This window comes from Salmo salar, chromosome ssa23 (assembly GCF_905237065.1).
Source record: "Salmo salar chromosome ssa23, Ssal_v3.1, whole genome shotgun sequence".
In the NCBI taxonomy this organism is placed as follows: domain Eukaryota; kingdom Metazoa; phylum Chordata; class Actinopteri; order Salmoniformes; family Salmonidae; genus Salmo; species Salmo salar.
In genome coordinates this window covers 40501440-40745232 of record NC_059464.1, presented here as the reverse complement: position 1 = coordinate 40745232, position 243793 = coordinate 40501440, and the positions used below count along the sequence as shown (strand labels likewise).

Here is a 243793-nt window from a genome sequence, read left to right as displayed (position 1 = left end):
GATATGATGCCCAATAAAATCTGATCAAATCAGTAGGGAAAGTATGATACAATTCATGTGAGGCAACTTTCCAAACCAGCAGTGTTGGGGAGTAGTGAACTACATGTAGTTTAACTAGTAATTTAATTACATTTTTCAGCCAAGAGACCAGAGGTGGTGGAATGACGTGCTCTGGTTCGGGTGTAAATTTCAGTATAACCTGAAGGAAGGGGGGGGGGGGCAGTTCCCCTTAGGCTCCGTAGGCAAGCACTATGGTCTTGTAGTGGATGTGCGCTTCGACTAGAAACCAATTGAGTGTTCAGATGAGCAGTGAGACATGGGAGAACTTGGGAAGGTTGAACACCAGATGGGCTGCGGTGTTGTGGATAAATTGCGGGGGTTCGATGGGACAAGAACGGAGCCCAGCCAACAGAGTTGCGGTAGTCCAGACGGAATATGACGAGTGCCTGGATTAGGACCTGCGCAGCTTCCTGTGTGAGAAAAGTTTGTTGTAGAGCATGAACCTGCAGGAGCGAGTCACTGTTTTGATGTTTGCAGAGAATGACAGGATGTTGTCTAGGGTCAAGCCAGGATTCTTTTCACTCGGAGGGGGAGACCGTCTTTTCAGAATGTAATTACTTTTTTTGCTATGTAGCGGTGTAGCTAACTACTGGAACTACACACTACTGTTTTTGCAAAAAGAAGTAAGCAATTTCCTTTCTTCTTCGGCATCAGACCTGCCTCATTCTCCCTTGAAACATACTTTGTGTTTAATAGGCTAAATTACACATTCTGTTAACATCTGACTCCAGAGTGATTTGTTCTTACAATGTGTAGTGTGATGTTTCAGATGTAGAAATGATAATGTATCACAAGGTAGTTAACTACTTTTTCAAAGTAACTTTAGTTAAGTAAACTATATTTTTCTGAAGGGTAGCTTTAGTTTAGCTTAACTTGTAGTGTATAGTAATTGGTAGCTTGGTAAACTATATTTTCAGAGCAGCTTCCCCAACACTGAAAACCAGTGCATTCAGGAAAATTAAAGGGTAGGAAGCGAGTGAGTTTTTACTCACCAAAGTAGCACACTGTGGTCAAAGACTTTTAACTTAGTTGTCATCACATTCTGATTACCTATAACTACAAACATTATTTTTATTTTATATTAATTAACTTCTGGATATCTTCTAAACTACCCACAATGCACTATTTCTCAATGTCATATGGAGAATCTACTCTGTGTTAGCTAGCTCGAGCTGGCTAATGTTAGCCACTACCCATGCATACAAGTGTTGGCAGTGGTGAGCTACAATCCATCCATCGTGAGGTGTGACGTAAACAACCAATCAGATTCCCCACACATGGGGGCCGCGTGATTCAGCTCGGCTGCTCCAGTCGAGGCAGCTCTGACTTCTCCTGCACCACCAGCAGGCTTGCCTCTGGCTCAAAAGGAAAGTGGAAAATCATTCCTGCTCTAATTGTTTAGTACCTTGTGTCTTCTTTGTATCTTCCGTCCTCCAATTTGTTTGGTCAACTTTTTTGACCAGTTCTCCTCAAAGTAGGTTACCAGAGATTATCAAACTTGGCTTAGTACTAGCCCGCTACAGTAGCTGACTCACTGCTCTTGTGATAATTTCTATCTGCTGGAGCCTTACTCTGATCGCAGTCTTATTGTTGATTCTTCCCCTTGTCTCCTGTGCCCAATGCTGCCTCTGGAATCTATCTACATTGGATTTACCTCAGTATATCGCTATTGGATTAGCGGACTCTCCCTAGGCTGGTGAAACAGCCTCTCACTCTGAAATGCCTTTTCTTGGCTCTTCTTTGGTAGCTAACTCGGCCGTCAATCGGTTAGACTCTGCTCTCTCTATTTTATCTCCGCTGGCTTTTTGTTGTGTTCGATGGGTTCCTGACAGTGTTAGACTAGTTTTGTTGTTCTCTGGCTTACTACTTAGCTATGTTGACCATGATAGTTGGCATATATCGGTAACATTATTTTGATAACCAGTTAGATTATGTATTTAAAAACCTTGGTTTACTTTAATGTAGCTGTAAGCTAGGTGTTGATAGCAACTGGCTGACCCATGCAGTAACGTTAGCAGGCTGGCAGTGGTGTAAAGTACTTAAGTAAAAATACTTTAAAGTACTACTTAAGTCGTGGGGTATCTGTACTTTCCTATTTATATTTTTAACTACTTTTACTCCACTACATTTCTAAAGAAAATAATGTACTTTCTACTCCATACATTTTCCCTGACACCCGCGTTCTTAGGAAACTATGCAGTATTTTGTTTTTTTATGTATTATTTCTTACACTGTTACCCCAGGAAATCTTAAGTCTTAATACATACAACCAGAAAGAACTATTGGATATAAGAGCAACGTCAACTTACCAACATTACGACCAGGAATACAACTTTCCCGAAGCGGATCCTCTGTTTGGCCCACCACCCAGGACAATGGATTGGATCCCAGTAGGCGACCCAAAACAACGGCGCCGCAGAAGGGCAAGATGGAGCGGTCTCCTGGTCAGGTTCCGTAGACGGGCACATCACTCACGAGTATACTACTCGCCAATGTTCAGTCTCTTGACAACAAGGTAGACGAAATTCGAGCAAGGGTTGCCTTCCAGAGAGACATCAGAGATTGTAACATTCTCTGTTTCACGGAAAAATGGCTCACTCGGGATATGTTAGTCGGTACAGCCACCCGGTTTCTTCACGCATCGCGCCGACAGAAAAAAACATCTCTCTGGTAAGAAGAAGGGCGGGGGTGTATGCCTTATAATTAACAAGTCGTGGTGTGATCAATACAGCATACAGGAACTCAAGTCCTTTTGTTCACCTGACCTAGAATTCCTTACAATCAAATGCCGACCGCATTATCTACCAAGAGAATTCTCTTCGATCATAATTACAGCCGTGTATATTCCCCCCCCTCCCCAAGCAGACACCTCGATGGCCCTGAAAGAACTTCATTCGACTCTGTAAACTGGAAACCACATATCCTGAGGCTGCATTTATTGTAGCTGGGGATTTTAACACGGCTAATCTGAAAACAAGGCTCCCTAAATGTTATCAGCATATCGAATGCGCGACCCGGGTTGGCAAAATTCTGGATCATTGCTACTCTAACTTCCCGCGGACGTATGCAAAGCCCTCCCTCGCCCTCCTTTCGGCAAATCTGATCACGACTCCATTTTGTTGCTCCCAGCCTATAGACAGAAACTAAAACAGGAAATGCCCGTGCTCAGGTCTGTTCAACACTGGTCCGACCAATCTGATTCTACACTTCAAGATTGCTTCGATCACATGGACTGGGATATGTTCCGGATAGCCTCAGACAACAACATTGATGTATACGCTGATTCAGTGAGCGAGTTTATTAGCAAGTGCATCGGTGATGTTGTACCCACGGTGACTATTAAAACCTCCCCCAACCAGAAACCGTGGATTGATGGCAGCATTCGCTCAAAGCTGAAAGCGCGAACCACTGCTTTTAATCAGTGCAAGGCGACCGGAAACATGACCAAATACAAACAGTGTAGCTATTCCCTCCGCAAGGCAATCAAACTAACTAAGCGTCATTATAGAGACAAAGTAGAGTCGCAATTCAACGGCTCAGACACGAGACATGTGTGGCAGGGTCTACAGTCAATCACAGATTACAAAAAGAACCAGCCCCGTCGTGGACCACGATGTCTTGCCCCCAGACAAACTAAACAACTTCTTTGCTCGCTTTGAGGACAATACAGTGCCACTGACATGGCCCGCTACCTAAACCTGTGGGCTCTCCTTCACCGCAGCCAACGTGAATAAAACATTTAAACGTGTTAACCCTCGCAAGGCTGCCGGCCCAGACGGCATCCCTATCCGCGTCCTCAGAGCATGCGCAGACCAGCTGCCTGGTGTGTTTACAGACGTATTCAATCAATCCCTATCCCAGTCTGCTGTTCCCACATGCTTCAAAAGGGCCACCACTGTTCCTGTTCCCAAGAAAGCTAAGGTAACTGAGCTAAACGACGATCGCCCCGTAGCACTCACTTCCGTCATCATGAAGTGCTTTGAGAGACTAGTTACCCTAGACCCACTCCAATTTGCTTACCGCCCCAATAGGTCCACAGACGACGCAATCGCAATCACACTGCACACTGCCCTAACCCATCTGGACAAGAGGAATACCAATATAAGAATGCTGTTCATCGATTACAGCTCAGCATTTAACACCATAGTTCCCTCGAAACTCGTCATTAAGCTCGAGACCCTGGGTCTCGACCCCGCCCTGTGCAACTGGGTCCTGGACTTTCTGACGGGCCGCCCCCAGGTGGTGAGGGTAGGTAACAACATCTCCACCACGCTGATCCTCAACACTGGGGCCCAAAAAGGGTGCGTTCTCAGCCCTCTCCTGTTCACCCATGACGCGTGGCCATGCACGCCTCCAACTCAATCAAGTTTGCAGACGGCACTACAGTGGTAGGCTTGATTCCAACAACGACGAGATGGCCTACAGGGAAAAGGTGAGGACCCTCGGAGTGTGGTGTCAGGAAAATAACCTCACCCTCAACGTCAACCAAACAAAGGAGATGATCGTTGACTTCAGGAGACAGCAGAAGGAGCACTCCCCTATCCACATCAACGGGACAATAGTGGAGAAGGTGGAAAGTTCCTCGGTGTACACATCACGGACAAACTGAAATGATCCACCCACACAGACAGCGTCGTGAAGAAGCCTCAGGAGGCTGAAGAAATTTGGCTTGTCACCAAAAACACTCACAAACTTTTACAGATGCACAATCGAGAGCATCCTGTCAGGCCGTATCACTGCCTGGTACGGCAACTGCTCCGCCCACAATCGTAAGGCTCTCCAGAGGGTAGTGAGGTCTGCACAACGCATCACCGGGGGCAAACTACCTGCCCTCCAGGACACCTACACCACCCGATGTCACAGGAAGTTCAAAAAGCTCAAGGACAACCACCACCCGTGCCACTGCCTGTTCACCCCGCTATCATCCAGAAGGCGAGGTCAGTACAGATGCATCAAAGCTGGGACCGAGAGACTGAAAGTCAACTTCTATCGCAAGGCCATCAGACTGTTAAACAGCCATCACTAACATTTAGTGGCTGCTGCCAACATACTGACTCCAATCTATAGCCACTTCAATAATTAAAAAACGGATGTAATAAATGTATTTACATTTACATCATTTAGCAGATGCTCTTATCCAGAGCAACTTACAAATTGGTGCATTCACCTTATTATATCCAGTGGAACAACCAGTTTACAATAGTACATCTATATCTTTTTTTGGGGGGGGTTAGAAGGATTACTATATCCTATCCCAGGTATTCCTTAAAGAGGTGGGGTTACAGGTGTCTACGGAAGGTGGTGATTGACTCTGCTGTCCTGGCGTCGTGAGGGAGCTTGTTCCACCATTTGGGGTGCCAGAGCAGCGAACATTTTTGACTGGGCTGAGCGGGAACTGTCCTTCCGCAGAGGTAGGGGGGCCAGCAGGCCAGAGGTGGATGAACGCAGTGCCCTTGTTTGGGTGTAGGGCCTGATCAGAGCCTGAAGGTACGGAGGTGCCGTTCCCCTCACAGCTCCGTAGGCAAGCACCATGGTCTTGTAGCAGATGCGAGCTTCAACTGGAAGCCAGTGGAGTGTGCGGAGGAGCGGGGTGACGTGAGAGAACTTGGGAAGGTTGAACACCAGACGGGCTGCGGCATTCTGGATGAGTTGTAGGGGTTTAATGGCACAGGCAGGGAGCCCCGCCAACAGGGAATTGCAGTAATCCAGACGGGAGATGACAAGTGCCTGGATTAGGACCTGCGCCGCTTCCTGTGTAAGGCAGGGTCGTACTCTGCGAATGTTGTATAGCATGAACCTACAGGATCGGTTCACCGCCTTGATGTTAGCGGAGAACGAAAGGGTGTTGTCCAGGGTCACGCCGAGGCTCTTAGCACTCTGGGAGAAGGACACAATGGAGTTGTCCACCGTGATGGCGAGATCATGGAAAGGGTAGTCCTTCCCCGGGAGGAAGAGCAGCTCCGTCTTGCCGAGGTTCAGCTTGAGGTGGTGGTCCGTCATCCACACTGATATGTCTGCCAGACATGCAGAGATGTGATTCGCCACCTGGTTATCAGAAGGGGGAAAGGAGAAGATTGTGTGTCGTCTGCGTGGCAATGATAGGAGAGACCATGTGAGGATATGACAGAGCCAAGTGACTTGGTGTATAGCGAGAATAGGAGAGGGCCTAGAACTGAGCCTTGGGGGACACCAGTGGTGAGAACATGTGGTGCGGAGACGGATTCTCGCCACGCCACCTGGTAGGAGCGACCTGTCGGGTAGGACGCAATCCAAGAGTGAGCCGCGCCGGAGAAACCCAACTTGGAGAGGAGGATCTGATGGTTCACAGTATCAAAGGCAGCAGATGGGTCTAGAAGGATGAGAGGAGAGAGAGTTAGCTTTAGCAGTGCGGAGAGCCTCCGTGACACAGAGAAGAGCATTCTCAGTTGAATGACCAGCCTTGAAACCTGACTGATTTGGATCGAGAAGGTCATTCTGAGAGAGATAGCAGGAGAGCTGGCCAAGGACGGCACGTTCAAGAGTTTTGGAGAGAAAAGAAAGAAGGGATACTGGTCTGTAGTTGGAAGTTAGAGTGGTAGAAAGTGGCTTTAGCAGCAGAAACAGAGGAGGAAAATGTAGAGAGGAGGGAGTGAAAAGATGCCAGGTCCGCAGGGAGGCTAGTTTTCCTCCATTTCCGCTCGGCTGCCCGGAGCCCTGTTCTGTGAGCTCGCAATGAGTCGTCAAGCCACGGAGCAGGAGGGGAGGACCGAGCCGGTCGGGAGGATAGGGGACATAGAGAGTCAAAGGATGCAGAAAGGGAGGAGAGGAGGGTTGAGGAGGCAGAATCAGGAGATTGGTTGGAGAAGGTTTGAGCAGAGGGAAGAGATGATAGGATGGAAGAGGAGAGGGTAGCAGGAGAGAGAGCGAAGGTTGCGATGGCGCAATACCATCTGAGTAGGGGCAGAGTGAGTAGTGTTGGAGGAGAGCGAGAGGGAAAAGGATACAAGGTAGTGATCGGAGACTTGGAGGGGAGTTGCAGTGAGATTAGTAGAAGAGCAGCATCTAGTGAAGATGAGGTCAAGCGTATGGCCTGCCTTGTGAGTAGGGGGGACGGTGAGAGAGTGAGGTCAAAAGAGGAGAGGAGTGGAAAGGAGGCAGAGAGAAATTAGTCAAAGGTAGACGTAGGGAGGTTAAAGTCACCCAGAACTGTGAGGGGTGAGCCATCCTCAGGAAAGGAACTTATCAAGGCGTCAAGCTCATTGATGAACTCGCCAAGGGAACCTGGAGGGCGATAAATGGTAAGGATGTTAAGCTTGAATGGGCTAGTGATTGTGACAGCATGGAATTCAAAGGAGGAGATAGACAGATGGGTCAGGGGAGAAAGAGAGAATGTCCACTTGGGAGAGATGAGGATTCCAGTGCCACCACCCCGCTGACCAGATGCTCTCGAGGTGTGCGAGAACACGTGGTCAGACGAGGAGAGAGCAGTAGGAGTAGCAGTGTTTTCTGTGGTAATCCATGTTTCCGTCAGCGCCAAGAAGTCGAGGGACTGGAGGGTAGCATAGGCTGAGATGAACTCTGCCTTGTTGGCCGCAGACCGGCAGTTCCAGAGGCTGCCGGAGACCTGGAACTCCACGTGGGTCGTGCGCGCTGGGACCACCAGGTTAGAGTGGCAGCGGCCACGCGATGTGAAGCGTTTGTATGGCCTGTGCAGAGAGAAGAGAACAGGGATAGACCGGCACATAGTTGATAGGCTACAGGAGAGGCTACGCTAATGCAAAGGAGATTGGCATGAAAATTAACTAAACAACTGGGGAAGCGAGAGAGCAGGGCCTCCCTCAGTAACAATTCACTGAAACACTAAAACGCTAAAATATAACTTTTCTAGCTACCACTAGAAATTTAAATTGATGTAAAACTACAGTGGTTCAATGTTTCCAGGAATAGGCTCAAACTTAGTTTATTCCGCTAGATAACTTGGTACAGTATTCTTCCATGAAAACCCACCTAGTCCAGCGTGTCCGAAGACGCCGTAGCTAACTAGCATGCTAGCATCCTATAATACACGGTTAGCACCAATACTTGGTAACAACAAGCTACCAATGGATCATTCGTGTCCGTGTCTAGTTCATAACGCAGAAATAAATAAACATTGGCTAGCTAACACAAAGTCAGTCCTGCTAGCTACACAAGTGGCCTACACATCTCGAATGTTCAGAAAGTTAAGCTTACGTTGCAAAAATCTTATTGACCAAAAAAATTATACAGCTAGCTGGTAGGGTTAGCTAGCTAGCAGTGGGTGCGTTGTAGACTATGTTAGAAAATGTAGCTGGCTAGCTAACCTCGATAGTTACTCTGTACTACGCCTTTATCTTGATACAAAGACAACTATGTAGCTAGCTAACATTACACTAGTCAAATCGTTCCGTTGTAATGTATATAGTTTCTACAGTACTGCTAATTGGTAAAGTTGGCTAGCTTGCAGTGGCGGTGGTGTTATGGTGTTGACGCCGTTTCGCGAAAACGGCGCGAACGAATACAGCTGGCTAGCTAACCTTATTAGTTCCTCAGAGCTACACCTTTATCCTTGATACAAAGACAGCAGATACAACTATGTAGCTAGCTAACAATACACTAATCAAATCGTTCCAATGTAATGTAATGAAATGTAATATTACCCGCGGAGCGAGGTGCAGCACGACCACTCACTCCAGCATCCGGAAGTCAAAGTGACTAGTATCACTAGTCACTTTAAACAATGCCACTTTATATAATGTTTATATACATGTTTACTCATCTCATATATGTATATACTGTACTCTATACCGTCTACTGCATCTTGCCTATGCCGTTCGGCCATCGCTCATCCATATATTTATATGTACATATTCTTATTCATTCCTTTACACGTGTGTGTGTTTATAAGGTAGTTGTTGTGAAATTGTTAGATTACTTGTTAGATATTACTGCACGATCGGCACGAGAAGCACAAGCATTTCGCTACACTAGTATTAACATCTGCTAACCATGTGTATGTGACCAATAAAATTTGATTTGAAGTACTCGTTACATTTTGAAGGAAAATTGTCTAATTCACGCACTTAGAGAATCCCTTGTCATCCCTACTGCATCTGATCTGGTGGACTCACTAAACACAAATGCTTTGTTTATAAATTATGCTGGAGTGTGCCCCTAGCTATCCCGTACATTTTAAAAACAAGAAAATCGTGCTGTCTGGTTTGCTTAATATAAGGAATTTGAAATGATTTATACATTTACTTTTTGTAATTACATTTACTTTTGATACTTAAGTATATTTAAAACCAAATACCTTTACTTCAGTAGAATTTTACTGGGTGACTTTTACTTTAGTATTTTTCTATGAAGGTATCTTTACTTTTACTCAAGTATGACAATTGGGTACTTTTTCTACCACTGCAGGCTGGTAGGACTAACATTTGCAGGCTAGTAGGGCTAACGTTAGCAGGCTGAAACCCTTTTCAAGGCGATTTGTAACAACAATAGTTACACCACCGTTCTCTTAGTCTGGGGTCACTTAGAAATGTCCTTGTTTTCCATGAAAACATGGATGAAATGAGTTGCAAAAATGAATAGGAAATATAGTCAAGATGTTGACAAGGTTATAAATAATGATTATTAATTGAAATAATAATTGTGTCCTTCAAACTTTGCTTTCGTCAAAGAATCCTCCTTTGGCATTCTAGTTGTCAATTTGTGAGGTAATCTGAAGAGATTTCATCCCATGCTTCCTGAAGCACCTCCCACATCTTGGATTGGCTTGATGGGCACTTCTTGCGTACCATACGGTCAAGCTGCTCCCACAACAGCTCAATAGGGTTGAGATCCAGTGACTGTGCTGGCCACTCCACTATAGACAGAATACCAGCTGACTGCTTCTTCTCTAAATAGTTCTTGCATAGTTTGGAGCTGCACTTTGGGTCATTGTCCTGTTGTAGGAGGAAATTGGCTCCAATTAAGTGCCGTCCACAGGGTATGGCATTGCAAAATGGAGTGATAGCCTTCCTTCAGCATCTTTTCATTTTTTTCTGCGTCTTACGAATGTTCTTCTTTGTGATCAGAACACCTCAAACTTAGATTTGTCTGTCCATAACACTTTTTTTCCAATCTTCCTCTGTCCAGTATCTGTTCTTTTGCCCATCTTAATCTTTTATTTTTATTGGCCAGTCTGAGATATGGCTTTTTCTTTGCAACTCTGCCTAGAAGGCCAGTATCCCGGAGTCGCCTCTTCACTGTTGACATTTAGACTGGTGTTTTGTGGGTACTATATAATGAAGCTGCCAGTTGAGGACATGTGAGGCGACTGTTTTTCAAACTTGACACTCTAATGTACTTTTCCTCTTGCTCAGTTGTACACCGGGGCCTCCCACTCCTCTTTCTATTCTGGTTAGAGCCAGTTTGCGCTGTTCTGTGAAGGGAGTAGTACACAGCGTTGCACGAGATCTTCAGTTTCTTGGCAATTTCTCGCATGGAATAGCCTTCCTTTCTCAGAACAAGAATAGACTGACGAGTTTCAGAAGAAAGTTCTTTGTTTCTGGCCATTTTGAGCCTGTAATCAAACTCTCAAATGCTGCTGCTCCAGATACTCAACTAGTCTAAAGAAGGCCAGTTTTATTGCTTCTTTAGCAGAACAACAGTTTTCAGCTGTGCTAACATAATTGCAAAATGGTTTTCTAATGATCAATTAGCCTTTTTAAAATGATAAACTTGGATTAGCTAACGCAACGGCCTCTGTAGATATTCGATAAAAAATCTGCCTTTTCCAGCTACAACAGTCATGTACAACATTAACAATGTCTACACTGTATTTCTGATCAATTGGATATTTTAATGGACAAAAAATGTGCTTTTCAAAAACAAGGACATTTCTAAGTGACCCCAAACTTTTGAACGGTAGTGTGTGTATATAGGATGAGCAATGACTAGAATATGTTACAGTGGGGGGAAAAAAGTATTTGATCCCCTGCTGATTTTTGTACGTTTGCCCACTTACAAAGAAATGATCAGTCTATAATTTTAATAGTAGGTTTATTTGAACAGTGAGAGACAGAATAACCAAAAAATCCAGAAAAACGCATGTCAAAAATGTTATAAAATGATTTGCATTTTAATGAGGGAAATAAGTATTTTACCCCTCTGCAAAACATGACTTTGTACTTGGTAGCAAAACCCTTCTTGGCAATCAGAGGTCAGACGTTTCTTGTAGTTGGCCACCAGGTTTGCACACATCTCTGGAGGGATTTTGTCCCACTCCTCTTTGCAGATCTTCTCCAAGTCATTAAGGTTTCGAGGCTGACGTTTGGCAACTCGAACCTTCAGCTCCCTCCACAGATTTTCTATGGGATTAAGGTCTGGAGACTGGCGAGGCCACTCCAGGACCTTAATGTGCTTCTTCTTGAGCCACTCCTTTGTTGCCTTGGCCGTGTGTTTTGGGTCATTGTCATGCTGGAATACCCATCCACGACCCATTTTCAATGCCCTGGCTGAGGGAAGGAGGTTCTTACCCAAGATTTGACGGTACATGGCCCCGTCCATCATCCCTTTGATGCGGTGAAGTTGTCATGTCCCTTAGCAGAAAAATACCCCCAAAGCATAACGATTCCACCTCCATGTTTGACGGTGGAGATGGTGTTCTTGGGGTCATAGGCAGCATTCGTCCTCCTCCAAACACGACGAGTTGAGTTGATGTCAAAGAGATCCATTTTGGTCTCATCTGACCACAACACTTTCACCAGTTGTCCTCTGAGTCATTCAGATGTTCATTGGCAAACTTCAGATGGGAATGTCTATGTATTCTTGAGCAGGGGGACCTTGCGGGCGCTGCAGGATTTCAATCCTTCACGGCATAGTGTGTTACCAATTGTTTTCTTGGTGACTATGGTCCCAGCTGCCTTGAGATCATGGTCAAGATCCTCCCGTGTAGGCCTGGGCTGATTCCTCACCGTTCTCATGATCATTGCAACTCCACGAGGTGAGATCTTGCATGGAGCCCCAGGCCGAGGGATATTGACAGTTCTTTTGTGTTTCTTCCATTTGCGAATAATCGCACCAACTGTTGTCACCTTCTCACCAAGCTGCTTGGCGATGGTCTTGTAGCCCATTCGAGCCTTGTGTAGGTCTACAATCTTGTCCCTGACATCCTTGGAGAGCTCTTTGGTCTTGGCCATGGTGGAGAGTTTGAAATCTGATGATTGATTGCTTCTGTGGACAGGTGTCTTTTATACAGGTAACAAGCTGAGATTAGGAGCACTCCCTTTAAGAGTGTGCTCCTAATCTCAGCTCGTTACCTGTATAAAAGACACCTGGGAGCCAGAAATCTTTCTGATTGAGAGGGGGTCAAATACTTATTTCCCTCATTAAAATGCAAATCAATTTATAACATTTTTGACATGTTTTTCTGGATATTTTTGTTATTCTCTCTCTCACTGTTCAAATAAACCTACCATTAAAAAGATAAACTGATCCTTTCTTTGTCAGTGGGCAAACGTACAAAATCAGCAGGGGATCAAATACTTTCCCCCCCCACTGTATATACATATAAAGTGGGTAAAACAATATGTTAACAGAGCCTCCTGAGTGGTGCAGCGGTCTAAGGCAATGCATCGCAGTGTTGCGGCGTCACTACAGCCTGGGGTTTGATCCCAGGCTGTGTCACAACCGGCCGTCACGAGATTCCCATAGGGTGGTGCACAATTGGCCCAGCGTCATCCGGGTTAGGGGAGGGTTTGGCTGGGGGGACTGTTTAATAGTCTGATGGCCTAAAGATGGAAGCCGTTTCAGTCTCTCGGTCCCAGCTTTGATGGACCTGTACTCTCTTCCTTCTAGATGCTAGCGGGGTGAATAGGCCGTGGCTCAGGTGGCTAAGGTCCTTGATGATCTTTTAGGCCTTCCTGTGACACCGGGTGCTGTAGATGTCCTGGAGGGCAGGCAGTGTGCGCCCACTGATGCTTTGGACTGACCGCACCACCCTCTAGAAAGCTCTCTGGTTGCAGATGGTGCAATTTCCATACCAGGCGGTGATACAGCCCGACGCTCTCAGGGGAAGCTTGTTGCCTGCTAAAGTAATCCAGAACTAATCCTTTACTAATCCAGCCACTGTTTGTTTAATGAAACCTCAGTCTGCCATTGCTTGGACAAGCTTCAACATGGACCTCCCTGAGAGACAGGATCCAGTGTGTGTGAGAGGGAGACAAAAAATTGAAGAAAATGTGAGCATGAGAGAAAGAGACGAGCAGAATAAATAATGTGATGGAGACAGACTGACCCATTTGTTATACATGGATTCTCTATTGTTTAATCCTTGATTTTCCCCACCTCCAGCTTGGTAGGAGACAGTGATGTCTGGGGGCATTTGCCCAGCTCCACAACTTTGAATCAGCAAAACCGCTGGCAGTATTTATTTCGAAATGCTCGGAAGGTAAAGCATTTCAGAGAATTTAACAGCCACACCAACACGCTCGCGCACACACTTTCGGCACAAAATTCCCTATTGTCTCTTATGTAAATGTAGTGTGAATAATGCATGCACTTGCAACTTACGTAACAGTGAAATTTCCAAGCAGCCCTGAAGGAACCTTTTCCTGTCTTGTGCATCACAATACAAATATACAATGTGTACCACATTACTAACACAGATAGTTTGATGCTAAACTTTATCTCTAGAAAACAACACCATCTCGCCAATTGTTTTAAATAAAAACTCTTACATTCTGGCTCATTATTAGCCATTAGCAAAGACCTAGGGGACATTACTGCTATGTACTTCTTTATCGCTTCACTTGTTGGATTGAAAGTGAAGCAACCCCTTTGTGTTACTCGGGCCCCCTCTGCTGGCTGTTATGTCATGCCAGTCACTCTGTACATGATGTACAGTAGATGCTGGGTTACGGAGTAGGGTGAAGTTGCCCCTAACATTTTCAGCCAACTTACAAGCAAATACTTTTATGAATTGGTTACAAATCAACTTGCAAGGTTGCTAGCCAACTAATGGTAGGCCTCCCAGCCTGCTAACGTTATGTTAGCACTGCATGAGTCAGCCAGTTGCTATCAACACCTAGCTTACTAAACCAAAGTCTTGGAAATACAGAAGGCTATCTAACCAGTTATCAAAGATTGTTAGCTATATGCAGTTCTTAGCCAGACAGCTAACATTAGCTATTTAGCCAACTAGCTATTAGCCTAGCCAACCACCATGGTTATGGTGGGCAAGCCAGAGCCCAACAACTGGAGACTAGCTCGAACACTAACACAACTAAAACAACCGCAGATCAAAAGCAAAGAAAGAGCAGAGACTTACAAATTGATGGCTGGGGCCCATCTGATGGTAAAACGTGTAGCTCTGTCCTGCAGTCAGTGACCAAAAGTGCACTCTTTGGCCTCATGGGTGGATTGTTATTAATATTTTTCATAATTAAAAAAGATTATTACAAAAAAAGACAAATCGGGTGTTTCTATTTCAAACAGTTTTGTTATTTCAGTCTTCTGTGATGTATAGAAAGTTTTTAATATTCGAATGCAAACTCAATTGAATAAATTTGAACTCTATCGAACATCGTACAGGTGTCTTCTTTTTTCTAAACCCATAACCATGTGTGTGAGGTGTATACTTCTGTTTCAAAGTAGATTTTGCTTAAGACTGACAAGAATCACTCTCTGTGACCCTGATTTAGCCCAATGTAGTAAAAGATTAGGAGTGCAGGATGAGTTAGCTACCAATGCCGGGGGAGGCGGGCGCTTCATCGGGCCGAGGGAGAGTCAATGAGGGAAATCCAATAACTAACTATAGAGCGAGGAAAAAATGTATTCCCGATGTCAGTCATCTCGTGCGCTAGCACTAGAGGTGTAAAAGTACCCAATTGACATACTTAAGTAAAGATTCCTTAATAGAAAATGACTCCAGTGAAAGTCACCCAGTAAAATACTACTAGAGTAGAAGTCTAAAAGTATTGGGTTTTAAATATACATAAGTATCAAAAGTACAAGTAGAAATCATTTCAAATTCCTTATATTAAGCAAACCAGGCATAATTTTCTAGTTGTTTTTATTTATTTACAGATAGACAGGGGCACACTCCAACAGTCAGACATAATTTACAAACTAAGCATTTGTGTTTAGTGAGTCCTCCAGATCAGAGGCAATAGGGATGACCAGGGATGTTTTCTTGCTAAGTGTGTGAATTTGACCATTTTCCTGTCCTGCTAACCATTCAAAATGTAACGAGCACTTTTGGGTGTCAGGGAAAACGTATGGAGTAAAAAGTACATTCTTTTCTTTAGGAATATAGTGAAGTAAAAGTTGTCAAAAATATGAATAGTAAAGTACAAATACCCCAAAAAACGACTTTAGTACTTTAACGTGCTAGAACTAAGCCAAGGTGGAAAAAGTTACAATACTCCTGTAGCCTACTTCACAGAGAACATGCCAAAAAAGTTGACAAAACAAAAAGGAGATCAGATGAGGTTCTATGTTAGCCAGTTTGAGCTAGCTACCGAGCTAGCATACGAACTCTGTAGCAGATTAGATCATCCATATGACGTTGAGAAATAGTGCATTGTGGTAGTTTAGAAGATATCCGGAAATAATTTAATAAATATGCAATAACCCAAAAACATAACTACTTTTGTACTTATAGGTAACCAGATCATGACTAAGTCTTGACCACACTGTTGTTACATTGGTGAGCAAAACCTCATGCTTCCTACACTTTAACCTGTTGGGGCTAAGGGGCAGTATTTGCACGGCCGGATAAAAAAACGTACCCGATTTAAACTGGTTACTACTCTTGCCCAGAAACGAGAATATGCATCTAATTAGTCGATTTGGATAGAGAACACTCTAAAGTGTCTAAAACTGTTTGAATGGTGTCTGTGAGTATAACAGAACTCATATGGCAGGCCAAAACCTGAGAAGATTCCATACAGGAAGTGCCCTGTCTGACAATTTGTTATCCTTCTGTTGCATCTCTATCGAAAATACAGCATCTCTGCTGTAAAGTGACATTTTCTAAGGCTTCCATTGGCTCTCAGAAGGCGCCAGAAAGTGGAATGAGAGGTCTGCAGTCTCTGGGCGAAGTACAGCAGCTCTGTTTGTTACTGGCCTGCCTGGGGACAGTGACACTGGAGATGCGTGGTCACGAGAAGTCGGCATGTTTTTCTTTCTGCCTTTGAATGAATACAACGTCGCCCGGTTGGAATATTATCGCTATTTTACGGGAAAAATAGCATAAAAATTGATTTTAAACAGCGTTTGACATGCTTCGAAGTACGGTAATGGAATATTTTGAAATATTTTGTCACGAAATGCGCTCGCGCATCACCCTTCGGATAGTGACCTGAACGCACGAACAAAACGGAGCTATTTCAATATAACTATGGATTATTTAGAACCAAAACAACATTTGTTGTTGAAGTAGAAGTCCTGGGAGTGCATTCGGACGAAGAACAGCAAAGGTAATCCAATTTTTCTTATAGTAAATCTGAGTTTGGTGAGGGCCAAACTTGGTGGGTGTCAAATTGGCAAGCCGTGATGACCGGGCTATGTACTCAAAATATTGCAAAATGTGCTTTCGCCGAAAAGCTATTTTAAAATCTGACACCGCGATTGCATAAAGGAGTTCTGTATCTGTAATTCTTTAAATAATTTATGTATTTTGTGAACGTTAATCGTGAGTAATTTAGTAAATTCACCGGAAGTTTGCGGTGGGTATGCTAGTTCTGAACATCACATGCTAATGTAAAAAGCTGTTTTTTTAATATAAATATGAATTTGATTGAACAAAATATGCATGTATTGTATAACATAATGTCCTAGGAGTGTCATCTGATGAAGATCATCAAAGGTGAGTGCTGCATTTAGCTGTGGTTTTGGTTTTTGTGACATATATGCTTGCTTTGAAAATGGCTGTGTGATTATTTTTGGCAGGGTACTCTCCTGACAATCTAATGTTTTGCTTTCGCTGTAAAGCCTTTTTGAAATCGGACAATGTGGCTAGATTAACGAGAGTCTTGTCTTTAAAATGGTGTAAAATAGTCATATGTTTGAGAAATTGATGTTATAGCATTTATGAGGTAAAATAGTCATATGTTTGAGAAATTGAAGTTATAGCATTTATGAGGTATTTGTAATTCGCGCCACCAGATTCCACTGGCTGTTGACTAGGTGGCGAGCGTCCCACCTTGCCCAGTGAGGTTAAAGCAGGGTTTTCCAAACTCTGTCCTGGGAAACACAGATTCAACCACAAAAAGCAGGCAGGTTTTCCAATGCCTCGCAAAGAAGGGCACCTATTGGTAGATGGGTAAATATGAAAAAAGCAGACATTGAATATCCCTTTGAGCATGGTGAATTTATTAAGGAAAGGTTCACCCATTTTGAATGTTATATTGTTTTTGTGCATCTCTGAGTGATCTATTGATTCCCTGGGCGGCAGGTAGCCTAGCGGTTAAGAGGTTGGGCCATTAAGCAAAAGGTTGCTGGTTCAAATACCCGAACTGACTAGGGGAAACATCTGTTGACATGCCCTTAACCCTAATTGCTCCTGTAAGTCGCTCTGGATAAGAGCGTCTGCTAAGTGACTAAAATGTAAATGTCTATCTGAGTTATTGGCGTTCAAGCAGGCAGAACTCCGGCCGGAATGATGTAGCACTGTGATAAAGTCGCTCTCACTACACGGGAAGTTAATAGGAATATGACATTCAGATTGAAAAACATCTATCGTACATGTAAGATTTCAATACTGGTAGATGTCATAACTCTGTCTTCTCTCAAATGATTGTCTGCCTTTTTAGTCCAGGGTGCATTGCATGGTGACGTTGCCAGAGATATTATAGAAAGGAGATAGGAATCCAATGACTGAAAGTGGGTCCAGCGCCGACAGAGATGGCCGCCTCGCTTCGCGTTCCTAGGAAACTATGCAGTATTTTGTTTTTTGTGTTATTTCTTACCAGAAAATCTTAGGTTTTATTACATACAGTCGGGAGGAACTATTGGATATAAGAGCAACGTCAACTCACCAACATTATGACCAGGAATACGACTTTCCCAAAGCAGATCCTCTGTTTGGCCCACCACCCAGGACAATGGATCGGATCCCAGCCGGTGACCCAAAACAACGGCGCTGCAGAAGGGGCAGACGGAGCAGTCTTCTGGTCAGGCTCCGTAGACGGGCACATCGCGCACCGCTCCCAAGCATACTACTCGCCAATGTCCAGTCTCTTGACAACAAGGTAGACGAAATCCAAGCAAGGGTTACCTTCCAGAGAGACATCAGAGACTGTAACGTTCTTTGTTTCACAGAAACATGGCTCACTCGAGACACGCTATCGGAGTCGGTACAGCCACCTGGTTTCTTCACGCATCGCGCCGACAGAAACAAGCATCTCTCTGGTAAGAAGGGCGGAGTGTATGCCTTATGATTAACAAGACGTGGTGTGATCATAACAACATACAGGAACTCAAGTCCTTTTGTTCACCTGACCTAGAATCCCTTACAATCAAATGCCGACCACATTATCTACCAAGAGAATTCTCTTCGATCATAATTACAGTCGTGTATATTCCCCCCCAAGCAGACACATCGACGGCCCTGAACGAACTTCATTTGACTCTGTAAACTGGAAACCACATATCTTGAGGCTGCATTTATTGTAGCTGGGGATTTTAACAAGGCTAATCTGAAAACAAGGCTCCCTAAATGTTATCAGCATATCGATTGCGCAACCCGGGCTGGCAAAACCCTGGATCATTGTTATCCTCTCTAGGGCAGGCGGGACGAATTCGTCCCACCTACGTAACAGCCAGTTGAATCCTTTGGCGCGATTTTCAAATACCTTAAAAATCCTATTACTTCAATTTCTCAAACATATGACTATTTTACAGCTATTTAAAGACAAGACTCTCGTTAATCTAACCACACTGTCCGATTTCAAAAAGGCTTTACCACGAAAACAAAACATTAGATTATGTCAGCAGAGTACCCAGCCAGAAATAATCAGACACCCATTTTTCAAGCTAGCATATAATGTCACAAAAACCCAGAAGACAGCTAAATGCAGCACTAACCTTTGATGATCTTCATCAGATGACACACCTAGGACATTATGTTATACAATACATGCATGTTTTGTTCAATCAAGTTCATATTTATATCAAAAACCAGCTTTTTACATTAGCATGTGACGTTCAGAACTAGCATACCCCCCGCAAACTTCCGGCGAATTCACTAACAATTTACTAAATTACTCACGATAAACGTTCACAAAAAGCATAACAATTATTCTAATTATAGATACAGAACTCCTCTATGCACTCGATATGTCCGATTTTAAAATAGCTTTTTGGTGAAAGCACATTTTGCAATATTCTAAGTACATAGCCCAGCCATCACGTGCTAGCTATTTAGACACCCGGCAAGTTTAGCCTTCACCAAAATCAGATTTACTATTATAAAAGTTTGATTACCTTTTGTTGTCTTCGTCAGAATGCACTCCCAGGACTGCTACTTCAAAAACAAATGTTGGTTTGGTCCAAAATAATCCATCGTTATATCCGAATAGCGGCGTTTTGTTCGTGCGTCCCAGACACTATCCGAAATGGTAAATCAGGGTCGTGCGCATGGCGCAATTCGTGACAAAAATAAATATTCCATTACCGTACTTTGAAGCATGTCAACCACTGTTTAAAATCAATTTTTATGCAATTTATCTCGTAAAAAAGCGATAATATTCCGACCGGGAATCTCCTTTTCCGCAAACAGAGGAAAAATCACAAAGACGGGGGCGGCCAGGGCACGCGCCTAAGCCCACAGTCCCTTGATCGGCCACTTGAGAAAGGCGATAATGTGTTTCAGCCTGGGGCTGGAATGACGACATTCAGGTTTTTCCCGGGCTCTGAGAGCCTATTGGAGCCGTGGGAAGTGTCACGTTACCGCAGAGATCCTTTGTAATTGAATGAGATGTCAAAGAAAGACAATAAATGGTCAGACAGGCCACTTCCTGTAAAGGAATCTCTCAGGTTTTGACCTGCCATTTGAGTTCTGTTATACTCACAGACACCATTCAAACAGTTTTAGAAACTTTGGAGTGTTTTCTATCCAAAGCCAAAAATTATATGCATATTCTAGTTACTGGGCAGGAGTAGTAACCAGATTAAATCGGGTACGTTTTTTATCCAGCCGTGTCAATACTGCCCCCTAGCCCTAACAGGTTATCTAACTTCCGCGACGCATATAAGGCCCTCCCCCGCCCTCCTTTCAGAAACGCTGACCACGACTCCATTTTGTTGCTCCCAGCCTATACACAGAAACTAAAACAGGAAGCACCCGTGTTCAGGTCTGTTCAACACTGGTCCGACCAATCGGATTCTACGCTTCAAGATTGCTTCGATCACGTGGACTGGGATATGTTCCGCATAGCGTCGAACAACAACATTGATGAATACGGTGATTCGGTGAGCGAGTCTATTAGCAAGTGCATCGGTGATGTTGTACCCAGAGCGTCTATTGAAACATTCCCCAACCAGAAACCGTGGATTGATGGCAGCATTCGCGCAAAACTGAAAGCGCGAACCACTGCTTATAATCAGGGCAAGGTGACCGGAAACATGACCGAATACAAACAGTGTAGCTATTCCTTCCGCAAGGCAATCAAACAAGCTAAGCGTCAGTATAGAGACAAAGTAGTCGCAATTCAACGGCTCAGACATGAGAGGTACAGTGGGGGGGGAAAAGTATCTGATCCCCTGCTGATTTTGTACGTTTGCCCACTGACAAAGAAAGGATCAGTCTATAATTTTAATGATAGGTTTATTTGAACAGTGAGAGACAGAATAACAAAAATATCCAGAAAAACGCATGTCAGAAATGTTATAAATTGATTTGCATTTTAATGAGGGAAATAAGTATTTGACCCCCTCTCAATCAGAAAGATTTCTGGCTCCCAGGTGTCTTTTATACAGATAACAAGCTGAGATTAGGAGCACACTCTTAAAGGGAGTGCTCCTAACCGCAGCTTGTTACCTGTAAAAAGGACACCTGTCCACAGAAGCAATCAATCAATCAGATTCCAAACTCTCCACCATGGCCAAGACCAAAGAGCTGTCCAAGGATGTCAGGGACAAGATTGTAGACCTACACAAGTCTGGAATGGGCTACAAGACTATCGCCAAGCAGCTTGGTGAGAAGGTGACAACAGTTGGTGCGATTATTCACAAATGGAAGAAACTGTCAATCTCCCTCGGCCTGGAGCTCCATGCAAGATCTCACCTCGTGGAGTTGCAATGATCATGAGAATGGTGAGGAATCAGCCCAGAACTACACGGGAGGATCTTGTCAATGATCTCAAGGCAGCTGGGACCATAGTCACCAAGTCACCAAGAAAAGAGTTGGTAACGCACTACGCCATGAAGGACTGAAATCCTGCAGCGCCCGCAAGGTCCCCCTGCTCAAGAATACATATACATGCCCGTCTGAAGTTTGCCAATGAACATCTAAATTATTCAGAGGACAACTGGTGAAAGTGTTGTGGTCAGATGAGACCAAAATGGAGCTCATTGACATCAACTCAACTCGCCGTGTTTGGAGGAGGACGAATGACCCCAAGAACACCATCTCCACCGTCAAACATGGAGGTGGAAACATTATGCTTTGGGGGTGTTTTTCTGCTAAGGGGACAGGACAACTTCATCGCATCAAAGGGACGATGGACGGGGCCATGTACCGTCAAATCTTGGGTAAGAACCTCTTTCCCTCAGCCAGGGCATTGAAAATGGGTCGTGGATGGGTATTCCAGCATGACAATGACCCAAAACACACAGCCAAGGCAACAAAGGAGTGGCTCAAGAAGAAGCACATTAAGGTCCTGGAGTGGCCTAGCCAGTCTCCAGACCTTAATCCCATAGAAAATCTGTGGAGGGAGCTGAAGGTTCGAGTTGCCAAACGTCAGCCTCAAAACCTTAATGACTTGGAGAAGATCTGCAAAGAGGAGTGGGACAAAATCCCTCCTGAGATGTGTGCAAACCTGGTGGCCAACTACAAGAAATGTCTGACCTCTGATTGCCAACAAGGGTTTTGCCACCAAATACTAAGTCATGTTTTGCAGAGGGGTCAAATACTTATTTCCCTCATTAACATGCAAATCATTTTATAACATTTTTGACATGCGTTTTTCTGGATTTTTTTGTTGTTATTCTGTCTCTCACTGTTCAAATAAACCTATTATTAAAATAATAGACTGATCATTTCTTTGTAAGTGGGAAAACGTAAAAAATCAGCAGGGGATCAAATACTTTTTTCCCGCACTGTATGTGGCAGGGTCTACAGTCAATCACGGACTACAAAAGAAAAACCAGCCCCGTCACGGACCACAGTGTCTTGCTCCCAGACAAACTAAACAACTTCATTGCTCGCTTTGAGGACAATACAGTGCCACTGACACGGCCCGCTACCAAAACCTGCAGGCTCTTCTTCCTTTAAGACATTTAAACGTGTTAATCCTCGCAAGGCTGCAGGCCCAGACGGCATCCCCAGCCGCATCCTCAGAGCATGTGCAGACCAGCTGGCTGGTGTGTTTACGGACATATTCAATCAATCCTTATCCCAGTCTGCTGTTCCCAGATGCTTGAAGACGGCCACTATTCCCTGTTCCCAAGAAAGCTAAGGTAACTGAGCTAAACGACTATCGCTCCGTAGCACTCACTTCCGTCATCATGAAGTGCTTTGAGAGACTAGTCAAGGACCATATCACCTCCACCCTACCTAACACCCTAGACCCACTCCAATTTGCTTACCGCCCCAATAGGTCCACAGACGACGCAATCACACTGCACACTGCCCTAACCCATCTGGACAAGAGGAATACCTATGTAAGAATGCTGTTTATCGACTACAGCTCAGCATTTAACACCATAGTTCCCTCGAAACTCGTCATTAAGCTCGAGACCCTGGGTCTTGACCCCGCCCTGTGCAACTGGGTCCTGGACTTCCTGATGGGCCGCCCCCAGGTGGTGAGGGTAGGTAACAACATCTCCACCCCTCTGATCCTCAACACTGGGGCCCCACAAGGGTGCGTTCTCAGCCCTCTCCTGTACTCCTCGTTCACCCATGACTGCGTGGCCATGCACGCCTCCAACTCAATCATCAAGTTTGCAGACGACACTACAGTGGTAGGCTTGATTCCAACAACGACGAGACGGCCTACAGGGAGGTGAGGGCCCTCGGAGTGTGGTGTCAGGAATATAACCTCACATTCAATGTCAACAAAACAAAGGAGATGATCGTGGACTTCAGGAAACAGCAGAGGGAGCAGCCCCCTATCTACATTGACAAGACAGTGGTGGAGAAGGTGGAGAGTTTTAAGTTCCTCGGCGTACACATCACGGACAAACTGAAATGGTCCACCCACACAGATAGTGTGGTGAAGAAGGCGCAGTAGCGCTTCTTGAACCTCAGGAGGCTGAAGAAATTCGGCTTGTCACCAAAAACACTCAAACTTTTACAGATGCACAATCGAGAGCATCCTGTCGGGCTGTATCACCGCCTGGTACAGCAACTGCTCCGCCCACAACAGTAAGGCTCTCCAGAGGGTAGTGAGGTCTGCACAACTCATCATCGGGGGCAAACTACCTGCCCTCCAGGACACCTACACCACCCGATGTCACAGGAAGGCCCAAAAGAACATCAAGGACAACAACCACCCGAGCCACTGCCTGTTCACCCCGCTATCATCCAGAAGGCGAGGTCAGTACAGGTGCATCAAGCGTGGACCGAGAGACTGAAAAACAGCTTCTATCTCAAGGCCATCAGACTGTTAAACAGCCATCACTAACATTGAGTGGCTGCTGCCAACATACTGACTCAACTCTAGCCACTTTAATAATGGAAAAATTGATGTAATAAATGTATCACTAGCCACTTTAAACAATGCCACTTTATATAATGTTTACATACCCTACATTACTCTTCTCATATGTATATACTGTACTCTATACCATCTACTGCATCTTGCCTATGCCGTTCGGCCAGCACTCATTCATATATTTTTATGTACATATTCTTATTCATTCCTTTACACTTGTGTGTGTGTGTATAAGGTAGTTGTTGTGAAATTGTTAGATTACTTGTTAGATATTACTGCATGGTCAGAACTAGAAGCACAAGCATTTCGCTACACTCGCATTAACATCTGCTAACCATGTGTATGTGACAAATAAAATTTGATTTGAAGGTTCCCCTTACAAAAACGCATTTGTTGCTACAAACTTCCTGCAAATTTGCTGCTAACTAAATAGTGTGCCACAAACTGTTGTGTATGCCACTAGTGATGAATCTGCGGTAAACCTTTGGCATCAATAATATTTATTGCCACTAGGGGCAAACAGTTTGCCAGAGTTTTTTTCTGGCAGACAATTCTCTCAGGATTCAATTTCAATCTGTGGTAAATCTGTGGCAACAAGTTCCAAGACGAGAAACCGTTGATGACCAATAAAGGGGATTAGAAACCTACCAGCTAGCTAGATAGCTTGTCCGGTGACTGTCTAACTTATTAAACTTCTTAATTAACTTACACATTTTATTAGCTAAATGATGCCTAGTTAGCAATGTCATGTTTTATGGGATAGAGTAAAACACATTTTGTTGATACCAGTTTCAATCTGTCAGCGCCACTGACCAGCTAGTACTTAGCTAGCTAATGTTAGCTATCATATTTTGCACAATTCATGTGATGGGTAGCTAGCTAACTTTTGATTTGCGTAAACGCTTATTTTTTGTGAATGCATTGCTATCTTTTAATACCAATATGTTAGTGTCACGGTTCAGTAGGAAGTTAGCTAGCACAACCACTTAGGTCTAGCAACAATATTAGTAGTTTTGACATCAAAGCAAATCATCCCTTTTGCAGATGGATACCCTCCCCCTACCCGTGGTGTTGGAAGAGGCTGTATTGGGAGAAGGATGCATCAACACCCTGGACATATGATTGGGGTGCACTCACTCAACACTCTTTTTGCAGTGATAAATGAGTGTATTGTCTTCAGGATTCTTAAGGTAAGTAAATGCATGTATTATTCTCAAATGTAGCCCATACATTCATTATTTGTAACAATTAGATCTTTAATTTATTTCAACTAGTAGCTAGCTTATCTTGATCATGTGTTGTTCCGTGTCTCTTTTTAGAAGCAATCAGTTACAAGGCAAAAATACAGATTGAGGCCTTCAATCAAACTGAGGACAGAGAAATGTGTGCACCAGACAGGTCAAGGCTTGTTGCATGCAAGAAACGTTTTTGGGTTGTTTGGATTACCCAATTGCTGGTTTGCAGGCATTTGGTCAAAAGTTGGATTGTTTTCTGTAAATACTGCAAGGTTGGGTTGTTAGTACTGGGTTATTAAGGTTGGGGTATGGATATTTGACCCAGACAGTGGGTTAATTATACTGCCACCAGCGCGTGAAGTCCACCAGAATACTTGCAAGTATTCAAGTTCAAGTTTGTGTGACTGATAAGTGGAAAACTGCTAACATTATTTCAACAGACTAAGGGTGTTTTGGCTGCATGTAAACTGTGAAGACAGTAAGTAACAAATGTTATGAATTTGATGGGCATTCAGGTTAAATAGGACAACCTATCATAATTAGGTTGCTAGCTAATGTTAGCTTGAGTGTTAGCTAGCTAGCCATTTCCTGTGCTAATATCTCTGGCTGTGGTAGCGTTAGCTAGTTACATCTTTATATAACAAGCATCTTCGTCTTCCACATTGTTATCTATAATCAATAGTACAACTTTAATGGAAACTTGAAAAACTTTACTTCACCAGAGCCTCTTAGAACCATGCAGCCACTTTGGGACTAGATACATTACATACACAGCTACCATAGATAGTCTGGACAGCAGTGAAATAACAATAGCGAGACTATATACAGGGGGGTACGGATACAGAGTCAATGGGGCGGGGGCACCGGTTATTTGAGGTAGTATGTACATGTAGGTAGAGTTATTAAAGTGACTATGCATAGATGACAACAGAGAGTAGCAGTGGTGTAAGGGAGGGGGGGCTGCAAATAGTCTGGGTAGCCATTTGACTAGATGTTCAGGAGTCTTATGGCTTGGGGGTAGAAGCTGTTTAGAAGCCGAGTGGTAGCAGAGAGAAACCGTCTATGACTAGGGTGGCTAGAGTCTTTGACCATTTTTAGGGCCTTCCTCTGACACCGCCTGGTATAGAGGTCTTGGATGGCAGGAAGCTTGGCCCCAATGATGTACTGTGCTGGTCGCATTACCCTCTAGTGCCTTGCGGTCGGAGGCCGAGCAGTTGCCATACCAGGCAGTGATGCAACCAGTCAGGATGCTCTTGATGGTGCAGCTGTAGAACCTGTTTGAGGATCTGAGGACCCTTGCCAAATCTTTTCAGTCTCCTGAGGGGGAATATGTTTTGTCGTGCCCTCGTCACGACTGTCTTCGGACCATGTTAGTTTGTTGGTGATGTGGACACCAAGGAACTTGACGCTCTCAACCTGCTCCACTGCAGCCCCGTAGATGAGAATGGGGGTGTGCTCGGTCCTCTTTGTCCTGTAGTCCACCATCATCTCCTTTGTCTTGATCACGTTGAGGGAGAGATTGTTGTCCTGGCACCACACGGCCAGGGTCTGACCTCCTCCCTATAGGCTGTCTCGTTGTTGTCGGTGATCAGGCACTACAGTTCTCACTGTAGTGTCATCGGCAAATTTAATGATGGGGTTGGAGTCGTGCCTGGCCGTGCAGTCATGAGTGAACAGGGAGTACAGGAGGGGACTGGGCACACACCCCTGAGGGGCCCCTGTGTTGAGGATCAGCGTGGCGAATGTGTTGTTACCTACCCTTACCACCTGGGGGCGGCCCGTCAGGAAGTCCAGGATCCAGTTGCAGAGGGAGGTGTTTAGTCCCAGGGTCCTTAGTGATCAACCTGACACAACACACACATCACAGGCTGGGAGCAGCTCATGGGCACTTAGGGGTACAGTACCTTGCTCAAGGGCACAACCGCAGTGGGTAGTATACAGAAATATTGTAGCTGGTAACCCTTTGGCTGACTGATCACTCCCTGCAGGTTTCCCGCAGGCAGCCCGGGGTTCGAATATCGGCTTGCCTTTCTAACCTCGAAGCTACTGCCTATTCATTCTCTCATTTTTCTTTCCTCAGTTCCTTGCCTTTGTTTAACCATTTGACCTGGCTTATCAACCCTTACATCTAGGTATTTATTTTAGAAATGTCGGTGATCTATCCCTTAATCTCCCCCCTAGCAGTTAAGAGCGTTGGACCAGTAACTGATAGGTTGCTGGTTCGAATCCCTGAGCCAGCAAGGTGGAATCTGCCATTCTGCCTTTGAGCAAGGCAGTTAACCCTTAACAACTGCTCCCTGGGCGACAAAGATGTGGCTGGTAAAAAATAGACATCTTACCCGCCAATACCAAAATCTTACCGCATTTGGTGGGTGGCAGATGTTAATTTTAAGCCCTCCATAGGACTGTGGACACACCAAGCGACACGACAAAGCTTGAGCAGTAGCCTGGTCTTGCCAGGCACATGAAGGAGACCGCGATTCAGAGGGCTCAGTGGTCCAGACAGAATGGGGCCAAGACAGTCGATAGTCCAAGAGTATCCATGTCTTCTGGATACTTCAGGCATGGTGGGTAAATGTATTTATTTTTTACAAAACATTAGACTTCAAATGTATTTGATTTTCTGTGATTAACTAGCCTGGCTGACAAAACCCAGATGACTCACAGTGCAGGGAGAGCTGTGACCACACTGGTCTGGAAAGGAGGCTGATTGTCAATGCAATATTCGCTAATAAATTGTTGCGACAGGGTTTGATTGGTTCTCACAAATGTTTTTTGAGACATTGTTTGGATTTGAAAATCCAACCATTGTAATAGAAAGGGGCAGCGCTGTGGGTGTTTGAGTGAGAAAGACACAGAGGAGAGCCAACCAGTAAAAGCACAGCCCACTTCATTAGCAACACATTGTGCTGACAACATCGAAGAGCCATTCCAGATTGAGGTCAGGAGGGCTTTGAGAGTCAGGTGTTAAACTGTTAGCCAGTTTAACATTAACTACAATGGAAAAGTTGTTTGTCTAGATACAACATAACAGAATCTTAAGTAATTTGTGGCAGTCTCACAATGCTTAGAAACAGCATTGGGTGTCGATACGGGGGGAAGATGTGGATCTTAGCAAGTGTCATACATTTTTGTGGATATTTATGTAAATGTCTGTTTTTGTCAATGTATGCTTTTGTTTGTAAAAACAAAATATTACAAAGAAAGTAATTGTCTGCTTTACTACAGATTGCTCAGGACTTCTACATTTTAAACCTGGACTGCTTAGGGAAACTCTGTCTTCAAGGACAAACTTTGTTTTGCAGGCCCAAGGTCTTCTCTTGGAAGTGCAGGTATAGTTAGAAATGACCCTGCTGGTGGTACGGTACCTCAGATACTCATTCAGTTTTAACCTGAAACAATCAAGTTATTCACTAAACATTCTTCTCTCCAGATACACAAGGTGACATCTTTTTAACATTTCTACCAATGGTCCTCCCAACACCAGTCTACAGGATAGGCAGGTAGACATTCCGATCCAGCTTCAATGAGACCAGAAAGTCCTTCATTGACTTGCAGCCTGTACATTTACAGTGGATTGGCATTGGGATATTGATGGGGAAATTAGATGGCATTTTGTAAACCTTGAATGAAGGGAACAGCATTCCAAAATCTGTTACGCATAACTGCACACTCCAAGACATTAGGTAGATTTCCATCCAATTTGCGACATTTTCATGTGAATATTAAAAAATCTGCATAACACAATATGAGCATTTTCCCGCCAGAGATATTTCCAACAAACTGACTTTTTGCGGATTAAAGGCTGTGCGTGATGATGTAGTGCACATAAAAATAACTTTTGCAGTGAAATTCCCATGTGCCAAATAAAAAAATGCAAGTAAAAGGGGTTTCCATCGCATTTTCAATTCTGCTGATGGTTTTGTCACAAACTGTTGCATTATATAGCAAATGTGCCCACTCTGGTCTTGGCACATGCGCTCTAGCCAACAGCTCACACAAACAGTGGGGGTAGGCTATCTACATTATGAGATTATTATGGATAAGAGCAATATTTGTCAAACTGCAGCCAAGCTTCAATCATAATGTCACCAGAATAATTTATTGGAAAGGAGCATCAAGCTCATCACCTTGCACATTCACCACCCTGTGAAGTTCATAATTTAATTTATTTAATCTGTAGTCTAATAAACTGCATGCTTTCCCAAGTCGTAGTGGTAGGACCACACAACATTTGATCACATGACTCCCAAGATTACTTCAATATGATGGTTATTATATCAATATTTGCGCATAAAGGAGTTTCCACCACCATTTCTCCCACAAGTAATTTTAATGACACAAAAAGATCCCACCAAGCCGATCGAACAAATTGTCTGTAAGCATTTATAAAATTGTACCGGCATTTAGTGTTACTATCAGCCTGGTCGTGATTTCATGCGTCAGGTAATTCATCCACATGAAATGGTTGGATGGAAACGTGGTTAGTGTTGTGTAAATGAACCTATGAGCCCCAGACCCAAATAAATGGAAGATGTAGGCATCAAACAGGGATTGGGTGTTGATTCATGTAAATGGCTATAAAATATACAAAATAAATTGTATGTGATGGCATTGTCAGTGTGCCTCCAGGCTTTGCATAAGTCCTCATATTCCAAAATCAAATTATTTCTCTTAACAGGTTGGGACCAACATGGTTGAGTACCTGCACCAGGCGGAGGTGACGAGACACCACCCATTTGTGCTGGCTCTTGGGGAATGCTGACATTTTGTTTACAGTAATTAGTGGACAGGCATTGGAGCAAGGTACACTGCATGGGGCACTGGATGTGTGATTCAAGTCCTATTATGTGTTTGATATCAACTTTCCCACTGTGCCCCAGCATGGGAACTCCTAAAGACCACAGTGTATCAGCTGCCAGGAATCACATTTTTCACTGAACAATAGTGGATAAGTATCTGCTCTTGTATGTACTGTGAGAAGTGACAGGAGTGAAGTGATTTCTCCCAAGGATGAGCCAGACTTGTGGAGGTCTACACTGATCTATTTTTATTTTTCCCATGATGTCAAACAAAGAGGCACTGAGTTTGAAGGTAGGCCTTGAAATATAGCCACAGGTACACCTCCAATTGGTTCAGTGATGTCAATTAGCCTATCAGAAGCTTCTAAAGCCATGACATCATTTTCTGTAATTTTCCAAGCTGTTTAAAGGCACAGTCAACTTAGTGTATGTAAACTTCTGACCCACTGGAATCATTTTAAAATAATCTTATTAAATACTTTTTTCTTTACATAGTTGAATGTGCTGACAACAAAATCACACAAAAATAATCAATGGAAATCCAATTTATCAACCCATGGAGGTCTGGATTTGGAGTCACACTCAAAATTAAAGTGGAAAACCACACTACAGGCTGATCCAACTTTGATGTAATGTCCTTAAAAGAAGTCAAAATGAGGCTCAGTAGTGCGTGTGGCCTCCACGTGCCTGTATGACCTCCCTACAATGCCTGGGCATGCTCCTGATGAGGTGGCGGATGGTCTCCTGAGGGATCTCCTCCCAGACCTGGACTAAAGCATTCGCCAACTCCTGGACAGTCTGTGGTGCAATGTGGCGTTGGTGGATGGAGCGAGACATGATGTCCCAGATGTGCTCAATTGGATTCAGGTCTGTGGAACGGGCGGGCCAGTCCATAGCATCAATGCCTTCCTCTTGCAGGAACTGCTGACACACTCCAGCCACATGAGGTCTTGCATTAGGAGGAACCCAGGGCCAACCGCACCAGCATATGGTCTCACAAGGGGTCTGAGGATCTCATCTCGGTACCTAATGGCAGTCAGGCTACCTCTGGCGAGCACATGGAGGGCTGTGCGGCCCCCCCAAAGAAATGCCACCCCACACCATGACTGACCCACCGCCAAACCGGTCATGCTGGAGGATGTTGCAGGCAGCAGAACGTTCTCCACGGCGTCTCCAGACTCTGTCACGTCTGTCACATGTGCTAAGTGTGAACCTGCTTCATCTCAAATCAAATTTATTTATATAGCCATTCGTACATCAGCTGATATCTCAAAGTGCTGTACAGAAACCCAGCCTAAAACCCCAAACAGCAAGCAATACATGTGAAAGAAGCACGGTGGCTAGGAAAAGCTCCCTAGGAAAAACTCCCTAGGAAGGCCAAAAACCTAGGAAGAAACCTAGAGAGGAACCAGGCTATGAGGGGTGGCCAGTCCTCTTCTGGTTGTGCAGGGTGGATATTATAACAGAACATGGTCAAGATGTTAAAATGTTCATAAATGACCAGCATGGTCAAATAATAATAATCATAGTAGTGAGGGTGCAACAAGCACATCCGGTGAACAGGTCAGTGTTCCATAGCCGCAGGCAGAACAGTTGAAACTGGAGCAGCAGCACGGCCAGGTGGACTGGGGACAGCAAGGAGTTATCATACCAGGTAGTCCTGAGGCATGGTCCTAGGGCTCAGGTCCTCCGAGAGAAAGACAGAAAGAGAGAGAGAGCGAATTAGAGAGAGCATATTTAAATTCACACAGGACACCGGATAAGACAAGAGAAATACTCCAGATGTAACAGACTGACCCTAGCCCCCCGACACATAAACTACTGCAGCATAAATACTGGAGGCTGAGACAGGAGGGATCAGAAGACACTGTGGCCCCATCCGATGATGCCCCCGGACAGGGCCAAACAGGCAGGATATAACCCCACCCACTTTGCCAAAGCACAGCCCCCACACCACTAGAGGGATGTCTCCAACCACCAACTTACCGTCCTAAGACAAGGCCGAGTATAGCCTACAACGATCTCCGCCATGGCACAACCCAAGGGGGGGCGCCAACCCAGACAGGAAGACCACGTCAGTGACTCAACCCACTCAAGTGACGCACCCCTCCCATGGACGGCATGGAAGAACACCAGTAAGCCAGTGACTCAGCCCCTGTAAAAGGGTTAGAGGCAGAGAATCCCAGTGGAAAGAGGGGAACCGGCAAGGCAGAGACAGCAAGGGCGGTTTGTTGCTCCAGCCTTTCCGTTCACCTTCACACTCCTGGGCCAGACTATACTTAATCATAGGACCTACTGAAGAGATAAGTCTTCAGTAAAGACGTAAAGGTTGAGACTGAGTCTGCGTCTCTCACATGGGTAGGCAGACCATTCCAAAAAAATGGAGCTCTATAGGAGAAAGCCCTACCTCCAGCTGTTTGCTTAGAAATTCTAGGGACAATTGGGAGGCCTGCGTCTTGTGACCGTAGCGTACGTGTAGGTATGTACGGCAGGACCAAATCGGAAAGATAGGTAGGAGCAAGCCCATGTAATGCTTTGTAGGTTAGAAAACAGTCTAGGACTTGGTATATAAGTGCCATAGTTTTTTAAATATGATCATCATTGTTTTAAAACCATTACTTAATGGACAACATTTAAGATATTTTTTAATTTGTGTGGGAGGCTAGCACTGGAGTAATATGATCAAATTTTTGGGTTCTAGTCAGGATTCTAGCAGCCGTATTTAGCACTAACTGAATTTTGTTTAGTGCTTATCCGGGTAGCCGGAAAGTAGAGCATTGCAGTAGTCCAGCCTAGAAGTAACAAAAGCATGGATTAATTTTTCTGCGTCATTTTTCTGCGTCATCTGAAGAGCACAGGGCGCCAGTGGCGAATTTGCCAATCTTGGTGTTCTCTGGCAAATGCCAAACGTCCTGCACGGTGTTGGGCTGTAAGCACAACCCCCACCTGTGGACGTCGGGCCCTCATACCACCCTCATGGAGTCTGTTTCTGACCGTTTGAGCAGACACATGCACATTTGTGGCCTGTTGGAGGTCATTTTGCAGGGCTCTGGCAGTGCTCCTCCTGCTCCTCCTTGCACAAAGGCGGAGGTAGCGGTCCTGCTGCTGGGTTGTTGCCCTCCTACGGCCTCCTCCACGTTTCCTGATGTACTGGCCTGTCTCCTGGTAGCGCCTCCATGCTCTGGACACTACGCTGACAGACACAGCAAACCTTCTTGCCACAGCTCGCATTGATGTGCCATCCTGGATGAGCTGCACTACCTGAGCCACTTGTGTGGGTTGTAGACTCCGTCTCATGCTACCACTAGAGTGAAAGCACCGCCAGCATTCAAAAGTGACCAAAACATCAGCCAGGAAGCATAAGAACTGAGAAGTGGTCTGTGGTCCCCACCTGCAGAACCACTCCTTTATTGGGGGTGTCTTGCTAATTGCCTATACTTTCCACCTGTTGTCTATTCCATTTGCACAACAGCATGTGACATTTATTGTCAATCAGTGTTGCTTCCTAAGTGGACAGTTTGATTTCACAGAAGTGTGATTGACTTGGAGTTACATTGTGTTGTTTAAGTGTTCCCTTTATTTTTTTGAGCAGTGTATTTTTTGTTCATATGATTTAAAAAGCGAGTCATCTGGAGTAGGCAGTGCCATTAGTTTGTAAGTAAAGAGTTAATCAATGGGATTTTTCCATAAATAGACAAGTATTTACCTCTCCATGGTTGAAGAATCTTATCTATTTTTGCTAACTTTCTATTGAAATTAGTTCTGGTAAATTCATTTATATTTTTTGAGATGTGAATATGTCTACTTCACCATCCGCCCATTTTATTGGTAAGCTACAAGGTAGTGTAAACACTTTTATTAACGATCCAATACGTAATATGGCACATTGTCAAAATTAGGTTTTAATCCAGAGAGGATAGAAAAGTGATCAAGATCTTCAATGAGACTGTGCAGGGATCCAGATTGCGGATTTAAGAAAAAACTAAGGTCATCGGCATACATTGATACTTGTTTTTATCCCCTGGATTTGTAACCCCTTGATGTTCTTGTTGGATCTAATTTTAATAGCTAGCATTTCAATAGCCAAAATAAATAGATATGGCGACCTCAGACAGCCTTGTTTTACTCCTCTTAAAAGCTCAATACTTTCTGAGAATTAACCATTATTTACTATTTTACATCTGGGATTACTACATGACTATAACCCATTTTATAAGATATTCACCAAAATTAAAGTAATCCGGGCATTTATATATAAATTCTAGTTGTACTTAATCAAATACCTTTTCAAAATCTGCTATGAAGACCAGGCCTGGTATCTTCGATGTTTCATAATATTCAATTGTTTCAAGTAATTTTCGTATATTGTCGTATAAAAAACCTGTCTGATCAGGATGAAAAATAGCTGATAAAACCTTTTTTATTCTATGTGATATGCATTTCGCCCGGATTTTCGCATTGCAACATTGAAGTATTAGAGGCGTCCAGTTTTTTAAATGGACCGGATCTTCATACTTACCACCTGGGTCCTGTTTTAGTAGTAATGAAATCAGACCTTATTGTTGAGTACCTGAAAGTCTACCATTTGTATAAGAGTAATTAAAACATGCTAATAATGGATCTTTGAGTACATCAAAAAGGTCTGATATCCCTCTACTGGTATACCGTCAAGCCCCGGTGTTTTTCCAAACTGAAAAGATTTTAACGCCTCAAAGTTCCTCTTCTGTAAGTTGGCCTTCACACAGGTCTTTCTGTAAATGTTGTTAATTTTACATTATTATTAGGAAAGAAATACTTACAGTTAACATCATTCAGTGGAAATGGAGGAGACTACAGATCGCAAGTTAATTATCTCACGTCGTGGAAAAGATTTGTAATGTTGTACTTATTGTTGACGATATTCATGCTAATGTTGTGTTTTTGAGCTAGCGCCCAATAGACAGACTCCCATTCACTCCTTAATTAAAGGACAGTGGCCATTGTCCCAGAATACACCGTGCGGCCCATTGACGTAGCATGGGCAATGTTTCCCATCTTCTCAAAATGATATCTGCCATCGCGAATGTTAGACTTCACTCTGTGATCTGCATGTTGAACAGGGTGAGATTGTAGACTCCTAAATTGATAGGCGATTTTACAGTGAACTAGCTACTTTACATGTTGATGTTGTCATTGGTATTATTGTGTGTAGGTACGTTTGCATTAGAGAGCATTGCATGGCAATTGTGGATTTTGTAGTCGACTTGACCTGCAACAGATTTCCACAACAATATTCTATGTTGCTACCAACCTTATTATAATGTCAAAATGAAACATTTGTTAACATACAGTGCATTCGGAAAGTATTCAAACCCCTTGACCTTTTCCACATTTTGTTACGTTACAGCCTTATTCTAAAATGGATTAAATCATTCCCCCCCTCATCAATACAGACACAATAAACCATAATGACAAAGCAAAAACTGGTTTAGACATTTTAGCAAATGTATTAAAAATGTTAAAACCGTATCACATTTGCATAAGTATTCAGACCCTTTACTCAGTACTTTGTTGAGGAACCTTTGGCAGCGATTACAGCCTCGAGTCTTTTTGGGTATAACGCTAGTTTCTCCCATTCTTCTCTGCAGATCCTCTCAAGCCCTGTCAGGTTTGATGGGGAGCATTGCTGCACAGCTATTTTCAGGTCTCTCCAGAGATGCTCGATCGAGATCAAGTCCGGGCCCTGGCTGGGTCACACAAGGACATGAATAGACTCCTGCATTGTCTTGACTGTGTGTTTAGGGTCGTTCTCCTGTTGGAAGGTGAACCTTCGCCCCAGTCTGAGGCCCTGAGCGCTTTGGAGCAGGTTTGCATCAAGGATCTCTCTGTATTTTGCTTCGTTCATATTTCCCTCGATGCTGACTTTTCTCCCAGTTCCTGTCGCTGAAAAACATCCCCACAGCATGATGCTGCCACCACCATGTTTCACAGTAGGGATGGTGCCAGGTTTCCTCCAGATGTGACGCTTGGCATTCAGGCCTGAGAGTTCAATCTTGGTTACATCAGGCCAGAGAATCTTGTTTCTCATTGTCTGCGAGTCCTTTAGGTGCCTTTTGGCAAACTCCAAGTGGTCTGTCTTGTGCCTTTTACTGAGGAGTGGCTTTCGTCTGCGCACTCTACCATAAAGGCCTGATTGGTGGAGTGCTGCAGAGATGGTTGTCCTTCTGGAAGGTACTCCCATCTCCACAGAGGAACTCTGGAGCTCTCTCAAAGTGACCATCGCGTTCTTGGTCACCTCCCCGAACAAGGCCCTTCTCCCCGATTGCTCAGTTTGACTGGGCGGCCAGCTCTAGGAAGAGTCTTGGTGGTTCCAAACTTCTTCCATTTAAGAATGATGGAGGCTATTGTGTTCTTGGGAACTTCAATTTTTTTTTGTACCTTTTTCGTACCATTTCTAAAAACCTGTTTTTGCTTTGTCATTATGGGGTATTTTGTGTAGATTTTTTTTTGTTATCCATTTTAGAATAAGGCTGTAACGTAACAATGTGGAAAAAGTCAAAGGGGTCTGAATACTTTCCGAATGCACTGTATATATCCAAAATCAAACCTTGTGGAATGCCACATGTGATGTGTATTTTCTGAGTTACGTTCACCAAGGGTGACAAACTCTCAGCTGGTTAAATACTGGACCGGAGAGGCCAACCCACCTCTCCAGACTGTTCAGAAGAACATCATGGTCAAGTGTCGAATGCAGCACTTAAATACAAGAGTACAAGGACAGAAAGCTGTTTGGCATCTATGTTGGCTCTAAGATTATTTACCACTTTAACTAAGGCAGTCTCTGTGCTGTGGTGGGTCCGAAAATACAGTTGGCACTTAATCATTTAGCTGTTTTAAAAACAAATTTCTCCAGAATTTTACTTAAGAATGGAAAGTTGGAGATTGTCCAAACCATTTTTAATATTTGAAGAATCTACATTACTTTTCTTCAGAAGGGGTTTCACCATAGAAGTTGTTAGTGCAGTGGGGAATGTGCCTGTGAACAGGGAGTGATTAACAATAACTTGCACTTCAGATGTGCAATTAAAAACTGTTTTGAAGGTGGTGGGGATAGGATCGAGAAGGCAGGTAGAAGGCTTAAGTTGTGATATCACTTTCCTGAGCATGTCTGTGTCAACCAAGGCAAATAAATCCATAGTGCCTTTGCACGGTAGGCTAGGGCACATATCATCCAACTTCTCATCAGGTCTTGCTAGACTGATACCCAGCCTAATGTTTTATCTCTGAAATTTGCCGCAAACTCATCACATCTAGATGTGGAGGAAAGTTCACATAGGTTTGCAGGGGTAGGATTTATCAGGCCATCAATGGTCGAGAATAATTATTTGGATTATTAGTGATCAAGTTAGAAAAATGAGCCCGTCTGGCATTTCTAATTGCCTTGTTATATATGCCAAGTTGCTCTCTCAGAATATCATAATGGACCCTGCAACTGACTTTCTCCACTTCCGCTCAGCAATTTCTCTTTAATTGATTAGTGTCCTCACTCATCCAAGGGGCTCTCTGTTTGGATGTGGCCTTTTTCAACTTTAATGGAGCTATGGCATCAATGGTTGCCCTTAATTTGCTATTAAAGTTAAGTCAACTAAGTCATCACAAGAGAAAGGCAGAATAGGTGATGGAGTATTGTTCATACGCTCAATAAAATCTGTAGCAACATTTACATTTTAGTCATTTAGCAGACGCACTTATCCAGAGCGACTTACAGTAGTGAATGCATACATTTCATACCATGCATTTTTTTTGTACTAGCCCCCCGTGGGAATCGAACCCACAACCCTGGAGTTGCACACACCATGCTCTACCAACTGAGCCACAGGGAAGGCCAACTTCAGAGGTAAGATATAATTTCTTAATGTGTTCAGTATTACACGGTGCTAAGGGCAACAAGGTAGTAAAAAATACACAGTGGCGTTCAAATAACGCAACATCAACAATTAGAGAAAATGTCAATAGAAAACCCCTTGGTAATAATCAGGTCCAGAGTATGGCTGCGGTTATGGGTGGGCCCAGTAACATGTTGGATAAAGTCCATAGAGCTCAAAAGATACAGAAATCCAATGACCTTGGAGTCAGTCTCTTTGTCCACATGAATATTAAAATCACCCAGCACAATGATTTTATCATAGTTCACAAGGACAATAGTTCAGAGAAATCAGTAAATAAAGTGGGGCAGTGCTTTGGTGGCCTATACAGGCCAGCACTGGTGGCTGACATTTAAACAGTATAGCATGATGCTCAAAAGACCCAAAGTTGCCAAATTACAGCTGAGAGCATTAGTAAAAATAGAGGCCTTTCCCCCACCCTTTTTCCCTTCTCTAAAAGAGTATGAAAAGCTGTAGTCGGGGGGGAGACGCTACAGTCTAAAGACCGTGAGAAACATGCAGTCAACTTTGCGGTCAGTAATGAGGTCATTCACAAAAAAGGTTTTACAAGTGATTGCTCTAACATTTTAAAAGTGCCATATTCAATGAGTGTGGGCACTCTGGTATCTGCCTAGAGGTAACCCATAGAATAACAACCACGTTTTCTGACAGTCTCCAATCTATCAGAATGGTAGGACGACAGTTTGTATAAACTCACTAGAAGGCGGAGTTAAAGGAACATAAATTAGGTTACTCACAATAACCATAGTGCCATTTCAATAGGAGTTAATGTGGTTTCCAAGTCCTCTGTTGCTCATTCTGACAGGGAGAACTGGAGCACTACAAGACCCTGACTGTCAGTCTCTAAAACAGTTTGCAATGTTGCTGGAAATAATCCTGGAACCCCTGCGGTTAGGGTGAATCATGTCTCTTTTAAAAAGTGCTCGTTGCTCCCACAGCAAACCAAAGTGGTCACAAAAGTGACCACTTTTGCAAAGTTTCTTCAGGTATATTTTAGGGAAAGAGTCGGCTGAAACGTTCCAAACCCCTTCAGTAGCATGGGAGGGGGCCAGAGATAATTATTATCTTCCCTGTGCTAGCGAGGGTCTTTAAAAAAAAATTGTAGTCCTACCTCAGTTCTGGAAGGTCGTCTAAAACGAAGGTTGTTAAAACCTACGTGAGTGACGAACTGTAGGCAGGAGAAAGTCATGGACACAGGCTCCTGGGTGACAGTGGACCTTAGTCGGTCCACAGACCGTAGGCAGGCCAAAATCTCTCACCATCGAGCTGCCCACAATGATGGTGCTAGTGATGGAATCCGATGGGGGGAAAAAACCTGCTGAACTGTGGTGGCCGTGGAGGAGGGTGAAGCTGGGCGGCCGCCAGCTGTTGGTATAGACCTTGGATCCGTGCTGACTCCTGGTGCTGGTAGGTCTGCCTCAAGCGGTGCAAAGCTGTTTGATAGCTGGGTCAGATCTTCTCGGATAGATGGGTGGCCAGACTGCCTCCCCGACCTCCTACGCCTTGAGAGTGTCCAGTCTCTCATGGGCCGCGGAGTTGAGCTTAACGTCTGTCCGTTGGATTGGGCCCGATCAACCAACTCATCGACAGCTTTGCTTTAGGAGGCATTTAAAACTCAGATTCGGTTTGCCTGGGTTACAGCAAGGTCAACAACATGATTTTTGAATGACTACCTCATCTCGGTACCCCACACATACAATTATGCCCTCCGCACCTCTCTGATTCAGAGGGGTTGAGTTAAATGCGGAAGACACATTTCAGTTGAATGCATTCAGTTGTACGACTGACTTGGTATCCCCCTTTCCTTTTACACATTTTCAAGCATAGTGGTGGCTGCATCGTGTTATAGGTATGCTTGTAATTGTTAAGGACTGGGGAGTTTTTCAGGATAAAAAAGAAACGTAATGGAGCTAAGCACAGGTAAAATCCTAGAGCACCAATTGGTTCAGTCTGCTTTCCACACTAGGAGATGGATTCACCTTTCAGCAGAACGATAAAATAAAACACAAAGCCAAATCTACACTGGAGTTGCTTAGCAAGAAAACAGTGAATGTTCCTGAGTGACTGAGTTAGATTTTCAAGCAGATTTAAGTAAAAACTATGGCAAGACCTGAAAATGGTTGCCTAGCAATGATCAACAACCAATTTTACAGAGCTTTAAGAATTGTGAAAACAATAAGGGGCAAATGTTGCACAATCCAGTGGTGGGAAGCTGTTAGAGACTTACCCATAAAGACTTCCAAAGATGCTTCTACAAAGTATTGACTCAGGGGTGTGAAACCTTACAGTACCAGTCAAAAGTTTGGACACACCTACTCATTCAAGGGTTTGTCTATATTTTGACCATTTTCTACAATATAGAATAATAGTGAAGACATCAAAACTATGAAATACACATATGGGATCATGTAGCAAACAAAAAAGTGTTAAATCAAAATATATTTTAGATTCTTCAAAGTATTTACCCTTTGCCTTGATGACAGCTTTGCACACTCTTGGCAATCTCTCAATCAGCTTCACCTGGAATGCTTTTCCAACAGTCTTGAAGGAGTTCGTTCCAACAGATGCTGAGCTTGTTGGCTACTTTTCCTTCACTCTGCATTCCAACTCATGTCAAAGCATCTCAATTGGGTTGAGGCCGGGTGATTGTGGAGGCCGGGTGATTGTGGAGGCCGGGTGATTGTGGAGGCCGGGTGATTGTGGAGGCCGGGTGATTGTGGAGGCCGGGTGATTGTGGAGGCCAGGTGATCTGATGCAGCACTCCATCACTCTCCTTCTTTGTCAACTATTTCATAGTTTTGATGTCTTCACTATTGTTCTACAATGTAGAAAATAGTAAAAATAAAGAAAACACCTTGAATGAGTACATGTATCCAAACTTTTTACTGGTACTGTATGTCAATTAGATAATCCTGTACTTCATTTTCAATACATTTTCAAACATTTCTAAACACGTTTTCACTTTGTTATTATGGGGTATTGTGTGTCCATTCTTGGGCTAGCTTCTACCTAGCCGAGTTCTGTTAGGAGAAAACAGATCTGAATTGGCACAGCACAGGCCCAAATACATCCTAAAAATATTTTATTCCCCTATAAAAACCTTGTATCAAATAAAACATTATATAAATGATTAATATAATTATTCACCCTTAGAGTGCTTTACAAATATTGTTTCAAACAGAGGGTTCCTGACATGAAGGATTATTTGTCTTATACTGTTCAAATATATTGGGAAGCTATGCGTAATTGTAAAATATAATACATCTCATTCCCATAAATTCTCATAACACCAGCGTTGGCTCCCTCTGACCGTCATGGACAAACAATATACCATACAACTCACAAGGCCCAGGCGCTTCTCTTGGTACAACTTGTGTCCATATGATATTTATTGAAAATGTTCTTATATTTTAGATTTGAAGAGGTCTAGGGGGCGGATGTCCTACGGAGACGATCCCCACCTGCTTCAAGATGTCCACGATCTTCCCCGTGCCAAGAAACGGAAAGTAACTGAACTGAATGATTACTGACCCGTAGTACTCACGTCCATCATCATGAAGTGATTCGAGAGGCTAGTCAAAGACCACATCACCTCTTCCCTCCCTGACACACTCAACCCTCTCCAATTCGCCTACCGCCCTGACAGATCCACGGACGATGCAATCGCCATTGCACTACACACTGCCCTCACCCACCTGGACAAAGGGAATGCATATGTGAGGATGCTGTTCATCAACTACAGCTTGGACTTCAATACCATAGTGCCCTCTAAGCTCACCACAAAGCTCATGGCCCTGGGACTGAACTCCTCCCTATGCAACTGGATCCTGGACTTCCTGAAGGGCCGTCCCCAGGTGGTGAAGGTAGACAACATCACCTCCTCAACACTGATTCTCAACACGGGGAGGTAGGCAGCCAGGTAAACAACCTCTCCCTCAACGTGAGCAAAACAAAGGTGCTGATTGTGGACTTCAGTTGGATCCAGGCTGGTCACGCCCTCATCAACGGGCTGCTGTGTAAAGTTCTTCTGTGTACACATCTCCGAGGAGCTGAAATGGTTTATCATTGCTAGAGTTGTTAATATGTATCTTATTCTTTTTTTTAATTTTTTTATTATAAATGTTTTATTTCACTGCATTGTTGGAACTCGGATCTCAAGAATTTCACTGTACCCTGTAATTACATCTGCAACCTTGTACATGTGACTATTAAACTAATCTAAATAATACAAAAAAATGTTTTTGGATTGCCCCGGTCGAGACGCATTTAATGGTACCAGATCAATTTACTTCTTCTTCTGTGGATTTTTTATGGCAGTTGGCAACCAACTTTAATGTGCATTACTGCCACCAAATGGACTGGAGTGTGGACCAGAGATGGGGAAGGTCTAAATCCTACCCAATATTCTCATCTCCCTAAGGAAACGAAATACATAAATACTACCTCCCCTGAAGATTTCCCCAGCAGTTCACTTAATCCTGGCTCTTCAACCCCATTACTCCTCAAATCTAATCACAATCGGGGAACAATCACATATTTCTGCCACTGAAATAGAACATGTTCCACTGTCTCCATCTCCTCCTGACAATCACACCTCCCAGTTGGATGTTTCCCACCAATTTCAATGTACTATTGAGCCTGGTGTGTCCCAGTCTCAGCCATGTGACTACACTTTCCTCCCTTCTCTCTCAGCCTGACGACCTCCCTGCCCCACCTTTCCCTGAATCTTATACAGGTGTCTTCCCTTTCCCACAACTCTTGCCATTTGTTTTTAACCACTGTTTTTATAAACCACTTGGCTTCTGCTTTACTGATTGACAATTCCATCTCAACATTAGGATGTTTAAGAGCCTGCTTGGCGATAACATCCACCTCCTCATTCCCCTCTACTCCCACATGAGCTGATACTCAGAGGAACATCACAAATGCGCCATCTATCACCAAATACAAACACTGCAAAACCTCGTACAATACATCTTGTCTGCTCCAAGACACAAATTCATTTAAGCTCATCAGTGCTGCACAGGAGTCAGAGCAGATTACTACCCTGTCTGGCCTCACCTCCTCCACCCACTCTGCAGCCAAGAGTTTGACCATCAACTCCATTGTGTAAACAGATAAATGATCCGTTGCTCTTTTTGCCACTGCCACCTTCAACTCAGCAACACTAAAAGCTGCTCCTGTCCTCCATGTTTTAGGGTCCTTAGATCCATCTGTGAATATACTCAAGAAAGCATAGTATTATTGTGTTCTTAAATGTTCACTTACAACTGAATCTAGGCCTTCCTCAACAGCTCGTACCCTCTCAAGCAACCCTAGATCCATTACTGGCTGAGGGAGCAGTAAGCAGTTCACCTTATCTCGCACGAAAGTTTGTAGCTGTCGACGTCACATGAGCCTCTCTGAGCCAATGGAAATTTAGCAGGCACGCTTATGAAACTAGGCAGTGTAGTACCACTTACATCCACTGGATGGCAGTATAATGCACACAATTGGAAGAACAGCAGCGAGCTGAAACCAGCCATATGTCAGACACTGTATATGTCAATGTATGATTTAAATCGATAAAACAAAGTTAAAACAGCCTAGTGCCCGCCATACATTTTTGTCAGCTCGAGGATACTGACTAGTAATTCAAACTCATGTATTAACAGTGACTCGCTGTTGTGATGTTCTGTGTTTTCATTTCAACAAGCTCACCAGTGTTTTTCTATATAAATTAGCATATATATATTTATGGTCAAAGATGATCTACTTGATATGTTGGCATATTGATGTTATTATATTATTTTCTTTTTTGACCAAGTCTATCCATGCCCCCCCCCCCAGCAACATGGGTTTCTTGTCAGTCCCCTTTTTTGCGGCAGTAATCGTCTGATTTATAAATAGATTCAAGGAGCTATCATCGTTAAGTAACATAGTAGATGGGAAGCATTGAATATTTTACATTCATGCCCTTCTAAATGAATTTTGTAACTTTGTCCCAAAAGCATTTAACTGCAGAGCACTCCCACATCATATGAAGGAATGTGCTTATCTAATTTGGAGGACAGAGTGAACATTTGGGAGGTGGGGACAATTTCATCTGAAAATATTTCCTTGGTGTTAACTACAGTCTGTGAACAGGAAGCGGCGCAGGTCCTAATCCAGGCACTTGTCATCTCCTGTCTGGATTACTGCAACTCGCTGTTGGCTGGGCTCCCTGCCTGTGCCATTAAACCCCTACAACTCATCCAGAACGCCGCAGCCCGTCTGGTGTTCAACCTTCCCAAGTTCTCTCACGTCACCCCGCTCCTCCGCTCTCTCCACTGGCTTCCAGTCGAAGCTCGCATCCGCTACAAGACCATGGTGCTTGCCTACGGAGCTGTGAGGGGAACGGCACCTCCGTACCTTCAGGCTCTGATCAGGCCCTACACCCAAACAAGGGCACTCCGTTCATCCACCTCTGGCCTGCTCGCCTCCCTACCTCTGAGGAAGCACAGTTCCCGCTCAGCCCAGTCAAAACTGTTCGCTGCTCTGGCACCCCAATGGTGGAACAAGCTCCCTCACGACGCCAGGACAGCGGAGTCAATCACCACCTTCCGGAGACACCTGAAACCCCACCTCTTCAAGGAATACCTGGGATAGGATAAAGTAATCCTTCTAACCCCCCCCTTAAAAGATTTAGATGCACTATTGTAAAGTGGTTGTTCCACTGGATATTATAGGTGAATGCACCAATTTGTAAGTCGCTCTGGATAAGAGCGTCTGCTAAATGACTAAAATGTAAAATGTAAATGTAAATGTCCAATGTATAACTTGATGGTTTGGATTATGGGATATCAAGGTAATGTTTTTTACCTTGGTATTCCATAATCTGTTCACGTTAAAGGGTTGTTCATATTCGCTTAGATTTGTGGACCATACTATTTTAATGGTTAGCTCAGAATATGAGCTTTCCAAAAGTTGTTTACATATTATAGAGATCAGTCCTTTCGGGAGCCCAGATAAATTATTTATAAATCCCATCATTGGATGGTCCTGTAGTTGGGTTTCCCAGCATTGATAAATTGTAAATATATAAAAAGGACTTGCCTGGTAATGTGTGTCTTTCAAATCTTGGAATATTCTAAAAACCATTAGTCCATGATACTGGCAAGGGTACGGATTCCACATTTGGACCATTGGAGGGATGCAAAAGGCCGCCCTTCAGATCACAAGACATTATTGGTAAATATAGGATTATGGGCATGTCATTTTGATTCCCAGTTACATTGGTTATCAATTTTGCACCAAATAGAGATTGTGTGAACAATAATTGAACCAAAGCATAGTGAGCAATAAGAGGACCAAAGCATAATTTCCATTGTTTAAGGGTTATATCAGTGAAGACCACCTCTTCCAGGGCAATAGGAGACACCATATTTCTCTCTATACACCGCCAGTGGGGCGGAAGAATCACGTCTAAACCAATTTAGGATGGGACTCCTACGTCTTTCCCTCTTTAAAAGTTTGTTAATTTTATTCAGAATCGCTTACTTTGCCATATTAATTTTGAAACCGCACTGTATTTCACCCAAATAGCCAGAAGAGTGAGACAATTGAAGCATTGAACTACAGAAATTCAGTCGTGGCAATATATTCATTTTGACAATAGACAAACTACCAGTTAAATATTATTTGTCAATAATAAATGTGTAGCTATACGCTTTGTCAATACTTAGTAAGTTCATAGGATTTTGTTGATTAATACATTGTTGTTGGTTGTGGTGCAGAAGAGCAGCACAAAAATGTTCCCTCTACAGGTGGCTAAGGATTTGGCCACCTCCATGTAGATGCAATTTGTCTTTTTCCCCTGCCCCGCTACAAAGTTTCTCCCTGCAGGCGGTCACTGAGTCCGAGGTGCTAAAGGAGCTCCTGAAACCTGCCCCCAAAAACCATCTGGGTCAGATGGTTTAGACTCTTTCTTCTTTAAGGTTGCTGCCCCTATCATCGCCAAGCCTATCTCTGACCTTTTTAACCTGTCTCTCCTTTCTGGGGAGATTCCCATTGCTTGGAAGGCAGCCACGGTGTGTCCTTTATTTAAAGGAGGAGATCAAGCTGATCCTAACTGTTATAGGCCTATTTCTATTTTGCCCTGTTTATCAAAAGTGTTGGAAAAACTTGTCAATAATGAACTGACTGGCTTTCTTGATGTCTATAGTACACTGCGCAAAAAAATAAAGGGAACACTTAAACAACACAATGTAACTCCAAGTCAATCACACTTCTGTGAAATCAAACTGTCCACTTAGGAAGCAACACTGATTGACAATACATTTCACATGCTGTTGTGCAAATGGAATAGACAACAGGTGGACATTATAGGCAATTAGCAAGACACCCCCAATAAAGGAGTGGTTCTGCAGGTGGGGACCACAGACCACTTCTCAGTTCCTATGCTTCCTGGCTGATGTTTTGGTCACTTTTGAATGCTGGCGGTGCTTTCACTCTAGTGGTAGCATGAGACGGAGTCTACAACCCACACAAGTGGCTCAGGTAGTGCAGCTCATCCAGGATGGCACATCAATGCGAGCTGTGGCAAGAAGGTTTGCTGTGTCTGTCAGCGTAGTGTCCAGAGCATGGAGGCGCTACCAGGAGACAGGCCAGTACATCAGGAGACGTGGAGGAGGCCGTAGGAGGGCAACAACCCAGCAGCAGGACCGCTACCTCCGCCTTTGTGCAAGGAGGAGCAGGAGAAGCACTGCCAGAGCCCTGCAAAATGACCTCCAGCAGGCCACAAATGTGCATGTGTCTGCTCAAACGGTCAGAAACAGACTCCATGAGGGTGGTATGAGGGCCCGACGTCCACAGGTGGGGGTTGTGCTTACAGCCCAACACCGTGCAGAACGTTTGGCATTTGCCAGAGAACACCAAGATTGGCAAATTTTCCACTGGCGCCCTGTGCTCTTCACAGATGAAAGCAGGTTCACACTGAGCACGTGACAGACGTGACAGAGTCTGGAGACGCCATGGAGAACGTTCTGCTGCCTGCAACATCCTCCAGCATGACCGGTTTGGCGGTGGGTCAGTCATGGTGTGGGGTGGCATTTCTTTGGGGGGCCGCACAGCCCTCCATGTGCTCGCCAGAGGTAGCCTGACTGCCATTAGGTACCGAGATGAGATCCTCAGACCCCTTGTGAGACCATATGCTGGTGCGGTTGGCCCTGGGTTCCTCCTAATGCAAGACAATGCTAGACCTCATGTGGCTGGAGTGTGTCAGCAGTTCCTGCAAGAGGAAGGCATTGATGCTATGGACTGGCCCGCCCGTTCCCCAGACCTGAATCCAATTGAGCACATCTGGGACATCATGTCTCGCTCCATCCACCAACGCCACGTTGCACCACAGACTGTCCAGGAGTTGGCGGATGCTTTAGTCCAGGTCTGGGAGGAGATCCCTCAGGAGACCATCCGCCACCTCATCAGGAGCATGCCCAGGCGTTGTAGGGAGGTCTTACAGGCACGTGGAGGCCACACACACTACTGAGCCTCATTTTGACTTGTTTTAAGGACATTACATCAAAGTTGGATCAGCCTGTAGTGTGGTTTTCCACTTTAGTTTTGAGTGTGACTCCAAATCTAGACCTCCATGGGTTGATAAATTGGATTTCCATTGATTATTTTTGTGTGATTTTGTTGTCAGCACATTCAACTATGTAAAGAAAAAAGTATTTAATAAGATTATTTCTTTCATTCAGATCTAGGATATGTTGTTTAAGTGTTCCCTTTATATTTTTGAGCAGTATATTTTCTCTGGTATGCAATCTGGTTTCCGCTCAGGTTATGGATGTGTCACTGCAACCTTAAAGGTCCTCAATGATGTCACCATTGCCCTTAATAGTTGCACAATGTTGGTCTACTATTTTTATTGACTTGGCCAAAGCTTTTGATAAGGTAGACCATTCCATTCTTGTGGGCCGGATAAGGAGTATTGGTGTCTCTGAGGGGTCTTTGGCCTGGTTTGCTAACTACCTCTCTCAAAGAGTGCACTGTATGAAGTCAGAACATCTGCTGTCTTAGCCACTGCCTGAACACCTCCAAAACAAAGGTCATGGGGTTTGGTAAGAAGAATGCCCCTCTCCCCACAGGTGTGATTACTACCTCTGAGAGTTTAGAGCTTGAGGTAGTCACCTCATACAAGTACTTGGGAGTATGGCTAGACAGTACACTGTCCTTCTCTCAGCACATATCAAAGCTGCAGGCTAAAGTTAAATCTAGACTTGGTTTCCTTCATCATAATTGCTCCTCTTTCACCCCAGCTGCCAAACTTACCTTGATTCAGATGACCATCCTAACCATGCTAGATTTCGGAGACGTTATTTATACATAGGAAGGTTTGGGTTTCTCGAGCGGCTAAATGTTCTTTACCATTCGGCCATCAGATTTGCCACCAATGCTTCTTATAGGACACATCACTGCACTCTATACTCCTCAGTAAACTAGTCATCTCTGTATACCCGTCGCAAGACCCACTGGTTGATGCTTATTTATAAAACCCTCTTAGGCCTCACTCCCCCCTATCTGATATATCTACTGCAGCCCTCATCCTCTACATACAACACCCGTTCTGCCAGTCACATTCTGTTAAAGGTCCCCAAGCGCACTCATCCCTGGGTCGCTCGTCTTATCAGTTCGCTGTAGCTAGCAACTGGAATGAGCTGCAAACAAACTCAAACTGGACAGTTTTATCTCAATCTCTTCATTCAAAGACTCAATCATGGACACTCTTACTGACAGTTGTGGGTCCTTTGCGTGATGTACTGTATTGTTGTCTCTACCTTCTTGCCCTTTGTGCTGTTGTCTGTGCCCAAAAATGTACCATGCTTTGTGCTGCTACCATGTTGTGTTGCTACCATGCTGTGTTGTCATGTGTTGCTGCCATGCTATGTTGTTGTCTTAGGTCTCTCTTCATGTACTGTAATGTTGTGTTGTCTCTCTTGTCGTGATCTGTGTTTTGTCCTATATTTTTTATATTTTTTATTTTCTATCCCAGCCCCCATTCCCGTAGGAGGCCTTTTGGTAGGCCATCATTGGAAATAAGAATTTGTTCTTAACCGACTTGCCTAGTTAAATAAAGGTAAAACATTTTTTCAGAATATTAGTATATCAAAGTGGCAATAAATACACATTCTAATGTGTATTCTAAAGTGGCCTTCCCTGTAGCTCAGTTGGTAGAGCATGGTGTTTGCAACACCAGGGTTGTGGGTTCGATTCCCACGGGGGGCCAGCACAGGAAAAAAAAAAAAAAAAATGTATTAAATGTATGCATTCACTACTGTAAGTCGCTCTGGATAAGAGCGTCTGCTAAATGACTAAAATGTAAATGTAAAATGTAATGGCTTTACATTATAGCATCATCTAACAATAGATTTCAGTGGAATTCAAATATGTCAGATGAGGAAATCAAATGCATCTTATCAAACGTTTAATTTATAAAGTCAACATTTGCCAGAAAACATATGCTGTGCAACTCCCAATGGAAATCTGAGCCTGAATTTTTGTGATGGAACTCTGTGAGAACAAGGTTGAGAACAAAGTGATTGAGACACAAGAAACAGCTTTGAGATGTGGACTGACTCTGGGTAATGCCTCTGTACTGTCAATGTAAAAACAACCAATTTAGAACATACATTTAATCTTATAATAAAGATTATACCATGTTATGTCTCTTGATGTACAGTACCAGTCAAAAGTTTGAACACACCTACTCATTCCAGGGTTTTTCTTTATTTTTCTACATTGTAGAATAATAGTGAAGACATCAAAACTATGAAATAACACATATGGAATCAAATCTTCAAAGTAGCCACCTTGACGACAGCTTTGCACACTCTTGGCATTCTCTCAACCAGCTTTGTGAGGTAGTCACCTGGAATGCATTTCAATTAACAGGTGTGCCTTGTTAAAAGTTAATTTGTGTAATTTCATTCCTTAATGCGTTTGAGCCAAGCAGTTGTGTTATGATAAGGTAGGGGTGGTATACAGAAGATAGCATTATTTGGTAAAATACCAAGTCCATATTATGGCAAGAACAGCTCAAATAATCAAAGAGAAATGACAGTCCATCATTACTTTAAGACATGAAGGTCAGTCAATACGGAACATTTTAAGAACTTTGAAAGTTTCTTCAAGTACAGTCGCAAAAACCATCAAGCGCTATGATGAAACTGGCTCTCATGAGGACTGCCACAGGAAAGGAAGACCCAGAGTTACCTCTGCCGCAGAGGATAAGCTCATTAGAGTTACCAGCCTCAGAAATTGTCAATTAACTGCCCCTCAGATTGCACCTCACAGAGTTCAAGTAACAAACACATCTCAACATCAACTGTTCAGAGGAGGCTGCATGAATCAGGCCTTCATGGTTGAATCGCTTTAAAGAAACCACTACCAAAGGACACCAATAAGAAGAAAAGACTTGCTTGGGCCAAGAAACACTAGCAATGGACATTAGACCAGTGGAAATCTGTCCTTTGATCTAATGAGTCCAAATGTTTTATTTTTTGTTTCCAACCGCCGTGTCATCCGTTCATGCAGAGTAGGTCAACGGATGATCTCTGCATGTGTGGCTCCCACCATGAAGCATGGAGGAGGAGGTGTGGGCGTGCTTTGCTGGTGACACTGTCGGTGATTTATTTTGAATTCAAGGCACACTTAACCAGCATGGCTACCACAGGATTCTGCATCGATACGCCATTTCATCTGGGTTGTGCTTAGTGGGACTATCATTTGTTTTTCAACAGGACAATGACCCAAAACACACCTCCAGGCTGTGTAAGGGCTATTTGACCAAGAAGGAGAGTGATGGGGTGCTGCATCAGATGACCTGGCCTCCATAATCACCCGCGCCAATTGAGATGGTTTGGGATGAGTTGGACCGCAGAGTGAAGAAAAAGCAGCCAACAAGTGCTCAGCATATGTGAGAACTCCTTCAAGACTGTATGAAAAGCATTCCAGGTGACTACCTCATGAAGCTAGTTGAGAGAATGCAAAGCTGTCATCAAGGCATGGCTACTTTGAAGAATCTAAAATATTAAATATATTTTGATTTGTTTAACACTTTTTGGTTACTACATGATATCATATGTGTTATTTCATAGTTTAGATGTCTTCACTGTTATTCTACAATGTAGAAAATAGTACAAATTAAGAAAAATCTTGAATGAGTAGTGTCCAAACTTTTGACTGGTACAGTATCTAAATGTCAACTGACTGGTATTTAGTGAGGGTCGCTATGAGATGATTGTAAAACATTATGATGGTTCATAACTATATGCTCATAACTGCGTCATAATTTATCAAAACAATGATTATCTTTGTAAAAATGGAAAGTGCATGTCAGTCACTGAGCTAAAACAGACACTGTAACAACATACATTGATGTTTATTACATTAAAACACCATGAGGCTCACCTGCCCATGCCTCTGTCTGTGTATCTGTCTGTATCAGACACAATAGCTTCTGCTGTGTTGCATCAGGCATGGGAGGTAGGAGGATAATTAGGACCCCAGAGATGCCTCTCTACCACGCAAGAAGCGATAGCAGCAGACATGCTGCAATCCCCTGCAATCCTTTCACCACTCCGCCATGAGCCGCCGTTGCCTGCCGTTGCTTAGAAACAGGGGTCAAAGACCACCATGGCTACAGATACCCTGAAAGAGTGATGCATGGGAGGTAGGAGGATAAGAGCCAGAGATGCTGAGGAAAAGAGAGAGAGATGCTGAGGAAAAGAGAGAGATGCTGAGGAAAAGAGCGAGAGATGCTGAGGAAAGAGAGAGAGTGGTGCTGATTGAGAAACAACAAGAGAGGGAGAGAGAATGAAAGAGAGGGACAATGTCATTATCTATCCTCTCTGTCATTCTCTCTCCCACTCTTGTTGTTTCTCACTCAGCATCACTCTCTCTCTTTTCCTCAGCATCACTCACATGAGAATGACAGCGGGGGACTACATATCTTCATCACGATCTGCTACCCAAAACAACACCTCACTGCAACAATAGATAAAAGGTTCATTTAAGTGACTAGTTGACTTAAGGTAGGATAGAATAGAATTGAGCATTCATTAGTAACATACAAGGAAGCCTATCCTCTAATCTGATGGATCTGTAGCTCCTTAAAAGCTTCTCAGCAGAACTGCATCTAAGAGCAACGGGGGATACATTAGGCAGTATGACTGGGTTTGGTGTGGTGCTGACTGAGTGCAACACATCAAAACACTCAACAGGAAAACATTTCACCGAAGCATCGGTCACATGAGTCACCTGCTGGGAAGCATTGCAAAGTCATGTCAGCAATTGCACACCTTTACACCATCCTGCTGGTGGCTTCATGTAGTGTGAGTGTGTGTGTCAAGGGGACATGCTAATTGATTTCTTCTCCAGGGAAGTAATTTCATCATACTTTTGTTTTTAACTCTTGTCTTACACAATGCTTGCAGTACAGTCTCTCAGGTATGGATGCCGTCTCGAAGGGATTTTCCCTGGAAATGAGAGTGAGTAAATCTAGGAGCAAGTGGGCAGGAGGGGGAAATGTGTGTACATAAAATAAAGTGAATAAAGGTGTGAATGAGAGGGAAAGGGGAAAATACACTAAATATACAAAAGTATGTGGACAAATCTTAAAATTTGTGGATTTGGCTATTTCAGCCCAGCCGTTGCTGACGTGTATAAAATCGAACACAGAAGCCATGCAACCTCCATAGACAAACTTTGGCAATAGAATGGCCTTAATGAAGAGATCAGTGACTTTCAATGTGGCACCGTCATAGGATGCCACCTTTCCAACAAGTCAGTTCGTCAAATTTCTACCCTGCTAGAGCTGCCCCGGTCAACTGTGCTGTTATTGTTATTTTGATGTGGAAATGTCTAGGAGCAAAAATGGCTCAGCTGCGAAGTGGTAGGCCACACAGCTCACAGAACGGGACCACCGAGTGCTGAAGTGGGTAGCGCGTAAAAATCATCTGTCCTCGGTTGCAACACTCACTACCGAGTTCCAACTGCCTCTGGAAGCAATGTCAGCACAATTACTGTTCATTGGGACCTTCATGAAATGGGTTTCCATGGCTGAGCAGCCGTACACAAGCCTAAGATCACCATGCGCATTGCCAAGCGTTGGCTGGAGTGGTGTAAAGCTAGCCGCCAGTGGAAATGCGTTCTCTGGAGTGATGAATCACTCTTGACCATCTGGCAGTCCAACGGACAAATCTGGGTTTGGCAGATGCCAGGATAACGCTACCTGCCCGAATGCATAGTGCCAACTGTAAGGTTAGGTGGAGGAGGAATAATGGTCTAGGGCTGTTTTTCATGGTTCGGGCTAGGCCCTTTAGTTCCAGTGAAGGGAAATCTTAACACTATAATGTTAATGACATTCTAGATGATTCTGTGCTTCTGACTTTGTGGCAACTGTTTGGGGAAGGCCCTTTCCTGACAATGCCCCTGTGCACAAAGCGAGGTCCATACAGAAATGGTTGTTCGAGATTGGTGTGGAAGAACTTGACTGGCCTGCACAGAGCCCTGAGCTCAACCCCATCGAACACCTTTGGGATGAATTGGAATGCCGATTGCGAGCCAGGCCTAATTGCCAAACATCAGTGCCCAACCTCACTAATGCTCGAGGCTGAATGGAAGCAAGTCCCGCAGCAATGTTCCAACATCTAGTGGAAAGCCTTCCCAAAAGAGTGGAGGCTGTTATAGCAGAAAAGGGGGGACCAACTCCATATTAATTCCCATGATTTTGGAATGAGATGTTCGACAAGCAGGTGTCCACATACTTTTGGTCATGTAGTGTAGATAGGTGACTAGGTTTATGATGTGAATTGTGGACAATTTTTAAGGGATTACAGTGAGTTATTCAGGAAGGTGCAACATTATACAGAAAATACAGACATCCTGGTATGGTGTAGGTTAAAACAGACATGATTATCTGTCACTGACTCATGCGAGTTCTATAAATTGCATTTTTATCTCCAGCGTTGTGAACTTTCACCCCACTGAACACACCCCAGGTGACCACACCGTGCCTGCTTTGTAAGCACTTCGCCACAATGCTAAGGCGGAGACAGAAAGCCTAATATATTTACATGTAATGGCTGTGCCAACAAAAGGCATTGCATCTAAATGTGACAAAGGGCTGGACTCAATCTGTATCGTTGAAGCGTTATAGATTGCATGATCGAAATTTAAAAGCAATTTCTGATTGAGCCAACATATGCAGTGTTTACCGTGAATGCAGTCTCCGCTAACAGAGGAACGTTGCCTTTAAATTTCAATCACGCTTAAACGCTGAACTTCAGAGATACAGATTGAATCCAACCCAAAGTCCATATCATTAGTCATTGAAGTTATTGACATGAACTGACTTCTGTGTAATACAATGACAGACATATAGGTTTGGTTGACCCCACACAAGAGAGTCAAAGTATATACTCCTAATATTGTAGCTACACAGCAAATTGGCCAGTGTTACCTAGTGTTGATTTTCAGTGTTATATTTCTAGTGTTCATTCAGGTGTTAAATTAACCCCATTGTTGGAGTTAATAACCAGAGTTGAACCAAAACCACGCCCATCATTAACATATTACCCAGCATGCTCTATTGCAGGTTGATTTTTAGTTGTTTTTGCATGTACATTGTTTGATGAATTAATCTTGTACAACTCAAATATAAATAACATACATTTTTCTAAACTAATCCAATCTGTTACTTGGATTTATTGCACCCGTTACTGAAATAGTTGTACCAGTTTAGATGCTTTAGCTAGTCTCATAACATATTCTCCCCAAAAGTTTAGTGATGTGCATTTTGCAAGTATTTTGGATGAGTTGCATCATTTGACTCGGCTCATCATTAACCACCTAGAACCATAGAATACATAAAACAGTAATAGGATCTAACTCATAATTCTATGACAAGATCCATGACCAAATTGAAAAGCTCAATGTAATGGCCAAAAAGTAAGCTACCATTGTGTCAGATCATGAAATGCACGATCAAATCCATTTTTACCTTGTCAAATGATTAGATTGCCTGCAAAAAAATTTAAGGTTGTTTTTTGACGTACTGCAAAAATGAGCGTGGACCAGAATGAAGTGCTCTCTCTCTATTTACTGTTTCTGCAGTGAGGATTCACAATCTTCAGATAATTAATTTGTAACTTTTTTGCAGATAATGGTTGTTTGAAACTCAAAAAGCAATAGTAGCAGTATGGAAATCAGGGATCCAAATGAACGGCTCTTTTACCGATCCGATTCGGTTCCCAACGTTCACCAAAAAGGGCCCCTTAAAGTCCCATTAGTTCGCGAACAATCCATCACTGCTTCCCAAGCCGGAGGTCACAGTCGTCCTGAATCCAGGTTGCTGGTGAATAAAAATACATATTTGATATCCCCACTCGGGCTGGATTCCAATAGGAATTACACATTTTGCAAGCCATCATAATGCAACCAGTTTCAGGCTACTGTATAAGGGCAAAACTAGGCTCTCAAATAAGGCCATATTACTTGTTGCATTGAGTTTAAGAATTTAATTTGAATAATAACATATTTGCTAAGGATCTCACTTGGTGAAGGGCACAGGACTGAAAATGGATGAATGCAACTAAGTCTGTCACTAACAAATAGTCATGGTGGGGTAAATACAACTTACTTCTGGCAAGGTACTCTTGGAAATATGCAAATAAGGCTTTACACAAACCAATGATTTACTTTAAACACTGGAAAATTTGCTGTGTATCTAACATTTGCTGTTATAGCTAGAATGTTGAATTATGCAAGAGAGAGAGACTGTGACAACGAAGTCACCGCTGGTCGAGTCACGAGTCATCAAAAACATGACTTGAATCCAAGTCTAGTCCCAGTGCTACGACACTGCTTTCCAGTAAAATAACCACACCAACAGGAGTTATCCTGATTCTTCACAGAATTGACATGGAAAAGCAGATGCTTAGTTGTGGCTTTTCCAAAGTCCTAATCATGTTAAAGTCAAGATTCAGTCTTTGAATGTTACACTGCTCAGAGATGCACAAAATCTATATAACATTGAAAGTGGGAGAATCCTTCCTTTAACCTGCTTAGGAACATTCAGAATGTTTTAAGATGAATATAGACAGTCCATTATGATTATGGTGTGAAACAAGGTTTTGTTTATTAACTACGGTATGATCACAAATACCATCGGCTAATAATAATTAGTTCTAAATACACCATGAACATTTCAAAACTGATACAATTCAAACACTTAAAACATTCACAATAAAAACAAGCTCCATAGGGCATGAATAAATTACATTGCTGGGTCAGTAAGTAAGGAATACAAAAGTACATTACATACAAGTTTAAAAACTATAATAAATATAAAATCAGTGCAACAGTCACTTGAGTGTTGAGGTACAGTGCGGGTAAAATTTGATGCCAAATCCTATTGGCCTAGGACCACCTTTGTTCTAATTGACCTAAAAACATATGTTGCATTGCAACCAGTCAAAAGTCTAATGGAAAAACATTTATGTTCAGAGCTCATGGACCAGAGGTGTGGCTGATGTTGAAATGCTTAGCAGATTGGCCCAGATCTTCTCTCTGTGAGACTGACTGAAGAAGTAGCCAATGGTCTGCTCTGCTTCCTGGATCCTCCTTCGGAACCGGCCTCTGTCTCGGGCTAGCTCCTCCCAGGGTCCTTTGCGAGACACCTGCCGAGCGAAGGGCCAAGTACGCATCACGTGGACCTGAACAAGTACTGAGAACCGCACCTAAAACATACAAAACAGGTGTCAGAGTAAGATAAGGTCTTCTTCAATCTCACATTATTGTAGTGAAGAATTTAACAGAATGGGCAGATTTAGTCCCATTTAAATATTCTAATCCAGTTGTGTTAAAAGAGCATTTGACTGGAGTGTCAGCAGACTGACTCGCACAACACCAATTAACTAGAACTGAACTCTCTGCTGACTCGTATCACATGACAGGGTTAGTCATGACAACCTCTGTCGTCGCTAACCAACCATAAACAAGGGCTTGGGTGCGTGCTTATGAGGCAGAAGTGTCATACTGACTGACCTCACCATAAACAATACTATAAGTGGCATGACCTTTTTGTAATCACATACATTGGTTGTTAATACCAAGTTTTTCTGAGTAAATAAGTGGTTCTACCATCCTAACATTCAGTTTCTAATATTCAAGTATTGTGAACTGGATTTCTTATGTGTTCATGATTAGCTAATACGTCAAGTTTGAGCTGTAACTAGCCCATGTTTAGTTGTGTATGTTTATATGGATGATGTGATAGGGGTATATCATGTTTAAGGTGGTAACAGAACTAGGACTATAGACTGAGGGATGTAGAACATGGAGAACTATAATAACCTTTTTTAGAGGATGGATGTCCTTGTCATTCTGTGTTACTTTAGCTTCAGGTCTCCTCCAGGGCACCAGTGTAGTAGCTGGGTGGCAATGTTGCTTCAGCTGTCTCTTGGGTAGACAAGGCTTTGTGGGCCTGGTTGTTTGGGGGCTTTTGGTCCCCCTCTGCTTAGCCTGGCCGGGTGGTGTCTGTGTGGGGCAGCTCTGTGGAGTGAGTGGGTCTTTAGTGCTGAAGGCAGGTGGTTCTGTGGTTTTAGGGGATCTCTGGAGGCAGTTCAGAGGGTGGTAAATGTCGTCGTTTTGGGAGAGGGACATCCATAGATGCTGCTCCTCATCATCCTCAGAAGAGGAATGGCCCACGCTCTCCCTCTCTGTGTCAGAAGAATATGAGGTCATGACTGAGGCCCTTTCAGCCTCCTGGGAGCGTGTAAGTGTTTCGTCTGTGTGAGGGACTGAGCTGACTACAGATGCTGTGAAGCACAGGGGGTTATATGGGTCAGTGGGGCTGGTGAAGAGCTCCCAGAGCCTCTCACTCTCCTCTTTGTCCAGGTCTGCGCATGAACCTTCAGAACTGCCCCAGCTGCTTTCACTATCTGAACGGCTGCTCCAGAAGTTCACGCCACCGCAGGTATCTTGAAGTTCTTCGCCGGGCCTGCTGGATAAGTTACATTCGAGGCGGCTCCCAACACAATCTTCATTTTTTGTTTCCCCCATATTGGAGCAGCTTGAAATACAGGCGGAGAAAGATAAGGGGTTGTAGGGGTCGCTGGAGATGGACAAGGACTCCCAAAGTGCTTTATTGTCCTCGCTGTCAAACTCACCCATGTTTTGGTCAACCTCCTTTCCCCAGTTAAGATCCATATCATCTTCAGTGGTGTCATGTTTGGGTTTGAAGTCAAACACTTTCTCCTTGTTCTTGCAACACATTTCATCTGAGCTGGAGCTACTGTCAGTGCTACTCATAAACAGGTTCCAGTCACCTGGAAAGCCCAGTTTCCAGCTGGGGTGGAGTCCAAGGCAAAGTCCATCTTCGCTATCCATTGCGGCACGGGACACAAAGTCGTCCACCAATCCGCAGCACAGCTCCTCAGCCCTTAGGCTGGACAGAAGGGACCCTGCGTGGGAATTCCCAGAGAAAGAATCACCCACGTCCCCACAGAAATTCGATAGGGGGTTAGAGCCAGCAAGCATGACACTTTCTTCACTGTCAAACAATGAGGAGAAGAGGAAGGATTCGGCTGGATTTGATGCCGTGGTCATGTGCTGGACGTGTTGACCAGTTTCATCCGTGATTCTCAGGTGGACTTCAAACCTGAACATTTGGAAAACTGAAAAGAATTAAACAAAAGATTAGGCTCACAATATCAAATTCCCCAAAAATGTCCCCTCTTTTTGCCTGATTTAACCAGACTATGGATTTAACAATTAACAAAAAATTACAATATTATGGCAACAATAGTTCCATATCCGGCATTTGTTACTTTGTAACGTCACTAGTACATTCTGTCCGTGTTCTAAAACGTAAGCTACCGATATATTGTTACCAAAGATAGTACACTTGGGTTTAGAAACTGGGTCTGTTACTGTCGCACTGTATCAGGACACAACACAAGTTAGCAATCTGACCAAGGCCACATTTCCCACACATACAAAATAAACAGTGAGGTTTCTGTTGCATCAAATTACCTGCCAAGAAGCTGTAGTAAATGACATGGACCAACACCCGTAGTTGTTCCCACAGTACGGTCAGTACGTGCTTGGTCCACGGTAGAAGCGCCATACCCCCGTCGCCAAACCTCTCCATCGCAGATCGATGAGAACCCTTCCTAAAATCAACACTTGATGCCATTTTTTCTTGAGCGATGTCCATGATTCTAGGAATTATCCTCACGTATTCTGATATTCCTCGTCTAAAACAAATAGATTATTCTCCGTCGTCAGTTGTCGTACTGTACGAAAAGGCTTCATTTTCACCAGAATGTATTTCTTTCGACCTATATAAAATCTCAAATGTTTACTAGTGGCGCCATATTTTCAGTCCTTCTTGTTGTAGTTAGTAGAGTGAATGCCAAATGATTGCGACACTGCCCTACTATAAACAAGTCGTGTCGTCATAACATGATGTGATTGGACAAACAAGTCGTGTCGTAAAAACATGTCATTGGACAAAGTAAGTGTCAGTTACACCCAAGTACCTCATTGTAGACACTCCCTCTGTTTCAGTGACGCACCGAAAGTGCACGTAAATTCCCTTTACCCCTTTCGGTCAGTGTGAATTTAAATTTAAGACAGCACAATAACACTCTCCTCTTTTCGTTGAGGCTCAGCTATCTGCCGGCCTACCAAGATGCAGATATTCGTGAAGACGTTGACGGGGAAAACAATCACCCTTGAGGTTGAGCCCAGCGATACTATTGAAAATGTCAAGGCCAAGATCCAGGATAAGGAAGGCATTCCTCCTGATCAGCAGCGTCTGATCTTCGCTGGCAAACAACTTGAGGATGGTCGCACCTTGTCAGACTATAACATCCAGAAAGAGTCCACCCTTCATCTTGTGCTGCGTCTTCGTGGAGGCATTATCGAGCCATCTCTGAGACAGCTGGCCCAGAAGTACAACTGTGACAAAATGATCTGCCGCAAGTGCTACGCTCGCCTCCATCCTCGTGCTGTCAACTGCCGCAAGAAGAAGTGTGGACACACCAACAACCTGCGCCCCAAGAAGAAGCTGAAGTAAACAGTTGGCTTGGTGCTTTTTGTGGAACATAAGCACAACTGTTAAATAAACATACCAAAATGTAAAAAAATAAATAAAATAATAATAAAAAAAAAAAATAACAAAGACAGAAGCTTTCACTATCCATTTCATGCCTTAGTATTATTCAATGGTGGGCTTCATAAAGCCAAACAAACTATTCTCAAACATTTCCTCTTCAAATAAAGACAAATGAATAATTGAATCCAAATTCTTTATTTCTCCAAAACGTGATGATTATGCCACCAGAGCAGAAGCTGTTGACGACTCACTGTAGAACAGAAACAGATGGAAATGATTAGAAAAACACAATTCTACTTTTATAAACCAAAAGTTTAACACCAAATAACCATGAGGAGAACACAACTGCTTTGCATTTCAATACCCAACATAAATCCGGGAAAGCACATTTTCATTTCAAGGCTTTACTTTAAAATCCTAAATAATGACTTTCACTTTCTAATCATTTATATCTGACCCCATATCAGTCTATGTGAATCAAATAAATAGAGTACTGGAAATACCAGGAACTAAACCATTGGTTGGAGTGTTTATACAATACTGTTTGAAGGTGACTAGTAGAGTTGACACAGTGCAGCCACTCTGCTAATTGACCTCCAATGTTCCTCTGGCACAAAATAAATCTCATCTCTTACAGAGCAGGACAATGAATTGTGCAGGATGAATGGCATAGACAGAGGCTTGATACAGTAATATAACAGGATTTATCAGGGGTAAAACATTTCCCTGACAGAGGTTTTGGGTACATACTACTTCCAGTTGGGAGCAAGTACTCTCCGGGTCTTAAAGTAACGGGCCAGCCTGTGGATCCTGCTCTCGGTGAGGATCAGGCGGAACTTGGCATCCTTGTCCTGCAAAGAACACCGGTACAGATATTAGCATATCTAGAAACAAAAACCTTGACAATCGAACCTTGAAGAGTGTGAACATGACTCCTCCCCACATGCAGTACAAAAACACCCAGCCAAGAAGGGAGTGTGCTGTCCATGATATGGCTCAAAATATGCTGTAATCAACATACTTTTGTGTATATATAGTTTATGTGGACACCCTTTCAAATTAGTGGATTCAGCCACAACCGTTGCTGACAGGTGTATAACATTGAGCACACCGCCATGCAATCTCCATAGACAAACATTGGCAGTAAATTGGCCTTACTGGAGAGCTCAGTGACTTTCAACGTGGCACCATCATAGGATACCACCTTTCTAACAAGTTAGTTCATTACATTTTTGCCCTGTTAGAGCTACCCGGTCAACTGTAAGCTCACAAAAAATGTCTGTCCTCAGTTGCAACACTCACTAACAAGTTCCAAACTGCCTCTGGAAGCAACATCAGCACAATAACGGTTCATCGGGAACTTCGTATAATGGGTTTCCATGGTCGAGCAGCTGCACACAAGCCTAAGATCATGCGCAATGCCAAGCGTTGGCTGGAGTGGTGTAAAGCTCGCCGCCATTGGACACTGGAGCAGTGGAAAAGTGTTGTCTGGAGTGATGAATCACGCTTCACCATCGAAGTTTGATGGATGAATCTGGGTTTGGCGGATGCCAGGAGAACGCTACCTGCTCGAATGTATAGTGCCAACTGTAAAGTTTGGTGGAGGAGGAATAATGGTCTGGGGCCGTTTTTCCATTGGTCGGGCTAGGCCTCTTAGTTCCAGTGAAGGGAAATCTTAACGCTACAGCATACAGTGACATTCTAGATGATTCTGCGCTTTTAACTTTGTGGCAACGTTTCAGGGAAGGCCCTTTCCTGTTTCAGCATGACAATGCCCCTATGCACAAAGCGAGGTCCATACAGAAATGGTTTGTCGAGATCGGTGTGGAAGAACTTGACTGGCCTGCACAGAGCCCTGACCTCAACCCCATCAAACACCTTTGGGATGAATTGGAACGCCGACTGCGAGCCAGGTCTAATCGACCAACACCTTACTAATGCTCGTGGCTGAATGGAAGCAAGTCCCCGCAGCGACGTTCCAATATCTAGGGCAGAATGTTCTAGTGACCAACTCCATATTAATGCTCATGATTTTGGAATGAGATATTTGACGAGCAGGTGTCTACATACACTACATGAACAAAAGTATCTTGTGACAGAAAAACATGTTTACATCTGTTGGCCTACTTTGCCGATTGTGAGATGGGGGTCACGTCGACTATCGGATGTTAGAGTAGCTAGCGCAGCACACAATATTTGGTTCAGAGAAAACGTTATGTATAAAATACATTACAGTAACCTGGGTATTGTTTATTAGACTCGAAATGGGGGAAATCGTTTGGAACAGAAAATGAAAATTGGGCATTCTTGTTGGACAAGCTTCGGTAGTACCCCTTTCGTTTCAAAATGTATGCTATGTTTGTTTGTGTAATGAACGCAACACATGCATTCTGGTTCCTTCAAAACCTGCCTGACATCTGGTTACATGTCTTGTGTAGCTCATTCCCAAAACTGTGCCCCCTTTTCTCTTCCATAGACGTAGGCAAGAGCACAGTCTAGTAGTTTCTACCCCATAACGTTCACTTCTATCAAATCGATGGAGTGACTTCAGGGCCTGAAGGGACAGCTTTCTGAATACAATGCAGCATAAGTAAACAAACCTCCAAAACCTTGAAGTAAAAACTGATCGGTCATGACTAGATTTCACCCATCAAATCAAACTTTTTCAAATACAACAAGTGTAGACCTTACTGTGAAATCAAGCCATATTTGATCAGCCATTAGCCTACAAGGAAGGACACATTTTTTTTATGTTATGTGAGCCTGCTCACCTTTCTGTTCCTCTCCAGATGCTTCCTGACAGCCACAGCCTTCTTGATGAGGTGATAAAGGTCCTCTGGGAGGTCTGGGGCCAGGCCCTTGGTCTTGAGGATCCTCAAAATCTTGTTGCCGGTGACAAAGCGCACCTGGGCCACACCGTGGGAGTCCCTCAGAATGACACCTGGACACAGAGGGGGAGGAAGGAAAGGTCAGAGTCAACTGGACAGTCAAAAGAAATGACCTAAATCAAGGCTGGATGCCTGTCTGTTTGGCATGACAACAACTCAGTCTGCCTATGAAGAAACGGACAGGCACCGGAGCTGGCCAAAACCCAGCTCAACAACAAATAGATACTAATCTCTCTCATTCATGGACTGTCTGCTAGAGGAACATTTCTGCTGTTACTAATATGAATACTTAGTATTGATAGATTTTATATTGAACAAAGATATAAAACGCAACATGCATGTTTCATGAGATGCCATTATTATTATTTTTTTTTAAATACGCATAAAAGGTTTTGCATATCAAGAAGCTGATTAGACAGCAGGATCATTACACAGGTGCACCTTGTGCTGGGGACAATAAAAGGGCACTAAAATGTGCAGTTTTGACACAACACAATGCCACAGATGTCTCAAGTTTTGAGGTAGTGTGCAATTGGCAAGCTGACTGCAGAGCTGCTGCCAGAGAATTGAATAATAATTTCTCTACCATAAGCTGCCTCCAACGTCATTTTAAAGAATTTGGCAGTACATCCAACCGGAGACTACGTGTAACCATGCCAGCTAAAGACCTCCACATCCAGCTTCTTCACTTGTGGGATCATCTGAGACCAGCCACCCGGACAGCTACTGAAATTATGGCTTTGCACAACTGAATAATTTCTTTACAAATTGTCAGAAACTGACTCAAGGAAGCTTATCTGCGTTTTCGTCATCCACACTGACTGCAGTTTGGCGTCGTAACAGACTTCAGTGGACAAATGCTCACCTTCAATGGCCACTGGCACGCGGGAGAAGTGTGCTCTTCATGGATGAATCCCGGTTTCAACTGTACCAGGAAGATGGCAGACCGTGTATGGCGTCATGTGGTTTGCAGATGTCAATGATTGGACAGAGCGCCCGATGGTGGTGGTGGGGTTATGCTATGGGCAGGCATAAGCTATGGACAACAAACAATTGTATTTCATCGACGGCAATTTGAATGCAGAGATACCGTGATGAGATCCTGAGGCCCATTGTCGTGCCCTTCATCCCCCGCCACCACTTCAGTTCAGCATGATAATACACGGCCTCATGTCGCAAGGATCTGTACACAATTCCTGGAGGTTGAAAATGTCCCATTCCTGCATACTCACCTGACATGTCACCCATTGAGCATGTGTGGGATGCCCTGGATCGACATGTACAACAGCATGTTCTAGTTCCCACCAATATCCAGCAACTTCGTACAGCCATTGAAGAGGAGTGCTACAACATTCCACACGCCAGAATCAACATCCCGATCAACTCTATGTGAAGGAGATGTGTCGTGCTGCATGAGGCAAATGGTGGTCACCCCAGATACTGACTGGTTTTCTGATCCAGGCATCTGTAACCAACAGATGCAAATCTGTATATCCCCAGTCATGTGAAATCCATATATTAGGGCCTAATTAATTTATTTCAATTGACTGATTTCCGTATATGAACTGTAACTCGGCAAAATCTTGTTGCGTTTATATATTTTTGTTCAGTGTATTTGCTAGTAAAAAAAATTAACATTTTAAAAACGTGACAGGGATATCACAAAAATATTTCCAGTGTGGTCCCAGAACTGGATTAGACCGGTTTTTATTTTTATTTTAATGAGTCCCATAGGGCGGCGCACATTGGCCGTCATTGTAAATAAGAATTTGTTCTTAACTGACTTGCCTAGTTAAATACAGGTTAAAATTCTATATTTGTAACTACGTTATGGTCAACATGGGCTTTGAGTTGATGTGATCATTTGTTCCACTCAACAGCGCCGGTATATAAAAAGGTCTTAGCAGATACTCTTCAATATATTAAGAGTCTCTGGTGCTGTATTGGTAGACATCTCTAATATAAGTCAAATAATAATAGTACCTGGGGGCTGAGTCAGTAATAACTCTATAGAACAGACAAAGCTTAGTTAATATGACAATTCTCTACAGATAACCAGCCTAGCTGATATTCAGTTAAAGACCCACTATGCAGAAATGACCAGCATTTCCTGCCTGCTAAAATTCTAATAGTTTGTGACAAAATAAGCAAGTATAGTGTTGAGAATCATTGCACCATCGAAACCGCTGTGAAATATATTTTCCATTACCAAAAATATTGTATTTTCTGCTGTTTGAAGCCAATGTACAAAACCAAAAGACGCTAAATCGAAACGTAACGGGAAGAATAGAAATTGCGCACTTGGAACCGATCTACTGCTTCTTAAGACTTGCTTTCAATGACAGATCTGTAACTCATTTCTATATGAATTTGGTCATGTCCCCCAAAAAGTTATTTACTGCAGCTTTAAGAGTGGTTAACACAATGCTTAGCATATTTATACATTTCCCCTTTCTGTATGCATGATTTCTAGTGTTCTTACTGTAAGTTGCTCTGGATAAGAGCATCTGCTAAATGACTTGAACGTAAATGTTTAGAGAACATTTTGTACAATCTAATTACAATATAAAGCACCGGTCTCCAAGAGCCCAGTTAAACATTTTATGTAATTCTGTGCTGGAGGTGTTCTCCCTGATTTAAACCAGAATGATAATATCAATACAAAAATCAATGACAGCTCTACTTTTGTGTTAATTCCTATTACACTGTGGAGTAGTTAACCTTACCAATCTGAGAGGGGGTCAATCCCTTCTTGGCCAGCTTGAAGATCTGTTCCTTGACATCATCAGAGGCCAGCTTCAGCCACTGGAAGAGAAGACCATAAGAGTATTACGGCCGATGATCACCTCACGCAACCCAAAACGGATATGAAAATGTTCCTCAATCTAGGACTTGAGTCGGAATAGGCTATTCCCGATTATGTGTCAACTCAGAGGCAAATAAAATTTATCAAAATACGTTTAGTTTATTCATAAATAACAGCTTTCCATCTCCAAGCTAATGCTACTAAAGCAGGCCAATGGAATCCAAAGTGTGACGCTTATTGTTGTGATGAAAAGCTGCCGTAGGAGTCTTGGAATACAACGGTCTGGCTGCTTTAGCTACCTAGCTTGGAGTTGGAAAGCAGCATTTAATTAAAAAAAATATAATTTTCATTTGCCGCACCGTACTAAAGCATAAAGCAACAATGTGTGACTAATAAATACCTCCCGGGACTGAGGAACCTTTTCATATCCGTTTGGAGTCAGTGTCCAGCGAGCAGATCAGGAAATGACGACAGTTACACCTAGCCACACTCTGTAACCCGGTATGTGGTGTTCCCACACACTGTTACATATTGCTATTGGCTCCATACTCACCAAATTCCAACCAAACTTAAATTGTCGATACTTCATTCTAGTTTTGGAAAGTGGCTTATAAACTCCTGTGGCTAGTTGCCCATGATAACCAGGCAGTCAGAAAATGCACCGAGTCATTTCATTTATTTTTTTGCACCATGCACAAATGACATTAGTAATTTAGCAGATGGGCTTATCCAGAGCGATTTACAGAAGCAATTAGGGTTAAGTGCCTTGCTCAAGGGCACAATGACAGATCTTTCACCTAGTCGGGCCGGAGATTCCAAACAGCAACCTTTCGGTTTCTGGCCTCACGCTATTAACCACTAGACTACCTGCTGCCCCAAATAAACATACTGCCATCGTCTTTTCCAATATCATCTCATTGATCAAGAGGAGCAGGTAACGACTCATAATCCAAGTTGCACTGTGACATGCAGTACTTTGGGGCGGACTCATTTGTGGAGGAATAATTTGTGGCACACCATAGAGAAACGTTTTGTCAAGAATTTTTTTTACTCCTAACGCTTTGCAACTTGACATAAAAGCGGTTGAGTTGCGTTGTGTTCTTAAACAGTAGCTGTAGTTAAATCGTCATCACTCTGCTGCCCTGCTTCAAAATAATTATATTCCCAAAATATGCCAAGAAACGGAACTAAAAGCTTTTTACGTCATGTTTCAAAGCAATTGGAGTAAACGGTTTCCATTGCAAAACGTGTTGCTACGGTGTGCCACGAATTAATACATCCACCTTGATCTATGAGAAGAGATCCGAGAGAGATCAGATTCAAATCTGATTAAATTGGACTGCAACAGGTAGGTGTCCAGTCACCTTCTTACTTACCCGTCTTATGTAGATAGTAGACACTAGTTGCCTACATCCACTCGTATAGTAAACAGCAGACCAATATTGACCCAACAATATTGATGAACCGTTATACTTACAGTGGGGACACTTCGCCTGTAAGGCAACGCCGACTGGGACAAGCCCTTTCTGCAACAATAATTAAAATTAAATGTATAAGTAAACTGTGTCTGTAAAAAAGTTGCAAAAAGTTAAGTGCAATTCATTGGCTACAAAATAAATGAACCAACTGAGCTGGCAATAGCGAGATAGCTAAATCTGTCAAATACTAACTAGCCAATGGCTCTATTTTAGACAATACGACAAGAAAATGTAACCAGGGCGTAGGCCTGACTAACTCATTAATAAGCCAGTGATACAAATTGCGTTGTGGATCCTTTAGCTTGTCGACTTTACATCCGACATGATTATGAATGCAGTGAAGTTTGTTGGCTAACTAACATTAGCTAGCGGCAACTAGCTTATTGCTGGGTAGCATGTTCAAACCAATTAATTGGAACTGGGGCAATTTCGACGTTTCAATGTGGATGTCATTTGTACACAATATATTTCCATTGTATAAATGGTAAATACATGGAATTTAGAAAATAAAGCTTACCCTGGAGCATGCATGCGACCCATGATGGCGGTAGAGGAAGAGAGGACTTCCACCCGACTGAAAGGACTTTGTGTCTGTGTGGGGAAATGACGTCAGATGTTCTTGAGTGGATAGCCACAATCATGAGTTTTCTAATAGACATTGGATTTCAAGTAAAAATATATTGCATTTAGGGACAGATTAAAAATATTTATTTTTGTCAATAACAAAAAAAAAACACTATTCTTACAACTCTATCATAAGTTTATACAACTGTAACCCCTGGCTTTTTATCCTTATTTTTTGTTATTTTCTTTTAGGAACTTTAACTTTTGAAAGTCAATTCTTGTGATTTTATTATTTTTTAAAACTTTTAATACTATTTTATGTTTATTCAGAAAAATATACATGTAGTGATGTCTTATGTTAAAAAATGTAATAAAAAAAAGATACTTAAAAAAAATATATATATATTCCTGAATTTCTTTCTCAGCTAAATGAACCGCAGCCCCGCAACTTGTTTAGCTGTAAAGCTGAGGGATGGAGCTAGAGATATATCCACTCTAAAATCAACCCTATTTTTGGTCAGATGAGTAGTATAATTGTATTTTTGCGCTGTAACATGGAAAGAATGCTTGTCCATCTACACTCAGTGTAGTCCCGTGTGGCTCAGTTGGTAGCGCATGGTGTTTGCAACGCAAGGGTTGTGGGTTCGATTCCCACGGGGGACCAGTATGGGGGGAAAAACATTAAAATGTATGAAATGTATGCATTCACTACTGTAAATCGCTCTGGATAAGAGCGTCTGCTAAATGACTAAAATGTCAACAAAAATATAAACAACATTTCATGAGCTGAAATAAAAGATCCCAGAAATTTCCCATAAGCCAAAAAAAGCTTATTTCTCTCAAATGTTGTGCACAAATTTGTTTTACATCCCTGTTATTGAGCATTTCACCTTTCTCAAGATATTGCATCCACCTGACAGGTGTGGCATATCAAGAAGCTGATTAAACAGCATGAGTATTACACATGCCCACCTTGTGCTGGGGACAATAAAAGGCCACTAAAATGTACAGATGTCTTGAGGGAGCATGCGATTGACATGCTGACTGCAGAAAATGTCCAGCAGAACGGTTGCCAGACAATTTAATGTTAATTTCACTACCATAAGCCGCCTCCAACGTCGTTTTAGAGAATTTGTCAGTACGTCCAACCGGCCTCACAACCGCAGACCACGTGTAACCACGCCAGTCCAGGAATTCCACATCCAGCTTCTTCTCATCCGGGATTGTCTGAGACCAGCCACCGGACAGCTGATCAAACTGTGGGTTTGCATAACCGAAGAATTTCTACATAAACTGTCAGAAACCATCTCAGGGAAGCGCATCAGATTTCTGTACACAATTCATGGAAGCTTAAAATGTCCCAGTTCTTCCATGGCCTGCATACTCACCAGACATGTTGCCACCCATTGAGCATGTTTGGGATGCCCTGGGTTGACGTGTACAACAGCGTGTTTCAGTTCCCGCCAATATCCAGAAACTTTACACAGCCATTGAAGGAGTGGGACAACATTCCACAGGCCACAATCAACATCCTGGTCAACTCTATCTGGAGATGTATCGCGCTGCATGAGGCAAATGGTGGTCACAGCAGATACTGGTTTTCTTATCCACGCCGCTACTTTAAAAAAAAGGTATCTGTGACCAACAGATGCATATCTTTATTCCCAGTCATGTGAAATCCATAGATTTGAACATAAGGAATTTATTTCAATTGACTTTCCTTATAAAGCTTTAAAATTGTTGCATATTGCATTTATATTTTTGTTCAGTTTAATAAAATGTTTTTTTAGGCCAGTGGGCCTGTCTAATTTGGGTTTTTACTGCAAAATGATAATTGTCTGGCTAATAATGGGGGCAGAGGAAAGATAATTGTCCGATGTGTTAAATGCCGGGCCGATTTCTGGTCCCAGTCTGCCCGACCCCAATGCATTACATTGATTGATTGGCGTCATTGAACTCCTCTTGGATTACCTGAGGGGAATTGATCAAAGCTTTAAACAATTGACTGGAGTAAATTGTATCCAAAAACAATTGATCCTTGATTGCAATACAGTTTTGGAAACCTTGAACACGCAACTTAAATATAATTTAAAGTTAATTTTACAAATACAAAAAAGGTACACTTACTGTTAGCTGTTTTAGCACCGATTTCCACTGAGGTTTTGTGGAACAGCTTCGAGCCAACGTTTTTTCTGAGTTCCCTCCCAAGTTTCCATAGTTCAGGTAAATGTGCCATGCCTCTGTGGGAATCTTAAAACGACACACATTAAGGCTGCATTTAGACAGGCAGCCCAATTCTTCTGATCTAAGAGTGTCAGGACTATAGTACACATTGGCCGCGCTGTGGTTAACGCTTCGAATGAGAACCCAAGGGTTGGCTGGCCCTTTGGATCCTCGAGAGATAATCAGGTGCATGGAAATACTAGCACAACGTAGCAGGCGTTAAAGAAATGGCTGAAAATACAGGGGGCGCAGATCAGGGTGCCTATATGAGAATTCATCATCGAGTGGGTAACCCTACCATGCGTTCTATTGGCCAATGTGCAATCACTGGAGAATAAACTGGATGAGCTCCGTTCAAGACTATCCTACCAACGGGACAATAAAAACTGTAATATCTTGTGTCACAGAGTCGTGGCTGAACGACGACACAGATAATAAACATCGTCAGGACAGAACAGCTACGTCCGGTAAGACGAGGGGTGGGGGTGTGTGTCTATTTGCGAATAACAGGTGGTGCGCGATGTCTAATATTAAATTAGTCTTGGTGTATTGCACGCCTGAGTACTTCAAGATAAGCTGTAGATCACACTATATTTTTCGTAGCCATCTATTTACCACCACAAACCGACGCTTGCACTAAGACGGCACTCAATGAGCGGTATATCGCTGTTTTATCTATGCATAGTCGTTTTACCCTTACCTACAGCTGAAGTCGGAAGTTTACATACACTTAGGTTGGAGTCATTAAAACAAATTTTTCAACCACTCCACAAATTTCTTGTTAACAAACTATAGTTATGGCAAGTCGGTTAGGACATCTACTTTGTGCACGACAAGTAATTTTTCCAACAATTGTTTACAGACGGATTATTTCACTGTATCACAATTCCAGTGGGTCAGAAGTTTACATACACTAAGTTGATTGTGCCTTTAAACAGCTTGGAAAATGCCAGAAAATGATGTCATGGCTTTAGAAGCTTCTGGTAGGCTAATTGACATAATTTGAGTCAATTGGAGGTGTGCCTGCGGATGTATTTCAATGCCTACCTTCAAACTCAGTGCCTCTTTGCTTGACATCATGGGAAAATCAAAAGAAATCAGCCAAGACCTCAGGAAAAAAAATTGTAGACCTCCACAAGTCTGGTTCATCCTTGGGAGCAATTTCCAAATGCCTGAAGGTACCGCGTTCATCTGTACAAACAATAGTACGCAATTAAACACCATGGGACCACGCAGCCGTCATACCGCTCAGGAAGGAGACGCGTTGTCTCCTAGAGATGAACGTACTTTTGTGCGAAAAGTGCAAATCAATCCCAGAACAACAGCAAAGGACCTTGTGAAGATGCTGGAGGAAACAGGTACAAAAGTATCTATAGCCACAGTAAAACGAGTCCTATATCGACCTGAAAAGGCCACTCAACAAGGAAGAAGCCACTGCTCCAAAACCGCCATAAAAAAGCCAGCCTAAGGTTTGCAACTGCACATGGGGACAAAGACCGTACTTTTTGGAAAAATGTCCTCTGGTCCGATGAAACAAAAATAGAACCATAATAACCATCGTTATGTTTGGAGGAAAAAGGGGGAGGCTTGCAAGCTGAAGAACCTCATCCCAACCGTGAAGCACAGGGGTGGCAGCATCATGTTGTGGGGGTGCTTTACTGCAGGAGGGACTGGTGCACTTCACAAAATCGATGGCATCATGATGATGGACAATGATGTGGATATATTTAAACAACACCTCAAGACATCAGTCAGGAAGTTAAAACTTGGTCGCAAATGGGTCTTCCAAATGGACAATGACCCCAAGCATACTTCCAAAGTTGTGGCAAAATGGCATAAAAGGACAACAAAGTCAAGGTATTGGAGTGGACATCACAAAGCCCTGACCTCAATCCTATTGGAAATTTGTGGGCAGAACTGAAAAAGTGTGTGCGAGCAAGGAGGCCTACAAACCTGACTCAGTTACACCAGCTCTGTCAGGAGGAATGGGCCAAAATTCACCCAACTTATTGTGGGAAGTTTGTGGAAGGCTACCCGAAACATTTGACCCAAGTTGAACAATTTAAAAAAGGCAATGCTACCAAATACTAATTGAGTGCATGTAAACTTCTGACCAACTGGGAATGTGATGAAAGAAATAAAACCTGAAATAAATCATTCTACACTATTATTCTGACATTTCACATTCTTAAAATAAAAGTGGTGATCCTAACTGACCTAAAACAGGGAATTTCTACTTAGATTAAATATCAGGAATTGTGAAAAACTGAATGTGGAGGAGTTAAAATGGAGTGTCGCCTTGCTGACATCTAAAAGTGGAAGTCGCAGGCTTTTTTAATTTCCCCTGAAAAACGGAACATCTGGTTGTTGGGCTATGGAAATATAGACCTTTCTCTCAATGAGAGTCAATATCACAGATTATATTGGCCCTTATCATAAAAAACAATGTCACAATCTTTGTTCAAAAAACATTTAATTTGCTTTAGGAAAGAGGGATTACAGTACACACCGATTCATTCGGGTTAAGGTAACCAATTAAGAATAAATAACTGGCCATGTTAATAGAAACTTATACAGTCATTAAAATAGAAGATCAAGTCACTATTCATAGCATGAGTGATGCTTATCATAATTGTCTTTGTTGACATTCTCTTTAAAACCCCTCCTGGATTAATTCACTATTTCATCTTTAGGTTTATAGGCAGCTCAGAGGAAGCAGTGCATCTCCTGCCCTGGATGTCTTTCCCTTTTTTTGTCCAGATAGCTCCAGGTCAGAGTTACCTCTTGAGCACAAATCTAGGATCAGCTTACCCCACTCCAAATTCTACCCTTAAAACCAATAGGAGGTGAAATAAAAAAAAACTGGCATTGGATCAGCATTGAGGCAACTTGTCTTCCCCAAAAGTGTGCAGTGAAAAGTCAAGTATTTACCATAATAAATATATGGTAGTGTGCATACAAGTGGGAGCCGACCGTTCCAACACCTTCTGATGCTTGTCCAGCACCCTGCTCACACTGAGAACTGTTGACATTATTTGACAGAATATATGTATTTTTTCAATTGGGATATCACAATTTGTTTTATAAAATACATTGCAATAAGGCTAAAGTGGAGTGTATAAGAGATTGTGAACACAAACAAGGCACCATGATCGGTTCCCCTTTGGAAGAGTGGTTTGCCATCATCAGTTCTTTTGGCATGTGATTGGGAAACACAAGAACACTCTCTTTCCTGGAGTCTGGTTTGTGATGGGCACGTTCCCAGACGTTCTCAGCTAGCTTAGCAGGAAACCAGATGCTTCCTATTTGTTTACGTAGAAAAAAAAAGAAGTAAAAATGAGCCACTATATAAAAAAAAAGAAAAATAAAAAAAAGTGTCAATCTATATATACTCTTCTGAAGGTAAGATGTTTTGGTCCTCGAATGTCAAAATGTACAAAACATTACAGCTCGTGTTATAGTTTAGGACAAACTAAATAAGTGGAGATTGTTTGCTACAATGAGAAAAAAACCTTGATTAGTGAGGGAGAGAATGGCCCCACCCAGAATAAACCCCTAGCCTCCATCTATCTAGGCACTTGTGTAGAGCTGAAAGGTCGGTGCTACAACCATATTGCTTATAATTCTTTGAGATCTACATGAAGTGCCAAAAGGGGTAAGGGGCGGTTTCTGGACAGAGCCTTAAGGTGTAAGGGGCAAGGGGTGGTTTCTGGACAGGGCCTTAAGGTCTAAGGGGCGGTTTCTGGACAGGGCCTTAAGGTGTAAGGGGCTAGGGGTGGTTTCTGGACAGGGCCTTAAGGTCTAAGGGGCTAGGGGTGGTTTCTGGACAGGGCCTTAAGGTGTAAGGGGCTAGGGGTGGTTTCTGGACAGGGCCTTAAGCTTGAGGAGGGAGGGGGAGGATTTCAGGCACCACCCTGGGGTGTTCCGCTGCCCTTAAATAGGTGTATCTCGGGAGTTTTCTTGATAAGCAGCGTTTTTCTCAGGTGGAGTCATCTAGAAGTAGGGCACGGCGGTCAGCTTGTACCACTTGATCGTCTCCTTGCTGAGGTCGAAGTCTTTGAGTGTGAGCGTGACGCCGCCTAGGTAGCAGTTCTCTCTCAGCGACTCGGCACTGAGCACGCTCAGTTGTAGCTCCCGCAGCCCCAGGGTCTCCTTGCTGTAGCCACTGTACACCAGCTGAGGAGGTAGTCAGACTAGTTAGCACATGCTAGCAGCAGGTGGCCTGAGTTAGCAGCAGTTTGTATAAGTTAGATCAGTCACACAAGCAGATCAGGAGAACAGTTACAAAGTGACACAGCAGGTCAGGACACAAAGCCGTTAACTATGACAATTTGCTACAGGGCCCTAATGGAAATGACCAACATGCTACACCGATTTCACTCACCATTTCGTTGAAAGTGGGGTTCCTTGTCTTCCTGGATATCTTTGTTTTGCGCTTGGAGGTTTTGTGGGGGTCTGGGAGCAGGTAGGTTTTCACATATGGGTTAGGGTCTGTCCCCTCCTCAGATACCTATGAGCAGGCGGATGTTAGTTAATGGAGCATTAGCTAAGGCCAAACTGAGGATTCACATTCGTGATTCAATCCAATACAACTTTATTCATCCCATCAGGGGCAAATAAATGTCCCTTGAGATATGTTTAATGGTAAATGAACCACCATGCTGCCTTTGCCCAATCTGTAAGGCTGAGGATAAGAAATAAATTCATTATAAAAATTGCAAAAGTTTTGAGTGGTGCGCTAGTTAGGATTGGGCCCTGTGAGCCACCGTACTCACCAGGTCCCGGATGTGCATGACCATGATAAAGAGTGTGCTGTTCCTGTAGGACACGGACAGCTTCACCTCCCCCTCCACTCTGCCGGAGGTGGGACTCAACGGTGGCGTATCTGCAGAACAAATCACTCTTTAAAAACTCTAGTGGCGACAATGGTCATATATAGAGTGGGCTCAGGTTTACCTGGTGCTCTGGCCGTCGCCTCCAATCCTTCCGTCTTGTCGTCTCTCGCGATCGGATGGAAGAATGTATAGATAAGATCACACTGATAGAGAGAAAATGATCAGTGAAAATGAAGAGCTTTGGGCTTTTAACTGGTGTGTGGATGGATAGATGGATGTGGTGGTTAGGTGGGTGGGTGGTTAGGTGGATGGTAAGGTGGGTGGGTGTGTGTGTGTGTGTAAGTCACCTGTGTGACCTCTGTGGAACTCCTCAACAGGTTTTGAACATAACCGTTGAGCTCAATCTTCCTCTTGGCCGCCACGTCCTTGATGTGGGTACGGCCCAGCACCATCCTATTAGGGAACCTAGGAAGGGGATGGGGAAAGATTAGTGCACTAACAAGAAGGGTGCATCTGTGGTACAAGTGGGAGCTACCTTTGGTGTATCTCCCACTTTGGCTTTCTAAGGTCCAATAAGGCAGACTTTCAACCTTTACCACGTCTTTTTGGGAACAGAGTAATGCTATGCCACTTCCAGACAGCCTCAGGTTCTAGGTTCTGCACACATGTCTCTGTCTGTTTGTGTGTGTCTGTGTGTACCCTGGCAGCTTCCACAGAGGGAAGAGGATGCACAGCTTGTTGTGGAGCTCCTGGAACTCATCGAAGGTGCGGAAGAGAAACTGGGCCTCACTCTGCCCCTCTCGCAGGAGCCTCACCACGTACGTCTACAGGAGGTGGAAGAGAAGGAGGAATTTTAGCTCATCTTAGTCAGAATTCCATTAATGTTGTGACTTCTCTATATAATTTGATTTACACAAAGAACTGTGTATGCCAGACTTGTGTTCTTCTCGCATCCTATAGGAAAGCTAGGCCCTGTCAGTGAAGGAACAGTGAGACCATGGTGTATGAAAACACATCAGTAGACATGAATATATGGCCCTGTCAGTGAAGGAACAGTGAGACCATGGTGTATGAAAACACATCAGTAGACATGAATATATGGCCCTGTCAGTGAAGGAACAGTGAGACCATGGTGTATGAAAACACATCAGTAGACATGAATATATGGCCCTGTCAGTGAAGGAACAGTGAGACCATGGTGTATGAAAACACATCAGTAGACATGAATATATGGCCCTGTCAGTGAAGGAACAGTGAGACCATGGTGTATGAAAACACATCAGTAGACATGAATATATGGCCCTGTCAGTGAAGGAACAGTGAGACCATGGTGTATGAAAACACATCAGTAGACATGAATATATGTACGTCTCCGGTTGGAGACTCACGTAGTGCTTGTCGGGGTTGTATCTCTTCTGGAAGGAGAAGATGGAGGCATCGCGGATGCGTCCCTCCTGCTTCAGCGTGTAGGTCTTGGGGGAGAAGGAGAGGATGGGTTCGTCGTTGGACGGCAAGCCAGAGAAGCGCAGCTGGGCCAGGTTGTGGATGAAGAAGTTGAACTTGGTGGCCACGCTGCCCAGGCTGGATTCGATCAACCTGGAGGGAGGGAAAGAAGGTTCAACTTCAGACAAAAGGGAGTATGTTGTTGAATGAATCTATTACACAGAGGGAGAAGAGAGACAGGAGGTAAATGGTAGATAACATGGCTAATAGCAGCATTTCACATCAATGTCGTACTGGGAGTTCTAAGGCGTTCATGATGTTATGCTGTGGTGATCTATCTATATCTATACACACACACTAGATAACTAACAGGGGGTGCTGTTTTGAAGCCACTGTAAATCCATCTTGGTACTCCACCACCATTGTAAAAACGATTTGGGAAGCTATAAAAATACATTCGTCTACATTTGTTTTTGCCACATTTATTCTTAAGGAATCAAAAAAATATAAACATTTTTTGGGGATGAAACATTGAATTTCACATTACTGCTATAGAAACACATTGAATAACAGATTCGCTACATGGAATAAAAAGTACCAAAAAAATCTAAAGGAAGTTTGTTATTTATCCCTTATTTTAGGTAGTAAACTTTCTCCATATATACACTTCCATTCATTTTTCAAACTGGCACTGGGGATATTCAGGTGGGTCTTGTGGGCGTCCCATCATGTCTGAGAGATTCTCAGCTTTTCATAGACTGGTCATATTAGTGTGTAGCCCAAACCGATCAGACAGAAGTCATATAAGTCTTGTCAGTGTCTTAGAGCAAAACGGAGAACACCATTGTGTTCGTAAGTCTCAGCTTTCAATAGATGATAGTTTGTAGGCCAAACCATTCGGACGCTACAGACATTTTCGTGAGAGACTGAATATCGGGATGTCTCATGGTCTGACAAACACAGCTCTAGCTCTGCCACCTTTCACCGCAGATGCGGAAGGGCGATATCGGCAGATTGATACACAGCCCATGCAAAAAAACACAGATCTCTAGCATAAACAGACAGATTTGTATGGGGATTTTTTTTATTATGTTCGATTTCTAAGGGGGCGCAACCATGAAAGGCCAAGGGTTAAAGTAACACTTTTTAGAAAGTACTAATGTTACTGTCCTCACTACAACAAAAACGTATTTATATAGACATTTAATTTTGTCCTTGAAACATTTAAATGCAATAATATAGAATTCAATTAATTCCTATGGGGACTGCTTTACTGGCTTCAAAGCCTCTCATTAGCCAATACATAGTATCAGCAATCCAGGTATCATTACATTTTTATTTTATAAAAACATTTTTAACAAAACAGAACATACAAAGACATCACACCTGCCCAGACCCTGTGGTGGTTATTTCTGTATTATCAAATGAGGAGAAACAAACTTATCACACAAGTCAGAGTTATACTTAAACTAAATCTTTATTCACTTATTAATAAGGGAGCAGGTCAATACAACACACACATACAAGGTGAATTGAGTGCCTGAATAATACAGAGACCCAAGAACTGCTTAGTCTTGGTTGGTTCCACCCCTCCCCAGCAAATCAAGGCATCATAAGCTTCCTTGTTTTCTTCTTGTGGCCAGGTGTATCGGGTGATAGCGGACAAACAAGTGATAAGGGCAGTTTCGTTTACTCCCTTCTCCAAGCTAGCCTTCGTTCTCTTCTACAGTGAGGGAAAAAAGTATTTGATCCCCTGCTGAGTTTGTACGTTTGACCACTCGAAATGCAAATCAATTTATAACATTTTTTACATGCGTTTTTCTGGATTTTTTGTTGTTATTCTGTCTCTCACTGTTCAAATAAACCTATTATTAAAATAATAGACTGATCATTTCTTTGTCAGTGGGAAAACGTACAAAATCAGCAGGGGATCAAATATTTTTTTCACCTCACTGCATCTCCCACAGCTGTGCCCTTGGAAGATAGTAAATGAAAAGGATGGGCTGAAGAACTGTGGTCACTTCTCAGAGGCTCTTTGTCATTTGCCGTGTGATCAGGTTACTCAAAAGCAGAGAGACATTGAAACAATACAGGTCTACCTGTTCCTCAAGCTTATCTCTATCTCATGTCCTTGACCTCAAGACCAGCTGCGGGGAGTGAATGTGGAAGAGAAGAACCATCCTCTCTCAGAAGCACAGCATTGGCACTAAAGAAATATCTTTACAATTTGTTAAGCATATTAAATGGTTAACTATTAATATTAAACAAATCAGGTAAATAGTGATTTCTCTCACAACCCTTCTCCAGGGCCCGCATTACTCTCTGCCACATGATGTCAAAACGCACCATCATGTTTCTATCCATCACCCACACACTTTCAACACTTAGATAAAGCATTTGACCTTTCCATTGTGTTAATGACGGAGGATTGGTGGCAGTCCAGGGTTTATATACATCATTGTTATGCTGCCACCAGCTGGGCATTGTGGGGAAAGTCGACAGTTTCCCACTATTTCATTTCAGCCAAGTTCTATTTTATTTGAAACTTCTGATTGCCTTTTTCAAGTGAAACTAATTCAAGCTACTAAACAGAGTAAGAGTTAAGGATGTCTTCTTGTGCATTTAGCACTGTAAGGCAGAACAATGACTGTGACAGAGGCTCAAAGTGGAGCAGTGCACCTTGTTTCAAGATATTCATCAGAGAGTTTGTGGGAAAACAAACACTTGACAGACAGTACCTGGTGAAGATGATGGCCTCTAATATAATATATTTTGTTGAAGGTAGATTGCACTTCCTATTTGGCCTTCTTTTGAAGACTGCTCATTAAGAAATGCTAGCGGCCATGACTCAAGCCAAACAAGTTGTCTTGAGGTTGTGTTACGTTTGCATTTCGTACCCTGGGAGGTACTGTTGTTTGTCCCTCCTGAGTGGTGTTGCAAAATTCCTGGAACTTTCAATAAATTTGCTGGTTTTCCCGAGATCCTGGTTGGAGGATTCCCGGAATCAGGAGGGAATAAGCAACCCTAAGTCATCGTCGCAAATTTCAGAAAATAGTCACTTAAAATAGTTAGAATTAAACTACGATAAATCAAAAAAAAATCTGTCATTAATTTATACATTTTTGAAGAGGTCTTAGTCGCGCTATTTTACATCTAGCTAATGTTTTTGGTGCAGTATTTCCCAAGTGAAAACATTTGCAGGACAAACTAGACGGTGCACTGCATATAGTCAGTCGAGTGGGGAAAGTCTGGCTGCACGCTCAAGACTGATTGCTGAGAACAATAACATGTCTACAACTTCCTCATCAGCAGTCAAAGTATCGTAAATAAAGCACAAGCTACATGATGTTTATCAGTGCCCAAAATCACTAGCTGGCAAGCTAAGTTCCAACTCCCTGTCTGTCAATGAAGCTAGCAAATAGTAGCTAGCAAGCATATTGAGCAGCCAGACCACAATCAGCTTATCAAGTCCCTGGCGAGTGGCGACGTGTGCTTCAGTGCCATTTTGTTTTTTACAACTTTCTCACTATCTATTAATAACAGAGTATGCGTCTGTCTGGCAGTGTTTCATATCAGGTCGGGGGAAAAATAAGATGCTCGCAAATGGGTTTTGGAATATTGACAAGTTGCAGTTAGGTGTGTTCTGATTGTTTCAATTCTCAAGTGATTGACACTAGAGTCAATCAGCCAGTGGCCAACCCATGAAGGGTTTAGGGCCAAGGGATATTTCAACATAACATTGGCGACGTGTTGTCTTATGTAAACAAGTCCGAGGGGCTGCGTAATGGGCAGGTCTGTCTCACTCTCAGGAGGTTCTGTCTGCGATATGATTGGATAGAGCACATGCAGCTGATTGCACGAGAGAAGCAGCTGTTCCTGGGCATGATTGTAATCCATTGTGACACAGTCACTCAAAAAGTGTTTTGTGCGAGAGACTTTATGACCAAAACAATCCTATTAACACTAGAATGAATGTTTCTGACCAGGGGTTGGAACCAGAATTATTTTCCAATCATTTAGTTCTGAACAGAACCACTTTTTTTCGTTCTGTTCCACAGCAAAAAAGTTCTGAACCGGTTCAACCCCCCTCCCCCCCAAAAGTAACGCTTAATATCCTTCCTTTCTGTTCCTTTTTGTTTTGGGGGGAGGGGCCTTGACATTAAGTTACTTAACCAAACTTTGTGGATAGAGCAGCTTTCTATGGCGTGGGCACGTTATTTACATGCATTGGACAGACAAGCGTAGGTCGCAAGATGCGACTGAAATTTTGCAGGTGGGGAGAGTGCGAAAGAGGGTGGAGGAGGATGGCTTGAAGCGCTGGGCATCTTGTTATGACATGCATTATCTGAATAAGGCCCACAGAATTATACCTACGGAGGACCGGCTTCTATGGAGGAACGTTGAATGTCTTTGTTGGACCAAAACTAGCTAGCTAGCAAGCTTGTCTGTAGAGAGGCACCAGAATAATAAAAGAAAAACACATCTTACCTTTTTGTAGTTAATAAATCCAATGTGATATGTGATAACTTTAGTATCCATAACTAGCTTTGAAAAAGTTAATCCATTCTTCTCTAATTAAAAATATCTCTCCCCAATTTCTGAGTCACACTTGTAATGTCAGTAATAGTCTAGTAGAGGGGGAGGGGCAGGAAGCTCACAGAGGCAAAGATTTTCAACTGGCAGGCAGACACTGGATTAAGTTTGAGTGACAGATTGACGTCTTTGCATAGGCGCATTGTTGCATTTTTTGTCTGACTGTAAAAAAAATGCCCAGAACGAAAAATAACATGAATGACCGGTTCCCATGCTTTTAAAATAATGCTTCTGTTCTGAAACAGTATAGATCACATTCGTTCCCGGTTTTGATTCTGTTCCTCAAAATATTACGTTATTTTCCGGTTTGGTTCCTTGTACCAGTTCCAACCCCTGTTTCTGACTACATCTATGCCACATAGGCTGTTTAAAACCAGATAAGTTGGTTCATAAGGGTCAGTTGATCTTTAATATATGGTAATATATGTGTCTCTATGTACCTGGTGAAGAAGATGGTGGCCTCTGCGTCGGTGGTCTGGGGCTGCAGAGCGTCGTATACATACTTCAGGTCCTGATTTCCCGTCAGCTCTGGTAGGCCTGACAATGTCATCTGTCAATCACACACACACACGAGAGTTTGTTTTGCTTTGAGACAGTAAAAAAGGGTTTTATAATTGCAAATGCAATACATTATAATGTACAACAAAATGATTTAGTAACAAAAGACTATAAGAACCAATGATTTGAGGAAGGTAATACTGTAGCCAGCAAGGTTTGATTTGAGGCTAGAGTAGAGCATTTGAATCACTAAGGTAAACTCAACAAATTCCTTAGACCAAGAAGAGGGCTCAAAATTTCCCAGGCAACAGGAGAGTAACCATTACCAGTTATTGACTGGGCTGGCATCACACTATTAAAAACACTTATTTCATGAAGCAGTCTCTTTGTGACCCATCCATCCATCAGTGGTCCTGTGACTGATCTATCTTTCAGCTGTCCTGTGTACCTTGGCCTCCATTGGTGTGAATTATTTATCTTGCAAACTCAAGAAATGCCAGGTAAATTCCTATAAAAGGTCAATGTAGTTGTACGACTTGAACTTGGTCTTAACTAGTCTGGTCCCAGATCTGTTTTTGTTCCATTTCCGACTCCTTTGGTCGTTGTCACGTTAAATGTTTGGCATGAAAACAACCATAGGAGTAGGCTATACAGTACATGCTGATATGGGACCAGGCTAGAACTGGAACTTGACAGAGAGTTTTAGTTATTACCAGGGAGAGCAGGTTGAGGATGAGGCCTGAGTGTTTGCGGATGAGGTTGTAGGCCTGGGAGCACAGGTCCACAAACAGCTGGAAGCGACTGGTGGGCCTCTCTCCCCCGTTGATCACGTAGGCCATGTCAGAGGTAAGCACGAATGGAGCACGGTCCCTGGGAGAAGGGGAGGGAGAGAAAGGCTCAATAAAACATGGGACACATGTAAATGGTGAGCATAGCATTCAGTCTGGTATAAAGCTGGAATCCTTAATGGTGAAACTGCCACGTCTGTTTGCAATATTACAACAACAAAGTCACTACAAACAACAAACTAAGTTTTCTTCCCTCAGACACTGACGTGCGATAGAACAGCAGAATATCTACTGCACATGTTTATACCACGACACTCCTCACCTCCACTTCGTCAACAAAACAAAAACAACAGCGGTGGGGCGGACAGTGCCACTGTTTCCACCCACTGCAGAGTCCATCTTGAACCAAGCTAGGCCTACATGTCATTTTGTATGGACAGCTGAGAACAACATGCAATCTACTTTCTGGTTTCCCAGGTCTAAGTCAGAGAAAGAACACTCAGGCCCCATCTTGAGTGCAAATGGTTCTCAGAGCACATGTCCTTGTTGTCAATAAACCTTTACTTCTAGTATTTTAACTAAACACACAGCTGACTTTTACTAAGGAGTGGGAAGAAACAGTAAAAGTTAGGGGGGAGGGAGTGTGATAGAAGAGTAGTGGGTCAGATTTCAACCCATACTAGCACTGTTACATGTGTTCTGGAGGAAGCAGCTTACCCATGCTAATACTGTTACAACGTGTGTTCTGGAGGAAGCAGCTTACCCATGCTAATACTGTTACAATGTGTGTTCTGAAGGAAGCAGCTTACCCATGCTAATACTGTTACAACGTGTGTTCTGAAGGAAGCAGCTTACCCATGCTAATACTGTTACAATGTGTTCTGAAGGAAGCAGCTTACCCATGCTAACACTGTTACAACGTGTGTTCTGAAGGAAGCAGCTTACCCATGCTAACACTGTTACAACGTCTGTTCTGAAGGAAGCAGCTTACCCATGCTAACACTGTTACATGTGTTCTGAAGGAAGCAGCTTACCCATGCTAACACTGTTACATGTGTTCTGAAGGAAGCAGCTTACCCATGTTAATACTGTTACAACGTGTGTTCTGGAGGAAGCAGCTTACCCATGCTAACACTGTTACAATGTGTGTTCTGAAGGAAGCAGCTTACCCATGCTAATACTGTTACAATGTGTGTTCTGAAGGAAGCAGCTTACCCATGTTAATACTGTTACAACGTGTGTTCTGAAGGAAGCAGCTTACCCATGCTAATACTGTTACAATGTGTGTTCTGAAGGAAGCAGCTTACCCATGCTAATACTGTTACATGTGTTCTGAAGGAAGCAGCTTACCCATGCTAATACTGTTACAACGTGTGTTCTGGAGGAAGCAGCTTACCCATGCTAATACTGTTACAATGTGTGTTCTGAAGGAAGCAGCTTACCCATGTTAATACTGTTACAACGTGTGTTCTGAAGGAAGCAGCTTACCCATGCTAATACTGTTACAACGTGTGTTCTGAAGGAAGCAGCTTACCCATGCTAACACTGTTACATGTGTTCTGGAGGAAGCAGCTTACCCATGCTAACACTGTTACATGTGTTCTGAAGGAAGCAGCTTACCCATGTTAATACTGTTACATGTGTTCTGAAGGAAGCAGCTTACCCATGTTAATACTGTTACATGTGTTCTGAAGGAAGCAGCTTACCCATGCTAACACTGTTACAACGTGTGTTCTGAAGGAAGCAGCTTACCCATGCTAACACTGTTACACTGTGTTCTGGAGGAAGCAGCTTACCCATGCTAATACTGTTACATGTGTTCTGAAGGAAGCAGCTTACCCATGCTAACACTGTTACAACGTGTGTTCTGGAGGAAGCAGCTTACCCATGCTAACACTGTTACAATGTCTGTTCTGGAGGAAGCAGCTTACCCATGCTAACACTGTTACATGTGTTCTGGAGGAAGCAGCTTACCCATGCTAACACTGTTACAATGTGTGTTCTGAAGGAAGCAGCTTACCCATGCTAACACTGTTACAATGTGTGTTCTGAAGGAAGCAGCTTACCCATGCTAACACTGTTACATGTGTTCTGAAGGAAGCAGCTTACCCATGTTACAACGTGTGTTCTGAAGGAAGCAGCTTACCCATGCTAACACTGTTACATGTGTTCTGAAGGAAGCAGCTTACCCATGCTAACACTGTTACAACGTCTGTTCTGAAGGAAGCAGCTTACCCATGCTAACACTGTTACATGTGTTCTGAAGGAAGCAGCTTACCCATGCTAATACTGTTACAACGTCTGTTCTGAAGGAAGCAGCTTACCCATGCTAACACTGTTACAACGTGTGTTCTGAAGGAAGCAGCTTACCCATGCTAATACTGTTACAACGTGTGTTCTGGAGGAAGCTGCTTACCCATGCTAACACTGTTACATGTGTTCTGAAGGAAGCAGCTTACCCATGCTAATACTGTTACAACGTCTGTTCTGAAGGAAGCAGCTTACCCATGCTAACACTGTTACATGTGTTCTGGAGGAAGCAGCTTACCCATGCTAACACTGTTACATGTGTTCTGAAGGAAGCAACTTACCCATGCTAACACTGTTACATGTGTTCTGAAGGAAGCAGCTTACCCATGCTAACACTGTTACATGTGTTCTGAAGGAAGCAGCTTACCCATGCTAACACTGTTACATGTGTTCTGGAGGAAGCAGCTTACCCATGCTAATACTGTTACAATGTGTGTTCTGAAGGAAGCAGCTTACCCATGCTAACACTGTTACATGTGTTCTGAAGGAAGCAGCTTACCCATGCTAATACTGTTACAACGTGTGTTCTGAAGGAAGCAGCTTACCCATGCTAATACTGTTACATGTGTTCTGAAGGAAGCAGCTTACCCATGCTAACACTGTTACAATGTGTGTTCTGAAGGAAGCAGCTTACCCATGCTAATACTGTTACAACGTGTGTTCTGAAGGAAGCAGCTTACCCATGCTAACACTGTTACATGTGTTCTGAAGGAAGCAGCTTACCCATGCTAACACTGTTACATGTGTTCTGAAGGAAGCAGCTTACCCATGCTAACACTGTTACAACTGTGTTCTGAAGGAAGCAGCTTACCCATGCTAATACTGTTACAACGTGTGTTCTGAAGGAAGCAGCTTACCCATGCTAACACTGTTACAACGTGTGTTCTGGAGGAAGCAGCTTACCCATGCTAACACTGTTACATGTGTTCTGAAGGAAGCAGCTTACCCATGCTAATACTGTTACAACGTGTGTTCTGGAGGAAGCAGCTTACCCATGCTAACACTGTTACATGTGTTCTGAAGGAAGCAGCTTAGACCCCCGCAGGTAACATTCTTACCTTTTGAAGCTGCCGAACATCTGGGCGTGGCCCAGAAACTTGCCAAAGTCGATGTGGAACATGTGACCGGTGGAGCGCAGCATGATGTTGTCGTTGTGGCGGTCGCAGATACCCAGCACGTAGGTGGCCACGCAGCAGCCCGCACACGAGTAGATGAAGTTCTCCGAAGCCTGGACACACACAGAAAGGGGCAGAGAGTCGTCGTCAGATACACCATCATGCCGAGCCAAACCAAACTGTGCTGGATTGGATTTCTTTGGTTCACATTGCCCTCTTCAGCACTGTTCCAGCAACTATGATGGATGTGTAACCAGGGCAGCTCAGAACAGCTTGACTTGGCGCCATTCAGCTCAGTGTGAAAAGCCTTACAGTATCTTGTTCTCAATCCAAAAGGAACTCGGAACTCTGAGCTAATGCTCAGTAGAGATCTGCATATATAAATTGGGACTTTCTGCTGAATCATGCATTGATATCAAGGACAAATCAGTGTGTAACATATGCATATTGAATACAGACAAGAAATAAAGAGTAGAAGTCATATCATCAGTTGTTCATCTTCACAACCTTACCCTCTGTAGGAGTCTGTGTTAGGGTTCAAAGGTCAGAGGGTAAAGTTTCGGGGTCAGACAGTTACCTTGTCGTACTCGTCCTCAGCAGGGTTGTACTTGCGGAGCCACTCCGCCAGGGGCTTGTCCTTAAAGGAGCCCGTCACTCCGTACTCCGCCTGTATTTTCCTCAGGGTGTCAGAGGACGGCACCAGCTCCACCATTCCTGGCAACACACATACAGAACCACGTCAAAACTGCAAGCATGGCATGAGTACACATTTAATTATAAATTAGTAAACCGGATGTAATATGACGTAGAGCACCAAGTTCATCAGCAATCATCTAACAATCACCCATTGAAATATGGCCGCGACGGTGCAGTGGCATCCACTTTGAAGCTAGTTTTATAATGGCCAGAATGGCAGAATCAGAGCCACAGAGGTTGTGTTGTCATGGGGACAAACAGGTTTCAGTAAGTTTCCTTCAAATCAGAATGATTTAGCTGGTGATTTGAGTGTGAGTTCTAGTCTGTGTGTAGTACCGTTGTCTTTCCCGGTGGAGATGCATTTGAAGTTGACGATGCGCAGGTCCAGTCCCTCCTGAAGCCAGATGCGGTCCATGACCCGGATCATCTGCAGAGCCAGCATGTCCTGCCTCAGGTCTTCTCCCACCTAGTAGACCACACACACATTAGTTACCATTCACAGAGACTTATTCTAATATTCTCATTAAGGAGTTTCATTCCATCTGTGTGTCTGCAAGTCTGGTCAAACAAAGACTCCATACACATTCTATCGTCAGGGTCTGGTGTTATATTATGCCAGCAGGTGGTGCCGTTTCAACTATGAAAGACAATGCAAACGAGTAGTAACTGATCTCTTCCCTATGGGGAAGATAATGTACAAAGCAGCGTTGATATTAAGCTGTTATAGCATCAAAACACAAAGGGATCTCTTTAGAATGTATTCCTGCATTCCTTCAAGCTTCAAATACTCCAGAAGGAATGGTGAAGTCTGCTGTAAGTCATGCAGAGAATGTGTTCTAGAACGTGTCAAGGTATTTCATGGATTACTTAGTATTACATTTGTGATAAATTGCTTGTCTATGGAACTTTGCATCTTTTCAGAGACTCTGGCTCCTTAGAAATAGGATCTAGTCGTCTAATCTGATAGCTATTCTATTTGTATGTGTCGGCCCCCATTCACAAAACGTGGCCAGAATAGGAGTGTTAATATAGGATCAGCTATTTACAAGGCAAAACTGGTCCTAGGTCAGCACTCTAAATATATCCCAGGTGTGTTTAAAGTAGGAATGCTGATCTAGGATCAGCGTGTCCCAGCCACCCACCTTGAACATGACGTTGATCTCCTCTCCCAGAGGGTCGGAGTTCACCAGGGCCAGCTTCAAGGGCACCGCGTTGGAGTTGAAAAAGGAGCACGACTGTACATACACACATGCGCAAACACACAAAGAGAGAGCCTCTGTGGTTAGTTATACAAGCCTTCCTTGGCCCCTGGGAGCACTAGCCTGCTTTAGGGAGACAACGGGTGGATTTTATTCAATGAGGGGGCATCGCCTTGGCTTGTCTGGTACGAGATTGTGGTCAGATACACCGCTGGGCAAAACACATACTCCAACAACAAATACACACCCTCTCATATACAAACACACTTGCCCAGCGGTGAGAAACGTGGCCGTGCGGATGGAGCAAAACACTCAGACAGGAAAAGAGGAGCAATCGGGGACAGGGAAGAGCGCGCACACACACACCACACACACACCACACACACACACACACACACACACCACACACACAGGCCCAGATATTGTATCCTAGTCAATGGCCTCTTACAATAGAGGTGGTGGGGTAACTGATGTGACCTGTAGATGAAGTGCCAGTCAGCATTTGGATGGTAGAGGTTATGGTGACATCACCAGTCACTAGGACGACTACAGTATGTGTCAGGGTTTCCGTCAGGATGTACATTTACCGGACATCCATATGCATTTGGTGCGAAACACATTAGGGCGGCTACCCACAGGGCTCAAAATCAGATTTACATGATTGTAATTAGTCTTATCAGAAGAGAAATTAGCCTAAGCAAAACATTGCCCGTTGCGTCTTGGATAGAACTAACATGGTCTAGAGATTCCATGTCTAAGCAAAACATTGCGTCTTGATCCCTGCTATAAATCATAAATTAATATAATTTAAAAAATAAAACATAATTTAGCCTAGAATAACAAGTCACCTACACAGTAATAAAAACAACTTCAAAATATAGGTGTATAAAATCATTTGAGAACAACCTGTCTTACAGGCTATTTGTATGAATATTTTCATTAATAAATAACACACAGCTGTTTACAAATACAATCTAGGCCTCTCTAATTGAATCTCTATGTCATTTAGCATCTAATTTAATTTAGCCTAGGCATTAACATTTTAATTAGGCCTAACAAATAACAAAACATGGCTGTCTACGAACACAAGGGCTGGCCAGTCATGGCTAGAATGGATCCATCTTTTTTTCAAATTAACGTCAGATTTGACTTTTTGTAGCAGGTTAGGAGAACTTACACAGCAGGTTAGGATAATTAACGTAGCAGGTTAGGAGACTGAGGTTAGGAAAAGGGTTAGTGTTAGCTAAAATGCAACAAACAAAAAATATACTTTTGATGTTAATTTGACAAAAGCTGGATGCCTTCATCACCACAGCAGTGGAAAGAGGACACTTACGCGGCCATAAAATTAAGAAACTATATGTAAATGTATTAAGGCTGGTTCATTGAGCGAAAGCTTATTTTTGTGAAATGAGGCCATGCATTTATGAGAGCACTTGATTCCAAAGTTCAAATTTTATCTCACCCTTTACAGTTCTACTTGACGTTAATACATTATGTTTACTGTAATTTGAACTATCATGTGGTCGTGACTCGTGTCATGTGGCTTATTGATAACAACTCTGTTTCCTACTATAGGCAGATGGCTGCCAAGTGATTGCAACATTGTAACTCCGCTGTGAATAGTTGGCAACGATGTTTTGTTTCCAAGTGCTACTGAATAAGCTCAACTGAAATACAACAATTGCGCATGACACAGATCATTACTCTAGTCCAGGGCTGCCCAACCCTCTTCCTGGAGATATACCGTCCTGTGGGTTTTCAGTCCAACCCTCTTCCTGGAGATCTACCGTCCTGTGGGTTTTCAGTCCAACCCTCTTCCTGGAGATCTACCGTCCTGTGGGTTTTCAGTCCAACCCTCTTCCTGGAGATCTACCGTCCTGTGGGTTTTCAGTCCAACCCTCTTCCTGGAGATCTACCGTCCTGTGGGTTTTCAGTCAAACCCTCTTCCTGGAGATCTACCGTCCTGTGGGTTTTCAGTCCAACCCTCTTCCTGGAGATCTACCGTCCTGTGGGTTTTCAGTCCAACCCTTATTTAACACACCTGATTCTACTAATTAGCTGCTCAACAAGACCTTAAACTAGCTGAATCAGATATGCTAAATTAGGGTTGGGCTGAAAACCTACAGGACAGTAGATCTCCAGGAAGAGGGTTGGGCAGCCCTGCTCTAGTCTATCAATTAATTCCAAATCTTTATACTATACATGAGACGGGGTGGCATATGTTGGTCTTGCCTAAGGCGGCAGCAGAACTGTTAGAAAAGGGCCTGAGGAACACAATTTGCCTGAAATGTACTTGCGTTTGCAGAGGAGATTGGCCTGCTCAAAGTGAGCTGCTGCTGTTGGAAAGTCAAAACTGTCCAACTCCTTGGCGCAGCTTGATGCACACCAGCCTTGTTACCTTGTCCTCAAGAAGGAGCGATCTGGAGGCTGTCTTTACTCTGTTTTGAAGAAAGAATCCCCTCTCGGCGGACACACAATTGCGATGGATTTTTTCGGGCAATTTGGCGGGCAACAATTTTATTTATCCGCTTTTAATAGATTTTTTTCAAATAATAATTGTATTTATTTTTATTTAAAATTGTCCAAAAGCTGGCTAACAGACACCCTGGTATGGGTCATAGCCCATATGTTGTTGAGATGGTAAAAATTATTTTGATGGTCAAATGGGTATTTGCAGAGTGAATGGTCAAGCTTTGGGTCACTGTTTCCATTGGTGGACAATGGACTTACCTTGATGTTGAGTTGTTTGGCCTCCAGGCTGGGGCTGAGGGGCAGCCTGCAGCTGTTCCTCTGGAAGAATGACTGCACCCTCTCCAGACCCTCCTGGAGCACCACCTAGACACACACACACACACAAATAGTTGAATTACTGTCAAGCAATTAACGTTTCACAACACTTTATTTCATCGTTTAGCTGACATTTACAACGGAATTACAAGGTAAAAATGGAAACTTAAACATAATTGGTAAATAACTGGTACCAAATGAAATAAATGGGATTTTAACCCCTTCAGTCCCGAGACCCCAGCAAAAATCCTATTTTCATTAATCTGACTTTCATTTAGCTGCATGTCCAGCCCTTATATTTAGCTTCACAATTAAGTGTTTTATCATTTTCCTTTCAGGACAACCAACCAGGGCTAAAAGTAGAACACAACACTATTTGACAAACAGTTGCATTCATGAGTTTTATTGACAAAATAAAGTCTGCTCAAAATGAATTTACATGAATGCTGTAAGCACAGAAATGGTTTGCTCAGTGGGAAAATAATATCCAACTAGTCAGTGACAACTCTGTGGAGTTTGTGACAGCAACTATGTGAACTTATTAAAGTATTAGAAACTATGTCCAGGGATTTCCTTTGATCTTCTACGTAGAATAACCCCATACCTTCTAACAACTCTTGTGTAGCGTCATAGAGCAAAACATGTTACATGTTCGTTAGAGTCTCAGCTTTTCATAGATTACAAACTACTAAAAGCTGACTCTACAGATGTTTTTGTAAAAAAAAGACCCGGGCCCCATCCGAGATCCGCCCTTGTCTCACAAACACCGCTCTAGCTCAGCCCCGGTAAATTACACAGACGGTTGGTTGGTACCTAACGGATGCCGAAGAAATAGACAAAGTCTATAGCTCAAACTCACATGTTTAATAGGGGTTCGAGGTCCTAAATCACACGGGCGGGACTCATTGGGTTAACATGACATCCCTACCATAAGTAAATACAAGATGAACAGCTGTCTGTACAATAAAGTGTTACCAAGCCCTTGTAGAGGCTCCCTGAGGTATAGGTTGGACATTCTAGTAGTGTTTATTAGCCCCCATCACCTGTCGTGTGGAGCCCCCGGCCTGCCGGACCTTCTCAGCCAGCGCCCCCAGCAGAGTGACCAGGCGGGTCTGTTTGTCCAGCTCATCCCGGAGGCCGGCCCCACACAGACACAGCAGGGACCCCAGCACTTGGTCGTACCTCCGGCCAAACGCTGGGTCTAGCACTGCATCTCTCAGTAGCCTGGTGAGGGAGAGAGGATCAGAGTACAATGGGATCGGACAAAGCAGTTGATATCGCTAATAGCTCCGTATAGATTACTGTGGCTTTTTAGATACAATATTCTTACTACATGTAGTCCTACGACTGTTCCCAGCCTAGATACTGACTTAAAATTCTCTGTTTTGGGTGTCCGGGACAAGCACACTACCTCCTGTTCCATAAAGGTCCAGACTACTTAGCAGAGGCCATGTATATCTATATACTATACAATATATTATGCTATATATTATACTTAATAAATAAGGCCCGTGGGGGTGTGGTATATGGCCAATATATCACGACTAAGGGTTGTTCTTAAGCACGACGCAACGCAGAGTGCCTGGACACAGCCCTTAGCCGTAGTATATTGGCCATATACCACAAACCCCTGAGGTGCCTTATTGCTATTATAAACTGTTTACCAATGTAATAAAAGCAGTAAAAATAAGTGTTTTGTCATACCCATGGTATACAGTCTGATATACCACAGCTGTCAGCCAATCAGCATTCAGGACTTGAACCACCCAGTTTATAATATGCTATGTTATATACACTATGTTATATACTATGCTACTAGTTCAGTGGGTGGAGACTCACCAGTACAGGTAGTGGGCGATACTGACGTTGCCCTGTGCTCTGGACAGTAGGAACATGACCAAGGCATTCTTTAGGTGACACTCAAACTTCAGGGCCTGAGAGAGCCAAAAGAACATGGACAAGGAGATGGGGTGAGAAAAGCATTCAGAGTCACCAACAAACTGATTTCCTGTGTGTGTGTACACTACAGACTGTTTACCTGCACTAGCTGAGGCAGGTAGTCGGCCAACTCGTCATCACTGGTGGATTCGATCCAGCTGACAGCCACACTCCTCACCTCTGTGTCAGCAAACCTGCAGGACAGAAACAAAGACCGACAGAGTGACCTTCAACCCATGTTCCTTACAGTAAAGTACAATCTGACTGTCTACCATTTATTGAACTATAGTCAAACAGGTGATTTAATTAGTATAGGTAACATTATCTTACATCTCAAGCTAACACACACACAGAAATATAAAGACTCCTGTGATATCAACTTGCACCTCCCATTTTACAAATCAAACTTTTTTCTATTGACCATAAATCAAACTCGAGTTCTCTCAACGTCTCAAAAAAGTGTATCAAGTGTTCAAGAGAATCTGTGTCTGTCTGTATATGTGTCCGCCACACGTACTTAGAGTCAAGCAGCTCCAGGGCACAGACTGGTTGGAGCGAGGGCCAGTGATGGAGGAGGGAGTGGATCTCAGCCATGCTGCCCCAGTCCCAGCTGGGGGCGCTGGCCAGCACCTTGGGCAGGCTGTGTGTGTGGGCACGGCAGTGGTGCCGCTGATCCCATAGCAGCTGGCGGTCGGCCCGCGTCAACCTGTGAGAGGAAGAGGGAGAGGCATAAACAATAAAATCAATCTTTTATTTTTTTTGTATTTTTTGAACACTTTTTCCCACCCCAATTTCATGGTATCCAATTGGTTGTTACAGTCTTGTCTCATCGCTGCAACTCCCGTACGGACTCAGGAGAGGCGAAGGTCGAGAGCCGTGCGCCCTCCAAAACACAACCCAACCAAGCCGCACTGCTTCTTGACACAATGCCCACTTAACCCGGAAGCCAGCCGCACCAATGTGTCGGAGGAAACGCCGTACACCTGGCGACGACCGTGTCAGCGTGCACTGCACCCGGCCTGCCAAGGACATCCCTGCCGGCCAAACCCTCCCCTAACCCGGACAACGCTGGTCCAAATGTGTGCCGCCCCATGAGTCTCCCGGTCGTGACAGAGTCTGGACTCGAACCCAGAATCTCTAGTGGCACAGCTAGTACGGCGATGCAGTGTCTTAGACCACTGCGCTACTCGGGAGGCCCCCACAATCCATCTTTATTGATTGGTCATATAGAGACAATGAAAAAGGTTAATATCGCTATTACAGCACCCCTCATACTGTACATACACACGGCCGGCTGGGAGCAGCACAGGGTCCACAACAGAGCAGCGCCCCTGGAGCAGGTTTGGGGTTAAGTGCCTTGCTCAACGGCAGTAGGTGAGTCATAGGATGGGTCAAAACAGACCACTGCTGACAGGGTCATCACTATCTGGTAATACAATGGACAGCAGTGTGACATTATCGCTACCAATGCCAAAATACTTCAACCTTACCCAGTCTAAAGCCACCCACTAGTTGGCAACGTACCCTCTGATGGTATACCCTTTATTGCACATGTTAGTACATGGGCTAGTGGGAGACCAGGCATGGGCTTGTTGGAGTCTTATACCAGCCATTTCCTTTCAAATCAGTGAAGGGAACTGAACAAGTGCACACTAGCTGAAGTCTCTTGTCCTAAGAGAATCTTAATGACTCGAAAATACACCCGAACAAAACAGACGGCAAAAGAAGAAGTTCAAACCACAGAAGGTTAACATGGGAGTAAAAGAGAGAATGCTCAGAGAAAGTTAAAGGGATTCGTGCCTCAGAAGAAATGGCTCTCTGTGGAGGCTGAACAAGACTAATGGATCTGGCTGGCAGCCTGGCAGAGGTTGGCAGTGGGTGTAAGTGGGCATTTATATGCCCACAGTTAAACGTCTGGGGGAACAGACACTCTGGAATGAGAACAGATAGACGTCTATGGTCTGGGAGGACTGGAGAGTCATTTGGGGATGAAGCCTTGAAACTTCCATCATAACATCCTACATAAGAGTGTTATAATATGAAATTAGTTGCTATAAACCTGGACTTGGAACTACTCTCTGGGTGCAGGACAGGTACAGGGCACCAGCCTGCAAGAAAAAAACACAACTACACAATCATTTGTGCCAGGTGTGATATCTCTCCTAAACAGCTGGGGTTAATGTCCCTATCCACCCAGTAAGGTGTGATAGCTCTCCTAAACAGCTGGGGTTAATGTCCCTATCCACCCAGTCAGGTGTGATATCCCTCCTAAAAAGCTGGGGTTAATGTCCCTATCCACCCAGTAAGGTGTGATATCTCTCCTAAACAGCTGGGGTTAATGTCCCCATCCACCCAGTAAGGTGTGATATCTCTCCTAAGCAGCTGGGGTTAATGTCCCCATCCACCCAGTAAGGTGTGATATCTCTCCTAAACAGCTGGGGTTAATGTCCCCATCCACCCAGTAAGGTGTGATATCTCTCCTAAACAGCTGGGGTTAATGTCCCCATCCACCCAGTAAGGTGTGATATCTCTCCTAAACAGCTGGGGTTAATGTCCCCATCCACCCAGTAAGGTGTGATATCTCTCCTAAACAGCTGGGGTTAATGTCCCTATCCACCCAGTAAGGTCAGTAGGCTGCTCTTTAACTTCATTGGTATATACTGTATATAACGGTCCTGAATTTGTTGTCTACTGTGGAACGTAGAAAATAAAGCCAGTAAAGGAAAAGTAAAGATACGTCACGGCAGCAGGAAAAGCAAAGATATGTCACGGCAGCAGGAAAAGTAAAGATACGTCACGGCAGCAGGAAAAGTAAAGATACGTCACGGCAGCAGGAAAAGCAAAGATACGTCACGGCAGCAGGAAAAGTAAAGATATGTCACGGCAGCAGGAAAAGTAAAGATATGTCACGGCAGCAGGAAAAGTAAAGATATGTCACGGCAGCAGGAAAAGTAAAGATATGTCACGGCAGCAGGAAAAGTAAAGATACGTCACGGCAGCAGGAAAAGTAAAGATACGTCACGGCAGCAGGAAAAGTAAAGATACGTCACGGCAGCAGGAAAAGTAAAGATACGTCACGGCAGCAGGAAAAGTAAAGATATGTCACGGCAGCAGGAAAAGTAAAGATATGTCACGGCAGCAGGAAAAGTAAAGATACGTCACGGCAGCAGGAAAAGTAAAGATACGTCACGGCAGCAGGAAAAGTAAAGATATGTCACGGCAGCAGGAAAAGTAAAGATACGTCACGGCAGCAGGAAAAGCAAAGATACGTCACGGCAGCAGGAAAAGCAAAGATATGTCACGGCAGCAGGAAAAGCAAAGATACGTCACGGCAGCAGGAAAAGTAAAGATATGTCACGGCAGCAGGTATCAGCTTATGACAACAGACGCAACAGTTATGATGACAAACAGTTATGAGACATCCATCATAAGGCCCTACATAACACTACTAGAATTGTAACAGTTGTCATGGCAGCTAGTATCAGCTTATGAAATCAGACCCATTTAAGATACAAACTGTTATGTAGGTAAGCTAACTTCCTTGCATAATGCCTAGCCAACTAGCTAGGGTCTTTGCCTAGACGTTGATTCATGAGTATATTTGGTGTCACTAGTCACCACAGTCAGTGCCACCTTAATTTGTCTTCCTGTTGTAGCCTGTGTTTACTTTGGCTTAGCACCTAATTCACCAAACCTGCCCTTGATAAACAAATGCCCTACTGATGGGACATAACGTCATCTTCGTGTATTAAGCCTTATGCATAGGAACATTTGCATGTGCCCAATTTTAGGGGAATACCTTAATACCTTGGCTGGATCTCATTAGAAAGTAAAGAGAGGATTACATCATCACTAAAACAAAGAAAAAAGCTACACAGTACAATATTGTGTCTTTAAAACTTAGCTGTTACCTTGTAGACAGGCCAATCCCCAAATAAGAACTCTAAGCAACAGTCCAACAGCGCAACAGTCCAACAGCCCAACAGTCCAACAGTCCAACAGTCCAACAGCGGAACAGCCCAACAGCGGAACAGCCCAACAGCGGAACAGCCCAACAGCCCAACAGCGGAACAGCCCAACAGCGGAACAGCCCAACAGCGGAACAGCCCAACAGCGGAACAGCCCAACAGCGGAACAGCCCAACAGCGGAACAGCCCAACAGCGGAACAGCCCAACAGCGGAACAGCCCAACAGCGGAACAGCCCAACAGCGGAACAGCCCAACAGCGGAACAGCCCAACAGCGGAACAGCCCAACAGCGGAACAGCCCAACAGCGGAACAGCCCAACAGCGGAACAGCCCAACAGCGGAACAGCCCAACAGCGGAACAGCCCAACAGCGGAACAGTCCAACAGCGGAACAGTCCAACAGCGGAACAGTCCAACACAAAATCATTATGCGATACACACACCTGTAAGTCGAAATTCTTCTCCAATTGATATCGATCGGGATTTAGGTGAAGTTCTAGCCTGTTACATAAGTGGATGTCAAGCTAGGGGGGGGGTTGGCCCTTACTGAAGTGCCCCAGTAACAAATACGTACCCGAAGGTGGAGGCTCGGCTGCAGAGTTTGTCCACCTGGCGGCGCAGGTCAGGGTCTAGCTCCTCCAGGGTGTTTGGATCAGGGCTGGGTCTCTCCTGGGGTCCCACGTACATCACATCCACCGCTGGGCTGGGGAAGTCCACCTGAACGGGGTCAGAGGTCATGGAATGGTAAAGGAATCCGCACACTAGGTTTGGTTTGTTCCTAGCAGAATTTGACTAGGCGAAGCGAATGTCTGTGCCTCGCATACTCCCTTAAAAATACATTTGGTTGAAACATTTGAAGAAAGCAGTAATATTACTGTTTGTCACCTTTTTGAGATGCCATAGCAACAACATATAGTAAACTTCCTCAAATAGGTAGAATCAATCTAAGCTAAATCAAGAAATCTGTCATAAATGTGTACGTTTTTGCATCTAGCTAAGATGCTTAGTGCCGTGTTTCTCAAATAAACAAAATGTACATGAAAAGTCATCAGTCATTGGACAACAAACACTTAATTGAAGAATCCCTACTGTTAACGAATAATCAATGAGTGGATGCATAGACATCAGCTACAGAACTTCAGGTGCCTCAAGAAAAATTGTTGTGTGCTCGAACAGCCGGAAAAAAACATACTGAATACTGCTGAACACCCAAACTAACAATAACGTCACAAAATATTGTTCTAATATATGCGCAAACTTTTTGGACTGGAAAGCATATGGTAAGCTCTAGGTAGACACACACACACACACACACACACACACACACACACTTATTAGGTCGCCACAGAAGAGGAAATATGTTTGCGTAAGGGGAGTGTGAGACAAGACCTTGGTCCGGTTTGAAATACTTATCAATAATAAATAAATAATAACAAATAAGCATCTTCCATTTTGTTGAGGTAAAAACAGATCTAACATGACTGAACAGGTGCTTGCTTTCCAATGGCTGAATCACTGATTGCTTTGAGGAAGTGTGCATTTAAACAGTGCCTGTACATTACTACATTGCAGAAGATCGACTTAAATGGTAAAGGCCGTTCCAGTAATTCCCAATTATATTGTTTGTAAAATTTCACATGTATATGGGTATTCCCGTGTGTGTGTGTGTGTGTAGAGTGGTGTGTGTGTGTGTAGAGTGGTGTGTGTGTGTGTAGAGTGGTGTTTGTGTATTTTATTTATTTAACTAGGCAAGTAATGTGTGTGTTTGTGTAGAGTGGTGTGTGTGTAGAGTGGTGTCTGTGTGTGGTGTGTATAGAGTGGTGTGTGTGTGTGTGTGTGTGTGTGTAGTGGTGTGTATAGAGTGGTGTGTGTGTGTGTGTGTGTGTGTAGTGGTGTGTGCGCGTGCGCGTGTGGAGTGGTGTGGTCACCTGCAGTATGATCCTCTCAGCCAGGTTCTTCCTCCGGCTCCCGGCTGCAGCAGAGGAAGCCTGAGGAGACGTCCACAGACAGAGCAGCTTGGTCCCACTCATCAGCACCCTGAAACACACACCTAAGTATTAACATACACACACCCCACTATATTCACACAAACACACCACCCTACAACACACACAACTCTATACCCACCCACCCCTCTATACACACACACACACCCCATTATAGTCACACAAACACACCAACCTACAACACACACACACACCACCCTACACACACACACACCACACACACACACAATTCTGAATCCCCAATAGACAGCTATTACACATAATTAACTCTTGAAATAGACCACAAGACTATGCCATAAAACACAACAGACACACAGAAATTGCACAACCACACTACTAAAATTTATGTGGTTGTGCATTACCGTCGAAAGTCAAATAGAGGCAGGGAGACTTTGCCCAGCAGCTCTGGTCCCTTGCGTTGTTTGTTGGAGTCTGGGGAGCCGCTGGCGTTCTGGTTCAGAACCCCGAAGAGAGAGAGAGTCAGCATTGACTCCAATGGAAGCAGGGCCACCGCCATTGGGAAGTTGATCCTGGAGAGAGAGATCCGTTTGAGAAAAGCAAGGCGCAGCATCGCTTATCTTGATCACATATGGAGTAGTTATTTGGGATGTAAGGTCATTTTTGTAGATGAGTGATTCTGCGCAGTCTGACTGCATATAGTTCCTCTCAAACACACAATAGCTTAAGTATGAATGTGCATCGTCTGTGATATATAATGGTAGTGTGTGTTCCAGCTGGTAAGAGGGTTCAACGATCACATACTAAACATGTATGCACTGACTGTACCCTTAAGTTTCTTTGGATAAAAAGTGTATGCTATGTGGAATCTGTTATTATTACTAGTAATTGTATCCAGCGGTTGACCAAATGATACATGTATTACAAGGTAACAATCCTTTAAAATGTTGTCATGTCTTATCAGTTTGTATTATTGTCCTGCTATGTTCGTGGTGTTGGTGACTGGGCCTGTGTAACAGATGCCAAGGAAATTTGACCCTAGTTGGGACATCTGACCCTAAATGGGAAACTCAATATTGGTATAGGCAAAGTTCAATACAACAATATTATAGATTAGATAAACACAATTAAAATTAGATCAGCTATTATTGATTTGGTCATTTGTTTCATGATCATGTACACATAAAAACAGAACAATATACAATTCAATTGATTGTGTTATGTATAATGTCTTGTCTAACGGTATTGTATTTCTATGGGTAGAGGGCAGTAGTGACGTACAGTTCGTCCCATTTGATGTGGTAGAAAAAGCTCTTGTAGGTGCCGACTTTCTTGGACTGGATGGGCTTGAACAGGTTCCGGCCATTGTGTGTCAGAGCACACATCAGGTAGTACTTCTCATAGCTGCAAAAGGAGGGAGGAAGGAAAGAGAGTAAGGAAAGAAAGGAAATTACCTAATTATTCTGGAGTTAAAATTCATCTTTGTACAGAGAGAAAAAAAAAAAAATGGTGTTAAGTTGGCTCTGTTTATTTTCACAGTTCACATTTTTGATGTAAGACATTTCTGACATTCCATAAGCTCCAATGAGAAAACCAGGCAGTGAACCATTTAGGATTCAAAAAGATTTCCTATTGCTCAACGCCATCTGTCTGGTGCTTCAACACAGCATGGTATGCATGCGTTCACTGTTGCTGGTGACATGATGCATCACTGTGCCGACAGATGGTGTGTGATAATACGCTAGCCACAACAGAGCAGAACAGTCAAACCTTAATGATGAGAGACGATTCCAGCCATGCCATAACGTTGGAGTAACTGTTAGTTCAAGACTAAATATTTCCGGGCCGCGTTTCTCGTCGTGTTACGGGATTCATATTTTCAGAGTTCCATTGATATGGAGCTCAGAAAGGTTTTCCATGCCTCCTAAAAATGCACTATACATACAAAAGTATGTGGACACCCCTTCAAATTAGTGGATTCGGCTACTTCACCCACACCCGTTGCTGACAGGTGAATAAAATCAAGCACACAGCCATGCAATCTCAATAGACAAACATTGGCAGTAGAATGGCCTTACTGAAGAGCTCAGTGACTTTCAACGTGGCACCGTCATAGGATGCCACTTTTCCAACAAGTCAATTCGTCAAATTTCTGCCCTGCAAGAGCTGCCCCGGTCAACTGTAAGTTCTGTTAATGTGAATTGGACACATCTAGGAGCAACAGCGTCTCAGCCGAGAAGTAGTAGGCCACACAAGTTCACAGAACGGGACTGCTGAAGTGCGAAAAAAATCGTCAGTCCTTGGTTGCAACACTCACTACAGTGTTTCAAACTGCCTCTGGAAGCAACGTCAGCACAAAAACTGTTCGTCGAGAGAGTGTCATGAAATGGGTTTCCATGGTCGAGCAGCTGCACACAAGTCTAAGATCATGCACAATGCCAAGCGTCGGCTGGAGTGGTGTAAAGCTCGCCGCCACTGGACACTGGAAAAGCGTTGTCAGGAGTGATGAATCACGCTTCACCATCTGGCAGTCTGACGGACGAATCTGGGTTTGGCGGATGCCAGGAGAACGCTACTTGTCCCAATGCATAGTGCCAACTGTAAAGTTTGGTGGAGGATGAAAAATGGTCTTGGGCTGTTTAATGGTTCAGGCCCCTTAGTTCCAGTGAAGGGAAATCTTAACGCCACAGCATACAATGACATTCTACATGATTTTGTACTTCCAACATTGTGACAACAGTTTGGGGAAGGCCCTTTCCTGTTCAGCATGACAAACAGGTGTCCACATACTTTTGGTCATGTAGTGCAAGCTCTTGGACAACGCCCTATGGATGACGGGCAGAAGGAAATAGCCTGTTATTACCAGTGCCTCTCATTTTTAAACCCTCGTTGGCCAAGCAAAGACACTTGCGTCCCGGAACACATTTTCCAGTGGCATTTTGGACCTGCCTCCCTCCCACCAAGCCTGGGTTGTGTTCATTAGGCATCAAAAAGAAGAAAAGTGACCGAAACTGTCAGGGACTGCCAGTGTTTTCAAACATTTTCCATTGTGTGCCATAATGAACACAACCCTTGAGTGAGACAGTCAAAATGTGCCACTCCAAGTGTCCACTGTCATGCAAGATTGTGCTAACTGAATGGAAAGGTTGGCTCAAGTCTGTTCCAGGAAGAAAGATGGATATAGATACAATAGAGCCGCGGAGGAATTGGATACGGTTGTGGAAAATGAGACGCGGAGAGAAACAAGAGGTGCAAGAGATCAAAAGTATCAGTTCTAGGGCTAAGTCCTTAAAGGTGGAAACTATAGTTTCTAGTGTCTTCCTTACTGCAATTAAGTCCACTTCAAATGATAGCACTTTTTTTTTTTTATATTGAACTAAAATATGTTCAAAAGAATTGCCAGGCCAATAAAGGTGTAATGCAAAAAGTGAAAGTTATACCCAATGACAGGCACTGACAAGTCCATTCAGAAATGGGCAAACAGAAAGTGATTATTAGGATGGGACTGGTCAGTAACGGGGTAAAGAAACCATTTTTTTATTGGGGTTCCCTCTTTCTTGGCTCAGTTCATAACATACGTTCCTGGGTGAGCAACTGTGCACATCTGCAACAGCAGAAGAGTCACTGTCCAATTATCGAGCAACAGCACCTAGCAGACATTCCAGCCTCCCGCAACATTCACCAAATTTCATGACTTGAGACTCGACTTGATAGAAAATAAAATAATGAAACTTGACTCTGAGCCTCAAGACTCGACTTTGACTTGAGAAATTATCTGGCCATGTTTTCTAATGCTTTGTCACTCATTTTGTGGCACAGAGTCTACGTGGATTACTCTACACGCACCCAGAGACCGTAGCGTCGCCCTTGCAAAAACACCTGCAACAGTTTGGCTAGTGAACCACACACTCAGCACTATGATTGTACCAGCAAACTAACAAACAGGTCGGGTGGTGAGCTAGCGTACAAATTGCTGATTTGCTGTACCGCTATAGGGTGCAGCACAATCAAATTATAGGAAGAGAAGATTATTTATTATGGAAGATATGGAGCTCCAAAAATTGTTTGGTGATCAAGAATACTTTGCAAGCTCATCAGCAATTGGGCAACAATTACTACCATAGACCTACTGGTATTTTGGTATGTAACAATTGCTTGACATGTTTAATTTAGTTATGAATTTTGCATTTGGAATGTTTAAAATGAATTATTACTGTGGTGAAGATGCACCATAGGCGTGGCTCTTCACTTGCCCTCTCCAATTCTCTTGTTGAAATATTTACTGTTGTTTTCACATGTTTACATGCATAGGCCCTGTGGTAAATCTATATTCCATCTAATACTACAATAACTGATAGCGTTTCGTCATTCCATCCCCGTACCTTTCATAGCAACACGTAGACATTTGTTTCACGTTTGATAGGCTTACGATACATTTTTCATTTAGCCAACCATTTCTTACCCTCCGAGTGGCGCGATGTTTATAGTGCACATGCGCGTTAACAAAACCCATGAGGTAGAAGTTCTGTTCATTTATTTTTATTCAATGCATGTTTTTTTTTTGTTCCCATTTCCCGGGTTATGTCAGAGTTCCATGTGTCTGCGTCCTCTGTCTCTGTCATTCTGGTTGTGCATAATAGGAACGTGCGCGCCTCAGTGCACATGGAAATAGGCTACGTGGCCTGAGCTCTAGGCTTTGGAGTCAGAAGGTTGAATAAGATAAAATTGTTGTTCCATGTATGCATGTGTTGAAATCTCATTAATAATAATTAAGTCTGATTAAGACAAATGTACCAATGTATGTGGAAATAAAGTTTTACATTGTAGAACCAGTTGATTGGTTGTAATTGCCAAGTTGGTAATTGTATGGTCCTGGAGGCCAAGTGCTTGTATTATGTAGGCCTACCTTTTAGAGCGCCTGTTAGACAGATTCCATTTGGTTTCTCAAGGGGAGGCTATACAGTCTTGCCCTCTACCGGTGTCCATTCAGATAGGACAGGTTAAAGGGATTCTCAGGTACATTTGTTTACATTTTAGCCAGTAGTCACAAAAGGAACCGGAGCATGTCTTTAAGCCTGATACAGATGCTATTTCTTTTGGGCTATTGCCAGTGTACAGTGCATTCAGAAAGAATTTATACTCCCTGACTTTTTCCATATTTTGTTACGTTACATCCTTATTCTAAAATTGATTTAAAACAAAATATTTAAAAAAAATCTCAAATCTAAGCACAATAACCCATAATGGCAAAGCTAAAACTGGTTAGAAATGTTTGCGAATTTACACAAAATAAACAGAAATAGCTTATTTAAATAAGTATTCAGACCCTTCGCTATGAGACTTGAAATTGAGCTCAGGTGCATCCTGTTTCCATTAATCATCCTTGAGATGTTTCTACAACTTGATTGGAGACTGCCTATGGTAAATTCAATTGATTGGACATGATTTGGAAAGGCACACACCTGTCTATATAAGGTCCTACAGTTGACAGTGCATGTCAGAGAAAAAAACCAAGCCATGAGGTCGAAGGAATTGTCCATAGAGTTCAGAGATAGGATTGTCTCGAAGCACAGATCTGGGGAAGTTTACCAAAAAATGTGTGCAGCATTGAAGGGCCCCAAAAACACAGTAGTCTCCTTCATTCTTAAATGGGAGAAGTTTGGAACCACCAAGAGACTCTTCCCAGAGCTGGCTGCCTGGCCAAACTGAGCAATCGGGGGAGAAGGGCCTTGGTCAGGGAGTTGACCAAGAACCCAATGGTCAATCCTCTGTGGAGATGGGAGAACCTTCCAGAAGGACAACTCAGTAAAAAGGCACATAACAGTCCGCTTGGAGTTGACCAAAAGGCACTTAAAGGACTCTCAGACCATGAGAAACAAGATTCAACTCTGTGGCCTGAACGCCAAGCGTCACGTCTGGAAGAAACCTGGCACCATCCCTACGGTGAAGCATGGTGGTGGCAGCAGCAGCATCATGCTGTGGGGGGTGTTTTTCAGGGACTGGGAGACTCGTCAGGATCGAGGGAAAGACGAACAGAGCAAAGTACAGAGAGATCCTTCATGAAAACCTGCTCCAGAGGGCTCAGGACCTCAAACTGTTGCAAAGGTTCACCTTCCAACATAACAACGACCTTAAGCACACAGCCAGGAGTGGCTTTGGGACAAGTCTCTGAATGTCGTTGAGTGGCCCAGCCAGAGTCCGGACTTAAACCCGATCGAACATCTCTGAAGAGACTTGGAAAATAGCTATGCAGCAACACTTCCCATCTAACCTGACATATTTGATTTGACAGGATCGGCAGAGAAGAATGGGAGAAACTCGCCAAATACAGGTCTGCCAAGCGTGGGGCGTCACACCCAAGAAGACTCGAGGCTGTAATTACTGCCAAAGGTGCTTCAAAGTACAGAGTAAAGGGTCTGAATACTTATGTAAATATAATATTTCCGTTTTTTTTTTTTTTATACATTTACAAACATTTCATAAAACCTGTTTTTGCTTTGTCATTATAAGGTAGTGTATAGATCGATGAGAATAAAAAGTAATCAATTTTAGAATAAGGCTGTAGCATAACAAAATGTTGAAGTCAAGGGGTCTGAATACTTTCCGAATACACTGTATATTTGGTAAATGCACTGGTATATTTTGGATGATATGGTGCTTTCACCATTGGATCACCAAGACCTGTAAATAAATCTACACTCTGAGCACGTCAACCTGCTGATGTCATGTCCTTACGACTGCTACATGGTCCCCATTTTACAATTACATCATCAAAATGTGTTGTAGACAAAATCATGAAAAGGGCTGTGTGGTAGTCTCAATGAACAGACAAAGATTTGTAACTGAACATGTCGTTGCATGGATAGATTTTTTTGTTGTTGACTTGAGACTTGACTTGCTCTTAGAATGCACGACTTGGACTTGACAATAGTCTTGACCCGTTGTACTTGGGACTCGAACCTTGTGACTTGCTTCTGACTGGAATAATAGTGACTTGGTCCTACCTCTGACATTCACTACCAAACCTGGTTGAGGATAAATAAGACAGATGTGTAGCATAGCATCCAGACTTTGTAAAGTGCATATTGTATTTAGTTAATTATTGGACTGCTAGGTGAGTATGGGGCAAAGGTGGGAGGGTTCTTTCCTGTTTGTTATTTTTATTATCAAACCCTCCCCAAAAAGTAGCTAGTAGCAAAACAATATGTTAGTAAACCGCTAGCTTGCTGCACTACCATGTCAAGCCAATAGGTGGTGCCTGGTACACTCACCTGCTGACCCAAGCGGCAGGGATGCCATGCATGGCGAACAGGGTGAACTGCAGGTGGTCAGTGGTGCCCGAGGCCTCCTTACTGCTACGCCCCTCCACAGGAGACTCCCCCTCGGCATGCTGGGAGATGGATGAGGAAGGGTCAGGGGAGGAGCTAGAGGAAGAGTAGGCGGGGCAGAAGGAGCGCAGGTAGAGCTTGGCCAGGTCATAGACGGCATCCGTCAGGAAGCCCATGCTCTCCTCTACGGGGCCGAGGTGACCTGGAGGAGTCAAAGGGTATGGAGAGGGTCATGTTAACTCAAACGATTTGAACTATTTTTGTTGATTTCTGTAAGCAGGAAGTTCCGCCACTGTGTGTGATGATATTCTGATCATAGTCTTGCAAAGTCAAACTTTTAACGTGTGAAAAATGTGACTGGTTGTTGTAGCACTCACCATTTGCCGAGCGACCTAAGGATTTGGAGCCCACCTGAGACAGAAACGTAAACAGATATGAATGACAGGACTGGAATTCTATGCCCATCCCTTCAGTGAGCTGTTAGTTTAGTTTATTAGGATCCCCATTAGCAACCGCACATACGGCAGCAACTTTTTATGTGTTCCATAAAACAAACAAACACATGACAAAGTACAGAACAGTTAGACAAAATAAATAAAAGAGTGATATATTGGAATAAGAACAGAATTACTATTTACACATTTCATATGTACATATTCTTATATACAGTAGAGTTAAATCGGGATCTTAAGAGAAGGGAGAGGTGCTGTGAGAATATCTTTTATCAGTTTTATTAAAGCTAAACTTTCTTTCCTCTGGTGGCAGAGCCTTCCACGATTACATGGCTCTATACATAACTGTGACGCATTAAATCTGTTTTTGGTTTGGGTACTTTGAAGAAACCCATAGTGGCATGTCTGGTGGGGTATGCATGTCTGCTTGAAGTGTATGCAAATAGATTATACAAGTGGTTAGGCATTTTTCTATGGGAGGCACATAGAGCTATGACTACATCAAGTAACTGATGCAAGCAGTAGAATCAGATTAAAAAAATAAATCTTATGGAACAGCAGGGTCTGTGACGACACACACACAAACGCTAGCACTCTACACACGTACATTGAAATAATGTTGTATGGTGGTATTATACATTTTGTATTGTAGATATGCAGTGCTGTAATAATATTACATGATTATAATATTAACTTCATGAACCCCATGAAGAGTAGCTGCTGCCTTGGCAGGAACTAATGGGGATCCCTAATAAACCCCAGGAAGAGTAGCTGCTGCCTTGGCAGGAACTAATGGGGATCCCTAATAAACCCCAGGAAGAGTAGCTGCTGCCTTGGCAGGAAGTAATGGGGATCCCTAATAAACCCCAGGAAGAGTAGCTGCTGCCTTGGCAGGAAGTAATGGGGATCCCTAATAAACCCCATGAAGAGTAGCTGCTGCCTTGGCAGGAACCAATAGGGATCCCTAATAAACCCCAGGAAGAGTAGCTGCTGCCTTGGCAGGAACTAATAGCGATCCCTAAGAAACCCCAGGAAGAGTAGCTGCTGCCTTGGCAGGAACTAATAGGGATCCCTAATAAACCCCAGGAAGAGTAGCTGCTGCCTTGGCAGGAACTAATGGGGATCCCTAATAAACCCCAAGAAGAGTAGCTGCTGCCTTGGCAGGAACTAATAGGGATCCCTAATAAACACCAAGAAGAGGATACAAATATTTCTTAAAAAGACTAGAAGATAAGTAGTGAATTTCTCCTCAACTCTCAACCAAGGCATGCTGCTCTGTTTTGAGTCAGCTGTAGCTTTGCTCGGACTTTCTTTGTTTTACCTATCCATATTACCGAACATTAATCAAGATCGGACAAGATCAGAGCCTGAACAACTAGTAAAGTTGATGTGTCAAAAACGCAAAACATCATTTTATAACAGACATACCTCTCCCCAACTTTGTCAATGTGACATGACCATAATATCTGATCATCCAATGTTACTCCTAGGAGTTCAGCTCCTTCAACCTGTTCAATGGTCACACCCTTTATAATCAACTCCAGTTGAGGTTTAGGTCTAAGAGAATGCTTTGAACCAAATACAATGCTTTTGGTTTTGGATGCATTTAATTAATTACCCATTCTGACACTGACTAACGCCTTGCTAAGAGTCTCAGTGAGCTCACTGGATGTAGGTGCTGATGTGTAGAGTGTGCAATCATCAGCATACATAGTCATTTTACCTTCTTACAAGACAAGTGGCAAATAATTAGTAACTGCCTTGAGGGGCACGACACTGTAAATATCTGATGTTAGAGAAGCATCCATTGAAGAGTACTTTGAGTTATATTGGACAAGTAACTCTCAAACCATGTGACAAAGTCATAACCAGTAAAAAAAAATAATAAGATTATCATTAACTAACTGTACTGAAATCTAACAATAAAGTTCCAACTAACATCTTATCCATTTATTTTAGCCAATCATCAGTCATCTGAGTCAGTGCAGTACAAGTTGAGTGCACTTCCCTATATGCATGCTGAAAGTCAGTAGTTAACTTAGTTAAAATAGCATTGTATTTGTTCAATACTGTTCTCCATCCGTTTACTAAGAACAGTCAGCAAATTGATTGGATGGCTGTTAGAGCCAGCAAATGTTGCTTTACTATATTCAGGTAGTGGAATTACTTTAGCTTCTTTCCACACCTGTGAACACACACAATCCTTTAGGCTTTGGTTAAAGACACGGCAAATAGGGTGGCAATATAGTCTGCTACCATTCTCAATAGTTTCCCCATCAAGGTTGTCTATACCTGGTGGCTTATCATTATTGATGGATAATAGTTTTTCCACCTCTTCTAAACTTGACCAAATTCAAAACAGCAATCTTTCTCTTTCATTATTCGATTATTAGACTAAAATGTAAATGTAAATCTTCAATAGACAAATATAATGGTTCAACTGCTGTCAGTTCACTTCTCATTTTGTACACTTTACTAGGTGAAAGTCATCGAAATGAGTGGCTACATCAAAAGGTTTTGTTAGTCGGAGGAGCCCGGTAGTAGAGACGTGACACACACATACACACACACACACACACACACACACACACACACACACACACACACACACACACACGATGTTTATGCATCATTGAACGTACCTCTGGCGAGCGTGTCCTGGGGAGGTTGACTGAGCGCTTGACTTTCTTGACTGCCTCCGTGATGGCCTGGGTCTCTACCTCATCCAGGGCACAGCACAGGTTCTTCACCATCTGAACCACCCCATCCACAGTCTTATACTGGGTACTCTGTGGAGGAACAAAGTCATTGTTTAGAGTGTGTGTGAGAGCAATCTCTATTGAGGTACTCGACAATGCAAGTGACTCTTGAAACAGCACATTTCTTCCAGGAATCTATAGGCCTTTCGCAATTGTGTGTGAACTATCCATGCAATGCACAACACCCATTCAACACCTGATAGCAATTCTGCACCACAACCCCACCACACATGTTTAAGGCTTTCAATGCAGCATGAAAGAGGTGAATTAACTTAATAAATTACCTCATTCTGCAGGCAGATGTTGACTTGATTGTGATAGCCTTCCAGATAGTCGGCCAGGCCTTGTCTGGGGGGTGGGGAGCGAGAGAATCAACAGATAGATATTGGGAATTCCAGATGGCCTTATTTGGCTCCAGACAATGGTTAAGATGATGCGATAAGAAGCCGAAAGGAAGTTCCTACCTGGTGACCTTTTCCTTAAACAGCCTCTCCACTTGGCTCAGGTGCCTCTCCAAGTCCACCGGAGAAGAGTCATCTTCCGCCTGCGTGCACACAAACCATGAAACAATGAGATCTCACTGTGCTCTCACTCCAGTCTCACTAGGTTCTCAATGGCTGCAGTCCAAACACGTTATTTTTACCCCCTCAGCCCTCGGGCTAGCCACTTTCCCTTGGGGGAATCCCCATTGTAACCGGATGGGGTTTGATTGCCATCTTAAATGGAGGTCCAATTCAATAACGTAGCCACCCTCGGGCCTCGATTTAGCTCAAGGGAGCAAGTGAAGAACTCTGATCACTTGTGGGGTTGACATGACCCACAATTCAACACAAACTGTAGTCACGTGTCATACACCGGTGGCCGCGAAGTGTCATATTTAATCAACACAGCTGCATTTTCGGCTAGACAAAATGATGACACGAGAAAAAATATATATAGATGAATTTAGCATTGGCAAATTGGCTTAGTCTTGTAGTGAGGAGCCTATAAAAAAGTGTAAAGCTTCATTAACATATTTTTAGCAATTCTGAAATGAATTGGAATAAATGACCAAACTATACAACTAGCTGGCCAGCTATGGGTACCTGTAACTAGCAAGCTACCTGACAGGAGTTCTAGCTAGCTACGTCAGCTTACTAGGTACATTAATAGCTTTAGGTTGATTGTTTTTAAGCTCAACTTCAAGATTTCCACCAAGAACGTTGCCTCTCCGATCATCACTTTCCCTCGCTTGGGCAAGGCACATTTAAGGGCTGAGGACCGAGTTTGGACTGCAGTTTCTCTAGCTATTGATGTGAGATCTCTCTCTCCCTCCACAAGTCTGCCCGTCGGTCTCTCTCTGCAAGTCTGAAAGTTTGTCTTTCTGGACGTCTGTCTGTTTCATTGACCTTCCTCCAGGCCTCTGACCTCTAGCTGGTATTTCTATGTGACAAACACACACACCAAAGTGATACGTCACTGATTGATTGGTTTGTTGGTTTGGGTCTTACCGATCGTGCCAGATCTCTTCTCATGGTGCTCTGGGAGAGCAGCTGGAGCTTGATCTCTGCCTCCCACTTCCTGCAGTTCTGTACATACTCGTGGCTGCCCAGGCTGTGTTTACTATGGAGAGGACACAGGACCATAGGTCAATATGATATCATGATCATTAGACACCAATCGGAAGAAAACATCATCAGGGACTACCTTGGTCCAAAAAGAAACGCTCATGTTCTTTTGCCTTTTCAATACGTTTTTAAATGTTTCCTGTTGCCTGCCCAAATGAACAACACTCGGCAATAATATCCTTATGCTCAAAGAATTGTGAGGCACGGGCCCAGTTCCATTTTAGCCTTTAGGCCCCTAGCCACCTCTCCTTTTGATATTTATAGATCTCAAAAAATTGAATGATGTCAGCAAAATGATGGCGGATCCACCGAGACATCCTATAGGCTATGGTGGGACTTCCAGCATCTTGTTTAAACTTAGCCAGTGGCTAAGCACAATGGTGCTCAATGGTGGTGACCTAGACCAAATGGAACTAGGCCATGGTCACTGACTTATCGGTTCAGGCCAGTGGTGTATACGAGGACATTAAACCAAAGTTTAACATGGAACTGGGGCTGTGAAGGTCATAGAGTTTTGGATGACAATAATTGCCCCCCCAAAAAACCAAAATGTATCTCCTCCACTCCTGACTGTATGTGCTGCCATGGAAATATCATTCTATTTTTAGGTGTGCTGCTGCATTGTAGGGGGCGTTGCATAGGTCAGTGGTTCCCAAACTGTGGAGAGCGCCCTCTAGGGGGAGGGGTGGGCGGGGGGGGGATGAGCAGCCATCATGTCTTCAGTCAGCTGCTTGTTCCATCAACAAAAACGGTTACGGTTATTTCATTCTCTTGACCCATAACCGTCAGTTACACGGTAATTGTGCCAGCCCTATTCAGAACTAAACACTTAACACCCACTTAAAAGTTAAAGAGTTCCCATGAATCTAAAGAGTGAGAGGGGGACCTGACTTGAGATGCTATGCTTAGTGGGGGCAGGGAGCAATGGAAACATCGGCTGAGTCTAATTCCAGCACCTTCTGAGGGCTTGCCAAGACCAGACAAGGCTGGGAGAGTATAGATAAACACACAGACACACACACACACACACACACACACTGGGGAATTTGTAGCTAGACACAGGGCGAAAAATATGTGCGCACGTATAAGTAGACACACAATGTGCCTTTAAAAAGGGAGACCTGCTATTGCTCAACCCCTCCGTTGTTTATTAGTAAAAGCATCCCCTGCAAAATGGCCAAAAGGAAACATTTTCCTAACACAATTAAAAGACAAATAGCTCCCTGCTTGTGGAATGTTGGCAGTGATCTTGATATCCTTCTTTTATCTCAATCCTCTCTCTCTGCCAGGGGACATTGAGGCAGGATTGTGGGAAACGCAGGGGTCAGTGAGGTTTCTGAGTATGTACAGGACTCACTTTTGCAGCACCTCCTCCTGGCCGCAGACCTTGAGGACGTAGCTGCTGATGTCCACCTGGTTGAGGTCGTCATGAACCCAACATAGGGCCTGCATGATGAGGAGTTCCACAGGAGAACTCACTATGGGGTAGGACGTGGGAGAGAGCGAGAGGAGAGCGAGAAGAGAGGAGAGAGAAGGGCGAGAGAGAGAAAAAGGGGGGAGAGAGAGGAAGGGTGGGAGGAGAGAGAAAGGGGTGGTTAAAGAATAATTGCATACACAGTCCTGTAAAGTGTATCCTTCCTTTTTGCCTTCTTTGAAGTAATCACTGATTAGACATGATGGGTGAGCACCAGCCCTCCACCACAGGGCTTTCAACGGTCCACTCATTTGTAATCGGTGAACACACGAAAGGGAGAAAGGAAGAATGCACATGTAAAGAATTTGAACAGGGCCATAGGCTGCATCTCACACTACTAAGGGGCATCAGGTATAAAGCAAGGTGGCCTTTGTCCATGTCTAGTCACAGGTAAGAGGGGAGCAGATTTTAATTAAAGGAAGGGTTTAGATCTAGTGATCCACGCAATAAGTGAGGATTCCAAGTCCAAGAGGCTCAATGGAATTATGTCCGAAACGATCACTCATGTAAAAACAGTCAATAATTGGCCCGACAGAAGTTTCATTTAAGAAAATACCGTGGAGGGCCTCTCGGATGGATTATACTCATACTTAACCTGGTCCCAGACCTGTATGTGCAGTCTTGCAAACTCCTATAGTCATGATAATGACCGTATAGGAGTTGGCAAGACATCATAAACAGATCTAGGACCAGGCTAATTCATATTCTATTACCAAATTCATTTCATATTCCCTTATTCAATAAAAACAGTTAACCTAATCCAGATCTCAAGATGCTACAGTACTCTGTTATTGGAAAAGACTCATGTCAGCATGTCTCCTTCTAGAAAATATGTGTGTGTGTGTGTGTGTGAGAGAAACCTGACACACAACAGATCTGCCACTTCTGGGGGGGGTTACTGCCTTCTCCGTTTGATGCCAACACACACACACACACACACACACACACACACGAGAAAGATCACCCCAGGACCCCGGGCTCTCCAGCAATAACAACCCCACACCCTACTGAGGAATGGACCGGATTAAGGCACCAATACTAGAGGGATTCAGAGCGTGTTCTGATTGGTCACGCCTCGGTAGTGGGTGGGTGCTGTGAGGTGGCTTTCTAGGGATCCTTGGGAGGCTAAAATCGTCAACGACCGAAGAGGGCCTTTTGGTAGCCTGTTCCCAGATCTGCTGGTGCTGCCTTGCCTCCTGGTCATGGGAGGAGGCAAGACAGCACAAACAGATCTGGGACCAGGTTGGCATTTTGGAGGGTGTGTGTTGAAAAAAAAAGACCTTGTGTGTCTCTACAAACTCACACATTGTGCTGGAATGTTTGAGACTTGCGAGGTCACACACGCACACCAACATGGGTGTTGGGGGATTGGTCTGGTCTAAAGCAGGATTGGTGTCTATGATTACAGTACTAGTCTAGCAACACAGCAGGATGCTAGGAAAAAGGAGAACATAACAAGTGAGAGAAATAACATACCAGAAGATAAGAGAGAGTATGATGGCCAGTGCATTTCATAGAACTGCAGCAGAGTTAAAAAGAGATGGTTTGATTAAGGTGCCATCCAACACGCTCAAATCCACAAGACATCCACCTCAGCCAGTTCCCAGGGTTTCCCCTCTCCCCACGCCAGGGTATCACTAACCTAAATCTTGCTGTTGGAGATTCTAGCCTAAGGAAGAAGTCATTTTCTCCCCGGTAACAGAAGCCAGCTCGGCTCTGATTGGCTGTTAAATACAGTAAGAGTGTCAGAGGAGAGCAGAGAAGCTGCAACAGTAGTAGTTGGGGAAAGAGTGATCTGGGAATGGGTTTTTCCCCCCGGTTGACTTTTCCACACGTCACATTTAGGAAGCTGGTAAAACGCTGGTGGAAGTGGAAGAAAGGGGCCCGGCCTACCTGACGACAAAGAGAGGAACGCCATAGATTGGAGAAGCAAGAGAGAGGGAAAGAAAACAACTTTCAGCCTGCTCTCCTTCCCTCCGCACACCTCTCTCTTCCTAGAATAGAGAACCGAAGGCCATTGTTCCTGTGTGCCGATATATACGACCTTGGCTTTTCCATTGTGGCCAATCAGGGGAATCTAAACACAACAAAGTGGGTCAGCACAATTGGGTAGGAAACCAGGAAGTGAACTGAGGAGCAGGCGGTGTAGCCAGCGAATCAGGCCTGGCTGTACAGTACAGGGGAAGGAAGAGGCAGTGTGACCAGTTAGTGAGGTACAGAGAGAGACTGGGTCAGCAGGACTGGGCATGCACGCACTCTCGCACACACAACACGAAATAGCAAACGATACCAGTTTGTTTGGCACAGAGAATGTAAAAAAAAAAAAGGCAATTAGGACAGATGAAACACAGACATCATGTGAGGAAAGGGAGAGACACCATTTATGGCTTCACAGCTAGAGTCCTCAGTGGGGACAGACAGCGCCTAAGCTCATAACACAGTCAGTATTATCCACACACAAAAGGTTGGTGTTGATACGCTGCCAGGGCCCAGGGAGTCCAGGACAGACTCCATCAGAGAACTTGGTCACAGTGTGCGGGCCAAGAGAGATCAGTGACTGGCTTTGGAGGGGTTGCCTCGGGGGCAGAGCTACAAACCTGGGGTCAGCCAATGACAACGCACCCCCAGAGAGCGAACCAAAAGCCCTTTGGATGAATGAGAAGATAATATAGAGAAGGCCTTATACAGTAACTACTGCAGGACAGGGGTATAGAGAAGGTAGGGACAGGGGTATACAGAGAAGGCCTTTTAGCGACAAGGGTATAGAGAAGGCCTTTGGGGTAGGGGCACAACCTTTATGTGAGGAGAGGGAATGTGGCATATTACCATAACAACAAAACATATTTAAAAAATGATAATAATAAACTGGCTGTTCCGAATGCCGCTTCCTCCTTCAGACCTCTCATCCAGTGTTCTTATCTTCTATCTGAAGCTCAGTCTTAAAAAGGGAAATGTCTCAGATACAAATAGAAAAGTAAAATAAATTGGAGTTGAGCTATTGAAACCTGGAAGAGCTCCATTCTAAAAAAAAAAGAATTCAAAAAAATTCAAAAAAAAAAGAGGCTAATTGATGTCATTGCATATAGTAATAACCTACTTTTATGGGTATAAATATATAGTAATAACCTACTTTTATGGGTATAAAGGTGTCTTACCACGAAGCCTGCACACTCAGGGTCGGGGACCACTGAGCACCTATGTTTGGGTCAGGGTTGCAAAGAAACTTTCCTAAAATTACCAGGTTTTCCAGAAATCCCATTTGGAGGATTCTGTTTCCCCTCCTGATTCCCGGGAACTCTCCTATCGGGATTTCTGAAAAACCTGGGAATGTTGAGAACGTTTATGGGATTTAGCAATGCTAGTAGGTGTATTGTGTTATTGTCCTTACAATCGCAGGTGAAGGTGACAGGCTCCTGGGACTCGGAGATCTCGATGGACACCTTTACGCTGCAGCCATTGTCCCCACCCCCGTCCCTCTGCGGGATGACTGCACTCAGCACGTACCCCGGGTTGGTGTGGAGGTCATCATGGGCGAACTTTGACCTCAGGCTGAAAAAAAAAAGCCAGTATGTCATCTTTACCGTTCATAAACTTCATATCCTTAATTCTCCTATTTGTATTTCCTTAAATTAGCTAATCTAGAAGTTATACATCCATAAATTAGTAGATAATCCATTAATGGTCCAATCTCCTACTTAACTTCCCATAAAAAATAAAACATGCATTGTCACATACACTATATAGGTGCAGTGAAATGTGTTGTTTTACAGGGTCCGACAGACATATGCCGCCCCTAGAGCAGATTAAAGTTAAGTGCCTTGCTTAAGGACACATCAGCAGATTTTCACCATGTCGGCTCAGGTATTCGAACCAGCGACCTTTCGGTTACTGGCCCAACGCGCAAACCACTAGGCTACCTGCCGCGCTTTTACTGCCCTGTAATTCCTTATGGGATCCAAAGAACTTCAAAAACGCTTCTGCTTTGCTGATATTTGTTGCACATCTGTGTTTATCGAATAGTGTGTGTAGTGTAATGCAGGTGTTCTCATCATGTCAGAGTGATTCCCAGAGCACATCACTGCACCCTGAAAGGACTGGAGTGAGGCTGCATACCGAATCATACAAACATTACAGCACACACACACACACACCACACACACACACGGTGGCTTACGTTTCTACGTCTTCACAGAAGGCTACAACTTCTAGGTTCTGGGCTTCCTTCTCCTCCAGGGCGGTGTACAGTACTCTCCCAGGTCTCTTATCGTGCTGCGAGACAACATGGCGGACAAAACAGTAAACAACCAGAAAAACAGTGCATGGGCCAAAACACACATTCCAACCTCCATTGAGATAGTGTATAGGTTTACTGGTGTTCATTTCATATGGAATTAAATTGGTGTTCGGTTAGTCATGTATGTATTGTAAACAGATTGAAACACAAAAACGTGCAGTAAAGACAGGAAAAACAAATGAGCACCAACACTAAATTGGACCAATCCAGGAACACATTTACAAATGATACAAACTGACTGAGGCTCTATTCATTTAGTCTTGTGCATTTTTCCCAAAGTAACAGAGGTGTTTAGGAGTGGTGTATGCTGACGCCTCAAATAATGACACATTTTGATATATGAACGCATTGAATACCATTGAGTGAATAAACATCAAGTCAGGAAGGGCAGAGACTGGGGCAAAAAGCTACACACACCAAAAGGACCACCCTAGGAATTGAGTTCTGGGATTCCTGGATGTAGTGTGAAAGCTGCCGGGAACTGGCAGGAAGTACACCACATCATTTTACAAACTAGCCGTCTGACTGCCAAGGCTAAGAATGCGTTTCCTTTCCTGTGCAACAGGAAATTACCAGTGAAAGTCCCGCCTCCTCTTCCTGGGCTGTCTTCCTACTATGAGTTGGCACAACCGCACAAGAGGTGTGTTGGAATTTAGTGACATCACGATGCACACAGAGGATCGCTGGAATTCATTGACATCACGATGCATGAAAGAGAAAGACTGATTCTGCTCAGAGGGAATTAGGGAGGGTTACAAAAATGCCTGGTACGCAGAGTCCCTTTCGTGTGTTGTTCCATGTGTGTTATTTTAAACCAAAAACACAAGAAACACAAATGTGTGATTTCTAGGACACTGACTAAAAGTTGCATCAGAGCACAGCTTTACACTGAACAACATTCCACTAACAAAGCAACTGCACCTGGAGAGCCAATCACGCTCTCAGTAGCCGATGGAATACCTTTAAACAGGTTAACATTCAGAAGACCACAGGGCCAGACCAATTACGCGTACTCCGAGCTGGCAACATTTTCAACCCATCCTCACCCCCGTCTGTAATACCAACATGTTTCAAGAAGACCACCATAGTCCCTGTGCCCAAGAACGCTAAGGTAACCTGTTTAAAATGACTATCGCCCCATAGCACTCACATCTGGGTTGTTCGCTAATGCTGGAAGGGGGACCATCCCCCAGAGTGAAAAAAGTTTGGGAACCCCTGCGCTAGAGAACGTTGCCAGGTGGTGCTCAAACATAAGCACCAACACTTGATTAAACAGTGCGTAAACTATTGTAGAGGATTCATTGCATGAAGAAATATATCATTAATTTTTTTGTCCTATAGCCTATTTTAGTTTCCCTTACAATAAAATGTAGTCCTATAGCCTATTTTAGTTTCCTTTACAATAAAAACTAATGTAATCCATTTGATCAACTTTATTTGTAGATTGTATTAGTAATAGAGTTAATAGGAAAAGTCCAGTTACAGATCCATTTGACAAAGTAAAAATTAAAATGGATGATAATAATAATAATAATAAAACCAGCCAGGTGCTCAGGTGAAATGATTTGCCTAAACAAAAGCACCAGCGCATGAACAATCGTAAAGGAGGAATTACATAAATATATATTTGTGGAAATATATTCATGACAAGATATAAAAGCAATTTGTTGATCGTATCGTAAACTGTATTGTGGCCTTACACGCGTGCCTTTTCACATGAATCAATCTAGTCTTCTCTTTATGCTTTGGGTCCACAGTCAGCACACATTTTCGGGGCTTTGTGTGAGCAAGCCCCACAAACAAAATTGATTGAATGTCACAGTTTATGGGCCTTGTTTTGTGTGCACCTGCCGCACGCATGGCATGGTCTCTCTGAAGAGGTTGCGTGGCATGGTCTCTGGGGAAAAAGGTCCACCCCATACCCATCATACCAAAATGACTCCACATTCCGCGGACATACAAGATTGCAATAAATGCTTTGAGTTCATCCATAAAACATGTCTCATGTACGGTTTCCTTTTCTGTGCGCATGAGCAACAGTACAATCTGATATGCTGCAACACCTGCATGTCAAACACGTCACTCCTTTCTACCCAAACCGTGCCATCCCCTCCCAGACTCCTGTCTCGCCGTGCCATCCCTCCCAGACTCCTGTCTCGCCGTGCCATCCCTCCCAGACTCCTGTCTCGCCGTGCCATCCCCTCCCAGACTCCTGTCTCGCCGTGCCATCCCCTCCCAGACTCCTGTCTCGCCGTGCCATCCCTCCCAGACTCCTGTCTCGCCGTGCCATCCCTCCCAGACTCCTGTCTCGCCGTGCCATCCCTCCCAGAATCCTGTCTCGCCGTGCCATCCCTCCCAGAATCCTGTCTCGCCGTGCCATCCCTCCCAGAATCCTGTCTCGCCGTGGCAGTTGGGATCACTGTCTGTTGGCTCGGTTGTTTTTCTGCGGCGAGACTATTGAGCTCGAAGTAAACATCAGAATCAGATTACCTTTCTTCAGCAACGTCGATTTCAAGCTCAATAGCCAATCCGCCATCCAACTCATCTAAATTCTGCAGCATTTGCAATGCTGTCAGTGTATCCATTTGTTTGGTTGGGCTTGCTATTGTATGGTTGTACTCAGCGTCTATAAATGGTATATAATTTCCTGAGTCAAATCAATCCTTCATAATAAAATAAGACCGCCCACAACTCTTCATCATTCTAAATTCAATCATCCTCTTCACCCTCACAATTCAGATCAAATTCAAATCACCCTCTACATCATTCAGTTCATTGAAGTCACATGCACCATTATCAGTTTGTCAGGTTTCTATCGCGCATTCATTCATCGATGACAGAATAGCATATTTTAATTGTATGTTTATTATGTTACTAGTTTTTGCTTTTATGTTACTAGTAGCCAGAGCAATGCTGCCGCGCGAGTGGTCATGTTCTGAATGCATGGACAGCACGGATATTCCTGGAAAAACTGACACTTGGAAATAGAGCTGCACCTCTTCAATTGAGAGAGTTATATGACAAAGATAAATGTCAGAGAACCAGCAGAACATGCTCTTTCTGATACTATATAGAAATCCTAACGTTTTACCTGCATGTGACTCTGAAGGAGGATTTGATAAAGTGATGCTCCTTTCCCTGCAGCTGTAAATGACATCTCTTCATGTACAAACTGATAGGCCTAATAGTCACTCAGATGATTGTACATTTAAATCTTGTCTATAGGGTAACTCTTATGTGTGAAATTATTTTAGGCATAGTTTCGATGGGCCTGACCGGCATTGTTTATTTCCCGCTGATCAACTTGGATCGAGTCAAGGATAAGTGTTGCATTATTCTAAAGGCCTAACGCAACACATAGCATGTTTTCGTTTCCCTTACAATACATTCGATTAGTAATAGAGTTACAGTAAATAACGGTCCTGTAAGAGCTTCTTTTTACAAAAGAAAAACATAAGAGAATGGCATCAACCCGCAAGGCACACGGTCAAATTATTAACATGAGCGCCAATGCAGATAGAGGCATAACAAACATTACACTATTGTTCTAAATTAAATCAACAGCTTATCGCCCATTCCATCCATGTCATTCATTCAGTGGGCTGGTATCATTGGTGCATTCAGACCCCTTGACTTTTCCCACATTGTTATGTTACAGCCTTATTCTAAAATGGATTAAATCGTTAGGGTATCCCTATCCAACCTGACAAAGCTTGAGAGGCTCTGCAGAGAATGTGAGAAACTCCAAATACAGGTGTGCCTTGCTTGTATCATCATAACCAAGAAGACTCAAGGATGTAACCGCTGCCAAAGGTGTTTCAACAAAATACTGAGTAAAGGGTCTGAATACTTACGTAAATATGATATTTCCGGTTTCTAAAAACCTGTTTTTGCTTTGTCATTATGGGGTAGTGTGTGTAGATTGATGAGGGATTTTTTTTTTTTTATCCATTTTAGAATAAAGCTATAACGTAACAAAATGTGGAAAAAGTCAAGGGGTCTGAATAATTTCAGAATGCACTGTATATTGTTTTTTTAAATCATTTTCATTGTTTTTATTTCGTATCCCAATACCTGGGTGTATGTAGTAATGAATGAAACAAACTGATTAATAACATTTGAGGTAAACAAAAAAAGAGAAACCTCTAATGGTTTTATTGGAGCCCCTGGCGAGACTGGTTAAGATGGTGCCCGACAGAGGCATAGTTAAGATGGTGCCAACACACACACACACACACACAATACAGACGCCCACACACGCTGCTGCTACTACTGTATATTATCTATCCTGTTGCCTAGTAACTTTACCCCTACCTATATGTACAGTACATGGCTACCACAATTACTTCATACCCCTGCACACCGACTTGGTACTGGTACTTCCTGTATATAGCCATGTTATTTTCTACTCGCTGTTGTCTACAAAGCATGTGAAATAACATTTGATTCTACACTTCCATGTTAAGAGATCTATGCAAAATCTAAACATGCACACTTAATGGCCAGCAAGGTAATGTCAGGTTTGTTTATAGAGAAAGTCCCATCTTTCCAGTTCTTTATAATAACAGGATGTCATGGCTGTCTATCTGTAATTGATGAAGTGAGTAGTACAATGGTAATGCTGTATTGCAACATAAGAGTCTGCCTGCTTTATTGTTCGTCATTCAGCGGGTGAGAACACAGCAGATTGAGCATTATTTTATGAGCTACTTTGCTCAGCAGTTCTTAACTTCACACAAGCAAAACCAACAACTCGGACATGAAATGTGACTGAACCTAGAAGTGGCATCAGGGTTCATTAGGCGCCAAACGGAAGACAACCGACTGGAATATGGAAAGACTACCTGGACTTGTCCAATAAGAAAATGCTTATTGTAGTTTTTCGTTGAAAAGCAGTTTTTTTTTTTTTAAGTATCTGTTGCGGAGAACTTTTACAGAGACAAACATTGTTTTGACCTCAAATAGTATTAAAGTGAAACATATTTACAAAGCAGTGTGCTAGTAGCGTCGACTTGGCTGAGACCCCAATCTCTTGCTCTCACCAAGCACATTGTACATCCCATCTAGCCAGGCAAGCAAGGAGTGAGGGATTAGCAGTGTTTGTGTTTTCTATACACAATCCATTCATTGAAAACAAACACGCAAAGATAATCCAATGAGGCAGGGAGAGCAGTGTGTTCACTCACACCCCCCCACAGGACAGACACCGGGGTGTACAGTTAGACAGGCCTGTCTTTGTTTTCTCTGTTTCATTGTCTGACAGGGGTGGCTGAGTGAGTGAGAGAGAGAGAGAGAGAGGACGGGTAAGGCCCATGTGACTCACAGATCATTAATCTGATGTGGTTTGCTTTAGTCCACCCTACTGTTCTGAGTCAGGTCCGGTCTGCTTTACAGCTCCTCCGTCTTAGGTCAGTCTTAAGATAGTACAGTAAACCACTCCATTGTCCCAGGCTTGTCCAGTTTTGCTGCCTGTAGCAGTCCTAGAATGGTACCTACTTCACTAGCCCAGGTTATTAGTGGTTTAGTAATACTGTAGACTTCCACTGGCAGGAGTCTATTCTACTTTCCTCAACCTCTTCACTATTCTTGGTTGGCCCTGGTTAACTATGTCAAGAGAACCAGCTAACCAAATTAAGTTTGACTTCTTTCAAATCAGGAAGTTAATGATTTCTCTCTAGTTTAACTTCCACTGTGGCATTATAGAAATCTCATTTTTCAACAAAGGTTGCAGTTGTTGTCTAGCTAGGACTTCACCAGCTGATTCAGAGGATGCCATTGGCGTTTCCCTCTCAACCACAATTTTAACCCACAATGCACTTCCTGTTTGTTGAAAGTAAAACCGGGTGAGAGGTGAAGACAGTTCACTTGTATCCATCGTCACTCTGTAGGCCCATCGATACACCACCACACAGGACGTATGGAAGAGAACAGTACGCAGAAGGAGAATTATAATTTGGTCATAACTGTGCCGCCATTTCCTGGTTTCTAAAATTCTAATAGTTTGCCTAATTTCAGTTTATATGTCACAAAATAAGCCAGTATAGTGTAGCGAATCATTGTGCCATTTAAATCGCTGTGAAATATGTTTTCCATAACCAAAAATATTGTATTTTCAGCTGGTGTACAAAACAAAGTAAAAGATACTAAAACAAAACTTCAAAGAATGGGAACAATAGAAATAGCACACACAGAACCAATCTACTGCTTCTTAGACTTGCTTTCAATGAGAATAACAGATATATAACTCAAATTTCTTTGTGAATGTGGTCGGGTCGCCCCAAAAAGTTTATTGGGAAAGGGATATACCTAGTCAGTTGTATAACTCAAATGTGTCTTCCGCATTTAACCCTCTGAATCAGAGAGGTGCTGCTTTAAATCGACATCCACGTCATCGGTTAACTGCCTTGCTCAGGGGCAGAACGACAGATTTTTACTTTGTCAGCTCGAGGATTCGATCCAGAAACCTTTGTTACTGGCCCGACGCTCCTACCCGCCAGGCTATTGCCGCTTTAATGAGAGATTCTGGCAGAGGCGTGCGGAGATGTGAAAAGCTGTTAAAATGGAGGAAGATAAGACAGAGCTGAGGTGGCCTTTGGTTACATAAACACACATGCTCTAATTTTAAAACACCCATTGATCAACAGTCCCCACACACAGAAACAAGCACCATAGCCTGTCGTAACAGGCAAGTCCTAGCTAGTACTCTGCTGTGACGACACAGGCGTTCTGTGCGTACAAAAGTCGTGACTTCGCAATGACTGAACTCTACGGTGCACTTCAGTGCTCTGTTGCAGATGGTGATGTCCCCTGGGCTTACTGCATGCTGGGAAGTCCTCTCTGCTTTCCAATACAAACTGCAGGGGGAGCTGGCCTGACTAAATTGTTTTTTGGGGGTTTTTTTTAATCTGAGACATAACTGCTCGAACAACGATTAATGCTGGTTTGCTTGACTTTGCTTCTTCAATACAAGGGCCCGGCCCTGGGCTTAGCTACCACAGGTTGTCAACAACAAAAAAAAAGAGAAAAAAAAATGTAAAAAGAGAAGAGAGATGTAAATACAATTGTTACCTCCTGAACTAAGCTCACTTGTTTCATTTAATACAAGAGCAAACATTTCCACAGAAACAAACTCCACCTGCTTTGCAACATCTGATGCCAGCCCTTGAAGTGTTAGCAACAACAGCTTACTTATACCCAACCGCCAACATCCAATCAGTTAATCTGGAGGGTAATGACAAATAACAAAACAGCACTCTGGCTAGAGTAGGGAGTTGACTGCGATAGGCTGTGGGCCAGATTACTATGGGTCTGGAAACCGATAAGGGGTGTCTTGGTCTGAAGAAGGTAACACTACACCACTGTGCCATGCTGGTTGAGAGTAGTGCTTTGCCCACCAGCACTCTCACACACAGTCTTACACACTCGGCCTACATGAGAGCGCCTGCTGCCATGGCAACACTGGGCCGCTCTGGGGCTTGTCAAATGAGTCTGCAGTGGGGCATGGTGGGGAGCTGTATGGGCTTGTCCCTGTTTAGGCTATAGCAACATTACTGCTGCCTGGCAGCTAGGCTAGCAAACTAGGGCGACACACAGTTAAGGCGAGAGCATGGACAGACAGACAGACAGACAGACAACACGTTATGTAACAGTAGTATGTCTAACACACACAGACATAAGACAGGCAGCCATAAACAAACCAGAAACGTTCACAGAAAAACAGACATTCCACAACCAAACACAGCAGAGTGAACTGGACATAGTTCTCAACTAATGGTATACAGTTGGTGACAGACACATTGAAAGGGTTTTAGGTCAAATCTGATATAACAAATATCTGTGAAATTTGAATGTATCAAATTTTATTTGTCACATGTGCCGAATACAAAAAGTGTAGACTTTACAGTGAAATGCTTACTTACACACTAATAGATGAAAAGATAATAGTAACAAAATAAAACAACAATGAGCTATATAGAAGGAGCAACGGTACAGAGTCAGTGTACTGGGGTACGAGGTAGTTGCAGTGATTGATTGAGGTAATATGTACATGTAGGTTTGGTGATTGATTGATTGAAGTACTAACTTCATCAAAAAAAGAAACGTCCTCTCACGTCAACCGTGTTAATTTTCAGCAAACTTAACGTGTAAATATTTGTATGAACATAACAAGATTCAACAACTGAGACAAGTTCCACAGACATGTGACTAACAGAAATTGAATAATATGTCCCTGAACAAAGGGGGGGGGGGGGGTCAAAATCAAAAGTAACAGTCAGTATCTGGTGCATTAAATACTGCTCATGGACCGCACCAGATTTGCCAGGGGGGGGGTAGCCAGGAAATCAAGCACAGAACAAGCAGTACGGCTGGTGGCATTGTCATGCTGGAGGGTCATGTCAGGATGAGCCTGCAGGAAGGGTATCACATGAGGGAGGAGGATGTCTTCCCTGTAACGCACAGCGTTGAGATTGCCTGCAATGACAACAAGCTCAGTCTGATGATGCTGTGACACGTCGCCCCAGACCATGACAGACCCTCCACCTCCAAATCGATCCCGCTCCAGAGTACAGGCCTCGGTGTAACGCTCATTCCTTCGACGATAAACGCAATTCCAACCATCACCCCTGGTGAGACAAAACCACGTGAAGAGCACTGAAAGAAGAGCACTTTTTTCCAGCGACGGTGGGTTTGTGCACATAGGCGACGTTGTTGCCGGTGATGTCTGGTGAGGACCTGCCTTACAACAGGCCTACAAGCCCTCAGTCCAGCCTCTCTCATCCTATTGCGGACAGTCTAAGCACTGATGGAGGGATTGTGCATTCCTGGTCTAACTCGGGCAGTTGTTGCCATCCTGTACCTGTCCAGCAGGTGTGATGTTCGGATGTACTGATCCTGTGCAGGTGTTACACAATCAGCTGTCCGTCCTGTCTCCCTGTAGCGCTGTCTTAGGCGTCTCACAGTACGGACATTGCAATTTATTGCCCTGGCCACATTTGCAGTCCTCATGCCTCCTTGCAGCATGCCTAAGGCACATTCACACAGATGAGCAGGGACCCTGGGCATCTTTCTTTTGGTGTTTTTCAGAGTTAGTAGAAAGGCCTCTTTAGTGTCCTTGACTGTTCCACAGGTGTATGTTCATTGAACAAGCATGGGAAACAGTGTTTAAACCATTTACAAAGAAGATCTGTGAAGTTATTTGGATTTTTGTGAATTATCTTTGAAAGACAGGGTCCTGAAAAAGGGACTTTTTTTTTTTTGCTGAGTTTATGTACATGTAGGTAAAGGTAAGCAGAAAGTCCGGGTTGCCGTTTAACTGTTCAGCATGGCTTTTGGGTAGAAGCTGTTCAGGAGCCTTTTGGTCCTAGAACTGCTACAGCTTGCCGTGTGGTAGCAGAGAGAACAGACTGAGTTGGGTGGCTGGAATCTGACAATATTTAGGGCCTTCCTCTGACACCGCCTGGTATAGAGGTCCTGGATGGCAGGGAGCTCTGCCCCAGTGATGAACTGGGCCATACACACTGCCCTCTGTAACGCTTTGCTGTCAAATGCCGAGCAGGTGCCATACCAAGCAGTGATGCAACCAGTCAAGATCCTCTCAGTGGTGCAGTTGTAGAACTGAGGATCTGAGGGCACATGCCAAATATTTTCAGTCTCCAGAGGGGGAAGAGGCGTTGTCGTGCCCTCTTCACAACGGTCTTGATGTGTTTGGACCATGATAGGTCCTTAGTTATGTGGACACTGAGGAACTAACCTTGGCATTTTTCGACATGGGGACTATGGTGGTCTGCTTGAAACATGGGTATTACAGACTGGGTCAAGGAGAGGTTGAAAATGTCAGTGAAGGTCAGCACATGCTCGGAGTATGCATCCTGGTAATCTGTCTAGCCCCGCGGCTTTGTGAATGTTACCCTGTTTAAAAGGTTTTACTCACATTGTCCAGAACAGCTGGTGCGCTCATGCAAGGTTCAGTGTTCCTTGTCTCGAAGAGAGCTTAGAAGGCATTCAGCTTCTCTGGTAGGCCTGCATCACTGGGCAGCTCGTGGCTGGGTATCTCTTTGTAATCCGTGATAGTTTGCAAGCCCTGCCACATCTGACGAGCGTCAGAGCCAGTGTAGTAGGATTCGATCTGCGTCCTGTATTGATGCTTTGCCTGTTTGATGGTTCGTCGGAGAGCGTAGCAGGATTTTTTTATTTTGATAAGCGTCCAGATTTGTGCCCCACTCTTTGAAAGCGGCAGCTCTAGCCTTTAGCTCAGTACAGATGTTGCCTGTAATCCATGGCTTCTGGTTAGGATACGTACGTATGGCCACTCTGGGGACTACATCATCCATACACTTAATGAAGCCGGTGACTAATGTGGTAAACTCCTCAATGCCATGGGATGAGTCATGGAATATATTCCAATCTGTGCTAGCGAAACTGTCCTGTAGCTTTGCATCCGCCTTATTGGACCACTTCTATATTGAAAGCATCACTGGTACTTCCTGTTTGAGTTTTTGCTTGTAAGCAGGAATTAATAGGATGGAGTAAGTCAGATTTGCCAAATGGAGGGTGAGATTTGCATGTGTCTCTGTGTGTAGAGGTGATCTAGAGTTTTTTCTCTAATTGCACAGGAGACATGCTGGTAGAATTAAGTTGAAACGGATTTCAGTTTCCCTGCATTAAAATCCCCAGCCACTTGGAGCGTCGCATCTGGATGAGCATTTTCTTCTTTGCTTATGGCCCAGCTCGTTGAGTGGTGGTAAATAGACATCAAGAGGCTCATAAAGGTGGTATCCCAAATGGCCCCCTATTCACTTCATAGTACACTACTTTGGACCATCATAGTCAACGTACAGTAAACAAAATAGCACAATTGGTCAGGTGTCCTGCTTACTATGCCTCCGAGACAGTGGGGGGGAAATAAACAAATGACGCCGTTTATATTTAAGACAATCATCTCATGCAGAACGGAAATGATGGTGTTTCTGTGGGAAGAATGCGACAGCAGCCAATTGTCCTGTTCCGACACAGAGAAATACAATGAGACAGGAAGTGGGCTTTCTGGGAACGCCACACACACACAGGCTAGGCCTTTATTCCTTATTACTCATTCATTCTCTCATTACGAAATCTCTTTTCTGACTAAACCAGACTAAAAAGGGAAGAGACACGGTAAATAAAAAGTGATAGACGAGTCATTGTGTATATAGAGAAGTTAAAACAATTCTGTGACCTCCCTTCAGTTGAGCTCAAACCCACTGACAAATGCTTTAGACAGATGGTTGCTCACTTATAGGAAAATGATGGAGGCGAATGGTATTTTGCGCCACATGCCTTCGGTCCTGTCCCAAATCTCAGAAATGTTGATTCAAAACAGACAGATTTAGAGTAGAAAGCGCATCTTTCCTCTCAAAAAGGATTAAAAAAAGTATAGAGCTCAAGCCTTCACAAAGTGTGGGCAACCATACCAGACTACATGCTTTGGGAAACAAAATTGATGTTTTGGCAGTGCTGGTATGATGTGGGACTTGTTACCCAGTTGTTTTGGCTGGGCTTTGTTGAACCCCTTTAAATAATTTTATTGTGCTACAATCTTACCCATTTGTTTTGGCTTGTCACATGGGCTACGTTTAGACAGTCAGCCCAATTCTGATATTTTTTTCCACTTATTGGCCTTTTGACAAATCACAGACCTTTTCACATCAGATCTTTTTCAGAGTTGATCTGATTGGTCAAGAGACACAATAAGTGAAAACAATTGAATTGGGCTGCCGGTCTAAATGCAGGCATAGTGTGGGCAATGGGCATTGCAACCATTACCGATTGCTTGGCTAGTGGTATTTGCTTTAGGGACAAAAATTGAGGTTTCGGCAGTGCCGGTATGATGTAATTGATGTGGGACTTGCCTTGCTGTTTTGGCTCGGCTTTTGATGAACGGACCCTTTAATATTTTGGTTGCGCTAAAGTGCTTGAACTACATTGGGTTATTTTGACTGAGCAATGCTAGAACTTGGTTATTTTGGCTGTGTTATGACTGCCTGTTTCGGCTGTGGTGTGGTTGTGTACAGAGTTGTTTTGGAGAGAGTTTGTATGATCGTCTTATGCAAGTACAGTACTAGACATACCTGATTGTTTGGCTTGTGCTGGGAAGAGGATTCTGGGATGGTGAGGGAGTGGCTCCTGGTGACCCCCGCCCCCACCGACAACTGCCGAGGCTGAGAGCGACCTGCGAGATGACCTTTCACCTCAGTTGGTGGACTGCTGCCGCCAGCCCCTCCCTCCGTCTCATCTAGGAGCACGGCGTCCCAGGGGTCCCCGCCGGCTGGCCCTCCCACTACAGTCACGGTGCCGCTCGATGCCGGTGAGGTGCCCTCCTTACCCTCAGCTTTGCACCTGTTGAGCGGGTCCAGGTCCAGCCACTCGAAGCAGCTGACGGCAAGTGGTTCCACGGCAGGTGGCGGTGGGTTGGGCGCCAGCGATGCGGCACTGGTCGTGGCGGCATCCAGGTCAGTACTGGCTGACCTGCCGTTCTTCAAGTATTCCGAGGTGCTGTGGATCTTGTGGAAGAGCTTGGCCATCTCCGGGGTGACGGTGGGCTGCTGGAACACCATGGCTCCGGGCTGCTGGATAGGAGTGAAGGCCATGAAGGAGGTCTGCGGGCCAGGCAAGCCCATGTAGGGCGGCATGGCTGGAGAAAAGCCATTCTGGAAGGAGCAGGTCTGGGGCTTGGGGAACGGAGCAGAGGGGAACATGGGAGCCTGATGGTGGGTTGGCGTGGACATGCCGGAGCCGGAGGGGGTGGAGAGGATGGAAGGCGTCCACTGGCCGTTGGGGAAGGGAGAGGGGCTGCAGGTGGCTTGGCCCCCCGGGTAGGAGGCGCTGAGGTTGAATCCCAGCAGCGAGGAGGGCCGTGAGGCCTTGCCACTGTTGGCCCCGAAGCTGTCGTCCAGCAGTAGCTTCTCCAGCTCCTCATTGGTCAGCTTGTCCACGTCGATGTCCTGGAACTTGTCCTTCTCCGCCTGCTTCTTGGCATCGGGGAAGACTATGAGGTCCTTCTCTGGTCGGCTGCTGGAGGAAGGAGCGGGCCTTGGAGCGGCAGTGGTGGTGGTCGCCGGGAGCGTGTGTCTCTTCTCCCTTTGTAGTTTTGCTAAGGCCTCCGCCTCCATGCGAAGGGCCTCCTCCTTACCCACAACCCCCATGGGCTGGGCCACGTCCAGCTTGAACCCATTACCACTGGATATCTGGGCCATGATGTCAATTTGAGGGTGCCATATAAGTCTAGTTTGTAGTCAGCACTTGTGACAATGGGTCAGTGGGAGATTTGTTTCTTCAAACACCTGGGAAAGAATGGGAAAAGAGTGCAAGTCACAATACAGACATCACCAGGAACAGTCTACAACCACGACAGGGTCCGACAGAGGCATCTGTTCTGCATTTAGTGAGCCATTTCCATAGCCAATAGTAAAGTCTGCAAGACAAAAAAACTAGCCGATCCTAATGCCGTTACATTGTTCCCTTACAGCTAGGCTATTTAAAATGTATTACCACGATTTATCAGCTATAATCACACAGGACCTTTCTGACTGTGACTTGTAAAAACATCAGAGCAAGAGGCTTACTGACATCCTGAAGTATCGAAGTTGTTCAACATGTAGAGACAGCAGAGAGAAAATACACCATGATGCAGTCAGGGTCAAGGTGGAGACCATAAAAAGCCTGTTAAAGTTTACTGCGCCTGACTAGCACAAGGACTGTCACATGGGTTTCACACTACAGTACAATGTGCGTCAAAATAAACTATCTTCCTTACTGATTTCACTGAGTGTAGCTACAGTACGGATCAATGTAATAAGTGACTGTTATTTGGCTTGTGTGTTTTATTGGAGTGAAGAGTTGAGAATCTGGCCAACACACATCTGCTGCATGCCCTTTTCATTGAAATTGATTGTCTGTCTCATACAACAGCAAGTAACAGCCATGTTATCAGAGGCTTACTTCTTCCCGAAAATTGACAACGCAGTGGTTTATGATCATAACAACCATGATACGGGTAGGTCGTTAATCAAATGATGATGTCGTATAAAATGTTTTATAGACAGGCTAAATGATAATACCATGATATTACAGTGCCTTTTTTTAAAATTTATTTGTTGTCTTCTGTAACAAATCTCAGCAGTATGGTGCAGGTGGGTAGGTGCAGAACATTAACAGGCCTACGTGTTGTGATAAAAACCTCTCCCTGGCTGCAACGTGTGCATTCATTGAGTTCCTCAAAACGACACAGCGCTCTTATTCTCCTCCTCACTACCCAGGCCCTCAGTCAGAGTTCTCCCCCCAGGCAGCACAGCCCTTTCCTGAGCTTCCCTCTCATAGTGGTGAAGGCTAGCTGTGCATGGGATCTCCAGCTAGCCTAGCGCCATTGTACATGAGGAATTTGGCATGAAAGGCAGCCAGACAGGTCTCTTGCTCTCTGTATCATTTTGTATGCTATGGCCCAAGAGTGTCTTATCAGCTGTACTAATATCAGATCCTGGGCAGAGATTCCAGCGGTGGCAAACCAATGGAGGGAGCAGCACTCAAACATTGTCTAGCAGCTTTGTGAAGCCACATTCTGCCAAACAGACGTCGACCGAGTTTGATCTGGGTAAAGAAAACAGGAAGGCAGACTGGTGGTACTGGATGATTTTAATATTTTTTGACTCAACATCATGTAGCCTAGAATTTGCAGTTTGTTAAGTTTTGCCCTCAGTCTTCCTTTTAAAAAGTAGCCTATACTTGGAGTACATGCAGTGAGCTATGGCATCTGTTAATGCTATAGGATAGGCCAGTGGTTTTCAAACATTTGACCGTTTTTGTTGTAGCATTAAAATAGCTCACCTCAATCAAGGGCTTGACAGTTAGTTGAATTTGGTGTGCTAGCTGTGGAATAGTTCAAATATATGGAACGGCTGGGGGTCCCTGAGGAGAGGTTTAAATTGACAGTTGGTAGTCGCATTACATTACTGTTGTGATATGGAAAGGGGTTTTAAAATGCCTAAATAAGAAGTTACCAATAGGTTTAGCTTCCTAAGAATCTTCCGGCATGTTTATGCACCAAGAAAGCTGTAGATCAGCGCTGGTGTGTGTGTTCACCCTTCTCAAACTATGGGCAGATTTGAGTCATTCAGACAGAAAGCGCATCGTCGTTTTATATTTTTCCTAAGCTCGCTCTCCTTGTCAGATATTAAGCTCATGTATGGCTTGGTAGCAAAAGTTAATGCCATTGAGCTAGTTCTCATAGTAACAGTAAACTGCAGCAAGTGATATGCACGATGGAGAGAGATATGAAAGGGAGCAGAGTTACAGCCTAGCTCTATCCAATCGTAGCAGAAGGATCAAGTTACAGTGCATTCGAAGAGTATTCATGTTAAATTAGAACATTCTTCAAAAATTTATTCAATTACTTTTTTCCTTCGGCAATCTACACACAAGACCCCATAATGACAAAGCGAGAACAGGTTCAGAAATGTTTGCAAATGTATAAAAAAAAAATAACAGAAAAAAAATAAAAAAAACAAAATTATTTAAGTATTCAGACCCTATGCTATGAGACTCGAAATTGAGCTCAGGTGCATCCTGTTTCCATTGATCATCCTTGAGACGTTTCTACAAAATATGTCGAGGCACATATCTGGGGAAGGGTATCAAAACATTTCTGCAGCATTGAAGGTCTCAAAGAACACACAGGCCTCTATCATTCTTAAATAGAATAAGTTTAGAACCAAGATTCTTCTTAGAGCTGACCGCCCGGCCAAACTGAGCAATCGAGGGAGAAGAGTTGTCAGGGAGGTGACCAAGAACCCGTTGGTCACTGAAAGAGCTCCAAAGTTCCTCTGTGGAGATGGGAGAACCTTCCAGAAGGACAACCATCTTAGCAGCACTCCACCAATCAGCCCATTATGGTAGAGTGGCCAGACAGAAGCCATTCCTCAGTAAAAGGCACATGACAGCCTGCTTGGAGTTTGTCAAAAAGGCACCTAAAGGACTCACAGACCATGAGAAACAAGATTCTCTGGTCTGATGAAACCAAGATTGAATGCCAAGCGTCACATCTGGAGGAAACCTTGCACCACCCCTACGGTGAAGCAACGTGGTGGCACCATCAAGCTATGGGGATATTTTTCAGCAGCAGGGACTGGGAGACTAGTCAGGATCGAGGGAAAGATGAACGGAGCAAAGTACAGAGAGATCCTTCATGAAAACCTGCTCCGGAGTGGTCAGGACTTCAGACTGGGGCGAAGGTTCACCTTCCAACAAGACAATGACCCTAAATACACAGCCAAGACAACGCAGGAGTGGCTTGGGGACAAGTCTCTGAATGTCCTTGAGTGGCCCAGCCAGAGCCCAGACTTGAACACGAGCTAACATCTCTGGAGAGAACTGAAAATAGCTGTGCAGCAACACTCCCCATCCAACCTGACAGAGCTTGAGAGGATCTGCAGAGAAGAATGTGAGAAACTCCCCAAATACGTGTGTGCCAAGCTTGGAGCGTCATACCCTAGAAGACTGCCAAAGGTGCTTAAACAAAGTACTGTTTTTTTATTTTTAATACATTTGCAAAAAAAACTGAAACCCCATAATGACAAAGCAAAAACAGGTTGTGTGTAGATTGACAAGGGAATAATAATAAAATAAAAAAGTAATTTTAAAGTAAGGCTCTAACGTAACAAAATGTGGGAAAAGGGGTCTGAATACTTTCAGAAAACACTGTTCAACCCGCCCATTTCTTGACAGATAGCTGAACTCGCCAATTCAGTCATTTCGTCCTGGCAGCCAAGTTGTTTAGAGGTGCGTCCTAACAGAAACACATATCTATATAGATTGATATCTCCCTCTCTCCAGAGCACGGAATATGGTTTCTCTCAGCTCACTGGTCACCATAGCAACACCCACCCGTAGCACGTGCTCCAGCAGGTATATTTCACTGGTCATTCCCAAAGCCAACACTTACTTTGGCCACCTTTCCTTCCAGTTCTCTGCTGCCAATGACTGGAACGAATTGCAAATATCACTGAAGCTGGAATCTTATATCTCCCTCTAACTTCAAGCATCAGCTGTCAGAGCAGCTTGCCAATCTGTAAATAGCACACCCAACTACCTCATCCCCATATTATTACTTACCCTCTTGCACCCCAGTATCTCTACTTGCACATCATCATCTGCACATCTATCACTCCAGTGTTAATGCTAAATTGTAATTATTTCGCCTCTATGGCTGATTAATTGCCTTACCTCCGTACTCTTCTACATTTGCACACACTGTACATAGATGTTTCTATTTATGTTATTGACTGTACGTTTGTTTATGTGTAACTGTGTTGTTTTTGTCGCACTGCTTTGCTTTATCTTGGCCAGGTCGCAGTTGTAAATCACAACTTGTTCTCAACTGGCCTACCTGGTTAAGTAAAAGGTGAAATAAAAAAAATGAAATAAGCATCCATGATCACAAATCATGACATTGCGTCAAAAGCATCTGCGTTGAATAGATTATCTTTTTATAGGTCGACCGATTAAATCGGAATAGCCGATTAATTAGGGCCGATTTCAAATTTTCATAACAAAAAAAATCGGTATTTCTGGCCACCAATTTTTTTAAATATATTTTTTAAACCTTTATTTAACTAGGCAAGTCAGATTAAGAACACATTCTTATTTTCAATGACGGCCTGGGAACGGCGGTTAACTGCCTTGTTCAGGGGGGATTCGGGGATTTGTTTTTGCAACCTTCCGGTTACTAGTCCAACGCTCTAACCACCTGCCTTACATTGCACTCCACGAGGAGCCTGCATGGCAGGCTGACTACCTGTTACGCGGGGGCAGCAAGAAGCCAAGGTAAGTTGCTAGCTAGCATTAAACATATCTTATAAAAAACTATCAATCTTAACATAATCACTAGTTAACTACACATGGTTGATGATATTACTAGTTTATCTAACGTGTCCTGCGTTGCATATAATCGATGCGGTGCCTGTTAATTTCTCATCAAATCTCTCATCAAATCACAGCCTCCTTCGACAAACGGGTGATGATTTAACAAGCGCATTTGCGAAAAAAGCACTGTCGTTGCACCAGTGTCCCTAACCATAAATATCAATGCCTTTCTTTAAAATCAATACACAAGTATATATTTTTAAACCTGCATATTTAGTTAATATTGCCTGCTAACATGAAATTGTGTCACATCTCTAGCGTTCATTGTACGCAGAGTCAGGGTATATGCAACAGTTTGGGCCGCCCGGCTCGTTGCGAACTAATTTGCCAGAATTGTACGTAATTATGACATAACATTGAAGGTTGTGCAATGTAACAGGAATATTTAGACTTAGGGATGCCACCCGTTAGATAAAATACGGAACGGTTCCGTATTTCACTGAAAGAATAAACGTTTTGTTTTCGAGATGATAGTTTCCGGATTCGACCATATTAATGACCTAAGGCTCGTATGTCTGTGTCTTTATTATAATTAAGTCTATGATTTGATAGAGCAGTCTGAGCGGTGGTAGGCACCAGCATTACATTTTACATTTACATTTTAGTCATTTAGCAGACGCTCTTATCCAGAGCGACTTACAGTAGAGAATGGATACATTTCATAAATTTTTTCTTCGTACTGGTCCCCCGTGGGAATCGAACCCACAACCCTGGCGTTGCAAACACCATGCTCTACCAACTGAGCCACACAGGCTCGTAAGCATTCATTCAAACAGCACTTTCGTGCATTTTGCCAGCAGCTCTTCATTGCGCTGTTTATGACTTCAAGCGTGTCAACTCCCAAGATTAGGCTGGTGTAACCGATGTGAAATGGCTAGCTAGTTAGCGGGTGTGCGCTAATAGCGTTTCAAGCGTCACTCGCTCTGAGACTTGGAGTAGTTGTTCTTCCCCTTTGTCTGCATGGGTAACGCTGCTTCGAGGGTGGCTGTTGTCAATGTGTTCCTGGTTCGAGCCCAGGTAGGTGCGAGGAGAGGGACGAAAGCTATACTGTTACACTGGCAATACTAAAGTGCCTATAAGAACATCCAATAGTCAAAAGTATATGAAATACAAATCGTATAGAGAGAAGTAGTCCTAGAATTCCTATAATAACTACAACCTAAAACTTCTTACCTGGGAATATTGAAGACTCATGTTAAAAGGAACCACCAGCTTTCATATGTTCTCATGTTCTGAGCAAGGAACTTAAACGTTAGCTTTTTTACATGGCACATATTGCACTTTTACTTTCTTCTCCAACACTTTGTTTTTGCATTATTTAAACCAAATTGAGCATGTTTCATTATTTATTTGAGGCTAAATTGATTTTATTGATGTATTATATTAAGTAAAAATAAGTGTTCATTCAGTATTGTTGTAATTGTCATTATTACAATAAAAAAAATAAAAAAAACATATTTTTTTTTAAATCTGCCGATTAATTGGTATCGGCTTTTTTGGTCCTCCAATAATCCGTATCGGCGTTCAAAATCATAAAATCGGTCGACATCTAGTTATTTTATATTCTCAAACTAACAGCAGTGCCTACAGTAAATGATGTCCTTCCACACAGGGGTGAAATGCTAGGGTGATGCTTCTATGTAAATGTTGTTGATCAGTAGGCTAATGGAAGTCCAATGGAAGGCAAACAGATCAGCCAAAACAAGCTCAATAACTCAATGCATGCACACACTCCTATTGAATACGCATTGACCTGTATTGTAGGCCAATGCCATCTTAATTTACGCAGTTTATCAAGAGATTTACCATTCATATACTATTATGTAGTTTGGTAAAAACAATCTAAGTCCAATTTATTGTTTGATTTTAAAATTGATGCAGTAATGCATATACATGGCTGTCTGGTAAATTGTCATCAACATTGTCTAATTCAATGATAAGCCCCCTAAAAAAATACACATTGGACATGGTCTAATCTAAATGGATGGACATGACTCGCCAAAAGAGTTTAAAACAGAATGAACCCAAATGTCTCTTACATTTAGCCTCCACATTAGGCTACTATGTGGGGGTGCAGGAAGGCAGGCTAAACCTACAGCCACAGAACAAAACGACCTGAGATGGGCATCATGTTTTAGAAGCACTTAAAAGGGAAAGGGTGAAATTAAAATAAAAAAGTAGTTGGAGAATAGGCTCAAAGTAAAAAATATCTGTGGTGCTGTAAACGATGTTGGGCTAAATTCCCTAATGACCTATTAAAGTATAAAGTGTTAAAAAGACCAACGATACTCAAAGCTACCTACTATGGAAATGTCTGTTTGACTAGAATCATTTATTAAGGATGGAGGGGTCACGACACCAAATTACATTCTGAGTTTGGAATATCCAGAGATCATTTGTTCACTCGATTGAGTAGAATAGCCTCTTTTGCATTTCAAATTGCCTAATAAAAATGTAAGCTAACAATCTACTGGGCAGCAGATGAAAGTATAAAACAACATATTTAAGAAAGGAATGAGTAACCAGGTCAGTTTGTACAGTGATGGCCATTGGCTGGGCTAAATCTAAAATGCTGAGCTTCCTGCTGCTTTGGGTCCAACCTGAGAGCTGGTGCAAAACAAACAAAACACATTCTGACATGACTTTAGTGTCCATGCTTGAAAGTAGAGTCCCAATACACAACTACAATGTCACATTTTGTTGACATCGATGAGATTTGAGAGGTAAAAGTATGCAACAAAGTGGCAATAGCCCAACTCAAAATGTCAGTTCATAACCTCAGTACATGTGCACTTCAATAGTCATGGTTCCCACATGCAGACTCTGCCACAAACAACGTTTCCATCCACAGTTACGCGAATAAAGTCATACCGTATATAAAAATGTAAAAAAAACACCACAACTGATGGAAACAGGTAGTGTCGCTACAATTTTATAAATGCAGACAATTTATTCGTTCGACACGGTGGGAACTTTTTGTGTCTTAAAGTTTATTACGCAAGAAATGGTGGTGGAAATGCCTTTATGCTCAAATATTAATATAGTAACCACCACATGACTTGAGAAGGCATGCAGTTTACTAGGCTACAGATGAAATAAGTTATGAAGACCTTCACTGGGTGGTGAAAGTGCACAGTGATCTTGATGCTCTTTTCCAATAAATATCGAGGGTCTTATTCTGGTGACATGATCGATGCTTGACTGCCATTTGACAAATAAAAATATGAATCGCTCTTATCCATAACCTCATCAGATAGACTAGCCTACCCACACTGTATCTGCAAGCTGTTGGCTAGAGAGCACGTGCCAGAGTAGGCATATTTGCTATCCAACACAACAGTTTGTGACAAAACTATTGGTAGAGTTGAAAATGTGATGGAAACACATTGAACTTTAGATTTGTATTCGGTACATGAAAACTTAAGTGAAAAAGTACATTGGGTGTACTATGTCATCATGCACTGATTTTTATCCGCAACAAGTCTGTTGCGTGGAAACACCACTGGTGGGAAAATGCACATATTTTCTTTATGCAGATTTTTTTAAATATTCGCATGAAAATCTGTCGCCAAGTGGATGGAAAACTAGCTAGACACAGATCCTGCCTTTCCTTCTGGGAAACATTTCTGATGACTGGGCAAATAGTTATTGGACACACAAAGGAGCACCTGCTTCTCCAGTCTTTCTGTAGTAACATTACCAACTGTTCTGCAGTAACTAGGCCAAGTTTAACAAAACCATAAAGATCATCTTTAACACTAAGATACTTGCTAGGCAGTGGAACAACGATGATTTTAATTTTAAAATCCTTCTGCTCCTTATAGGAAACATCACTGCACTCTATACTCCTCCGTAAACTGGTCATCTCTGTATACCAGTCGCAAGACCCAGTGGTTGATGCTTATTTATAAAACCCTCTTAGGCCTCACTCCCCCTTATATGAGATATCTACTGCAGCCCTCATCCTCTACATACAACACCCGTTCTGCCAGTCACATTCTGTTAAAGGTCTCCAAAGCACACACATCCCTGGGTCGCTCATCTTTTCAGTTCACTGCAGCTAGCGACTGGAACGAGCTGCAAACAAACTCAAACTGGACAGTCTTCATTCAAAGACTCAATGATGGAAACTCTTACTGACAGTTGTGGCTGCTTTGTGTGATGTATTGTAGTCTCTACCTTCTTGCCCTTTGTGCTGTTGTCTGTACCGCTACCATGTGCTTCTGCCATGTTGCTGCCATGTTGTGTTGCTGTCATGCTGTGTTAGATCTCTTTATTTATTTTTAAAATGTTTATTTCACCTTTATTTAACCAGGTAAGCTAGTTGAAACCAAGTTCTCAATTACAACTGCAACCTGGCCAAGAAAGCATAGCAGTGCGACACAAACAACAGAGTTACATGGAATAAACAAGTGTTCAATCAATAACACAATAGAAAAAAAGAAAGTCTATATACACAGTGTGTGCAAATGGTGTGAGGAGGTAAGGCAATAAATAGGCCATAGTAGCGAAGTAATTACAATTTAGCTAATTAACACTGGAGTGATAGATGAGCAGATGGTGATATGCAAGTAGAAATACTGGTGTGCAAAAGAGCAGAAAAGTAAATTAAAACAGTATGGTGATGAGGAAGTTAGATTGGGTGGCCTATTTACAGATGGACTATGTACAGCTGCAGCGATCGGTTAGCTGATGTTTAAAGTTGCTGTAGTATTGTGTGTTATGTAGTGTTGTCTCTCGTCGTGATGTGTTTTGTCCTATATTTACACACACACACACACACACACACACACACACTTTTATCCCAGCAGGAGGCCTTTTTCCTTTTTGTAGGCCGTCATTGTAAATAAGAATTTGTTCTTAACGGACTTGCCTAGGTAAATAAAGATTTAAAAAAAAAATGTAACACCTGACTCGAGCTGAACTTTGAAGCCGATCCTATTACTGTAGCTACTAGTTCCACTGCCACAAATACAATTCGCACTTTGATATGCACACGTGTCAAGTAGGATTTTACAAATTGAAAATAATAATTTAGAGTTGATTAACTAGTTAGAGATAATTCAGTGAATAAACTTGTCAATATAGTTTGGCTACAGTGACTAACTTCAAATAGCCAGACAGAGAGCGAGAGAAATCAATTTCAACATCGAATCCATGTTGGTACGCGACGGTGGCATAACTACGTGTCATTTGTCTTGGAATAATGTGCTCTGGAGGCGTCAAACGCTTATCTTCGTTGATCAGAATTTTGCACAACACTGATTCAATAATTTAAAGCACTCCGTGACCTGCCAACAAAGTTAAACAACAAGGAAGAAACGCAGGAATTTGAGTGCGAGCAAAGCCCGAATACCTGACCGATTTTGGCCAACTATAGTTATCGGTATCTTAACTTTTCCATACATATATGATCGGTAAATAAATATAATTTCTCACCTTTTAGCGGTACGATGTTTGTAGCCATTTTCCTGAAGCTGCAATTTTTATCCATCCACTCGCTCGCGCAGACACAACGTCAGTTCCTGTTGAGGTGGTTTGGTTTGATCACGTTTCACCAAAATCAAACAAAACTGGGAAACAGCGTCACCATGTGGCACAAAACAGAAAGATGATAAGGAAAAATAATCCTGGAAAATCTTTGGACAATGTTGATGTTATCTGAATCTCTGATGATCATTTGTGTATTTATGCGTGATGGGCTATCACTGTCCTCAGGTTCACAAACAATATGAACAGCTAGTCATTTTATTTTGTATGCTCCATTTGTAGTCAGATGTTTTTACTTAGCTTGAGAGTTGACTACTACGGGTTATTCAAATAAAATAAAATAAACAATAGCTGTATCATCTTAACCTCAAGACACACGACATGAGAAATTCTAAGACATTTACATTTTAAGGGCTGTGCATTGCATTCAAATTACTATTGTAATTCTTGACTCCCAGAATGACTCAAATACAGGCAACAGTTGAGACTGGAATGGGTTGGATCACGTCCCAATTCAGCATCTCTTTGGCTCTGATGTAACTCCGCCCTCTTGGTTTACACAGGTTTGTAAACGCCACGTACATCTTGCTTCACAGCACCTTGACCAACAATGTTAAGCAAACCCTTTGACTGACTACTTGTGCCCAACTGGCTGCCAACGCGACTATTTCACAGAGCGAAGAGAACATTTCTACCCAATGAGGATGGTTGGGGGCGGGGCGTTACCATGGCAATTAGCTGTTCGGTTGGTCTGACTAGGAAGAGGCTGACCGGTGTAAAGTGCATGACATCTGTAAACAGACTCCAGTCTTTTCCAGTTGTCTCCAGGGTTGGATGAATTATAGCAAACGTTTAAAAAAAATAATAACTGAAAAGGGGGGCACTGTCAAAGTAAGTTTGTGTTTCTTTTAGCTTTTCAATTAAATGTAGTATCATACTATTATGGACAAATTACATTTCAGTAGTTGGAGATCGTGCGTGCTCGTGATCTATCCACACCCTACTTGTTCAACACTTCAGTACCTAGCTAGATAGTTATTATGCTGCTACCTGTATATCTTACACAGATATCCAGAGCTCATTAGAATATTATCAAAAAATAACCCCAATATGAACCTGGTGAAATTAGATGGCTAGATAACAGATGTAACAGAACAAGTGCAACACTATTGACTGCTGCTGCTGATGTGGTCATGATGTTACACCTAAACAGGTTGACAAGGTTCTCTTTCAGGTGTCAAAGCCCAAGAGAACTGGGCTACGTTCAGTTGCTAAACGTTGTCGAACGCTGCAGATATAAATGCAACCAACATGATTTCTTGTTCTACATGTCGGAGAGGCACTTTTGTTCTGCATAACATATCTGAACGTTCCAAAACGTGTCCTGCTAAACATCCCTTTTATCCCATAGACAAGGGAGTGGCACAGTCACCACAGTTTTATTCTGGTCGAGGTTACTGTGGGGATTAAGATTAAACTAGTTTAACTTGTCAACACATTGGTCAATAGGGAGGAGTGGGTGTGGGTTCACTGGTTCCAAAAGCATCGGCCACATTTCCCAGGCCAGTGAGCTTACTGTAAGAGGGTGATGTTTACTGAAGAACAGTTCAGTATAACCCTGTTTCTTCATGTTACCTATGAAACATTTAGGAATTTAATATGCCCTATATACATAAAGAGATCGTTTGGCAACATACAATATCAATGACTTACCTGTAGGCTCAAATAGATGCTTTATATCTTGCCATTCTGTCTGTGAAATAGTAGATTAGTGTCAGTTCATTTAACCAACTGTGAAATGTGTCTATTTGACCATTAGCCATTTCTCATAGTTTCTCTTGAAGCAGCTGTTTATGTAGTCAACGATTAACCTCAGCTAGTTGATGTTCTCCTGTGTACACAGATGTTGTGGAGTAAAGCCTTCTGCCACTACACTGTGCTCCTCCTGAGCCTGTGGTTCTGTGTGGAAGCAGTGCCCATCGCTGTGGACAGGACTAAAGTGGAAACCCCAGAGGAGAAACTGGAGGCACCACAGAATGTGGTGAGTGGATAGTGGTGTGTGGAGTGTGTGTGTTTGTGTTGCAGTACCTACATTGCCTTCAGAAAGTATTCAGACCCCTTGATTTTCCCCAAATGTTGCTACGTTAAACCCTTATTCTAAAATGAATTCAATGTACACACTACCCCATAATGACAAAGGGAGAACAGGTTTTGAGATTCTTTTTGCAAATTTATAATAACAAAACAACAACAAACGTATTTACTTAAGTGTTCAGACCCTTGGTCCATCCAATTCTTTATGGACTAAAACCAACAGGTCTGACCATTATCTGGTCCACCCAATCCTTTACAGACTGAAACCAACAGGTCTGGCCATTCTCTGATCCACCCAATCCTTTACAGACTGAAACCAACAGGTCTGACCATTATCTGGTCCACCCAATCCTTTACATACTGAAACCAACAGGTCTGGCCATTCTCTGGTCCACCCAATCCTTTACAGACTGAAACCAACAGGTCTAGCCATTCTCTGGTCCACCCAATCCTTTACAGACTGAAACCAACAGGTCTGACCATTATCTGGTCCACCCAATCCTTTACATACTGAAACCAACAGGTCTGGCCATTCTCTGGTCCACCCAATCCTTTACATACTGAAACCAACAGGTCTGACCATTCTCTGGTCCACCCAATCCTTTACATACTGAAACCAACAGGTCTGGCCATTCTCTGGTCCACCCAATCCTTTACAGACTGAAACCAACAGGTCTAGCCATTCTCTGGTCCACCCAATCCTTTACATACTGAAACCAACAGGTCTGGCCATTCTCTGGTCCACCCAATCCTTTACAGACTGAAACCAACTAACACAACTGAAACTAACACAATACCCATCATTACACCCAGAGCCATACTGTATATAGCAGTGCATTCGGAAAGTATTCAGACGCTTAACATTTTCCACATTTTGTAACATTACAGCCTTATTCTAAAATTGATGAAATTATATTTTTTCTTCATCAATCTACAGAAAATAACCCATAATGACAAAGTGAAAATAGGTTTTAGAAATGATTGCACTTTTTTTTGTTTTTTGTAATACCTTATTTACATAGTATTCAGACCCTATGCTATGAGACTTGAAATTGAGCTCAGGTGCATCCTGTTTCCATTGATCATCCTTGAGATGTTTCTACAACTTGATTGGAGTCCACCTGTGGTAAATTCAATTGATTGGCCATGATTTGGAAAGGCACACACCTGCCTATATAAGGTCCCACAGTTGACAGTGCGTGTCAGAGCAAAAACCAAACCATGAGCTCCGAGACAGGATTGTGTCGAGCCTCAGATCTGCGGAAGTGTACCAAAAATGTCTGCAGCATTGAAGGACTCTAAGAACACAGTGGTCTCCATCATTCTTAAATGGAAGAAGTTTGGAACCACCTAGACTCTTCCTACAGCTGGCCACCTGGCCAAACTGAGCAATCGGGGGAGAAGGGCCTTGGTCAGGGTGGTGACCAAGAACCTGTTGGTCACTCGAGTTCTAGAGATCCTCTGTGGAGATGAGAGAACCTTCCAGAAGGACAATCATCTTTGCAGCACTCTACCAATCAGGCCTTTATGGTAGAGTGGCCAGACGAAAGCCAATCCTCTATAAAGGCACATGACAGCCCGCTTGGAGTTTGCCAAAAGGCACCTAAAGACTCTCAGACCATGAGAAACAAGATTCTCTGGTCTGATGAAACCAAGATTGAACTCTTTGGCCTGAATGCCAAGCATCACGTCTGAAGGAAACCTGGCACCATCCCTCACCATGCTGTGTGGATGTTTTTCAGAGACTGGGAGACTAGTCAGGATCGAGGGAAAGATAAACGGAGCAAAGTGCAGAGAGATCCTTGATGAAAATCTGCTCCAGAGGACCTCAGACTGGGGTCAAGGTTCACCCTCCAACAGGACAACGACCCTTAGCACGCAGCCAAGACAACGCAGGAGTGGCTTCGGGACAAGTCTCTGAATGTCCTTGAGTGGCCCGGACTTGAACCCGATCGAACGGCTCTGGAAAGACCTGAAAATAGCTGTGCAGCAACGCTCCCTATCCAACCTGACAGAGCTTGAGAGGATCTGCAGAGAAGAATAGGAGAAGAATGGGAGAAATTCCCCAAATACTGGTTTGGCAGGTTGTTACTACTTATGTAAAGGTGATATTTCTGTTTTCTTATTTTTTTGTGTGCAAAAATCGATAGAAACTTGTTTTTGCTTTGTTGTTATGGTGCATTGTGTGTAGATTGCTGATTTTTATTTTTTGTGAAGTTCATCATAATTTATTACAGTTGAAGAGGGAGGACCACACACCATGTTATTGCATGACTCCAAGTTTACTTTGATAGGATGGTTATTATATTAATATTTGTGCATAAAGGCGTTCCCACCGCCATTTGTCGCATAATACATTTTACCGACACAAAAAGATCCCACCATGTTGAACGAACAAATCATCTGTCGGCATTTATAAAATTGTACCGAAACTACCCGTTTCCGTCACAGCTGTCGTGATTTGTTTTGTACGCACTTGGTGCATGAATAATGAGTCAGAAAGAGGAAAGGCTCTTAAAGAAATACATCACTGCAGAAAATGGAAGGAGGTCTAGACATACCATAGGCCATATGTGAATCCAATGTAAACCTCTCCACTTACATACTGCAATGTGGATTTGGAATTTGGGTTTTTGTTTCAGGACACCGGGCTTCACTATGACCGCTACCTCAGGGAAGTCATTGATTTCCTGGAGAAGGACCAGCATTTCAGAGAGAAGCTCCACAATACAGACATGGAGGACATTAAGGTACCCCAGCAGCTATAGCATTTGCAGGGCTGTGTTCATTAGACACCAAACAGATTTTTTTTTTAAACGTACTGAAACAGGGATGGGCTACCTGTACTCGTCCTATAAGAAATGCTCATTTTATTTTCCCGTTGCAAAATGTTTTCAGCTGTTTGTTCCGTGCCCTAATGAACACGATCCAGCTGGCCTAGTCAGTTTCCTTTGATTGTTATTGGCCCTCAAATCTCTGGCTGCTTTTGTTTTTGAGCAGCAAGGCAAACTGGCCAAAGAGCTGGACTTTGTCGGCCATCATGTGAGGACCAAACTGGACGAGCTGAAGAGGCAGGAGGTGAACAGGCTAAGGACGCTCATCAAAGCCAAACAAGATGCTGAGGGAGGGCATGGTACGCTGGTGTATCTGTTATTCAAATATGTCATTTCCTATCTAAATGGCTGCCATCCTATGAGCAGGAATGTTTGTCCAGTTGACAGGACATGATGCAGTGCACCACCAACATCCTAAGATTGATATAGTGTGTCACATAGGAAAGTGGAAGTGCCTTGAGGCTATTGTGCAAGTAAATAGGAAAGTCACATGTTGTGAAATGTCTAAATTGACACATTTGGGAAGAGGGTTTGAGGTTCTACTACCGAGCATGGTCTTGCACTCAACCAAGACTGTGCTTACATTGGAACTGCCAGAAATACTTGGTTGTGGTCACTGCCAAAGCTAACGTGCAGTCGAGTCGGTCATCAAAACACTCTCAAATGCCTGTGAAATGTTAGCACATTCTTTTAGCGTTGCCCTACAAATGTCCACAATGTCAGTAACTGCTTGGTGTCATCAGTCAACATGGTGTGACTAGTTAATTGTTAAGAGGGGATTTTAATATGGAACATTTCAGAGTAAAGGTCACTATCATTAATTACAATGATTTGAATTGTGGATAAATGTCAGCTGTAACTACACAATTACCTCATCATATACAGCCTCCATTTTGTCAGCAGTTTTCAGCAAGGGACTTGTAACCACTTAACTCGTATAGTATTAGTGTTCCTCCTAATTAGAGCCTTCTCTCCTCTTTCCCCTCAGAAATGAACCACAAGGTGCTACTCAAGCAATTTGAGTACATGAACCACATGAACCCACACACCTTTGAAGTGGAGGACCTGGATAGGCTTATTCAATCGGTAGGGATGTTGTCCATACACAGTACACCAGGGATCATCAACTAGATTCAGCCTTGGGACAATTTTTCTCTTGAGCGGATGGTCGAGGGACCGGAACACAATTACATATAATTTGTAGACTGCAAATTGACCGCAAGAAGCCTATATATATATATTTGACTAAAACATAATAATTTCAAACCTTGCTTACATTTGTATACAATCATGTCTCTCTATTATGTGTGTGAATACTTGGGAACAGATTTCCCAAATGAAAATCCCTTGGAGCTGATTTCGCCAGTTGGGGAACCCTGCACTACACCATGATACAATGATTAAAATGGCCGCACAACAGTTCTTAAAACCACTGTGCTCAGAACTTGTGGTGCATGTACCAAAATTAAACCAGGGCCTATACTGAAAAATAGTTTTAAAAGTTCATACACTGACAATGGCCTTACAACCAAAATGTTTGCTCTGCACTTGTCTCTTGAATGAATAAGCAACTCTCTGGTGAACGAGGACATCCATTTTGAGCCAACAGCCCAAAGCGGTTGTAGCCTTAAAGCTAACTTGCTGTGTTTGAATAGCAGCTATATTGGAAAGTTCACCCTAACCATGCACACCACGTACATGTTCTCCGTCTGGGGGAAAAAAAGAAGAAACGTTTACAGGACGATCATTTTCACTTTAAACTAATCATCAGGAACATGTCTTTCTCACCCTCTTCTCTAATGGTCTCGTTCCACAGTTATTGGTCTCTGACACAGTGGGCTTGTATAGTATTTATTTAAATTCCAGATTGTAATGGGAATTTTCAGGTGAACAAAAAGGAGAGCAGTCATTGAGGAAGTAAATTCAGTTTAATACAATAATTCAGGGAGACACTTCCAGAACATAAGCATAGAAAATGTCTAACGGTCCTTCTCTGAGAAGGCACCTATATTAATCAGACCGTCCCAAATATTCTGTAAACATCAGCCCGAGAGACTTGTACAAAGTCACAACATCAGCGACTACAGGATCACACTGTGTCATAGAGATATTTTCAGTGTACCTTCTGCAGCTCTGGCATCAATCACTATCAAACATTCAACACTGACAGACATTTGATACAGTCAGTTAACAGGTCAAAGGTAAAAACATACATACTTAGTTACAACAGATAATTGTAGACTCACAAGTGAAAACGACCTAATTAAATATGGTACTTAAATGTACATGGTTAAGTCCTGTTTCCCTCCCCAAGAGAATGTGTCTGTATGCATTTCCCCGAACATAAAATCATGTTTATTACATAGGAGGCTGTGGAGGGGAGAACGACTCTTACTAATGTCTGGAATGGAGTAAATGGAATGCTATCAAACACATAGAAACAATGTGTTTGAGTTCAATACCATTCCATTTGTTCCGTTCTAGCCGTTACTATGAGCCTGTCCTCCCCAATTAAGGTGCCACCGGTCCGTTAAGGTTTATTACTTATCAATCCAGATCCCAGTAAATCAAATACTGGAAAATAATTAATCAAATCATTTCTCATTACACAGATTTATCAAAATGTTCACTTATCTAGTAAAATTAGGGTTGCTATAGGAAGAATAAGAATCGCATGCTTTCTTTTTTCTGGTTGATATATAGGCTACCAATGACTTGGAGAACTATGACCAGAAGCGTCACGAGGAGTTTAAGAGGTACGAGATGATGAAGGAGCACGAGAGGAAGGAGCACCTGAAGAACCTCGACGAGGAGCATCGCAAAGACGAGGAGCAGCACTATGAAGAGCTGAGGAAGAAACACGCAGACCATCCTAAAATCAACCACCCTGTAAGACGTTTGCCTTGATACTGTAACTAAACCCAAAATCCACCACCCTGTGAGGCATTTACCTTGATAATCAACCCCCCCTAAGACATTTCAGTGACATTAAGCCCCAAATTCACTAGCCTGGTCTCAGATCTTTTTGTGCTGTAGACCTCTAGCCAACCATAAGAGTTGGCTTCACAGCACAAACAGATCTGGGATCAGGCTACAAAGTGTGTGTGTGTGTGTGTGTGTGTGTGTGTGTGTGTGTGTGTGTGTGTGTGTGTGTGTGTGTGTGTGTGTGTGTGTGTGTGTGTGTGTGTGTGTGTGTGTGTGTGTGTGTGTGTGTGTAGGGCAGTCAGGACCAGCTGAAAGAGGTCTGGAAGGAGTCAGATGGTTTGGACCCAAATGACTTTGACCCCAAGACCTTCTTCAAACTCCATGGTAAGTTCACACCAGAAGCTATTCACAGCTTGAAAACACAGAACAAAAGTCAAATAAAATAATATTGTCTCACATTCTCAAATTACACACCAACCACAATGAAGCCTATTGAGAAATGATGTCTTGCAGACACCAACGGAGACGGCTACATTGATGAGCAGGAGCTTGAAGCCCTGTTCACTAAAGAGGTGTGTGTGGCTGGAGTAGGCCTAGTTTTGAAATGTGTGTGTGTGTGTGTGTGTGTGTGTGTGTGTGTGTGTGTGTGTGTGTGGCTGGAGTAGGCCTACTTTTGAAATGTGTGTGTGTGTGTGTTTTGTAGCTGGAGAAGATGTACAGACCCAATCTAGATGAGGATGACATGACAGAGATGGAGGAGGAGAGACTGCGCATGAGGGAACACGTCATGAATGAGGTGAGCTGGCACGAGGGGTGGGGTATGATGGGGTCACTGAGTCATACACACAGCCAACTGTTTTCAGGATTTTGCCCCACTGCTTCTTCAGGCAACCTACTTGCTGACATTGACTTCCTTTTGTCTGTACTCAGGTAGACACCAACAAGGACAGACTGGTCTCCCTGGAGGAGTTCCTGATGTCCACAAACAAGAAAGAGTTCTTAGAGCCAGACAGCTGGGAGGTAAGAGACAGGCCGCCACCACCTGCTGCCACGTGACGTGGTCAAGAGTACAGACATGTTGTTGATCCTAACTCTGAGAGGCTATGCAGTAATGGAGCTTCTACCCTACCCTCTCATCTCGTCTCCTCCTCAGACTCTGGAGCAGGCTCCCGCGTACACCGACGAGGAGATGAAGTTGTTTGAGGAGCAGCTGGCCCAGGAGGAGAGCAACCTCAACCAGAAGACCTCAGATCTGCAGAAACAGAAGGAGGAGCTGGAGAGGCAGCAGGAGAAGCTCAACGCCCAGAAAGCTGAGCTGCAGCAGGTAACATAATACTGTAGCACATAGCAATGTTATCATTTATAAAATGTTAGCATAGACAGCTAACAATCAATTAACAGCTAACGTACCCGTTTGACACAAAATGCATCTGCAGCACACAGCAGCAGAGCTTTGACACAGTAGAATCAAGTACCTTCAGTATTAGAGGGGTAACCAACTTAATAAATAAGTGACTTGTAATTTGACTGTTTATTGTGTGACATTGGCTCACCCTCAACAAAAGAGAGCACCGTTTCATCTACAATTTTGTTAATTGTAAACACTTTTGAACTGGGTCATCACTCTCCCATGTTGTTGGTGGATAACATCTCCTTCTCTTGTCTGTCTTCTCCTCAGGCTGTGGAACACATGCAGATAATAAAATTGGAAAAAGCAAACGCTGCCATTGAGGTTAAAGGTTAGTTCAAGTTGCCTTCAGTTATAATATCCTCTTTCATAGACTGGTATTACCATCATTAATAATAACTATTGGTCGAATCCTAACTTCCACTTAAGTAGTCATGCATTGATGTCAATGGGAGACCAACTCAACATTTGACTGAAGAGGAAGTTAGGATTTGCCCCTATCTGTTTCAAACCCGGTGATGATGTGTTAACTTGTCTTTAGATGGAGGCGCTACAGTAGCAGTACCCCCTGGAGATCAAGCATTGCCAGTACTACCAGGAGACAGCCTACCTCTACCCCCCGGTCACCAGCAACACTTACCTGCACGCTCTTAGCAGGCCCGGCAGCTTTTTCTGTGTGTTTGCGTGTGCGTGTGTGTGTATATAAATCTTTCAGTGAATCAGTTTTAATGTGTTGTCAGGCCTCTGGATTTCCCACCACACACCTGAATGCACACATACAGTTCAACAATTTCCGGACACTAGCTAAACCAATTAGAATGTAGCCTTTGATTTTGACCCACTTCTAGTTGTGGCATTCTGTAGCTGGCAGGAGCAGCCAGCACAACCAACAAGACTTGAAGGAATCTGAACCAGACATTCTGTGGACAATCCAGTCTTCGTTATTAGTTCATTATAACCTATTGACAACCACGGCACAGTTCTAGATGGGAAGTGCTTTGGGAGAAGTGGGAAGAGTTTTTGTTCCTGAATATTAGCAGAATGTGTGCAGTATTTCATTTTCTATCTAGTTAGGTAGGCTACCCAGTGGCATCGTTTCTTTGGAGAAACATGTTTAAAATACATTTGGTTGAATAGTTTACAGAGGTGGGAAAAGGAAGGTCAAATGAATGTCTATTTTGACATGCTGCTTGGTAGTATGTCAACCTCAATAAGTTAAAATTTACCTTGATAATAAATAGCCTTGCTGATTCATTCCTGACATTAATAATTGCCCATATACAGATAAACTCCTATTGGCTTCACATCAATGACAATGAAGGCATAAATAGTTATTTTCAGTATTACATTGGTTTTAATTTGACTTTGTTAATTAAGAAACTATTATGGTACTGTAACTCAATATTGGCCACCTTTTTTTAACCTGCCATAAACTGCCATTCTTCCTCTTTGAACAAGAACACCCTGTTGATGTGGACTGTGAATGTTGTTAGTTGTTCCATTGTGGTTGATACTGACAATTGTAGTAGTGGTATTTCATTTATCTTAGTGGTGACTGTCTGTTTACTGCATTTGTGTGTGAGAGCTTGTCTTTGTGTGAAAGTATGAGGATCACAGATTAGGAACAAAATGCATGGATTTGTGGGGTAATACCATGGATATTCAACATTAATACCACAGATATTGTTCTATACTTAATAACATGGGTATTCTACTAAACTCAATACCAGTGGTGTAAAGTACTTAAGTATAAATACTTTAAAGTACTACTTAAGTAGCTTTTTCTGGTATCTTTACTCTACTTTTAATTATTTTTTTTTTACAACTTTTACTTCACTACATTCCTAAAGGAAATAATGTACTTTTTACTCCATACATTTTCCCTGACACCCAAAAGTACTATTACATTTTGAATACTTAGCAGGACAGGAAAATGGTCCAATTCACACACTTATCAAGAGAACATCCCTACTGCCTGATCTGGCGGACTCACTCAACACAAATGTTTCATTTGTAAATTGTGTTGGAGCGTGCCCCTGGCTATCCGTAAATTTAAAAAAACAAGTAGAACGTGCTGTCTGATTTGCTTAATAAGGAATTTGAAATTATTTATACTTTTACTTTTGATGCTGAAGTACATTTTATCAATTGCATTTACTTTTGATACTTAAGTATGTTTAAAACCAAATACTTGTAGACTTTTACTCAACTATTATTTTACTTGGGGACTTTCACTTTTGAGTCATTTTATATTAATTTATCTTTACTTTTACTCAAGTATTACAATTGGGTTCGTTTTCCACCACTGCTTAATACCATGGTTCCGTACCACAAGAAGAGCAGTAAAACAAATATAGGAAACTACAGGCCTGTGACGATCCTCAGCACCTTATCCAAAGTTGTTGAGAGATTAAAAACGAATCATCTTGAGGGATAACTTCTCGCACAAACTTCTTTATGAACACCAATCTGGCTTTAGAACAGCTTATCCACCTTTTTGACCACATCAAGCAGGAAAGTGAGAAGGGGAACTATACAGGTATGGTCATGTTAGAATTGCAGTAAGCTTTTGACACTGTGGACCATGATATTCTCCTGATGAAACTGAAATGCATGGGTCTAAATGATGTAGCAGTGAATTGGTTTAGGTCTTCTCTGACCAACAGAACACAAGTATGTAATATTGGTGATGTTCTGTCAGAGGCCAAAGAAATATCCTGTGGAGCACCGCAGGGATCAATTTTAGGGCCCCTCTTATTTCTTATATACGTTAATGATATGCCAGATACAGTAAATTGCAAACTCCTGCTTTATGCTGACGACTCAGCCATACTGGTATCAGGGAAGGATACAATTGACATAGAGGAGACCATCATGAAGGAATTGCATTTTGTTAGAGATTGGTTGACTGTCAACAAATTGTCACTACATTTGGGAAAAACTGAATCGATTTTGTTTGGAACACTACTTAGATTGCTTAGGGCTGACAAGATAAAGGTAAACTGTGCAGGCAAGGAGATTGAATCTAAAACAAGTGTGACTTATCTTGGTGTGTCCCTAGATCAATCCCTTTTTGGAGACCTGATTGCTGCTAAAATGGCAAACACATTTTAATTGTTATATTGTAACACCAGATATTTTAACATCAAAGTCAAGAAACTGCTTGTCTCAACCTTCATTCAGTGTCATTTTGATTATGCCTGCTCTGCTTGGTATAGTGGGCTATAAAAAAAAGGTGAAAAAGAGAATGCAGGTCATGCAAAATAATGTTATCAGGTATATGCCGAATGTCCCCCCTAGGACCCGCATAGGGGTACAGGAGTTCCGGGAGGTGGGCTTGTTGCCTTTGGAGTCCAGAGTGCACCAACTTAATCATATGTTTGACATCTTAAATGACCGTGCCCCAGGTTAAATGAAAAACCACATTGATATGGTCTATAATCAATACAGTAACAATACCAGAGTTGTTGTTATGTCTTGTAAAATGGTCTAAGAGAAACCACTCCACTGCCCCTTGTGCCCCCTACTGCTGGTCAGGTGTATTTATTTGAATGATAGGTATGAAAAGATTGTTTTAATGTGAAATTAAAATGGTTGATTTTTAAAGTTAGGGGAAAATGCATTGAGTAGTGCCACTTTTTAGGATGTCAATATAAATGTATGTATTTATGGTTGTTCATAATTTTGTCTTGCTTTTTCATCATTATATGTGTTATTGTTTTACCATCGAGGACCACTTTGGAAACAAGCGTTTTAATTAATACTTTCAAGTAATATCCTCTCGGTCCACATCGTACATTTTGTTGTATATGTCTGTTACCCAAAATAAATTCAATTCAATGGATTTTCTTCTATACGTAATACCATGGATATTCTACTATACTTAATACCATGTATATTCTACTATACTTAAAACCATGTATATTCTACTATACTTAATACCATGGATATACTTAATACCATGCGTATTCTTCTATACTTAATACCATGGATTTACTTAATACCACGGATATTCTATTATACTTAATACCATGGATATTCTTATATACTTAATACCATCGATATTCTGCTATGCTTAATACCATGGATATTCTTATATACTTAATACCATTGATATTCTTCTATGCTTAATACCATGGATGTTTTCTACTATACCAAATACCGTGGATATTCTTCTACATTATTCCTAGTTGCATGTCTGACTACAGTAGCTTCTGTCCATAGGTCTGACCATTATCTGGTCCACCCAATCCTTTACAGACTGAAACCAACAGGTCTGACCATTATCTGGTCCACCCAATCCTTTACAGACTGAAACCAACAGGTCTGACCATTATCTGGTCCACCCAATCCTTTACAGACTGAAACCAACAGGTCTGGCCATTATCTGGTCCACCCAATCCTTTACAGACTGAAACCAACAGGTCTGACCATTATCTGGTCCACCCAATCCTTTACAGACTGAAACCAACATGTCTGACCATTATCTGGTCCACCCAATCCTTTACAGACTGAAACCAACAGGTCTGACCATTCTCTGGTCCACCCAATCCTTTACAGACTGAAACCAACAGGTCTGGCCATTCTCTGATCCATCCAATCCTTTACAGACTGAAACCAACAGGTCTGACCATTCTCTGGTCCACCCAATCCTTTACAGACTGAACCCAACATGTCTGGCCATTCTCTGATCCACCCAATCCTTTACAGACTGAAACCAACAGGTCTGGCCATTCTCTGATCCACCCAATCCTTTACAGACTGAAACCAACAGGTCTGGCCATTCTCTAGGCCATCCAATCCTTTACAGACTGAAACCAACAGGTCTGACCATTCTCTAGGCCATCCAATCCTTTACAGACTGAAACCAACAGGTCTGACCATTCTCTGATCCACCCAATCCTTTACATACTGAAACCAACAGGTCTGACCATTCTCTGGTCCACCCAATCCTTTACAGACTGAAACCAACAGGTCTGACCATTCTCTAGGCCATCCAATCCTTTACAGACTGAAACCAACAGGTCTGACCATTCTCTGGGCCATCCAATCCTTTACGGACTGAAACTAACACAATACCCATCATTACACCCAGAGCCATACTGTATATAGCAGTGCATTTGGAAAGTATTCAGACACCTTAACGTTTTCCACATTTTGTTACATTACAGCCTTATTCTAAAATTGATTAAATTATATTTTTTCTTCATCAATCTTCACAAAATACCCCATAATGACAAAGTGAAAACAGGTTTAAGAAATGTTTGCTAATTGATATATATATTTTTAAACGTATTTACATAAGTATTCAGACCCTTTTGCTATGAGACTCGAAATTGAGCTCAGGTGAATCCTGTTTCCATTGATCATCCTTGAGATGTTTCTACAACTTGATTGGAGTCCACCTGTGGTAAATTCAATTGATTGGACATGATTTGGAAAGGCACACACCTGTCTATATTAGGTCCCACAGTTGACAGTGCATGTCAGAGAAAAAACCAAGCTATGAGGTCGAAGGAATTGTCCGTAGAGCTCAGAGACAGGATTGTGTTGAGGCACAGATCTGGGGAAAGTGTACCAAAAATATTCTGCAGCATTGAAGGTCCCACGAACACAGTGGCCTCCATCATTCTTAAATCGGAAAAAGTTTAGAATCAACAAGACTCTTCCTAGAGCTGGCCGCCCGGCCAAACTGAGCAATCGGGGGAGAAGGGCCTTGGTCAGGGAGGTGACTAAGAACCCGATGGTCACTCTGACAGAGCTCTAGAGTTCCTCTGTGGAGATGTGAGAACCTTCCAGAAGGACAACCATCTCTGCAGCACTCCACCACTCAGGCATTTATGCTGGAGTGGCCAGACAGAAGCAACTCCTCAGTAAAAAGCACATGACAGGCCCGCTTGGAATTTGCCAATAGGCACCTAAAGGACTCTCAAAACATGAGAAACAAGATTTTCTGGTCTGATAAAACTAACATTGAACTCTTTGTCCTGAATGCCAAGCGTCACGTCTGAAGGAAACCTGGCACCATCCCTATGATGAAGCTTGATGGTGACAGCACCATGCTGTGAGGATTATTTTCAGCGGCAGGGACTGTGAGACTAGTCAGGATCAAGGGAAAGATGAACAGAGCAAAGTGCAGAGAGATCCTAAGCACACAGCCAAGACAACACAGGAGTGGCTTCTGGACAAGTCCCTGAATGTCCTTGAGTGGCACAGCCAGAGCCCGGACTTGAACCCAATCCAACATCTCTGGAGAGACCTAAAAATGAATGTCAATGAAGCAAGTCAGATGAAGCAGATGCTAAGCTACAGGACTGTTTTGCTAGCACAGACTGGAATATGTTCCATGATTCTTCTGATGGCATTGAGGAGTACACCACATCAGTCACTGGCTTCATCAATAAGTGCACTGATGACGTTGTCCCCACAGTGACTGCACGTACATACCCCAACCAGAAGCCATGGATTACAGGCAACATCCGCACTGAGCTAAAGGGTAGAGCTGCCACTTTCAAAAACAGGCAAAGCACCAACACAGGACAAAGATCGAATCGTACAACACCATCTCTGACGCTCTTCGGATGTGGCAGGGCTTGCAAACTAATTACAGACTACAAAGGGGAGCACAGCCGCGAGCTGCCCAGTGACACGAGCCTACCAGACAAGCTAAATTACTTCTATGCTCGCTTCGAGGCAAGTAACACTGAAACATGCATGAGAACACCAGCTGTTCCGGATGACTGTGTGATCACGCTCTTCGCAGCTGATGTGAGTAAGATGTTTAAACAGGTCAACATTCACAAGGCGGCAGGGCCAGACGGATTACCAGGACGTGTACTCCGAGCATGCGCTGACCAACTGGCAAGTGGCTTCACTAACATTTTCAACCTCTCCCTGTCTGAGTCTGTAATACCAACATGTTTCAAGCAGACCACCATAGTCCCTGTGCCCAAGAACACTAAGGTAACCTGCCTAAATGACTACCGACCCGTAGCAGTCACGTATGTAGCCATGAAGTGCTTTGAAAGGCTGGTCACACCACATATCAACACCCTTATCCCAGAAATCCTAGACCCACTCCGATTTGCATACTGTCCTAACAGATCCACAGATGACGCAATCACTATTGCACTCCGCACTGCCCTTTCTCACTTGGACAAAAGGAACACGTATGTGAGAATGCTATTCATTGACTACAGCTCAGCATTCAACACCATAGTGCCCTCAAAGCTCATCACTAAGCTAAGGACCCTGGGACTAAACACCTCCCTCTGCAAATTGATCCAACTGGATCCTCCAGGTGGTAAGGGTAGGTAACAACACATCTGCCACGCTGATCCTCAAGACGGGGGCCCCTCAGGGGTGCAGGCTCAGTTCCCTCCTGTACTCCCCATTCACTTATGACTGCACGGCCAGGCACGACTCCAACACCGTCATTAAGTTTGCAGATGACACAACAGTGGTAGGCCTGATCACCGACAACGACGAGACAGTCTATAGGGAGGAGGTCAGAGACCTGGCCATGTGGTGCCAGGACAACAACCTCTCCCTCAACATGATCAAGACAAAGGAGATGATTGTGGACTACAGGAAAAGGAGGACCGACCACGTCTCCATTCTCATCAACAGGGCTGTAGTGGAGCAGGTTGAGAGCTTCAAGTTCCTTGGCGTCCACATCACCAACAAACTAACATGGTCCAAGCACACCAAGACAGTTGTGAAGAGGGCACGACAAAACCTATTCCCCCTCAGGAAACTGAAAAGATTTGGCATGGGTCCTCAGATCCTCAAAAGTTTCTACAGCTGCACAATCGAGAGCATCCTGACTGGTTGCATCACTGCCTGGTATGGCAACTGCTTGGCTTTCCGACCGCAAGGCACTACAGAGGGTAACGCGTACGGCCCAGTACATCACTGGGGTCAAGCTTCCTGCCATCCAGGACCTCTATACCAGGCGATATCAGTGGAAGGCCCTAAAAATTGTCAAAGACTCCAACCATCCTAGACATAGACTGTTCTCTCTGCTACCGTAAGGCAAGCGGTATCGGAGCGCCAAGTCTAGGTCTAAGAGGCTTCTAAACAGCTTCTACACCAAGCCATAAGACTCCAGAACATCTAATCAAATGGTTACCCATTTGCATTGACCCCCCCTCTTTTACACTGCTGCTACTCTCTGTTATTATCTATGCATAGTCACTTTAATAACTCTACCTACATGTACATTTTACCTCAAATACCTCGACTAACCGGTGCCCCCACATTGACTCTGTACCGGTAGCCCCTGTATATAGCCTCGCTATTGTTATTTTACTGCTGCTCTTTAAGGATTTGTTACTTTTATTTCTTACTCTTAATTTTTATTTTATTTAAAAAAAAATTAACTGCCTTGTTGGTTAGGGCTTGTAAGTAAGCATTGTCGGCGTATGTGACAAATAAGATTTTATTTGATTTAAAAATAGCTGTGCAGCGACGTTCCAACTTGACAGAGCTTGAGAGGATCTGCAGAGAAGAATGGGAGAAACTCCACAAATACAGATGTGCCAAGCTTGTAGCATCATACCCAAGAAGACTCGAGGCTGTAATCGCTGCCAAAGGTGCTTCAACAAAGTACTGAGTAAAGGGTCTGAATACTTATGTAAATGTGATATTTCGTTTTTACATTTTTTATAAATTAGCAAAAAAATATATATACTGTTCTTGCTTTATCATAATGGGGTATCGTATGTAGATTGAAAAAACCCCAGATTTAATCCAGTTTAGAATAAAGCTGTAACGTAACAAAATGTCGAAAAAGTCAAGGGGTCTGAATACTTTCTGAATGCACTGTAGATGTGTCCCAGAGCCATATAAAGAGATGTATCTGTTACGCTGGTTAGGCAGCCTTAGTTGTGGAGCACAGCAGTCTCTTATCTTTGAGTCGGCACCAAACCACCATTTCTAATTGAACATTGAAAACCGGATCGGAAGTAATATGTAGAAATTATAATGGACCTATATATTTGTTAATAACTGTCCTTTTTATGGCCCGCAAACCGGTCCAAAAAGAATCTGTACGGCTCTGGGACACATCTACAGTGCATTCAGAAAGTATTCAGACCCCTTGACTTTTTCCACGTTTTGTTACGTTACAGCTTTATTTCTAAAATTGATTAAATCGTTTTTTTTTTCAATCTACACACAATACCCCATTACGACAAAGCAAAAACAGGTTTTAATTTTTAAGTCTCTGGTTTTGAATCTGAATATAGATATCTGAATGCATCCGAGAAGTTGAATATACACTGCTCAAAAAAATAAAGGGAACACTAAAATAACACATCCTAGATCTGAATGAATGAAATAATCTTATGAAATACTTTTTTCTTTACATAGTTGAATGTGCTGACAACAAAATCACACAAAAATAATCAATGGAAATCCAATTTACCAACCCATGGAGGTCTGGATTTGGAGTCAAACTCAAAATTAAAGTGGAAAACCACACTACAGGCTGATCCAACTTTGATGTAATGTCCTTAAAACAAGTCAAAATGAGGCTCAGTAGTGTCTGTGGCCTCCACGTGCCTGTATGACCTCCCTACAATGCCTGGGCATGCTCCTGATGAGGTGGCGGATGGTCTCCTGAGGGATCTCCTCCCAAACCTGGACTAAAGCATCCGCCAACTCCTGGACAGTCTGTGGTGCAACATGGCGTTGGTGGATGGAGCGAGACATGATGTCCCAGATGTGCTCAATTGGATTCAGGTCTGGGGAACGGGCGTAGCATCAATGCCTTCCTCTTGCAGGAACTGCTGACACACTCCAGCCACATGAGGTCTAGCATTGTCTTGCATTAGGAGGAACCCAGGGCCAACCGCACCAGCATATGGTCTCACAAGGGGTCTGAGGATCTCATCTCGGTACCTAATGGCAGTCAGGCTACCTCTGGCGAGCACATGGAGGGCTGTGCGGCCCCCCAAAGAAATGCCACCCCACACCATGACTGACCCACCGCCAAACCGGTCATGCTGGAGGATGTTGCAGGCAGCAGAACGTTCTCCACGGCGTCTCCAGACTGTCACGTCTGTCACATGTGCTCAGTATGAACCTGCTTTCATCTGTGAAAAGCACAGGGCGCCAGTGGCGAATTTGCCAATCTTGGTGTTCTCTGGCAAATCCCAAACGTCCTGCACGGTGTTGGGCTGTAAGCACAACCCCCACCTGTGGATGTCGGGCCCTCATACCACCCTCATGGAGTCTGTTTCTGACCGTTTGAGCAGACACATGCACATTTGTGGCCTGCTGGAGGTCATTTTGCAGGGCTCTGGCAGTGCTCCTCCTGCTCCTCCTTGCACAAAGGCGGAGGTAGCGGTCCTGCTGCTGGATTGTTGCCCTCCTACGGCCTCCTCCATGTCTCCTGATGTACTGGCCTGTCTCCTGGTAGCGCCTCCATGCTCTGGACACTACGCTGATAGACACAGCAAACCTTCTTGCCACAGCTCGCATTGATGTGCCATCCTGGATAAGCTGCACTACCTGAGCCACTTGTGTGGGTTGTAGACTCCGTCTCATGCTACCACTAGAGTGAAAGCACCGCCAGCATTCAAAAGTGACCAAAACATCAGCCAGGAAGCATAGGAACTGAGAAGTGGTCTGTGGTTGCCACCTGCAGAACCACTCCTTTATTGGGGGTGTCTTGCTAATTGCCTATAATTTCCACCTGTTGTCTATTCCATTTGCACAACAGCATGTGAAATTTATTGTCAATCAGTGTTGCTTCCTAAGTGGACAGTTTGATTTCACAGAAGTGTGATTGACTTGGAGTTACATTGTGTTGTTTAAGTGTTCCCTTTATTTTTTTGAGCAGTATATGAAACTTTGATAAACTTGAATAGTTGTTTGTAAAGTTGATACACAGACAATGAATGCAATATCTACCATACTGAAACAGAATATATAAATATTAAATTACATTGAAATTGAATTTTAAAACTGAATGAAATATTAATTCAATTCAGTTTCAAATCATGCAATACAAGTTCAAATTATGAATTCTATGATTAAATTTGTGCATTACAAATTCTAAAATATGAAATTCAAATTCATTATTCTAACGGAAAATATACAATTTCTGTTAAATATGCTTTGGTATTTTTCAGCTTCTTTTCTCTCCCTGTTTCTTCGTCTTACTTTGGCCATTAAAACCACTGTTAGGGATTTTCACTGTGTCCGTATTAACCACACGGCTGCAAAGTGAGCGGAATTGGATTCCACTCTCAAAGACTCCTGTACTATTTCATCCTAATGAAAACGTTGGTCTACTACCCCCACAATAGCCGTTTTGATAACAGGTTTCAAACCTGCCATCAAAGCAGACGTACACATTATATCAATGTACTCACATGTACCTAGTCTTTTTTTCCCCCCTGAGTACATCTATTAATTTTGGTTTTATCGGTTTTGCTTTTTTGTTGAGAGAACGTTGCTTGTCGATCCACATCAACACGCATGCGTATTTAGGTTTAGATTTTTTTCTTTCATGTCATTGTGCCAACTCACAATAGCATCTCGAAATTCTTTATTATATTGGAATTTTCTGTCAGCAGGGAAATGCTGACCAATTTTATCCAGTTTGCTCCCAATTTTTTTTTTTTTGCCAAATTGGTAGAATGCTTTTGCACTTCTTTCAGCACATCTATTGCTTTGCTATATTTCCTCTCCTATTCCCCCTTTTACGGGAGTTTCAGAAACCACGGATGCCATCTCAATGGTGGCTATACAGGTGACCTAATGTCTTATACCAGTGTCATGCTTACACACGTAACCACACTTATTCACAGTTCACAAACTCTCTCCTTATTGCTACTGCTAATACACACAAATCATGTTCAAACAACGTTAGAATATCTTTTTGCTTTTCTAACCATGAATGTGGCTCTCCTCCAGAACTTATAGGTAACCTTCTTATCACCATACACATTCCCTCCTGTTGTCCTTCTCCATGGACTACCTACTCTACAACCTACCATACTAGTACACAAGCATAACAATTTATCCATACACACACACACACACACACACACACACACACACACACACACACACACACACACACACACACACACACACACACACACACACACACACACACACACACACACACACACACACACACACACACACACACACACACACACTCTACGGCTGAGGTCTAGTAGGGAACCAACCCCACTCGGGATTTACCCCTTATGACTTATCCTCTGCAGGTACCAGGCTGCTCTGACTTACCTTCCGGGACTTACCCTGTTCTTTATGTTACTCGCAGGAACCAACCCAATCAGGATTTACCCCCTCGGACTTACCCTCTGAGGGACTACCCTGCTCAGGCTTACCTTTTGGTGGCTAAAGCCCCCTAGGGGCCCCAATCCCTAGGTCTACCAGTAGTATTTACAGTGGGCCTACTGAATAAACTCAGGATTTTCAGATCTGTATCCAGTAGTTTGTATTCAGCTTACGACTCTAGTCTAGGAACTTTACCTACCTTGTTTTTTATGTGCCGGCTCCTGTTTCACTGACTCAGACTCTCCAGTTTGACTATAAATCGTGGTGAATCATGCTGACAACACCAACTGTTAGGTTCTGACAATCAGAGCTAAAAACTCAAACGGATGACTAGAAAAAGCTCAAACCAAGCTTATTCACCCACTTTATCAAACAGCTGAAAAGGCAAAGACATGTTTCCACAAGTACATATATTTATACCTTCTACTGGTCATGGTCAAGTCCTTGCACATCTAGACAGCCAATACATCTCTGTTGCTGCTAGGCATGAACTTAAGTGGTTCCTTTCATTGGTGTAGTCATGGCCCTGCCTCCTATGTGTGTATGTCATAGGACTGTTCCTCCTCACAATATCTGACCTTACTTTGGCCAACATTCCTCACTCCTTCCTAACTCGCGTCTGTCCTACCTTATCAGTGACTGAAACCAGACCGTTGCCCCTCTCCTCTCCATAGGATACATGAGGTTTAACCATAACATGTTCTGACAGAATGTAAACTTTCTGCACTCCCCTTCATCACTCAGTAGATTTGCATACACCCAGTTCTAATATGTTAACTTGAAATTATTTCAAGTTAGAACCCAGCACTAGGAACAAAACTGTCTCTCTCGACGTTGCATGCAGTTCTCTCTCTCTCTCTAACCCCTCCCTCTCTCCCTCCCTCTAAACCCACCCCTCTGGCAGAACCAGGAAGTCCCTCCCCCTCCCACAAACTCTCTTCTGAGAAAACGAAACTTATCTGAGTCTCTGTGTCATCTGTCTGTGTGAGAGTGAACGACCGTCCAAATGGCTCAGCAGGCAGTTCTGCTGGACCAGGACCAGTTCTGTTGTTCTGTCTGTCTGGATCTACTGAAGGAACCAATCACCATCCCCTGTGGACACAGTTACTGTAGGAGCTGTATTGAGGGCTGCTGGGATCAGGATGTTCTGAAAGGCTATAGCTGTCCTCAGTGCAGACAGACCTTCACTCCAAGGCCTGTTCTGAGGAAAAATAACATGTTGGCTGAGGTGGTGGAGAAACTGAAGAAGACAGGAATCCAGGCTGCTCCCCCTCCTACTCTGTGCTATGCTGAATCTGTAGATGTGGTGTGTGATTTCTGCACTGGGACCAGAAAGCAGAAAGCCCTCATGTCCTGTCTGGCATGTCTGGCCTCTTACTGTGATACTCACCTACAACCTCACTATGAATCTTCTGCTTTCAAGAAGCACAAGCTGGTCAAAGCCACCGCACAACTACAGGAGAAGATCTGCTCTCATCATGACAAACTGCTGGAGGTTTACTGTCGTACCGATCAGCAGTGTATCTGTATGCTGTGTACAATGGATGAACATAAAGGCCATGATACAGTGTCAGCTGCAGCAGAGAGGACTGAGAAACAGGTAAGACCAGAACAACTTGTTGGTGACTGTCTGATAAACAAATAATTGAAGATACAGTAGGAACTAAGGCTGTTTGAATATGAGAGAATTCAAATGAAATCGATCCATGGCAGAAGAAATATGAACACAAACCTTGAGGATATAGATTTTCTTAACTTAGATGCTCCAAATGTATCACCATTGTAATGTTTAGCTTAAACTCCTTGATACATGTAGGTCTCCTGTAAAACTGTAATCATTCACATAGCAACAAATAAATATCATATTGGAAAGGGACTATATCAATATTTAAGACCTTCCTCTCCATGGGCCCTATGTCACATTACTATTGTCGTGTCTTTGGGCACCATTAACTTGAAGACATGTTTATCAATTAACTCCCTGTAATTATTATTACGCGATTAAACTGATTAATCGTTTAACTGTAATTAACTAGGAGATCGGGGCACCAAGGAAAATATTCAGATTACAAAGTTATAATTTTCCTAATATAACTTTCCTATATTATATAACATTATATATTATATTATATTATAGTATCTGACCGATTATCTTCTGGTTTAAATGGTGTATTCTTTACCTCGCGTCAGTCTCATTCCAACTGTCGTAAATTGTTGTATCTGCACGAACCCAGCCTTTACTAAGTCATCCATACATCAACTGTCTTAAAATCATTTATTTACTAAACAAAGTAATTCACAGAAGGCATACAAACAGTAATTATCGTCACAAAGAATTGGTAGAGTAATGTGCCCTAGTGGGCTAAACCGGCATGGCGGCTTTTTAAACAAAGGGTCATAAAGGGCAGCTGAGGAGGCACACAGAGTTCATTAATATTAACAATTAATATGCTACCCCTTGCACATGAACGCTCACTCATTCGGAAACAATTGTAATCAATATATATTTACGCTCAGTGTGTCGTCGTGATCCTTGTTGGAGAGTTTTTGTCCTATTGGAGAGTTCTCTCTCCCCTCTCTCTCTCTCTCTCTCTCTCTCTCTCTCTCTCTTGGTTAGAATGGATCTTTCAAAGCGACATTCATTAATGTCGTTATAGAATGGATGTTTCGTCGGTCTTCGCATTCAATGATACCGAATTCTAGCTGCAGACTAGTACTTAATATCAAAGACTTGTTCTTATTATTCTGTATCGATAGTTTAACCACGTGGTATGGTTAAAGTTCAGTAGAGGAATGTATGGTCAAACCTATTGGCCAACTCGTAATGGAGTGGAGGCCTGGTCTAAAGAAAGTAACCCTGGGTGGGGTTTTTATTCGGAATGACAGAAAAAGGCTGTCTCATGACGCCAGGTCTTGTCTGTGTCCCTGGGGGCGTGCCGATGACTGAGTTAAGCTTTGAACAGAAATACAATTCTATCACATTAACATCAGTACATAGCCTCTCAACATATTCCAAATAGCTTTAATCTTATTAAATCATTGTATACAACCATTTAGATGCAAGTCCCATAGCTGAGGCTATTTTATAAACCTTAGTATGGTAATATGGTACTATTGTCTCCAATGAGTATCACAAAATTGTACCAAGCGGACCAGTTCATAGCTGGATTCTTCACCGATCTTTTATACCTTCTCTAGAACATAAATGTCGTTCGGTTCTCCAATTCTGTGAGTTGGAAGAATTTCCTTTGTCTCTCTATGAAACCCCTCTCTGTCTCAAAACTGGTCCATGCGGCAGGACATTCTCCTTTAGAATTTTTCAACCCCTCTCACCACAGCAGTGTCAGAAGTATAGAGGTCGGGGGATGGTGCATAGAAAAGGCCTGGTGCAGAGGGAGGCGGTTCAACTGTGTTCTCTGTACCCAAAGAGAGGGCAACGTCATGACACTATACTATTGATCTACTGGACAAATAAAGCTTGATAGCTCATTGAAGAGTGATTCTCCACAGAGGCAGCTGGGGATGAGTCAGCAGAAGATCCAGCAGAGATTCCAGGAGAGAGAGAAGGAGCTGAAGGAGCTCCAACAGGCTGTGGAGTCTCTCAAGGTGAGTATTGTTGACCAGAGGAGACACACCATTTCACTTCTCTCCTCCAGTGAGTGAGAAAGCGAGATTTGCTCGAGGGCACTAGAACAGTCTGCAGCCCTTGGCCTCACCCTACTAGATTCTGAAGTCAAATATCTACTATTTGCTGATGATCTGGTTGCTTCTGTCACCAACCAAGGAGGGCCTACACAGCACCTAGATCTTCTGCACAGATTCTGTCAGACCTGGGCCCTGACAGTAAATCTCAGTTAGACAAAAAATAATGGTGTTCCAAAAAAGGTCCAGTTGCCAGGAGCACAAATACAGTGGGGGAAAAAGTATTTGATCCCCTGCTGATTTTGTACGTTTGCCCACTTACAAAGAAATGATCAGTCTATAATTTAAATGGTAGGTTTATTTGAACAGTGAGAGACAGAATAACAACAAAAAATCCAGAAAAACGCATGTCAAAAATGTTATAAAATGATTTGCATTTTAATGAGGGAAATAAGTATTTGACCCCTCTGCAAAACATGACTTAGTACTTGGTGGAAAAACCCTTGTTGGCAATCACAGAGGTCAGATGTTTGTTGTAGTTGGCCACCAGGTTTGCACACATCTCAGGAGGGATTTTGTCCCACTCCTCTTTGCAGATCTTCTCCAAGTCATTAAGGTTTCGAGGCTGACGTTTGGCAACTCGAACCTTCAGCTCCCTCCACAGATTTTCTATGGGATTAAGGTCTGGAGACTGACTAGGCCACTCCAGGACCTTGATGTGCTTCTTCTTGAGCCACTCCTTTATTGCCTTGGCCGTGTGTTTTGGGTCATTGTCATGCTGGAATACCCATCCACGACCCATTTTCAATGCCCTGACTGAGGGAAGGAGGTTCTCAACCAAGATTTGACAGTACATGGCCCCGTCAAATGATGCGGTGAAGTTGTCCTGTCCCTTTAGCAGAAAAACACCCCCAAAGCATAATGCTTCCACCTCCATGTTTGACGGTGGAGATGGTGTTCTTGGGGTCATAGGCAGCATTCCTCCTCCTCCAAACACGGCGAGATGAGTTGATTGCAAAGAGCTCCATTTTGGTCTCATCTGACCACAACACTTTCACCAGTTGTCCTCTGAATCATTCAGATGTTCATTGGAAAACTATAGACGGCCATGTATATGTATTCTTGAGCAGGGGGACCTTGCGGGCGCTGCAGGATTTCAGTCCTTCACGGCGTAGTGTGTTACCAATTGTTTTCTTGGTGACTATGGTCCCAGCTGCCTTGAGATCATTGACAAGATCCTCCCGTGTAGTTATTGGCTGATTCCTCACCGTTCTCATGATCATTGCAACCCCACGAGGTGAGATCTTGCATGGAGCCCCAGGCCGAGGGATATTGACAGTTCTTTTGTGTTTCTTCCATTTGCGAATAATCGCACCAAATGTTGTCACCTTCTCACCAAGCTGCTTGGCGATGGTCTTGTAGCCCATTCCAGCCTTGTGTAGGTCTACAATCTTGTCCCTGACATCCTTGGAGAGCTCTTTGGTCTTGGCCATGGTGGAGAGTTTGGAATCTGATTGATTGATTGCTTCTGTGGACAGGTGTCTTTTATAGAGGCAACAAGCTGAGATTAGGAGCACTCCCTTTAAGAGTGTGCTCCTAATCTCAGCTCGTTACCTGTATAAAAGACACCTGGGAGTCAGAAATCTTTCTGATTGAGAGGGGGTCAAATAATTATTTCCCTCATTAAAATGCAAATCAATTTATAACATTTTTGACATGCGTTTTTCTGGATATTTTTGTTGTTATTCTGTCTCTCACTATTCAAATAAACCTACCATTAAAATTATAGACTGATCCTTTCTTTATCAGTGGGCAAACGTACAAAATCAGCAGGGGATCAAATACTTTTTTCCCCCACTGTACAAATTCTGTCTAGACAACGTTGCCCTGCAGCACACAAAAAAACATACATACCTCGGTCTAAACATCAGCGCCCTAGGTAACTTCCACAAAGCTCAAATCAAATCATTTTTTATTTGTCACAAACACATGGTTAGCAGATGTTAATGTGAATGTAGCGAAATGCTTATGCTTCTAGTTCCGACCATGCAGTAATATCTAACAAGTAATCTGACCTAGCAATTCCACAACAACTACCTTATACACACAAGTGTAAAGGAATGAATACGAATATGTACATAAAAATATATGAATGAGCGATGGCCGAACGGCATAGGCAAGATGCAGTAGATGGTATAGAGTACAGTATATACATATGAGATGAGTAATGTAGGGTATGTAAACATTATATAAAGTGGCATTGTTTAAAGTGGCTAGTGATACATTTAATTACATCAAGATGGCAAGATGCAGTAGATGGTATAGCGTACAGTATATACATATGAGATGAGTAATGTAGGGTATGTAAACATGATATAAAGTGGCATTGTTTAAACTGGATAGTGATAAATTGATTACATCAAGATGGCAAGATGCAATAGATGGTATAGCGTACAGTATATACATATGAGATGAGTAATGTAGGGTATGTAAACATTATATAAAGTGCCATTGTTTAACGTGGCTAGTGATACATTTATTACATCAATTTTTCCATTATTAAAGTGGCTAGAGTTGAGTCAGTATGTTGGCAGCAGCCACTCAATGTTAGTGATGGCTGTTTAACTATGTCCTGTTTAACTGTGTCCTGGAGGGCAGGTAGTTTGCACCTGGTGATGCGCTGTGCAGACCTCACTACCCTCTGGAGAGCCTTATGGTTATGGGCGGAGTAGCTGCCGTACCAGGCGGTGATACAGCCCGACAGGATGCTCTCGATTGTGCATCTGTAAAAGTTTGTGAGTGTTTTTGGTGACAAGCCGAATTTCTTCAGCCTCCTGAGGTTGAAAAGGCGCCGCTGCGCATTCTTCACCACGCTGTCTGTGTGGGTGGACCATTTCAGTTTGTCCGTGATGTGTACGCAGAGGCACTAAAAACTCTCCACCCTCTCCACTACTGTCCCGTCAATGTAGATAGGGGGCTGCTCCCTCTGCTGTTTCCTGAAGTCCACGATCATCTCCTTTGTTTTGTTGACATTGAGTGTGAGGTTATTTTCCTGACACCACACTCTGAGGGCCCTCACCTCCTCCCTGTAGGCCGTCTCGTCGTTATTGGTTATCAAGCCTACCAATGTAGTGTCGTCTGCAAGCTGTGAACGATCTGAGACAGAAGGCAAGAAGAGCCTTCTATGCCATCAAAAGGAACATAAAATTTGACATACCAATTAGGATCTGGCAAAAAATTCTTGAATCAGTTACAGAACCCATTGTCCTTTATGGTTGTGAGGTCTGGGGTCCGCTCACCAACCAATAATTCACAAAATGGGACAAACCCAAAAATATCCTCTGTGTACATTGTAAAACACCAAATAATGCATGCAGAGCAGACGTAGGCCAATACCCACTGATTATCAAAATCCAGAAAAGAGGAAGCGATTCCCAAACCATCCATAACAAAGCCATCACCTACAGGAAGATGAACCTTGAGAAGAATCCCCTAAGCAAGCTGGTCCTGGGGCTCTGTTCACAAACGGACCACACAGAGCCCCAGGGCAGCAACACAATTAGACCCAACCAAATCATGAGAAAACAAAAAGATAATTACTTGACACATTGGAATGAACAAACAAAATAACTGAGCAAACTAGAACGCTATTTGTCCCTTAACAGAGAGTACACAGTGGCAGAATACCAGACCACTGTGACTGACCCAAACTTAAGGAAAGCTTTGACTATATTAGAGACTCAGTGAGCATAGCTTTGCTATTGAGAGAGGCCACCCTAGGCAGACCTGGCTCTCAAGAGAAGACAGGCATTGTGCACTCTGCCCACAAAATGAGGTGGAAACTGAGATACACTTCCCAACCTCCTGCCAAATGTTTGACCATAGAGACACATATTTCCCTCATATTACACAGACCCACAAAGAATTTGAAAACCAATCCAATTTTGATAAACTCCCATATCTATTTGGTAAAATAGTGTGTCACGTTCGTCGTATGAAGGAGACCAAGGTGCAGCGTGGTTGGCAATTTTTTTTTCCTTTTATTAAAATGAACACGTCAAAATAACAAAATATAAAAACGTAAAGTCTTGCAGGCTTCTAAGCAGCTATACAAAAACAACATCCCACAATCACAGGTGGGAAAGGGCTGCCTAAGTATGATCCCCAATCAGAGACAACGATAGCCTCTGATTGGGAATCATACCCGGCCAACAAAGAAATAGAAAATCTAGAATGTTCCCACCCGAGTCACACCCTGACCTAACCAAACATAGAGAATAATAAGGATCTCTACGGTCAGGGCGTGACAGTACCCCCCCCAAACAAAAGGTGCGGACTCTGGCCGCAAACTTGAAGCTATAGGGAAGGGTCCGGGTGGGCATCTCCTCTTGGTGGAAGCTCCGGTGCGGGACGCAGATCCCCCTCCGCTTGGGGCTCCTCCCACTTTCGTGGAACCGGACCGTGGATCGTTGCCGGAGGCTCCGGACTGGGGACCGTCGCCGGAGGCTCCGGACAGGGGACCGTCGCTGGAGGCTCCGTGCCATAGATCGTCACTACAGGCTCCGCGCCATGGATCATCACTGGAGGCTTCGCACAATGGATCATCACTGGAGGCTTCGTGCCATGGATCATCACTGGAGGCTCCGGGCCATAGATCATCACTGGAGGCATCGTGCCATGGATTATCACTGGAGGCTCCGGGCCATGGATCATCACTGGAGGCTTCGTGCCATGAGTCATCACTGCAGGCTTCGGGCCATGGATCATCACTGCAGGCTTCGTGCCATGGATCATCACTGGAAGCTTCGTGCCATGGATCATCACTGGAGGCTTCGTGCCATGGATCAATTCTGGAGGCTTCATACATGGAGCCGGAACAGGTGTCACCGGACTGGGGAGACGCACTGGAGGCCGGGTGCGTGGAGCAGGCACAGGATATACTGGGCCGTGGAGGCGCACTGGAGGTCTGGAGCGTAGGGCTGGCACAACCCGTCCTGGCTGGATGCTTACTTTAGCCCAGCAAGTGCAGGGCGCTGTCACAGGACGAACTGGGCTGTGAAGGCGCACTGGCGACACAGTGCGTAGAGCTGGCGCAGGATATGCTGGGCGTGGAGGCGCACTGGAGGTCTGGAGCGTAGGGCTGGCACAATCCGTCCTGGCTGGATGCTCACTTTAGCCCGGCAAGTGCTGGGCGCTGGCACAGGACAAACTGGGCTGTGAAGGCTCACTGGCGACACAGTGCGTAGAGCTGGCGCATGATATCCTGGAACGAGGAGGCGTACTGGAGACCAGGAGCGCTGAGCCGGCACAATCCGTCCTGGCTGAATGCTCACTTTAGCCCGGCAAATGCGGGGCGCAGGCAACGAGCGCACCGGGCTGTGAATGCGCACTGGAGACACAGTGCACATCACCGCATAACACGGTGCCTGACTGGTCACACGCTCCCCACGATAGGCACGGGGAGTTGGCTCAGGTCTCAACCCTGACTCCGCCAATCTCCCCGTGTGCCCCCCCCTTAATTTTGGGGGGGAGCTGCCTCTCGGGCTTCCGTTGTTGCCGTGACTCCCAATCTCGTCGCCATTCATCTCTCGCTGCCTCCATCTGCTCCCTTGACCGGCGATATTCCCCAATCCGCGTCCAGGGTCCTTTGCTTTCCAGGATCTCCTCCCATGTCCAACTATCCTGGCCACGCTGCTTGGTCCGTTTTTGGTGGGATGTTCTGTCACGTACAGATACGAAACAGAAAACAACTAACCACAAAACACAGGTGGGAAAAGGCTGCCTAAGTATGATTCCCAATCAGAGACAACGATAGACAGCTGCCTCTGATTAGGAACCATACTCGGCCAAAAACAAAGAAATAGACAACATAGAATGCCCACCCCACATCACACCCTGACCTAACCAAATAGAGAAATAAAATGGCTCTAAGGTCAGGGTGTGACACAGTGTGCCATCACAGCAGCAATATATGTGACCTGTTGCCACAAGAAAAGGGCAACCAGTGAAGAACAAACACTATTGTAAATACAACCCATATTTATTTTCCTTTTTGTACTTGAACTATTTGCACATCGTTACAACACTGTATATAGACATAATGACATTTGAAGTGTCTTTATTATTTTGGAACTTTTGTGAGTGTAATATTTACTGTTCATTTGTTTTGTTTTTTTTCACTTTTGTTTATTATCTATTTCACTTGCTTTGGCAATGTAAACAAACATATGTTTCCCATGCCAATAAAGCCCTGAATTGAACTGAGAGAGAGACCTCTCCAATCACGTTGAGCCCCACTCTGGGGAACAGGCTATCTGGGCTTTCAGTTAGAGAGAGAATAGACTGCTTAACATGGAGCCTCTCTCTCTCATAACAGCACTCTGCACAGGCAGCAGTGGAGGACAGTGATAAGATCTTTACTGAGCTGATCCGCTCCATTGAGAGAAGGCGCTCTGAGGTGAAGGAGCTGATCAGAGCCCATGAGAAGGCTCAAGTGAGTCAAGCTGAAGGACTCCTGGAACAAGTGGAACAGGAGATAGCTGAGCTGAAGAAGAGAAGCACTGAGCTGGAGCAGCTCTCACACACAGAGGATCACATCCATTTCCTCCAGGTAACTAAACTGCCTTGTTACATGTGATATGAAAATTAACTTATTGTGAAACTTTTCAATCATTCTGTTCTGTCTGTGTGTGTGTGTGTGTCTCTCTCTCGCCAGAGTTATCCGTCTCTCTCCAGTATCAGTGTATCTTCAGACTTACCCAGCATCGTTGTCCGTCCTCTTCAGTACTTTGGAGATGTGAGTAAGACTGTGTCTGAACTGAGAGAGAAACTAGAAGACTTCGTTAAAGGAGAATGGACCAAGATCTCCACTACAGGTGTGTTGAAAATAATAACAACATCAACTTTAGACCATTGAAAGTTCCCTACTAGTCATATACATGTGGAATATGGTATGGTGATAACATTCCCTCTCTCTGTCAATGTGTTTGTGTGTCTGTAGTGAATATAGTGGATGTTGTACTGCCTCCAGAGCCCAAGACCAGAGAACAGTTGTTACAATGTGAGTCTCTTTATTGTGAAGTAACTAACAATCTCTTTTTACTGACACACAATCCCTCCTATAGAAATATATATATATATATATAAATAGCAATATTAGATCTAATCAAAGACTGGGTATCTGACTCCTCATATTTCTCTGATTGTAACGGTTGTTGTATATAGTGGACCAAGGCGCAGCGGGTTGAGTGCTCATATTAACTTTTATTAGAACACTTACAAAACAAAACAAGAAAATGAACGAACGAACAGTAATGCAGGACACACACACACACACACACACACACACACACACACACACACACACACACACACACACACACACACACACACACACACACACACACACACACACACACACACACACACACACACACAGCAGTGCAAAAACAACTTCCCACAAAGGACAGGTGAAAACAGGGCTACCTAAGTATGACTCCCAATCAGCAACAACGATGTACAGCTGTTCCTGATTGAGAGCCATACCAGGCCAACACAAAGAAATACACAACATAGACAGAGCATAGAAATACAAAACCTAGAACATAACCAAAAACCCTGGAATACTTTAAACAAACACCCCTCTACATAAACACATATCCCAACAAACCCCGAACCACATAAAACAAACACCCCCCTGCCACGTGACACTGATTTGATCTCTGCTGTGCTCTAATCAAAGACAGGGTAGATACAGTATCTGACATAACTTATTGTTCTAACTGCCCTCATTGGTCTCTGCTCTGCTCTTCTCCCAGATTCCTGTCAGCTCACACTGGACCTAAACACAGCACACACACACCTCTCTCTGTCTGCAGGGAACAGAAAGGTGACCTATACAAGCCAAGTCCAACCATATCCTGACCATCCAGACAGATTCACAAATGACTTGATGGTGCTGTGTAGAGAGGGTCTGTCTGGACGCTGTTACTGGGAGGTGGAGTGGAGTGGACGGTGGGTTATTATAGCAGTCTCATATAAAGACATCAGGAGAACAGGGAGAGGTAATGCATTTGGATTGAATGACAAGTCCTGGAGTTTACAGTGCTCTAGTGGTAGTTATTGTTTCAGACACAATCATGTTGTGACTAAAGTATCAGGCCCTCAGTCCTCCAGAGTAGGAGTGTACCTGGATCACAAGGCAGGTACTCTGTCCTTCTACAGTGTCTCTGACACAATGACCCTCCTCCACAGAGTCCAGACCACATTCACTCAGCCCCTCTATCCTGGGGTTTGGCTCAATAGTGATAATGGTACTGCTGAGCTGGTTAAACTGTACTAGGGTCCACATAGATACTAGTCATGCTGGTGTAGTCTATAGCTGAGCTGGTTAAACTGTAGTAGGGTCCACATAGATACTAGTCATGCTGGTGTAGTCTATAGCTGAGCTGGTTAAACTGTAGTAGGGTCCACATAGATACTAGTCATATAAATGGTTAAAAAAAAAATGTTGAACCTTTATTTAACTTGCCAAGTCAGTTAAGAACATTTTTTTTTTTACAATGACAGCCTACCCCGGCCAAACCCTAACCAGGATGACGCTAGGCCAATTGTGCGCAGCCCTATGGTACTCCCAATCATGGCCGGTTGTGATACAGCCTGGAATCGAACCAGGGTCTGTAGTGACGCCTCTAGCACTGAGATGCAGTGCCTTAGACTGCTGTGCCACTCGGGAGCCCCTAAATGTTAGTAACCACTAACATTACCACACTAATGTTAGTGGTTGACTCATTAGAATATCACACTGTAATGTTAGTGGTTACTTCATTAGAATATCACACTGTAATGTTAGTGGTTGACTCATTAGAATATCACACTGTAATGTTAGTGGTTGACTCATTAGAATATCACACTGTAATGTTAGTGGTTGACTCATTAGAATATCACACTGTAATGTTAGTGGTTGACTCATTAGAATATCACACTAATGTTAGTGGTTGACTCATTAGAATATCACACTGTAATGTTAGTGGTTGACTCATTAGAATATCACACTGTAATGTTAGTGGTTGACTCATTAGAATATCACACTAATGTTAGTGGTTGACTCATTAGAATATCACACTGTAATGTTAGTGGTTGACTCATTAGAATATCACACTGTAATGTTAGTGGTTGACTCATTAGAATATCACACTGTAATGTTAGTGGTTGACTCATTAGAATATCACACTGTAATGTTAGTGGTTGACTCATTAGAATATCACACTGTAATGTTAGTGGTTGACTCATTAGAATATCACACTGTAATGTTAGTGGTTACTTCATTAGAATATCACACTGTAATGTTAGTGGTTGACTCATTAGAATATCACACTGTAATGCTAGTGGTTGACTCATTAGAATATCACACTGTAATGTTAGTGGTTGACTCATTAGAATATCACACTGTAATGTTAGTGGTTGACTCATTAGAATATCACACTGTAATGTTAGTGGTTACTTCATTAGAATATCACACTGTAATGTTAGTGGTTGACTCATTAGAATATCATACTGTAATGTTAGTGGTTGACTCATTAGAATATCACACTGTAATGTTAGTGGTTGACTCATTAGAATATCACACTGTAATGTTAGTGGTTGACTCATTAGAATATCACACTGTAATGTTAGTGGTTGACTCATTAGAATATCACACTGTAATGTTAGTGGTTGACTCATTAGAATATCACACTGTAATGTTAGTGGTTACTTCATTAGAATATCACACTGTAATGTTAGTGGTTACTTCATTAGAATATCACACGAATGTTAGTGGTTGCCTCATTAGAATACATTAGTGGTTGCCTCCCCACTTGTTCTTCTGTTGTGTTTTTCTCCTGTTTGTTGATTGAAAATCAATCAACAATTCATAATTATAAAATAATATTATCTCCACCCACCCACTTCATGTCTGTCATCCCCCAGTTCTGTTAAGACTTCCTCTCATTGAACTGGGCCTCATTCTAAATGCTCACTTTGTATTGATAGTCCATAGTGGGCTTTACTATGGTTCTACATACAGTATCTGTATTGATAGACCATACTGGACTTTACTATGGTTCTACATACAGTATCTGTACCTGGAGGGTTTCTGCTCACATATTCCTTTATCTGATTCTCTCTCACTTCCCTTCATGGATGGATTTATAAGGAAATGACTGGTATATGTAAACTCCCTCTACCCCATGTCAACACCAATCCAATGCTTTTACATTTGTGAGGAGTAGTGAAGGAATGCTACACTTCAGGAGGAAGGAAAGATTATTGAGACGCCCCCATGGAGAGATGATAGAGGGATGTGAAAGAGGAGAGAGGTAATGGTTGTACTCCCCCATGGAGAGATGATAGAGGGATGTGAAAGAGGAGAGAGGTAATGGTTGTACTCCCCCATGGAGAGATGATAGAGGGATGTGAAAGAGGAGAGAGGTAATGGTTGTACTCCCCCATGGAGAGATGATAGAGGGATGTGAAAGAGGAGAGAGGTAATGGTTGTACTCCCCCATGGAGAGATGATAGAGGGATGTGAAAGAGGAGAGAGGTAATGGTTGTACTCCCCCATGGAGAGATGATAGAGGGATGTGAAAGAGGAGAGAGGTAATGATTGTACATTTACATTTACATTTAAGTCATTTAGCAGATGCTCTTATCCAGAGCGACTTACAAATTGGTGCATTCACCTTATGATATCCAGTGGAACAACCACTTTACAATAGTGCATCTGAATCTTTTAAGGGGGGGGGTTAGAAGGATTACTTTATCCTATCCCAGGTATTCCTTAAAGAGGTGGGGTTTCAGGTGTCTCCGGAAGGTGGTGATTGACTCCGCTGTCCTGGCGTCGTGAGGGAGCTTGTTCCACCATTGGGGTGCCAGAACGGCGAACAGTTTTGACTGGGCTGAGCGGGAACTGTGCTTCCTCAGAGGTAGGGAGGCCAGCAGGCCAGAGGTGGATGAACGCAGTGCCCTTGTTTGGGTGTAGGGCCTGATCAGAGCCTGAAGGTACGGAGGTGCCGTACCTCTCTCCTCTTTCACATCCCTCTATCATCCCCATGGAGGGATGATAGAGGGATGTGAAAGAGGAGAGAGGTAATGATTGTACTTATTTATTCTCTCTTTACTGACATTCTGTTTCACTGACATAATTGCATACCACAAAATAATTAATGATGGATAGATAAAGCTCACTTCCTTCCATAAGAGTCATTGAAGCGTTCGCTGAGATAGGCCCCTGACTTCACAGGGGGATATTTGTTGGACCCGTCAAAACAGGTGATGAGGGCATCATCGTCTGGCTGCACAAAGAAAGCCAGGGACTGCCGTGTGCTTGAGTCTCCAGCGGGGGGCAGCAAAACCCTATGGACCTGAAAGGGAAAGTGAGATGCAAAATTCAAAGGCAAATTTACCTTTGCTTCCACAGAGACCCAAGTCATATTCACTAGGCACCAAACTTAAGAAAATGAACTGAAACAGGCAGGGACTAACTGAACTTATGAAAATAAGTGTGTTTTCTATTGCTAAATGTTTTGCTACAGTGTGCCCTAATGTATACGACCCTGGATTCAAATACTATTTGAAATCTTACAAATACTTTTAGCATTTCCTTTAGTCTTCCAGGTGGGCAGGGTTTGATTATACTTTTAGGACTTTTCTATTGGTTCCATTATAACAAACTCAATCAAGCCCTGCTTATTAAGTATTCTAAATCATTTTAAATAGTATTTGAATGCAGGTCTGTTTCCACAAGCAACGAGCCTGTAACATCTTGTATGAGCTTATCAGGTAAAGGTGTTTCAAATGGAAAGGCAAGTCTCACCGCTGAGAGGAAAACATCACTGGTCCACCTCTGCATCAGGTCAGCTATGTTGATCAGTACTGTCCCAGGGATACTGGGAGCAGAGATGAACTCCCCTGACCTGGTACGCACCTATGGAGTTGTCATTTTAATATCAGTTTAACCCCATTACTGATAGAACACACATAAGCCATGTTAATAAAATGAAATTGATCAAAGTTACATTTATTCTCAATAAATTTCACCCTAGGTCACTTGGTAAGTTTGTTAATATCTCCAAAGTGGTCTGATATTGAGATGACTGCAGGTCTGAATCCCAAACTAATGGGGGGGAAATGGCTCCATCTAATAAGATGGCATTTAGAGGTATGGATAAAATATTTTTTTTGTCAAACTTTGCTATTGGGGTGAACAAATACCATTAACATACATACAGTGCATTCGGAAAGTATTCAGACACCTTCCCTTTTTACATATTTTGTTACGTTACGGCCTTATTCTAAAAAATCAATTTTAAAATAAGGCTGTAACGTAACAAAATTTGGAGAAAGTCATGGGGCCTGAATACTTACCGAATGCAATGTAGTCCATTAAAACTTGGCTTAATAAGTTGCATGGACTGTGTGCAATAATATAACTAGAGCCAAAGTTTTTCCTGCCAGGTGATGTAGCCAGAAACACTGGCCCTACTAGACGCTGCAGACGATTCAGATATCTTGTTTATCTGCAGGCCACCATCTTGGTTCTAGAAGACCAGAGGATTCAGTGGTGTCTTGTTTACCTGCAGGACACCCTCTTGGTTCTAGAAGACCAGAGGATTCAGTGGTGTCTTGTTTACCTGCAGGCCACCCTCTTGGTTCTAGAAGACCAGAGGATTCAGTGGTGTCTTGTTTACCTGCAGGCCACCCTCTTGGTTCTAGAAGACCAGAGGATTCAGTGGTGTCTTGTTTAACTGCAGGCCACCCTCTTGGTTCTAGAAGACCAGAGGATTTAGTGGTGTCTTGTTTACCTGCAGGCCACCCTCTTGGTTCTAGAAGACCAGAGGATTCAGTGGTGTCTTGTTTAACTGCAGGCCACCCTCTTGGTTCTAGAAGACCAGAGGATTTAGTGGTGTCTTGTTTACCTGTAGGCCACCCTCTTGGCTCTGGAAGACCAGGGTGATGCTGCCGTAGTCAGAGTGTTCTCCACAGCGCAGCTGGCCCTCCTTCACCCTGTCACTCCTCACCGGGGGGTAATACAGCGACCTCAGGGTAGTGCCGTTCTCATCCCCTGCAGGGGACAACAACAAGCCTGATTCACACAATAGGGCACCAACTGTATTTTCCTTTCACATTTTCCTTTCAAAGATGGTTCCAGCACTTTTGCAACACAGAGTCAGAATGTTACAGATACACATTGACATCGAAAGGGAACCATGATTAATGTGGATTTGTAACATTCTGACACTGTGTTGCAATAGTGCTTTGACGAAGAAGCTCCAAAATGCTTTAGCAATTCATATAGTTGAAGGGGATAAGTAGCCATCCTTAACTTTCTTTTACAACTGGGCAATTAAAAAAAGTAACAGAGGGACACAGACTCAGATTTTCACTTTAAAATGTATGTCAAACAGAATGAGGGTTTGGGGTATTTGTATCGTCATTCTGTTACCAAACTTTGCATCTGCGCTGTTCTTCAAGTAAATGTGTTGCTGTTCATTTTTTTGGTAAATTGTTCAAGTAGTCCTTGTCCATTGTTGTAAGGTTTGTTTAATTTTGCAATCATTGTTTTTTGTTTGACATACATTTTAAAGTGAACAATCTGAATCTTAGTGTCACTCTGTTACCATGGAATTGCCCAACTTCAGTCTTACATTCTTAGGACTGAGCACCCCTTCACCCAGGTGTGATTGTACATAGATAACCCTCAGAGAGAGAGAGAGAGAGAGAGAGAGCTGTACTCACTCCCTATGTGTCTGTGTGCACCCAGGAAGACCTCAGCCTCCAGGCCCAGACTGTAGGCCATCACATGAAGCACCCGTAGACACAGGTCCTTACAGCGCAGGAAGAACGATGACTGGATCTCACAGAATCCATTCACTCCTTCCCATGATGGCCATTTCTATAGACCAGGAAGAGTTGGTTAAGAACTGTGAAATCAGAGCTATATACAATGTAGGATATAAAAGATGACAGTAATACATTGAAAGTTGTCAAAACCTATGGGTGGCCTGGTGAGTTCTGTTCCTAGATGGAGTTCTATCAGCCTGGTGAGTTCTGTTCCTAGATGGAGTTCTATCAGCCTGGTGAGTTCTGTTCCTAGATGGAGTTCTATCAGCCTGGTGAGTTCTGTTCCTAGATGGAGTTCTATCAGCCTGGTGAGTTCTGTTCCTAGATGGAGTTCTATCAGCCTGGTGAGTTCTGTTCCTAGATGGAGTTCTATCAGCCTGGTGAGTTCTGTTCCTAGATGGAGTTCTATCAGCCTGTTGAGTTCTGTTCCTAGATGGAGTTCTATCAGCCTGGTGAGTTCTGTTCCTAGATGGAGTTCTATCAGCCTGGTGAGTTCTGTTCCTAGATGGAGTTATATCAGCCTGGTGAGTTCTGTTCCTAGATGGAGTTCTATCAGCCTGGTGAGTTCTGTTCCTAGATGGAGTTCTATCAGCCTGGTGAGTTCTGTTCCTAGATGGAGTTCTATCAGCCTGGTGAGTTCTGTTCCTAGATGGAGTTCTATCAGCCTGGTGAGTTCTGTTCCTAGATGGAGTTATATCAGCCTGGTGAGTTCTGTTCCTAGATGGAGTTCTATCAGCCTGGTGAGTTCTGTTCCTAGATGGAGTTCTATCAGCCTGGTGAGTTCTGTTCCTAGATGGAGTTATATCAGCCTGGTGAGTTCTTGTCCTAGATGAAATTCTATCAGCCTGGTGAGTTCTGTTCCTAGATGGAGTTATATCAGCCTGGTGAGTTCTGTTCCTAGATGGAGTTCTATCAGCCTGGTGAGTTCTGTTCCTAGATGGAGTTCTATCAGCCTGGTGAGTTCTGTTCCTAGATGGAGTTCTATCAGCCTGGTGAGTTCTGTTCCTAGATGGAGTTCTATCAGCCTGGTGAGTTCTGTTCCTAGATGGAGTTCTATCAGCCTGGTGAGTTCTGTTCCTAGATGGAGTTCTATCAGCCTGGTGAGTTCTGTTCCTAGATGGAGTTCTATCAGCCTGGTGAGTTCTGTTCCTAGATGGAGTTCTATCAGCCTGGTGAGTTCTTGTCCTAGATGAAATTCTATCAGCCTGGTGAGTTCTGTTCCTAGATGGAGTTATATCAGCCTGGTGAGTTCTGTTCCTAGATGGAGTTATATCAGCCTGGTGAGTTCTGTTCCTAGATGAAATTCTATCAGCCTGGTGAGTTCTGTTCCTAGATGGAGTTATATCAGCCTGGTGAGTTCTTGTCCTAGATGAAATTCTATCAGCCTGGTGAGTTCTGTTCCTAGATGGAGTTCTATCAGAGTGGTTGAACTCTATATATGGCTCAGAGCGAGGTCAATCCCTTTGTACCTTGACCTTAACACTGATAGCAACAACAACCACAGCAGAGAAGTTGGATGTACAGACAGACAGACAGACAGAAGTTGTTTACTATGTCTGGATGAAAGGACGCAGTGTTGAAGGCTTCCTTTAGGTCTCCGGGTCTCTTGGGATTTAAACTGTGAATACAGAGAGATAGTCCTAACCATTCAATCAATGTTCACAACAAACAGTCATCATTAACACTATACTGAGTGGAGCCTATGGATATAATATATTATCATATAACATAATGACTAGACTAACTGTTTTGACAAGAAAGCACAGCCAGATATTTTGACTTGACAGTGTGTCTCTATACCTCTCTGTCTCTGAAGACACCCAGCCATGGTTAGGATTATTAGAGAAACTTTTCCTGCTGAAAGGCAGTTTCATTTCGTCTGGTTGTAGAAAGAATTTCTTGGATATGTTCATAACCCCATCCACCTATGAAGAATAGCCTCATGTTGATCACCCAAAGCACAAAGTCCACTCGTACTGACATGCCAAATATTTCCAACAGCTTTTAAAAACAACTTTAAAAAAACCCAGAGCAATGCTGTTACTCACCTCGAGTTGCACTATCCCAGTATTCTTCAGATAAACAAATCCCACTTCCGTAAAGGCCGTTTTCAACTGCCTGCTCAGGATCTCTAACTGTTCGCTCGAAACATCGTTTTCCCCTAACTTGTATGCTCCAAAATCAACAACTGGTATCTTCATGTTGGGAGTTGGGACAATGATCTGACTAAACAATGAAACAGTGAGTTGAATATGTCCAGAGGTTTGCAATTATGCATAGCAGATTGCACCCAGACCATGTGACGCTAGGGATGTTTTCATTATGACGAATCTGTAGCAAAACGTTTCTAAACGGAAACAAATGGAACGAAATGGGGCGGGACCTACATGATTTTGTCCAATAGAAACGCTCGTTTTATTTGCCAACGTTTTGCAACTGTTTGGACTAATGATTACACCCCAGTTGAGTGAGCAAATGTTGACATAATTCCTTTTTCTCAGTGTGCGTGAACCATGTGACAACTGTGAGCCAATAGTAATGTGACCCGTCACATTGTTATTTCACCTTTGGATGTTGTTCATTGTCTGATATGAGTCAGAGCATTTATCCCAAGGCCAATGTAGTGTGATCATTGTAAAGCTTTTTGGTCATGTATCAAGTGGTTGCAGAAGGGAGAAGCCGAGATGTCCAAGTTGTGGAAAAGATCATATTATGTGTTAAAAAAGTGATGAATATGTGAAATGTTGCAATTGAGGTGGGAACCACGAAACAACGTCTTCCGAATGCCCCACAAGGGTCGAAGAGAAGGAGGTGGCCAAAGTCAGGGCTGTACAGAGCATTTCATATGCAGCAGCTGTGAAAAGGGTTGAGGGGTTGAATGGCGCAACATAAGAGTCCATGGCAGTGGATAGGCCTACACTGCAGACTGCAGGAGTTGCTTTTCACCTGCAGGATCCTGACGTATTAAGGGTTAATAAGGTTGAATTTGTGGCATTTCGAGTATTACCATTTTTTTTCTGAGGTCTTGGCTGATTTCTGTTGATTTCCCCATGATGTCAAGCAAAGAGGCACTGAGGAATGGGAGACTTGATATAGGCCGATAGTTTTTTATATTTTCTGGGTCAAGGTATGACTTTTTCAAGTGAGGCTTTATTACTGCCACTTTTAGTGAGTTTGGTACACATCCGGTGGATAGAGAGCCGTTTATTATGTTCAACATAGGAGGGCCAAGCACAGGAAGCAGCTCTTTCAGTAGTTTAGTTGGAATAGGGTCCAGTATGCAGCTTGAAGGTTTAGAGGCCATGATTAGTTTCATAATTGTGTCAAGAGATATAGTACTAAAACACTTGAGTGTCTCCCTTGATCCTAGGTTGTGCAGACTCAGGACAACTGAGCTTTGGAGGAATACGCAGATTTAAAGAGGAGTCCGTAATTTGCTTTCTAATGATCATGATTCTTTCTTCAAAGAAGTTCATGAATTTATTACTGCTGAAGTGAAAGCCGTCCTCTCTTGGGGAATACTGCTTTTTAGTTAGCTTTGCGACAGTATCAAAAATACATTTTGGATTGTTCTTATTTTCCTCAATTAAGTTGGAAAATTGGATGATCGAGCAGCAGTGAGGGCTCTTCGATACTGCACGGTACTGTCTTTTCAAGCTAGTCGGAAGACTTCCAGTTTGGTGTGGCGCCATTTCCGTTCCAATTTTCTGGAAGCTTGCATCAGAGCTCGGGTATTTTCTGTATACCAGGGAGCTAGTTTCTTATGACAAATGTTTTTTGTTTTTAGGGGTCCAACTGCATCTAGGGTATTGCGCAAGGTTAAATTGAGTTCCTCAGTTAGGTGGTTAACTGATTTTTGTCCTCTGACGTCCTTGGGTAGGCAGAGGGAGTCTGGAAGGGCATCAAGGAATCTTTGGGTTGTCTGAGAATTTCTAGCACGACTTTTGATGCTCCTTGGTTGGGGTCTGAGCAGATTATTTGTTGCGATTGCAAACGTAATAAAATGGTGGTCTGATAGTTCAGGATTATGAGGAGAAACATTAAGATCTACAACATTTATTCCATGGGACAAAACTAGGTCCAGAGTATGACTGTGGCAGTGAGTAGGTCCGGAGACATGTTGGACAAAACCCACTGAGTCGATGATGGCTCCAAAAGCCTTTTCGAGTGGGTCTGTGGACTTTTCCATGTGAATATTAAAGTCACCAAAAATTAGAATATTATCTATTATGACTACAAGGTTCGATAGATCAATTAGCCTACCAGAAGCTTCTAAAGCCATGTCATCATTTTCTGGCATTTTCCAAGCTGTTTAAAGGTACAGTCAACTTAGTGTATGTACATTTCTGACCCACTGGAATTGTGATACAGTAAATTATAAGTGAAATAATCTGTCTGTAAACAATTGTTGGAAAAATTACTTGTGTCATGCACAAAGTAGATGTCCTAACCGACTTGCCAAAACTATAGTTTGTTAACAAGAAATTTGTGGAGTGGTTGAAAAACGAGTTTTAATGACTCCAACCTAAGTGTATGTAAACTTTCGACTTCAACTGTAGACTCTAAGCTTTCATTTGACCCCCAATTTGAATACTTCTATGAAATTCACATGTTGGTGCTCATAGGTCCTTTTACATGGAAATGACCTTAGGCTACCGGTCTACTTTACTTTCAAGCTTGCTTGGCTATTGAATGAGCGATAGATAAATGGTAGTCTAATTTTAGTTGTGCAGCGGGAATAAACCAGTCATGTCAGAACATCTGATAGTGATTTAGATAAAATACAAGTCAAGGAAACATATGAGGCTACATGTTGCTATGCCGTCTCCTTACCAACGGCAAATGCATCTCTTTTAGCATTACATTTTAATGTTTTTATTAACTTACCAAACGCTGACATTTCACCCAAAATAACAATATTTGCTTGAAATACAATTCTTCAACCACTTGTAGTTGTGCGTAAGTATTGTCTGAGCTGTCCGTCAAGTTCAGAATTTATAAATACCAACCTTCATGGGAAAAATGCTGTACGCAAGGTTTAGTCTTTTCTCTGTGTTCGCACCTTTGGGGTCAACAACTAGATTCAGTTTGCTACAGTATCAAACACAAACCTTTGATAAATGAGGCCCTAGGTCAGCGATCAACTACATTCAGGTTGCTACAGTATCAAACACAAACCTTTGATAAATGAGGCCCTAGGTCAGCGATCAACTACATTCAGGTTGCTACAGTATCAAACACAAACCTTTGATAAATGAGGCCCTAGGTCAGCGATCAACTACATTCAGGTTGCTACAGTATCAAACACAAACCTTTGATAAATGAGGCCCTAGGTCAGCGATCAACTACATTCAGGTTGCTACAGTATCAAACACAAACCTTTGATAAATGAGGCCCTAGGTCAGCGATCAACTACATTCAGGTTGCTACAGTTTCAAACACAAACCTTTGATAAATGAGGCCCTAGGTCAGCGATCAACTACATTCAGGTTGCTACAGTATCAAACACAAACCTTTGATAAATGAGGCCCTAGGTCAGCGATCAACTACATTCAGGTTGCTACAGTATCAAACACAAACCTTTGATAAATGAGGCCCTAGGTCAGCGATCAACTACATTCAGGTTGCTACAGTATCAAACACAAACCTTTGATAAATGAGGCCCTAGGTCAGCGATCAACTACATTCAGGTTGCTACAGTATCAAACACAAACCTTTGATAAATGAGGCCCTAGGTCAGCGATCAACTACATTCAGGTTGCTACAGTATCAAACACAAACCTTTGATAAATGAGGCCCTAGGTCAGCGATCAACTACATTCAGGTTGCTACAGTATCAAACACAAACCTTTGATAAATGAGGCCCTAGGTCAGCGATCATCAACTAAATTCAGCCGAGGGCCTTTTGTTTTTTCTTGAGCGGATGATCAAGGGTTCCAAACATAATTATAAATCATTTGTAGACTGCAAATTGACCGCAAGAAGCAATCACATATACGTACTGTCTCTCTATTATGCGTGGGAATACTTTGGAACAGAATTCCAAAATCAATATCACTTGGAGCTGATTTGCTGGTGTTTTTAGTCTTATGTCCAACAATAAAAAATAAAAAAATGTGGTGTATGAAGGTTGCTATAGTATCAAATGTAAATTTGTCCCTTTCCAGAACAGAGCTGTAAGAATTTGATGTGGATGTCCAGAGAGGCCAAGAAGTGTAAACTGGGCCCCTGCTCCCCTCTTTTAATCTGATGAAGATGATCTGTGATTTCATGGAGCGTGACCTTCCAGCTGATGTTCACCTCAGTACCTTTGGAAGACTCTGTGTGTCCCTCACCAGAGTGTCCGACGGAAAGATTGTTCTTGTGTCAGAGTTTGACAGCAATGTAGAGGTACTGTAGAATGGGTTGCTTCTCTAATGAGCCCATCATGAAAGCCACTAGAATTGGACCGAATTGTTGCTCTTTTCTTGTTGCTCTTTGTAGTTTCATCATGAAACTTTAATTCCTACCCCCACAACAAAGGCTGCATTAGACTACCTGTTAAGTTCACTTAGCTCTTTCACACGTGTCCGATGTGGGGCTGAAGTTCATTATATTTTCTAGGCCCGTCTGTGTAGCTGCTTCATCCCATTTTACTGTTGTGTGATCCCACCTTCTTACCGTGGATTGCTGAGTAAATATCTCATGACACTCTACCGCCAAACTTGACTTTCTTGCGCTCTCCTCGGCCATTCCATTCCCTGTAACATTGATTGAATCATTTGTCACTATTATGAGTCATAGGAGTCTTATAACCTTTTCTGTCTGTCCATTCAGCGCTACGTTGACAGTGCCATAAGTAACGAACTGCCCCATTTTGCTCTGAAGGTCACCGTTTCCCCGTTCTCCGGTGAGATTGATGTCAGTCTACGGGAAAGCACACTCAACTTCCACGAGGTGTACAATTCAAAAAAATCATATCCAAGAAAATATGATTCTTATGTCAGGAAATCCCTTCAAGCTGAAATTCGGAAATAAGTTGAAACAGAGCCACTGTTTACCCAAGCGCATTTGTAATAGTTTTTTATTGTTAATGAATCAGAGAGGAGCATTCAACATCGTGGGGTAAGCAATTCGCAGTATATACTCTGCTTTTCTATCACATGTGCAATGATGCATGAGTAACTTTCGTGTAATATCGCAATCGGACGTGGCATTTTCACTAAGTACAGATTCCAGCTTTAAACTCTTAGGGCTGGTTTCCCAGACATAGATTAGTAAGCTTAGTCTTGGACAAAAACTTTAAATGGGAAATCTCTGTTGAACATGCTTTTATTCTAGGACTAGTCTGGTCGCCTGACGAACCATCAAACAGGCAAAGCGTTAATACAGGACTAAGGTCGAATCGTACTACACCGGCTCTGACGCTCGTTGGATGTGGCAGGGCTTACAAACCATTACAGACTACAAAGGGAAGCACAGCCGAGAGCTGCCCAGTGACACGAGCCTACCAGACGAGCTGAAGAAGCTAAACTACTTCTATGCTCGCTTCGAGGCAAATTTACATTTTACATTTACATTTACGTCATTTAGCAGACGCTCTTATCCAGAGCGACTTAGAAATTGGTGCATTCACCTTAAGATATCCAGTGGAACAACCACTTTACAATAGTACATCTATATCTTTTTTGGGGGGGGTTAGAAGGATTACTTTATCCTATCCCAGGTATTCCTTAAAGAGGTGGGGTTTCAGGTGTCTACGGAAGGTGGTGATTGACTCCGCTGTCCTGGCGTCGTGAGGGAGCTTGTTCCACCATTGGGGTGCCAAATAATATTGAAACATGCATGAGAGCACCAGCTGTTCCGGAAGACTGTGTGATCACGCTCTCCGCAGTGTCTTCAGTGACATTTTCAATGTCTTCCTGTCCGAGTCTGTAATACCAACATGTTTTAAGCAGATCACCATAGTCCCTGTGCCCAAGAACACTAAGGTAACCTGCCTAAATGACTACCGACCCCTAGCACTCACGTCTGTAGCCATGAAGTGCTCGCCTGTTAGGGCTAGGGGGCAGTATTGACACGGCTGGATAAAAAACATACCCGATTTAATCTGGTTACCACTCCTACCCAGTAACTAGAATATGCATATACTTATTACATATGGATAGAAAACACCCTAAATTTTCTAAAACTGTTTGAATGGTGTCTGTGAGTATAACAGAACTCAAATGGCAGGTCAAAACCTGAGAGATTCCTTTACAGGAAGTGGCCTGTCTGACCATTTCTTGAACTTCTTTTCCATCTCTATCATTTACTAAGGATCTCTGCTCTAACGTGACACTTCCCACGTCGTCCATAGGCGCTCAGAGCCCGGGAAAAAACAGAATGTCGTCATTCCAGCCCCAGGCTGAAACACATTATCGCCTTTCTCAAGTGGCCGATCAAGGGACACTGGGCTTATGCGCGTGACCCGACCGCCCCCGCCTTTGGGATTTTTTCCTCTGTTTGCCGAAAAGGATATTCCCTGTCGGAATATTATCGCTTTTCTACGAGAAAAATGTCGTAAAAATTGATTTTAGACAGCGGTTGACATGCTTCGAAGTACGGTAATGGAATATTTAGAATTTTATTGTCACGAATTGCGCCATGCGCGCGACACTTCTTTACTATTTCGGATAGTGTCTGGAACGCATTCGAACAAAACGCCGCTATTCGGATATAACGATGGATTATTTTGGACCAAACCAACATTTGTTATTGAAGTAGCAGTCCTGGGTGTGCATTCTGACGAAGACAACAAAAGGTAATCAAACTTTTATAATAGTAAATATGATTATGGTGAGTGCTAAACTTGCCGGGTGTCTAAATAAGCGAGCCCGTGATGCCCGGGCTATGTACTTAGAATATTGCAAAATGTGCTTTCACCAAAAAGCTATTTTAAAATCGGACATATCGAGTGCATAGAGGAGGTCTGTATCTATAATTCTTAAAATAATTGTTATGCTTTTTGTGAACGTTTATCGTGAGTAATTTAGTAAAATGTTAGCGAATTCCCCGGAAGTTTGCGGGGGTATGCTAGTTCTGAACGTCACATGCTAATGTAAAAAGCTGGTTTTTGATATAAATATGAACTTGATTGAACAAAACATGCATGTATTGTATAACATAATGTCCTAGGGTTGTCATCTGATGAAGATCATCAAAGGTGAGTGCTGCATTTAGCTGTCTTCTGGGTTTTGGTGACATTATATGCTGGCTTGAAAAATGGGTGTCTGATTATTTCTGGCTTGGTACTCTGCTGACATAATCTAATGTTTTGCTTTCGTTGTAAAGCCTTTTTGAAATCGGACAGTGTGGTTAGATTAACGAGAGTCTTGTCTTTAAGTCTCTCTATGACCCTCCTGAGCCTGTGTCCTCTCCCATCCTGCCTGCCAACTCACACGTGTCCTTTGACAGCATGACGTTTTATCCTCCTGAACTGAAAGATCAACTGGGCAAAGTGTGCAAGGAGATATGAATGATGTCTAAAAATGGTAGTTAGTACACACATACAGTATGATCTCAAGATGTTTTTTAAGCTCTATTAAAATATGTGGTATATTTCTCATGGAATGTATTCAACTTTATTTGAGGTATATTGCTGAGCAGTTGTCTATGTGTTCCTTGTGTAATGTGTTTTAGTCTGAAAACCCCCTAACACGTTCTTCTCTTAATATTCAAAACAGTGACACAATTCCAAATGTCTCCTGAGCTGAAGACCAAAGTAGAGTTGTATCTCTGTAAGAGATATTCAAACACCCTCTCAAAGACAACATACATGTTCTTTCTTTTACTTGTGTTTTTTTCTCCATCTGTCAGACGTCCTCCAGCTGACATAGGATCTGAACACAGCTGATCCAGAACTCAGCCTGTGAGGGAAACAGGAAGGTGACAGCCACTGATAAAGCTCAGCCCTCTCCTGACCATGCAGAGAGATGTTCCTACTGGAGACAGGTGCTGTGTAGAGAAGGCCTGTCTGGAGTCTGCTACTGGGAGGTAGAGTGGAGCAGTGGATGGGTTGAAATAGCAGTGTCATGTAAAGGGATCAGCAGGAAAGGAAAGGCCCCAGAGAGGAGATTTCTAGGTGACAGTCAGTCCTGGACTTTGGAGTGCTATCCCCCCATTGTAGGTTTTGGCACAATGATAATAAACCAGAAATATCTGTCCCCTGCTCCTCCAGAGTAGGAGTGTACCTGGATCACAAGGCAGGTACTCTGTCCTTCTACAGTGTCTCTGACACAATGACCCTCCTCCACAGAGTCCAGACCACATTCACTCAGCCCCTCTATCCTGGGTTTGGGATTGGTACAAAATCATATTTCAAAATAATTACCAGTTGATATTATTTCAACTATTTCAGACATATAGATGGAGAGCTTCTGGGTTATTAACAGTCTTCCAGTATACTACCTGTTCCATATGTGGTAAACCGTGGGGTGTTGGGTTGAGCATGCAGAGGTTGACACAGAGACAGGGAGGTTTAGTCCTCAAAAACAACTTTACTAAGACAGAAAATAAACATAACAAAGAAAATCACTTAGGTTTGGCTCGGTCCTTCTTCTCTACTATTGGCTTGGTGTCGGTCTCTCCCAGTTCTCTCTGGCACCGTGCTCCTTTTATTTGGCCTCCACGGCTGGTTGGCACTTCCCTCTAATTACCTCCACTTAGAGCTGTCCGTGTCGGGGTGCCCAGCTCCTGTATTCCCAACAGAGGGAGCCAACGTCGCCTCACGTACCTCCCCTCTATTACCACCCCCCGGGGTAGACCTCCTGGGATACCACACCATGTAGACTAATAGACAGTACATAACACACTCCCACATCATATCCATGTAGACTAATAGACAGTACATAATACACTCCCACATCATATCCATGTAGACTAATAGACAGTACATAACACACTCCCACATCATATCCATGTAGACTAATAGACAGTACATAACACACTCCCACATCATATCCATGTAGACTAATAGACAGTACATAACACACTCCCACATCATATCCATGTAGACTAATAGACAGTACATAATACACTCCCACATCATATCCATGTAGACTAATAGACAGTACATAATACACTCCCACATCATATCCATGTAGACTAATAGACAGTACATAATACACTCCCACATCATATCCATGTAGACTAATAGACAGTACATAATACACTCCCACATCATATCCATGTAGACTAATAGACAGTACATAATACACTCCCACATCATATCCATGTAGACTAATAGACAGTACATAATACACTCCCACATCATATCCATGTAGACTAATAGACAGTACATAATACACTCCCACATCATATCCATATAGACTAATAGATAGTACATAATACACTCCCACATCATAGCCATGTAGACTAATAGACAGTACATAACACACTCCCACATCATATCCATGTAGACTAATAGACAGTACATAACACACTCCCACATCATATCCATGTAGACTAATAGACAGTACATAACACACTCCCACATCATATCCATGTAGACTAATAGACAGTACATAATACACTCCCACATCATATCCATGTAGACTAATAGACAGTACATAATACACTCCCACATCATATCCATGTAGACTAATAGACAGTACATAATACACTCCCACATCATATCCATGTAGACTAATAGACAGTACATAACACACTCCCACATCATATCCATGTAGACTAATAGACAGTACATAACACACTCCCACATCATATCCATGTAGACTAATAGACAGTACATAATACACTCCCACATCATATCCATGTAGACTAATAGACAGTACATAATACACTCCCACATCATATCCATGTAGACTAATAGACAGTACATAATACACTCCCACATCATATCCATGTAGACTAATAGACAGTACATAATACACTCCCACATCATATCCATGTAGACTAATAGACAGTACATAATACACTCCCACATCATATCCATGTAGACTAATAGACAGTACATAATACACTCCCACATCATATCCATGTAGACTAATAGACAGTACATAATACACTCCCACATCATATCCATATAGACTAATAGATAGTACATAATACACTCCCACATCATAGCCATGTAGACTAATAGACAGTACATAACACACTCCCACATCATATCCATGTAGACTAATAGACAGTACATAACACACTCCCACATCATATCCATGTAGACTAATAGACAGTACATAACACACTCCCACATCATATCCATGTAGACTAATAGACAGTACATAACACACTCCCACATCATATCCATGTAGACTAATAGACAGTACATAATACACTCCCACATCATATCCATGTAGACTAATAGACAGTACATAATACACTCCCACATCATATCCATGTAGACTAATAGACAGTACATAATACACTCCCACATCATATCCATGTAGACTAATAGATAGTACATAATACACTCCCACATCATAGCCATGTAGACTAATAGACAGTACATAACACACTCCCACATCATATCCATGTAGACTAATAGACAGTACATAACACACTCCCACATCATATCCATGTAGACTAATAGACAGTACATAACACACTCCCACATCATATCCATGTAGACTAATAGACAGTACATAATACACTCCCACATCATATCCATGTAGACTAATAGATAGTACATAATACACTCCCACATCATAGCCATGTAGACTAATAGACAGTACATAACACACTCCCACATCATATCCATGTAGACTAATAGACAGTACATAACACACTCCCACATCATATCCATGTAGACTAATAGACAGTACATAACACACTCCCACATCATATCCATGTAGACTAATAGACAGTACATAATACACTCCCACATCATATCCATGTAGACTAATAGACAGTACATAACACACTCCCACATCATATCCATGTACACTAATAGACAGTACATAACACACTCCCACATCATATCCATGTCAGAATACTGTCACGTGTCTCAATACTGTCACGTGTCTCAATACTGTAATATGTCTAATCTGCACAGACTATATTCATACTTTGTTCAGGTCACCTCAAGGGGTCAAATAAATTCTCAAATTTTAACACATAAAATCTTGATCTTCAAGATTGAAAGGACTGTAATGGCTTCCTCTCCTCCTCATGTCCTTTGCCTCATCTGCAATGACTATGTTGATACATGAGAGGTTCTCATACTGTACCTGTAAGATATCCACCAGAACACCAGAGTGTTTATGGTCATCAACATGGATAAGAAGAAGAAAAAATGCTCCAGATTCCCTTCATGCAGTGTGTTTGGGTAGAAGTTACCTGTAGTTGGACAGGAGAACAGTGCTATCAGTGGCCATAGGACTGAATCACCATAATGCAGACAGACCCCCTTCAACCATTCCAACATGAATGTTTGTTCCTCTTCAGTTTCTATGGTTACAATGATGCATCTGTTAGTGAAGCCTTTACCTCCAGAGAGTAGGGAGACCAGCTGGATGATGAGGGCTCCCAGGAAACAGCCCCCTCCATAGGACAGGGTGAGGAAGTGATATGACTGGGTGTCATGTGGAAGGAGATCACAGAGCCTGGAACAGAGAAGAGAGGAAGGCTGGGAAGAGAATTAACCATTAATTTGGTTCAAACGTCCCTTGTCTGTCTCTAATACACCAGTAGGGGTTGTTGTGTCTTTAGTATCATTAAAGGTGAGGACTGTTATTTTATCAAATCAATTCTCTGTAATTATTATTATGTGATTAAACTAATCATGTAAATGTAATTAACCTCTCTCGAGGAGGTGCCACCCACGGTTCACACTATTCAACAGCCAGTGAAAAATCAGAGCACCAAATTCAAAACCACAAAATGCCATAATTCAAAGTTCTCAAACATAGGACTATTTTACACCATTTTATAGATGCACTTCTCCTGAATCGAACCCCGTTGTCCGATTTCAAAAAGGCTTTACAGCGAAAGCAAAACATTACATTATGTTAGGAGAGTACATAGACACAAATAACCACACAGCCATTTTCCAAGCAACTAGATGCATCACAAATACCCAAAACACAGCTAAATGAAGCACTAACCTTTGACGATCTTCATCAGATGACACTCCTAGGACATCATGTTAGACAATACATGCATTTTTTGTTCGATCAAGTTCATATTTATATCCATAAACCCCATTTCATATTGGCGCGTGACATTCAGAAAATATTTTGCCTCCAATACTGCCGGTGAATCAGCACAAGAATTTACAAAAATACTCGTCATAAACGTTGATAAAATATTAAACTGTCATTCAAAGAATTATAGATGAATATCTCCTTTATGCTAACGCTGTGACAGATTTCAAAAAAGCTTCAAGAGGAAAGCACACTTTGCAATAATCTGAGTACTGCGCTCAGAAAAATACACTAGGCAATACAGATACCCTCCATTTTGGAGTCATCTAAAATATTAAATAACATTAGAAATATTCACTTACCTTTGATGATCTTCATCAGAAGGCACTTCCAGGAATCCCAGGTCCACAATAAATGTTGCTTTGTTTGATAAAGTCCATAATTTATGTCCAAATAGCTCCTTGTTGTTAGCGCATTCAGTTAGCTACTCCAAGTGTAGGAAGCACGCGGAAAATGTCACGACGAAAAGTAAAACAAGTTCTATTTGCGTTCGTTCAAACATGTCAAACGTTGTAAAGCATCAATCTTTAGGGCCTTTATCACTTAGAACTTCAATAATATTCCAACCGGACGATTCCATTGTCTTGAAAAACGTTTTGGAACACAGCTACCTCTCACGTGAATGCGCGCCAATGAACTGATGTCCTTCCTTGGGTCACCAACTTCCCCACCTTCTTGTTCGCTCTCTGTTCATCATAGACGCCTCAAACAACTTTCTAAAGACTGGTGACATCTAGTGGAAGCCTTAGGAAGTGCAAAATTAACCCTAAGTCACTGTGTGTTCGATAGGCAATGACTTGAAAGGACTACAAGCACCACAATTCTCACTTCCTGGTTAGATTTTTCTCAGGTTTTTGCCTGCCATATGAGTTCTGTTATACTCACAGACATCATTCAAACAGTTTTAGAAACGTCAGAGAGTTTTCTATCCAAATCTACTAATTATATGCATATTCTCGTTTCTGGGTATGTTTTTCATCCGGCCGTGAAAATACTGCCCCCTACCCTAGAGAAGTTAACTAGGAAGTCGGGGCACCACGGAAAATGTTCAGATTACAAAGTTATAATTTTCTGAATATAACTCTTCAGATACTTTAATATCTGAACAATTCGTCTTCTGTTAATAAATTATTATTATTACCTTTGTCAGTCTCATCTGAACGTCGTAAATTGTTGGTTATCTGCACAAACCCAGTCTTTACTATAAATCATCCATACACCAATTGGCTCAATTATTTATTTACTAACTAATTAAACAATTACAGAATATACAATACTATATATAATATATAATAACATTATATTGTCCCTAGTGGACTAAACAAAAACAGTTTGGTTATAACACACAAACCTCATAACTGAGGCACCTGTATAAACAGAGTTAGGGTAATGTGGCTGTATTGTCTTTCATGAGGTCACAAACATGTGTAAGGGGTGCGTAACCGGTGGCAGGGAAGTCAGACGCAGGAGAGCAGAACTTGGTAATAGCAAAACCATCGGCATAAAAATAACAAGATATTGGTACAAAACCCTGTCACGCATGCACGTGCACAAGCACTTACAGTAAACAATCCCACACAAAGACAGGGGGAACAGAGGGTTAAATACACAACAAGTGATTGAGGGAAATGAAAACAGGTGTGAGGAAAAACAAGACAAAACACATGGAAAATGAAAAGTGGATCGATGATGGCTAGAAGACCGGCACCGGCCGAACAAGGAGAGGACCCGACTTCGGCGAAAGTCGTGACAGTAACCCCCCCTGACGTACAGCTCCAGCAGCGCGCCGACACCGGCCTTGGGGACGACCCGGAGGGTGAGGCGCAGGACGATCTGGACGGAAACGGTGGAACTCCCGCAGCATTGAAGGGTCCAACACGTCCTCCAACGGCACACAACACCTCTCCTCCGGACCGTACCCCTCCCACTCCACGAGGTACTGAAGGCCCCTCGCCCGACGCCTCGAATCCAGGATAGAGCGAACAGAGTACGCCGGGGCCCCCTCGATGTCCAGAGGGGGCAGAGGAACCTCCCGCACCTCAGACACCTGGAGCGGGCCAACCACCACCGGCCTGAGGAGAGACACATGGAACGAGGGGTTAATACAGTAATCAGGGGGAAGCTGTAACCTATAACAAACCTTATTCACTCTCCTCAGGACTTTAACTTCTCAGGGCTACGTGGGACGCAAAAATCTCATAATTTCATTTTCTCAAACAATCAACTATTTTACACCATTTTAAAGATAAACTTCTCGTTAACCTGTTGGGGGTAGGGGGCAGTATTGACACACCGGATAAAAAACGTACCCGATTTAATCTGGTTACTACTCCTGCCCAGTAACTAGAATATGCATATAATTATTGGCTTTGGATAGAAAACACCCTAAAGTTTCTAAAACTGTTTGAATGGTGTCTGTGAGTATAACAGAACTCATATGGCAGGCAAAAACCTGAGAAGATTCCTTACAGGAAGTGCCCTCTCTGACAAGATCTTGTTCTTCTTGTCTCTGTTTATTGAAGACTGAGGATCTTTGCTGTAACGTGACACTTCCTACGGCTCCCATAGGCTCTCAGAGCCTGGGAAAAAGCTGAAGGATATCGAGGCAGCCCCAGGCTGAAAAACATCTACACTTTTGGCAAGTGGCCGATCAGAGGACAATGGGCTTAGGCGCGTGCACGAGTCGACCCCGTGCTTTATTTTCTTTCCTCTTTTTACCTAAACGCAGATTCCCGGTCGGAATATTATCGCTTTTTTACGAGAAAAATGGCATAAAAATGTATTTTAAACAGCGGTTGACATGCTTCGAAGTACGGTAATGGAATATTTAGATTTTTTTTGTCACGAAATGCGCCGTGCTCGTCACCCTTCTTTACCCTTTCGGATAGTGTCTTGAACGCACGAACAAAACGCCGCTGTTTGGATATAACTATGGATTATTTGGGACCAAACCAACATTTGTTATTGAAGTAGAAGTCCTGGGAGTGCATTCTGACGAAGACAGCAAAGGTAATACAATTTTTCTTATAGTAAATCTGACTTTGGTGAGTGCTAAACTTGCTGGGTGTCTAAATAGCTAGCCCTGTGATGCCGGGCTATCTACTGAGAATATTGCAAAATGTGCTTTCACCGAAAAGCTATTTTAAAATCGGACATATCGAGTGCATAGAGGAGTTCTGTATCTATAATTCTTAAAATAATTGTTATGCTTTTTGTGAACGTTTATCGTGAGTAATTTAGTAAACAGACATCATTCAAACAGTTTTAGAAACTTCAGAGTGTTTCCTATCCAAATCTACTAATAATATACATATCCTACCTTCTTAGCCTGAGTAGCAGGCAGTTTACTACGAGCACGCCTTTCATCCGGACGTCAAAATACTGCCCCCTACCCTAGAGAAGTTTAAGACAGTTAGGTGAGACAACATATCACAATCGTATCAAGTACATTTTCCCTCAACACAGTATTTATCAATATTTTTTCATGTACATTTATATTTAGTTCATTTAAAAAACACTCTTATCGCACCATAGTGCTATCAGACTTCTTATACCATTGCAAGGTGTGAACTGTTAAAAATATGGTATAGTAAAATATTTTGTGTTTTGAAAATACAAATGCAATGGAGTGTAGTTCAGCCCAGTGTAATTCAAATGACAAAATACTCAGAAGTAATTAAAATACGTATTTCAAATACATAAATAATAACCCCCTCTGCCTATTACCCAACATTCTGTTACACTTCCTTATCAAAGAAACTACACCCCCTGTAGATACAGAGTACACAGTCAAGTAGGAAGCCACTCCCTGTCCTCTGGTGTAGAGCTCAATGAAACAGAAAGTAATCTATGACACTGCCATTGCTTAACCTACGAGAGAGAGCACGAACATGGCAGAGAATCAGGAACTGTTCTGTTGCGCCGTCTGTCTAGATCTACTGAAGGATCCGGTCACTACTGCCTGTGGACACAGCTACTGTATGGGCTGTATTAAAGAAAGCTGGGATCAGGATGATCTGAAAGGTGTCTACAGGTGTCCCCAGTGCAGACAGATCTTTACCCCAAGGCCTACTCTAAAGAGAAACATTGTGCTGGCTGAAGTGGTGGAGAGTCTGAAGAAGCAAGGAACGCAGGCTGCTCCCCCTCCTGCTCTGTGCTATGCTGGTCCTGGAGATGTGGCGTGTGATTTCTGCACTGGGACCAGAAAGCAGAAAGCCCTCATGTCATGTCTGGCATGTCTGGCCTCTTACTGTGATACTCACCTCCAACCTCACTATGAATCACTTGCTTTCAAGAAGCACAAGCTGGTCAAATCCACCGGACAACTGCATGAGAAGATATGCTCTCATCATGACAAACTGCTGGAGGTTTACTGTCGTACTGATGAGCAGTGTATCTGTTATCTGTGTACAATGGATGAACATAAAGGCCATGATACATTGTCAGCTGCAGCAGAGAGGACTGAGAAACAGGTAAGATCAGAACATCTTGTTGGTGACAGTCGGATAAACAAAGAATTAAAGGTACAGTAAGACTGTTTGGATATGAGATCATTCAAACGACAGAGAAATATGAATATAAACCTTGGGCATATAGATTTTCTTAACCTAGATTCTCCAAATATATCACAATTTTCTAAAGTCAAACACCATTATCATTCTTAACGCACCAAAGTTCAGTCTAAACTCCTTGACACATGTAGGTCTACTGTAAAACTATAATCATTCACATAGAAACATAATAATATCATATTGCCAAGGGACTTCCTCAAGATTTTAGACCTTCCTCTCTATGGGCCCTATGTCACATTACTATACTATTGATCTACTGGAAAAATCAAGCTTGATAGCACATTGAAGAGTGATTCTCCACAGAGGCAGCTGGGGATGAGTCTGCAGAAGGTCCAGCAGAGATTCCAAGAGAGAGAGAAGGAACTGAAGAAGCTCCAACAGGCTGTGGAGTCTCTCAAGGTGAGTATTGTTGACCAGAGGAGACACACCATTTCACTTCTCTCCTCCAGTCAGACCACGTATTCAAGACAGACCACGTATTCACCATGCACACCCTAATTGACAAAAACACAAACCAAAACAAAGGCAGATTCTTCTCATGCTTTGTTGATTACAAAAAAGCTTTCGACTCAATTTGACATGAGGGTCTGCTATACCAACTGATGGAAAGTGGTGGGGGAAAAACAAACAACAATATAAAATCCATGTACACAAACAACAATTGTGCGGTTAAAATGACAAAAAACGCACACATTTCTTTCCACATGGCCGTGGGGTGAGACAGGGATGCAGCTTAAGCCCCACCCTCCACAACATATATTATAAATTGGCAAAGGCACTAGAAAAGTCTGCAGCACCCAGCCTCACCCTACTGGAATCTGAAGTCAAATGTCTACTGTTTGCTGATGATCTGGTGCTTCTGTCCCCAACCAAGGAGGGTCTACAGCAGCACCTAGATTTTCTACACAGATTCTGTCAGACCCGAGGCTCTGACAGTGAATCTCGGTAAGACAAAAATAATGGTGTTCCAAAAAAGGTCCAGTTGCCAGGACTACAAATACAAATTCTATCTAGACACCGTTGCCCCAGAGTGCACAAAAAACTATACATACCTCGGCCTAAGCATCAGCTCCACAGGTAACTTCCACAAAGCTGTAAACGATCTGAAAGACAAGGTAAGAAGGGCCTTCTATGCCATCAAAAGGAACATAACATTCAACATACTAATTAGGATCTGGTAAAAAATACTTGGATCAGTTATATAACCCATTGCCTTTTATGGTTGTGAGGTCTGGGCTCACAATATCGGTAAGTTAGACTCAATATTAGCAGTATACAATCTGGTGGGTGATAACCTTCAATCTGGATAACAACCCAAAACAAATCTTACGACTAGAGAAATTCATCGACAAATATTATGAATACAAGCAACACCCAAACATGACAGAGAGTAAAACAGGGGAACAAATTTCAAATTGAAAACGTGACACTTCTACAGACACAGACAATTTAATATTTTCACCACCGGAAATGGTAACGGTCAAAACCGATCTGTTAAAATGAATAAATGATAAACTGGGTATACTTGAACTAGTCGGTAAGGATATAAAAGAGTTGAAGGCAAGCCTCGAGATGAGTGATGAAAAGCTGCGACATTGGAGAAAGACACAAACAAGCTAAAAGGGAAAGTCAATAAGATTGAAACCGAAGTTAATGGACTTAAAAAGGAGAACACCGTTCTGAGAGAAGCCTTACTTGACATAGAAACTAGATCCATGAGAGAGAATCTGGTACTTACAGGTATCCAAGAGAAAGAATGAGAAGTTCCTGAATCTGTAGTTAGAGAGTTCCTCCTTACAGCGCTTCAGATTCCACGCGAAGCTATCGACAAAATCCAACTCGAACGTGTACACCGCTTCAGACAGAGAGGGCAAAGTTATGAACGCCCAATCGTTGCCAAATTTGCTTTCTTTAAAGATAAAATAATGGTTAAAATCCTGGGTAAAAGACTTGCTGGCACGAAAATTGGCATGAATGACCAGTTCCCGAAGGAAATTGAAGAACGGCGTAAATTTCTGTATCCAATTTTCAAGAAAAATGGATTAAAAGGGAAACGAGTAGCTCTCGTCGTTGATAAACTATATATTGATAACCAGTTGTTCAGAGACACAAAGACTACTCCATGGCTATTTTAAAAATTCTCATAGAGGAGGCAAATAATGAAATACACAATTCTAGCCCGGTGATGGATTGTAATAATACAACAAAAAATATCTTCAAATATAACTAATTGGAACACAAAACCACTAATTCAACATGGTGAAGATAAAAACTCAGTAAACCGAAGGCACAGTATGAGTGGATGGTGTTTGGGAAAGTGTGGCGTTGAGTGAGAAAGGAAATGGTTGCATTTCCCAGAACCAATGTATTGCTTTGAGCAGGGGTTATGAGAGCGCTTTCAATGTTGTTCAGATGAGGATATATGTTTTATAATGAATTATACATCTTATTTATTTATTTATTTATTTATTTATTTATTTGTCCTATCATGGTGGAACAGCATTTTAAAATAAATTATACAGATAATTTATTTATTGTCCCATCATGGGGAACTACATTTTTAAAATAACTTTTACATCTAATTAATTTATTTATGTTCCTATATTGATGGAACGGTCCACAACCCTATACCCTAGACACCCACCTGAATGACCATAACTGTTTTATACGACTGCTGTAAACGGTCTGTGCGCAGCCAAAATGCGGTCAGAGACCTAGAGCAGCACTGCCCCCTCAAGATTCTGAGCCTGCTTGGCAGTGTTGGTCCTGCAAAGCCAAAGCCCCTAAAGGGAAAGCATATAATATACAAGGAAATTCTCAAAGCTGCTAATGAGAACCTTGACGACCTGCAATTTCACCGGATGTTGTCGAAACGTTCCGCTAGTGGAACCCCTAGCCATAACAGGTTTTAAGGAAATCATGAATGTAATGGATATATTGAAATTAGTGGATATATGGAGGCTTAAATACCCTGACCTAGTGAGATATACATGGTGGAGGCTTAATCAAGCTAGTCGTCTTGATTACTTTCTGTCACGTCCTGACCAGTAAAAGTTTTTTTTGTTATTGTAGTTTGGTCAGGGCGTGGCAGGGGGGTGTTTGTTTAGTGTGTTTCGGGGTTTTGTGGTTAATGTTCTATGTTAGTATATTTCTATGTTCGTTCTAGTTTTTCTATTTCTATGTTTAGTTGATTGGGTTGACCTTCAATTGGAGGCAGCTGTTCCTCGTTGCCTCTAATTGAAGGTCCTATTTAGTAGGGGTGTTGTTCCTTGGGTTTTCGTGGGTAGTTGTTTCTCCGTGTAGTCATTGTACCTTACGGGACTGTTTGTCGTCGTCGTTGTTTTGTTTTGTGTTCGCGTTCTACATAATAAAGAAAGATGAGTGTACACATTCCCGCTGCATTTTCGTCCAATGTTTACGACGAACATGACACTTTCTTATGTCATTCTCTCTGGCACCAAAAGTTAAAGTGTTGATAGGGGACAGAATGTGGTCAGATCATCACATAATTGGCATATATATAACTCTTACAGAATTTCCACGTGGGCGAGGATATTGGAAATGTAATCAAAGACTACTAAATGATAAATTGTTCATAATTAGGACAGAAGAATTTATAACTGACTTTTTCAGACATAACATAGGTACAGCAGATTGTATGGGACACTTTTAAATGTGCCTTTAGAGGCCATGCGATTCAGTACTCTTCTATAAAACAAAAACAATTTAGATCAAAAGAGTCCATATTAACAAAGGAAATTGAAGGACTAACAGTACAGTTACACAGCAATAAAAACTGTACCATAGAGGCACAGAATAAGTTAGCAGAAAAACTAAAAGAAATGGGGCAACTTATTCAAGAAAGATGAAGGGTAACATTTTATAAAAATAAAGCGAACTGGAGGAACTTATTGATGCAATTAAAGGCTTTAAGGCTGGTAAAACTCCAGGGCTGGATGGCATACCGGTGGAAGTATACCAAACTTTTTTTGATATACTCAGAGGAAAAATTATTAGCATGTTTTAACCACTCCTATATAAATGGTAGATTATCGGACACGCAACAAGAAGGTCTGATTTCATTATTAGTGAAACAGGATCCCAGAGGTATATTGTCACGGCTTTCTTCGTCGGAGGACGATATAGTGAAATCGTTGTCCGAAAAGGTGGACCAATATGCAGCAGAGTTGGTGTTCATTTTCTGAATTTATTAACAAATGTTGAACACGGAAAAACAAGAAAATAATAAGCACGACAAATGACAGTTTTGCAGGCTGACAAAAAACACGCAATGCAAAAACAATCTCCCACAAAATACAAGACAAACACACCCAACTAATATAGGACTTCCAATCAAAGGCAACACCAAACAGCTGCCTTCAATTGGAAGTCCACCCCAATTAACTCAACATAGAAACACGCTCACTAGACTACACATAGAAATACATAAACATAGACCATAACTCAAAACCCGGAAATAATAAATCAAACGCCCTCCTAACTAACACACCACCCCGAACCACATAAAACAAATACCCTCTGCCACGTCCTGACCAAACTACAATAACAATTAACTCTTATACTGGCCAGGACGTGACATATATATAAAGATCCAGTCCATTTAAAAAATTGGAGGCCTCTTACACTTCAGTGTTGTGATGCAGAAATTCTAGCTAAATGCTTGGCGCATTGAATTAAAAAGGTATTGTCAGATATTATTCATGCTAATCAGACAGTTTTTTTACATGGACAATACATTGTAGAGAATATAAGACAAGTACTGGAAACAATAGATTACTATGAAATATCGGGGACAGCAGGCCTGGTTTTCATAGCTGATTTTGAAAAGGCTTTTGATAAAGTACGACTGGAGTTTATATACAAATGCCTAGAATATTTAAATTTTGTAGAATCTCTTATAAAATGGGTTAAAGTTATGTATAGTTAACCCTAAGTTTAAAATAGTACAATATTGCTACATATCAGAACGTTTTAAACTGTCAAGAGGAGTAAAACAAGTTTGTCCACTATCGGCATATCTATTTATTGTTGACATCTAAATGTTAGCTGTTAAAATTACATCCAACAATAATATTAAGGGATTAGAAATCCGTGGCTTAAAAACAAAGCTGTCATTGTACGCTGGTGATTCATGTTTTCTTTTAAAACCTCAATTAGAATCCCTCCACAGCCTCATAGAGGATCTAGATACTTTGCTAACCTCTCTGGATTAAAACCAAATTATTTAGTGTTTTATATTACGTATTGGATCACTAAAAATGCAACTTTTACATTATCGTGTAATTTACCAATAACATTTTCTGACGGGGATGTGCACACACTCGGTATACAAATCCTGAAAGAAAGAAATGATCTCACTCCAATAAATCTTTATAGAAAGTTAGCAAAATAGATAAGAACTTGCTACCATGGAAAGGAACATACCTGTCTATTTGTGGAAAAATCACCTTGATTAACTCTTTAGTCATATCACAAAGTTATACTTAAATCCAAATGGGTTCTCTAGTAAATTGGTAGGAATGTCTCACCCCATCTTCAAGAATGGCCTTTTTCCCTTTATTCAGATTACAACTGCTCACTTTCGGTTGTTTGAAAACAAAATCATCTCCAAAATATTGTTATTTTTTAAACAAGCCTTAGAAAGTTGGTTGCAATTTCAGTTTAATCCACCTGAAAAGACAGAACAAATAGTACAACAAATATTGCGGTTAAACTCAAATATACTAAGTGATAAAAAAATGTATTTTTCGATAAAATGTTAAAAAAAGGTATAATTTTTATAAATGATATCATAAATAGGACTGGTGGAGTTATGTCACACATGCAGCTAACACAGACATATGGAAGTCTCTGCTCTACCCAAAATTACAACCAACTAATTGCAGCATTACTACAAAAATGGAAGAGGCAAGTAGAAGAGGGAAAAAGTAAGGAACTTGTCTGTCGGCCATGCATTAAAGAACATACATGGTTAAAGAAAATTGTGATAAATAAAAACATATACCAATTTCATTTAAGGACCAAAAAATCTACAGCTGTGCCATATAAATTGCAAAATAGTTGGGAAGAGATTTTCGATGTACCCATTCCATGCCACATGGTTAATGAATTGACACGCAAAACAACGCCGGATTCAAAAATTCTAAATTATTATACAAAATTCTTGCAACCAATAGAATGTTTTATATATATATATATATATATATATATATATATATATAGTATATGGGGGATACAATCTTCCCAGCTCTGCAGATTTTGCTGTGAGGAGGCAGAGTCATTAGATAATTTATTTTGGTACTATCCATACGTAGCTCGTTTTTGGTCACAGGTCCAGGAATGGCTGAAGAATTGCAACATTTGCCTAGAACTAACACAGCAGATAGCAATATTGGGTGTTTTGAAAAGTCATAGTCAATCAATCAATAATATAATAATTATTTTAGCAAAAATGTTTCTTTAATTTACAATCTGTCGAAGCTATGAGAATAGAAAGGTTCAGTACTTTTGTGAAGCATCACAGCACAAATATATGGCAAATAGAAATCCAAAATGGATGGTGTTAAGAGATAGATGGGAAGGGTTGAATGGAGCTGAAGAGTGGGACTAATAACAAGATAACCAATTTAAAACATACGGGGTCTGTAAAATGTATATACAGTCGTGGCCAAAACTTTTGAGAATGACACAAATATTAATTTTCACAAAGTTTGCTGCTTCAGTGTCTTTAGATATTTTTGTCAGATGTTACTATGGAATACTGAAGTATAATTACAAGCATTTCATAAGTGTCAAAGGCTTTTATTGACAATTACCTGAAGTTGAAGCTAAGAGTTAATATTTGCAGTGTTACCCTTCTTTTTCAAGACCTCTGCAATCCGCCCTGGCATGCTGTCAATTAACTTCTGGGCCACATCCTGACTGATGGCAGCCCATTCTTGCATGATCAATGCTTCGAGTTTGTCAGAATTTGTGGGTTTTTGTTTGTCCACCCGCCTCTTGAGGATTGACCACAAGTTCTCAATGGGATTAAGGTCTGGGGAGTTTCCTGGCCATGGACCCAAAATATCAATGTTTTGTTCCCCAAGCCACTTAGTTATCACTTTTGCATCATGGCAAGGTGCTCCATCATGCTAGAAAAGGCATTGTTCATCACCAAACTGTTCCTGGATGGTTGGGAGAAGTTGCTCTCAGAGGATGTGTTGGTACCATTCTTTATTCATGGCTGTGTTCTTAGGAAAAATTGTGAGTGAGCCCACTCCCTTGGCTGAGAAGCAACCCCACACATGAATGGTATCAGGATGCTTTATTGTCGGCATGACAACAGGACTGATGGTAGCGCTCACCTTGTCTTCTCCGGACAAGCTTTTTTCCGGATGCCCCAAACAATTGGAAAGGGTATTCATCAGAGAAAATGACTTTACCCCAGTCCTCAGCAGTCCAATCCTTGTACCTTTTGCAGAATATCAGTCTGTCCCTGATGTTTTTCCTGGAGAGAAGTAGGTTCTTTGCTGCCCTTCCAGACACCAGGCCATCCTCCTAACGTCTTTGCCTCACTGTGCGTGCAGATGCACTCACACCTGCCTGCTGACATTCCTGTGCAAGCTCTGTACTGGTGGTGCCCCGATCCCGCAGCTGAATCAACTTTAGGAGACGGTCCTGGCACTTGCTGGACTTTTTTGGGTGCCCTGAAGCCTTCTTCACAACAATTGAACCACTCTCCTTGAAGATCATGATGATCCGATAAATGCTTGATTTAGGTGCAATCTTACTGGAAGCAATATCCTTGCCTGTGAAGCACTTTTTGTGCAAAGCAATGATGACGGAACGTGTTTCCTTGCAGGTAAGCATGGCTGACAGAGGAACAACAATGATTCCAAGCACCACCCTCCTTTTGAAGCTTCCAGTCTGTTATTCGAACTCAATCAGCATGACAGAGTGATCTCCAGCCTTGTCCTCGGCAACACTCACACCTGTGTTAATGAGAGAATCACTGACATGATGTCAGTTGGTCCTTTTGTGGCAGGGCTGAAATGCAGTGGAAATATTTTTGGGGGATTCAGTTCATTTGCATGACAAAGAGGGACTTGCAATTAATTGCAATTCATCTGATCACTCTTCATAACATTCTGGAGTATATGGAAATTGTCTTAATACAAACTGAGGCAGCAGACTTTGTGAAAATGTATATTTGTGTCATTCTCAAAACCTTTGGCCATGACTGTACAGTTGAAGTCGGAAGTTTACATACACTTAGGTTGGAGTCATTAAAACTCGTTTTTCAACCACTCCACAAAGTTCTTGTTAACAAACTATAGTTTTGGCAAGTCGGTTAGGACATCTACTTTGTGCATGACACAAGTAATTTTTCCAACAATTGTTTACAGACAGATTATTTCACTTATAATTTACTGTATCACAATTCCAGTGGGTCAGAAGATTACATACACTAAGTTGATTGTGCCTTTAAACAGCTTGGAAAATTCCAGAAAATGATGTCATGAAGCTTCTGATAGGCTAATTGACATCATTTGAGTAAATTGGAGGTGTACCTGTGGATGTATTTCAAGTCCTACCTTCAAACTCAGTGCCTCTTCGCTTGACATCATGGGAAAATCTAAAGAAATCAGCCAAGACCTCAGAAAAAAATTGTAGCCCTCCACAAGTCTGGTTCATTCTTGGGAGCAATTTCCTAACGCCTTAAAGTACCACGTTCATCTGTACAAACAGTAGTACGCAAGTATAAACACCCTGTGACCACACAGACGTCATATCGCTCAGGAAGGAGACGCGTTCTGTCTCCTAGAGATTAATGTACTTTGGTGCAAAAAGTGCAAATCAATCCCAGAACAATAGCAAAGGACCATGTGAAGATGCTGGAGGCAACAGGTGCAAAAGTATCTATATCCACAGTGAAACCAGTCCTATGTCGACATAACCTGAATGGCTGCTCAGCAAGGAGGAAGCCACTGCTCCAAACCGCCATAAAAAAGCCAGACTATGGTTTGCAACTGCATATAGGGAAAACTATAGAACTGTTTGGCCATAATGACCATTGTTATGTTTGGAGGAAAATGGGGGAGGCTTGCAAGCCGAAAAACACCATCCCAACCGTGAAGCACGGGGTTGGAAGCATCATGTTGTGGGGGTGCTTTGCTGCAGGAGGGACTGGTGCACTTCACAAAATAGATGGCATCATGAGGGAGGAAAATTATGTGGATATATTGAAGCAACATCTCAAGACATCAGTCAGGAAGTTAAAGCTTGGTCGCAAATGGGTCTTCCAAATGGACAGTGACCCCAAGCATACTTCCAAAGTTGTGGCAAAATGGCTTAAGGACAAGAAAGTCAAGGTATTGGAGTGGCCATCACAAAGCCCTGACCTCAATCCTATAGAAAATTTGTAGGCAGAACTGAAAAAGCGTGTGTGAGCAAGGAGGCCTACAAACCTGACTCAGTTACACCAGCTCTGTCAGGAGGAATGGGCCAAAATTCACGCAACTTATTGTGGGAAGCTTGTGGAATTGTACCCAAAACGTTTGACCCAAGTTAAACAATTTAAAGACAATGCTACCAAGTACTAGTTGAATGTATGTAAACTTTTGACCCACTGGGAATGTGATGAAAGAAATAAAAGCTGAAATAAATCATTATCTCTACTATTATTCTGACATTTCACATTCTTAAAATAAAGTGGTGATCCTAACTGACCTAAGACAGGGAATTATTACTAGGATTAAATGTCAAAGAATTGTGAAATACAGAGTTTAAGTGTATTTGGCTAAGGTGTATGTAAACGTCCTACTTCAACTGTAGGTTCTGAAATTTTGTGAAATAGCACAGTTACAAATAGAAATCAAACAGGATGGACATCAGAAATAGAGGAAGGACTAACAACATAAAATATAACTATTGTAAAATAGATTGTGTTTGTAAAATGTGTATAATATGTATAAACTGAAGGTAGAAGCCTACGTGTTATTGTTTATTAGTTTACTCCAACTGGAGGAAGGGTGGTAGGGTTTGCAGGGAATAATAAAGGTATATTCTAAGAAAAGTCTGTGTCTATATATGTATGAATGTTTATGTATGCATGTGTGCGTGCATATATATATATATATATGGGTAAATATATGAGGGAATGGAAATTATGCAGACAATTATATTGATGGAAGCAGCAATTCTTTCCGCAATATTAAGCTGATTCACCCTTAAATGTTGAATAAAAAATATAATAATCATGAGAAAACAAACAGATAATTACTTAACACATTGGAAAGAATCAACAAAAAAACAGCAAACTACAATGCTGTTTGTCCCTAGACAGAGAGTACACAGTGGCAGAATACCTGACAAATATGACTGACCCAAACTTAAGGAAAGCTTTGACTATGTACAGACTCGGTGAGCATAGCCTTGCTATTGAGAATGGCCGCCGTAGGCAGACCTGGCTCTCAAGAGAACACAGGCTATGTGCACACTGCCCACAAATGAGGTGGAAACTGAACTGCACTTCCTAACCTCCTTCCAAATGTATGGCCATATTAGAGACACATATTTCCCTCAGATTGCACAGATCCACAAAGAATTCGAAAACATACACCATTTTGATAAACTCCCATATCTACTGGGTGAAATACCACAGTGTGCCAGCACAGCAGCAAGATTTGAGACCAGTTGCCACAAAAAAAGGGCCACCAGTGAAGAACGAACACTATTATAAATACAACCCATATTTATGTTTATGGCTACTTCATCATATAACCATGACTGACTCCATGTCAGTCTCATCAACATGGAGCCCTCTCTGTCTGTCTCTTTCTCAATTCAATTCAAAGGGCTTTATTGGCATGGAATACAGAGACATTTCAAATGTTATAATTCAAGTGGAAAATCGGGGGGGGGTTCAGGGTGGGTGGGTGGGAAAGGAGTTGGGTGCAGTTGAATCAGTGAAGGTAAGCTGTAGTGGACTTGTTTTGTTTGTGTTTCTTTGTGCCAAATCCACTGCTCTGTTTCAGGTGCAACATTTATGGTCATGTTGCAGCAGTTTGGAGGAGGGAGATTCCAAGATGTGGGAAGTGTGCAGGAGGTCATGGGATAGAGGATTGTTTAGTTTTGGTGGATAAAGTTGTGTGTGTCAACTGAAGGGATGCCCATGTTGCTGGGGATCGAAAGTGTCCAGTGAGAGAGAAGCAGGTTGAGGTGGCTAGAATCAGAGTAGCAGAAGGTACCTTATGCTGAGGCCGTGAAGAAAGTAGAGGAGGATGGGTCAAGGGTGAGGGATCCTGAGAGGATCCCTGTGAGTAGTAGATCTGTGCCAGCACAGAGGGATAGGCCAACGAGTGATATATGCTTCAGAAAGGTTGGCTTCTTAGTGTTCATAGCAATGGTTATCAACTGTACCGCAGAAATGGAATGTAAATGACCAAAAATTGATGTTGTGGTGGCAGCTGCAGAGAAGTATTTGGGCATACGATGAAGAATGGGGGTTTAGTGTCCTCTCACCCAGAAAGCGGTATAGCCTGAGAAAATGGGTCATGGTTGCTTAAGGGCATATCTTCAGAATCTGCTTAAATGGATAGTTTTTTTTCTGGCACGGCAGGTCTATAGGCTTCTCTACTGGTTTCTGATTGTGATGTTTTCCTTCCCACCTCTTATGGAAATTTCCCGGTTAGACTTCTTTAACATGAACAGTGGCAGACACTGAGGGAATATGTCAACAACAACAAAAAATGATTTGTTTATTTTGCAAGGGACACACAGTGATGTGATTAATGAAGTGTGTTGGTGTGTCTGGTGGAAGGGGGTTCAGGTGCTGAGCCATGGCCAAATCTTAGTGTAGGGGTAGCAGAAGAGGTGTGTAAGGGAAGATTGTTAGTGGTTAGAGCCAAAATCAATTACCTTGAATGCACCTAGTACAGGGCTCAGTTCTCTGTTTCACCAGGGCCCAGGCAGGTGTCCTATTGGAAATTCAATGTAAAGTTCTTATAAGATTTTTGTTCAAGATTCCATGGCTTTTGGGATAGGTGGGGACAACCGAAGGGGGAGTTTGAGTCTCTCAGTCAGTGGTGGTGTCACGTTCCTCGTATTCTCCCTCATCGGAAGATATGTCGAAATCACTCGATGACCAATACGCAGTGGGTTGACTGTTCCACATCATATTTATTATAGATGGAAACGACAAAACAAAATAAACACGCAAAGGAGAAAGGTGACAGTTTCACAGGTGAAACGAAACACAGTGCAAAATACAATAACCCACAAACACACAGACAAACACATCCTACTAATATAGGACTCCCCCAATCAAAGGTAACTCAACACACCTGCCTTCAATTGAGAGTCCAGCACCCAACCTACACATAGAAAACCTAACCTAGAACCTAAACCAACACTCACAACCCCACTATACCATAACCAAACTTAAAACCTCTTCAGCGTCTCATCCCGTCAGCGGGATCAAAATCCAGCGAAAAATCATATCGCCAATTAGCATAAAAAAAAAGATTAATTAAAAAAAATATATGTAATCTTTTTTTTTTTTAGATACACCTCTCCTGAATCGACCCACGTCGTCCGATTTCAAAAAGGTTTAACAGGAAAAGCAAATCATTAGATTATGTTAGAGGAGTCCATCGTAAAATGCAGCAACATAGCCATTTTCCGACCAACCACATGCATCACAAATAACCAAAAAACAGCTAAATGCAGCACTAACCTTTTACAAACTTCATCAGATGACACACCTAGGACATCATGTTACACAATGCATGCATTCTTTTGTTCAATAAAGTTCATATTTATATATGAAAACAGCATTTTTAAATCGGTGTCTGAAGTTGACTAACTATTTTCCCGTCAAATGCATCCAGGGAAACAGGGCTACATTTTACTGAATTACTATTCGAAAACATGTTTAAAATGTAATATTGTCATTCTAAGATTTATAGATGGATATCTCTTGAAGGCACCTGTCATACCAGATTTAAAAATAACTTTACTGGGTAATCACACTTAGCGATAAAAGGGGATGCGATACTCAGAAACTGACCTAGTAAATACAGCTCGGCGCCATCTTGGAACAACCGCATTTCACATCTAATGTTGTATAATATTGTCAATAATCCATTACCTTTAGTTGTCTTCATCAGAAAGCACTTCCAGGAATCCCAGGTCCACAACAGATGTATTTTCGGTCGAAAAAGTCCATCGTTTATGTTCAATTAGCTTGCTGATGTTAGTGCGTCCGAAGGGCATATCCAACTAATCTGCCTTGCGCGCCACAGTGGTTTCGAAATAGTACTTTTTTTTCACATTTAGGTTCGTTCAAACATGTCAAACGTTGTATAACATAAATCTTCAGGGCCTGTAACACCAAGAGAGCCAATAAGATTCGAGGGGGATGATTTCATTGTGTTTCAAACCGTTTCCAAAGGTGGGGGTAGACATGGCCGCCGGCGTCATAATGGTGATGGCCCTCCCGCTGTGACCAATTTCCAACGCGTCTCATTCACTGAGTTTCGACTGTTGAAGGCTCAAACCACTTTGTAAAGACTGGCGACATCTTGTGGAAGCAATAGGAAGTGCTCACTAAACGATATCTCACGGTGTGAATTTTAGGCGATGACGTGAAGTTGAGTCCACAATTCAGAATTCCACTTCCTGGTTCAATCGGTCTCGGGGTTTTGACTGCCATTTGAGTTCTGTTATACTCACAGACACCATTCAAACAGTTTTAGAAACTTTAGGGTGTTTTCTATCCATATATAATAAGTATATGCATGTCCTAGCTTCTGAGTTTGATTAGTAGGCCGTTGAAAATGGGAACGAATTTCTTTCAAAATGCGCTTTGGCGCCCCCTATCCTAGGATATCCTCAAGAGGATAACTCTGCCACGTCCTGACCAAATATAATACAAAAATACCTAAGTATATGGTCAGGACGTGACATTACCCCCCCCTAAAGGTGCATACACTGAATGCACCAAACTAACAGAAAAACCCCCCCACACAATTAACCCCCTAACTAAAGGGAGGGAAGGGAGGGTAGCTGCCGTCAACGACGGCACAGTGCTACACCCCCCTCCCCAACCCACCTATATTGGAGGTGGCTCCGGTTCTGGCCTACTGTCCTCCAGACCGTAGACAGACCTGTTGGGCTTAGGACAGTAGGCAGACTTCTTTGGTTCTGGGTCGTGGGCCGACTCCTTCGGTCCCAGGCTGTAAGCAGACTCCTTCGGTTCTGGGTTGTAGGCAGAATCATCACAGTCATAGTTAATCAACTTTACTTTAGAATTGTGACCAGACTCACCCGGTTCTGGGTCACAGGCAGCTCCCCTCAGTCCCGGGTCGCAAGCTGTTGTCGGATACTCTGGTCCACACACCGGTGACGGATCCTCTGGGCCGCACACCGGTGTCGGATCCTCTGGACCGCACCCTGGTGTCCCTGGCGGTTCCGGCGAGGCGGGCCACTCTGGCGGGTCCGGCGAGGCGGGCCACTCTGGCGGGTCCGGCGAGGCGGGCCACTCAGGCGTCGGATCCTCTGGCCTGCACACTGGTGTGGGATCCTCTGGACGGTGCCCAGTCTCCGTACTCTCGAGGATGGACTGACGCGCCGGAAGCTTGGTGCGTGGAGCTGGTACAGGTTGTGCCAGACTGGAGGCACGCACTTCCGGGTCAGGCGGGAAATGGCAAGACTGGGCCATGGAGACGCACAAGTGGTCTTGATCGCACCGCCTGCACAACCCATCCTGGCTGGATGGAACTAGTAGCCCTGTATGAGCGGGGTGCTGGTACAGGGTGAACTGGGCTGTGCAGAGGCTCGACAGTTACCGTGCGTAGAGCGGGCGTAGGGTAGCCTGGTCCTAGGAGGCGTACCGGCGGCCAGATGCGCTGCGCAGGCATCCTCCTACCAGGCTGGATGCCCACTCTAGCACGGCATCTGCGCGGGGCTGGAATAGCTCGCACGGGACTGTGCAAGCGTATGGGCGAGATCGTGCGCACTTCTGCAAACTTCGGCACCCTCAACTCCATACTTCTCTCCATGTAAGCACGGGTAGTTGGCTTCTGGCTTTTCCTTGCCCTAGCCAATCTACTCGTGTGCCCCCCCCAAAAAAATTATTGGGGGTGCCTCTCGTGCTCCTCCACCAGCGCGCTCATGGCCTCAAAACGCCTCTCCGCCTTGGCTGCCTCAATCTCCGCCGGAGGGAGACGGTATTCCCCAGCCTGATGCCAGGGTCCGGCCCCGTCCAGAATCTCCTCCCAAGTCCATCTCTCACCATAGTCCATATACTCAGTGTGCAGCTCCCTCCCTCGCTGCTTGGTCTTGGTTTGGTGGGTAATTCTGTCACGTTCCTCGTATTCTCCCTCATCGGAAGATATGTTGAAATCACTCGATGACCAATACGCAGCGGGTTGACTGTTCCACATCATATTTATTATAGATGGAAACAACAAAACAAAATAAACACGCAAAGGAGAAAGGTGACAGTTTCACAGGTGAAACGAAACACAGTGCAAAATACAATAACCCACAAACACACAGGCAACTCAACACACCTGCCTTCAATTGAGAGTCCAGCACCCAACCTACACATAGAAAACCTAACCTAGAACCTAAACCAACACTCACAACCCCACTACACCATAACCAAACATAACTCTGCCACGTCCTGACCAAATATAATACAAAAATACCTAAGTATATGGTCAGGACGTGACAGGTGGGATGTAGGGCAATCCCAGATTTGGGTTTTCTGTCAGCAGTATACAGCTTTTTCCTCTTCTGAAGCCAGGAGAGTACTGGGGGAACTTGAGCGGTTCATAAGTGAGGTGGAGGCTGAGCTGGTGGGGCAAGGTAGGGTGGGGCTGAAAAATAATATATCAGAACTACGTAGGGACCTAAGGGCTTTCTTTTCAGATGAAAGCAAAAGGAGCACTCGTAAGAGCAAGATTTTCAATGTTGAGAGAGATGGATGCTCCCAGCTATTTTGGGTGGGGAAACCAAGAAAATCCATTGTTTACATTTGTCTGATTGGGGTGTAACTTATGTTGAGGGGAGATGAGGGAGCCTGTCACAGAGAAATCAAATTGACATTTCCCTGGCCTTTCGCAAACTCTCAGCTGCCTTCTCTCAGACGGTCTGCCTGTGGAATTATTGGACAAGCCTTGTTTTGCATGTTGCGTGAGTGTGTCGGGCTGCTAAACTGTAAATGGGTGGCTTTGACTCTCCTGCCCAAAAAAAGGGATTTGAGAGACTTAAAGAACTGGAGGTCTGTGGCATTCCTCTGGGTGGACTTTAAGGTTTTTGCCAAAGTCCTTGCTAACAGACTCAAGTCCCACCTGGACTCTATTGTGCACAAAGACCAAACACACTGTGTACCAGGGCGCTCAATCATAGACAGTCTCTTCTTAATCTGGGAGAAAGCCTTTGATAGGGTGGACCATGAATATCTGTTCAATGTGTTGTTTTGGTTGTGGGGAGAATTTTGTGGCCTGTGTTCAAATGTTGTATGCTTGGGCTTCATGTATGGTCAAGGTGGGGGGAGGGCTCAGTTGGCCTGTCTGGGTAGGGCGGGGCATTCACCAGGGATGCCCTCTGTCGGGGCAGCTATACACTCTTGTTATTGAGCCCTTTCTGATCCTGCTATGCAGGAGGCTACAGGGAGTGTGGGAGCCAGGCATAGGGTTGGGGACAGGCATAGCAGTGTCAGCATATGCTGATTATGTCTGTGTTGGTTAGGGATGAGCAGGACCTACTGGCCCTGGAGAATCGTTTGAGGGTGTACGAGGGGGCGTCTTCTGCATAGGTAAACTGTGGCAAGGGTGAGGTTCTTATGTGGGGAATGGAGGGACAGGGCACCTGCACAGCTTTTAGGGGGGTTGCAGTGGGGCTGTGAGGGGCTCAAGGTGCTTTGGGTGTATCTGGGCTCAGAGGGGTGTGTTAGGAAGAACTGGGAATGAGTGTCACAAGCGGTGGTGTAGAGGCTGACGAAGTGGAGGTGGCTCCTCTCCCAAGTGTCATACAGAGGGAGGGTGTTGATCATCAACAATTTGGCGGCATCCTCCTTATGGCATAAATTGGCCATCTTCCACAACCCACTGATCCCGTTGACGTCTGCAGGAAGTACCTGTGACTCGCTTAATACGGAAGTGGTCAGATGACGCGGATGCTACCTACAGGACTGTTTTGCTAGCACAGACTGGAATATGTTCGGGGATTCATCCAATCGCATTGAGGAGTATACCACCTCAGTCACCGGCTTCATCAATAAGTGCATCGATGACGTCGTCCCCACAGTGACCGTACGTACATTTCCCAACCAGAAGCCATGGATTACTACAGGCAACATCCACACTGAGCTAAAGGGTAGAGCTGCCGCTTTCAAGGAGCGGAACACAAATCCGGACGCTTATGAGAAATTCTGCTATGCCCTCAGATGAACCATAAAAATTGCAAAGCGGCAATACAAGACTAAGGCTGAATCCTATTACACCAGCTTTAACGCTGGTCAGATGTGGCAGGGTTTGAAAATATTACGGACTACAAAGGGAAACACAGCCGCGAGCTGCCGCTGCCACTCTAACCTGGTGGTCCCAGCGCGCACGACCCACGTGGAGTTCCACGTCTCCGGCAGCCTCTGGAACTGCCGGTCTGTGGCCAACAAGGCAGAGTTCATCTCAGCCTATGCTACCCTCCAGTCCCTCAACTTCTTGGCGCTGACGGAAACATGGATTACCACAGAAAACACTGCTACTCCTACTGCTCTCTCCTCGTCTGACCACGTGTTCTCGCACACCCTGAGAGCATCTGGTCAGCGGGGTGGTGGCACTGGAATCCTCATCTCTCCCAAGTGGACATTCTCTCTTTCTCCCCTGACCCATCTGTCTATCTCCTCCTTTGAATTCCATGCTGTCACAATCACTAGCCCATTCAAGCTTAACATCCTTATCATTTATCGCCCTCCAGGTTCCCTTGGAGAGTTCATCAATGAGCTTGACGCCTTGATAAGTTCCTTTCCTGAGGATGGCTCACCCCTCAAAGTTCTGGGTGACTTTAACCTTCCTACGTCTACCTTTGACTCATTTCTCTCTGCCTCCTTCTTTCCACTCCTCTCCTCTTTTGACCTCACCCTCTCACCGTCCCCCCCCCTACTCACAAGGCAGGCAATACGGTTGACCTCATCTTCACTAGATGCTGTTCTTCTACTAATCTCACAGCAACTCCCCTCCAAGTCTCCGATCACTACCTTGTTTCCTTTTCCCTCTCGCTCTCCTCCAACACTACTCACTCTGCCCCTACTCAGATGGTACTGCGCCGTCGCAACCTTCGCTCTCTCTCTCTCCTGCTACTCTCTCCTCTTCCATCCTATCATCTCTTCCCTCTGCTCAAGCCTTCTCCAACCAATCTCCTGATTCTGCCGCCTCAACCCTCCTCTCCTCCCTTTCTGCATCCTTTGACTCTCTATGTCCCCTATCCTCCCGACCGGCTCGGTCCTCCCCTCCTGCTCCATGGCTTGACGACTCATTGCGAGCTCACAGAACAGGGCTCCGGGCAGCCGAGCGGAAATGGAGGAAAACTAGCCTCCCTGCGGACCTGGCATCTTTTCACTCCCTCCTCTCTACATTTTCCTCCTCTGTATCTGCTGCTAAAGCCACTTTCTACCACTCTAACTTCCAAGCATCTGCCTCTACCCCTAGGAAGCTCTTTGCCATCTTCTCCTCCCTCCTGAATCCTCCCCCCCCTCCTCCCTCTCTGCGGATGACTTCGTCAACCATTTTGAAAAGAAGGTCGACGACATCCGATCCTCGTTTGTTAAGTCAAACGACACCGCTGGTTCTGCTCACATTGCCCTACCCTATGCTTTGACCCTCTCTCTCCAGATGAAATCTTGCGTCTTGTGACGGCCGGCCGCCCAACAACCTGCCCGCTTGACCCTATCCCCTCCTCTCTTCTCCAGACCATTTCCGGAGACCTTCTCCCTTACCTCACCTCGCTCATCAACTCATCCTTGACCGCTGGCTACGTCCCTTCCATCTTCAAAAGAGCGAGAGTTGCACCCCTTCTCAAAAAACCTACACTCGATCCCTCCGATGTCAACAACTACAGACCAGTATCCCTTCTTTCTTTTCTCTCCAAAACTCTTGAACGTGCCGTCCTTGGCCAGCTCTCCTGCTATCTCTCTCAGAATGACCTTCTTGATCCAAATCAGTCAGGTTTCAAGGCTGGTCATTCAACTGAGACTGCTCTTCTCTGTGTCACGGAGGCTCTCCGCACTGCTAAAGCTAACTCTCTCTCCTCTGCTCTCAGCCTTCTAGACCTATCTGCTGCCTTTGATACTGTGAACCATCAGATCCTCCTCTCCACCCTCTCCGAGTTGAGCATCTCCGGCGTGGCTCACTCTTGGATTGCGTCCTACCTGACAGGTCGCTCCTACCAGGTGGCGTGGCGAGAATCCGTCTCCGCACCACGTGCTCTCACCACTGGTGTCCCCCAGGGCTCAGTTCTAGGCCCTCTCCTATTCTCGCTATACACCAAGTCACTTGGCTCTGTCATATCCTCACATGGTCTCTCCTATCATTGCTACGCAGACGACACACAATTAACCTGTTAGGGCTAGGGGGCAGTATTGACACGGCTGGATAAAAAACGTACCCGATTTAATCTGGTTACTACTCCTGCCCAGTAACTAGAATATGCATATAATTATTGGCTTTGGATAGAAAACGCCCTACCGTTTCTAAAACTGTTTGAATGGTGTCTGTGAGTATAACAGAACTCATATGGCAGGCAAAAACCTGAGAAGATTTCATGCAGGAAGTGGCCTGTCTGACAAGGTGTCATTCTTCTTGTCTCTGTTTATTGAAGAGTGAGGATCTTAGCTGTACCGTGACACTTCCTACGGCTGCCATAGGCTCTCAGAAGGCGGCAAAATGCTGAATCGTGGCTTTGCAGGCTCTGGCTGAAACAAAGTAGCGCGTTTGGGTAGTGGCTGGTTACAGTACTGTGAGACTCAGGCTCGTGCCCGCGTCGACCGAAAGCTTTGTTTTCTTTCCTCTGTTTAGCTAAATGGACATTCCCGGTCCGAATATTATCGCTTTTTTTACGAGAAAAATGGCATAAAAATGGATTTTAAACAGCGGTTGACATGCTTCGAAGTACGGTAATGGAATATTTAGATTTTTTTAGTCACGAATTGCGCCATGCGCACGACCCTGATTTACCATTTCGGATAGTGTCTGGGACGCACGAACAAAACGCCGCTATTCGGATATAACGATGGATTATTTTGGACCAAACCAACATTTGTTATTGAAGTAGCAGTCCTGGGAGTGCATTCTGACGAAGACAACAAAAGGTAATCAAACTTTTGTAATAGTAAATCTGATATTGGTGAGTGCTAAACTTGCCGGGTGTCTAAATAGCTAGCCCGTGATGGCTGGGCTATGTACTTAGAATATTGCAAAATGTGCTTTCACCAAAAAGCTATTTTAAAATCGGACATATCGAGTGCATAGAGGAGTTCTGTATCTATAATTAGAATAATTGTTATGCTTTTTGTGAACGTTTATCGTGAGTAATTTAGTAAATTGTTAGTGAATTCTCCGGAAGTTTGCGGGGGGTATGCTAGTTCTGAACATCACATGCTAATGTCAAAAGCTGGTTTTTGATATAAATATGAACTTGATTGAACAAAACATGCATGTATTGTGTAACATAATGTCCTAGGTGTGTCATCTGATGAAAATCATCAAAGGTTAGTGCTGCATTTAGCTGTCTTCTGGGTTTTTGTGACATTATATGCTAGCTTGAAAAATGGGTGTCTAATTATTTCTGGCTTGGTACTCTGCTGACATAATCTAATGTTTTGCTTTCGTTGTAAAGCCTTTTTGAAATCGGACAGTGTGGTTAGATTAATGAGAGTCTTGTCTTTAAATAGCTGTAAAATAGTCATATGTTTGAGAAATTGAAGTAATAGGATTTTTAAGGTATTTGAAAATCGCGCCACTGGATTACACTGGCTGTTGCGTAGGTGGGACGAATTCATCCCGCCTAGCCCAGAGAGGTTAATCTTCTCCTTTCCCCCTTCTGATAACCAGATGGCGAATCGCATCTCTGCATGTCTGGCAGACATATCAGTTTGGATGTCGGATCACCACCTCAAGCTGAACCTCGGCAAGACGGAGCTGCTCTTCCTCCCGGGGAAGGACTGCCCGTTCCATGATCTCGCCATCACGGTGGACAACTCCATTGTGTCCTCCTCCCAGAGTGCTAAGAGCCTCGGCGTGACCCTGGACAAAACCCTGTTGTTCTCCGCTAACATCAAGGCGGTGACCCGATCCTGTAGGTTCATGCTATACAACATTCGCAGAGTTCGACCCTGCCTTACACAGGAAGCGGCGCAGGTCCTAATCCAGGCACTTGTCATCTCCCATCTGGATTACTGCAACTCGCTGCTGGCGGGGCTCCCTGCCCGTGCCATTAAACCCCTACAACTCATCCAGAACGCCGCAGCCCGTCTGGTGTTCAACCTTCCCAAGTTCTCTCACGTCACCCCACTCCTCCGCACACTCCACTGGCTTCCAGTTGAAGCTCGCATCTGCTACAAGACCATGGTGTTTGCCTACGGAGCTGCGAGGTGAACGGCACCTCCGTACCTTCAGGCTCTGATCAGGCCCTACACCCAAACAAGGGCACTGCGTTCATCCACCTCTGGCCTGCTGACCCCCCTACCTCTGCGGAAGCACAGTTCCCGCTCAGCCCAGTCAAAACTGTTCGCTGCTCTGGCACCCCAATGGTGGAACAAGCTCCCTCACGACGCCAGGACAGCGGAGTCAATCACCACCTTCCGGAGACACCTGTAACCCCACCTCTTTAAGGAATACCTGGGATAGGATAAAGTAATCCTTCTAACCCCCCCCCCAAAGAAAAGATATAGATGTACTATTGTGAAGTGGTTGTTCCACTGGTTATCATAAGGTGAATGCACCAATTTGTAAGTCGCTCTGGATAAGAGCATCTGCTAAAATGACGTAAATGTAAATGTAGCCTACCAGACAAGCTAAATGTAATTTATTCTTGCTTCTAGCCAAGCAACACTGAAGCATGCATGAGAGCACCACCTGTTCCAGACGATTGTGTTATCATTGTGTTATCACACTCTCCGTAGCCGATGTGAGCAAAACGTTTAAACAGGTCAACATTCACAAAGCCACGGGGCCAGACGGATTACAAGGACGTGTACTCAAAGCATGCGCGGACCAACTGGCAAGTGTCTTCACTGATATTTTCAACCTCTCCCTGACTGAGTCAGTAATACCTACATGTTTCAAACAGACCACCATAGTCCCTGTGCCCAAGAAAGCGAATGTAACCTGACTAAATGATTACGGCCCCATATCACTCACATCGGTAGCCATGAAGTGCTTTGAAAGGCTGGTCATGGTTCACATCAACACCATCATGCCGGAAACCCCAGACCCACTCCAATTCACATACTGACCAAACAGATCCACAGATGACACAATCTCAATCGCACTCCACACGGACTATCATGGTCCAAACACACCAAAACGTGAAGAGGGCACGACAACATCTTTTCCCCCTCAGGAGACTGAAAAGATTTGGCTGGAAAGGTCAGGGGTCCTATATGGAGCCCTGGCTACCAATAGCTGGTTGGCTCGGGCTGACCTGGGAGTTGGGGAGGGGTGTCTGTTTTCTGCAATGACAGACTGTTCATCATATTTTTTCTGTGTTGCCAGGCTAATGACATTACTGTTGATGCCTTAGAGTTGAGTTTTACACAATGATCAACAGTGTGGAGATGTTTCAGGAGGTATGGGGACTCAGGGGGCCTGTCTATACGGCTGGAGAGGAGGGGTTGGATGTACGGTTGGAATGTGGTGCTGGATGGTGTATTGTACTATGGTGTTCGGTACTGTATAATGTGATTGTGTGGAGGTTGTGGTGACACGCAATGTTTTTGTATTGGGGGGTAAGTGTAAAGAGGATGGCTCATTAAAGTAAGACAAGTCAGTCTCAAGCTCTCTTTCTGTCTCACTCTCTTTCTCTCTTTCCCCCTCTTTCCTTCAATCTTTCTCTCTCTCTCCCCCCTTTCTCTCTCGCTCTCTCTTAACAGCGTTCTGCACAGGCAGCAGTGGATGACAGTGATCAGATCTTTACTGAGCTGATCCGCTCCATTGAGAGAAGGAGCTCTGAGGTGAAGGAGTTGATCAGAGCCCAAGAGAAGGCTCAGGTGAGTCAAGCTGAAGGACTACTGGAGCAACTGAAGCAGGAGATAGCTGAGCTGAGGAAGAGAAGCACTGAGCTGAAGCAGCTCTCACACACAGAGGATCACATCCATTTCCTCCAGGTAGCTGTCTTGATACATGTGATATGAATTTAAAACTTAATATGAAACTCTTAATCATTATGTTCTGGTTCTCATTTCTCTCTCACTCTCTCCGTCCTCTCTCTCTCTCTCTCCCCCTGTCTCTCTCTCTCTCTCTCTCTCTCTCTCTCTCTCTCTCTCCAGAGTTATCAGTCTCTCTCCAGTATCAGTGTATCTTCAGACTTACCCAGCATCGTTGTCCGTCCCCTTCAGTACTTTGGAGATGTGAGTAAGACTGTGTCTGAATTGAGAGAGAAAGTAGAAGACTTCCTTAAAGGAGAATGGACCAAGATCTCCACTACAGGTGTGTTGAAATTCGACAACAATATTAAGTCATGTAAATTCAAACTGTAGACCAACGAAAGGTCCTACAGCCATCACGTTAGACATGTGGAATATCAAATCAATTTATATTTGTCACATGAGCCGAATACAACAGATGTAGACCTTATTGTGAAATGCTGACTTACAGACCCTTAACCAACAATGCCATTGAAGAAATTGAGTTAAGAAAATATTTACAAAATAACATTTATTAAAAAAATCTAATTAAAAAACGCAATAAAATAGCAATACCAAAGCTATATACAGGGGTTACCAGTACCGAGTCAATGTGCGAGGGTACAAGTTATTTGAGGAAATTTGTACAGTGTAAGTAGTCTGGTTTGCCATTTGATTAATTGTTCAGCAGTCTTATAGCTTGGGGGTAGAAGCTGTTAAAACCTGTTGGGGTTAGGGGGCAGTATTTGCACGGCCGGATAAAAAACGTACCCATTTTAATCTGGTCACTATTCTTGCCCAGAAACGAGAATATGCATAGAATTAGTAGATTTGGATAGAAAACACTCTAAAGTTTAAAAACTGTTTGAATGGTGTCTGTGAGTATAACATAACTCATATGGCAGTCAAAACCCTGAGACAAATCCTAACAGGAAGTGGAAATCTGATGTGTGGAATCACTTTCAAGTCTTTGCCATTGAAACACACAGTGAGTTAGGATACATGTAGCACTTCCTAAGGCTTCCACTAGATGTCAACAGTCTTTACAAAGTGGTTTGAGCCTTCTCTGGTAAAAACTGACCGAACGAGAAGCCTGGAAAGTTTGTCATAAGCGGATGGCCTATACTACTATGACACGTGTGCCCATGGGTACTCTCTCGTTCCGAAACGTTTTATAAGACAATGCAATTGTCCGCCTTGAATATTATTGAAGTTCTGATTGAAAAAGGCCCTAAAGATTTATGCTATACAACGTTTGACATGTTTGAACGAACGTAAATATTGTTTTGGGGCACTTTAGTGAAGACAAGTCCCGCGCGCCTCGTACATTTTGAGTAGCCTTCGGAACGCGCTAACAAGAAGGAGCTATTGGGACATAAATTATGAACTTTTTCGAACAAAACTACATTTGTTGTGGACCTGGGATCCCTGGAAGTGCCTTCTGATGAAGATAATCAAAGGTAAGTGAATATTTACAATAGTATATTTGATTTTCGATGACTCCAAGATGGCGCTAACCTGTATTGCCAAGCCTATTTTTCTGAGCATAGTACCTCGTTTATTGCAAAGTGTGATTTCCCAGTAAAGTTATTTTTAAATCTGGCAATGCGGTTGCATTCACGAGATGTTAATCTATAATTCTTTGAATGACAATATTATATTTTACCAATGTTTTCGAATAGTAATTATTTAATTTGTTGTGCTGATTCACTGTCGGTATTGGACGGAAAATATTTCCTGAACATCACGCGCTAATGTAAAATGCTGTTTTTGGATATAAATATGAACTTGATAGAACAAAAAATGCATGTATTGTCTAACATAATGTCCTAGGAGTGTCATCTGATGAAGATTGTCAAAGGTTAGTGCATAATTTTAGCTGGTTTTCTGCTTTTGGTGACGCCTGTCTTTGCATTGAAAATGGCTGTATGTAATGTTTTGTCAATGTACTGTCCTAACATAATCTAACTTTATGCTTTCGCCATAAAGCCTTTTTGAAATCGGACAACGTGGTTAGATTAAGGAGATGTTTATCTTTCAAAGGGTGTAAGATAGTTGTATGTTTGACAAATTTGAATTATGACATTTAATAGTTTTCAAATTTGGTGCTCTGATATTTCACTGGCTGTTGATAGTGTGTACCGGGGGTGGGACGCTAGCGTCCCACGTAGACCATAGAAGTTAAGGAGCCTTGAATATGGTACAATGATAACATTCCCTCTCTCTGTCAATGTGTTTGTGTGTCTGTAGTGAATATAGTGGATGTTGTACTGCCTCCAGAGCCCAAGACCAGAGAACAGTTCTTACAATGTGAGTCTCTTTATTCTGAAGTAACTAACAGTCTCTTTTTACTGACACTCCTAACAATCCCTCTAGAAATATATAGCAATAGTAGATCTAATCAAAGACTGGGTATCTATCTGACTCCTCATATTTCTCTGATTTGATCTCTGCTGTGCTCTAATCAAAGACAGGGTAGATACAGTATCTGACTTAACTTATTGTTCTAACTCCCCTCATTGGTCTCTGCTCTGCTCTTCTCCCAGATTCCTGTCAGCTCACACTGGACCCAAACACAGCACACACACGTCTCTCTCTGTCTGAAGGGAACAGAAAGGTGACCTATACAGGCCAAGTCCAACCATATCCTGATCATCCAGACAGATTCACAAACAACTTGATGGTGCTGTGTGGAGAGGGTCTGTCTGGACGCTGTTACTGGGAGGTGGAGTGGAGTGGGCTGTGTGTTATTACAGCAGCCTCATATAAAGACATCAGCAGAACAGGGAGAGGTAATACATTTGGACTCAATGACAAGTCCTGGAGTTTACACTACTATAGTAATGGTTATTGGTTCAGACACAATAGTGTTAGGACGAAAGTATCAGGCCCTCAGTCCTCCAGAGTAGGAGTGTACCTGGATCACAAGGCAGGTACTCTGTCCTTCTACAGTGTCTCTGACACAATGACCCTCCTCCACAGAGTCCAGACCACATTCACTCAGCCACTCTATCCTGGGTTTTCTGTCGATTGTCTTTTCTCTGGTACTGCTGAGCTGGTTAAACTGTAGTAGGGTCCACATAGATACTAGTCATGCTGGTGTAGTCTATAGCTGAGCTGGTTAAACTGTAGTAGGGTCCACATAGATACTAGTCATGCTGGTGTAGTCTATAGCTGAGCTGGTTAAACTGTAGTAGGGTCCCCAGATGTGATGATTCATTCTGTTCTGTTTGTCTTTACAAATGTTTTTTTTCTGACTGATTTGATCTTCAGAGATTTCATCCATTAAAATGCATTGTTTTAATCTTGTACATTAATTAAACTTTTATTGAACTTTTATTAAACTAGGCAAGTAAGTTAAGAACAAATTGTTATTTACAATGATGGCCTACCCTGGCCAAACGCTCCCCTAACCTCGAATGACGCTGGACCAATTTTGTGCGGCCCTAGGGGACTCCCGATCACGGCCGGTTGTGAAACAGCCCAGGATCGATTCCGGGTCTGTAGTGATGCCTTTGATCGCTGCGCCACTCAGGAGGCAATTTCTATGTTGTTTTCCTCAGTGGCTTGGAACAGATAGTAACTAAAATATATGGACTGGCCTCCCGAGTGGTGTAGTGGTCTAAGGCACTGCATCGCATTGCTAGCTGTGTCACTAGAGATTCTGGTTCGAGTCCAGGCTCTGTCGCAGCTGGCCGCAACCGGGAGACCCATGAGGCGGCGCACAATTGGCCAGCGTTGTCCGGGTTAGGGGAGGGTTTGGCCGGCATGGATGTTCTTGTCCCATCACGCACTAGCAACTCCTGTGGCAGGCGGGTGCAATGCATGCTGACACTGTCGCCAGGTGTACAGTGTTTCGTACGGCTGGCTTCCGGGTTAAGCGGGTATTGTGTCAAAAAGCAGTGTGGCTTGGCTGGGTTGTGTTTCGTAGGACGCACGGCTCTCAACCTTCGCCTCTCCCAAGTCCGACGGGAGTTGCAGAGATGGGACAGGACTGTAACTACCAATTGGATATCACGAAATTGGGGAGAAAGAAGGGGTAAAAAAAATATATGAACTGGTTTCCTGGACATGGAACAGATAGTAACTAAACTATATTGGCTGGTTTCCCCGTACACAGATTAAGCCTAAACATAATGTTCAATGTAGATGTCCAGTAAACTGGCCCTAAATTTGGTGTTTCCTTCATAGCTTGTTCTCCTTCAGCTTTTTAAATAGGGAGCTAATTCATTTTCAGCACTTATATTTCCATTACTGATCAAAACTTGTTTTCTCATGGCTCTCTCCTGTCCCTCTGCAGCAGATATGGTGAGCAATATGTTTGGAACATCGAATTGCAATAAAATCAGTGTCAAATGGCAATACATACAGAATCGTGAGAATCACAATACATATAGAATCGTGAGAATCACAATACATATAGAATCATTAGAATCACAATACATATAGAATCGTGAGAATCACAATACATATAGAATCGTGAGAATCACAATACATATAGAATCGTGAGAATCGCAATACATATCATATCGGCACCTAAGTATCATGATAATATCGCATCATGAGGTCCCTGGTAATTCCCAGCCCTAACTAGGAGTGGATGGCTCATTAATGACTAGTCTACGATTTAATAACTGACAATAATGTAATAGCTTTTTCATTTCTAATGTAATAACCAGTCTCCTGGCCCCTAGCGATAGATGGAGAGTGAGAAAGTGAAATAGCGTGATAGATACAGGTAGAAGGGGTAGTACCCATGATTATAGTCGACACCAGTGTCCTGGCCCCTAGTGATAGATAGAGAGATAGCGTGATAGAGATAGATAGAAGGGGCAGTACCTATGACTGTAGTCCACACCAGTGTCGTGCCGTTACTTTCATTAATCTGATGACTGTTATTTATCGAATCAACTAACTAACTATGAATCAACTAACTATATATGAGCAACGTCAACTTACCAACATTACAACCAGGAATACGACCTTCCCGAAGTGGGTCATCTGTTTGGACCACCACCCAGGACAATGGATTGGATCCCAGTAGGCGATCCAAAACAACGGTGCTGCAGAAGGGGCAGACGGAGCGGTCTTCTGGTCAGGCTCCGTAGATGGCCACATCGCTCACCGCACCCGAGTATACTATTCGCCAATGTCCAGACTCTTGACAACAAGGTAGACAAAATTCGAGCAAGGGTTGCCTTCCAGAGAGACATCAGAGATTGTAACATTCTCTGTTTCACGGAAACATGGCACACTCGGGATACGTTATCAGAGTCGGTACAGCCACCCGGTTTCTTCACGCATCGCGCCGACAGAAACAAACATCTCTCTGGTAAGAAGAAGGGCGGGGTGTATGCCTTATGATTAACGAGTCATGGTGTGATCATAACAACATACAAGAACTCTGTCCTTTTGTTCACCTGACCTAGAATTCCTTACAATCAAATGTCGACCGTATTATCTACCAAGAGAATTCTCTTCGATTTATAATCACAGCCGTGTATATCCCCACCCCAAGCAGACACCTCGACGGCCCTGAAAAAACTTCATTGGACTCTATGTTAACTGGAAACCACATATCCTGAGGCTGCATTTATTGTATCTGGGGATTTTAACAAGGCTAATCTGATCAAATGTAGGGAACCTTGTTATCAGCATATCGAATGCCCGACCGGGCTGGCAAAATTCTGGATCATTGCTACTCTAACTTCCGCGACGCTTACAAAGCCCACTTTCGCCCTCCTTTTGGCAAATCTGACCACTACTCTATTTTGTTGCTCCCAGCCTATAGACAGAAACTAAAATAGGAAAAGCCCGTGCTCAGGTCTGTTCAACGCTGATCTGACCAATCTGATTCCACTCTTTAAGATTGCTTCGATCACGTGGACTAGGATATGTTCCGGATAGCCTCAGACAACAACATTGATGTATACGCTGATTAGAGAGCACGAACCACTGCTTTTAATCATGGCAAGGCGACCGGAAACATGACCGAATACAAACAGTGTAGCTATTCCCTCCGCAAAGCAATCAAACAAGCTAAGCGTCAGTATAGAGACAAAGCAATTCAACGGCTCAGACACTAGACGTATGTGGTAGGGTCTACAGTCAATCACGGATTACAAAAAGAAAACCAGCCCCATCGCGAACACCGACATCTTGCTCCCAGTCAAACAACTTCTTTGCTGGCATTGAGGACAATACAGTGCCACTGACATGGCCCGCTACCACAACCTGCGGGCTCTCCTTCACCGCAGCCAACGTGAGTAAAACATTTAAACGTGTTAACCCTCGCAAGGCTGCCGGCCCAGACGGCATCCCTAGCCACGTCCTCAGAGCATGGACATATTCAATCAATCCCTATCCCAGTCTGTTGTTCCCACATGCTTCAAGAGGGCCACCATTGTTCCTGTTCCCAAGAAAGCTAAGGTAACTGAGCTAAACGACTATCGCCCTGTAGCACTCACTTCCGTCGTCATGAAGTGCTTTGAGAGACTAGTCAAGGATCATATCACCTCCACCCTAGACCCACTCCAATTTGCTTACCGCCCCAACAGGTCCAGAGACGACGCAATCGCGATCACACTGCCCTAACCCATCTGGACAAGAGGAATACCTATGTACGAATGCTGTTCATCAATTACAGCTCAGCATTTAACACCATAGTACCCTCCAAACTCGACATTAAGCTCAAGACCCTGGGTCTCGACCCCACCCAATACAACTGGGTCCTGGACTTTCTGACGGGCCGCCACCAGGTGGTGAGGGTAGGAAACAACATCTCCACCCCGCTGATCCTCAACACTGGGGCCCCACAAGGGTGCGTTCTCAGCCCTTTCATACTCCCTGTCCACCCATGACTGAGTGGCCATGCACGCCTCCAACTCAATCATCAAGTTTGCAGATGACACTACAGTGGTAGGCTTGATTACAGGACACCTACACCTTCCGATGTCACAGGAAGGCCATAAAGATCATCAAGGACAACAACCACCCGAGCCACTGCCTGTTCACCCTGCTATCATCCAGAAGGCGAGGTCAGTACAGGTGCATCAAAGCTGGAACCGAGAGACTGAAAAGCAGCTTCTATCTCAAGGCCATCAGACTGTTAAACAGCCATCACTAACATTGAGTGGCTGCTGCCAACATACTGACTCAACTCAAGCCACTTTAATAATGGGAAAATTGATGTAATCAATTTATCACTTGCCACTTTATATTATTTATATTAGATAATGTTTACATAACCTACATTATTCATCTCATATGTATATACTGTACGCCATACCATCTACTGCATCTTGCCATCTTGATGTAATTAGATGTATCACTAGCCACTTTAAACAATGCCACTTATATGTTTTCATAACCTATATTACTCATCTCATATGTATATACTGTACTCTATACCATCTACTGCATCTTGCCATCCTGATGTAATGTATCACTAGCCACCTTAAACAATGCTGCTTTATATGTTTTCATACCCTACAATACTCATCTCATATGTACATAATATACTCCATACCATCTATTACATCTTGCCTATGCCGTTCGGCCATCACTCATTTATATATTTTTATGTACATATTCGTATTCATTCCTTTACACTTGTGTGTACAAGGTAGTTGTTGTTCAATTGGTAGATTACTTGTTAGATATTACTGCATGGTCGGAACTAGGAACTAGAAGCACAAGCATTTCGCTACACTTGCATTAACACCTGCTAACCATGTGTATGTGACAAATAAAATTAGATTTGATTGATAGATTTGATTTGAGGCTTACCACCACACAGTCCTGCAATAATTAATGTACTGTGTTTCTGTACTACAACCCACCAGAGAGATAGAGACAGCAGGATGACTACAGGGTTACCACCACACAGTCCTGTATATATTAATGTACTGTGTGTCTGTACTACAACCCACCAGAGACGTAGAGGACAGCAGGATGACTACAGGGTTACCACCACACAGTCCTGTATATATTAATGTACTGTGTGTCTGTACTACAACCCACCAGAGAGGTAGAGACAGCAGGATGACTACAGGGTTACCACCACACAGTCCTGTATATATTAATGTACTGTGTGTCTGTACTACAACCCACCAGAGAGGTAGAGACAGCAGGATGACTACAGGGTTACCACCACACAGTCCTGTATATATTAATGTACTGTGTGTCTGTACTACAACCCACCAGAGAGGTAGAGACAGCAGGATGACTACAGGGTTACCACCACACAGTCCTGTATATATTAATGTACTGTGTGTCTGTACTACAACCCACCAGAGAGGTAGAGGACAGCAGGATGACTACAGGGTTACCACCACACAGTCCTGTATATATTAATGTACTGTGTGTCTGTACTACAACCCACCAGAGACGTAGAGGCAGCAGGATGACTATTGTCATGGAAATTCTAACCAAAAGGAAGAGAGACTAGATTCTTCAAACAGCAACTTTATTATAAGATTTGCAAATCTGGAGCAGTTGATAATCACTCAATAGTGCAGAGTCAAAAGTCCAACAAACAGGATTGGGTCTCAGCTTTTATATAAAAGTACAACCTCTTTGTCTATGTGGCAGTAAGCAGCTTTGTGAAAACAACGGCTGGAGGCATAGAGTACAGACAAGTGATAACCGCCAGTTTCTTTACTCTTTTCTGCTGATATTTAGGTGCTGCTGCTCCAGCTAGTTTCTCTTCTCTTGCATGTCTCCACACGGCTGTGCACTTTGCAGATACCAAAAAAACAGGATGTGTCACTTACTGTGGTCACACCCAAACGGCTCTTGGCTGCATTAAGTTACACAAAGACAGTTTGTATCAGTAGAAACATACTAGCTCATAACCATAGGTAATTATCTTAGTAGAAAACAGCATAGCATGTCTAACTTGTAATTTCCACAACACTATAAGGTTACCACCACACAGTCCTGTATATATTAATGTACTGTGTGTCTGTACTACAACCCACCAGAGAGGTAGAGACAGCAGGATGACTACAGGGTTACCACCACACAGTCCTGTATATATTAATGTACTGTGTGTCTGTACTACAACCCACCAGAGAGGTAGAGGACAGCAGGATGACTACAGGGTTACCACCACACAGTCCTGTATATATTAATGTACTGTGTGTCTGTACTACAACCCACCAGAGAGGTAGAGACAGCAGGATGACTACAGGGTTACCACCACACAGTCCTTTAGATGTTGATTTACAGGTTCTGGTGTGATGAGGGCCGATAGGGGCAGGGCCGAGAGACCCACACTGTTACTGCTCCTTAACGGAGGGGAAGTACAGATAGTGGGATAGTGTGTGTTACTGATCCTAGACAGAGGGGATGTACAGGTAGTGGGTTAGTGTGTGTTACTGATCCTAGACAGAGGGGATGTACAGGTAGTGGGTTAGTGTGTGTTACTGATCCTAGACAGAGAGGATGTACAGGTAGTGGGATAGTGTGTGTTACTGATCCTAGACAGAGGGGATGTATAGGTAGTGGGTTAGTGTGAGTTACTGATCCTAGACAGAGGGGACATACGGGTAGTGGGTTAGTGTGTGTTACTGCTCCTTAACGGAGGGGAAGTACAGATAGTGGGATAGTGTGTGTTACTGATCCTAGACAGAGGGGATGTACAGGTAGTGGGTTAGTGTGTGTTACTGATCCTAGACAGAGGGGATGTACAGGTAGTGGGTTAGTGTGTGTTACTGATCCTAGACAGAGAGGATGTACAGGTAGTGGGATAGTGTGTGTTACTGATCCTAGACAGAGGGGATGTATAGGTAGTGGGTTAGTGTGAGTTACTGATCCTAGACAGAGGGGACATACAGGTAGTGGGTTAGTGTGTGTTACTGATCCTAGACAGAGGGGATGTACAGGTAGTGGGTTAGTGTGTGTTACTGATCCTAGACAGAGGGGATGTACAGGTAGTGGGATAGTGTGTGTTACTGATCCTAGACAGAGGGGAAGTACAGGTAGTGGGATAGTGTGTGTTACTGATCCTAGACAGAGGGGAAGTACAGATAGTGGGATAGTGTGTGTTACTGATCCTAGACAGAGGGGATGTACAGGTAGTGGGTTAGTGTGTGTTACTGATCCTAGACAGAGGGGATATACAGGTAGTGGGATAGGCTGTGTTACTGCTCCTAGACAGAGGGGATGTACAGGTAGTGGGTTAGTGTGTGTTACTGATCCTAGACAGAGGGGATGTACAGGTAGTGGGTTAGTGTGTGTTACTGATCCTAGACAGAGGGGATGTATAGGTAGTGGGTTAGTGTGTGTTACTGATCCTAGACAGAGGGGACGTACAGGTAGTGGGTTAGTGTGTGTTACTGATCCTAGACAGAGGGGATGTACAGGTAGTGGGTTAGTGTGTGTTACTGATCCTAGACAGAGGGGACATACAGGTAGTGGGTTAGTGTGTGTTACTGATCCTAGACATAGGGGACGTGCAGGTAGTGGGTTAGTGTGTGTGTTTATTGTGCAGTGTGAGTTTACTACAGGAATAATCCTAGGTGTTTGTAGCCCGGTCATAAATGTGTGTTCTTGCCAACTCTATTGCTGTCTTTGTCAAGCCAAACATTTGGCATCACCATGAGTGACAAGGAGTTGGCATGATGGCACAAATAGACTGGAGCTAATGTCTGCAGCAGTGAAGAACGTGTGTGAGAATGTGGAAGAGCATGTTGTGGTGAGAACTGAACAGTGGAAGATACAGTACATTGCATTCAGAAAGTTCAGACCATATCCCTTTTTCACATTTTGTAACGTTTCAGTCTTATTCTAAAATGGATTAAATAAAAACAAATCCTAATCAATCTACACACACTACCCCATATTGACAGAGCGAAAACAGGTTTTTAGAAGAAAAAAAAGTTGAAAGTTTACATACACTTAGGTTGGAGGCATTAAAACTCGTTTTTCCACCACTCCACAAATTTCTTGTTAACAAACTATAGTTTTGGCAAGTCGGTCAGGACATCTACTTTGTGCATGACACAATTCATTTTTCCAACAATTGTTTACGGACAGATTATTTCACTTATAATTCACTGTATCACAATTCCAGTGGGTCAGAAGTTTACATACACTAAGTTGACTATGTCTTTAAACAGCTTGGAAAATTCCAGAAAATGATGTCAAGGCTTTAGAAGCTTCTGATGGGCTAATTGACATCATTTGAGTCATTTGGAGGTGGACCTGTGGATGTATTTCAAGGCCTACCTTCAAACTCAGTGCCTCTTTGCTTGACATCATGGGAAAATCAAAAGAAATCAGCCAAGACCTCAGAAAAAAATTGTAGAACTCCACAAGTCTGGTTCATCCTTGGGAGCAATTTCCAAGCGCCTGAAGGTACCATGTTCATCTGTACAAACAATAGTACGCAAGTATAAACAACATGGGACCACGCAGCCGCCATACCGCTCAGGAAGGAGACGATTTCTGTCTTCTAGAGATGAATGTACTTTGGTGCGAAAAGTGCAAATCAATCCCAGAACAACAGCAAAGGACCTTGTGAAGATGCTGGAGGAAACATTTAAAAAAATGATCTATATCCACAGTAAAACAAGTCCTATATCGACATAACCTGAAAGGCCGCTCAGCAAGGAAGAAGCCACTGCTCCAAAACCGCCATAAAGAATCCAGACTACAGTTTGCAACTGCACATGGGGACAAAGATCGTACTTTTTGGAGAAATGTCCTCTGGTCTGATGAAACAAAAACACCATCCCAACCGTGAAGCACGGGGGTTGCGGCGTCATGTTGTGGGGGTGCTTTGCTGCAGGAGGGACTGATGCACTTCACAAAATAGATGGCATCATGAGGGAGGAAAATTATGTGGATATATTGAAGCAACATCTCAAGACATCAGTCAGGAAGTTAAAGCTTGGTCGCAAATCGGTCTTCCAGATGGACAACGACCCCAAGCATACTTCCAAAGTTGTGGGCCAAGTGGCTTAAGGACAACAAAGTCAAGGTATTGGAGTGGCCATCACAAAGCCCTGACCTCAATCCTATAGAACATTTGTGGGCAGAACTGAAAAAGCGCGTGCGAGCAAGGAGGCCTACAAACCTGACTCAGTTACACCAGCTCTGTCAGGATGAATGGGCCAAAATTCACCCAACTTATTGTGGGAAGCTTGTGGAAGGCTACCCGAAACACTTGACCCAAGTTAAACAATTTAACTTCACTAGGGTAGGGGGCAGCATTCGGAAATTTGGATGAAAAGCGTGCCCAAATTAAACTGCCTGCTACTCAGGCCATAGATTTGGATAGAAACACTCTAAAGTTTCCAAAACTCTTAAAATAATGTCTGTGAGAATAACAGAACTGATATGGCAGGCAAAAACCTGTGGAAAATCCACCCAGGAAGTACTATTATTTTGAAAGGCTGTTTTTCCATTGAAAGCCTATCCACCATACAAAGACTTAGGACCCAGTTGACGATCTCTATGACTTCTTCTACATGTGGCCAGTCTTTAGGCATTGTTTCAGGCTTTTACTCTGAAAAATAAGGGAGATACACTACTTTCAATGAGTGGACAGTGGAAATTTCCAGACATGAGTCCAGCGCGTGATCGGGAGTGCGCCTTTCTTGTTTCTCCTTTTCTATTGATGAAGCTTTTGTCCGGTTGAAATATTATTGATTATTTATGACAAAAACAACCTGAGGATTGATTTTAAACATCGTTTGACATGTTTCTACGAACTTTTATTGTACTTTTTTGACTTTTCGTCTGGATTTTGAGAGCGCACTTTTTGCCTTTGGATTACTGAACTAAACGCACCAACAAAACAGAGGTTTTTGGACATAAAGAGGGACATTATCGAACAAAACAAACATTTATTGTGTAACATGCAGTCCTGGGAGTGCCACCAGATGAAGATCATCAAAGGTAAGTGATTAATTTAATTGCTATTTCTGACTTTTGTGAGTCCTCTCCTTGGCTGGAAAATGTCTGTATGGTGTTTTGTGGCTAGGCGCTGTCCTAAAAAAAAATCGCATGGTATGCTTTCACCGTAAAGCCTTTTTGAAATCTGACACAGCGACTGGATTAACAAGACATTTATCTTTAAACCTATGTATAACACTTCTATCTTTCATCAATGTTTATGATGAGTATTTCTGTAATTTGATTTGGCTCTCTGCAATTTCACCGGATGTTATTTGAGACAATGCATTACTGAACATAACGTGCCAATTTAAACTGAGGTTTTTGGACATAAAGAGGGACATTATTGAACAAAACTGACATTTATTGTGTAACATGCAGTCCTGGGAGTGCCACCAGATGAAGATCATCAAAGGTAAGTGATTCATTTAATTGCTATTTCTGACTTTTGTGAGTCCTCTCCTTGGCTGGAAAATGTCTGTATGGTTTCTTGTGGCTAGGCGCTGTCCTAACATAATCGCATGGTGTGCTTTCGCCATAAAGCCTTTTTGAAATCGGACACTGTGGTTGGATTAACAGGAAGTTTATCTTTAAAATGGTGTATAATACTTGTATGTTTGAGGAATTTTAATTATGGGATTTCTGTTGTTTGAATTTGGTGCCCTGCAATTTCACTGGCTGTTGTCAAGGTGGGACGCTAGCGTCCCAATGATACCAGAGAGGTTAAAGGCAGTGCTACCAAATACTAATTAAGTGTATGTAAACTTCTGACCCACTGGGAATGTGATGAAAGAAATAAAATATGAAATAAATCATTCTCTCTACTATTATTCTGACATTTCATATTCTTAAAATAAAGTGGTGATCTTAACTGATCTAAGACAGGACATTTTTACTTGAAAATCTGGGTTTAAATGTATTTGGCTAAGGTGTATGTAAACTTCCGAGTTCAACTGTACATAAGTATTCAGACCCTTTGCTATGAGACTCGAAATTGAGCTCAGGTGAATCCTGTTTCCATCAATCATCCTTGAGATGTTTCTACAACTTGATTGGAGTCCACCTGTTGTAAATTCAGTTGATTGGACATGATTTGGAAAGGCACACACCTGTCTGTATAAGGTCCCACATTTGACAGTGCATGTCAGAGCAAAAACCAAGCCATGAGGTCAAAGGAATTATCTGTAGAGCTCCGAAACAGAATTGTGTCTGGGGAAGTTACCAAAATATGTTTGCAATATTGAAGGTCCCCTAGAACACATTGGCCTCCATCATTCTTAAATGGAAGAAGCTTGTAACCGCCAAGACTCTTGCTAGAGCTGGCCGTCCATCCAAACTGAGCAATCGGGGGAGACAGGCCTTGATCAGGGAGGTGACCAAGAACCCGATGGTCACTCTGAAAGAGCGCCAGAGTTCCTCTGTGGAGATGGGAGAACCTTTCAGATGGACAACCATCTCTGCAGCACTCCACCAATCAGGCCTTTATGGTAGAGTGGCCAGAGGGAAGCCACTCAGAAAAAGGCACATGACAGCCCGCTTGGAGTTTGCCAAAAGGCACCTAAAGGACTCAGACTGTGAGAAACAAGATTCTCTGGTATGATGAAACAAAGATTGAACTCTTGGCCTGAATGCCAAGCGTCAAGTCTGGAGGAAACCTGGCATCATCCCTACGGTGAAAAGTTTAACGTGGGAAAGTTTAACGGAGCAAAGTACAGAGAGATTCTTGATGAAAACCTGCTCCAGAGTGCTCAGGGCCTCAGACTGGGGCGAAGGTTCAGCTTCCAACAGGACAACAACCCTAAGCACACAGCTAAGACATTGCAGGAGTGGCTTTGGGACAAGTCTCTGAATGTCCTTGAGTGGCCCATTCAGAACACAGATTTTAATCGATCGAACATCTTTGGAGAGACCTGAAAATAGCTGTGCAGCGACGCTCCCCATCCAACCTGACAGAGCTTGAGAGGATTTGCAGAGAAGAATGAGATCCTCCCCAAAAACAGGTGTGCAAAGCTTGTAGGGTCATACTCAAGAAGACTCGAGGCTGTAATCACTGCCAAAGGAGCTTTTATTTTGTAATAAATTTGCAAAACAATTCTACAAACCTGTTTTTGCTTTGGCATTGTGGGCTATTATGTGTAGATTGATGAGAGGAAAAAAACGATTTAATCCATGTTAGAACATAACAAAATGTGGAAAAGGTCAAGGGGTCTTAATACTTTCAGAATGCACTGTATAAATACAAATGTATGTGGACACCTCCTCAAATTACTGGATTTGGCTACTTCAGCCACAACCATTGCTGACAGGTGTAAAAAATCCAGCACACAGCCATGCAATCTCCATAGACAAACATTGGCAGTATAATGGCCTAACTGAAGAGCTCATTGACTTTCAACGTGGCACTGTCATAGGATGCCACCTTACCAACAAGTTCGTTTTTTAAAATTTCTGCCCAACTAGAGCTGCCCCGGTGAACTGTAAGTGCTGTTATTGTGATGTGGAAATGTCTAGGAGCAACAAGGCTCACCGCGAAGTGGTAAGCCACATAAGCGGGACCTCCGATTGCTGAAGTGTGTTGCACCTAAAAATAAAAATAAAAAAAATCGCCTGTTCTCGGTTGCAACACTCACTATCGAGTTCCAAACTACTTCTGGAAGCAGGGTCAGCACAATAGGTGTTCGTCGGGAGCTTCATGAAATGGCCGAGCATGGCCGAGCAGCCACACACAGGCTTAAGATCACCATGAGCAATGCCAAGCACGAGGCCATTGGACTCTGGAGCAGTGGAAACGCATTCTCTGGAGTGATGAATCACGCTTCACCATCTGGCAGTCTGATGGACGAATCTGGGTTTGGCGGATGCCAGGAGTACGCTACCTGCCCCAATGCATAGTGCCAACTGTAAAGTTTGGTGGAGGAGGAATAATGGTCTGGGGCTGTTTTTCATGGTTCGGAATAGGCACCTTAGTGAAGGGAAATCTTAACGCTACAGCATACAATGGCATTCTAGATTATTCTGTGCATCCAACTTTGTGGCAACAGTTTGGGGAAGGCCCTTTCCTGTTTTCTCATGACAAGGCCCCGTGCACAAAGCGATTGGAAAGCCTTCCCAGAAGAGTGGTGTAACAGCCGTCGTCAAGAATGGACCAAGGCGCAGCAGGTATGTGGATACTCATGTTTTTTAATTTAAAAAAAAGGAGTAAAGTATCCACTGGACAAAAAAACAATAAAGACAACAGCAACAGTCTTGCAGGCACATACAACGCAGTGCAAGGACAACTACCCACAAAACCAAGTGACAAACATACTCCTACATATATGACTCCCAATCAGGAACAACGATCCCCAGCTGTTCCCGATCAGGAGTCACAAGATCAACACAGAACATTCACACACACACAAGACTGCCACGTCCTGACCCCAAAACCACTACAACAGCTCCATCTGCTGGTCAGGACGTGACAGTACCCCCCCCCCCAAGGTGCAGACTCCGGAATGCACCTAACAACAGAAAACACCAACAAACAAAATCCCCAACAAAACCCATAAATAATAACCCCTAAACAATAAGGGAGGGAAGGGAGGGTGGCTGCCGTCACCAACGGCACTGTGCTACACCCTGCCTCCCCAACCCACCTATCCTGGAGGTGGCTCAGGTGCAGGACGTAGACCTCGCTCCACCTTCGGCGTCGCCCACTTCAGTGGTGCCGCTAGCTGCGCCGGACCAGTCGGGCGGCTCTGGCGGCTCCTGGCAGACGGGCGGCTCTGGCGACTTACGACTGGCGGGCGGCTCTGGCGACTTACGACTGGCGGGCGGCTCTGGCGACTTACGACTGGCGGGCGGCTCTGGCGACTTACGACTGGCGGGCGGCTCTGGCGACTTACGACTGGCGGGCGGCTCACGACTGGCGGGCGGCTCACGACTGGCGGGCGGCTCTGGCGACTCACGACTGGCGGGCGGCTCTGGCGACTCTCGACTGGCGGGCGGCTCTGGCGACTCACGACTGGCGGGCGGCTCTGGCGACTCACGACTGGCGGGCCCGATCACACTGCGGGCGGCACTGGCGACTCACGACTGGCGGGCGGCTCTGGCGACTCACGACTGGCGGGCGGCACTGGCGACTCACGACTGGCGGGCGGCACTGGCGACTCACGACTGGCGGGCGGCACTGGCGACTCACGACTGGCGGGCGGCACTGGCGACTTACGACTGGCGGGCGGCACTGGCGACTTACGACTGGCGGGCGGCACTGGCGACTTACGACTGGCGGGCGGCACTGGCGACTTACGACTGGCGGGCGGCACTGGCGACTTACGACTGGCGGGCGGCTCTGGCGACTTACGACTGGCGGGCGGCTCTGGCGACTCTTGACTGGCGGGCGGCTCTGGCGACTCTTCGACTGGCGGGCGGCTCTGGCGACTCTTACGACTGGCGGGCGGCTCTGGCGACTCTTGACTGGCGGGCGGCTCTGGCGACTCTTGACTGGCGGGCGGCTCTGGCGACTCTTGACTGGCGGGCGGCTCTGGCGACTCTTGACTGGCGGGCGGCTCTGGCGACTCTTGACTGGCGGGCGGCTCTGGCGACTCTTGACTGGCGGGCGGCTCTGGCGACTCTTGACTGGCGGGCGGCTCTGGTGACTCTTGACTGGCGGGCGGCTCTGGTGACTCTTGACTGGCGGGGCGGCTCTGGTGACTCTTGACTGGCGGGCGGCTCTGGTGACTCTTGACTGGCGGGCGGCTCTGGTGACTCTTGACTGGCGGGCGGCTCTGGTGACTCTTGACTGGCGGGCGGCTCTGGTGACTCTTGACTGGCGGGCGGCTCTGGTGACTCTTGACTGGCGGGCGGCTCTGGTGACTCTTGACTGGCGGGCGGCTCTGGTGACTCTTGACTGGCGGGCGGCTCTGGTGACTCTTGACTGGCGGGCGGCTCTGGTGACTCTTGACTGGCGGGCGGCTCTGGTGACTCTTGACTGGCGGGCGGCTCTGGTGACTCTTGACTGGCGGGCGGCTCTGGTGACTCTTGACTGGCGGGCGGCTCTGGTGACTCTTGACTGGCGGGCGGCTCTGGTGACTCTTGACTGGCGGGCAGCTCTGGTGACTGTTGACTGGCGAGGCTGGGCTGACGCACTAGACTCCTGATGCGTGGGGCTGGTACTGGACGTGCCAGCCTGGAGACACGCACCTCCATGCTAGTGTGTCTAGCGGGAAACACCGGACCGAAAGGACGCACTGGCGGTCTTGAGTGCAGGGTTGGCATCACCCCTTCCGGCTCGATGCTCACCTTGCCCTGGCACCTGCGGGGCGCTGGTACCGGGCGGACTGGGCTGTGCGTCCATATAGGTGAGATGGTGCGTACCTCAGCGTAACATGGCACCCTCCACCTCATACGCAACTCCCTGTAGTCACGGGTAGCTGGCTTACGGCTCTTCCTTGATCTGGCCAAACTACCCGTGTGCCCCCCCCAAAATGTTTATTGGGGGTGCCTCTCCGGCTTCCTCGCCAGCCGTGTTCCAGCATAACGTTCGCGTTGGTTCCTCTGTCCAGCTGCCTCCACTCTCCTGAGTGCCTCCACCTGTTCCCATGGGAGGCGATCCCTTCCGGCCAGGATCTCCTCCCAGGTGTAGGCTCCCTTGCCGCCCAGGACGTCCTCTCATGTCCATTCCTCCATTTTGTTCTCCTGTGGCTTCCTCCTCTTCTGCTGCTTGGTCCTTTGGTGGTGGGTAGTTCTGTAACAGCCGTCGTCAAGAATGGACCAAGGCACAGCAGGTATGTGGATACTCATGTTTTTTAATTTAAAAAAAAAAAGAGTAAAGTATCCACTGGACAAAAAAACAATAAAGACAACAGCAGCAGTCTTGCAGGCACATACAACGCAGTGCAAGGACAACTACCCACAAAACCAAGTGACAAACATACTCCTACATATATGACTCCCAATCAGGAACAACAATCCCCAGCTGTTCCTGATCAGGAGTCACAAGACCAACACAGAACATTCACACACACAAGACTGCCACGTCCTGACCCCAAAACTACTACAACAGCTCCATCTGCTGGTCAGGACGTGACAAGTGGATGCTGTTATAGCAGCAAAGGGGGGGAAAGAAATAAGAACAGAGGACCACATGGTCAATACAACAAGAACAACAACAGGCCACTGGGGGAAATAAGAACAGAGGACAACATGGTCAATACAACAAGAACAACAACAGACGACTGGGGGAAATAAGAACAGAGGACAACATGGTCAATACAACAAGAACAACAACAGACCACTGGGGAAATAAGAACAGAGGACAACATGGTCAATACAACAAGAACAACAACAGACCACTGGGGGAAATAAGAACAGAGGACAACATGGTCAATACAACAAGAACAACAACAGACCACTGGGGGAAATAAGAACAGAGGACAACATGGTCAATACAACAAGAACAACAACAGACCACTGGGGGAAATAAGAACAGAGGACAACATGGTCAATACAACAAGAACAACAACAGGCCACTGGGGGAAATAAGAACAGAGGACAACATGGTCAATACAACAAGAACAACAACAGACCACTGGGGGAAATAAGAACAGAGGACAACATGGTCAATACAACAAGAACAACAACAGACCACTGGGGGAAATAAGAACAGAGGACAACATGGTCAATACAACAAGAACAACAACAGACCACTGGGGGAAATAAGAACAGAGGACAACATGGTCAATACAACAAGAACAACAACAGGCCACTGGGGGAAATAAGAACAGAGGACAACATGGTCAATACAACAAGAACAACAACAGACCACTACAGAGACGGACAGAGAAGAAGTCAATGAAGGACATGGTCATGTTTAGAAGGCACAACACAGAAAACACAGTGACATAGGAGGTAGAATACTATCTGAACTTGTGTAATATCAAATGCATATTTAGTTTTTTTCGTTGCAACACATTTTGATATGGTGTGTGCTCAAATGAACACAACCCAGCTTCAAAAGAGAACATCAATAAAGGACAGCATCAACAGGGTTGAGTTCAGTTGGATGACAATGAAGATAGTAGTATGCGTAATGTAATGAGTAGCGATGATATGATTAACTTACTTGTCAGAGAGACATAAGATAATATCTAGACAATTCATTTATATCTGAACTTTCGACAATGTTGTTCTCTACTGAACACATCATGGGCACACACACACACACACACACACACACACACACACACACACACACACACACACACACACACACACACACACACACACACACACACACACACACACACACACACACACACACACACACACACACACACACACACACACGCAGACAACCTTTACAATGACAGACAGGTGAGAAACTACACTACATAGAACAAGAGATAACCAAACCAGGTTATCCCAATCCTTTGGTGTGTGTGTGTTTGTGTGAATGTATGGACAGTGGAGGAGGTATTTAAGTATATAAAACCATTTCTAACACTATTTCCCCTGTTTAACACCTTGATCCATTGCACTCATCCATGATGTCTTGACGGCTGTGTCGCAAGCAAAATGCAAAAAACGTAAACAAATCGTTAGGACCAATGAGTGTAGAGCTACTGAGATCGGACATAACACACACCTGTCCATATATGGCATTGCGTTGGCAGCCATATTGGATTTTCTATCTGGAACGGGGACCACGTCAAACCTCAAACTTTTGGCATAGGTTAGTCGCTAAATTAGTGCCAAAACAGATTTGACAAAGGCAAATGTGGTTTTGATTCACAGAAGATTCACCAGTCGCAGAGACAAGATATGACGAAACAAACAATATACAGTATCAGTAAAAAGTTTGGATACATGTACTCATTCAAGGGTTTTTCTTTATTTTTACTATTTTCTACATTGTAGAATAATAATGAAGACATCAAAACTATGAAATAACAAACATGGAACCATGTAGTAATCATGTAGTAACCAAAAAAGTGTTAAACAAATCAAATTGTATTTTATATTTGAGATTCCTGAAAGTAGCCACGCTTTGCCTTGATGACAGCTTTGCACACTCTTGGCATTCTCTCAACCAGCTTCATGAGGTTGTCACGTCTGAGAATTGTAGTTCTTCTTTTGATTCTCTATCGAAACTACAGTTTCTGTGGGGTCACGTTGCACTTCCTAAGGCTTCCATTGGCTGTCAACAGCCTTCAGAATGTTCTTTCAGCATTCTCCTGTCACTGGGCAGATAATAGGAGCTCAGTCACTGAGTGGACTGCCTGTGGACAAAGGGATTGGATATGCGCGATCCCGCGAGTGCGCCGTTCCTTCTTTTTGTTCTTGAATGAATATGCTATTGTCCGGTTGGAATGTTATTGCAATTTTACATTAAAAATACCATAAAGATTGATTTTAAACAGCGTTTGACATGCTTCTAAGTGCGGTAATGGAACATTTTGACTTTTCGTCTCTGGTACCGCTCTCGCGCGTTATGCCTTTGGATAGTACTCTGAACGCACGAACAAAACTGAGGTATTTGGACATAAATATGGATTATTTCGAACAAAAACAACATTTCTTGTGGAAGTAGCAGTCCTGGGAGTGCATTCTGACGAAGATCAGCAAAGATAAGAGAATATTTCTAATACTAATTCTGAGTTTAGGTGGCCCCGAACTTGGCAGGTGTCTGTATAGCTTATTGTAATGGCGAGCTATGTACTCAGAATATTGAAAAATGTGCTTTCTCCGTAAAGCTATTTTAAAATCTGACACAGCGGTTGCATCCAGGAGTAGTCTATCTATAATTCTTTAAATAATTGTTATATATTTTGTCAACGTTTATGATGAGTATTTTTGTAAATTGATGTGCACCTTCACCGGCGGTTTTGGTGGGAATACATTTCCTGAACATCACGCGCCAATGTAAAATGCTGTTTTTGGATATAAATATGAACTTTATCGAACAAAACATACATGTAGTGTGTAACATAATGTCCTAGGAGTGTCATCTGATGAAGATCGTCAAAGGTTAGTGCTTCATTTAGCTGTGTTTTGGGTTTTATTGACACATGTCCTTGCTTGGAAAATGGCTGTGTGATTATTTTTGTCTATGTACTCTCCTAACATAATCTAATGTGTTGCTTTCGCTGTAAAGCCTTTTTGAAATTGAACAATGTGGTAACATGAAGGAGAAGTGTATCTTTAAAATGGTGTAAAATAGTTGTATGTTTGAGAAAGTTGAATTATGACATTTTGTTGTTTTGAATTTGCCGCCCTGATATTTCACTGGCTGTGTCCCGCAGGTGGGACGCTAGCGTCCCACGTAGCCCTGAGAAGTTAACAGGTGTGCTTTGTTAAAAGTTCATTTCTGGAATTTCTCTCCTACTTAATGCATTTGAGCCAATCAGGTATGTGTTTTTTTTTTAGCGTTATTTGTAACTTATTTTTTACATAATGTTTCTGCTTCCTATCTTACAGCAAAAAAGAGCTTCTGGATATCAGGACAGCGATCACTCACCTCGGATTAGACAAAGATTTTTTCTACAACAAGGAGAACGCACAAGACATTCTCTAAACACCCCACAGGGCCGACATCCCCGTTATTTGCAAGAGGAAGCGAGGCAGGTACAAAGGACAAAGAGCCTGATGCCTGTTCAGGACCCAGAGAAGGCGAGTGGGAAAGCTGCCGTTACCATCAATACTACTCGCCAACTTGCAATCATTGGACAATAAATTAGACGAGGTACGATCACGAATATCCTACCAACGGGACATCAAAAACTGTAATATCCTATGTTTCACGGAATCGTGGCTGAATGACGACATGGATTTTCAGCTAGCAGGTTATATGCTGCACCGGCAAGATAGAACAGCACACTCCGGTAAGACGAGGGGGGGCAGTCTGTGCATATTTGTAAACAACAGTTGGTGCATGAAATCTAAGGCAGTCTCTAGATTTTGCTCGCCTGAAGTAGAGTATATTGTGATAAATTGCAGGCTAGACTACTTGCCACTACTTGCCAACTATACTTTTTGTGGCTGTTTATTTACCACCACAGACAGATGCTGGCACTAAGACCGCACTCAGTCAGCTGTATAAGGAATTAAGCAAACAGGAATCCACTCACCCAGAGACGGCACGCCTAGTGGACGGAGACTTTAATG

At 43.3% G+C, this 243793-nt stretch overlaps 8 protein-coding genes and 2 long non-coding RNA genes across 13 annotated transcripts; 5 read left to right on the top strand and 5 right to left on the bottom strand.

The window, feature by feature from the left end:
* The first annotated feature begins 247 nt into the window (after positions 1–247).
* LOC106584627 (uncharacterized) lies at positions 248–42251 on the top strand. Of its 2 annotated transcripts, XR_001323791.2 has the most exons (5): positions 248–683; positions 24969–25114; positions 27563–27726; positions 37753–37837; positions 41301–42251. It is a non-coding gene; the product is annotated as an uncharacterized lncRNA (long non-coding RNA). The 2 variants fall into 2 exon arrangements; XR_001323790.2 differs by lacking the exon at positions 27563–27726.
* Positions 42252–56018: 13767 nt separating this feature from the next.
* Positions 56019–59416, bottom strand: LOC106584628 (protein phosphatase 1, regulatory subunit 15B). Its single transcript, XM_014170112.2, has 3 exons — positions 58941–59416; positions 57261–58582; positions 56019–56644 (listed from the first exon to the last, which is right to left on the bottom strand). Exons 1-3 carry the CDS (start codon positions 59122–59124, stop codon positions 56408–56410), a joined length of 1743 nt encoding a protein of 580 aa, XP_014025587.2. The 5' UTR covers positions 59125–59416; the 3' UTR covers positions 56019–56407.
* Positions 59417–59559: 143 nt separating this feature from the next.
* On the top strand, positions 59560–60058 carry LOC106584630 (ubiquitin-60S ribosomal protein L40). Its single transcript, XM_014170114.2, has one exon. It carries the CDS (start codon positions 59602–59604, stop codon positions 59986–59988), a length of 387 nt encoding a protein of 128 aa, XP_014025589.1. The 5' UTR covers positions 59560–59601; the 3' UTR covers positions 59989–60058.
* Positions 60059–60206: 148 nt separating this feature from the next.
* Positions 60207–67818, bottom strand: LOC106584629 (40S ribosomal protein S13). The gene is made up of 6 exons (XM_014170113.2): positions 67717–67818; positions 67199–67247; positions 65642–65720; positions 62799–62968; positions 60778–60878; positions 60207–60277 (listed from the first exon to the last, which is right to left on the bottom strand). The coding sequence occupies exons 1-6, from the start codon at positions 67737–67739 to the stop codon at positions 60244–60246; spliced, it is 456 nt and encodes a 151-aa protein (XP_014025588.1). The 5' UTR covers positions 67740–67818; the 3' UTR covers positions 60207–60243.
* Positions 63831–65632, bottom strand: LOC123729841 (uncharacterized). The gene is made up of 2 exons (XR_006761492.1): positions 64148–65632; positions 63831–63951 (listed from the first exon to the last, which is right to left on the bottom strand). It is a non-coding gene; the product is annotated as an uncharacterized lncRNA (long non-coding RNA).
* Positions 67819–72442: 4624 nt separating the features above from the next.
* LOC106584631 (phosphatidylinositol 4-phosphate 3-kinase C2 domain-containing subunit alpha) lies at positions 72443–139639 on the bottom strand. Its single transcript, XM_014170115.2, has 33 exons — positions 139428–139639; positions 128144–129355; positions 115917–116011; positions 115131–115291; positions 111626–111746; positions 110152–110263; positions 109126–109205; positions 108946–109009; positions 108545–108691; positions 105828–105861; positions 105394–105652; positions 99404–99526; positions 98527–98694; positions 98087–98195; positions 96733–96875; positions 92709–92897; positions 92292–92385; positions 92093–92187; positions 91297–91477; positions 90197–90301; positions 87407–87499; positions 86601–86730; positions 86146–86282; positions 85512–85681; positions 82069–82225; positions 81298–81407; positions 76210–76417; positions 75521–75645; positions 75169–75286; positions 74943–75024; positions 74762–74871; positions 74371–74496; positions 72443–74162 (listed from the first exon to the last, which is right to left on the bottom strand). Exons 2-33 carry the CDS (start codon positions 129266–129268, stop codon positions 73980–73982), a joined length of 5154 nt encoding a protein of 1717 aa, XP_014025590.2. The 5' UTR covers positions 129269–129355; positions 139428–139639; the 3' UTR covers positions 72443–73979.
* A 565-nt stretch (positions 139640–140204) lies between these two features.
* LOC106584632 (nucleobindin-2) lies at positions 140205–150516 on the top strand. The gene is made up of 13 exons (XM_014170116.2): positions 140205–140369; positions 141382–141519; positions 144215–144322; positions 144573–144705; positions 145395–145492; positions 147110–147295; positions 147625–147715; positions 147845–147903; positions 148035–148127; positions 148262–148351; positions 148485–148655; positions 149010–149070; positions 149281–150516. The coding sequence occupies exons 1-13, from the start codon at positions 140313–140315 to the stop codon at positions 149391–149393; spliced, it is 1398 nt and encodes a 465-aa protein (XP_014025591.1). The 5' UTR covers positions 140205–140312; the 3' UTR covers positions 149394–150516.
* Positions 150517–162061: 11545 nt separating this feature from the next.
* Positions 162062–174649, top strand: LOC106584633 (tripartite motif-containing protein 16-like). The gene is made up of 6 exons (XM_014170117.2): positions 162062–162660; positions 164571–164666; positions 171079–171312; positions 171418–171577; positions 171703–171762; positions 172520–174649. The coding sequence occupies exons 1-6, from the start codon at positions 162067–162069 to the stop codon at positions 173041–173043; spliced, it is 1668 nt and encodes a 555-aa protein (XP_014025592.2). The 5' UTR covers positions 162062–162066; the 3' UTR covers positions 173044–174649.
* A 993-nt stretch (positions 174650–175642) lies between these two features.
* si:dkey-10o6.2 (UPF0676 protein C1494.01) lies at positions 175643–180929 on the bottom strand. 3 transcript variants are annotated; one of them, XR_006761473.1, is made up of 9 exons: positions 180632–180929; positions 180384–180508; positions 180135–180201; positions 178479–178635; positions 177659–177804; positions 177545–177565; positions 176557–176667; positions 175858–176104; positions 175643–175765 (listed from the first exon to the last, which is right to left on the bottom strand). XR_006761473.1 is itself a non-coding variant. In XM_045706003.1 (8 exons), exons 1-8 carry the CDS (start codon positions 180782–180784, stop codon positions 175925–175927), a joined length of 960 nt encoding a protein of 319 aa, XP_045561959.1. In that variant the 5' UTR covers positions 180785–180929; the 3' UTR covers positions 175831–175924. The 3 variants fall into 3 exon arrangements, 2 of the variants coding, with proteins under 2 accessions (XP_045561959.1, XP_014025595.2); XM_045706003.1 differs by lacking the exon at positions 175643–175765 and having other exon boundaries at positions 175831–176104; XM_014170120.2 differs by lacking the exons at positions 175643–175765; positions 177545–177565 and having other exon boundaries at positions 175831–176104.
* A 15513-nt stretch (positions 180930–196442) lies between these two features.
* Positions 196443–224058, top strand: LOC106584634 (E3 ubiquitin/ISG15 ligase TRIM25). The gene is made up of 5 exons (XM_045706002.1): positions 196443–197238; positions 197641–197736; positions 220496–220729; positions 220892–223057; positions 223294–224058. The coding sequence occupies exons 1-4, from the start codon at positions 196657–196659 to the stop codon at positions 221099–221101; spliced, it is 1122 nt and encodes a 373-aa protein (XP_045561958.1). The 5' UTR covers positions 196443–196656; the 3' UTR covers positions 221102–223057; positions 223294–224058.
* The last annotated feature ends 19735 nt before the right edge of the window (positions 224059–243793 follow it).

Excerpts from the sequence above, each read along its gene's own strand:
- LOC106584629 (XM_014170113.2), bottom strand. The coding sequence starts at position 67,739 with ATGGGTCGCATGCATGCTCCAGG. Across the intron at positions 60,879-62,798 it reads ATCTGGAGAGGAACAGAAAG|GACAAGGATGCCAAGTTCCG; the intron begins GTGAGCAGGCTC and ends TGTTCTTTGCAG. Across the intron at positions 60,278-60,777 it reads CTTGCTCCCAACTGGAAGTA|TGAGTCGTCAACAGCTTCTG; the intron begins GTATGTACCCAA and ends TCTGTTCTACAG.
- si:dkey-10o6.2 (XM_045706003.1), bottom strand. The coding sequence starts at position 180,784 with ATGAAGATACCAGTTGTTGATTTTGGAGCATACAAGTTAGGGGAAAAC. Across the intron at positions 180,202-180,383 it reads GTGTCTTCAGAGACAGAGAG|TTTAAATCCCAAGAGACCCG; the intron begins GTATAGAGACAC and ends CTGTATTCACAG. Across the intron at positions 176,668-177,544 it reads ACCAAGAGGGTGGCCTGCAG|GTGCGTACCAGGTCAGGGGA; the intron begins GTAAACAAGACA and ends ACAACTCCATAG.
- LOC106584633 (XM_014170117.2), top strand. The coding sequence starts at position 162,067 with ATGGCTCAGCAGGCAGTTCTGCTGGACCAGGACCAGTTCTGTTGTTCT. Across the intron at positions 164,667-171,078 it reads AGGCTGTGGAGTCTCTCAAG|CACTCTGCACAGGCAGCAGT; the intron begins GTGAGTATTGTT and ends CTCTCATAACAG. Across the intron at positions 171,578-171,702 it reads GACCAAGATCTCCACTACAG|TGAATATAGTGGATGTTGTA; the intron begins GTGTGTTGAAAA and ends GTGTGTCTGTAG.
- LOC106584631 (XM_014170115.2), bottom strand. The coding sequence starts at position 129,268 with ATGGCCCAGATATCCAGTGGTAATGGGTTCAAGCTGGACGTGGCCCAG. Across the intron at positions 81,408-82,068 it reads TCCTCAACCTGCTCTCCCTG|ATGACATTGTCAGGCCTACC; the intron begins GTAATAACTAAA and ends TGTGATTGACAG. Across the intron at positions 74,497-74,761 it reads TCATGCACATCCGGGACCTG|GTATCTGAGGAGGGGACAGA; the intron begins GTGAGTACGGTG and ends GCCTGCTCATAG.
- LOC106584632 (XM_014170116.2), top strand. The coding sequence starts at position 140,313 with ATGAATTATAGCAAACGTTTAAAAAAAATAATAACTGAAAAGGGGGGC. Across the intron at positions 148,128-148,261 it reads GGGAACACGTCATGAATGAG|GTAGACACCAACAAGGACAG; the intron begins GTGAGCTGGCAC and ends GTCTGTACTCAG. Across the intron at positions 149,071-149,280 it reads CGCTGCCATTGAGGTTAAAG|ATGGAGGCGCTACAGTAGCA; the intron begins GTTAGTTCAAGT and ends ACTTGTCTTTAG.
- LOC106584634 (XM_045706002.1), top strand. The coding sequence starts at position 196,657 with ATGGCAGAGAATCAGGAACTGTTCTGTTGCGCCGTCTGTCTAGATCTA. Across the intron at positions 197,239-197,640 it reads CAGAGAGGACTGAGAAACAG|AGGCAGCTGGGGATGAGTCT; the intron begins GTAAGATCAGAA and ends GATTCTCCACAG. Across the intron at positions 220,730-220,891 it reads ATCACATCCATTTCCTCCAG|AGTTATCAGTCTCTCTCCAG; the intron begins GTAGCTGTCTTG and ends CTCTCTCTCCAG.
- LOC106584628 (XM_014170112.2), bottom strand. The coding sequence starts at position 59,124 with ATGGACATCGCTCAAGAAAAAATGGCATCAAGTGTTGATTTTAGGAAG. Across the intron at positions 58,583-58,940 it reads TTACTACAGCTTCTTGGCAG|TTTTCCAAATGTTCAGGTTT; the intron begins GTAATTTGATGC and ends AATTCTTTTCAG. Across the intron at positions 56,645-57,260 it reads ACATCCATCCTCTAAAAAAG|GTGCGGTTCTCAGTACTTGT; the intron begins GTTATTATAGTT and ends TGTATGTTTTAG.
- LOC106584630 (XM_014170114.2), top strand. The coding sequence starts at position 59,602 with ATGCAGATATTCGTGAAGACGTTGACGGGGAAAACAATCACCCTTGAG.